The following is a 205,002-nucleotide window of genomic DNA, read 5'->3' as shown; positions in this document are numbered from 1 at the left end:
AATGTTTTGGAAAGTACTGTGTCTATGCAAATATAAGGTAAACTGAAAGGACAATGGAAAGACCCATCATGAGTATGAGGATGCTGCTTATACAGGTAGACCATTTCAGTGCTACAATGAGAGTCAGGAAATGTTGAAAGAATGATTCAGAAGGTTTTTACAAGAATACATCTTGTATTTATATATCATTATATTCATATAAGGTATCTCACGGCAAAACAGATTGAGGAGAGAAAATTGAAAAATTGTTGGGATACCTGAAAGTAATGACCAAAAAAAGAGCCTGGACTCTTTCCCCAGGAATAATATAGCCAAAATTGAGGGCTCCCAGGCCAAGAAAAATATACCTCAAGCAGCCAGAGAGATAGAGTAACGAGAGGCAGGTATCGAGGAGCCACACTAAATTTAGCAGCCACTTATAAAGGAGAAGAGAACTTGCAATTTGATATTCCAGAAGACAAAAGATCTAGGCTTATAGCCAAGGATGACATACCCACCAAAACTGAGCATAATCCTACAAGGGGAGAATGGATCATTAATGAAATAGAAAATTTCCAAGCATTCCTGATAAAAAGACCAGAGCTTCATGGAAAATTTAACATATAAACAGAGGAATCAAGAGAAACATAAAAAGATAGACATTAGTGAGCAACCATTAAGGATTAATAATTAAGGATAAAATGTTTATATTCTTATATAGGGAAATGACATTTGTATCCCCTCAGAACTTTATCATCATCAGGGAGCCTAATTAGAGAGCTTGAAAGCAATCCTATTACATTTTGATCTTAAAAGATCTTGATTACATCTTGATCTTAAAAGAAGTATGGAAAATGAAGAAAGAGTAATATACTGAAAGGGAAGGGAAAGAAGAGGAAGAATGGGGAATATTATCTCACATAATTGGGGACTCCTAGCTTTTTATCTAAATCTTAACTCCTTTCTCACCAAATATCTATTCTACAATGAGCACATGTAGCACTTATCAAGGAAACCTATTTATCTATTTCAGTAGCAAAATAGAAATCAGAGAAAGTATACACAGGAGAATGTATACCAGACAGTACAGAGTGAAGGAGCTCTCCCTTTGGGAGTGAGACAACTCAGCTTAACAAAAGAGAGAATCCTAGATCTCACCAAGGGGAAGTTCTTCAAGTCTCCAGTGTAGCATACCGGGAATAGGGACATGATGAAGACTATCCTTTTCTCTCCTGTCTTCTTGGAGTTTATGTTCCTTCAAGAAGCTGAAGTGGAATTGTCCATTTCCATCTTCTCTCTTGAAGATGAAATTCAGAAGCACCTAAAGCAACTGCAGAATCTGAAGTGAGTCAAAGCTTGACAAGGACCAAAGTGACTGGAGCTCCCTTTTTTTTTATCAGCTCTGCCCCACCTCTGATGCAGGCATGGGATATTGATCTCCACCAATAAGGACAGAAACCCATGCTGATGGGGTTACACCGATGGGACTGGGGTTACAGAAAACTTCTGGCACAAGCTAATCAAGTATGCTCCTCACATATTAGTAACATAGGGATCCTGCGGCTTGTCCAGCATCAACTGATCTATACTCTTTCTCTTTGGCATCTGCTGCCTTTACCCTGGTTCCTAACCACCATCGCTATCTCTTAGTATGCTACTGCAATCATTTTGTTCCCCATGGTTCCTAGTCTGACCCAGTTGCCTATGCCACTGCTGACAGATGTTCCTCAGAGCTTTACCATCCAGAGCCCTCTTCTTCCATTTACTCTTGCGTACATGTGCCTCAGGCCCACAGCATCATTGGAAAGTTGACTCAGATCCCCTCAGAAATGCTAAGGTCCTTTGGTCTTGGCCTATGGCATCATGGGCTACTTTGCTCCTTTTATTGCAGCTTGATATGTGTATGTTCTCATAAATTTCTGTAATGTTAATGTGTTTATTTGGAGAAGCATTTAAGCTTAGAATAGGCAGTAACAACCCCCATTCCTTTTTCCTGGGAACCTAGAATTTTAAAAATAGATATACTCTCTAACTTGCAGCTTATAACAGTGCCGTGCAAAGAGCCCTAAATTTAGAGACAAGACCTGGACTCAAATCCTAGCTCTGCCACTTACTTCCTGTGGGATCTTGGGCAAGTCATTTAACTTCCCTGGGCCTTAGTTTCTTCATCTGTAAAATGATGAGGGCAGGGGAGGGAAGACTAGATGGCTTCCTTACTGTTCCACATCTATGATCCTATAGGAGAGAAAAAGGAGATGATTCCTGAGAACTCTCGTATTATTATCTCTTTCCATAGACTTGAATATGACCTGAGTAATTAATCCTTGAACTACAGGAAACTAGAATGCTGTAAATTTTGTAACTAAGAATTGATAAGGGAAGGACATTCCTATAAGGACACAGAGAGTTTAGATAGGTATGTCTCCTCCCCACACCTATTTTTCTATCTACTGTTTTATACAAATGAAATTTTTCTCAAGTCAACATTGAAGGTAACCTTAAAAGACCAGAATGAAATGTCATAAAAGTGACAAACTAGTCACAAAAGGACTATGTGAAGAATTAGAAAATGCTAGAATGTCAAAGTGGGGAAGGAGGGGTATTGCTGTAAAGCAGGTAGCTCTAATTCCTCCATTTTGGGGTATGAGTAAGAGTAGTATTATAGGAACATCTCAAGCCCTTTTTTAAGTACTAATATCAGTCCCACTTTATCTGCTGCTTTCCTGAGTCCCTTTGCTCCAGTCATCTGATCTACATAGCAGCAAAGGACCTCCTAAAGCAAAAGGCCTAGAACCACTCCCCCTATTAGTTATATCCTAAAGACAGATGTAGATAGAAGAGTCTTTTCTGTGGTATTTTTGAGGGACACAGGAATTCACTTTATTCTTCTGTGATACTCTGTTCATTTCAAGGGGTATTTAAAGTTAAGAACAATAATTCACATTTAGGCTTCTGATTGAAACACTTCTATAAGATCGCTGATCCCAGTGGTCCCAACCTCTGCTCACAGACTCCAAAACTATCTTTATTTGCCTGGTGATGTTATATGGCTACGAATCATGAAACACCATGACTTCAGATGACTCATAATTCCAGGTGTCCCAAAGGATAAATAAACACAGTGAGTATAAGAAGGATGTAGCATGTGATGAAAAATGATTTGCAAGAAAGAATCTTTGCATTTATTTTACATGTATTTTTACTCAATGAATATTTTGTATTTACTTCTCTGGATCCATGTTGTATTCTTTCAGTGGAACATAGATTTCTTGAGGCCAGGGTAAGTTTTTTGTCTTTGTATCTTGATGTCTAGTACAGCTCCATAACCAGACAGGTGATTAATAAATGTATACTGAATTCAATTAAATTGAACTGGATAATTTACAGAAAGATATGGTCAAGGATTATGTAGCATACAGAGGAGCTGATAATGGCACTAAGCCTCGATTACACACCCAGGAGATCATACATTTATCCAGAATTTATTTATTCTACTTGAAATATGTCAAGAAGACCTTTCCCTGATTGGAATGCACAGTTCTATCTTATCAGTCTATCAACAGGATGTCATTAAATATCTTCTACATGTTACAGGGAGAGCATAGTAACACAGGTGGGGAATGTTAATGCACCTGAGTTAAGGAAATGGGAAATCAGCAGCTGTAGTCAGTAATCTTGAGGTGAGTAATAGCTTCTTTCCCGTACTTGTGATGAGGTAGAAAGGAGGGCTCAAGGCAGATGGAGCAAGCAGATGCAGGATGTGAGATATGAGATAAGATACAGGATGTGATGACCAGCTAGAAAACTGATCAAAGAAGACTAGGCACTGAAGGCCCCCATCTTGGACTTACCCCTGTGCTTTCACAAAGCACCCCCTTACCTGACATTCCAGAACAGCTCTTCCCCTCCCCTTTTCTGTTCCCTTTTCTTATCAGTATGGACATCAGAGGAGCACCCCTCTTCTCTCTTTCCTGTTCTCCTTGCTTATCTTTATGACAAGGCACCTCCGGATTACCTGATTTTCCAGGCATTCCAAAGCCATGCCTGCCCCTCCTCCCCTCCTCCTATCCCATCAAGCTGTGTATAGACCAAACACCTAACCCCCATAATTGCTCTGCCTCCCTTAGGGGAGCAGGGCCCACCACCTTTGCTCTGCCTCCTAGCTGGAGCAGAGTCTGCTGGGGCTCTGCCTTCTATGGGAGCAGGCCCTGCTGGAGTGCAACACCCCAATAAATGTCTTTCTTTAAGTTGGAGAACTGGTCCAAGTGAATTTCTTTTAGGACAACTAGGAGCCACACTTTACTTCATCCATCTTTTACTCCATCTATTTTCTCCATCTTCTCCATCATTTCTGGTGGTGCCCCAACATTCTTGGGGTGAGCCCTGAACTCATCATTTCAGCAACCAGCAGACTTCAGTAGAGAGGAGCAGGGCTGTGGATACAAGTGGTAAGAAGCTAATCCTCATAATGTTTCACTTGAAGAGGTAGTGAGAACAGGTAGAAGCTTCTTGTCTTAGAACAGTATTACTGTAGTCAGGCAGTCCTGGTTATTTCAATTGATAAATCATTAAATATTTACTAATCACCTGCTACGTCCCAGGCATTGTGCTAAGCACTGAAGATACAAACACAAATAAAAACTAAGACAGTCCCTGTCTACAAGGAGTTTATAGAGGGAGATAACACACAAAAGGAAGCTGAAAAGGGGGAGAGTTGGGGGCCCACATATTGGAGAGTGCCAGAGAAGTCTAAATCAGTGTAGCTGCTGAGAAATAGAGAAATTACCCCTTTTGTCAGCAGTAGGGACTATAAATCTTTATTCCCTCATCGTGCAATAATGCTGGAGGAGGATATATGGGGAAATAGCCCTGTGTAATTTGAATAACCCTGACCTGGGGGAATTTCAAGGGACTAAGAGACAATGGAGGAGAAATTAGGGTGTTTTTCCAAGCTTTTTGAAAAATCCAAATAAATAAATGAATGATAATGATAAATGATAAAGCACTTATTAAGTATTTGCCATGTGTTAGGCACTATTCTGTGGGTTAGAGACATAAGTACAAACAAGTAAGATGATCCTTGTTTTCAAAGGGCTTACATTCTAATTTCTAATAGAGAGGAAAACATGAAAAGGAGAACTAGAAGGAAGAGATGGTATGCACATAGTATGGTGCCAGACAGTTAGAAAGTGATATTGAGGCCCAGTGTGGGGCAAAATAAAGCAAAAGCCCAGTTATTACATCCATACACACATATAATTTCTACCTTTTTACACATATTTGCAATTTCTCTGGGCCCTAATGGAAGATGAATTTTTGTAAAAGTGTCATGTGGTACCACATATCCTTTAGCTCATATACACACGTATATGTGTGTGTATGTGTATACATATATATGTATGTGTGTATTTAGTTATAGAAGTTACAGAAGTTAGTCACAGAAGGCACCATAAGCCCTTTAGCTCACACCTCCAACAATTTGTTTAATTCTATGTTGTTCTCCTTTGTTTATTTTGTGATTAGACATATCCAAATGTAAGAAAAGGACATTAAAGTTTCTTCCAATACTGTGCTACTATTTGCGTCCTCTTTCCTTTATGAATTTATATGCTACGCCATTTGAAATACATAAGTTTAATAATAATGTTTTTTGTTGTCTATGATTCCTTCCACACTAGTGTAATTTCCTATTTTATTTCTGTTTATGTTGTTAGTTCTTGGTTTTGGTTTGTCTGAAAGCATGATTGCATCTGTTGCTTTTGCGGATTTACCTGATATCTAATAAATTTGTTCCAGCATCTAATTTTTAATTAATCTATGTCATTGTTTTCTACATGCGTTTGTTATAAGTAGGGAGGGTTTGTTTTCTTATTCAATCTGTCATTCTCTTGCATTTTATAGGATTGTTCAGTCCATTCACATTTAAAGCTCTCATAGCTTGATTCATATTTTCTTTTGTTTTTTTCCCCTGAATTTTTCTGAATTAGGATTCTTGGTTTTTCTCCTTCCTTTTCTAGGTCAGTATTTTTTCTCTATGATTAGTTTGCTTAACCTTTAAGTGCCCCTATTAGCCCAGACTCTCTACCCTCCCCTTGCAGTTGTCCTCCCCAGAATGGCAACTCATTGTCTAGTTATGGTTTTATTTACATTATCGATTTCCTTCTCTTTCTTCCTTTTATTTATTTATCTAATTCTTTCTATTTTTTCTCCCATTTCTTTTTTTCCCCTCTCTGAACTGGTTAATTCAAAATCCCTACTCTTCTCTCTCCAACTTCTTTTATTTCTTAGTTTTAGGGGTTTTTTTCCTTGATTTTTATCTGAGAAGAATTTCTTTACTTTATTCTCTTATTTAATTATCTTCAATTTCTGTCTATTCTGAACTTGCATTCTTTGATTAAAAACCTGTATACTTATTTATTCCTTTTTGATCCTCCTTGTATTTCTCATGAAATTAAAACTTCTAAAGGATAAAGTTTCAGTTTCTTCTTCTAACCAATTACTATGTTATTGCCATTGCAAATCTGGCCCCTTCACACATTTTTTTCTGTTCTGCCTCATTCTCAGAAATATTAATTCATAAGGGAGTTAATGAGGATAAAAGTATTGCCCCATGGCAGAAATTTCCCTATGTCCCAAATCCTGCTGTCCAATTCAACCCCTGTCCTCTCCATGATTACTTAAGGGCACCTATCCATAGTGCTTAGAGTGCTGAGCCTAGAGTCAGGAAATCTGAATTAAGATCTGGTCTCTGACATTTACTACCTGTGTGGGCAAATCACTTAACATCTCATTGCCTCAATTTCCTCAATTGTAAAATGGGGATAATAATACTACCTACCTCCCAGGGTTGTTGTGAGGATCAAATGAAATAATCTTTGTAAAAGCACTTAGCACAGTGTTTGGCACATAGTAGGTGCTATATAAATAAGCATTCCCTTCTCTTCCATTTGCCATTCAGTAGTTTCTCTGAGTCCATACCCTCCCATTTTTATGGCTGCTGATTGCCTCCAAAAGATCTAGTTGTCCTTCTCCTGAGACAGGATGTTCTCTTTAAAAAGAACATCATTCTCTTCAAAGCAGGTGGTTTCCCTATGCGCCAACTCCCTGCAGAGGAAACAATTTTAAGTTCCTCATCACCTATTGTAGAATATACCTCTATCCCCCCAAAGTCAAGATCTCCAACTTTCTTTCTCCTCATTTCAAACTCTCCTTTTGCCATTTCATCTCATTCTCTTGTGGTCCATCTTCTTGCAGAGAGAAAATCATAGTTGTCTTTTTTTTGTTGTTTTTCGCCCATAGATTTGATTAGTCTACCTCACTATTCCCCAGGGGGAACCTATTATGTTGATTCCTTCAGGTGCATTTTATGGTGTCAGAATTGCTTCTTGTGACTCTAAGCAGGACATTCTAGTAGAAGTGTCCTGTAAGAAATGAGCCATAGGAGTTACAGCATAGATATTCCAAGAGATTAGTTAAGATACAGGAAAGAGATTAGGCCTAGAGTTTTATATTTGAGAGTCATCAGCCTAGAGCAGAGAGTTAAAGCCATGAGAGTTGGTTAGTTCTTCAGATGATAGGAGTGTACCTTTCTATATTTTAGTTTTCTCATCTATAAAATGAGACTAATAATACTCATTTGCTTTCTACCTCATAAGATGCTCTGAGAATTACCCTGAGCTACTGAAACCTCTATGTTGTTCTTCTTCATTCACTATTTATTGAACGTAATTTTCCTCTGGGTGATGGGAGAACAGGGTTTCATAAGGACACAAAGTGTCTGGGGAGATTTTAGAGGGGGTGGGGAATATAGTTCCCTTCTCCAGTTCTACTTGCCCCCACCCCTGTACTCAGGATCTACAGTAGAATGCTGCCACTTTCGTATGTAATCTTTGCCAAGGCAGACACATCAAAGATATGCCATGGGAGGTGCCATAGCTACACCTGCCCAGCAGTGAGCCAACTAACCTTTATAACAAAGTATTTCATAACACAATTAGGAAATAACCTAGAGATTTTCAGCCTTGCTTGGTAATATAACAGCTAGACTACTGAGGACCTAATGATATATACACATATGCCTACATAAACACTAGATGAATGAGATTTAACAATCATTATAGCTCCAAAACAGTAGGATTTCACAGACTATTAAGTTTTATGCCTTTGGGAATCTTAGAAAGGAGTAAGGATTGAGAAATGTTACATTTGTCCCCATTTGGGGATGGGGGTGGGGGAGAGAAGAGCTAGTTTAAATGTGGCTTTTCTTGGAGGCAGGTCAATATTGGATAACCCTTTAAGTAATCTCTCTATCTTAGTGTTATATGGGGCACCGAATGGCATGGGGACAAAAGGTTCCATTAACAATTGTCTTGACCATTAAAGACTATGAACTATTAGAATGCATTAATGTCTAATGATATTCTTATTGGTCTCTCTTTATTTGACCATCCAAGTAGTTTTCCAAGCAGCCTTCCTTATCTGCTTGTAGTAGAATTTTATTCTAATAACTACATTTTCATGATGTCATAAGAGTCATCTGATGGAATGGAGTCATTAGGATAAAATGTTTCCAGCAGATAAGGAAGGCTGTTTGCACATCTTTATTAGAGATATTAGACAAGACAACATATCAGACAAGGCAAAGGTCTTTAAAAAGCAGCATGAAGAAAGAATTGGCAGGAAATCATCCAGAGACAGGAAATTTTAAGGTCTATCTGACAGTTACTGTATTTCTCTAAGGAAAAAGGTGAAGGCAGAACCAGGTGGGAGCTGAAAGTGTGTTCTGGCAGAGCTAGTGACAGGATGGTAAGAGGAGTGAGGGAATAAATTTCCACTGGGAAACAGTTTAATTGTCTTATGGGATTCCTCAGGTAAAGGTTAACGGAAGGCAAGCATAAAATGCTATCAGCAATAATTTCAGTGTCACTCATTTCAGTGTTTAAACGTGTGGTAGAATCTTAGTTCACTAGAATTGGCTGAAGGATCCAAGTCTAGCCTGGCTGAATTGGGAGAAGGAAAGACCAGCTTTGACCCAGGAAGTTCTTTTTCTTGCCCAGTGAGCTGATTCCTTCAGTGCTGAGGACCACCTTGATCCCAGACTTGCTACCTGGTAAGAGAAAAAAGCCCAGGGACCAAGGGTAGGCTGGGAAATATTTCCCAACACACCACCATAATCAACTTGTACAAAGAAGTGCCTTTTAATGGGAAGGGTAGTGGAGAAATGAAATAATAACTCTACCCCCAATGGAGGGATGTACTTTCCTAGGATCCCTCTGCCTCTCTAATCCTAGAGATCTTGGTATTGGTGTAAAATTTTACCCTGTCCAACATTTCAATTGCTTCCAAGACCTGGAGCAAGGATTGGACAGAAAGGCCAATTTGAAAGTGTCACTGATTACTCTGTGATGACAGATGGGAGAGCACATCCCAGGGATTATGGGTCCCTATATGACTGTCCTGGGGAATGAGAAATATTTCCCTGTGTCTGAGATTTTTAAAAATCATTTCTCAGCACAGACTGCTCCCAGAGAGGAGTGATTGGGGTTGGGGAGGAGAGTGCCTTGGAAAGGTTAAGACTTTTTCCTTTTAAGCTATTTAAACATTTCAGGAAAGGGCAGAGGAAGCAGGCACGGCTGTGGGCTGAAAGGGATAGAATAGTGAGCTTGGAGTCAAAGTGCTCCTGGGAGCATTTATTAAGTGCCTACTATGTGCCAGGGAACATAACGTGCTAAGCACTGGGAATGCTAAAAGAGGCAAACACAATCTGTGCTTTCAAGGAGCACACAGTCGAATGGACCAAAGTAGGGCTGCTTTACCTGCTTTGTACTGAGACCCACGAGACGAGACTGCTCCCGGGAGAGGCCAGTATTCCTCATTCCAGGAGGGCAAATCCAACAACCTGCCTAGAAGAATTAGGAAGACTCTAGGAAGTCAGCAGAACTAGTTCTAGAACTGACTCTGAGAGGAACTCTGGGTTTCTGATTCTTCCTTTATAAAAATAAGGGAGTTTGATGAGATAATTTCAGTCTCCTTTAAGTTCTGTCTATAAGTCTGAGATTTCTATTTGATTCCACTTCAGTTCAACCTCAATTTCATTAACAGTTGAATGAGTCTTCCTTAGTGACTTTGGGGCCTCACTTTCTTTCTCTGTAAAGTCAATGAGCTGGACTAAATGATTTCCAATATAATATAATAATAGAAGCGGAAGGTATTGCAGTGGACAGAGTGTTGGCCCGAGAGTCAGGAAGACTGGAACTCGAATACTGCTTCAGATACTTTACTAGTCACCCTAAGCAAGTCACTTAACTTCTTTCAGCTTCAGTTTCCTCATCTGTAAAATGGGGATATCAGCATCTATTTCACAAGATCAAATGAGATAATATACGTAAGTTACTTTGCAAACCTTAAAGTGGTATAAAATATGAGATATTATTATTATCATTTATTTTGAGGATTTTGAGAGGTGCTTTTGAGCAATATTTTAACCCTGTACCTCAAAACACATTTTGCTGTAAGGGTTACTTCTTCACAATCCAATTTAGTAATCAAACTTCTTGGATGCCAATTATGAAGAAACTGACTTTAGGATCTAATTATCAAGAATAAATATGTTTGATTCCTGGGCGTGAGGGAAACCTTCCTACCAGTAGCTTTCCAATATCCCAGGGATTCTGTCTCCCTCCTCATGGAATGGTGTCCACCCCACTTCCCATTACTCTAAATTGAAGCTGCTTTTCTTGTGAATGTTTCCAGACACAGTTTTTAATGCTTAACCCAGGTGTAAGCAGTCCTACTTATGGCTCTGGGTGATGCTGCGGAAAGCTTCATTCATTGCCTGTGGTTTTTCCCTACTTCCCTTCAACTTCCCCAGCTAGAAATTATGAGAGCAAGACCTAGCATCTTGTTTGGATGTGTAAGAATCTGACTAAGCAGCAGCCAAATCATGCCCCAGGAGTCTTCTTTAGTTCTCTTGGGAACTGTGTGCAATTTCTGAGGTGTTGTTTAGACAAGTCTGAAATCTTGAGCTTCCTTACCTCATAAGATTGCTAATTACAAGTATTACTAATATGAGTATGAGTATTACTAATTATTGGTGAATCTCAAGGGTGGACTCCTTGAGTTCAATTCAGGACTTGAGATGCGATAAAAGAGATTTGTTGTCTAACACCTGTGTGTATTTGATGCTAAAGACTTTTGGTAAAGAAGGAAAGGGACAAGGATAAAGAGGTTCAGAATTATTCAGAGGCTAGGAAGCAGAATTTTAGCTGTCCCTCAAAGAAGCAAAATGTTATATTTACCGTAAATTCTGTTTCTAAACTAATGGATTAGTAATTAGGAACTAGATCTGTGTTTTATCATCATCAAGAATTCTCAAATGGAGGAACTTCCTCTACTAATGCAGGGTGGCCCCTTCTCTTATGATCTGGGAGAATCACCTACAGCAATGAGAGGTAGAGACTTGGCCTGGGTTCCAAAACTATAGTGTGTGTGTCAGAGATAGCACTTAAACACAATTTTTCTGACTCTAAGGTCAGCTTTCTATCTATAATGCAAATTTTCAATATTAATGTTAAAGCTTTTTGCTATAGCATTTGGGTAACAACCAGAGACCTACCGGCATTGCTATAAACAAAAGATGAATATTGCATTCTAGTGACTTTTCCCATTGTTCATGTTATTATAATAAAAGCCTTCACCAATACATATGGGGAAGTGAGCATTTTCAGTCCTACTCTTCCTTCATTTTTCAACACTTTCTTTCATCTGGTGACTTCAAAATGCTTTAAGAATATGAATCCTGAAGTAAGAGGCAAGGGCAATTTTTTACATTTAATGAGTGAAGAAACTGAGGCAGAGACAAATTAAGGGACTGATTCATGGTGCCACCTGTAGGAATACCCAAGGGGTTCTGGACACTTCATATAGTGTGCTTGTACACATAGGATGTGTGGCCTTTATTAAAGGAGATTCCCCAGCTGTTGTAATTGTATTAATTCATTGTGTAAAGCTCCTGTTTTTGCAAATAAATGGCTTCCAATAAAATAACAGGCAGGAAAACAAGACAAGCACATTTCTCTCAGCGATGCATGAAAATGTCTCTGGAAAAGTGCTGTTTTCACACATTAAACATCAATGTACTCTTTGCCTACATATAGCTGTGATCTCCTTTTGAGGTAACAGTAGGAGAAAACTGCATGACAGTGCATTACAGCTGTAAATAAGAAGCCAAGATTATTCTTAGTGGAAAAGAATATAAGTTCTTTTTATTTTTAAAACCCATCTCTAGACACTTTAAAAACTAACTTACTGGGAGTTATCACAACTAAAATGCTTGGGGAAGCTAATAGTCCATTTCAGGAAAGCTAGCAACCTATGGCAGAGAGAGCCCAACAAAGGGTGTGAAGATTCTGGGCTTTCCTTTAGGGCTGAGTAGAAAGCAAGGAATACAACAAAAGGGGGGAAGGGGGTGGGGGTGGGGGTGGTGTTCATCCAGAGAGGAATAGTTTCACACAAAAATACATGCAATCATGCTCTTAAATATTTCTCTCAAAGAATGATTCTCTTGGGCTGATTAAATCTCTGTTCCAGCCAATCTAATCTTCTGTCATCTCCCACACATAACTTGCTCATTCTTGCCTTTGTGAATACCAGGAATGCCCATCTAACTTCCCTTCACCTGCTTTTACCTGGCTCTCCTTCAAGATGCATAATAGAATAGAAAGCCTTCCTTGATTAGCCCCACCTGAAAGTGACCCTTCTCTTATTTATAGTTTCATTTTCTTAGTTCCAGTGGATTCAGTTTGCTCTATATTTATTTGCCCTTAGGTTGCTTTATTAAATCTCTCTCTCTCTCTCTCTCTCTCTCTCTCTCTCTCTCTCTCTCTCTCTCTCTCTCTCTCTCTCTGTGTGTGTGTGTGTGTATGTGTGTGTGTATGAGTGTATGTATAAGATCCTTGAAAGGGGGAATCTCTACTTCTTTGGTATTCCTAACCCTGCATCAGGCTTTGTACATAGTGTGCAGTAACCAATGTTTTCTAATCTCTGTGTGACTACTGTTTATAAAAATGGCTCATATGATTCCTATGAACCAGTCATCAATAGTACATTGGTAGTATGGGATGCCTGGGGTATTCAGAGAGGACTAGCACCTCTGGTGTGAGGGCTTGCTGAACCCTTGTCAGAGCTGCTCATCCATATTTGGTGTCTACCTATCACCTAACTCTCCAAGGAGCTATATAGCATGCTCAGCAGCCATACCCACTAAACCATCTTGGCAGATGGACTAAACCAGGTTGAGGGTAACTGACAGGTCTCGAACCTGTTGGTGAGTTAGGTGGATGCCTATCTCAACATGTGAAGACTTCTGGTGGAATAGGCAAATGAGAACATTTTGTTCCAACAGCCATGAAGGTGGCTGAAACAGGCACTATGGAACACTTAGATGTTGGTCAGACATTGAAGACATTTCAAAGTCTTCCACTGTATCCCAGGCCATTGCCAGGCATCCTGACTTTTGTATTGCCACTGGACTTCCATGACTTTGGAAGAGAGAGTAGTGAGGCTAAAGACTGTGCAACTCTGCCTCACTTAAATCCAATTTAAATAGGAGTCAACACATCACTCCATGATGTCATTGCCCCTCTTCAAAAATGAAGGATGTACAAAAAGCATATTGGTTCACTTATATACATGATGAGCATACCAGACCCTCTTTCACACAGCCACATTGACCCATCCTATTTATTTCTTCTCCTATCACAATGTAAACTCCTTAACGGCATTGGCTTGTATTTCCTGTTGTATTTATATGCTCAGTGCTTAGCACAGTGCTTGAAAGTACTTAATAAATATCTTTTCATTAGCTCATTTAAAATCACATACCACATAAATATCTGAGTTGGGATTATAACCTGGTTCTCTTAACTCACATTTCAGTGTTCTCTCTAATCAAGATGGGACTTGGTCACTGATTGGATATGAGGGATAAAAGAGAAGGGAAGAAGTGATAATGACTCCTAAGTTACAAACTTTGGTAATTTGAAATGGTGCCCTTCATGCACACACCGGTATCCACATGACTTAGAGGCTGCGCAAGTGGATTTGAATCAAGTGCTCTCACTAAATCTGGTACCAACATGGTGAGTCCTTGGGAGTGGAAAGCCACCAGGTTTCCTAAGGAGGAGTGAACTAGGTTAGGTTTCGTCAGCCTCTCAATAAACATTTATTAGGTACCTACTATGTGCCGGGCACTGAATAAGTCCTGGGGATGTAAAGAAAGGCAAAGGCAATCCTTGTTCTTAAGGAGCACATCATCTAATGGGGGAAGACAACATATTAAAAAAAAAAAAGCTGAGTAGAGGGGGGTGGGATATTTGGGTCTGGGGAAGATGAAGTCCAGAAAAGTATAATTGGGTGGGAAATTAAGAGATGGCTGCCCAAGGCATCCTCCTTAAATATCAGATCTCAGAGAACTTCTCCACCCTCTACCTATTTACCCTCCACCTTCTCCAGTCAGAGGAAGAAAAGGGCCCCAGAGTCAGGGAGTGCCAATGAGATGTAAAGGTGGAATGAATGAAAACTTGTCTGCCAGTCAGTATTGGGACAGACTGGTGAGTGGCCACTGAACTTCCATCCTAGGAGAGTTAGAACACTGAGAAGGAGGAGGAGGTGTGCCTTTGAAAGACATGGGGAAGTTAGGGAGAGAGAATGAGTTCTATTTTGGAGATGTTGAGTATGAGATGCGTCTGGAACATCTAGATGGAGATGTTCAGTAAGCAATTGGTAATGCTGGATTAGAGTTCAAGAGAGAGGTAAGGGTTGGATATATAGATTTGAGAGTCATGTGAGAGAGATGATTGAATCTATGGAAGCTGATAAAATGACTAACAGAGACTACAAAGATAAGAGTAAAAAACTTGTGACAGAAACTCTGAATATACTTATACAGAGTAGTCCCTAGATCACAATGATGATCCATAAAAGAGACTAAGAAAGAATAGTGAGACAGTAAAAGAAGAGCCACGAGACCATAGAATCATGAAAACACAAGGAACAGGGTGTGTCTAGGAGGAGGGAGTGGTCAACAGTGTCAAAAGATATCTTCATAGACATTAAGAAGAAGAATAGATGAGAAAAGGTCATTGGACTTAGAAAATCACTGTTAAAGTTGGAGAGAACAGTTTCAGTGGAGTGATTTGGGGATCAGAAGCTTGATTGTAAGGGCTTTAGGGGTGAAAGAGAAGTTGAAGCTGAAGCAATCAATGTAAACAACTTTTTTTCTGTGAATATGGCAGTAAAGAGAGAGGAGAGATACTAGATGAATTCTTGAGGAGGTGGCAGCGTCAAATGGAGGTTTTTGTTTTTTTAAGAATGGAGGAGATATGAGTACACTTATAGGTAGTAAGGAAAAATACAGTGAATAAAGAGAGATTGAAGTTTTTGAAGAGAGAAAGGATGACAAGGGACAAGCTCTTGGAACAGTTTGGAGGGGATAGGATCAAGGGAATAGGCTGAGAGGTTGACTTTGTCAAGGGGGAGCATCTCTTCCTCCAAGAATTTTTTTTCATTAAAGTAAGGGTAAAATCTCCTAGCAGAAGAGAAATGGGAGGACGTGCTATATCGCAAGAATGATTGAGGATAATTTCTTCTCCCTGGTTATTTGAAAAATACTATTTTTCCTCCCTTCCTCAATTTTGCCAGGTTGTTTACAGTTTAGGTACGCCAAATCTTATACTACATTGGGCACAATAATATTCTTACAGGACCTATGGATCAGGCAGTCTTCAGCCTAGCAGAGATAGTTTTCTGCCCTCCATCTTTCCTTTTCATTAGATTCTGTGCCTTGCTTGAGGGCAGAGACTTGAATCCCTACAGTACTTACCTACAAGGGAAGAACAGGGTGAGAGGTTTTACAGCAAACACTGGTGCACAGAAGCACCAAAATGATATGACTATGTTGGGGTCAAGGTACAGAGTGTCCAACTGTGGCTGATCAGACCAGTATGTGCTCAGAAGACTCTACCACAGGTCAGGCACAGAGTTCATATGAACATTTGGAGTGGAGATGTCTCTAAATTTGCACATCTCATGTTTCTTTTGAGCTACTTCAATTCTGCTTTGCACACAGAGCACTGTGCCTTCTTTGATGTAGGCATGCTATTCTGGATGGTCCTGTTCCAGTGTGTCCCATGTGTGACTTCAGAACTGGTTGGATAGCTGGCTTCAAAGAGTAGTCACTAATGATTCAATGTGACCCTGGAAGGACATCTCTAATAGAGCCACAGGGATCTATGCTCTTTAACATTTATAATCAATAACTTGTATAAAGCATAGTTGGCATGCTTGTCAAGTTTGCATATGACATAAATCTAGAAAGGTGTTGATAACCAGCTGGACTAGAGAGCCTCTAAGGTCCCTTTCAACTCTCCTCTGAGGTGGTGTCCAAAAGTGGAATGGACTGCCTGTTTGGGGCAACAGCTGGTAATCTATTTTGTCTAGAAATAAGAGTATGTTAAGAAAAATGTCAAATGAGATTCGGAAGGTAGCTTGGCTTGAGAGTGGGAAGGATGTCACATACCAGACAGAAAAGTTTGTATTTTATTTTAGAGATGATAGGTAAGTATAGAAGGTTTTAGAGCAAATCAGTGACCAGACCTGTGTCTTAGGAAGATTATTTTGTCAACTGTGTGATAGATGGATTGGAGAGAGGAGATACTGGAAGGAGGGTGACCGAAAGAGTCTACTACATAATCCAGGCAAGAATTCATGAGAATCTAGGCTAGAACAGTGCCAGTGTGAGTGCAGGAAAGGGGGTGAATATAAGACATTGTGGTACAATTGACAATTCAATCTAACCCAAATGATTGAATATGGGGAGTGAAGGATATAGGAGTCAAGGATGACTTTGAGGTTAAGAATCTAGGTAACAGGGAGGGGAACATGGGGGTCCCCTGAACAGAAGTAGGAAAGTTATGAGGAGGGATGAGATCAGTTCTGTTCTAGACATATTGAGCTGAGATGGTAATGGTACATTCAAGCAGAGATATCCAGCAGGATGCTATCATTATAGGAGATGTGTAACATTATATGTACTGTCAGTACTTGAGTTCAGGAAAAAGATTCAGGACTGGATATAGAGTTTTAAGAGTCATTTTCATAAATACAATAACTGAACTTATAAGAAGAGAGTACATATAGACATCAAGGGAGCATGGAAAGAGAGAAAAGGGAGCTCAGGACGGAGCCTTGGGGGACAGAGCCATACTTATAGAATGAGAAATGGATGATGAGCCATTGTGCACTTAGCCACAATACCTGGCACATAGTAAGTGCTTAATAAAAGCTTCTTGGCTTGACCTGAAAAAGAAAAACTTAGAGGTAACAAAGAGGACATATTTTTTGCCATGGTGGTGTCTCATTTGGAACTGACTGGCTTAATCACTTCACAAATGACTGTCTTCCTTCCTCTGTAGCATTGCAAAGTTTACAGAATTTGTTACATATATTAGCATATGTGTGTGCTTGTGTGTATATAAACATAATGGATGCATAGTATGTGTGTGTATTTGAGTCTTATTTGAGCAGTTGTGGTTACACTACCCCACCCCCAATAAGCCAGCATAGCCACATGCCCTACTAAAAATATATGTGTATATATGTATGTGTGTGTCTATGTGTATATATACACACATATATATGTATATGAAAGAAATATAAGTATATTATGTATGTTTATATGTATATGTATAGCTACACATACACTGTCTTGTTTGGAGATGATCACTATTAATAGTGACTTCCATCTGTTGGTTGGATATGGCCAAAAGACTGAGGCATGACCTGTAGTCAATAGTCACTTTCATCCTACAAACATGTACAGACTGTCCTTTAGTTTGCTGTTATCATTTGCACACCTGACATTTTTGTGACTGTTGAGGGCACCACTATCCTCCCCTCCCACTCTCAATTTGCCAGAAAGCCTTTCACAACCTCCTTCCTGATTGTTTAGAATTCTGGTCTCTGTTCTCATTGTTTCTTAGCAGTCCATTAGAATGTTAGGCTATTTCCAATTATTTCAGCAAATTGTTGAAGTGTTTTCTTCAGACAACCCAGCCTTTTGTTGCCTTATTTCAGTGTGCTTATAAGACTGGGTTAACGTTGTACTTTTGAAACTTGTCACTAGAAACTCTTTACTACTTCCAATTGGTAATGCTAGATTCAACCTCTACTGCACAATAAATAAGACTGAGTCCTATCAGCCTTGCAGTCACCCTGCTGGTCAGTTAGTTACATTTATGGAGCCCCACATTGTGCAATACTAGTCCTGAGATATTGTTATGCATCCTTCATTTCTGAATGGAACCAATGACATCAAGGGTTGGGTCTTGACTCGCCCATGAATTGCCAAGTCCTCCGTCTCACATCAGGTTCACAGCAAGCCCTCTCATCAGAGGCGCTAGTCCTCCCTGAACGCCCCATATGCCCCTCCTGAGACGTAGCTTAATTGTTTTTCAATGTTATCAGTTTCTATGTGATGTCATTGAGAAATTCAGAAGACAGAAAGAAATGCATTAGTGTTTAGAAAACAGCACTAAATGCTAAAGGTCCCCTAGGAAATGTCAACAGGTGATAGACTGTGCTGGTTTGGGGTGGAGGTGCACAATGCAAGCAAAAACTGGGTAGGTACTAAGTATGAAATCAAGAAAAAGAACCTGGGCTTTGGACCTAGCAGACAGCTCTTCATGACACAGCTTATAGCTATGTATCAACATTTTGTTCATGTAACATATCAATCCCACAACAAGCACTTATTAAGTACCTACTCTATGACAGGTCCTGGGGACACAAAAACTACAGCAAAAATCATTGACTCAAGGACCTTATGTTTTCTTAGGGGAAATAACATGAACATACATATAGAGATATATACAAGTTATGTAAGGTGCAAAATAAATATAAGATAATTTTGAGGGAGAAGGTGGAGGGAGGGAGAAATCAGGAAAAGGCTTTACGTAGAAAGAGTTCTTTGAGCTGAGTTTTGAAAAAAAACAGTGGGGATTCTAAGAAGTGGTGGTGAGAAAGGAGTATATTCCAAGGACAGATGGTACAGAAGCATGAAGATGGGAGATGGAAAGTGCTGTGTTTCACGAACAACAGGGCTATACTGGCTGGACTACACAGTGCATGGAGGGGAGTAATGCGTAATATTGACAACTTGAAACTAGGTTGTGAGAGGTCTTAAATGCCAAAGTGAGAAATGTGCATTAGATCCTAGAATTAATAAGAAGTCATTGGATTTTTATGAGTAATGGATTGACATGGTCAGACCTATGCTTTAGAAAGAAGCACTTTGGTCATTCTGTGGAGGATAGATTGGAGAGACTTGAGGAAGGGGAGGCAATTAGAAGGTTATTGTAATAGTCCAAGTCAGAGGTGATAAGTGCTTAAACTAGGGTTATGACTGTGTGAACATAAAAAGGAAGGAATGTGAGAGATGTTATACAGGAATAAATGTCAAAATTTCATAACTGATTTGATATTAGGGGAGGGAGTTCAAGGACGATCCTGAGGTTGTGAACCTGGGTACCTGGAAAAATAATGGTTTCTTCCTTCAATAGAAATAGGGAATTGGGGTGGGGTTTTGGAGGTGGGGAAGATAGATAATAAATTCTGTTTTGAACATGTCAGATTTGAGATGCCTGGAAACATTCAGTTCAAAATGTCTAATTGGCAGTCGGTGATATAGGACCAGAATTTGGGAAAAAGACTAAAGCTAGACATATAGATCAGGTATTCATTTGCATAAAAATGCCAAACTCATGGGAGTTATGAATTCACCAACTGAGGAAGCGCAGGGAGGAAAGAAAAGGAACAAGGACAGAGCCTTACGTATATGCAGAGGCAAGAGGCGTGACTTGGGGATGTTTTTCGCAATTACAGAATCCATGAAACTGAGACTTAGGAATAAGGAGAAGTTCTTTTGGCACTTTTTGTTTTTGCACTGTAGGATAACAAAGGAAGCACTAGCACTGCAAAATTAAAGAATGACATGGATAAATGTGTTTTGTCCTGGTCTTGGTGTCTGCTGCCACTTAGAGATGACTGTTGCTATGCTGAATGAATGTGGGAGGGAGTATATAACTATAGCAAATTTAGGAGCTGAAGGGTGGAGTTGGCTTCATGTGGCCAGGCAGAAAGACACGGAAACGGAGTGGAGCAAACTGAGAAAAATCTGTTGAACCCGTTTATATCAGTATGGAAGCCTGATCCCAGACCAGGATTCTTCATTTCTTTTAGACTCCTTCTGTTCCTGCTGATTTACTAACTCTCCTTCTACTCCTAATACCACTCTCTACCTGGAGCCCCTTAGTTTTTTAGTTTATGAATCTGTGTAGGGACCCCCTGGCTGTGACCATCCCTCATTCCCCATCCTAGCACACTTCAAATTCTATGCCATGGAACTCTGGCCATTTAAGCCCATGAAAGGTCTGATCCCTAGCCTTGGACAGGCAGGTGGCCCAGGAGGGCCAGGATGCTATTCCTCCTGAGGTCCTTTTCAATCTCAGTAATTGTAAATTTATAGGTGCTGGCAAGTGACAGAAACTTACTACCATAAATAAGGATTTATTTACCAAACTGGAAATGAGAGTAAGCAATAGGCATAGAAAAAATGGAAGGAAAAGAAGAGTATATGAAAGCCTGATAGGAACCAGACTGTTATAGGGGCTTGGTCAGGGTGCCAGAGAGGGAAGCATGTAATACAGTTGGTCAATCAATCATTCCTTTTCTTTGTATCAGTGAATGTATGTTAATAGGGCAGCTAGGTGTTGCAGTAGATAAAGTGACTGGTCTGGAGTCAGGAAGACTTATCTTCCTGAGTTAAAATCTGGCCTCAGGTACAAATTAGCTGTGTGACAAGCACATAGTCGCTGGGCAAGTCACTCAACCCTGTTTGACCTCAGTTTTCTCATCTGTAAAATGAGCAGGAGAAGGTAATGGTAAATTACTCCATTATCTTTGCCAAGAAGATGAAGAGTTGGACACGACTAAAAATAACTGAATAACAAGTATGGCAATATGTTGACTAAGCCCTAGTTCCTGCTTCTAGTACAAGATGTGTGAAATTTTAAAACATTCATTTGCTCATGAACACTAATAATTTCTAGAGAATGTAAAAAACATTTCACTTAAGTCAATGATTAGTCTTGACAATAAAAATGAACCTCCTATTAATTACTTATAGAAACAGAATCAACTATTGTTTCCTTCTGGATCTTAGCTCTTGTTTGTTCTTTAGTCTGGATATGTCCATTATTATATAGAAGAGATAGTGGCTTAATAATTATTTCTTTGCCCCTGGATTTTTGGCACTTATCTAATGCTACTCATATGTCTCGTCTTCCAGTTTGAGGGACAGGAACCATATTTTTCCATAGCACCTACTACATTATCCTTCAAACAGTTGATGCTCAATTATTTGTTGATTATGTTATAGCTACAACATATTAATCACAAAGAAGTATAATAAAAGCTAATTCGTAGGGAGCCCAGAGCCTGTTGACTAGTAAATATTTTATAAATGCTTATCAATGGAGTAATTGAATGAGAGATAACTGAAGTTCAGTCTATGTGCTCTACAGGTATCTATGCATGTACCTCAGCATGTTGGGTAGACTCTCTGTGGTGAATTTATGGGAGAATCTGGACAATGTGAACACCTTGAGAGCAGGGACTTTATCTGCCTTTGTGTCATTAGCATTTGGTATATAGTAAGTACTTGATAAAAACTTGTTTATTGACAAAAATCACGCAGGATGAGAAGATACAAATGGGATTCAGTCTTCAGATAGTACATACATGGATCTGTGATCTCAGTTGACTGAAACCTGCTTATGTTGGGCAGGTTCTCTGTACTACTTTGTTTCTCTAGTGTTTTGTTATTAGGAACTCAAGTGTGGAAAATTCATTCATTCATCTGCCCAACATATATCATACTTACTGTGTTCAATTACTGTGTTAGTCAGTAAAAAAAAAAACCATTAACTCTCTGGGTCTAGCAGCCAACAGATACATTTTTAACAAACTGATTTAGGAAATGAGAATGGGCTTAACTTTCTGAATGTCACATTTGGTATGTGCATACAATTGGGAAGGAACCATAGCAATCTGGTACCAGTTATCTGATTTTAGATATGTGAAGTCTGCATGTATTTGACTTTTAAACAATAAAATTCTGTAAGTTAATTACTTCAGGTCCTCCTCCATAATGCTGTCATAGAACCACATTTCTTGCTAAACACTGCCAATTTGTTCTCCTCAATGTATAATTCTGGTATTATTTCTCTTTTCAAAAACTTCCAATGACTGGGCATAGACCAAATGCCTGACACTGTGCACAAGAATAAAGTCCAAATGGGTACATGATCTAGGTACAGAAGCTGATACTATAAACAAATTACGGGAGCAAAGGATAATGTATTTGTAAGATTTATGGAGAATGGAGAAATTTATGATCAAACAAGAGATAGAGAACATTATGAAGTACAAAATAGATAATTTTGATTACATAAAATTGAAAAGTTTTTGAACAAAGCCAATGCAACCAAGATGAGGAGGGAAGCAGAAAACTGGGAAAGAATTTTTACAACTAGTGTCTGTGATGAAGGACTCATATCTAAAATATATAAAGAACTAAGTCAAATTTACAAGAATACAAGTAATTCCCCAATTGATAAATGGTCAAAGGATATGAAAAGGCAGTTTTCAGAGGAAGAAATTAAAGCTATCTATAGTCATATGAAAAAATGCTCTAAATTACCATTGATTAGAGAGATGCAAATCAAAACAACTCTGAGATACCATATCACACTTTTCAGATTGGCTAACATGACAAAACAGGAAGATGATAAATATTGAAGAAGATGTGGGAGAGTTGGAACACTAATTCATTGCTGGTGGAGCTGTGAGTTGATCCAACCATTCTGGAGAGCAGTTTGGAACTATGCCCAAAGGGCTACAAAAATATGCATACCCTTTGACCCAGCAATATCACTTCTAGGGCTGCATCCTAAAGAGATCATAAAAATGGGAAAAGGTCCCACATATACAAAAATATTTATAGCAGTTCATGGCCAAGAACTGGAAATCGAGGGAATGCCCATCAATTGGGGAATGGCTGAACAAGCTGTGGTATATGAATGTAATGAAATACTATTGTGCTATAAGAAATCCTGGAAAGACTTACATGAACTAATGCTGAGTGAAATGATCAGAACCAGGAGAACATTATACACAGTAATAGCCACAGTGTATGAGGACTGTTTCTGATAGACTAAGCCCTTCACAGTAATGCAAGGACCTAAAACATTACAAAGGGTTCTTGAGTCAAAATGTCATCCACATCCAGAGAAAGAATGGAATGGAATCACAACACAGAATGAAGCAGACTATTTTCTCTTGTGTTATGTTTTGTTTTGTTTTAGTTTTTCTCATGGTTTCTCTCATTCATTTTAATTCTTCTATACAACATGACTAATGTGAAAATATGTTTAATAAGAATATATGTGTAGAACCCATATAAGATTCCATGCCTTCTTGGAGAAGGAGTGGAGGAGGGGGGGAGAAAATTAAAGAATTATGAAAGTGATTGTTGAAAACTGAAAACAAATAAATTAATTAAATTTTAAAAAACTTCCAGTGATTTTCTATTATTTTCAGGATAGAACACAAACATTTTATCATTCAGGGCCTTCCATGGTTTGACTTTCCATTGTTATGTTACATACTACTCTACTTCATATACTTTATTCTAGTCAAACAAGATCAGTAGTAATTACCAGATCTACTCTTTTATTTCAGCACATTTATATATATATCAATCACCATCTCTGGAATAGACTCCCTCCACATCCTCACATGTTGAAATTCTTTCCTGCCTTCAGGGTCCTTCAAGGTCCGACTTATTTTCTACCTTCTCCATCTTCCTTGGTTCTCTCCTCCCCGAACACAGATGATTTCTCATAGTTGCAGCATCTGTGGGATTATAAGGCCATAGATTTAGAGCTGGAAGAGACCTCAAAGGCTATTTAGTCTCAAACTCTCTCATTTTAGAGATGAGGAAAATGAGTAAGATTAAATGACTTTCCTACAGTCAGAGTTTTAAGTATCTGAGGCAGGATTTGAACTCATTCCTACAGCATACTCCCTCACTACCTCTATACTCTTCTATCTATGCTTGATTTCTCTTCGGTACTTTTCTCATTTTAACTTGTAATTATTTGTGGATATGTTACACTTACCAACTAGATTAACTCTGAACTTCTTGAGGGTAAGAACTGTACCATTTTCCCTCTTTGTTTTTCCAAAGATTTGTAAATAGTAGGTGCACAATATTTTTTGTGACTTTGAACTGATGACCCTTTTCCACCTCTAAGATCCTCAAGTACAACTCAGAGCCCACCTGTCCCAGTGGGAAGAATGAAAAGAAATGGGTGGAAGCTACAGAAAACGGCATATTTTGGCTGGATATGAAGGGAGGGGCACAAAAACATTTTTTAATGATTACCTGTCCAGTAGGGAAATTTGCTGCCTTGGGAAGGGTGATGAATTCCCCTTTCCTGGAGAACTCCAAGCAGAAGCTTCAAAAACACTTCTTGGGGATACTGCAGAGGATTTTACTGTTCCTGCATGGCTTAGTCTAGATCATTTCTGATATTCTAATTTTGAAATTCTGAGACCCTTAAACTGAATTTCACTCTTCAATGAGAAGTTATAGCAAAGTCCAGTGAAATAAAAGTTTTTTTTCTTAAACCTCGGAATTTTTACCCAATATAATCTTTTAAGATACCTCTTCTTTAATTATTTCTTCAGTTATTAGTCTACTGGCAAGATTATTGCATCTTGAGAGGTTTCTAAGATGAACAGATTGAATTTGGTCATAGGACTAAAAGGCAACTACTCAAAGCAAGTAAAAAATCCATAATTTCATAGTCATAGACACAAGGACTTATATAAAATCTAAGGGTGATCATACACCTAAAAATTGAGAGGATCTTCCTTTGTTGAAATCTACTGTAATACATATTTAACTAAGAATACTCAACTGTATGCATAAGGAAGGTAGGAATCATGTCTGCATAAAGGCAAGGGGTTCAATAAATTTCTTTTTTAAAAATCACCTCACTAATGAATTATTAATCCCTTAATGTGCCTGTATATTTTTGTTTCATTATACACCAAGCTCCAAACCATGGAAACAAATGAGATTTGTTTGAATGTGACTTTTAGACAGATGGAGTTGTTTTTGTAGTATTTTGTTAGCCAGAATTGTGGAAGGTATGCCCACTTTGGGGCTTATGTATCAATATTATACTTTCTAGTGTACATGTTATTGATCTGACATGCTAGTTCTATTCTTGTATATTAACTGTGGTATGTATCCACTATTGTCATTTAACTTTTGCTGAATGTCAACAAGATGAGAGGTACAGTACTGCATATTTACCCAAATGACTTCTAACATTATAGGTATGGGTCTGTGGAAGCCATGTGATCTAGGGAACTGAGAACTGAAAACCTGGATTCCAGTCCCAGCTCTGCTTGTAATTAGCTCTGCTACCTTGTAGTGTGTAGTGAATCTTGCCTAGTGCAAGATATCAATTAGTGCCACTACTGCCAGCTGTCTGCTTCTCAGCCTGGCATGCTTCTGTAAGCTTGGACAAATCACTGGAACTCCATGCCTCTCAGTTCTCTCATTATACAAAGGGGATAAAAAAGCATGCTTGACTATTTTGCAGGGTTATCATAAGGAGAACCTTTAAAAATTATTAATTTCTTGAATTAGTAATATACTAAAAATTATTATGCATTCTGAAAATATTAATACAGGTGACCCTTGGGTCACCATGATGACTGTACTCTTTTCCTACTGCTTACATTTTTGGGGGGTACACTTTTTAGGTGGTCACCTCTCTCCCAGACCACTGTAGCTAAATATATGCTCCTTTGCCTGGCAATCCCAGATCTCCTTGTGGTCTACAAGAAACGCTGCGTAAAAAACTTCGTGTTCTCAGTTGTACATTATAATTCAGGACGTTTTCCTGGAGTTTCATAAAATAGCTCCTATTTGGAATGTGGTGATAGTTATTTACAGGGGTTGAATGACTTTAAATACCTAATTCCCCTTCCATTTGCTTTGTAAAAGTGGAGAATAGAGTGATTTCAAAATAAAACATTTTTAAAAGGGTAATTAAGCCACAACTCCTCTGTCCCTTCTCCCTGATCTTAGGGAGTGGTTGAGATCAACCTAAGTAGAAGTGGACACATTTTGTCCTTGGGTTCTTTGCTATTTACTGTTTTTAGAGCTGGCCGGTTAAGACTGAGTCAAATGTTTACTTCTCAGAACTATCCTTCAAGGGAGAAGGAGAAAGTCCCTCTTATTCTACCCAAATGGTTCCTTCAGATTGGATGGACCGCATGAAGAGGTCAGGATTTGTCACCATCCTAGAGTCCCCGACAAAATTTGGGGAACAAGCTTTAAAAGGTAGGACGTACACGTACATGTACGCCTATGTTTCCACACACACATGTACATATATAGACATATAGTACGTGCACATGCACATATCCTCCTCAATAAAACACATGCTGTTCCTTCCATAGCTCCGTCTCCCATTCATGATATAATGGATGGAATCCTGTGGGGTGGATAGAGAAGGAAAATGGGGGGAAATTGGGGGAAGATTGTGTATTGGAGGGCAAGATGCGAGTCAACTCTAGGAAGGAATGCAAGATTAGATTAAAATAGGACTGCACTCAAGTGGGGAAGACACTAGACACATAGTGTTCTCCAAGAGGCAGGATTAGGGGCAGGTCGGTGGAAGGTTGAGGTGGTCAGTCCCCCTGAGAGGATGAAGAAAACTGGGAGACAACCAGCCTCCCTCCCTGGAACGGGTCCTCCTTTCTTAGGCGTGAGGACCAACGAGCGCAGACGCGGTGACATCCCGCAGGCACCGAGCCTGGTGCTCGCTGTGAGTCAGCGAACTCCTTCGGGCACCGCACCCCGCCTCCAGCCCCTTCTATCCCGCTCCCCGGGGCGCCCAAGCCTCGGACGGGCTCTCGGAGCCTGGCGGGCCCGGGGCCGCGTTCCCCGGTTCGCTTCTTCAGACGGTGTAGGACGTGATGGAGTGCGGAGGAGGCGGAGGGGGGGATGAAAGTGGGGGAGGGCACCCGCCTTTGCGGAGACATGCTGTATTTGACTAAGGTCATGGAGGGAGAGATGAGAAGGGAACGGGGAAAGAAGAAGAGGATGGAATGGAGAGGCAACGCCGGGGGTGGGGGTGGGGGACAGGAGATTCATTGTGATAATAATAATAATGACCCCTAAACATTCCCTGGGATGCACAAAGAGAAAGTCGTGTAACTCCACATAACCCCGAAGCAACAAAAGAAAGGGTCCAGAGCTGCCCGGACCACCTTAGCCCAGGGCGTGCGGGGAGGACCAAAAATAAACGAGGAACTGGACGGAGGAGGAGGGAGCCGAGGGGAGGAGGAGGGAGAGGTGGGAGGAGGCGGAGGAGGCTCCGCATCCCTAATGAGGGAATGAATGGAGGCCCCCACCCCCACCCCCCGGCCGGCGCCCGCCCACCCGGCGGCAGCAGCGGCCAAATGCCTGCCCGCGGTGCGTGCTGCGCCCGCCGGCCCGGATCCGAGGGGAGACTGCTCGGCGGCGGCATCGCTCCTCCGAGCTGAGCCGCGCCGCGCCGAGGCGGGGAAGCCCAGAGGCGGGGAGGGGCGGCCGGGCAGCCTGAATGCTGGGCTCGGCTCTGCGCCGCGCACCTGAGGAGACCCGGGGAGAGCGAGCAGGGGGCGGGGACGGCGGCGACAGCGGGAGGAAGGAGCGGAAGACGCGGCGGCGGCGGGACGTGCTGACCGCCCGGGCCGGTCCCGTCCTGCCCTCGGGGCTGCCTCCTCCGCTGGGGCTCGAGGCCCCCCTCCGCCGCTGGGATTTTGAGGCTCGGCCTTCACCCTCCGCCATGACCCGGAGAGCCTAGCGGGACCTGGGCCCCCCCACCCGACCCATCCGTCCCTCCTCCTCCATCCCTTCCTCCCTCCCGGCTCCTGACACCCGCCCTCCTCCCGTCGTCCTCCCCCCCGCCCATCGCCGTCTCTCTCCTCTCCCGGCGCCGCGGGAAGCGGCTTCTCTCCCCCCTCGCTCCCTCGTCCTCACTCTCCCTTCCCCCCCGCCCGCCCGGGGCCGCGCACTGCGGGCCGGCCCGCTCCCCTCCCGCCTCCGACCGGAGCCTTCCCGCCCCCTCCAGTCCGTCCCGCCCCCCGCGCTCCCCGCCCCCCTCTCTCCTCGGCTGGGCGGCCGAGACCCCGGAGCGACCCCGCGGCGGCCGCCGCGCCCGCACAAAATGTCTGCCCGGACGCCATTGCCGACCGTGAACGAGCGGGACACGGAGAATGTGAGTACGGCGGCGCCCACCCCCTCCCGGCCCCCCAGGGCCGCGCCTCCCGCGCCGCCCGCCCGGCGGGGCCCGCGGTCCTCATCCTCCTCCCCGTCCCCCTCCCAGCGCGGGGCCGGGGGTAGGGAGGTAGGATGGGTGGGTACGAGTCCCCTCCCCCACCGGGGCTGGGGGCAGAACCGGGGCTGCTAATAGAGTGGCTGAGGGGGGCAATGGAAGTGGGGGGGGGGGGAGATGGCAGGCTCGTCTCCTCCCTCCGAGGAGGCACCGAGGCCGGCTTTCTTTATGCCTCGGCATCCGATCGCTCGAGCCCCGGCTTCCCCAGGGCACACCCCAGCGCCGCTCTGCTCTCCGGGGCGCGCCCCCTGCTCCCCCTCCATCGCCCCATGACTCTGCTTTTTGCCACCTTGGATCCTCACTTTTATGTTCGGGGAGGGGCAGACGAGGCGGGCCGTGCGTGTGTCGGTGCGCTTGTGTTTACCTCGAGGCGAGCCTCGGGGGCCGGAATGAGCAGAATGCCCCCCGTGTCCCCGGGCTCCTCGGGCCGGGGATGGGGCAGACTGTCCGAAGCCCTCCCGAAGCTCGCGGCGCTGTCTCTTCGTGCCGCTGCCGGGGCTGATCCCGGCAGGTTTTCCTTTGAATCTCTGTCCTCCCCTGGCCTGCGGCCGGCTGCGGGCGGCCGGGGAAGGGCTTAGAGGTCGCGGCTGCGCCTCGGGAGTATCCGTGGGAGGCTGCCTTCTCCCAGCGTGGCCCTTGCTGCGCCCCCCGGGGAAGCGAGAAGTGACCCCTCCTGACATTCTGGCCGAAACAAGAAAGAGCCGGAAAACTGAGGCTGGCTTGGAAATAGGGCTTTCTCCTTGATTTTTTAACGTTTCTGGGGAGTATAAAATCCTATCTGCTTTTTGGAGGCGTTGAGAGTCTAGTTCACTAGTTGGCATTTCCCGCTCCTAAGTGACGAACAATCTAATAGATTCTCGGACAAAAGATGTGAGATTAGGGATTTAAGTGAATTCTTGAAGCCCTTGGGGTGTAGGTTTTAGAGCCTGAGCGTTGGGGTGCTTAAACATACGAAGGCGGAGAAATTTCAGCCAAAGACCGTTGGCAGAAGTCCCCGCAGGGACGGGAGTCTCCGGAGTTTTTGTTCTTCCTCAAATCTGGGGTAACAAACGTGGTGGAACTAAATAGTGGTGCGGCTGTGCCTTTATATAGTGGTAGTCAGTTTTGAATGAGAGTGAGCCGTAAGGCTAGAGGGGAGGAGGTAGGCAGTGTGTGGTAGGCTTTCTTTGGTAGTGGCCTCCGAATACTCCCGCACTCCCCTTCGTGCGTGTTTGAATGAAAGGTAAGGTAGGGTGCGGAGTGTATTTTTGTGTCTGTTAATTGGCTTTTGATGTTGGAGCGCACACATTTTTTTCTATTCTTTCTTGAAAGAATTTACATCGTACGTATGCCTGCACTTGCTGGGAAGCATACTAGTATAAAGATTATCTACCAGAGAATCAGTATAGAATGTAGTGTGTGTAAAGACAAGGAAAAATATTTTTTAAATTGAGCAAGAATTATGCTAATTGTATGAATTTAGGTTTTTAGGCGAGGATGATTGCTTACTGTTTACTCAGCACTAGATGCTAGGGGCGCAGAGACAGAAGGGAAACCTTCCCTTAACTCTAGGAGCTGACCTGAGGGGAAGACAAGATTTCATGTAGAGATGTACGCAAAGCAGCTGACCTTGGAGGGGTAGGTAATAGCAGCTGGGGAACCAGAAGAGGCCTCCCCGTAAAGGTGGCTCTCGAGCTGGCTTGTGAAGAAAGCCAGGGATTCCAAGTGGCAGTGGTGAAGGGTGAAGAGAGGGTGTATTCCAGGCGCGGGGGACACTGGAGATGAAAATTGTATCAGTTCGTGAGGAATCACACACAGAGTTTGTAAAGTTTCTCAAGTGGGGAATAAGATATAAAAAATCTAGAGGAGCTTCTGGTTAAAAGTAGCTGCTGAAAAAAATACTCATTTGAAATAATATAGTTGAAAACTGTTTAGGAATATTTTTTCTTCCTTTTTGAGCCATTCTCTTTACCTGGATCCTGAAGTCATCGTTCTAGATATAATTGAGTTTTTACTTCTCTGATTTTTCTTCCATCTCTAAAGAAAGTGCCAAATATTAAATCAGAGTACTCATTCCCTCACAGTTTTTGAGTGCCATTAATATGCCTGCACTTAGAAAAGTGCTTTCAGCCAAAGAAGAGTAAAGTACCTAGTGCCTCACTTCTTCTGCCAGGAGGCAGCTAGGTGGCATAACGGATGGAGCCTGGACTTGGAATGAGGATAACCTGAATTCAGATTCTTTCTTTGACATTTGGTAGCTGTGTGACCCTGGGAAAATCACTTAATCTCTTTCTGACTGGCTTTCCTCATCTGTAAAATGGGGGTTATAATAGCATCTACTTCCTCAGTTTGTTGTGATGCTAACTCAAATTACCTATGCACTCATATGTGTATATAATACTGAGATTGAACATATCATGATATGCTTTCTTCAGTGGTCTCAGTTGATAATAGAGGTTACTTGTAGAGTGGCATACAAATCAGAAAGCAGCTACTTGATTAATAAGTGTTAGGCACGATTATTACCTACATTGTATATATTTTAAATTTGCTTATGTGTTTCCCCCTTGTTTCCCCCTTCGAAGGTACTTGAGAGCAGGTTTCTTCCTTTTGTTCCCGTACCTCGAAGATTGTAAGTTTGATATATGCTTGTTAGTTGATTTTTGTTGTTGTTGTTGTTGAGGCAATATGGGGTTAAGTGACCTGCCTAGAGTCACACAGCTAATAGGTGTCTGAGGCTGAATTTGAACTCAGGTCCTCCTGACTCCAGGGCAGGTACTCTGATTACTTTTTGTCCTTAAGGAACTTAAAATGTAGTTGGAAGATCAGGCCAGTGTAACAAAACAATTAGTCTGCAATACCAGAATATACAATTAAGTATGTAAACTGTTTTAAGAAAGAATATGAGAAGCATTAATGAGGATTGTTAAATACACTTGTTTTATTTTTTTCCTTCCCCCAGTAACTGGTAGTAAATTTATTCCCTTCTTAACCTATTTCATCACTGAGCTAGAATAGCAAGCTAATTTGGCAGGAAATATATTAATATTGGCATAATTAGTCAGACTTGCCTTTCCAATGATAGTTTTTACTTGAAATTCATTTATTTTCAAGTACATTTACTTTATTTTCAAGGAAATTTTATTTTTCTAAAGAACTCAGAGAAATCTTCCCGCAATGTAAATAAAGAAAACAACAAAAACCCCTCTTACCTCAGCCGCTGTAAAGGCCGAGGTCAGTAACTAGGGATCGTATTCTATTTAGCCTTTGAAGATGAGATGAAAGTAATAAAGATACTTGAGTATTTTGTCGTCATTCTCAACAATAAAAAATTACTTTTTTAGATATGTGTATGAGTGTGAAGTTTTTACAGTATGCATTCCTATGAACCTAAGAAGATTGAGAGAATTTTTTTTCTTTGGGAATAGTGTGTATATACTTTTCAAATAATATTTAATTTAAGGACCTGTGTGCATATTTGTTCTAATATTCTCTGAATGATTAAGTACAATTATGCCATGACTGATTTCTCATTTGGTGAAACATCTAACATGGAGTAGTTTTTAAAACAAATTTCATGTAATAGAACTCAGCTATGCAAAATATTTTATTTTACTAATTTTTTTATAATGAATATTTGCAAGATTTGTTTTTTACTGTTTGTCAGTTAAGAGTTGAACAATTGTAATCCCAACTCCTATAGTACTAGTAAAAATGTATGTTGATAGTTTAAGATTAAAAAAAAAAACTTAAGTCATTTTTAAAAAAACCATATTTTTGCTAATATATATTTTATACATGTGAGATACTCAGACATTTTTACATATGAACAAGACTAGGAAAACTGACTTGTATACTTTTTGGAGTAGCTTTAAAACTTACATTTGTATTGGGTTCCTAGAGAATGTTTGCTATTGTATTTGATATGTATGTATTGATAGTTGCTCTGTGCAATTTACTACTGAAGGATCAAGGAAACAAGGAGACTCTTTAGTACATGTATGATATAGTGGAAAAATTATACATTAGCTGTACTACTTGTGTCACCATAGCCTCCTAGTCATTCACCTCTTTATTCACTACTATATTACCTCTTTTTTTCCCCCTAAATGATTTTAAAGAATGAATAAAATTGTTCCAGGCCATTTCCATATAGAAATAGACAGCATGCTTTACTAATACCCATCCGTACTTTTGTTTGAGCTGCCCTTCCCCTCTGAACCTCAGGTGCAGATCCTATTCTTATTTTGAGATGTAGCTCAACTCTTAAATCCTCCACCAAACCTTCCATCAATAAGCATTTAATTCAGCACATAATGAGGATACAAAAATGAAACTAAAACAACCCTTTCCTCAAGGAATCTCTCCATGAACAATATGCACTCATTTTTTATATATAGGTGTTTATATGGTAATATATGCAAAATAGTTTCTAGATCTTTTGGGAGAAGTTACTAGCAGCTGGTGGTGAGTGAGAATAGATAGTTGAGGTTGTAAATTGGGGTGACTGGATAAATGAAGTGTTTCAATTCAACTGATTTTGAATCTTCTAGTATGATTATCTTGTGAAAAGAAGGAAAAGGTATTTTCTTTTATCTCCCAGGTTACTCATTTTTCTCTTTGTTTAGTTTGAACATTTCTAGTTAGGAATTTTGGCAGATAATTTGCTGGTTTGTTAAATTACAGTATTTTTTTTTTTTTGTGTGTACTTGTGTAATTTGTAGGAGATGGTGATGCCTTGATTTTGTTACATTTTTCTGTGTAGTCAAATTTGATTTAACAATTGGGAGAATGTGGGATGTGCCAGTTAGTTAAAAAAAAAATCGGTTTAATTAAGTTCTGCTGTACAGTGAAGTACAGTACCGAACATGAATCATCATGGTAATTGTAATCACGCTTAGAGAAGCTGCTAATAAATAGGGAAATCTGAAGTTGAGGAAGTTACCCAATCATTCACTTTGGGGAGCATAGAGGGACTCGGGAACACCAAGAGATAGGATAATTAAGCCAAGTATGTATGGATTGGGCAGAAGATCTAAGACAGAGTTATCAAATCTTAGGACTTCTAAAATATTTACCTGTTCAGTCCCCATATCTTCTGAAGCATTTTCAAATTCTCAGTATAATTTTATTTGCTGTGTGTGTTATAGTGGCAATTCTAGATTTAGATTTCTGTCACTATGTCACTCAACTTGATTACTTCTAACAAGTATTTTGTATTTTACTGCTTCCCCTTCTCTAGAATGGTGAGTGTAGGAAAGATCCCTGGGCTGAGAACATGGTTGTGCCGCTGTGTCCAGCTACGTCACTACCACATTGGTAGGACCTTAGGAAAGTCATCATGTGTTTCTTCTTCTCTGAAAGCATATAGAAGTTCAGTCTTATCTTCCCATTTCCTTAGCATTTTATTACCTGCATTTCTCATTTTTGTCACTAACAATTACTTCTTTAGTAACTTCAGTAATAGCTGTATAAAGAAAATATTCAAATACCATTTGGGGGGGGGGGTCAGAAACTTTGTTATCAGGAATTTTAAAAAAAGTAAAATTAAAATAGCAAGCATTTTACATACATTATTTTAATTGAGCCTGAAAACCCTGTGGAGTAGGGTTTTAATTTAATAATTATTTTTATTAATTTAATAATATGGATACTTGGAATCAGCTAGGTAAGAGAACTTATTCATGGTTAGTTAGCTAGCATTTATTAAGCACCTCCTGTTTGCCAGATACTGGGGGAAAGGCGAAAACAAACATATATTCACAATCCCTGCTTTTAGGGAGTTCATGGTCTAATGGGGGAGATAGAGATATCATGCAAACAACTATTTACAAACAAAATATAGACAAGATAAATTAAGGGTAATCTCAGATGAAAGGCACTGAGATTAATTTGCACTGGAAAAGGCATCTTACAGAAGCTGGGAGTTTAACTAAGACTAGAAAGAAATGAGGGAAGCCAGGGGGTAAAAAACGAGGAAGAGAGTTTCTAGATATGGAGACTATCAGTGAAACACTCTTGATAGAAGGATGGAGTGATGTGTATGAGGAACAGCAAAGGCCATTGTCTCCAGATCCCGTAGTATATAATGGGTAATTAAGTATAAGAAAACTGAAAATTGAAATGGGCCATATTATGAAGGGCTTTGAATGCCAAATAGAGAACTTTCTACTTGATTGTAGAGGCAATAAGGAGCCAGTGTAGTTTATTGACTGGAGGTGGCGAGAGTCCATATGTTTATACCTCTGTTTTTGGAAGATTACTCTGACAACTTCAGGGGAGGATAGATTGGAGTGGTCACACAATTACAAGTAAGGCTCAGAGGCAGGATTTAAACATGGTCTTCCTAAAACTCTTTAAGTCCAACACTTGATGAATTTTTTTTTTTTACTTCCAAGATGCTTCAAAAGGGGAAAATGATATGAAAGTATTAAATTATAACTAAAATAAATTCTAAAATAAGGCCTTTAATACTGAGACTGAGAGGCCAGCCTTAGAGTTTGGATAGCCCAGGCAACAGTTATTAATTGGCATCAGTAAAGGGAGTTACTCTTCAGGGCTAAACACAAAAACACATTGAATCTACCCTGGATTATTCAAATAGGAAGAAACCTTAGACACACCATAGTCTTCCTCATTTGAAAGAAAAGGAATCTGAAAAGCAGAGTGGTGATAACTTAGCCACAGAGCCCAATAAGTTAATGGCAAAGGCAGGACTGGAACCCAAGTCTTCTAACACCTTCTTCTGCTTCTTTATCTTCCTCCCTTTTCTTTACTAACTCTTTGTGGACCAAGCAGCGCTGTTGGTTCAATAACATTGCTCCTTCAGCTTAGTGCATGTTTTTCTTTTCTCTTGTGTTAATGATTCATAACTGCGTAAAACTCCCCACTATGTACTACTTGACAGTTGTAAGAACACTAATATGTATGAATTATATATGTATATGTTCATATACTATAATGTACCTGGCACATAGCACTTGAAATGTGTTATCTGTATATGTATGTAAAGTGTGTATATACTAGTACATGTGTACATATGTATGTATTTGCATATATTTTCCTGATGTTCATTTGGCAAAAACGTTAGCCTTTTCCAGGAAGGAGGAAAGAGAAAAATAACAAGACACATCTGTCCTCAGGTGCTGTAAGCTTATAAACAGCAGAGGCTTATAATCTCCCTTAAAAAAGAGAGCATATTCTTCTATCTCCCTTAAGTCTGTTAGTAGCTACCAGGAGGATGGCACTATTCTCTTCTCTTAGCCAGCTTTGTTGTGAAGGAGCCAGGTTTTCAGAAGATCCCTTGCACAAAACCTTAATTCAAGAAAAATTTATTGAACCTCTTTTGTATCTTGCATATGTCTTAAACAAATAGATTACAGGTTCTTTAAGAATAGGAATGATGATGGTATTTTTCACTCCTTCCACAGTATAGTATGTAGGGAATGATGGATGTTGACTAAATGCTTATTATCTCTCTCTGTAGGTATCTTTCTATATGTGTACATGTATGTATTCAGAGAGAGAGAGAGAGAGAGAGTAGCTGCTTTACTAAACCAGACTTCAAAGACAGTTGTGATAACTGCATTAAAATATGAAAAAACAGAGCCTTTAAAAAGTAGCAACTCATTTCTCATGACCTTCTGAAGTGTTCTGTTTTCTATATGAAATTTTGAGGGGAAATTTTAATTCTTTTATTTACATTTTTATTGGACTTTTTCATAGTGTTGACATTAAGATTAATGGTCTGGTTATCACAATAAAGTGTTATCTTTTGGAACACCAGATGACAAATTAAAGTAAGAATTGATTTTCATTTTTTAACTAAAGCTTTATCTAGAAGTTAGGAAACCAGCAAAAATACATTTAAATTTAATCTAGTAGTTTAAAGATCAGATTCCCATTTTGCTTTGCATATTGAGATTGATTTGAGATTTTGTGAGTAAAGATGAGGCACTCAGAGACTTCTGAGGAGAATTAAAAATATAACTTGTACATAATTAAGACATGTGTCTTATTAAAATTACTTTGAAGTTTGCATAGTTTGTTTTTAAAATAGGTACTTAATCTTTATTAAAATTATGTCCTCAGCTAAACTTCTAAAATGTAACATTCAATAATTTGATCTCCAGAAATATTATTAAATGCTGTGATTTGTAAAGCACCAAATGTGGTCTTGAGTAAATGTTTACATAATCTTTATACGTATAATTGGCCTGTTGGTTTAGGATAATAGCTTTAGGACTGGAAATGACCTTAGAAGTCTTTTAGTCTTACCTTTTCATTTTAAAGGGAGATGAGGAACTGAGACCCAAAGGGTAAATGGCTTGTCTGTGTTTACACAAATAAATGCCCAAACCAGGGTTTAACTGAAGATTTTATGTGGAGTTCTGATTCCATATTTCCTGGTCTTTTCACTGTACCATGCTGCCTTTCATTGACATTTTGTTTTCATATAAGTTAGTCTGAGAATCTTAGAGTATAAAAATGTCTTTTGGTGATGCCCCTGAGATTTATAAAACCATGTATGCTTTTCAAAGTGTAAAAAGTTTTAAAAAGTTTACAGACATTAGCCCTTTTTATGTATATAAAACCTTGAGAGGTAGGTGCTCGGGGTCATTTTACAAATAAGGAAATTAAGGCCCAAGGGCTTCCTCTTTCTCTCTTCCCTTTCACATTCCTACATGGAGGAAAAGCTATCTGTGATATTCATTGATTCTACTTTCTTTCCTCTTACTAACTTCTTAACCTCTTGAAATATGACTTCTGATAGTCATTCTGTTGGAAGTGGTCTCTCTAAAGTAACTATTGATCTCGTCTTTTTAACAGAAATAATAAATTTTTTCAGTTAACAGTCATTTTTTCTTTCTTTTGTGTTCCTCCCCTCCCCCCCAGGAAAAAAGAAAAACAAAATTCATGTAACAAATATGCACAGTCAGGCAAAACACATTCCTACTTGATCATTTCAGAATATAAGTCTCAGTCTGCATCCTGAATATGGCAGGATAGGTAGCATTTATCATTGCTTCTCTGGGGTCATGGGTGATCATTGTTCAGTGTTCTTTCAAAGTTATTTTTCGTTACAGTGTTGTTATTCAGTTTCTTCTGGTTCTGCTCATTTCCCTCTGTATCCATTCATACAGGCCTTCCCAGGTTTCTCTGATAAAAAGTTTGACCCTTTTATATGTTTCTTATGTCACAATAATAATATGCCATTACATTGATGTATCATAATTTGTTCAGTCATTCTTTAATTGATAGATACCCCCTTAATTTCTAGAGTTATTGAAGCATAAAAAGAACTGTTAAAAGGTGTTTTTTGGTTTTTTTCCCTCCCTCATCTTTTACAACTGTGGCTTGACATTCTATAAAATATCAAGGATTTGCATACTTCCTAGATAGGTTATTTCATCTGATTGTGCCTTAGTTTCCTTGTCTGTGAAATGACAGTATTGGACTTGATGCATTCTAAGATTCTTTCCATTGGATCTACGACCCTGTGATCCTAGGTCATCTCCCTTCTGGGCCTTGGTTTTCTTATCTATTAAGTGAGGAATTTGGATTTGATGATCTCTAAGCTTTTTCCATCTATAAATCTCTGATCCTGTGATTCTGTGACTGCCCATTGTAACACCAATGTGATATCCATAGCAGCCACTAAGAATAAGCATGGGTATTTCCAGGATAAATTTATAAAATATAAATAACTTTTCCTCAAAGGCAAAACCAAAATATTTATTTGGGACAACATTAGAATACCAGGAGGTAAGATATAACAGGGTACTTATCACTAAACCAATCTTAAATCTTTCTATCAGGCTGTCCCACAAAAACAAGTTCCCCTTAGACAAATATCTCCCTCCACTCACTCACAGCTTGTTTCTCTTTCTCTGCTTTGTCTACTCTCACTCTCTGCTGTGTTCTCTATCTCTCCCCAACTTGGATAAGCTCCTCCCATTTTGAGCTCCATGTGACCCAGACTCCATGTGATCACAGGCTCCATGAAATATTATACCCATACAAACTGGCTCATAAGCTGTCCTTACATTTGACATTGTTTCCCTTCTCCATGTCTTTGCATTAGATGTTCTGTGAGCCTTGAATATACTTTTATCGCAAGAGACAGAATGCTTGTTGAATTCCTAGCTTTTTGCATAGTTCATTTTGGGTACTACTTCCCATGTGAGTTATCCCTCCCATGCCCTGAACCCACTTCTCTGTCTTTCTTATATACCACCATTCACCCAGTCTCCCCTTTCTTCAACCTCTTATCTTAGAAGAGTAGTAAGAACCTTTTGAGTTCATACACTGTCTTTTTCATATGTCTTCTCTGTATTGCAGTTGTTTCCATTATTCTAATACAGGCTATCATTTCTAGCTACTTGGATTAATGGTTTTCTGGCTTCCAGGTCCCTGTTGAATACAGTATCTTTACATCTTGACCTCCTGGTGCACTTTGTTTTGTACTTCTTTAATGTATTTATCATGTATTATAGTTATTGTGTATTTGTTAGCCATCCAACGGACTGTAATCTCCATGAGGATAGGTGTGGAACACTATAAAAAGAGCTAGGTTCGGAGTCAGAAGACCGAGGTTTGAATTCTGCCAGCCAGTTACCAGCTGTATGAATTTACAATGGAAAGAACGCTTGATCTGAAATTCTGTAATGATCTCCTGTGATAACCCATGTTAAAATCCTGTTTCTGACGCTGTCCTACCTCTGTGACCTTGGGCAGTCATATTTAAAACCTTCTTGGACCTGAGTTTCCTCATCTATTGAATGAGGGAGTTGTATTTAGTGATCTCCAAGGTTCCTTAAAGCTCTAGGTCTCAGACTTTCCAGTGGAATGTATTTTATTTAAACTTTATTTTATTTAAATCCACTGCCTAGTGATGTACCATCATGCTACAAGCACCTGGTGAGAAATGTGTTGAATAAATGAACCCACCTTTTAAAAAAATTTTAGAACCTCTAAATAATTTTTTGGTAAGCAGGATACCCAATTTTTTTTAGGAATTATGAGTTCATTCTCTTCTAGTTGTAACCTCATAAGAAAGACATTTTTATTTTTCTATTTCCAAAAATGATACTTTATGGTCACATATATAATTTTTTCTCAGTGCAGTTATTTGGTTACTTCTTATGAGGGGAGTTTCATCTTGGCTAATATTATTTAAGAATAATTTAATTTAGAAACATTCAGATTTCACTGCCATTTCAAAGTAAGAACAGAATAATTATAGTTGTGCTTTTATACATAGACAGGTAATCAGAGGTCATCTGGTCCAAGCAGTATTTAGCAGTAGTGATCAAAGTGGAAGGAATAGAATAAACCTAGTAAGATGTAATTGTTTTATTGTCTAGCTTTTCCCTTTAGTGAAGATGGGTCATATGCGAAGAACAGAGCTGTTTATTGAGGCTTAAATTATTATATTTTTGCTTGTGTGTGAAAACATTTGAACTCTAGGTATAGGAGAGGAAAGATTTGTTCTATAACTTTTTAAGTATGGATCAGGATTTGGAATTGTAATTGACCCTAATGGAGATCTTCACAGTGGAGTACATAATATTTCTTATTTGGTATTCACTTTAAAATATCATAACAGACAGAGCACTGGACCTCAGCTCAGAGTCCCAAGTTCAGTTTCATCACTGACACATAATAGTTTTATGACTTTGCAAGTTACTTATCCTGAGTCTATATCCTCATCTACAAAATGGGAATGATAATATTTTATATTTAACAGTGCTGCTAATTGGACCTAAATAAAATTGCACAGCAGTTTACATATGCTAGCTTTAAGGTGTTATGTAAATTTCAGTAGTTATTATTACTGACAGATAAACTTTATATATAGCCCATCTACTTCATGCCATAATCTGGACAGTGATCATTCTTTTTCTAGTTGACCTCCCCCTTCCCTGGTGTTTAGTTAAGCCAGAATCTTGGAATGGTTATGAATATTTTCTGGGATATTGTGCAGCATGGTAGAGTTTGACACAATTAGTATAATGTCATCTTCAAGCAGGAGCATCTGGAATACCTTAGCGTAGGGAATCCTTCCTTGACTTGGGCTCTGAACTATATCCCCTCTGTGAGGGTGGTGTCTGTTTTATTTTGTTTCCCTGTTTTTGTCTTAATATTAACGATCAGAGGGCTGTTGAACAAGCTCTCTACCCAATACTTCTTTCTCCCTCCTCCATGCCTTTTCATGGTTCAAGGAATCTGGTGTGATTTTGAAGTATATATGGCTGACACTTTGTTGGAGCAGAGCCCTTAAAGTGGCATTTTGCTAGAATTGGAAACAGTAGATAGATGCCCATTGTTGGGGGAATAGGCTAGACAAATTGCAGTCCATGAATGCAGTGGAATATTACTGTACTGTAAGAAGTGGTGAATGGGATGAATATAAAGAAGCATGGAAAGATTTATAGAATCTGATGCAGAGTTAAGTAAGCAGAGCTAAGAAACCAATATCAACAATTTCAATGTTATAAATGAAAGAGCAACTACAGAACATTCAGAAGTAAAGTTTGCAACGTTACGAAGAAAGGCTACAAAGAAAAGATAGGAGAATACACTTCCACCTCATTCTTTTGTAGATGTGAAATGTCCACAGGTATGGTACGTAGTATATTATTTCAGATGTTTTGATGTATTGAGTTTTGCTGATATTTTTGTCTCTTCCTCTCATTCCCTTCTTTAAAAATTACTCATTTTTATATGAGATGGTTGTCTGGTGGGGGGGATGTTGCAACCAAAAGATATCAGTAGTGTTTATCAAAAAAAGTGGCATTTTGCTCTACCAAATCAGTTTTTTATGTGGTCAAACAGTAAGCACAATGGGATCTTGTTTTCCTCTATATCTTTCAGTTATTTGTGTAAAGATTTATTCTATTACTGTATAGTATTCCTTTAAAAAACTTTTCTATTCCTTTTCGATACCTTTATCAAGGATAATCTTGATAAATCTGTATCTATTGTATTAAAATAGATAAATGATCTCCTCAATTTGGATATTCTTTCTAGTGATGGACATCATAGCCTATCCATATTTGTCCTCATATGGAGCACTTAAGTTCTCTCATAAGTTTGCCGTGAGGGAGCTACCCAGTGTGCTGGAGACCTTCCTTGACATTGAGAAAGTACCAGTGAGTATTTGCAATATTTCCCTGTTATCTGTTGTCCTCAGCATAGAAGCAGCCCATATTCTTTAAGCCTCAAAGATAGCCTGATGACCTCTTCCACTTCTGTTTGAAATTTTTCACTGGTTATAAGATGCCACCTGCTCATGCCCACCATGTTGCATTGCCTTCTCTGTAGTAATCATTTTCAATCCTTTGATGATTGTTGTGTTGCATATTCAGCAGCTGTACAACAGTGGTAAAACATTAGTGCCAAAATGATGGGTCGTTGTTTCAGAGAGAAATTTGGGATCATTAAAGGAGCTTTGTAATTTCCTTATGGCAATCCAAACCTGTTGTCTTCCTCCTGTTTAATTTGCAATTGATATTCCTTAGTATATATCATCTCTGCCTTCATAAATGATCAAAAGATGTAGAGAATACACTGTCTTTATTGTTTTTTAAAAATATTTTATTCAGTAGAATCCATTGCAAAACAGTGTCTTCTACATCATATGTGAAAATCATTCAAGATTTCTCAAAAGAAAAATGAATGACTTTCTGATTACAAATATTAGGTGAGTCCAAAACATGAAGATAAGTAAGTCGAACATGTTCACCACTATAGTGGAGGATATACAATTCTCAGTCCACATGGATTGTTTAAGAATATATAATGTGATCCTCCCAGAAGACAATGTGCTGACTGCAGCAAGCTCTGAAATGTTGTAGAGTCTCCTGAGAGAGATCCTTAGCCATTTGAAAGTGTTTGATCTAATTATCCACACAGGAAAAAACAGGGGGATAAAAATGTCTATCGCCCAGATTATTACATGCATTTGTATGGAAAGAAACATCATATGATTGGCTGGGATTCATTCATGTCCTTAGACCTAATATAAAAATAGCAAATGATTCAGTAGTTGGGGAACACGGACTTGCAGCTATTTGTTGGGACTTTTCAGAGAGGCATTACAATAGAATCAGAGTCTTAGTGTTGTCAGGGATCTTCAGTCATCTAGTTCAAACTTTACCTAAGTAGAAATCCCTTTTAAGGCACTCCTTTCAGATAATTGTGCTGCTTCTCTGTGACGACCTCCAGTGATACAGATTCACTTTCTCACCCCCAGCAGCTCATTCCTCTTGTGACAACTTTTAATTGTTGGGAAATTCACCTTATTCCAGGTTAGTTTCTGTCTTTCAGCAGCTTCTACCCTCTGCTACTAATACTGCCTTCTAGGACCAAGCAAAACAAGCCTAATCTGTTTCCCATGAATATTTGATGTCTGCCTCTGGTCTTCTCTATAGATGAAAGTTTGTTTCTTTCCTTCTTTCTTTTTTGTTCTCATGAACCCCTTTGACCAAGTGGTGAAGCCTGTGTACCCATTCTCAGAATAATCTTTTTAAATACCTAAAATAAAATAAGATAGGATTGCAAAGGAAACTGATTCTATTGAAATATAGTTGTCAAAATATAAGTTTAAAAAAAAACCATTCATTCACTTCTTGAAATCTATCCATAGATCACTCCCCCTTTGTGAGGAGGTTATAGAGTATAAAATATTTGTTGATTGATTTTATCTGGTCCTTCAGCTAATTTTCAAAGGACATGATATCAAGTAGAATAAAATTACCAAAGTCGGGGAGTGAACCACCTTATGATAATTGGAGATGGTAAAGGTGAATGAATGAATGAACAAATTTGGGTCAGTTGAATTGCCCAGAGTCCCCTGATTGATTTCTAAGGACTCTGAGTTCCCTCCTACTTTATTTCCCCTCACCTGTTTTTGGACATTAATATAAATTTATAAAAATGAAACACTAGAAGATAGCTCCTAGGTCTTCTCCAAGATCTTCTTTAATTAAGATTTTTATTATTTTCAGTTTACAAAAATCTACCTTCTCTTCTTTTTACCTTCTCCGTTCACTCCCCATTCCCAGTTGAGAAGGAAAAAAAACAAAACCCCTGTTACAAATATATATGATCAGACATACAGGATCACTTAGGTCCTGTCCAGAAAATGTTCCAGTTTGTACTTTGAGTCCATCATGTACTTCACAGTCAAGAGATAGGTGATATGTTTCATCATGAGTCCTATGAAATCATAGTTGGTCATTGCATTCATCAGAGTTTCTAAGTCTCTCAGAGTTGTTTGCCTTTACAACATTGGTATGACATAAAATTTTCTCTGAGTTCTGCTTACTTTATCTGCATTAGTAGTGCATGTAAGTCTTTCTAGGCATCTATGAAACATCCTCCATCATTATTTCTTACAGCACAATAGTACTCCATCACATTTATATAGCATACCTTGTTCAGTTGATAGGTACCTCTTCAGTTTTCAGTTTTTTGCCACCACAAAAAGAGCTACTATAAATATTCTTGTATATCCTTAAAATTTGTTGCATTTAAGACCCCTTAAATCTGCTTTCCCTCTCATTCTTTTCTCTCCTTTCTCCTCTTTCCCTCCTGCTCCTCTGTTGAGTGAAATCTTTCTATATCTGTGTTTATTTTTTCCTTTGACCATTTCAGAGGTTTAAGGGTCACCTGCTTGCTCCCCCCACCTCTGGTAAGATTATCAAAAAATAGCAGAACCACTCCTAGGCCTTCTGTTTAATTAGATTTTTTTATGACCCCAGATGATTATAGGGTTCAGAGGAGACACATGTATTATCTCTCCAGATTAGAATGTGAAGAATTTATTCTTCTTTGTTCAGTTGTGTCTGACTCTTCATGACCCCATGGATTCTGCTGTCCATGAGATTTTCTTGGCAAGGATATTGGAGTGGTTTGCCTGCCGTTTCCTTTTCCAGTAGATTAAGACAAACAAAGGTCAAGTGACTTGCCCTGGGTCACACAGCTAATGTGATTGCCTGATTGTGAACTGATGTCTTGCTGACTCCAGCACTGTAGCCACCGAGTTACCCAACTGTATCCTTTAGACTGTTAGGATTGTTTACTCATGTTTACCTGTTTTTTATTTCTTCTTGATTTTTGTGTTTGCATTTGAAGTTTCTGTGCAGCTCTAGTCTTTTCATCAGGGATGCTTGGAAATCTTTTTCATTGAAGGTAATTTTTTTTTTCCCTTTTAGGACTCAATTGTGTTTTTGTTTTTTTGGTGGTGGGAGGCAAATTATTTTTGGTTGTAAGCTTATATCTATTTGACTTTTGGAATATTATATTCCAAACACTGTGCTCCTTCTTAATAGCAGCTATTAAATCATATGTTATCCTGACTAGCTTCTTGGTATTTGAATTCAGAAAGCTGTTGCTTTGAGTGTTTTTTCTTGAGTTGGAAGCTTAGATTTTTGGCTCTAATATTCTTAGGAGTTTTCATTTGGAAGTTTCTTTCAGGTGACTGATGAATTCTTTTCTATTTCTAATTGCTCTTTGGTTCTAAGAGATCTGGGCAGATTTTTTTTCTGTCTTGATATGTTTAGGCCTTTTTAATTTTAATTCTGGCTCAACTAGGTTGATGATTGTTAAATTATTTGTTCTTGATCTGTTTTCAAGGTCAGTTATTTTTGCTGTAAGATACTTTAGACTTCTATTTCTTTAGTCTTTTGACCTTAAAAAAAATCATGTTTCAAAGCTTCTAAATGATCCATTCTAATTTTCAGGTAATTTATTTAGTGAGCAAAAATTTGAACCTCTTGTGTCATGCTGTTAATTCTCTCATTTCATTTATACAAAACATTTTTAAACTCTTAAAAAAATATATTTTTGCTTCAGCTCTTCCAGGAATTCTAGTTGAACTTGTGCTCAAGGTCTGTTTTCTTGGAGGCTTTGCTTATAAGTGATATCCTTTTCTTTTGGGTTAGTGTTTTGAGTTTCCCTGTCACCATGGTAGTATTCCTTTTTCCAACCTACTTCCTGACTTCTGGCTGTGTTAGGTCCCATCTCTGTGTACACTTCTAGAAGGTATGTTTGGGCTGACCTTGTGTTCTGCTGGGGGAATATCGAATATTGTATTATTAAAGGATCCCTAGGACAGCTCAGGCTAGGGACCTGTAAGCTTTCAGCGCTCCGCAAATGATCCTGGGCAAAGTCTGATTGCTGTCCTGTTGGTTTGAGCCAGACCCCTGCAACCTGCCAGAGAATTTCCAGCACCTGCAAAAATGCAAATCCTTCAGCAAAACTGACTATGTGAAATTTCTTTAAGGCAGGCCAGCACAACATAGGTCAGCTTTGCCCACCAAAGGATTTCTGGTGACCCATGAAAAATGTAGAGAATGCAAAATAGGCCTGCACAACATCCAATTCCTGGGCCACTTTGGTGAGATGCAAGCAGACTACAGGCCATATGTTATGAGCTCTACAATTCCTAACCTGAGTTAGGTTGGAGCAATACATTTGTGGGCTTACTCTGGTTGGACTTCCAGTAGACATTTCTGGGACATAACCACTATTAGCCAGCTGGAGAGCTCTGCTGATTCAGTGGGACAAAACTGTAAGTCCTCATTTTTGTCTGGGATTCCTGCCCTTTTCACCTCTGCTAATGACTTCAAATTGGTCTGGAAGCTGAAACTGAGACCCTATTCCCCTCCTGGGGTTAGAACCATATGCTTCCTGCTTCTGAACCTGATTCTTGCTTTACACTGTACTTGGGACTTCTCCTCACTTTGCAATGTCACCCCTCAGTGCAGGTCTTTTCTTCAGTCATCCCTGTGTCTGTGATCTGAAATTGTGATGAGCAATGATGTTGCCATTTGGCACTTATTCCTACATTCTGTACAAATTTAGGCCCCATTGTGCGGGGTTTGCATCTCTTCTTGCCCTGGTACATATCTTCTCCCTGCCCAGGAATGCTCTAGTAGCCCCTATACCCAGTGTACTCAGATCTCTCTTGTTTGTCTCCCTGTGCTGATCTGAGTTGGGATTTCCTGATCAGAACATGGTCTGATGCATTTTCTAGATCTTATTGGAGGAGTTGTGGGGTAGAGTTCAGCTATGCTTCTTGTTACTTTGCCCGCAGCCACTTTTTCCAATCAATCAACAAGTGTGTATTAAGCACTTACTCTGTATTTGCCACTGTGCTAGACCCTATAGATAAAAGGACGTTAAGTGAAATGGTTCTTGCTTTCAAGAAACTTGCGTTCTGGGGAGAGTTTTTTAGTCAGTTCTCTTAAACACCTCGGGATCATTCCTATCTTCTCATCAGGGTCGGGTAGAGGGTGGCTAGATGGCACAATAGATAGAGTTCTGGACCTGCAATAAAGGACACCTCAGTTCAAATCCATTCTCAGGTACTTAGTGGCTGTGTTTATCGAGGACAAGTCATCTGAAAAAATGGGGATAATTGCACCTACCTCATGGATTTGTTGTGGGGACCAAACGAGAATATTTATAAAGTGCTTAGCACAGTGCCTGGCACATAGTAGGTGCTTTCCTTTCTCTTGTCTTCCTTCATGTTGTGTATCTTTACCCCCTTCAACCCTCTTGAAATCTACTTATGCAAATACTTAACTATTGTTCAAGGTCTGACTTTCCCCTCTCATTCCAGCCTGTACAGATCAGTCTTTTATGCTCTTGTAAGGCAACTTTTCCCAGACTATTTATGCTGGTGCTTACTTTACTGGATACTATATTACATTGTTATTTAACTCTTGATGCCTTGGGGCTATCTTTTTGAACTATAACTATTCTATTGCACCGTAACATAATGGTGCCTTCAGGCTACTGAGGGCTGTTTGCTTCTAAATTAGCAGCCCGAGACTTCTATGCTTTTATTTTAATTGGTTAGGGAATGAAATTATTTTTAATCTTAAGAATTTTTTTTTCTGTCTTTCTTTCATTGCCATACTGGCATTCCTGATATTTATTTTTTAAGTTTCATATCCAGTACACAAAAGAGGCTAAACTTGAATTGAATGGAATAATTTGCATTTAAGTCATGATAGATAGTTCATAACAGAAGACTGTGAGAGTAGTTTGTGAAAATCACTGTTTTTCTTTTTCTAGATTTGGTGCTTTTCATTGTTGACACAGTTGATGTGCAATTAAAGCTTCCGGTCAGCTCTACTTATTTCTACTTTGCCCAATATGACTTTTTGTGACCACATTTTTGTGACCACTACTGTAGTTATTGATAGCCTTTTGTTCTTAGCTGCACTAGACTTTGCTTTTAAAGTTGGGGATGTTTTTAGTCTGAATCTTCATCTTAAGTCTTTATACAATGGGAAACCTTGTAAAAGTGTGCTTTGCTTTTTGACAATAAACTTACTCCTTATGTTGAGCAGAACATGATTATCTGCTTTACAAAATGATTTTCAGTAAGCTTCATTAAAATCAAAAGATTTCCCCCATTGCACCTCAAATGATTGCTCACTGGTTTTCCAGAACACACAGGACATAGCCGAATTAGGTTTCTAGAAACAGCCTTAAAGGTTTCTGAAATATTCTGAAGATCTTCCATCATGTATTCAAGAGAAAGAAGGATATAGGCAAAACCTATCCATGCTATTCCTTTTGTAGTGACCATTTTCACTGTCCAATTTATTTCAGAAAAACAGATAAGTTCACGTATTGAAATAAGGTTGTATTACAAATTAGGAGCTAAATTTTTATTACTGATATATACTTTATATACTGATACTGATAGAATGCTTTCTTACTCAGCATAGCTCACAGATATTTCGTATAGTCCAGCAGGTGATTTGCCCTCTTTCTTTGGATTCTATAACTCATTGTTAATCTGGTTCTTCCCTAATGCCTATATTCTTCCTACATCTTTTTCTCCCTTTAGCCCCTGTTTTTTCATTCTTAATTCCCTTTCCTCTTTGCGTGATGGTAGCTGGATGGGACATTAACAGTATAAGACTTCAAGATGCAATTAATTATGGTTGATCTATTGGGAAACAATCTGAAGTGATGTAGTTCTTTATTTTTTTTTAAAGGAAGCAAAATGGTAAATCCTAGGAACTCTAGTTCTAGGCCAAAGATTACCTGCCTTGGGTAGGTTTGTTGGTCCGGTAACACAGTTTCAACAAACAAAGCCATCAGTAGTTTTTTTAACAAGGAAGCCAGTAAAGTAAAAAGTAAACATAAGGGTGGTTTTCCAGACTTGATAAATTATCCTTTAATGGCCCAGTAGCCTCCCATTGAACCAACAGTTAAAATGAAATTTAGGAAGAAGTTTCACTACAGAGATAATAATTTACTTATTAATGGCATTAAGTCTGTTGTTACACTTTACCCTAAGGAAAGATATATTTACATTTTGGGGAGTATTGTATCTGAGAGGAATAAAAGAATGATGTTAGGGTTAGTTACTGGTATGGTAAAGTGCTTTTTCATCTGGGAAAGCTTTCAGGTAACGGCACTTTTGGTTAATGATCTGAAGACTAGAAGTGATATAGCCTTTTCCTCTATTTTAAAAGAAGAGTACTGTGAGAAGTTTGCTGATCTCACTACCAAAAAAGGTCAAAAGTTAGTTGTTCATGTATCCTGTAGGTAACTTTATCTAATAATATGCTTATGTCTGCTGTCAATAAAATTCTTTTACTTTCTGCTTTTCAGTTTCTAGAACGAGTTGATTAGAAAATGCATATTTATATATAGAGCAAAATTATTCATTTGATGTAGTGCTTAAATTTTGAGTAATCACTCAAGCCACTTGATATTCAACAGAGTACCACACCATATTTATTTTAATGAGGATACTAGGAAAGGTTTGGATTTGGAATTGTATTACTTGGGTTTAAGTCTCAGCCCTGCAACTTAAGTGCCTCCATGTCTGACTAATCAGCTGCTTAGAGCCAAAGTTCTTTCATTTATAAAATGAGGAAATTGGTACATAAGACCTTGAAAGTCTTTTCTAGTGCTAGATTTATGATCCTGTGATGTATGGGTGCAGGGCATGTTATTGGAAGACAGCTTTAAGGCAGGTTTTTGCTTCATAAAATCATATTTTTTCATATTCAACAAATAATCATAGAAGGATCTTATATTCTCTATATTCTTAAGTCATTTGTGTGCTTATCAAGAAGTACATTACAGAATATTGCTTGCTCAAGCCTGGCTGTTTGTTTCCCTACTAATTCTTCAGTGAGGATATGTGTGTGTGTGCATGCGTGTGTGCATGTATGTGTGCACACGTGGGCAGATGCATGTCCTACATGTAGATCTGTCTCTTAAAGATTTTGTAAAGATGAAAAGCTGTCATATAGGTCATTATCTTGTAGTCTTTATTCCCTGTATTAATAAGGTGAGGTATTGGTGTTTTTTTTTTTCCCACACCTTCCTCAGATAACTTGGGAAATTGATCCCTTAACACCTTTATAATTGTTGCCTCCAGCGAGGATCTGTTTTCTGTATACTTGGTCCAGTCAGATTGCTTTTCCTGACCTTGTTCTCTTTAATGCCTCCTCTAAATACATCTTAAATTTTGAGTTTAGAGTTAGAGTCCCAATGGGTTAATCATCCTGTTCTTGATAATGAAAAGTTTGTCATAAAAAATCTTGGCATTACTTTTCCATTCTTCTTTTGTTGTATTTATATTTTTATCCCTTAAGTGCTCTTGGAATGACTTTGCTTAGTTGTGCTTCTTGCCAAGTTTTCTTAAAAATTTATATCCTCTATTACTTCCTTTTGCTTTATGAGGGGATAATATTAGTAATCCTCATCATTATACTTTATATGATTTTGCAGACATTTATATTCTAAATTGGCATTGTCTTTGGCTATTACCCAGCACCTCTTACCAAGTAGGCCCATGGTTTTTGACTAGGACCCTTTATAGGCCCTTTGACAATTGATTTGCCTCAGTTCAACTTCCATATAAAGTTATTATAGCAAGTGTTGGTGTAATTTCTAATGCCCATTACCCAGTTTTCATTATTAGTTGTTATCCTTTATCATTATCAATTGCTTGAGTTTAGGATCAAAACAAAAAACATTTCTGTAGTACTATGAAAGAATGGAAAACAAAGCAGATGTCTATCTGTTGAGGAATGGCTAAGCAAATTATAGCATATCAATGTAATAGAATATTATTTTCAATTGAGTTATTTTAATTACATGCCATATCTTTTTCTCATTATTTTTTCTTCTAACTTCTTACTAGTTCTGATCTTTTCTTGAAAAAGTTCATGGGGCTGACATAGATAGGTGATTAATTGATGATTCTGCATCATTAATAACTCCTTTCTTCTCTGTCAAAATTCAGTCAGTTTTACTTTGTTGTTTGGTGTTTGCCATGATTACACTTATCAATTCTTTTCCCAGAAATATATATATTTGTCTAGTCAGTGGTCAGCTGGGGAAAAAATGGTGCCACCTACGAATGTTTCCCCACTCATCAAAGTGTGTGTTCGTTCTTCCTTGCCAAAGAAGACCATGCCATCAGAGAAATGATGACATGACTTGCATTTGACTTTGTCTTAAGTGAGGGAGGGCAATGCAGGTCTGCCAGGCCTAGAGGCCTGTGGGCTACCCGAGTCTTCCCTTACCTCTATCGGAGGTCTTCGGTTGGCCAAACCAGATGCTCGTATGAGAGAAAGGACGTTCCAGAGTCGAACAAGGGTTGAGCTTTATTTCAGGGTCTAGTTACAAGTGCAGGGGAATTCTTCCTTAGGAGGGAGCGAAGAATCTCCCAAGGAGGCAAAGATCTTACAATAAGAGATTGGAAGTAGAAGTATAAGTGGGGAGAGAGGGGGAGGGGAGAGAGGAGAGAGGAAAAGCAGAGCCTTGTTGTCCTCACATGTGGCCCCTCCGCCCAAGAGCGCTTTCAGGCTTTCCTGATCCTACTTAAGTTCTCCAGCCGCATAGTTTGCATCTGAATACCGTGCTGTTAGATAACAATAGTGTGCCCAGATCCGGGACAATCTCGAGGGCGGGGAGAGCTCTCTCCCATCACGTCTCTCACGGGAAGAGGCGGAAATACACGAGATCTCGAGGGCGGGGAGAGCTCTCTCCCATCACGTCTCTCACGGGAAGAGGCGGAAATACACGAGATAGCTCGGTTCACCTTGATTCCCAGTCGTTTCCTGGGGGGTCTCGTGAGAACTCTAAGATTTAGAAGTTCCCACCTTTACCCGCCCGAGACTGCCCACATGGAATTGAGCTTCCATCCCCAGCACAGGTCACCAGCCTCACTTCTCCTCCAGAGCCATCTGAATCCAGTGAGCACATATTCATCAAGATGACTGGAGATGACCCAGGATGAGGCAATTGGGTTAAGTGACTTGCCCAAGGTCACACAGCTAGTGAGTGTCAAGTGTCTGAGGTGAGATTTGAACTCAGGTCCTCCTGACTCCTGCACTGGGGCTTTATCCACTGTACCACCTAGCTGCTCTGCTCATCAGAGTGGGACAGTATTCAGTCCTGTTTTTGGATATGGTCTTTCCAAAGCCCTATGCTTATCTAAAACCATAGGCAGAAAAAGAGAAGCTGGCAGCAGAACAAAAAAAGGAGGAAGAATTGAAGCAGAAATTGGAAGAAGCCCGAGGTGACACCATATTGAAATAAAAGATTTGCTGTGTTTTCCTCTGTAAGAGTTGTGATCTAATAAAGCTTTCTATTACATATATTTATGATGTAGAGATATGAGGCTTCTGTATAATATACAAGTCTGCCGGCTTCTCCTATTCCTTTTTTCTGAAACATGCTTTCTGATATTTCTCACTTTGCTTACCAGTTCTCACCTTTGGATTATAGTCACCAAGTCTAACTTGATTTGATTTGGAGGGTCTTATTGAGTTTTTAGTAGAAATTTTCTACCTCATCATCATCTGAATCAGAATTTGGTGCACAAACTGTAATTATTTTTATGATCACATTTTTGTAAATACATATCATGAATTCAGCAATACAAGATGATACAATACAATACAAATTTTCCATGCCTTTGGATGAATGAGAAAAGTAACTCCACCAATTCCTTTCTTTGCTTAAGATATACTTGTGAACCAACTTGCCGTTTTACCTACACCTTCCTTCTTCTTGTTACATTTATAATAATAGCTAGCATTTACATATAATTTTAAAGTTTGCAACTTTTTTTACCTTTTTTTTCTCTTAGAAGAACCCTGAGAGGTAGGAACTTATTCCTCTTTTACACATGAGGGAACTGAGACAGAAAGAAGTGAAGTGACTTTCCTGGGGCAGTAAATGTCACTTAGCTGCATTTGTAGTGGGAATGGCAAGACTAATAAAGTATGATTTAGCCCCTCCAGTGGTATATCCTTTCTTTATTCGACACAGATTTCACATTTAGAGCACTAATAATCAAAGTTTATAAAAAGCATTCCAAAAAAGATGTGATTCTTAATACTCTTTGCTCCCTTTTCTTTCACTCTGTCATTACTGAATTAAAAAGGGAACACATGATAACAAGGATCATTTGTATTTTTCTTTGTTTTATATGTTGCCCATGGCCAAGAAATTCATCACGAAGTAACTAACTAAGATGAGCCTCTTTATATAGAAGGGGAGCAGGGAAAGGAACAAACATTTATTAAGTGCCCACTCTGTGCCAGACACAATGACAGGCACATTATAGATCTTATCCCACTGACTCACAACAAGCTGGGAGATAGATACTATTATTATCCTCATTTCATAGTTGAGGGAGATGAGGGCAGATAGAGGTTAAGTAACTTGCTCAGAGTCATAGCTAATAAGTATCTGAGTCTGGATTTGAATTGTTGTCATCCTGATTTCAGGCACAATATTCTATATATACTAGGTGCCTAGACTTTGCTAGATTGATCCTCAAAAAGCTGTCTCTCTGTTGCCAGGACTGCTTTTAAGCCTTTGACAGCAAGGTTGAACTTGTCAGAGCTTGTGCTTTGTTGGCCTACTATTTCAGAACCCCAGGTAGGGCATTGAGATGGTACTTTGTGGAGGTAGATGTATAAGTTGTCCAAATCAGTTTCTTTCCAAATTATCAGCTAATTTTTCCAAGTATATTAAATAGGGAACTAATTTTTTTACCTTTTAACTTTTATAAGTTTGTTGTAAAACTTACCTTTATGTATTTAGTTGGATGTTTGACATATTTATTGTTTTTTATTCTAGCTATTTGTTTCCCCATCCTCTGAGAATTTTTGTATTATAACTAAGAAGTAGGCTGATTCTCAAACTTTTGATGTTTCTTTTTAAAAATGCTTTCTTGTTCTTTATAACTATTGAATAAGAACAAAAATTACCTTTTTTGACATAATCTTTTATCCTATATGCCAAATTCATTTGTTATCTCAATTTTTGATTAAAGTTATTGATTGGAATTCTTACATATGTCATTGTCAAATGATATTTTTATCTCTTCATTTCCATTGTTTCCAAGGCTACTTTATTACATTTGCTAGAATTCTCAATATTATGTCAAACAACGATGGTTAAAATGGGCATCCTCATTCAATACATCTTTGTAACAAGAATGCTTCTTATTTTTCTCTAATTCATAGAATGTTGTCTCTTGAGTTTCCAATTTAATACTTTTTATTGTGTTAAGCAAACAATCAGTTATATATTCTCTTTTCCTTTTATGGAACTTTAAAAAATAGAATCATAAGATGTAAAATTGGAAGGGACCTTAAGAGTACAACCCCTTCATTTTATAGATGAAAAAATTGAGGCGCAGATGGATTAAGTAATTGTTCAAAATTAAAAAGTAGGATTTGAACCCAGGTCGTCTGACTACAAATGCAGTGTCCTTCACTGTTGTTATTTTGCTTTTTAACATTGACAGTTTTTCTGAGATTGGATCAGTCTTACGTGTCTGGTAGATGATCATTGTTTTTCCCTTTCCCCAATACCTAGCAAAGTGCCTGGCACACAGTAGGCACTTAATAAATACTTGTTGATCTTTTGTTTTGGTTTTTCCCATGGTTTCTCCCCTTCATTTTAATTCTTCTATGCAACATGACTAACGTGAAAATGTGTTTAATAAGAATGTATGTGTAGAAGCCATATAAGATTGCATGCCGTTTTGGGAAGGGAGGGGGAAAAATTAAAACTTGTGGAAGTGATTGTTGAACAGTGAAAACAAATAGATTAATAAAAAAAAGAATGTTAAAAAATAAAATTATCTGATAAAAAAGTACTTGTTGAATTCAATTTAATCTTTTGTGATTGTGATGAATTTTTAATATATCTCTGTATTTTACTTGCTAATACTTTGTTTAGAATTTTTGCATCTATGTGCATTAGAGAAATTGGTCCACAGTTTTTTTTTAAAGTCCTTTACAATCTGAGTCCACTTTAATTTTCCAGTATTAGTGCACATATTCTCCTATAATCACTCTGCATTCTAACCGAATTGAGCTTCTTATTCCTCACACTTGACTTTTTGTCTCCCAACCCTTTTTTTGAGCTATCCCTCATGCATGGAATTATTTTCCCTCTTTGCCTCTGCTTCACAGAATCCCTAATTCCTTCAAAGCTTAGTTGAAGGTTCCACTTTTTATGGGAATCCTATCTTGATTCCCCTAGTTGATATGGAAATTACTATGTATTTATTCTGTATCTAATTTTCAATATGTTTGTAGTCCTTCCCCCTCCAGCTAATCATAGAATGAATTTAAGCTCTTTGAAGGTATGGTGTACTTTTTTTGTCTTTGTTTTTCTAGTGCTTAGACACTTAATCAGTGCTTGTTGATTTGAATGTAATGTACTTTTCTCAGTTGTACTATAGGATTTTTTTTAGACCTGACAGTTGACTTATATCATCAGATCTTATTAAACTAGAAATGAAAGTATTCCAAATGAGAAAAATGTTTGTCCTTCCCATCAAACAATTTGCCATTGGGTTCTTTAACTTCCATTGTTCTTTCTACTATAACATATTGCTTCAATGGAAGCATTAATGACTACTGTACTCTTTGAAGCCCACTGTTTACTTTGTCTTAAATTTGTGTAATTATATGTCATGTAACCCACATCTCTTCATCATCTCCACAAGAAAAGCAAGAGATAAGTTATCAGATAACTTTGCTGAACTCTTGGTAAACTCTATTTAAATTTTGCCCTGATCTGTTAGTTTACTCATCCTGTCATAAAAGGAAATGTTTGATCTGGCATGATGTATTCTTGCTGAAGCTACACTGATTCTTTGATAACTCCTTTTTTAGAAGCATAGTCTCTTTAATATGGTCTGGAATTTTGTTAGGAATTTAAGTCAGGCACATTGGTTTATAGGTGCTATTCTGTTCCCCTTTTTGAAAAGTGGGACAATATAGGTCCTCCAGCCCTTCTGTACATACTTTTCTGTTCTCCATGGTCCTTGATGTTGTGTCACCTTCATATGTCTCTTCTGGATATACTTCGTCTAGTTTAACTGCTTTTCTCTTGGAATTTTTTTCTAGTGACATTTCTGCTTCCTCTATAAACTAATTTAGTATTGTACACTAGGGAACATATATGGTGGCTCTACTGTCCTTGATGGTTAAATTTTTTTCTTTCAGAAAAAATCTTTGTGAATCTTTTTTACCTGGTTGTTCATTGCCCAGTTTCATCCTTAAGTGAACTTGGGATGATCACTTAGTTGTGTCTCTTGCCAAACTTCTTTCAAATTGTTGTCCCCCAACGCTGCTTCTTGCTGTTCCTTTTCTAAAAACAAGCGTGCTTACAGACCAGTGTTGCTCTTGGGTATCTTGTCTCTCCATTTGCATTTGACAAGTAAGTAAAATATTTTTTCACTAAAGCGATTTTAGGCTCTTTTAATCCTTTCATTACTCTCCCTTTGGTATCAAACCATTTTTTCTCAGTTAAAATACGTATAATTTCATTTTCCATGATTATCTGATACTTGCCAAGTATAGTGCCTTCTAATTCTCTTCTCAAAGTATTCATGGTATGTGTGTGTGTGTATGCATGTGTGTATGTATATATTATATGCATTATACATTTGTATATGAAAATACAAATGATGTATGTGTATAATATTAAAGTGTGTGTGAAGAGGGAGAGAGAGATCTGTATAGTCTCTAAAGCTTTATCTTCATCTTCTCTTACTCTTTGCTACAAAATAGTCTTCCAAAATTTTTTGGCCATTCTTGACTATTCTCATCTTTGCCTTGAAAGTATCAAGTAAATTACAATTTTTCATATTTAATTCATTAAGACAGTCTTATGTTTTCCATAGAATTTCTCTTCTTTATCCTGTGCTACAAATACTGACATATAATCAGCAGTTATTTGCCTGCTGGGTTTTCTTTTTTTCAGATCCCTATAAACACTGAAATACAAGATGACCTTATGTCTCATTAGATGGTCTTTCTTGGATGCATGATAATCCAACTTCTTTTACTTGCCTCTCCAAGGAGACCTGTGAGCCATCCTTCCATTTAATTGCCACTTTCTTTCTCAGTAGTAATTTTGCCAAAATACTTAAACAGCCACAGTAGCTGTGACACTTGTAAACTCACTTCATTCAGTTAGTGAAAACTGGTAGTGAAATAAGAATTAATAATAGGTTTTGATATAATTTGATAATTGCAAACATGTGGATTGAGTATTCATTTGGCAGGTTTCTTTGCAAGGAATTAGGTGGGAAAATGCCCTTTGGAGGGGACAAGGGGGTGGACAGAGGCAGTTTGGGTTAAATGAGTTCCCCAAGGTCACACAGCTAATAAGTGTCTGAGGCTGAATTTAAATTTAGGTCCTCCTGATTCCTGAATTGGTGTTCTGTCCACTGTATCACCTAGGGAAAATGCATGCCCTTTGTAGAGACTTTTGGTTTTACTGCATTTGGAACATGTTTTTGTGGTGGACTGCGAGTAAGGTCGTAATGAATGATAATAGGAAAATATTCATTTTGCAAATATTCTTTATATTTAACTTTTTAGGAATGTATTAAGTAGTTGTAACATTAGCTATTTATATAAATTAGATGGCACATGGGCCTAGGCCTCAAGTATTTTAGCCCTAGATCTGTGATTCCATGATTTTTTGAGAAAGATTGATGTATCTTTCTAATGGTTATGATTCAAATCACCTCTTAGATCAGGCTTTGGTCTTAATGTTTTTAGTATCATGGACCCCTTTGCTAGTTCTGTTTTAAAAGCCTATGGACCACTTACCAGAATAATGTTTTTAAAGGCATAAAATGAAATACATATATACATAACAAAATATATTGAAATATAGTTATCAAAATATTAAAACAACAGGTTAAGAACCCCTGCCTTAGATAATAAAAGTATAATAGGATTATTTTTAAACTCTTGTAACTCATGCATAATAAATATCAACTGATAAGAAAAAGTCTTATGATAAATACTAAATTTGTCAAACAAAATTCATAATTGAGGAGAATTCTAAATATGAGCTATACTTTTAGGTTAAAGGCATAATTTGTGAATTTCAGTTTTCTAAGATGAATGGATTTTTTATAACCTAGTTTAAGTATCTGTTTCAAATATATATTGAATACTTTCCCAAAGTTTCTTTATAGTCAAAAACATTGATTTTGATATTGGCTTAGCATGAAATGTTATGTGTGTGTATGTGTGTATATAGATATATATGTATCTATATTATCTGTCTATCTATATATATAGACTAGACCTCAATAGAGTTGGGGTTTGGTTTTTTTTTTTTGACAAAAAGTATTTTTATTTTGACATCTGAATAAATGTTGACTCCTCAGGACACAGCCTTTGGCATCTTTTTCAACTCATTCATCAGCTTGTTGCTCTGTGCCTTTCTGAGAAACATAGATGCCATCCAAAAATTTTCTGATATCCTTATTTTTGACTGTGGTAGCCTATTGGATCAGGGCAGCTGAGTTTGAAACAAGTTCAATATCATTTCCTTCAAGAATTAACTCATCTTTTTGGGCTTGAGAAACAGCATAGGCAGCACCTGGTCTCATGCACACTCTTCAGATATATTTTTCACCCAAGAAATTTCCGATTTCAACAAGTGAGCCATTCTTTTGAATAACAACATTGACAGGGAAGTGAGCATATGCAGACCTCATCTTGTAACAAAAACCCAGGATAACGCCTTTGATCATGTTTTGTACATGACTACAGATTGTGCTCATGGTTGCAAGTTCTTTTCGATTTCCCCACCACTTGTCCACCCAGAGCCTTTTTTTCTTCTTTCCAAGGAGGCTGAGCTCAACATTGCTATGGTTGAAATCCCTACGGAGGATTCCTCTGGTCCCCTTCACGATAACTGTCCGACCCTTAAGAGAGATGTCAACATTTTCTGGGATATCAATGGTCTGGTTGCTGAGAATGGTTTTCATTCTGCTGCTGGATGGGCTAAAGAGCTCAATAGAGTTTTTACTTTTTAAGTCTGTGAAATCTAGAACTGAAGCTTAACCTTGTCCTAACTAGAAAGATATATGTAAAAAAAATTTTAAAGCAAGAGCAACTGAATTTTTTTATTCCATATTGTTTTGGTGCACATACATCGTACACATATACAAACACATATTTGTTACAGAGCTTATAGTTTAATGACCAGGGTAATGAGTATCAAAAATGCTTTAACACCAGTGAACTGATTACAATATCAGAGATCCTAAATTGGCAAAATTAAACCGTATTTATGATGCTCTGTTTAAAGTCCTGTTTGGAAACTAGCTCCGGGTCTGCTGAAAGCTATTTCCTCAATAAATAGACTGAAGATTTAGTCTCAGTAGAGGATCTGGCACATAGTTTAATAAATATTTGTTGGCTTGGGGTCAGTGAACTCCAGTGGCTCCCAGTTACCTCCAGGATCAAATATAAAATTCTTTGGTTTTTAAAACCCTTCACAACCTAGGCCCTTCCTGTATTTCCAGTCTTCTCATTTCATTCCCCTTTATTCTACAGACAGTATCTAGCACTACAGCCACACACTGTCTGTCAAATGTACATTTGTAATGACTGTCCTTGATGCCTGGAATGTTCTTCTTTCTCACTTCCAACTCTTGGCTTTCTTGATTTCTTTCAAGATTTAACTTGTTTCACTTTCTACAGGAAGCCTCTTTTGATACTCCCTATATGTAATAACTTTCCTCTGAGATTACTTTCCACTTACGCTGTATGCATCTTGTTTGTACTTAGTTGCATGTTCTGTCCTCCATTAAAATATGACTTTCTTGAGATTGGGAACCATGTTTTCGCCTTCTTCCTAGCACATAGAAGAGTTCACTGTTACTAATTTGTTGACTGCTCCCCCACAGATTTGATAAAGATCTCTCTCTCTCTCTCTCTCTCTCTTTCTCTGTCTCTTTCTCTCTTTCTCTGTCTCTGTCTCTGTCTCTCTCTCTCTCTCTCTCTCTCACACACACACACACACACACACACACACACACACACACACACACACACACTTTATATAAGTGGTTAGTAAAAGTACAATACCCTAGAAGACTAGCACAAGTCCTTGGGGCATTCTGTTGGGTTCGAGCAAAGGCTAGAAAGTGACTGCTTGGGGATGTTGCAGAAGTCATTCTCATTCATGTAAGTTTGGATTGAATGACCTCAGAAATACTTCCTAACTGTGATTCTATGGTGTGTAAAGCAATATTGTTGAGACAAATGATCTAGGAAGTCCCTTCTAGCCCTAAATGCTATTAACTCAAGTTCTACTACAAATTCTCCTTCTAACCACAGTTCTCTTTATTCTGGGAAACGCTTACTTATATCTGATGCATTCCAGAAACCCAGGAGGCCTAGAGAAATCTTAAGGGATACTACGAGTTATAATCAGCCATTAAATTCAGTAGTAGTAGTGATCCCACTGGGATCTCCATCATTAGACCTATTACCTTATCAGAACTATTAAGAATCAGTCACAGTGTCTTTCTTTTGCCTGAAATATTATCAGATGATAGGACTATGAACTTAGTTTTTATTCTGTTTAGGAATTTTGTCTTGCTTTTTCCCTATTTGAAGGATATTCAGATGCAGGATGGCATAGTAGATGGAAAGCCAATCTTTGAAACTCTAAGAGGACCTAGGTTCAAGTTTTGCTTCTGAAACATAATACTTTGTGATCCTGGACAAGTTAGCTAATCTCCCAGTCCTCTAGGCTAGTGGTGTTAAAATTCAGATAGAAATAAGGGCCACTAAATTGTACCTAAGGGATCCTTACAGGCCACGTAATACACATGTTGTGTATGTGCTTTTATAACAAGAGAGACAAAATTTCCACTTTTTTATTAACAGAATTCAAAATATGATAATAATTGAGTACAATTTTTTTTGTAACACTAATGAAAATAGAATTCTCTTTTTTTATGGACAATATTTTGTTTAATTGGAGTTTGAAGTTAGTGAATTTTGGGTGGTATCATCAAAATAGATTGAAAATGTTCATCCCTTAATGCTGATCTGTAATTAGATATGACATATTTCATCTAAGAAAAGTTATTTTTTCACACAGAATATGTGCGGCCATTATAAATACGGATATCAGTCCTTGAACATATGATTTTAATTGAGCATATTCATCACTTGGAAGGTTTTTAAATAATTTTTTTAGACTTCTCTTGATATTTGTCTTTTAACATGTAATTAACATTGAAGTTAATCACTTCCAATTGAAGGTTAAGTGGAAGCTCGTCAGTTGCACAGTTAAATGAATTTTGAAGTATGGAAATTTATTTTGCACTTGAAATTGAGGTCTGAGAAACACTGCTCACTGTTGTTTCAGCTTAGAAAATATATCTGTTGCAAATTTGTGTGGGAATGGAGATCTCCTTTTGACATTTGACAGCATAGGGTGTGTGTACAAAGCACCTTGACATTACTTGTAATTTAAACGTTAGTTGTTGTCAAATTGACTTTTATCACGGTACGTTTTGCTTTGTAATCTTAGGTTGAATTAACTAAGAAAAACATCAAGTCTGCAGCAAAAAGCTAATTTTCAGAGTGATTCGCTGATCAGTAGTGGTGGTTGAAGGTGGTACTTCTCTTTCAGAAAAATTTCATTCTGGGCCCTGAGCAGCAAAAGTTGTAATAAAACTTTTTTCTCTTTTCTTGTTTTGACATGATGGGAATGTAAAAGGGTGCAGTCCAGTGTTACACATGACACTAGAAGCTGGTGAGTTATAATTGTATCACTGCAAATTTGCAGTGTACCTATATCAGCAGTGCAAAGTGATGAGAGTGCTGCATGCAGTCTCTGTAGCAACTGCTCCATCTTGTCATTGTAGTATAAAAGCAGCCATAGACAGTAATAAGTGGATGAGCATTTCATGTTCCAATAAAACCGTGTAAAGCCATTCTTAGCTCATGTGCTAGTCAAAAACAGGTGCTGGCTGGATTTGGCCTCTGGGCTGTGGTTTGCCAACCTTTGTTCTTTAGCAGTGAAATGACAGGTCCAGTCCCTATCCCTGTATCCCTGAAGGTAAAGAGGTAAACGAACAAACAAAAGACAGACTTGTCCCAGGATACAGAAGGTTAAGAATTATGAATTCAGTTCAACTTAAATGCATTCATTAAACTCTTCCTGTGTGTGGTAGGCACTGGGGGGTACAAAGAAACATACTCTGAAGCAATCCCTGACCTAAAGTAGTTTACATTTTTCTGCTGGGGGAAGGTGGATACAATATTTATCAAGATTTATAAATACAAAAGATATACAAAGTCAATACATAATTTCAGAAGGGGAGAACACTTAACAGTGGGGATGGGGAGAGAGTGTGTCAGAATAAACTTCGTGAAAGATGTAGCAATTAAGCTGAGCCAAGAAGGGAAATGGATTCTGAGAGACAGAGAAGAGTAACAAAGCCACAGAGCTGGGAAGTAGAGTATGTACTTATGGGGGAATAGTAGAATGTAGAAGAGGGGTGAAAGCACCACCGTGAGCTGTCCTTAAGAGGGAGAAACCTCATTTGTGTTATTTGATGTTTTCAAAATCATCAATGACTGCCCTCAAGGATAGGTTTACCAAACTGGCTGCTTTCTGAAGGGACCCCTTGTTTACATGGCCAAGTGGTTTATTGGCCATGAAATCTCGGCAGCACTTGGATTTTGGGAGACTCAATCAGTAGTAGTAGTTAAGGCAACTAGGATCCCCAGTCGTGTGTCAATCAATATAAAGCATGGAGCTCCATCTTGAGGAAAAGATTATATAGTCAAAGCAGACAAGGAACAAAACTGACTTGGTGCTGACAAAGAGAATACTGGGAAAGCTATCTGCCCAGGGTCAGGATTGGGCCTAGAGGGTGGAGCCAAGATGGTGGAGTAGAAAGACACAAATACACATAGCTCTGAACCCACAACCCATAGAACATTTGTATAAAGTAACTCAGGGCGAATTCTGGAGCAGTGAGGCCACAGAATAGTGGAGCGAAGGAGATTTCTGTTCCAGAGGGACCTGCAAACCTCTCGCAAAAGGTCCCTCGCGCTGCAGACGCAGAGCCCAGCCCAGACCTGCCGCGGCCGCGGCACCGAGAGGAATAGATCCGAGCAGGCTTCAGGGACGGGATCTCCAGCGGCCTCACAAGTCCCTCTACCCACAGGTGACGGGGGTCGGTGAGAGAGTCTCTTTGGCGGGTCGAGGGGGAAGTGGGGTGCCCCCATGGCTCGGGCCCCCTCGGGAGACAGAAGCTGAAGGGCGGCGGCAGACCGGGGCTCCCCAAGCAGGCAGGAGCCTGGATCCGTTGTTGAAGGTCCGTGCATAAACTCCCTGAGGGAACTGAGCCTGAGAGGCGGCCCTGCCCCGACCTCAGCATCTGAACTTAATCTCACACTGAATAGCAGCCCTGCCCTGGCCCAAAGCCCTGAGGCTGGAAGCAGCATTTGAATCTCAGACCCCAAACACTGGCTGGGAGGATCAGGAGGCGAGGTGGGTGTGAGGAAAATATTCAGAGGTCAAGTCACTGGCTGGGAAAATGCCCAGAAAAGGGAAAAGAAATAAGACTATAGAAGGTTACTTTCTTGGTGAATAGGCATTTCCTCCCTTCCTTTCTGATGAGGAAGAACAATGCTTACCATCAGGCAAAGACACAGAAATCAAGGCTTCTGTGTCCCAGCCCACCCAATGGGCTCAGGCCATGGAAGAGCTCAAAAAGAATTTTGAAAATCAAGTTAGAGAGGTGGAGGAAAAGCTGGGAAGAGAAATGAGAGACATGAAGTCAAAGCATGAACAGCAGATCAGCTCCCTGCTAAAGGAGACCCAAAAAAATGTTGAAGAAAATAACACCTTGAAAAATAGGCTAACTCAATTGGCAAAAGAGGTTCAAAAAGCCAATGAGGAGAAGAATGCTTTCAAAAGCAGAATTAGCCAAATGGAAAAGGAGATTCAAAAGCTCACTGAAGAAAATAGGATTGGGCCTAGAGCAGACAGGTTACCACAGGTGGGACAGAAGGAGGCACACCTAAGATTAGAGGAGGGTATGAATAAGGGAAAAGTCACAAAATTTCAGAGCTGGAAAAGGGCCTCAGTGGCCATTTAGTCCTACCTGTGCCTTAAAAAGAACTTCACTGTACACCATCTTAAACAAGTCACTTTCCAGTCTTTTCAGTTCACTCTCTTTTTTATTCCTTGCTGTTTTTCTCTCTTTATTACATCATTACATTTGCTGTTGAGGCTCCCTTTCTCTAATTGAAAATGTCTTCTTACTTCTTTTGCCTCTGTCATCTTTCAAACCCAGTTCAAGCTCTGTCAGCTTTTGTGAAGTCTTCTCTAATAACTATCCTATGTTGATTTTACTTATTATTTGTACTGCCCTTTATACAGTAATATCTTTATTAACAGAGAAGATTATAACAGTGCATTATAGTATGTGCTTAATAAATGTTTCTGTAAAGAAATATCACAGGTAACATGGTGCTGCATTCCATGATACTGGGCTCCCTTGCCTAAGTGAGTCTAAGTGGTCTCCTATTGATACAGAGGCAACAGAACATCCATAGTCCTTAACTATATATTCCCTTGACTTCATCCTTTAAGGCTATGTAGTTCTTCTCCCACCTGGCTCAGGCCAGCTTTAAGAGGCTTTGTTTTTTTAACCTGAGATAACATGTATTCTTGGGAGGCCACCACCACTGGCATAGTACTGTTAAGATTTTTTCCCATACTACTTCTGCATATACTGAAGACATAAACATGATTTGAAGCTCCTTAAGGGCAAGGATGATGTCTTATCTTGATGTTTTTCTTGTGCTAACCGTGATTTGCACATGGAAGACTTTTGGTAGTAGTTATATGAAGTTAAAAGAAAATTTATTCTCAATATATTCATTAGTTGGGATATTTCATTATACAGGCAGTTCCAAATTTAAAATTAATTCAGTTGTAGGTTTTTTTATAGATGAAAACTATATTCTGAATTTCAGATAGCATAAATTATTAGTATCCTAGGCCAACCTATCAAAACATATTTAACCCATGATTTTACCAGAGATATGTCAGTAATGCTTCACTGAAATTTTATTCTAATACCTCATCACAACATGGAGGTAAGCCTGGACTTATCAGATCAGTGTTCTGTGGAATCTAAGCTCTTGTAGTATTCTCAAGATGGAGAGGAGAGGCTTTGGAGAGGCTTAGCCAGAAGTTAGCCTCCTCTGTGAGGACTTCTTTTGGCCACAGCCATTCATAAAAATCATCAGCTACGGCACTAACGGGTTGTGATCTGTATTAGTGGAAGCAGGAACTGCAGCATTTAAATTAGAACTCTTTCAAGTATGGGAGCAAATTATACTGTGAGTGTGGTGAAGTTCTTTGTGAAGAACTGATGTACAATGAGATGTTTCAGAGAGAAAACTCAACCTTCTAATTTCTTTCCCTTCAAAAAGGATATTTAACATTCTATGTAGACGTGATCTCTTAGTTCCCTCCCAGCTATAATATTCCAAGATTCTGTTATTTCTTTTTTTTAATCTTTTATTTCTAATAATCCCCGTGATTTTCCATGGTTTTTATTAACTTACTATTTAGTATTTTGCTATTATTTACTTTATTTCACTTATATATAATCATGATAATAATTGAATGCCTTCAATTTTATGTTATCCATATCCTGTTTGTGTAGGTCAACCATGTAATTGAACTTGAGGTATACAGCTGACAACATAGGATTTTAAAATTTTTTGCATGTGATTTTCATGTAATGTTAAATTAAGTGGAATTTTGAAATTCAAGTTCTTTATGATTATCACACAATGAGATCATTGTGATAGCAAGCTATTTTCTTATAAATAGGGCATATCTAATTCTAGGAGACTTTATAGAAATCAGGGAGCTTTGGAGAGTATGGTACATAATACTTTATATTGGTACCATTGTTATTTCATTACCATTTTTATGAAGATGACTGCCAAATATGCATATTCCTTGAGTGTGAGTCACACAGCTGGACAACTCTTCGTAGATGCCTCACTGACACATGAAGCTCACTATCTCTACAACTCAATTACTTGTCTTCCCCTGTAAACTTGCCTTTCCTCCTAACTTCTATGATTTTTAATTACATTTCCCTCAATTCCTAGATCTAAAAAATTGCCAAATCCTATGAATTCTACCTCTAAGATATCTTGTATCTACCTTCTCCTCCCCATTCACTTTGCCACTACTCTAGTTCAAGATCTCAACTTACTTGAACTATTGTGATAGTCTCTTCATTGGCCTTTTGGTCTCACAGAGGCCAAAGTAATTTTCCTTATGCAAATATTTGACTTATAATGTCATCTTTTTTTCTGTTCAGAAATCTTCAGTGGTTCCCGTTGTCTCTAGGATAAATTTAAATTCCTTAAACTGGCATTTATGGATTGCTACAATCTGGGTACATTCTGGATTTTTTTGTTTTGCTTTGTTTTTAGTGTTGTTTCATATTGCTTCCTTCACATACTTTCTGTTCCAACCACATTTGCCTGCTTGTTCTGTCTCATCCTGTTTTATCTGTACATTCATACAGGCCATCCCTCATACTTGATTTTTATTTCCTTCCCATTTCCACCTACTGAAACCCATCTCTTTCTTTTCAAGTCCCAGTTTAGGCACCACCTCTTCTATGAAATTTTCCTGATGATCCCATACAGTCAAAAATGCCTTTCCTTTGTACAGTTTTCTATTTACTTTGAAACAGTCTCTCCTTTATCTCGGTCACATTCAACCTAGAATTCTGTACTTTCTTGTGTCATATCCTCATAAATTGTATATTCTCTGAGGGCAGAACCTATCTTTGTGTCCTTAGTCCCTTGTTTATAGTAGATACTTAATGCATTTTTTTAACTCAATCAAATTAAGTTTCAAAGCTAGTGCCTTTATAGTACCTGAAAATCATTTTGGAAGTTCAGTTGTGGGAACTTCAATCAATCTGAGGAGGTTGGCAAACCTGAACACATATTGGATAACATGAAATTGAGAAGAATCTTTAACGTATGAGGTGACAGAAACAGAATCCAAAAAAAAAAGTCAAAATAGGCTAGATGAATAAAGTACATCTAACAAGATGTAATTTGTATCATAACTAGGCAGTAACAAAAGACCTAGGGGATTTTAATTGTAGAAATGCAATTAGAGTAAAAAATATAATGTGGTTAGTGTGACTTTTTTTTCTTTTTGCCCCAAACCAATGATTTCTTCAAGTTAGAGAATCTTAGGCTACATTAAAAATGTTGTGTCTAAAACAAGGGACATGGTAGTTTTGCTGTGTTTTGCCCTGGACAGAAGACCCCTGCTGTGCCCCACCCACCTATTTATTTGTTTATTTGTTCTGGTTCTTGGCATTGCATTTTGATAGAAGCATTAACAGTCTGGTCTTTGTCTAGAAGAGAAGATTATCAGGGATTGTTTCCTATGAGGAGTACTTCTAGTAATGTAATATATGTTTAATCTGGAAAAAAAATAGTTTTAGGAAGGGATATAATAGCTGCATTGAAATATCTTAAGGGCACTTGGCCCTTAAAGAGGAAAACTAGGGCCAATGGGTAGAAGTTAATAGATAGAATGCAGCTCAGTGTAAGGAACAAGTTTCTAACAAGAACTCTTCATAAATGAAATACGTTGCTTCCTGAAAGATGATTCAAGTAGATAATGGACAACTGGAGAATTAGAAAGGTTATTTCAACCAAACCCCAATCTACTCTATAACATCCCTGTCATTTGATTCTCCTTGAAGATTTTAAGGGATGGGGAGAGCACTACTTCTTGAGGCAATTCACCATAGTTTTGGGTAGCTCTGCTTTTCAAGAGCATCTTCTGTACATGAAGCTTAAAAACTAATTACCTTTCTGCAATTTCTACTCATTGATTCCTAGAGGAAAGGCTCATAGTCTTATCCTTTGGAAATGACAAGTACAGTTCTCTACGACAGCCCTTCATATATTTGGAAAGTATTATGCTCCCATTCTTCTCTTTTCTAGATTAAATATTTCCAGTTATTTCCGTTAACTCTTGTTGCATCGTTTCACATCTTCTCCAAAACTTTTCTGGGCAATCACATTTTTTAAAAGGACATTGACAAATTGGAGAACATTCAAAGGAAGGTTATTAAAATGTTAAAGATGGATTCTGTTATTAGGAATATATCTCCAGGATCTTATTTAAAAAAGGAAAAAGGCTTATGTATGTCAACAAAATTAATTACTTTATTTGTAATATAATAGGAACAGAAGGACATAGTGGATAAAGATCCATCATCTAAGCCAGAAAAATCTGGATTCAAGTCTACATCTTATCCACACTGCTTGTGTGACCCTTAGCAAGTTGCTTGAGCTGTTAGTGCTTGAGGCAGTCTAGATCTGTCTGTCTAAGACAGTTGTAGAGAAGTTGGTGATGTGTTGATAGAGGAAGTTTCCTACATCCCAGCTCCCACTGTTATTAAAGAGGGAGGTCAGCAGAGCATTGAGCTATTATGTCCCTACAGGGATGACGGAGGAGGGATGGGGAAGGGTGTCTTTCTAATGCTACACATCATGCTACTCTACTTGGTATGCTTCTTGCCATGACTTGAATCTGTTGATATCACTCAGACTTAATTAGCTTTTAGAAAGGGTATTTATATTTACTAAGATGATATAAGCAATCCATCAGTAAACGTTTATTAAATTCCAGCTGTGTTACAGGCACTATGCTAAGTGCTGGGAATACAAAAAGAGATGAAAAATAGTCCCTGCCCTCAAGGAGCTTGTAGTCTAATTGATAAGAACAGTCATTGCACAACATCCTTTTTCCCCAAAAGCGAATGACATATTCTTCCACCAGTACATATGGAACACAGGGGGAAATGGACTGAAGTACTCCATTGCCTAGCATAATGCCTGGCACATAGTAGGCACTTAATAAATGTTTATTGGTTGAAGTGTAGAGAGCTCATGTAGTTTTCGATTGCTGAAAGTTCTTTGCTCTCCTTTGCTGGGTGCATGAAGTCTCCCTTAGCTATGGTGTCACTTTCTGTCAGGCTTCTTATGAAGCCATTAATCTAATGTCCCTCATATCTAATCTATTCTGAATTCCCAGTGCAGACAGCTGCCAGCTGCTGGTGTCCCAGAGGACAATTCTAAGACAATGATGTAAAGATGGATACTCCAAGATTCTCCTGACCCTTTGAAGTTCACAAAGTCTTCTTCTGGTTAGAGTGTGTGTGAGGCAGTGTGGAGATAGGGAAAGAGGCTAAGGCTGAAACCAGACACTTGTCTCTAGTACCTTCAAGTCGTTTCTTCTGGAGGTAACTCTCTTTCCTCTCCACCACCAGGTACTCACTTGACTGATTCTCCCTGATTTTGAATTTATTCCTTGGTTTTTATACATTCCTCATTGGGTATGACCATGTCATGCAGTCCATCCAAACACATTTCTGTGCAGTGGTCATTTCCTGACTTATTGTTATATGTAAATGTAACATATAACATGTTATAAAAAGGACATACTGCCAGAAGAAAAGAGGAAATCGTTTACATGAAGTTATGCATAGTGAATAAAACAGTATTAGAAGAATATAAATAGGAACTTTTTTTTAAAAAGGATGGAAAACAAATTTTGTAAGTCAACACCAGGAAAGAAGATAGTTAAAATAAGGTTACTTTGGTAAAGTTGATGTGATTAAAAATCAAATTGTAAAGAGTTTGGAGTTAATAGTTTCATTTGGAATTTCATCCCTCATTTTGCTTATTTGCTTGTTGAGTTTATGATTTTTAAAGCATATTTGTCAAGTATAAAGTGGTAAAAGGGATAAAATGAGAATACTGGAATTTCCAGAGTGTATTTTAAATTTGTGATATATGAATCTAGGTTACTTTTTATTGTCTTTAGCCTAATACAAGATATAATATTTGATTGGAACAAAGTGTCAAATTCTTATATGAAAACTATAAAGTGCTTTTCACTTAATTTGCCCAGTGAGTTCGTCTTCTTCTAGGTAGCTTCTGTTCTATAACATTAAGATTGTGATGGAAAAATAAGATGGGAATTGGTAACACAAAATATTCTATATGATTTATAGAATTATTTGTTCTTAGAGCTGGGAGGACTTTCATAGATAACTTTAGTTCAGTCACAGATTTAGAGCTGGTTTTGTCCTATCCTTTCATTTTACAGGTGAGAAAACTGAAGCGCAGAGAGAAAAGACTTGCCAAGGGATACACAGATAAGATAGTTAAGTGTCAGGTTTGAAATTCAAACACAGGTCTTCAGATTCCAAATCTAGCATGCTTTCCTTTGCAGCATGCTACTGTCCTACCCAAACAGGAATCCTTTTTCTAATACCTATGCAAATGATTATTCAGCTCTAGATCTGTGAATGGAGATAATTGGTCAGCTAGTATTTATTAAATATTTTGTATGTCCAGTCATTCCTCCTAGAAAATGAGGATACAAAGAAAGACCAAAATACGATCCCTGTCTTTAAGGAGCTTATATTCTAATAAGGGAGAAAACATACCAAAAATTATGGATGTACAAGATATATTTAAGATAATTTGGTAAATAATTAAAGGGCACATTTCAGTGGGAAGGCACTAGCAGTGGGGAGGACTAGGAAAGACTTGCTTCAGAAAGTGGTATTTGAACTGAGTATTGAAGGAAAATAGGGACTCCAAGACACAGAAGTGAAGAGGGAGATCATTCTATGCATGGGGGAAGTCAGTGAAAAGACAGGAATAGGGCAGAGGTAGAGTGGTGCTAGGAACAACATAAAGATTAGTGTCATTGGATTGTAGAATAAATGGGAGAGGCAGGAATAAAGTGTGAGAAGACTAGAAGGGTAAAAAAGGACCAGGTTGTGAAGGGTTTTAAAAGACAAAAGAACTTCATATTTGATCTTGAATGTAATAGGGAACCACTGGAGTTTATTGAGTAGGAGAGTGACATACCTGCTCAGACCTATATTTTAGGAAGATACCATTGGCAGCTGAGTGGAAGATAGATGGGAGTGGAGAAAGAGTTGAAGTAATGAGGCCTTGAATCTGGGTGGCATCTATGTGAGATATTGTGAAGATAGAAATGACAGGACTTGGCAACACTTTGGATATATGTAGGGTAAATGTGAATGAGGAGTTGAGAATGATGCTCAAGTTTTAAGTTTTTGTGACTGATAGGATGGTGGTGCCTTCAATAATAAAAGGGAAAAGACAGGTTTGATTTCTCACATTGTGTTTCCCCATTTTCTTTTAAGTGACTCACACTTTCAGATAGGTAATAGCATGAAAAGTTAAATCTTGAACTGCTTTTAGGAAAAGCATAATATCCAGGATGAAGAAGATGAACTGTTTATTCTTCCCTACTCACAGATTGTTGTTTGTCCTTTGTTCTCCCAGAGGATCATTGATTTCAGGAGGGTGATGTCTTGACTTGCAAGTGAATTGGATTTAAGTGAGGCAGGGCTGTGCAAAATCATCGGCCTCATTCTCTCCTCCAGAGTCATCAGAATCCATTGGCAGTCAGGACAACTGGAAATGACCCCACATGCAGGAGAAGACCCTGGCCTTTTTAAGCTTAGGTCTTTCCCAGGTCTCAGTTTGTCTGAGGCAACACCCATTCGTCGATTTAAGGCTAGGTAGGAAATGGCAAAAAGATGGCTTAGTTTTTCAAGAAATCATAAGTGAAACTATATGAGAAAAAAAAGAGTTAATTGTCCCAGTTTTTAAAAAATGAGAGAATACTTAAGTAGGGAAGAGGAAAAAAAATCTAGCCTGTAAGCCCCAAGATATCTTGCGAGGTTTCCACGTCCAAAATTTATATTCCTTTGGGCAGAGCACCCACATGTAAGGGTATGATTCCCCATATGGACAGAGGGAGAGGAGAAAAGGGAGGGGGGAAAAGGAGAGAGGGAGGAAAGAAAGAAAAGAGGGCCCTAAGTAAGAAAGTGAATAGCACATCTGTAATATATTCTTTTCTTGAATCAAATCATCAAATGAGAGATATTTGTAAAGTACTTAGTAACATATTACCTGGCACTTTGTTGTTTGGTTGTATTGGATTCTTTTGTGACCCTGTGAATCAGCATACCAATACCATCCATGGGTTTGTTTGCTTTTGGCAAAGATACTGGTGTGGTTTGTAATGTTGTTCTCCAGTAGATTAAGGTAAACAGTGATTAAGTGACTTGTCCAGGGTCACTTATCTTCTAAGTGTCTGAAGCTGGGTTTGAACTCAGGTCTTCCTGACTCCACGCCCAGCACTCGTATCTACTTAGCCATCTTACCTGGCACATAGTAGATGCTTGATAAATGTTTCTTCCCTTCACTCTCTCTGTCCTTTCTTGGCACCATATTTTAAGAAAGAAAGAAATTAGCTGGAACATATCTAAAAGAGTGTAACCAGGATGGTGAGTGGAACATATCTTAAAAGGATTGGTTTAAGGAACTGGGAAAGCCCATATCCTAGAGAAGAGCTGCCTAGAGAAGAAATAATAGAAATTTTCAAGTATTTAAAGGCTTGTCTTAGAGAGGATTAGATTTCTTCTGCTTAGTCCAGAAGGTTGTGCTTAATGGGTTAAAGTTACAGAAAAAGATTAGGTTTGATATAAGGGAAACTTGCCTAACCCTTAGAGCTATTCAGAAATGGAATGAGATATTCTAGTTAAATATCTGTTTTATAGATGAAGTCTCTTAAAACAGTTTAGTAACTTTCTTGGTTAAGGTAACACAAAACAAGCCACCATCAGTTAACACCTCACATTTATATAGTATATAAGGTTTACTAAGTACTTTACATAATTATCACATTCAGATATAGTCCTCTGAAGTAAGTGCTACAGGTGTCATTCCATTTTACAGACAAAAACAAGGTTGAGAAAGATTAAGTGACTTGGGAGGAAATAAATTCAGAGTAAGGTTTGTTGTGTCTAGGTCTTCCTGAGTCCAGGTCCAACACCATCCATTATAACTCAGGTGCCTGTGTATTGATTTTCCTGTAAGGACACTTTGTATGGATGTTGTTGTCATCATTGTTTCTGATGATATCATTCACTTGACTAAATTCATAACAGGGCAGAACCCAAAAGTAAATTCTGCAAAAATAAAAATTAGACTAGGTCACTGTGGAATGAGGCAAAATAAAAATAGAAAATTATTTCCTAACAAAATCAGGAAAGTCAAAATATATGCAACTTGTAAGAGACATTAAAAGCAGCAGGAAAAATGATTTTTTATTTTAGGTATAAGAGTAGGAGGAAAGGAAAGGTCATTTTATTTTCATATGAAAGAAAAAGTGACATGTTTATGTCAGTTATTTTATGTATGACTCATTTGAAAATGCTACTAGTTTTTGTTTGTGTTTATCTTAATGTATATTAAATATAAGTAATCTAAATATACAGAGGCAAGACAATTGGGTTTCGGAGTCCAGAAGACCTGTGTCCAAATGTGTTTTCCTAGACAAGTCACTTAATCTGTCCACTTCTGAGACTATAAATTGCTGAGCTGGTGCATATCTGCATTCGTAGAGGAAGTTTCTATATCAAAGAAATTACAGGTCAGGTTTCTTCCCCTCCACACATACACAAAGAAATTTAAATAGAAACTTTGGCACATTCCTGGAGATTGAGCTATCCAGAATAATGGGTTGAGTAAATGAAAACTCACCTAAACTATTGCATCTAGCTTGTTATACATGCTGGATTTGCAGTCAGGAAGGCTTGGGTTCAAATCCTACCTCAGTTACTTATAATCTGTTTGACCCTGGAAAATTGATTTGACTTCTGATTCTTCATTTCCTCGTCTGCAAAATGAGAGGATAAAACAGGAAACAGCACTTCTTTTTTTAAAATCTTAATATTTTTTCTTTATTGTACTTGATAGGTCCAGGTTATACATGCTTGATGCTTAAAACTGAGTCATAACTGAATGCTTCTCTTGATGCAAAGTCATCTGTTTCAAATACAGTATTTCTGCAGCTATTGTCTATGAGATAATGCAAAATGAGGGTTAGATGGCGTTGCAACCCACAGTTTAAGAAGTGCTGAAGGGGTCGCAAATGGAAAAAAATTTAAAAAGCCCTGGACTAGATAACTTCTGAGGTCTTGAAGATAAGTAGGCACTTAATACCCGTTTGTTCATTCATCCCTTCATATTTATCCCTATCCTTGCCTGTCTTGTTTCCCCAGCCAGACTGAAAGCTTCTTTGGGGCAAAGATCTTAGCCCTTTTGTGTCCCTAATGCCTAGTATAATGCCCCTCATTTAGGTGTTCAGTTCACTAGAGTCGAGTGGGAGGTGGGAGAAGAGTGCTAAAAGAATAACAGTACCCCAGAATTCTTTGGGGCCTTCTGAAATAAAAATTAATTAAACATCTCATCAAAAGGATGAGAGAGGAAACTTTCTGTGTTTATCCATCAGACTAGCTATCTTAGATAATAGCTATAATGAAGACAGAATAGCTGTTGGAATACCTCTAAGTTGGAGACAACAAGCCAAGAAAAGCATCATTGGTAAAGCCCGTCACCTCAAATGTCTATATACAAATGCCCAAGGTTAAAGCAGCAAGCAGAGGAACTAGCTGTGCTAACATAGGGAGCCAAATATGACCTCATAGGAAGCATTGAGACATGGTGGGGAAGGGACTTAATATAGGTCTGGAAGGCAAGAATTTATTCAACAGAAACTGGGGAATAGAGCAGCACTCTATATTATGGTATATTGATGCAGAGAAATCCAAGAACAAGAAAGAGGAAGCATTGTAGACACCATTTGAGTGAAGATCAGTGGAGGGAGAACAGAAGTGATTTTGTTATTGACATGTATTACAATCCACTTGGGCAGAAAGAGAAAATATATGAGAAGTTTGGGAAGTAGATCATAAGCCTACCACAGAGTGACTAGAAATAGATCATAAACCTAGGAATGAGTGACTTCAATTATCCACAAATCTGCTGGAATTCTTTCTCTTCCAAAAACAGAATAGCCAGTAATTTCTTGACTTGTCTTTTTAATAATTTCATCTTTCAAAAAGTAGAAAAACCAAAATGAAGGAAATTCTTTATTGGATTTTCTCCTCACTAACAAGCAAGGACTGGTTGTAGGGTGGAAGTAAAGGAAACATTTTGGAGAGATTGAAGTGATCACTGTACAGTTTTTGTGATAGAGAAAAGGAAAACTGGACACAGCCAGACGTACTCCCAGTGCCGGTTTTGAAAAAAGGCTAAGCAGACAGGGAATGTAACCTGAGAGGGGAGGGAGGGACAGGAAATAAATATTCCTTAACAATTAAATTCTGATGACACAAAGGCAAATAACTCCAATGAGGAAGAAAAACAAGTTGTCTGAAGAGACCAGTGTAGAGAAATAGAAAAATTTTCAACTAATTTAGATTTTACAAAGATAGAAAAAGAAGATTGAAAACAAGGTAAGTACCAGGGGACAAATAAAACATGACAAAGTCAGTTAAAAAAAATTTGGAGAACTAAACTCAGAGGCTGCTGTGGGAAACTAAGAATAACCAAAAGGTTTTAACATCATATTGAGGGAGGTCTTTTTCCCTAGAGTCGCTCTAGAACCTGTCAGAGGTGAATAGGATAATAACTGAGAATCAATCACTGGGCCAAGAAGTATTAAGCTCCAATATTGTATGTGCCAGGTACTGTACTAAGCATTAAATATACAAGTACAAAGGATTGAATAATCCCTACTCACAATCAACTCATCCCAACAACAAACACTTCTAAAAGATACACAGCATAAATACAAAGTTAACAAATTCACATGTGCACCAAGTAGTTAAATACAAGGTTGTTTGTGATGGAGAGCGCTAGCAGTTTGTGGGCACCAGGATAAGCTTCATGCAAAAAGTGGTGCCTGAGCTGCATCTGAGAGGAAGAAAAGTACTTTATGAGGTGGAGGTAAGAGGAGAATCCAGGTATGGGGACTAGTCAATACAAAGACATAGAGGTGGAAAACAGAATATTGTCAGTTAGGAAGATAGAGGAGGACAGTATAGGTGGATTGCAGAGTACAGGTGGTGGAATAATGTTCCATGAGGTTGAAAGGTTGAGTCCATACTGTTGAAAGCTTTAGAAGTGAAAATAGGAGTTTATATTTTTATCTTAGAGGCATTAGGAAGCCATCAGAATTGGGTAAGTAGGAGAGTAACACAGATAATGTACTTAAAATTATTTTGACCACTATGTGATGGATAGGTTGAAATGAGGAAAAGTCAAGGAGACTAATTAGGAAACCTGTTGCTGTAATCTGAGTGAAAGGTCATGAGGGCCTGAACTAAGGTAGTAGCTGATTGGGTAGGAAGAAAGAATTGGGTGCAAAAGTTGCTATGAAGGTAGAAATGGCAAAAAAAAAAAAAAAAAATTGACTCACTCTACGTAGTGAGGAAGAGTGAAGAGTCCAGGACACAATGCCATCTCAGAACCTGAGATGCTGGAAGGATGGTGGTCACTTTGATAGAAATAGGGAAATTTGGAAGAGGGAAGTGTTTAAGGTGAAAGGTAAAGACTTCAGTTTTTTGAAATGTGCAGTAAGCAGTTGTTGATCTGGGACTGAAGTTTGGGGTGAGACTACCCCTGGATATATAGATCTGTGAGTCATCTGCACTGAAGATGGGATTACCAAGAGAATATAGAAGTGGAAGAGCAGAGGGACCAGGACAAAGCCTTAGAGAACAACCACAGTTAGGGGACCTGTTGTAGATATTGAATCAGAAAAGGATACTGAGATGGAGCAGTCAGAAAGATGGGAAGCAAACGAAAACCCAGAGAAGAGCTCGGGAGACTGGAGTCAGCAATGTCAGTTCAGCAGATAGGTTGAGAACAATTATTGCTCAGAAAAGATGATCATATTCGACAATTAAGACATCATTGATATTTGGGAAGAGTAGTTTCAGTTGAGTGAAGATGTTAAACACAAAAGTCAGAGCTTTAGAGGCTTCCTACCCCAGCCCTTTCATTTTACAGGTGAGGAAACTGAAGGCCCAGTGAAGTTGTGAATTGCCCATGGTTAGATAACCAAGTGTCAGAGGCAGTATTTGAATCCAGGTCATCTAACTCCAAATCCATCACTCTTTTTTCATTCACTGTTTCTTAGAATACTACTGAATCATGATCAGGAGAATATCTTTAAAAAAAAAAAATAGGTGAAATTGTGTGGAGCCCTCATGCTCTCATCAAATTCCTTGATTCCTTTTCTGTTAAAGAGTAATGTTCATTATGTCTTACTGTATCCTATAACAAACAGGTGGCTGATGTAGAGGAAAGGAATAGACTGGAATGAAGAAAAGTTGTCTAGTTTTGTGAAAGGGGAAAGTTAGGAATGCTGCTGTTTTCCCAGACAAGGATAGTGTCCTTGTAGTGGAAATAACAGTACAAAAAAGGCTAATCAGGAGTTGATAACTCTCTACCAGTAAGGCAGTATTAAGAAAGCAGTTGCCCTTGATAAATTCAAATTACCTGACCCAAATAAACTGTATTGTTGAGTATAAAAAGAATTGGTATATGTGACTTTTTAAGTCACTATCAGTGATGTATTTGACTGGAGAATAGCAAATGTTCTGAATTCCAATTTGAGGTTGAGTTAGATAATAAGATGGCCTTTGAAGTACCTTCTTCCTCACTATGAAGTGATGTTCTATGGCATAGGGCTTGTGCTCTAGGTAAAAAGAATTGTCCAAATAAACTTTATAGCACCATCTTTATAGAATGATTATATAATTTTTCATCTTCTTAAGTAATAATAACAGCTAAAAAGTACTCTTAGATGATGTGTAAAACACTTTACCTATATTATATTATCTCATTTGATCCTCATAATATCATTTCAGCAATTTGAGTTAAAGTTAAGTGACTTTACTACCATTACATGACTAGTAAATGGCAAAGCCAGGCCTCAAACTAATCCTTAATCAGATCCCTTAATTCAGATTTTTAAAGTCCCATCATAATTATCTTAAAATCTAAATTCTTTAACCACTTCAACTCTCAAAGACTATCACCTAAGTTATAGACTGGTATAATCTGTATTAGTGGAATGAGTGCCAATACTGACAAAACTTCAAATCTTTGTACTGAAGAATAAGTAGAATCTGAAAGCTGTTGAAGAATTACACATTCTTATCACTTTTATTTTATCAGCTTCTAGAAACAGTCCCCATAAGGAATCATAGAAACTGCGTTCAAATTTCATGTCTAATTCTTATGATCTACATACGTTAACCTTGGGCAAGTCAGCCTCACTTGGCTCCATTTCCCTCTTCTGTAAAATGAAGGATTGATGATTTCTGAGGGCTTTTCCATACATTCCTGTGATTCCATCACAGTGAGCTCCCTTATTCTGCTTAATACCTAGGGCACTTAATTTTATATCTGAGCAGCCTTTTATATCAGATTTTTCAGACCAGATATATATAGCAATATAGCCAAATATGATCTCTAAAGTTCCTTTAGAATTCAGAGACTGTGAATTGATTGAATGCTGTTGTGAATTTTATTCTTGTCCTTCATTTTCATAGAGTAATAGGATTAGAGTTGGAAGGACACTTAGCTCTGTAGTCCAAATCATGCCTAAAAAGAATTCTTCTGTAATACACAAACCCCTTCTCCAAATGGTCAGTCATCGAGGCACAGTTTTTGTAAGCCTCCATTAAAGGAGAGCCTACTACCACACAAGACAGTCCAGTCTACTACTAGGTAATTCTAATTGTTAGGAAGGTTTTTCCTTATGTCAAGCCTAAATTTTCTTCCTTGCAGCTTCACATTGTTACTGAGTCTGCAGCATATTCCTACTTGTGGATTTGGATTTCAAGAAATTCAAGCCACTTCCCCCCCAAAAAAGTTTTCCCCAGACATGTATACTAAGTGTTTATATGTGAGTATATGTATTCATGACATTTTCATATTTCAAGGATCTGTGATTTCAGCTATAATGTGGGTACTCCCTCTGTTTATCACAATCCTTCCATCCCTTTTGTAGTAATTTGTTTCATGATTCTGTGTGGCTGAAAAGTCTAATTATCTTGTAGCTAACTTTTTGGTCATTAACTTCTTGCAACATTTAAAAGACCTTACAGTTTTGAGAATTCTTCTCCCAGATTTTCTTTTTTTAGACCAAATAAATCTCTAGTGGAGAAAAATCTATTTTTGAATATCCCTCTTAGGGAAAGGAGTGGTAGTGGGATGGAGTGGAGATGATGGTCAGTTTTTTCCCTTAGGTAACTTCTACTAAATCTGAGAGCCCTTTTGGGTCCACTATGTCAGCTATAGTAGCTCAGAACTGTCAGATTCCATATTCTGCTCTTTGGTAGTAAAAATATCTGATTTGGGATATAATTAATGTGAATAAATATAGTAAATCAGAGTAATGTTAGAAACTACTTATGGGATTGTAAATTAAAGGAACCAAGAATGTAGCATTCTGCTTCTTAGAATACCTATTTCTTTCAGACATAGCTCAGACATCCCTTTCTGTGAGCAGCCTTTCCTACTCCCCACAACTGCTAGTGCACTCTCCAAACTTTTCTATTTATTCCGTCTCTTTTTTTATTTTGTATATACTTAAATATGTACCTGTTTTCTTGTTCCTTCTGAATAAGAATTGTTTCATTCTTTGTATTTGTGTCCTCAGCATCTGACATGTAGTTGGTACTTAATAAATGTGGATTGATTATTAGATAATTCATTAAATGTCTTGGAGGGTGTGCATTATAGTAGAAAAAGTAATGGATTTGAAATTAGAGGTTCAAATCTCAGTTCTTCTTGATGCCTGTGTAACCTTGAGCAAATCCTTCCCATCCCCAATCTCTCTGGGCCTCCATTTCTTCATTTGTGAGTGAATGAATGAAAAAGGATTTATAAGTATTTCATTTGTGACATTCCCTGTGCTAACTACTGTGGTAGGACAGAACATGTCTAGGTGACCAAGAATTCTTCCAAGGAGTTGAGGACTAAGTGTTATAGTCATGTACAAGGAATTGATTTCTAGGTTCTCTTCCAACTCTGATTCAACTTCCTATGCTGCTAGTTTTCTGTTTACTTCAGTTTTAGAGAATCTGAAGGTATAGCCATCTCTCATGTAAAATTTGAATGTTCTGTTTAGAACAGGAATTCTTGATCTTTTTTGTATGTGTCATAGATGCTAGTGGTATTCTGATGAAGATTAGAAGCCCTTTGCAGAACAATTTTTTCTTAAATGATTGAAGGACAGGATAAATTTCAGTTAGAGGTTAGTGAAAATTAAGGTGTATTTTTCCCTTCCAAGTTCATAGACCTCTTGAAAGTCTATCCACAGATTTGGGGTTCTGTCCACCCCAGGTAAAGAACCTCCATTATAGAATTTGCTAAATGATGTACTTTACAAGTTTTCTCCTCATTGCCAAGATATGTATGGAGTAGTATTGTGTCGTTAGGGACGCATATATGCTAGCGATATAGTAAAAGCTCAGTCCCAAGACTTCATTGGCAACAGAATGAGGCAGGCCTGGACTAATGATGCAGTTATAATAGAAGGTTATTACAAGTATCCAGGGTGAACCAGAAAAGAGATCCACTAGCATAGGGATGGGAACATCAGCACCACTGTCAGATTAGCAGGATACATTGGAAAGATGCACCAACTCTGGAGCTGGAGGACCTTGGTTCAAATTCTGACTCTGATGCTTGGGCATCAGTTTCCTCACCTAGAAAATGAGGGTCTTTAGTAAGATGGCCACTGATGTTGATCCTAGTTCAGGTGGAGAAACAGAATACATTGTCTACAGGGATGAACAGAGGAGAAGTAGTTAGGCAGCCTAATTAACAGGACAGATCTAAAAGGTCTTAGAGATCAGTGCAAGGAGGAAGTCACTAGATACTTAGCTAAAGGCTTTATAGACTAGTGTGATCAAACAGGAGAGATCAGGATACCAAGCTAATAATCTGAGGAACAAAGCTTCAGGGACCTGGGTACTGAATTTAGGCAGGAGAGCCTGGAATTAGGAGCCAGGAGCCCAAAAAGAGAGAATGTTTGGAATCAGAGTATGGGACATGGCCTGAATGTCAGTTATGAGAACTAAAAACAAAAATGACCTTGATACTGGGTCCATGATCTCTTAAACACAATTATTCCTTATTTGCCACATGACCAAGACAAGAAATAAAATCTAAGTTTGGGCAAAACTGGGCCTGTAGGAGTAGTGTCATATCTTTTTTTTTTTAACGTCCCTAAATTATTAACATAAAGTCTTATAACTTTCTTTCATAGAATACATCTGTTGATGGATACACCGAACCACACATCCAGCCTACCAAAGCAAGTAGCCGTCAAAATGTACCACGGTGTAGAAATTCCATTACGTCTGCTGCAGAAGAACCGCCTCACATTGGAAATTATCGTTTGCTAAAAACAATAGGGAAGGGAAATTTTGCCAAAGTGAAATTGGCAAGACATGTTCTTACTGGTAGAGAGGTAAGTTTCAGTTTTAAGACTTTAATATATTTCCATAGACCTTTAAAAAAATCTCTTTAAGAAGCTTTCTTATTGTTGAGGAAAATATGAGAGCTGTAGAATACTCCACTCTTAATTATGTGGGCAGTAGTATATCATCCACAAAGAATATTATGGCTTTAAAAGTTGGCCTTTTGATTGTGAATGAAGAGGAGGGGGAAGCTCTCTTATTTCATATCTACTTACATACTAGGTATTCTGCTTAAACTGTTGTTAGACTTTACACCACCTCCTATCCATTCTTGTTGTTTAAAGCTGCAGTTAACAGTGCTTCCTCCAGCTTTTTTTGACTGCAGTACACCCTGGGTAATTTCCATCCATTAGCTGGTTGCTTAAGCAGCAGATTGCAGTTTTTAAGTGCTGAATAAACCTACTTCTTTAATCTTTTAGAGACTGCTAGTCAGTCTTGGTTAAAAATGCATATAGTTTCCTGTTATAATTAGGTCTAAAATTCCTTTTGAAATTATAAAAATCTGGGATATAAACTTTATTCCATATATAAGAATTAAATAACATATAATATTTTGAAGATTTTCTAGAGCATTGTAAAAACCTCACTTGTAAAAAAGGTTTAAATTATTTTTATTTTCCTCTTTGCCTATATTATCATCATGTTTTTCATTTAAATAATTTTAGTAATCCTATTATGAATCGTGTTATGTATAAATAAGCCTGTCATCCCAAATGATAACCTTATTGGGTTAATATTCAGGATCCTGTTGAAAATTTACAATAATAAAAATAACTGTTAGTTACCAAGAACATCATCAAGCATTAATATTAAGGATGGTTTTCATTCAAAAGACAGAAATTAAAAACCAAATGCCAGATTCCATTGATTCCAAATTCTATATGGGTTAGGAACATATAGATAACTAATCTTATACATTTTTAAACTAAGTTATTCGAGCTTAATGGACAACTTTGCACCCAGTTCAGTGGTTTCCAGTCTTTTCAACTATGACAATCCCTTTCTAAAGTGAAATGTTTTGTATTCCTCCACACACAATATACTGACAAAACATTAATTTGTAATGCTCATATGAATTAATATTTTATAAGTAATAAGGCATTTCTATATTTTTAAAAATATTAATATATTGTGAGTCATTGTTTTATTCTCTTGAAAACATGTTGCTTATTTGGTTAATTTAGTCAGTGGTATGTGAGCTCCTTGAAGACAGGAATTATTTCATTTTTTGCTTTTATGTACTCTTCACATAACACAGTGCCTGGCACACAGTAAGTGTTTAAGAAATATTTTAATTCTTCATATTTTTCAGTGATGAAGATAAAAGTGTTTGCTGCAGTATGACTTCCTAGACTTTTTTGTGATAGCGTAGATGCCCAGGTGTCCATAGTTTCAAAACTATTGACCAAGACAAAAAAAAAGAAGCCACAGGTTCAGTTTTATTTTTGAAGAGTTGGATCAGGCACTTAATAAATAAATATATGTGTTCCTGGGAAAAAATGGAAAAGTTAGATGTCTCTTAAAGAATTGCATGTTTTTCTTTTTCAGGTTGCAGTAAAAATAATAGATAAAACTCAGCTGAATCCCACCAGTCTACAAAAGGTAAATATTTACTTACTTCAAAATATCAGTAATTAGAATATGGGAGATAGTTTTAAGATATTGTTTAAATGCAATATACTGTCTTCTCAGTCTCTATTTCTGATTGGAGATGCTACTGAAATACATGAATTGTATGGAAAAAATTGTATAAATAAAATTTCTTTAAAATATATAGTTTATTGGACTGAATATAGGCTAACTCTAAATATGAGCTACATCCCTAAAACTAAATGGCTTTGAAATGGGGTAAGTTAGATAGTTGAGGAAGGGTGTGTATGTGTGTGTGTGTGTGTGTGTACATATATATAGGGTGTGTGTATGTGTGTGCATATATATATACATATATAGGGTGTGTGTGTGTACACACACATGCCACTAGGCCGAGGAGCAGGCCCTTGGACCTTCACCTCCTGGAAAATAGTTGCCAGCAACAACTGCACAAAAATAAATCTGGGTAAAAGAATGCAGAAGAGCTAGAGAAAGGGTAGACAAAAAGCACAAGTTTATGCCACGCTCAATTTTTAAAATGTCAGATATGGAGGCAGAGTTTATTGTCTATATTTATTAATGAATTACTTATCAAATAATTATTAGAAATGTAGTATCATAAAGTAAAAAAAAAAAAAATCAAGCTGAAAGGGACTTCAGAGGTCACCCAGTACAACTTCTCCTTTTTATAGATGAGAATATTGAGGCCCAGAGAAGGTAAGTAATTTGACCAGAGTCACGTAGTAGTAAGTGACATAGCTAGAATTTGAAAGCAGGTCCTTAGGAGCCAAATTCATTATTTTTTATCTACTGTTCAAATACCCAAGTGATATAAAAGTTAAGTGTAGCAAAGGTTTTATTATCTGCTCTGTTTGGAAATCGGAAATACTTGATAGTCAAATATATTGTTGAGAGTTTATTGTCATAGTTCCAAATAGTCATTGTGATGTTGATCTGGTCAGCTCCTGGTCTGTATTCTGAAGCCAAGAACTTACTCAGTCCCTTTGAAGTACAATATGTAATTAAAAGTAGGGAAGGCAGAGTGGAAAGAGAAGCAAAGAAGACTGCTGGAGCAAACACATGCCATTTATCAAAGCCTGAGAAAACATAAACATGCAACTTTGAAAGTAAAGAATTTTATATTTATAGCAAAATTTTACAGATAAAAGCAAAATGTTCTTCAGCTTTTAGTAGTGCTTTTCAGAGTATAATAGGACCAAAGTTACCACATAAGTAAATGTGACAAGAATAGGCTTTGGGCTTCTAAAGCAAAAAGAATTTTATCCTATGAAATTATATAAATCAGCAAGCATTTATCAAATTTTTACAATGTGCCAGGCCATGTTCTATCAAGGCACTAGGTTTGCAAAACAAAACTGCTTGCTTATGCTTGCCTTCAAAAAGTTTACGTTTGTTGGGGAAGATGTGTTCATCTGTTTCCTTCTTTATTAAGATTATTAGACTTAAATCTGTTTTGGAACTTGTCAAACATGCCAGTTTTTAGAGCTTTCCAGTTCTGTAAAATGTCCTATAGTTTCTGCACTATGTATTTTTAAGAATGCAGTCAGTCTTAAGTGACATTGCTTTTTAAATATAAAACTTCTGATCAATAAAAGCATGATTATTTTACTTTAGTTTTTCCTTTGTGAAATTTCCCTCTATGAAATGAGTATACACTTATTCTGCATGGAAGAACTTTAGTCTATGTCCTTCTTGGATTATGTTTTTCTTGATTTAGATAGCACATTACTTAGTTGAAGCAGACTGTGGCTGTCAGCTAATGCAAAGTTTTAGAACCAGCTCACATTTGTTGTAGCAACAGATTCATAACATATAGAATATCTGGTTATACGTTTGTTGACCATTATCCTATCCTTACCCACACATGTTGCTGACTAAGATTACATAATGTGGTTGCATTTGTGCACATTGCTGAAATATGTGAACACAAAGAAAGACCTGGCTTCTCAATGATAGTCATCCTATATGTCTTGAGGGACTGGAAGCCAAAAAATTGCTTTTACAAATGATTTCATTAGCAACCTTATAATTTCTAATAAACAAAATATTTCTAATCTAAGCAGATGTGTATTAATGTTTTCTCTTAAATTTCAAATAATAGAGGCATGGTAAGAAGAAAAGTCCATTTTCATTTGATAGACTTTAGTCTCCATCTTCCACTCTTAACTGCAGGGCCAGGGTTCTGTCAACTGCACCATGTAGCAGCCCTTAATAGTTCTTGAACTAAAGGAAAAAGTATTCCAGTTATAGCCATTTCAGTAGGCATACATATATTTTTATTTTTTTAATTATTTTTTAATTTTGATGCTTTAGAATTTTAGAGTTCTCTCTTTTGCCCCTCTCCCACCCATTGAGAAGGCAAGCAATTTGATTTCAGTTATAGATGTGAAGTCATGCAAAACATTTCTGGATTAGCAATATTGCAAAAACAACAATAACTGTAAAAGATGCAAGAAACAAAGAAAGCAGAATAAAAAGTTTCCTTCATTCTGCTCTCTGAGTTTATCTGTTCTATTACTGTAGGTAAATAGCATTTTTTATGATGAGTCTTTTGTCATTTCTTGGATTGTTGGATCATTGTTTTGATCAGAATAGCTAAGTCTTTCACAGTTGATCACATATTGCTGTTACTGTGTATGATAGTATCTTGGTTTTACTCACTTTACTTTGCATCAGTTCACATAAAATCTCCCTAGGTTTTTCTGATGCCTTCCTGCTCATCATTTCTTATAGCTCAATAGCATTCCAGAAAAATCTTCCTTCACTTTTTTTAATTGATTCCCTTAATAATTCTTGACCTTTTATCTAATAGTTTGATGAATGAATGAATGAATGAAATTTGCACTCCAGCTAAGCCTTGAGGGAAACTAAGGATTTGTATATTGCAGTCAAGGAGTTGGAAAACATTGGATTACTGTAAGAAGCAATTCAGATGTCAAATTTTCTAGATGCTGTTAGTTTCCCTTTTTTTATGTGTCCGTGGATTGCTCTGCAGCTTTAACCAGCTGTCTCAAAGCATCAGTTTGTCACAAGAACAAGTGGAAAGAGAATGAATTCATGTTAATGCAAATATTGGTACTATTAGAACCTAATTTAAAGTGGGTGTGGGTAAGTAACGGTCTCTTTGTGTGGCAAGGACAGTATCCACGGGTAATTCAACCTTTATCTATTCCTAATCTTTCTAAATCTTTTAATTTCTAGAGGGGAGGAAGTAGAACAGTGTTACTGTAATGTGACTCTAAATTCACCTGTTCTTATCCTTCTTGTCTTTCCATTTTGGTTTTAATCCTTCTTTTAACCCTGTCTATCTGAAGTGACGAGATTACCTCTTATCACTGGAGAAGCATGGAAGCTAAGTGGAAATCTTCACTTCTATAAAAGTTACCCACATTCTTAAATAATCCTCAAAGCCAGCTGACATTAGTGAATTTGTAATCTGTTGATGCATTGTCAGGATGTTGTTATAAACTTGCCTGGTACATTCTTAAGTTAATGGAAACTTGGGAAGTTGTATTTCTTGCTTTTGTTCTTTGGTAATTGCCAATTAGTCCTATTCTTTGTGCTTTTATGATAGGGTCATAAACATGATTTGGAACAAGGCATGAAATTCTTTTCTCAGCGAAAAATAACTAGATAACAAAAGTTATTAAACTAAATGCCTAATTAGCACATTTTTAAGCTAAATTTTCCAGAAGTCGGCATGAAGACACTAACTTTTAAAGTGAATGATAAAATGAATAACTCTACTATTTACATATCAAGTCTTATCAACTAGGTTAATATCTTGATTTTATCATTTTTTTCTTTACTTCTCTGTGAGGTGAAGTCAACAATTTATTAACCATTTGAATATTTGAAGCAATATATTTCACTTCTGAAAATTTTAGATTTTCTCATTAACTTCTAGATAGCTTTAGTTAGGGCTCTCCCAAATACCTTTCTACCGTATATTTAGTCTTTTTACTTTTTTCTTTTCCTGAGATAAACCACTATATCTCTCTGATCCCTTCTAATAGAAATATAGCCCTGAATAAATACTGAGGTACAATAGTGAAGTGATTCCTGAAGGAGGTAGTGAGCACCTGTTCTTAAGAGGTGATCATTTGGGGCTAAAGGAATCAACCCATCTTTACCTAGCCTCCACCATGCTCTTAAAGGTTGGTATCATGGCAAGAGTTGGGTGCCCTCATGTCCCTGCTAACCCTCCTATCTCCTTGATCCTCAGTCTAGAGTAACATTGGAAAAAGCAGGAACAATCTTTAGAAACATTAAAATATATAAAAATACAACAGCATTTCTGTCAGTAAGAGACTCGTATTTGTTATTCCATATTGACTCTTATTTTATAAATATATGTTGCAGCTAGCTAGTGTCTGACCTAACCCTTTTTTTTTTTTTGAGATCTGGAAGTAAATTGTTAATCCTCAGATTCAAAGTGGATTCTTGGGCACAGATGGGGTATTGCTTGGAATAAATGGTAGGTTTCAGATTATAAAAGTGTACTGAAACCAAGATTCATTAATGGACTTCCTTTTCCGTGGAAAAGATTTTGAGTTCTCTGGGTATTTTATTAGCCTCAATTCACTAGGAACATATAAATTAAATAAAATATGAGTCATGAATACCATCTTTTTATATTACTGTTAGAGCAAAGTAGTAATCATGGAAAAACAATTGGACTCTCTCTGAAAATGCATCATTAATAGTTTTAATGTTTTAAAAGGGTTGAGTTTTTAAAAATTGTTCCAGATATCATGCCTAGAAATTAACAGGTTGATTTGCTATTTACTTCTAGCTTTTTAAAATAGTTTGTAAATTTTAAAAATACTTAAGCATGCTTTTTTAGTACTTGTTATATGTAATGCAGAGGGGAAATGATTCAGCTTAAATGTTTTAGTTTTGTTGAGATATTTTGTTATTTCTAAGCATAGTGACTTTCCATTAGGAAAACCACAAAGTTTTTTTCTTCGCATTTTAGAAAAATCCTTATAAGGAGAAAAAATAGTTTTCCATAGCATTTCATTGAAATATTAGCTGAATATTAATATTTGCTTAATAAAACACTTCCCATACCTTGGCATATCATCCACAGTAATTTTTCATTCACAGAAATACTATATTGCATAAATTTAAAATAATAAATTATTGTTACAGCTTTTATTAAAAGTACATTTTTCTAATCTTATATCAAGAGAATATGAATATTTGCTTGTACTTTGACCCATTTTATACATTCAGCAAAAGAAGCAAAACACAATTTCTTTACTAGTTTTTGACCCAAGAATATTATACTCACTCTAAAAGACTTGTTTTTAAAAATGCCTGTTTTTTTTCTTTTGTTCTGTTGTTTTGTTTTTTTTTTAAGGCTGGTCGCTTTTTTTGGTGAGTGGGGGAGGATTTTCGCAGGCAATAAATTGGAAGAATTCAGTTATAAGCTAAGCAGTTGATGATCTGACCAGTATTACAGAGAAAGTGGTTTTCTTCATCAAAATACAAGTCTTCAGTCAATCAGTAAGCAGCCTATTAAGTATCTGCTATGTGCCAGGCTGTGTACTAAGTGCAAAGGATACATTAAAAATGAGAAAACATTCTTGAGTTTATTGAAGATTTTTTAAGTATGGGGACTACCAAGGCAATTTTTTGTGAAATAGAGATGGAAAATGAAATAAGGAAGAAGATGATTAGGGAGGTAGGGGGATAACTGAGTTTGCAGTATGCTGGAGAAGATAGGTAGGGATGGGATCAAACACTAATAGAAGGGTTAGTTTTGGCAAGGGAGAAGGGCTACCTCTTTGTCAGAAACTGGGGGAAGGAAAGAGAGTGTGGGAGATGAGGTCAAGGGTTTTGTAATGAAGATAATTGGAGAAGAGGCAACTCAGGATCAGATGGCTTTAGTTTATTAAAATAAGATAAAATCTTTTCTGGTCACATCATCAGCAAGGTGGTGGACTCAGCATTTTCTCCACTCTCCACTAACTCTTAAAACTTCCCAAAAGAGGAATTCTGCATCAGTGATTGAAAAATTGCTGCTGAATTCCCAGGATGAGAAAGGAAGAAGCCAAAAGAAGGTAGCCTTATTATTTAATACTGGAGCACTGTCATCATTAAGGGACTTACTCATTACCATTTCCCCATCAACTTTACCCCTTCCAGCAAGGTGAATATACTAATCCTTTGGATTATTCTTGGGACTCATTCATTGGTCAAAAAGCTGTGCTTTCACATCTCTTTCTCATAAACTGACACTTTTAAGAATGAGGCACAACATGAGAAAGGTGTGAATGTGTTGATTTTAATAGGAAAATAGAATAGAGAGGAAGAATACAGTGAGCGAGGGAGGAAAGGAGAGGAAGAATGGAAGAGAGTCTTACATAAATGGGATGTACAAGTAAAATCTATACAGAAAGGAAGAAGGAATGAATGTGGTAAGCAGGAGGCACTTGAACCTCACCTTCATCTGAACTAGTACATAGACAAACAGCTGGGTAAAGAAATGTATTTAACCCAAGAGGGAAATGGGAAGAAATACAATTAAAGGATAGGGAAAAAATAGAGGGAATATAGATTATAGGAGAGATTAGTTAGAAACAAAACAAATCTCTTAAAGAGAGGGATAAGAAAAAGAAAGAAAAGTGTAAGAGAATAGGGTGGAAAAGAAATATTCAGTAATCATAGTTGTGAACATGAACAAAGTGTACCCATCCATAAAATGGAAGTTAACAGAATTGATTTGAAACCTAAACCCAGTACTATGTTTATTACAAGAAATATATGAAACAGAAAGATACACATAAGGGCCTGGAGCACAATCCTATTATGCTTCAGCTAAAATTAAAAAAGGCAGGGGTTGCAAGCATAATCTCAGACAAAGCAAAAACAGGCTTAATTAAAAGAAATAATCAAGGAAACTACATTTGGTAAAAGGTTCCATAGACAATGAATTTAATGTCTATACTAAACATATACACTAAATGGCATAGCATTTAGTTGTTAAGGGAAAAGGTAAAATTAGTTACAAGGGAAAACAGTAAAATCGTAATAGTGGGAGATCCCAATTTGTCCCTCTCAGACCTAGATAAACGTGGTCCAAAATAAACAAGAAATTAAGGACCTGAATAGAATTTTTTAAAAATTAAGTATCATAAATCTGGAAAATAATGAATGGGAACAGAAAGGACCATACCAGTGTCTCATCTATGCATGGCACCTTCATAGGAATTGATTATGTATCAGGGCATAAAAACCTCACAAACAAAGGCAGAAAAGCAGAAATATTAAATGCATCTTTTACTGACCATAATATAGTAAATTACAGATTCATCTGGAGGAACGAAAGATCAAGAACATCAAAGGAATTAAATGAAAAAAAGTAAAGAAGAAAGGCATCTGTAGCATGGCAGTATGCTATTAGGTAAAAAATAGGCCAATGAGATTAGTTATACAGCATACAGAAGCAAGCCAGTACAGTAGCATAGACTCCCCAAATCCCAGCTGTTGTTACAGATTTCATTTGACAAATGCTTCTGGGAAGAGTAGAAGTCTAGCAGAAACCAGATATAAATGAACATTTCATGACATACAGCAAGAAAAGCTCCAAATGAGTACATAATTGAGACATACGTGGTAAAATCCTAAACAAATTAGAGAAGCTTAGAAGAAATTACTTGTCAGATCTACGAATAGGGGAATAATTCATGACCAAATGAGAAGGAAAAGTTCGAAGAAGGTAAAATTGGCAGTTTTGATTACATAAAACTTTAAAATTTTTGCGCAAAAAAGCCCAGTGCAGTTCATATTAGAATAGAAATGGAAATTTTTTTTAAAAATTTTGTATCAAGTCACTCTATTGAGGGTCTTATTTCTAAAATATACAGGGAACTGGTTCAGATTTATAAGAACAACATCTGTTCCCCAATTGATAGATAAGAAGTATATAAATGACATTTTTCAGAGGAAGAAATCCAGATTATAAATAGCCATATGAAATAGTTCAGTGGAGTGAAACAGGGCTGTGTGCTTGCTCCCATGCTTTTTAGTATGATGTTTTCAGCCATGTTGTCAAATGCTTTCAGTGAAGATGAACACAGCTTCAAGGTCAACTACTGTACTGATGGTAAGTACAGTAAGATGGAGTACAGGTGCTCCATCAGCCACCACCACACCAAGCATATGTGTGGAAGGTTACAGCAAATGGAGAAGTTTTGAATGTTGTGGATAAGTTCACTTACCTTGTATTTTCCAGGGATGTACACATTGACAATGAGGTTGACACACTCATTTCCAGAGTAGCTCAGTGTTTGGGAGGCTCCAAAGAAAAGTTTGGGAGAGAAGAGGTATTAGACTGACTACCAGACCGAAGGTCTACAGAGCCATTGTGCTGACCTCATTGTTGTATGCCTGTGAAAGTCTACCAGTGCCATGCCAGAAAATTGAATTGCTTCCATTTGAACTGTCTTAGGAAGATTCTGACGATCACCTGGCAGGATAAAGTACCAGCCGCTGAAGTCCTTGCCCGACCTGAACTGTCAAACATTCAAACTATGCTTCAGAGAGCACAACTCCAATGGGCTGGCCATGTTGTTTGAATGCAAAGTGTATGCTTGCCCAGAAAGACTATTTTGTAGAGCATGGGGCAAGAGATCACATGGTGGTCAGATACGAGTGGTGACGACACAAGGACACTCTGAAGGTCTCTGGATTTGACTGTGCAACATGGGAGACACTGGCACAGGACCGCTCAGCATGGCATGCCCACATCAGAAAGGGTGCTGTGCTATATGAACAAAGCAGAATTGAGACAGCACAAAGTGAACATAGGATGCACAAATTTGGAGTATCCACACCAAATATTCACATGGACTATCTGTGCCCAGCCTGTGGTAGAGCATTCTGAACTCTTATTAGTCTGATCAGCTACAATTGGACACACTGAAATTTCACTTTATCATGGTGATGTCATTTTGGTCATCTTTGAGAACGAAGGACAGCAGCCAGTGCAACCAAAAATGCAAATTAAAACAAATTTGCTACCTTACACTTATCAGAGTGACAAAATTGAAAAAGGGAAAATGAGAACTGCAAGGGCTATGGGAAAACATGTACATTAATGCATGATTGGTAGAGCTGTGAACTGGTCCAACCATTGTGTAAAGCAATTTGAAACTATGCCCCAAAACCTATTATTAAATTGTACATACCCTACTATTCTGATACTGCTTACAGGCCCATACCCCAACAATTTCAAAGAAAGGAATTGGACTCATATTTACAAAAATATTTATGACACCTCTTTTCATAACGTTAAAGAATTAGAAACTGAGAGGGTGCTTATCAACTGGGGAATGGCTGGCCAAGTTATGGTATACAGTGTAATACTATTCTGCCTGTCTGTGTTAATCCTTTGTTTTCAAAGAAGACCATAACATCAGAGAAATGATGTCATGACTTTGCATTTGACTTTGTTTTGAGTGAGGGAGGGCTGTGCAAGGTCTCCAGCCTCACTTTCCCCTCCTGAGATATCTGGTTCCAGTGACCAGATATTCATCAGGATGACTGGAGAAGGCCCAGGATGCACTGGGAGACCTTGGCCTATTCAAGTGCTCACTTAGAGTGAGGTAATGCCCATTCAGTGAATAGGCTTTTTTAAGAAGTAATCAGGGAATGATTTAATGAGCAAAAGGAAAAAAAAACAAGTAAATCAAACTGGGAGGGAAAGAGCCACAGTTACTATTGATAATTTCTCTGAAGCCAGGAGGGTCTCGAAAAGAGACATTAAGTGGAGTTTGGGCAGGGAGCTACTGTTGTACAAGGTATGGGCTTCAGAGGTCACTGGGTTTAAGGTTTTGAGAAAGAAAGAGAGAAAGGAAAGGAAAGAAAGAAAGAAATCTGGCCTATAAACCCCAAGTTAACTGGGGGTCTTCTGGCCATTCAAATTTACAGAAGGGAGTGAATGAGCTGAGTTACCCAGTTAACTGGGTCTATTATACTATAGGAAATGATTAAGGGGGAGAGGCAAAGCCCTTAGGCAGAGTAAAGGCAGGGATTCACCTGAGCTCTCCCAAATTCCCTTCCAAACAACGTTAAAATAATACTTCAAAATGAATTCTAGAGTGACAGAACCAACTAAAGGTTGGGATGAAACAATTTTCCATCCCAAGATGACTTAGAAAGTCAGCAGGAAAAGTCTGTCTCACTGGGGTGAGAATGAAGTGCAGTGCTGTGTCCCAGAAAGCGAGCAGCAGACCTTTGGGACGTGTGCATTGGTGTCTACAGTTTCTGGAGCTTTCCACCCACAGGCAATAAAGGAGTTGGACAACAGGTCACAAGATTATAAGGGACCCTCTGCAGGCATTGGGTGCAGGATTCTTGCATTGCCTCTACATGGTTTTAGGTCACAGTCCCAGGGCAAGGTGAAGCCCTAGCACGTTACCATTTATGGCCCCAGGGAAGTGGGGACTGGTCACAATTCTTGAGTGGAAAAGAGTGCTTGACAGACCAGAGCACAGGCCAGGAGAGCAGATTTAAGATTCTTTAAATCATACCACCTCAGAAGAACTGAAAAGTTATAAACTTTCCCCACCCCAACCCCTAGAACTAGCTCTGAAAACATCAACAAGAAAAATGGGAAGCTTGGGACAGTGCCCCTTCTATCCTGGACAGATCTCAACTTTAACATAAAGTTAAAAGTCAAGAAGTAGACTGGGAAAATGAGCAAATAACAAAGAACTTGATCATAAAAAGTTATTATGGTGATAGTGAAGATCAAAACACAAACTCAGAAGAGGACAACCATGTCAAAACAGCTACATGTGAAGCCTCAAAGAAAAGTGTGATTGGTGTCAGACCCAAAAAGAATTCCTAGAAGAGCTCAAAAAGAATTTTAAGAGTCGGATAAAAGAGGTAGAGAAAAATTGAGAAAAGAAGTGAGAGTGATGCAAGAAAATCTTGGGGAAAAAAGTCAGCAGCTTGGTAAAAGAGGCCCAGAAATCTACTGAAGAGAAAAACTTTTTAAAAGCAGAATTGGCCAAATGGAAAAGAAGATGCAAAAACTCATTGAAGAAAATAATTCCTTAAAAATTAGAATTGGGCAAGTGGAAGCTAATTACTCTAAGACATCAAGGAAACAAAGTCAAAAGAATGCAACTAAAAGAAAATCTGAAATATGTTATTTGAAAAATAATAGACCTGGAAAATAGAAGAGAAAGAAGTTTAAGAATTGTTGGACTACCTGAAAGCCACGATCAATAAAAGATCCTAGACATCATATTTCAAGAAATTATCAAGGAAAACTGTCTTGATATTGTATAACTAGATGGTAAAATAGAAATAGAAATGACCTGATTACCTCTTGAAAAAAAAATCTCAAAATGAAGACTCCCAAATAGCCAAATTCCAGAGCTCCCAGGTCAAAGAGAAAATATCATAAGCAACTAGGAAGAAACAGTTCAAATACCGCGGAGCCACAGTCTGGATAACAAAAGACCTAGCAGCTTCTACATTAAAGGATAACATTCCTGCTCAGTTGAGTATAGAAATCCATCTTGCCCTACAGGAAAATGAGGGGAGGGTGATTTTATTTTGTTTTATTTTTTACTTCCAACATTTTTATTATTTGTGTCACAATCATTTCATCCTCAGTGTAGTTGACTCCTCCCCCTAAAAAAAATTAAAACCAAGGGATTCCTCCCAGAAATGCTGCCTTGACAGAATTTTTGAGAACTCTATTTCCAGTTGTGAAGGGATCAACCTGGCTGACACTGGACATGAAAGTGTGTATTGTAGGGTATTGCAGGGGAATGACAGGGCTAAAGAAGATCAAGGAACAGAGGGTAATGGTCACGATCAGGTTTGCAGTATTACAGACAGCTCACAGCTTCAGTACATTCCTGTAGGCTGCCAGGTGTTAGCAAGTGCCTCCCCAAGAGATAATATGAGGTGAAATCCCACAACTTTGGGGATCTCATGGCTGATAAAAGAGACAGCAGATTAAGGGAGGTAGTGGACAGAAATAAAACACTTTGGAAGTAAGACAGGTTGAAAGGCGAAGGAGAGAAGGGTAAATGGGGGGAAACTGGATGGAAGGAAATACACATTAATGGAATGAACTCACCCACAAAATGGAAGCAGATACCAGAATGGATTAAAAGCCAAAATCTGATGATATGTTGTTTACCAGACATACACTTAAGCAGAGAAACACACACAGAGTAAAGGTAAGAGATTGGAGCAGAACCTATTGTGCTGTAGCTAAAGCAACAAAAAAAGCAGGAGTAGCAATCATGATCTCAGACAAAACAAAAATAGATTTAATTAAAAGAGATAAGCAAGGAAAAAAAGATATCATAGACAATGGAATAATATCAATACTAAACATATATTCACCAAATGGCATAGCATCCAAATTCTTAAAAAGGTAAATGAGAGGAGGAAATAGATAGTAAAACCATACCAGTGAGGGACCGCAACTTTCCCCTATCAGAACTAGATAAATCTAAGTAAAAAATAAACAAGAAAGAAGTTAAAAAGATGAATAGAATTTTAGAAAAGTTAGATTTGATAGACCTCTGGAGAAAACTGAATGGGAATAGAAAGGAGTATACCTTTTCCTAATATGGCACCTACAAAAAAAATTGACCATGGATTAGGGCATAGAAACCTCACAACCAAATGTAGAAAAACAGAAATATTAAATGCATCACAATGAAATAAAAATTATATTTAATAAAGGATCAAGGAAACACAGTTTAAAAATTAATTGGAAACTAAATTTAATCCTAAAGAACGTGTTGGTCAAAGAATAAATCATAGAAACTATTTCATTAAAGAGAATTACAACAGTGTGACAGCATACTAAAATTTATGGAATGTAGTCAGAGTACTGAGGGGAAAATTTTTATCTCTAAATGCTTATATCAACAAAAGAAGAACAGATCAATGAATTGGTCATGTAACTGAAAAAAAACTAAAAAGGAATAAATTAAAAATCCTAAATTATTTACCAAATTGGAAATCGTGTATCAAAGTGAATAGGGTGAATGCACCACCTATGAAGATGGAGTTATAGCAGTTATTCAAAACTGTTTTGCCCAGTTATATTCAAATCTAACAGACTAAGTGAAGTGGATTAATATTTGCAAAAATGTAAATTATTCAGATTAACTGTATTTTAGAAAAAGAAATTGAACAAATCTTCAGTGAACTCCCTAAGAAACAGCCACCGGGATTAGGTAGATTCGCAAGTGAATTGCCTAACATTTTAAGAACAACTGATTCTAATACTATATAAACTCTTTGAAAAAATAGGCAAAGAAGGAAAACTACTAATTCCTTTGGTCAAACAAATATGGTGCTGGTACTTAAACCAGGAAGAGTAAAAACAGAGTAAGAAAACTGCAGACCAATTTCTCTAATGAATATTGATGGAAAAATTCCAAATAAAATACTGGCAAGGCTATTTCAGCAATATATCACAAGGATCATGTACTTTGACCACGTGGACTTTTATACAAAGAATTTGGTTCTTTATTAGGAAAACTATAAGCATAATTGATCATATCATTAATAAATCAACAAAAATCATATGATTATCTTTATAGATGCAGAAAAGGCTTTCAACAAAATACATTATTCATTCCTATTAAAAACACAAGAAAGTATAGAAATAAATTGAGCTTTCCCTATAATGAAAAGTTTTATCTATCTAAAACCATCAGCAAATACTACCTATAATGGGGATAAGCTAGAAGCCTTCTGAATACAAGGATACCTATTATCACCACTATTATTCCATATAGTACTATCACTATAAGAGAAGAAAAAGAAACTTAAGGAATTAGAATAGACAGTGAGGAAACGAAACTATAACTGTTTGCAAATGATATGATGGTATAGTTAGAGGATCAACCAAAAAACTATTTGAAATACTTAACTTAAGCAAAATTGTAGGATATAAAATATACCCATATAAATCACTAGCATTTCTATATATTACTAATAAAGTTCAGCAGCAAAAGAGACATCCCATTTAAGATACTTTTAGATAGACATTATAAAATTCTTAAGAGTCTGTCTTCCCAGACAAACCTAGGGACTATATACAAAGCACCTGTCACACAAATACAAATCTAAACCCCTCGAGAAATATTAATTGCTCACAGAGAGCACCAGCATAATAAAAATGACAGTTCTACCTAAATTAATTTATCTATTGCCATACCAAACTACCAAAAGTTATTTTATGGAACTAGAAAAAAACAGTAATATTCATCTAAAAGAACAAAGGGTCAAGAATATCAAGAGACTCAATGAAAAAAAATATGAAGGAAGGTAGCCTAACAGTACCAAAGCAATAATTATCAAAATAATCTGGTACTGGCTAAGAAATGAAGTAGTGAATCAGTGGAATAGATTAGGTACATAATAGACAGTAGTAAATTACCATAGTAATCTAGTGTGTGATAGACCCAAAGATCCAAGTTTAGGGACAAGAACTCACTGTTTATCAAAAATTGCTGTGAAAACTGGGAAGTAGTTTGGCAGAAACTAGATATAGTCCAACATCTCACACTCTATATACCAAGATAAAGTCAAAAAACAATGGGTACAAAAATCATGGGTACATGATTTAGACATAGAGTGATTTAAGCAAATTAGGGGAACATGTAATATTTTACTTTGTCAGAGTATGGATAAGGGCAAATAGTGAGATAGAGAGCATTATGTGATAGAAAGTGGATAGTTTTTATTACATTCAGTTAAAAAGGTTTTGCACAAACCAAGCCAGTGGAGCCAAGATTAGAAGGAAAGCAGAAAACTGGGGGAGAAAATTTGCAGCAAGTTTCTCTGATAATGGCCTCATTTCTCCAATATATAGAGAACTGAGTTAAATTTCTAAGAATACAAGTAATTTCCCAATCGATAAATGGCCAAAGGATATGAACAAGCAGTTTTCAGAAGAAGAATCAAAGCTATTTATAGTCATATAAAACTGTTTTGAATCACTGTTGATTAGAGAAACGCAAATTAAAACAACTTTGTGGTACTTCCCCATAACTATCAGATTAATTAATATGATGGAAAAGGGAAATGACAAATATTGGAAGGGATATGGAAAAACTGGGACACTAGTGTACTCTTGATGCAGTTGTGAACTAATCCAACTATTCTGTAGAGCAATATGGAAGTGTGTCCAAAAGGCTATAAATATCATTGTAAATATCAATATCACTACTATCACTATCCGAAAGAGATCAAAGAAAAGGAAAAGCACCAACTTGTACAAAAATATAGGTCTTTTTGTGATGGCAAAGAATTGGAAATTAAGGGGATGCTCATCAGTTGGGGAATGGATGAACAAGTTGTAGTATAGGATTGGGATGGAATACTGTTGTGCTGTGAGAAATGATGGGCAGAATACTTGTAGAAAGACCTGGAAAGAGTTAACATGAAATGATGCAGAATAAAGTGAGCAGAACCAGGACAGTAGCAGTATTGTATGATGATCAACTATGAGTGACTTGGGGATTCTCAGCAGTACAGTGATCTAAGACAGTTCTGAAGGACTTAGGATAGAAAATGCTATCCAACCTCCAGAGAAAGAGCTGGTGGCAGTCTAAAGGCTACTCAAAGTATGCTTTTTTAAAAATATATTTTTCTTTTGTTTTGGCTTATGTTTTCTTTTGCAACATGGCTAATATGGAAATGTTTTGCATGACTGTGTGTGTGTGTATGTGTGTGTATGTATGTGTGTAAATTCCTTTACATCTCAGTGAGTGGGGAAAGGACAAGGGAAGGAGAGAATTTGGAACTCATTTTTTAAAAAAACTTAAAAGTTGTTCTTACATGTCATTTGCAAAAAAAAAATTTTTTTTCACATTAAAAAAAGAAATAATGAAAGGGATGGTTTTAGAAAAGCCTGGAAAGAATTGTATGAATTGATGGAAACTGAAGTGTATAGAACCAAGAGAATAATTTATGCAATAACACTGTGTAAACAAATAATTTTGAAACACTTAGGAACTCTGATCAACATAATAAAACCAACTGTCACTTTCAAAGGACTTATGATGAAACATGCTATCCACTTTCATTTAAGAGAGATGATGGAATTAGAATACAGATTTTAACTTTTTTATAAACATGTCTAATGTCAGAATTTTTTTTGCTTGACTATAAGTATTTGTAATGGGTTTTATTTTTTCTTGCTTTTTTAATGGATAGGAAAGGGGAATATGATGAGAGTACTTAAAAAATGAAATTGAATTTAAAAGATAATTATGAACAGTTTTTATTTTATGGTTGATAAGAATGTTCTAGAAAACCCAGAAGCATATTCCATTATTACCCATGTTGTACATCTTGAAATGAAAAATATGTAAGATGAAGCAAATTCTAACAACCAGAATTTCAAGTACAGGGTGGTTTATTTCCAGAAAGTTGGGTATCAAGTTATGGCTTTTTGTTTGTCAGTTGCAATTTATTAATCTTCCACTAAGGTGAGAAGTTTGTATTGGTAATAGATATATCAATATAGATTATGTAGCTGTAAAGTACTGAATTTTAAAAATGTAGAATATATGTACATATTGAATCATAAAATGTCAGCTTTGGAAGAGATTTTAAAAATCATCTCATCCATCTACATTTTGGAGGTGAGAAAACTCAGTTTTAGAAAATTTAAATTATTTGCTCAAAGTTGTTTGAGTAATTAGTAACAATGATGGAACCAAAACTTAGGTCTCTTGATGCCCACTTCAGTACTGTAATATTGGAATAGGTTGTAAACTAATCTCTTCTGATTGCATGTGATTGTGTCTCTGTAGCCCCTTTTATTCAAATGAGATCATATTTATAATTTTTATAAAAAATGTTTAATTGCTTTCTTTGACAGCTATTTCGAGAAGTACGAATAATGAAGATATTGAATCATCCCAATATAGGTATGTATTTTATTATTGTATAGATATATAAAAAGATTTTTTTATTGGAAAAAGGAGATCGCATTTAGAGATATGTATAGGTAATCAAAGAGAATAGATGATTGTAGACAATCTAGAAAATGAAATGTTTGTATAAAAAAAGAAAAAAACTGCTGACAAGTAGGTAAATGGGATATTCAATAACAAAAAATAGTGGGTGTGATTAGAGATCTACTTACTATGAATATATCTTTTGTATCTCTTTAAATTGAGATTATATGACTTTTAACTATTCCTAATAAAAGGAATTCTCAAAATAGCTTTTAAATTTATAATTCCATGTATTTTGGGCTCAATCGTTAGTAATTCCTCTCAACAGCTTGAGTTTAATAGAAAATTATTAACATGTGAAATTCCTTTTTGGTAGGCCTCAAATCCATTTGAATCTTTACTGTAAGAAATTTTAATCTGTTAATACTCATGTTAAGATTGATATAAACTTAAGGGGAGCCTACAAAATGAAACATCTTGTAAAATCACTAAATTCATAAATAACTTTCAAATGTCCATTTATTTTGTACCTTCTTTGTACTTGGTCTCTGAGGTTTAGAAATAAATATCTATATTCCACCTCTGTCCTCAAAGAACTCTCAGTATGATTACTGAGGTTAATGGATGTATGAATGGATAGATGTATATATAGGTAGATGGATGAATCAAAAGATAGATATGAATATTTAAATCCAAAAGCATTTATAAATAGAGTTGCATGTGCCATGTATTGCCCTGTGATATCTCATTTATTGGTTAAGTACTGAATACTGAATAATCATTTATATGGCACCTACATATTATGTTCCACGCGTGGTGCTTGGCACTTTTAAAAAACTGTCATCTCATTGGATCCTCACAACCACTCCAAGACGGAGATACTGTTATTAGAGGAAACTCAACAAAAGTAAGCGATTTGCCTAGCATCACCTGGATAATATCTATCTCAAGACTGGATTGGAGCTCAGATTTTGCCAAGTGCCGCTTCCCAAATTAGCATTCTATCCGTTGCTCTATCACTTGCCTCTAAATTAATGATATAGCTAATAAGTAAGTAAGATACTTAAAAAATAGTTTCTTTTAAAATTACATTTTAAAGATTATGACTAAAAATTGGAAGTTTATGTTTATAAAGGTTACAGAGTACTTTACATATGTCATCCCATTTGTTTCTCGCAACAAATCTGTGAAGAAGGTAGCTGTAAGTAATTATTATTCCCATCTTACGAGTGAATGAACAGATTTCAGAGAGGCAATTTTGCTGATGTTTACACAGCTAGGAGAAACAAGTGGTAAAACCTAGGGTTTTTGCTCTTTTCATTACACAACGCTATCAGTAACAATGAAGTGGCCAGACGCTGCCCTTAAAGATGTCCTACAAAATGTTGAGTAAGCCTCAGTGTTAATATCAGAGAAACTCAGTAAAGAGCAACCTCTTTTACACTCTGTTCTGTCTCTTCTTTAACCACTTGAGTATTTATTTTATTTTTATTTTGCTTTCTAATCTTGTAGGAGCTTGTCTTCCTTCTCCCCTGCCCCCAGGCTTAGCCCAGAACGGGATCAGGTCACTGTACTTCTCCACTCAGGGGATAGTAGAAGGAAGGGTCCTTCTGCATGAAGCAGTTAAGTAGCTCTCTGAGAGTTAATAATATTTATTGCCAAAGGACACCTTTCCTTGGAGTGAAAAATACACTCTAGAGAAGCCACCCCTAACCCTGCTTCATAATCAGTCAGTATTTATTAAATGCCTACTATGTGCCAAGCAGAGTGCTAAAATGTGCAGAAGTTAAGGCTACTCTAAGCTGGGAGTCCCTTGTGCCCTTCTTTCCCAGACAGACTGAGGACTGTGGTGAAGGGAGAAAAGCCAGTTTATTATCACAGCTACAACAGAGATCTGGTCGTAGTGGGCCAGTCTTCTTGCTTTTCTTCCCCTTCTTTCTCCCCTTCTCTCAGATCTCTTATTGTTTACACGGAACAGAGCCAAGACTCGAACCCAAGTTATCTGAGTACAACTTCAGTGTTTTTCCATCGCTTTGCATTGTCTTCTCTTTCCCTCTCTGTTCTTCCTATGACTTGTGTTCTTGTCTTCTCATCATTCCTTCCCTTTTTTTGTGGCTCCCATCAGTGCCACCTCTAAGTGTTTCCATTTAGTTAATGGTTAGATAATGGCATCAGATGTGATTTTATAATCTGTTTTAACAAATTTGTGATGCTCGAGTTTACATAGTTTTTCTTTTAGTTTTTTTTCTGTATTTCATTAACTTTCTGGTTTTAACCTTTGGAGATCTGCAATTTTGTTTCTCCTTTCTATGTATTTAATTCTGAACTCATAATTATCAGTTTATCTGAATTTACTACTATACTAATTATATTTGACCTTAACTAAAGGTAGAATGGTAAGTTTTTAAGACTAAGAAAAGTCATGCAATTATGACAGTGACCTATAGCTAATATCACTTGAGTCTTTTTTTCTAGCATTTTAAAGACTGTAGAATACAAATGCAGTCTCAGGGTCAAAAACAAAAAATTCGGAAACAAATTTTAACAAAAAATCTTATAACTATTGAATTAATGAGGTTAAAAAGAATAGTTCCATTTACAAATATAGTATTTAGTTCTTTATCATGTGCCTGTCACACATGAAAAACTGTTAATTTTGCTCATTTTATTTGGTAGGTTATTTATATTCATATAAAAGGAATGTTAGTGTAGCTAGTTTTGATCCGACAAAGTCTGTATAATTTTGAACCACTTATATATTTCGTACAAATGGGTTTTGAAAAGATAACCCAGGGTGGCAGGAATTTTAGTTCCTTTTTTTCTCAAACAGAAAAGAACATATAACATTTTATGTAGATGACAGTATATATGTATGTGTGTGTGTGTATATATGTGTGTGTGTGTGTATAGCTAATTTTCAGAGTTGTGTGAATTTTTTATTTTGTCTTGATTTTAAGTGATAACCTACTATAAATAAATATGTATTTCATCCTAATAATTATGAAGTTATTAAAAGTTAAAAGTCTAACTTTTCTTTTTTTTAGTAAAATTATTTGAAGTTATTGAAACAGAGAAGACACTGTATTTAGTCATGGAATATGCTAGTGGGGGTAAGTATGGCTACCTAAGGGGATAAAAAAAACTGAAATTTGAAAAAAAATTCAAGGTATGGAATAACATCTAAGAATTATATGTATATTTTAAATATTGCTACTGAGTCTTTTATTTTTGCCTTTCAAAAATCTAAAAATAATGCCATATAAATGTAATATTTACTTGCTTCTGAGGTATTATATGCTCCTTACATTTAGCTTTCAAACTTTGGTTTTTTGTAGAGCCATTCAAATACATATTCTGTAGCAATATTTAAAGCTGCTTTGTTTTTGAAACTCATAACCCATTTACTCTGAATTTCTAAAACTGTTTTTCACAATTTGAAACTCTAAGCCATAAAAGTACAAAAACTGTATACCTATACTGTGTTTAATAAAGTTAACTATAGAAAAGCATATGCTAGTTTAGGAAGGAAAGAAAAAAGAAATTTACATGATAATTTTGTTGTGTATTTGAAAGAAATTGCAAATGGTATATAGTGGATTTGCAATTTCATGTGCAGTCATCTTTTTATTATACTACGTTATAGAAATGCTTGTTTTATTCCATAAATTAAAAACAAAATAAAATTTTTAAAAATAAAGAAAAGCATGTGCCAGACCAGTACTTGATTTGCAGATTAAACTACATTAGAATCTCAATTTATGTACATTTTTAGAATAATCCATAAAATCTAAGTTTGAGCCAAATATATTTCTCAATAAAAAGATAGCAATGAATCTGAAAACACTGGTAATTTAAGTATCAATGAAAACACATATTTACACGTATATTCACACACACACACATATATATGTGTAATTTTAAGAATAAAAAGATTAGGATAGTTTGCTACTGAATACAGTGCTGATTTTGAAAAAAGTTTCAATAGGTGACAGTGACCTGACCCTTCCAAAGACATGCAGTTATTTATCATCTTATAAGTAGCATTCCTTTTCCCTTTTTTCATCTTCTTTTCTTTTTAGGTCAGATGCCCTTGTGTGTTAAAAATCATAGATTTGGTAGCATAAAATCATTGACATGTAAATTACCTTTTTTCAGAAATAGGAAACTTCCCAGCAGGACTTGAAGTTATTTTAAAAAATTGCTGTTTATTGAGAGTTTTGGAAAAGAATTTAGAGACACATTTTATATATTGCTTATTCAGTGTCATCATTCATATTTGCTTTATGGGAAACTGAATTTCAGAATACAGTAATAGCAGGGTGTTGGTTTGCTGATGCAGGTTTGGAGTGTAACTGTAGGCTCTTGCCTTGAAAAATTGAAATCAGTGGATTTAGAGTAGTTATAGGTGTAAATAATAAGAGAGAGGAAAGAAAATGGATCAAAAGTATAGGCAGAGTCATCTAAATTATAGGGGTCCCTAACTTAGGAGTGTCCAATATGTATCTGATTTATGTATATTCACACCACCTCCAAATAACTGTTCCTTACCTCTTCCAACTATAGCAGTTGAGAATTTACTTCTCTTTTTTTCTAGAATCCTACCCTCTCTATAACCTACCAGTCCCCTATATCATCCTAGCATCTTTAGCCTATGGTTGGTCCAGGGCAAGGTCAGAGGTAGCAATAGTAATAGTATTATACCTTTTCCCTAACTCAGGTTCTAACAGATCTTTTGCAGGGAACTAATATGGAGCCTCTGCTCCCTGTGTTGTCCTTTTTTTCTCAGTTCCATTCAGTCTGTTCCTATTTATAGACTACTTCTTTCCTGCCTCCAACATACCTATGTCTCTCTCCGTCCTCAGAAAGCCCTTCTATGATCCTTCCCTCCCCACTAGCTACCTTACATATCTCTTCCCTTTTGTGGCCAGACTCTCTGAAAAGTTCATCTAGAATAGGTACCTCTACTACCTTTTCTATCTCACTTCTCTGAAGTTGGACTTCTGACCTCATCTTTTGACTAAAACTGCTCTCTACAAAGTTCCTACAGTTCTCTTCCTTGCCAGATCTCAGTCCTCAGCCTTGACTTCTCTGCAGATATTGACCCTATTGATCATTCTCTTTTCTTGATACTCTCTTCCCTCTAAATTTTGTGATCATTACCCTCTCCTGGTTCTCCTCCTGCCTATATGACTGCTCCTTCTCAGTCACCTTTTATAGATCTTCATCCAAGTCATGTGGGCCTCCCAGGGCTTGTCCTGGGCCCTTTGTTTTCTCCCTCTATACAGTTTCACTTTGTGGTCTCAACAGCCTCGATGGATTCAGTTGTCATCTCTGTGCTTGTTATTCTTTGCTTATCATTTAGTTGTCATTCTTTACTGTTTATCCAATCCTAACCTCTGTACTGACTTCTAATCTCACATCTCCAACTACTTTTTTGGATACTTTGAACTGGATTTCCCATAGACATCTTAAACTCAACATATCTAAAACCAAATTCATTATTTCCCCCTTCTTCCCTGAAACCACCTTCTCTTTCTGACTTCCCTATTACTGTTTTTTGGGGGAAAGGGGAAGGAGAAAGGCAAGGTAATTGGAATTAAGTGACTTGCCTGAGGTCACACAGCTAATAAGTGTCGTGTCTGAGGCCAGATTTGAACTCAGATCCTCCTGACTCCAAGGCCAGTGCTGTATTCACTGCACCACCTAGCTACCCCCTTCCCTATTACTATTGAAGATACCACCATCCCCTCCTAGTCATCCAAGCTTGCAAATTAGGTGTCATCCTCAACTTCTTACATTCTCTCATCCCCCATATCAGATCTGTTGCCAAGACTTGTTAGTTTTACCTTCGTAACATTTCTTGTAAATGCCCCCTTATCTTCTCTGACATTGCCACCACCCTTGTGCAGGCCCTTTTACCTGGATTATTATAATAGCCTGTTGGTTGATCTACCTTCCACAAATCTGTCTCCACTGTAATCTGTCCTCCAATCAAAGTGATCTGTTAGAACACAGGGCTGACCATGTCACTTCCCTACCTAATAAACTACAGCCCCTCATTATTGCCTCCAGGATCAGATATAAAACCCTCTGCTTAGTGTTCAAAGCCCTTTATAACCTGTCCCCCACCCTCACCATCACCACTTTTCAAATTTTCTACTCTTACACTCTCCTCACCCTTGCTTTCCTGCCCCATCATGTACTCTGTGATTCACTGACACTGATCTCCTTCTTGCTCCTCACAACAAGGCACTTTGTCTTCTGATTCCTGGCAATGTCTAGAATGCTCTCCTCATCTCTGTCTCCTGGTTTTGCTGGCTTTCCATTAGATTCCTGCTAAAATCTACCTTCTACAGGAAACCTTTCCCCTCCCAGCCTAAATTCAACAGAGGGAAGCTTTCTTGCTATTTATTATCTTCACTTTATCCTGTGCACAGTTGTTTACATGTTTCCCCCACTAGACTGTGAGCTCCTTGAGAACAGGGACTGGATTTTGCCCTCCTTTGTATCCATCTCCACAGCTCAGCACAGTGCTTGTGCCATTGTTGTTATTGTCATTCAGTCATTCAGAGACTCTGTGGACGATGTCATGCCAATGCTGTTCATGGCATCTTCTTGGCAAAGTTGCTGCACTGATTTGCCATTCCCTTCTCCAGTGACCTGCTGCTTAGTAGATGCTTAATAAATGTTTATCGACTCACTCCTAGATATTCTTCTGTTTTTGTTGTTCTTCCGTGGTTTTCCTACCTGTCTGACTATTGCTCCTTAATTTCTTTTATTGGTCATTATCCATGTCCTTCCCTGTAAGTATAGTCATAACTTTGAGCTCAGCCTCAGCCCTCTTCTTTCTCTCTCTTTGTTGACTTTCTCTTGGTGATCTCATCAATTCCCATTAGTTTGAATGATCATCTTTATGTAGATGATTCCCAGATCTGCATATCCAACCTTACTGTCTCTCTTGTACTCTGGTCCTATCACTTCCTTCTAGTCATATCCACCTAGATGTTCCAAATTTTTCAATATGTCCCAGATGGAACTCATATGTTTTCCTAAACCCAACCTTCCTCTTAACTTACTGTTTCTGTCAAGGTCACTATGATCCTTCTGGTCAACCAGATTCACCATCAAGGCATCATCCTCAACACTTTTCCTTTTTCCTCACCTCCCTTATCCAGTAAACTAAAATAAAATCAGTCTTGGTAATTCTAACATGTCTTCGTTCCCTGTCTCTTTTTCTAGGCCTTTCAGCCTTAGCTCAGACCCTCCTGACTTTTCATCTGGACTATTACAAAAGTCTCTTAATTGTTCTCCCTGCCTCCCTGATCTTCTTTCTCCAACATATCTAAAGCAGTCATCCTGAAGCATAGTGGGTCCCTATTGCCTATGGGATAAAAATGTTTATCCTCTTGGAAGCCTTTCCCTATTTTTTTCCTCCTTTCCAAGTTAGAGTTCTCACCCCGAGAATTGTCTTTTATTTAGTTATCTCTGCCTGTTGTCTCCCATTCTCGGTATGATATAAAGTTCTTGAAGGCAAGTATAGCCAGCTTTTTAGGAATGCCTCAGAAAAGAGGTTTATTGTCCCGTAGAATGTTTTGCCAGCATCCCATCTTTCTATGCTTACAGCTCCACTTTTAGTCCTTAAATAGCCAGACTCACCACTGCCACCTGGTGATTATACAGAGGCGGCTTAGTTTCTTGTTTCGATAGTAGCTGCAGCACCTAGCACAATACCTTACATGTAGTAGGTACCTGCTAAAAACTTATTGAATTGAAATGAATTTTGTCTAAGCTCCCTACCTTGTTTTCCTCCCTCCCAGATGCCCTACCCTTGCTTTAACTTCTGTGATGGACCTAGTAATACTGTTTACTTTTCTTTAGGGTATTAGTGAAAAGAGGAGAAGGAAATGAGTCAGATGTAAGATTTTTAAAAAATATTTATTGCTGACTTTTGTTTTTACATTACCTACATTTCTCCCTTTGTTCCTCCCCCTGGTGGCCATAGGTAAGGAACATTGCATATGACATCAGATTTTTTTAATGTGTTAATTGGTTTTGCAGAAATAAGATTTTTGTAGCCTTCTGTTCTCACTGTCACTAACAGTAAAACCCTTTGACAAAACTCAGTCTTTTGAAGGTTTCTTGCTTTAGGGATATAAAATTAGAAAAGAAGCACTAAAATTAGGTGAACTAGAAACAACAAATCAAGCAGTGAACACTGTCCTTGTGTCTCCTTCCCTATTACCTGCCCACTTTTCCTCACTTTAGGCCCTGACTTCAGAGCCAGCATTAGTGGCTATAGAGCTAGGCTACTGCTCTTATGTTAAGGACTGAGGAAATTTTTCACTTATAAATTCACATTGAATATATTCTATAAAAACGTATCCATCATGGTCATGGATAACCATTTGTAATGCTGTTTATATAGCACTAAATTTCCAGCATATTACACATTAGATAGGCTTATAATAACCACTTACAACAATGTTTCTGGTCTGAATTGTAAAAGACCAAAAAATAATTGTAAAAGACAACAATTGTAAAAGACAAAATTTTAGAGCACAGTCTACTCAGAAATTTGGAACTATCTGGAATTCTGCTTAAAATTTTTAACTAATCACAAATAAAACTAAGTGATTTGTGATAATCTCTTAGCTCATCACTCATCACTAGTTGTTTTCTATTCAGGTACTAATTGGACTAAGTGACTTGAAATTCTTTCAAAATCTAAGATTCTGTGTTTCTGATTCAAGTGTAATTTTACATGGGATCTCTAAAACATCAGTGCTGCATGAGACTTCGCAGTTCATTTAGTCTAAATACTACACTTCATAGATGCGGAAAATTACACTTGGGTCAATAGTAAATCAAATCCCAAACCTCTTTTTACATCATCCATTATCAAGTCTTCTAAAGAAAATAATTTTGTAGAATGTTAAAGTGGTTTATTGTGTCTTAAGTGAACCTTTTTTAGGTATGTAGAATTGAATGTTTTAGTAGATTTGTTCTTTTAAAAGTTTATTCTGAAAATAGTTAATGTAACTTATTGCCACTGTTTTACCTCAAACTTACATGATAATATTGGTAGATTGATACTTATTAATACAGTTTTGCAAGTTATCACAGAACCTGGTTCTAAAACATGCTAATAGACTTAACATTAACAAAAGGTTTACAGGCTACATAATTTATTCATCTGGTTCTTTCTGAATAACTTCTATGACAATCTCTGAGAGAAGCCTAAGTATAACCTGTATAGTTAGACACTTTTCCTTTACTAAATGGGGGTAAAGGGAGGTAAGGTGAGCATGACTAGCAGGTCAGAATGGCCTTGACAAAATTAAAATTTTACATTTCATAACCATTTGCAAGGATGTGTTGATTATGAAAATGTACAGCATTTTGACTTTCTACAAAGTAGGCCAATTTTGTATCTTAATGAAGAGGACATAGGCATAGGCAGTATAAAGCATAGGGTTTACTTGAGTCACGTTTTGAGTCTGAGGTAGGGTAGGGTGGGAGACAATTTTAAGAATCCAGACGCTCTGCAACTCTGATCCATTTTGCTTCTATGCATAGTCCCACTCTTGCTGTTTGGTTTCTTTTAGCTGAAATGCTTCGCCAGTTCTATTTAAGACTATGACAGTGGTTTGGAAAGCATTCTCATATTCAAATGATAATGAAATAGTTCTGAAAAATGTGGTAGAACATTCCTCTCCTTTAAAAGTTTTGTAGACATCTGAGGCTTTCATTTGACAAAAAAACAAAACAAACAAAAAACCAAAACCTACAACTTGGATCAAAGAATGAGGCAAATTTATCTTTGCTGAGTTGGCGTCAGTATGATTCTGGCTCAGCAGTGGGACTATGGCACTTCAGTGGCTTTGGGAAAGCAGGGCAGCCAGTGGGATGGTCTTTGCATCATTGTCAGTAAGTCCAATTGATCTTAGGAAGACTAAGGCAAAGAACTACTTTGGTAGAGTTTTATGCCAAACTGGCCTTGTAGGCTCATTGAAGTTCCCTGAATTGGCTCTATTACTGTTTCTTTGAGGTCCTTCAGACTGAGAATTACTCTTGATCATATATATACTAAACCAGATCTTCAGGGATTTTCCTGGCCTGGACATACAACCAAGGACAGACCTAAATTGTCCTTTGTATTTGCGGTAAAGAGAGTCAAATGGCAATTTCTTATTCTTTCTTATTCTTATCATTCTAATATGTTCCAAGCACACAGTTCAATGCTTAGCCTACTACATATGGCCACTCCTAATTCCCAATCTGCTGGGTCCTCACACCCAAAATTATTTTATACATACTTATATGTATACATGTTTTCCATCTAATAGAATGTAGGCTCCTTAAAGGCAGGGACCATTTTATGTTTGCCTTTTTATTCTCAATGTCAGTTCAGTGCCCTGGTATATGATAGGCACTTAATAAATGCTTATTGAATGATTGATTAAATATATAGCATATTTCCCTTCACCCCTCCCATCATGTTCTTAAGATGTTTCCATATATACTAGGCTTTATCTCACATAAAACCTTGGCTTTTGACAATTGTTTTATTTTTAATATTTTAAAAAAACTTGATTCTTTAGATTTTCTCAGAAACAGCTTCTGTTACAGTTGTTTAAATTAGACTAGGAATAGGGAACTATTTGGTCTTTGTTTTTTAAATTATCGTCATGTAGTATATAGTAATATTTCGTGGGGCTATATAATATATATTCCTTTCTAGCATATATAAAATAATACTTCATCATAGTAAATATTAGTGTATTAATGCTAATTGACTATTAATATTTCCTCACTTGGTAATTAACTTTCTTACTGTGTTGTTGACTGGCGAAAATACTGAAACCAAGGTGGGAAAACATTTTATAGAAGAGTTAAGTGATAGAACAGGCTAGAAGAATTAGATGACTTTTATTGCTTTCAGATTCAGATCAACAACTATTTATTGATACTTTATGTTTATCACTATATTTGGCCCTCAACAAATGGGAAAAAATAATAGCTAGTGTTTATCTAGCCTTTTAGGATTTGCAAAACACTTTACAAGTATGAACTCATTTTACCCTTACAACCCTGAGAGATAGGTGCTATTATTATCCCCATCTTTACAGATGAGGAAACTGAGGCACAGAGTGGGTTAAGTGACTTGCCCAGGTACCACAGATAGTAAATCTCTCTCTGAAGCTGGATTTGAACTCAGGTCTTATTCACTCCAACTACAGCATTCTCTCCACTGCACCACCGGCTGCCTTCATGTACCAGGTACAGAAGCATGATGCTATCTGAAACTTTGAGGAGTTTGATGAACAGTGGAGGAAATAGTGGTACGGATAGCAGGTCCTATAGATGTTCACAGAGGGTGAGACACGGGGGTGGCCTGGAGTAGTGAGGGGGACTTGATGCAGAAGATGGGGTTTAGTTAGACTGAAGATTAAATTATGTAGAAGGTCATGACAGGGTGACTTGTTCATGTTGTTGAAGTGTTGTATATCTTGGATCTTCAAGTTGGCCAAAAATCCATTCCAAAGCCAAATCTGAATTATATTTGTGATTTTTATTTTGATGATCTAATAATAGAGAATGACTTGATTGTATTTCTAAGAAAATGACACCAGAAAGCAGGGTTTTCTGGTTGTGCATTATGTATATATACATTATTGTAAGTTTTATTAAAGTATGACATCTGGTAATGATCATATTTAAACATGCAAGCAAGCTTTTTCACCCGAGTCTAACAGTTTATTAATAATGAGTTATTAATTAATAATGCACAAAAATTGTTGGCCATATGGCCTCTTTAAAAACAGCCTGAAATTGCATATATCCTTAAATTGAAAAATAATGATTATTTCACTGTCTGCTTTACCTTTATGACTCAGGTGAAGTGTTTGATTACTTAGTTGCCCATGGAAGAATGAAGGAGAAAGAGGCCCGTGCAAAATTTAGACAGGTATGGAAAGTATTTTCCTATTATTTTCAGTGACTCAGATAATGGACAATGTCACAAGGTTGGAAAACAGTTTGAAAGTGGTATTTTTAAAGTAAAAAGTAAAATTCAGGGGTTTTTTATACTGTAGTTATGCTCTGTTGTTGTTGTTTTTTTAAAGAAAATACTCCCTTAAAGAAAAAAAATCCTAATTTAAATAGTTACAGTTGGTTATTTTTAGGCCCTTATAAATGAGTAGTCAAGCACTCAAATTTTTATAACTATGACTCACCACATGAATACTTTGTGCATCTTGGAAGAGATGTTGCATTTCTTACAAAGATATTCCTATCAAATTCTGATGTAGCATCATGCCATGTATATCATAATGAGTCTCTGTAATAACTTTGGAACGTAAATATAATCTTTTAAAACTCCTGAATGAATGAAAAGCATTTATTAAGGGCATACTGTGTGCCAACAGAAATGATATCAATATCCACTATAATTTTACCCAGAAATTTAACTGATATAAATTAGAGAAGGCCAAAAAAGCCCAGAAAGTTGCTTAACAAACATTTGACTTAATATTTGGAAGAAAAATGTGGCTGCCAAAGTCAGCATTGGATTAGGATATAAATTCATTTGTAAAATCTTCTGAAGAAGTATTATAGAAAATTATGATCAGAATCATCTCATTAAGCAGAGAGAAGTAGTAGAGGTAAAACTAGTTTAAACAAAGTTGGTAAAGATAGCCAGCTAAGCAAAGTTATCCCTAGGATATTCAAGAATAAAAATAGAAGGAAGATTATAAGCAGAAGAAAAAAAAAGGAAAAGATTAACTGTTTTCTCCATCAAAGATGGTGAAACCACCATACTTGGACCTTAACATCAGAGTCCAAATGTACTTGTAGAGGAGCTAGAAATGACACTAAGGGTAATAAAACCCAGAAAAGTAGCAGGTTTAGAACAAGGCTATATAGATGAGATACATGCTGGAGGTAATACACTTGTAATTATGTTTGAGGGATCAATTTACAAAATAGCTAAAGGAAGGGAACATGCCAGAATAGAAAAAAAAATACCAAACCTTGTTAATAATTCAAAAAGGTGTTTGAAAAAACATCAATAACTCCTAACCTTCCTTCCTACTCTCCTGTCCATATAAAATCTTTACGAGAATCCTACATGCACAAATCAGGGGAACCCTATGTTGGTGGGAAACAAGCAGGTTTTTGTAGGTGATATTTTTAAATGGACTACATCGTTATCATTTTACAATTAACTTGAAAGATTTAGAGACTAGAAGATCTGTTTTGCTTGTTATTTGTTTATTATGAAAATTCATTTGACTGACTTAGAACAGAATCTACCCTCAAAGACATTGTTCAAACAAGATATTTCCTATCTGTGTGCCATTATCATTCAAGATTGCTTGGAAGATGTCACAACACAAATAAACTTTTCAATGATACTCTGGTAATAAACATCAGGTGAGGCATAAAATAGAGATAATTATTCCCTGAAAGTATTCTTCCCTATGATGTGGGAGATCCAACACAGAGTCCAGATTGAAGAATTCCCTGTGGAATTCTCTTATTCACAGATGAAATTGTGCTGCCTGCACCCAAACCCCAGAACACTGAAGAGCTTCCCAGATGGAATCTGTAACCACTCAGCAGTTTAACCTGTCTTATCCATCCACACAGGCAAGACGAAATGCTTGAAGATCCATTGTCTAGATTTCAGCATACATTTGGAAGGACATCCCATGAAACTTGTACAACACTGGCCCAGAAAAGCTGGGTCCAAAGTTGAATAGAAGAAAAGGCATCATTGCCTTCAGGAAATTCTGGAACTCTTTTACTGACCCCAAATAGCTCATGAAACCAAAGGCCTACCTTTTCAATACTGCTGTTTTTTGGTGTTGCTGTCTGGCAGTGACTCTTGTAACACCACTGCCTCTGAAATCCTAAAAATGAGTATCACCCTGAGAGTAATGGAGAGATACCTGGTGTACGTGAGCAGACAAACTGCACCTTATAACCACTGAAAAACAGATATAAAGGATGTCATAAGGGAAATAAAGAAATATAAACAATAATTTGGAATTATGGAATAACAGGTGTCATGTGAAGTGTAACAAGTAGACAGTATTCCATTTGTACCCTCAGAATATCAAAAGAAAATGAGGGAGGCCTTCAGCACATTAGATGGATCCCGTATAATGTGGACCAGAATAGTCATGGCTAGAGCAGACATGAATGAGTTGCAAAACATATTATTGGAGAGAATTCCCAGATCAGTGAGATTACAGATTAATTTGAGTATGTGCTAAGTAAGCACTGTGATGTGTTGAGGATACAAATAGAGAATTAAGAGTTGCGATTCTTTGGGAGTTTATATTTTAATTGAGGGAGACAACATAGTTAAACATAATGAAATATGCTTGTGGGTCTGTAAAAAGCACATCGAAGAACCTAACTGTACAGAATTCTGGCATGCATATACATTATGGAGCGTTTTAAATAACTGCCATCCTTCACATTCAAGGTGACGTTGCTATTGTGGTTAGTATCTATGTTTAGGGTTTTAAAAAGGAGAGATGTATTTGTTTTGTTTAGTGTTGTTAGGTGAGCATGGATCTGCTAAGCAAGGAAGAAATTCACTTTCACAACTTTAATGTGGAGCACAGATTCTCACAGAAATCAGATGTGGAGTTTGTGAAGTAAGTCCAGTGTGTATTGAATTTCCAGTAAACTCAAATTAGATGGCTTCTGAGAGTTATCCTAAATCTGAGAATCTGTGGCTCTGTGAAGTCTTTTTTTAAAAAAGTGAGCTTTTTCTTTAGTTATCAACAATGCCTCACTTTGTAAGGTTCTTCGAAAAAGTAAGTTATCCTGATTACTCAATTATTTTATTATCAATCTCACATAAAACTGGTAAATAGCAAGTTCACCTTATCTAAAATTTATTATAGAATATTTAGGATTTTTCAGAAAATGTTTGCCCTAAGAATTTTTTGATACCTAATATATTAGATTTTCTCTGCTGCCTTATTAAAGGTTTATCTTTCATTGTACTGGAGGCCGTTATCTTACGTCACCATAGGGAAGCTGTTTTAGCCACAGAGTATTTCGGGTGACTCTCTGAGATAATAAGTTTCAGAGGTGTTGTCCATGTATTTCAATGGAGGAAGTTTTTACACTGGAATTTTTCCACATTGGAAAAATCATAAATCCAGACTTCCTCCTCCCAGAAAAGAAAAAATCCTAAAAGTACCTAGCCTTGTGCCCAGAGCAGTTTCTGAAAGTATTTTATGTCTAAACATCTGACCTTTGTTGATTCCTTTTGTTTTTGATAAAGAAATAACATTGACAACTGAGGCTATCTATGCTTGAATGAAATCTAGTTTCCCTCTTAATCATCAGTTGAAATATCATAAATTTTGGGTATTACTCTTATTGTTTTTGGGTTATCAGAAAATCTTCAAGAAAAACCTGTTTATAGTTAAACAGATAGATGTGTTTTGAAAACCTGACGTACCTTATTAGTTTCACTTTTCTAATATTATAAGTAAACTGCCTTTGTAAACAACCACATTCTATAGAGCAGTTGTTTAAGGTATAATATCTGCATTTGTGGAGCTTATGGTACTTAGTAAAAGGAGAGTCTGAACAGAAAAATATCACAAATGATGATTAAAATTGAATTGTTTCCAAAGTAGACAGATACTTGTTTCACAGGACCTGGAGCTGTAAGAGACTTTTGAGTTCAGATAATTCAACCCAGTCATTTTACAGATGAATAAATTGAGACCCAGAGAGGCTTACCAGTTTTCCCCAAGCTCACACAAGCAGTAGGTAATAAGTGAAGGAGCCAGGATTCAAGCCCAGGTCTTCTGACTTGAAATCAGTTACTCTCCCTGAAGACAGCTGTGGAGCACCTTATGAAGTAGGCATTGAAATATTTGTTAAGTTAATGGATTTGTTATTGAAGTGAGCTTTTGTGGAGGATCATAGGATCAACAAATGACAACTGGTAGAGATCTTAGAGTCCAAATGACCCAGCACTTATGAATCTTATGGGATGAGAGGGCATGAATGGATTGTCATCTGTATAGTTAGAGTGAGTACCCAAAGCATTGAGATCACAGATACATCAAATTACCCAATTGTGAATGTTAATCAATTTAAATCCAAAATGGAGGGGAGAAGGTTGCAATTTTCTTTGATCTTTATTCCCTTTTTTAATAATGTATATTATTGTCTGACATTATGTAAAAATAATATAGTTTTTAAAATTCTGAAAAAAAATTAAGTTTCCACAAAAACCAGATTTTTTTTATATCCATGTTGTCTTCCCCCTTGGAATGTAAGCTTCTTAAGGGCAGGTACTGTTTTTATTTTGCATTCTTATTACTTAGTTTGCCTTGCGCAGAGTAAAGACTTAATAAATGCTTGTGGATTGGTTGATTGGCAATGTTTCAATAAAGTGAATAGTTACTTTAGTAACTGGTATACATATATACAATGAAAATTATGTGACAGTGTTAACAGCACATAGCTAAAGGAAACTCATATTTAAAACCAGCTTCTAGTCGTTATTGAGAATGCCACATTTATTTCTACATTTCTTTATCCTATCCATCCTGCAATTCAGTAACTAGGGCTGTTTCCTTAAATTTGCAACATAAGTTTGACATGTTTGCATGAACTAGTAATTAGTTTTAGACTCATGCCTCCAGGATCCACATGTCAGAAATAGTCTTTGTTTACAAGTAGCACTTTAAAAATACACTTATAATACTAAATCAGATGCAGTTATGCTTTTTTGGTTACTTTTGTACCCCACACTTCAGTTAGAGTAATTGTATGAAACCTTATCAATACCAACACATGCTCTTCTTATAGTATTCTGTAAATAAACATTTCCAGTTGCGTAATGTAACTTGTTTAAGTTATATTATACATTTAAACAATAAAGCCAAATTTATGATGTTTAATTTGTCATGGTGCTAGTCATTAATATGAAATTCTGTCCATATGTGTTAGCTCCATTACATTACACAAAGAATACCTATGATGTTAGCTTTGAAAGGAACCACCAAAGACCAGTTCCTTCATTTGACAGATGAGGAAACTGAGACCTTGAATGATTAAATAACTTGAATGATTAAGTTAAATAAGTTACTCAGCTGAGTAAACATCTGAGTCATAATTTGAACCCAGGTCTTCTGCAAATCCTGTTCTCTTTCCACCTACTGCTTAATTACTCAATTAATTACTCAGTCCTTTCTGTGTTTATATTTTACATAATAAAAATGGTAGAATGTGTTTTACTATATTCTTATTTTGTAATTGTAGTGAGTTCCTACTTAGCATTTGCTCTTAATAGATGCAAACTGTCTTGCAGCTGTTGTTTAAAATAAAATTTAAAAACCTGTATTACTGGTTTTTTATTACTGTGTTTTACAAGTATGGAGCAAGTGTAGTAGTTAAATACTTTGCCCAAGTAAATTAATGTCAGATGTAAGATTAAATTTCATTTCTCCTTTGTTTTTTTTTTTTTATTTAGGCTAGCCACTATGTTGACAGTTTAAAAACAGGCCTTTACAGTTTTTTTTTTTACGTGTATTAACAAATGAACTTTAAGTGTCCCTAAACACCTCACTAATAAATAATAAGGCTAGTTTAATCTTTAAATAAACTATCTCTTCTTAAACACGTATATAATTTTGCCATAAAGCCTTGCTTTTCTCATCTGAGCTGACTGTCTTAAAATGAGTGAAAATATGCTAAAGATTATTGCAGTGATAGAATCTGTGAAAGTAGATCATCCTCTGAACAAGAGCATAAATAAAATAATTCTGAAAATATGAAAAGAGGAATAGGCTAGTCCACATAAAAGTACTTAAATTCCATAAAGGAAGTGAGAAGTATTTATTAATATTTTAGAAAGAATTTTGAAGGTCTGCTTGACATCTTTAAAGCAGAAATTTCTACTCACCAAAACTTTAATCATTTCTCGTTTGTAAAAGGAAAGCCATAATGGAAAAATTAAATGCAACTTTGGAATTTGAATAGTGGTAGTTGAGATACATCTAAAATATGGGAAGGGGAGGAATTGAGGGAAAAAATGTTTCTGTGTAATGTTCTTGAATTTTTTATTAAAATTTTTTCCAGATTGTGTCTGCAGTACAGTATTGTCATCAAAAGTGTATTGTACACCGTGATCTCAAGGTAAGTAGTTGGTTTTCTGACTTTATAAACTACAACTGATATCAGAAAAAAATTTAATATTATTCATTATGGTTAAGGATCCAAAAGCTCAATATTTCACAATTATTATTTCACAAAAATTTTGTGAACTCTTGGACAGATAATTATGCTGTCATTTTAATTCAAATATAGGAATGAGCTGCTTCACGTAGTAGTGGGTTTTCAAATGTAAGCTCTATTAGTGGTCTTCCAAAGTGAGGTTTCCATATTCCCAGTGAGCCAAGACACCACCCCAAGGCCAGTAGCCCTGAGCATTACATGGTCAATACAGTAGCTGATCATGAGGCTAGTTTCTGCCATAACTACACATCAACTTTGTCCATTACTGCTCAACTTTCTCTTCCTGTTCAGTCTTGCAACTAATCTTAAAGAAGTATTTTAACATGAATAATCTATATCAAATTGCTTGCCTTCTCAAAGTGGGGTTGAAGGTAGGGAAAGGAAAGGAGAAAGAGAGAATTTGGAACTCAGAATTTTTTTTTAAATGAGGGTTAATTTTTTTTTTTTTTACGTTTTAAAAAAATATTTTTAAAGTAACTTTTTATACACATTTATACAACAAAAAGCATTTTTCTGAGAATGGGACCACAAGCTTGATCAGAATGTCAAAAGGGTCCATCCTTAACATAAAAAAGGTTAAGAATCCCTGATCTGAGCTTATAGTTTTTAAAGCACTTTACTCACACTAATTGTCTAGTAGGTAGTTAGTACAGGTAATCTTAGTTGCATTTTCTTAGACAAGTAAACTGAGACTCAGAGAAATTGTCACACAACTAGTAACTGTCAGAACCAGAACTCAAACCTAGGTCTTCTGACTCCAAGTCTGATATTCTGGGTCTTCTATTAAAAATGTAACATACTATTCCTAGGCACCATGCATTTACTTGTTTTTAGTGATAGATATTATGTGCTGCAAGTGACCTTAGAGATCATAAGATTTCAAGATGGAAAAGATTTTAGAGATATGATGTTCTTTCATCCTTGGATTTACAAATGACAAATCAGAAGTTCAAAATTGGAAGAGACCTCAGAAGCCATTTAGTCTAACCCATATGCAAAATGGGCCACCTCAGTGGTACAAGTGAATCTGAAGTCAGGAAGACGACTCTTCCTGAATTCAAATCTAGCCTCAGACATGCACTAACTGTGTGACTGTGGGTGAGTCACTTCACCCTGCTTGCCTTGATTCCTCAATTGTCAAATGAACTGTAGAAGGAAATAGCAAACCACTTCAGTATCTTTGCCAAGAAATCCCAAATGGATTCACAAAAGAGTTGGACAGAGGTGCAGCAAAGATGGCAGAGTAAAAGCAGAGACCTGCTTAAGCTCTCCCCCCAGACCCCTGCAAATACTTGTAAAAATGACTCTAAACAAATTCTGGAGCTGCAGAACCCACAGAATGATGGAGTGAAGCAAATCTCCAGCCCAGGACAGCTTGGAAGGTCAACGGAAGGCATCTGTCCCACTCGGCTGGGAGCAGAGTGCAGTCTGGTGTGAGCTGCACCAGCAGAGGTAGGGCCAGAGCAGGCCTCAGGGGACAGAATCACTGGCAGCTCTAGCAATTTCCAGACTTCTCAACCCACAAACACAAAAGATAACATAGAAGGTCAGTAGGAAAACTCTGGTCAGACCTGAGTGGGGGAGGGCTGCAGTCTGACCCCAGCCCCAGGGTGGAAGAGGAGGAGGCAGCACTTACAGCAGCTATGGCGGCAGCAGCTTCTGTAGCTCTGGGCCCACGGACAAGGGACTGAGCAGCTGATATAAAACCCCTGAAGCCTGGGACAGTACATCCACCCCCACCCCCAGGGTAGTAAGAGTCCTACCTTGACAAAGAGTTAGAAAGTCAAGTATTTGGCTAGGAATATGAACAAACAGAGGAAAAAAAGTCAGACATCTTACTTTGGTGATAAAGATCAAAATGTACAACCAGAAGAAAACAAAGTCAAAGTTCCTATACCAAAAGCCTCTAAGGAAAACATGAATTGGCTGCAGGCCATGGAAGAGCTCAAAAAGGATTTTGAAAATTAAGTAAGAGAAGGAGAGGAAAAATTGGTCACTGTCTTCCTCAGGGATGCCCTACATTAAAAAGATTTCCAGGAAATGTTTGATTATCTTTAATTTCATGAGGAAAAATCCAGACTTTTCTCCTATTTTGATTAAAGGCTCGATGTGCCCATTTTCACTATTCGAGACATAAATAGACATAATGGTAGACAAGTTCTATAAGCTATCCATCTCACTGTAAATCATAGTAGAACTTGGATTTTTTCTGTACAGATTGTTAGGTCACATGATGGCACAAACTGAAATCCATAACAAATAAGGAACTATAAATAATTACTGGAATAAAGAAGACCGTCAAGGAGTTTGTTTTTTTAAAGGTGGATTGTTCATATGGCAAGAATGAAGGTTAGCTAATGAACAACCTGTCTGCCACAGTAGTAACTTCACAGGGATAAGAGAAAGTGAAGGACTTTAACATATTGCATGGACTCCCCTGTATGAATGTAGGAGAAGATATGAAAAGAATCACATAGAGTGGATATGAATATACTGTAGTAGACACTGTTAGAAGGAATGTCCATATTGATGAGATCATAAATCCATTTGAGTATTTAAATTGAATTTATTTTTTCAAAAATGCACATTTTCCTACAAATATTAAAATTGGTTTTTGTTCACTATCACACACAAATGTAATATCTCTCCTCTTTAAAAAATCCTTTTAACATTTTTGGAATCTGAATCACATTTATTTTACTTTGGCAGAACTTTGGATATAAGGTGCTTTTTATAATTTAACTATATATATTTATAAATACATATATAAACATATTTATATATGTAATTTATATGTTATATTTATATAATTTAACTAAATTAACTGTAATTTAGCCAATTCTTGATCTGCCATTTGAGAGCTTCCCAATCATGTTTAGTAAGTTAGTTAACATCATCTTTTTTTTTAATATGGGAAGGAAATGTTTATATACGAGAGACTAGTGTATAATTCTTGTAACTTTATTTTTGTTGAATACTGTCTATTTTTGATGAATGAATGCTACCCAAACTGGGAGACTTATATTTATATTTTTCTGCTTTTTTACTGGAGATGTGCACTTCATTCCTTCAGTTAGTTTGTCTGCTTAGTCATTTTTAGGGAAACAGCCCAGCAAGGCCTGGAGTCAGGAAGACTTTAGTGGAAATCCACCCTCAGACTTAACTAGCTGTGTGACCCTGAGCAAGTCACAACTTCTATTTGCCTCTGTTCCCTCATTTGTAAAATAGGGATAGTAGTAGCACTCACTTCCCAGAGTTGTTGTGAAGGTAAAATGAGATAATTGTAAAGAATTTTTTAGCACAACGTCTAGCACGTAGTAAGCACTATGTAAGTATTGGCTATTATTATTAATAATTATTACCACTGTTTTCTCATCTGCTGACAAAGGGAATTGTCCAACCCTATATATACACATGTATACTTGACAGGTTCTTTGGATGGATCCAGCATCAGTCCCAGCTCTGATAGTCATTGTGTGATCATGGATAGTTCTCTTAACCTTTTTTATCCTTAATTTCTTCAGCTATAAAATGTGAATAAAACTTACATTACTTATAACTGTCAGAGTCGTGAAGATCAAGTGAGATAATAGACATAAAGCATTTTGCAAATCATAAATCATTACACGAATACCATGTTCCTGTTGTCATCATTACAAATATGAAAGATTAGGGGCAGGTTTAAGTGAAAACTGCATTTACAGGAATACTTATATTATAAATTTAATTATATATTTTAAGAATCAGGTGTGTTAGAACGAAACTGAATAAGTATGTACTGAAAAATAAGGCTGTTTTCAAAGGCTGTGTTTCCAAGCCTTTGAAATGGCATTTGTTAGAATTAAATTGAATAATTATAGGAAGATGAGGCTACTTTCAAGATATTGAGGTGGTATTCAGTAAGTGAAAACAATAAAAAGAATTTTTATTTTCTGAAGCATGACTTTAATTAAGCAAAATGTGTTTTTATGTAAACTTTAATTTTCAGATCTTTTCTTTTTTATCGTTTTTTCTCCTAGGCAGAAAACCTTCTACTTGATTCTGATATGAATATTAAAATTGCTGACTTTGGTTTTAGTAATGAATTTACAGTTGGAAACAAATTAGACACATTTTGTGGAAGTCCTCCCTACGCAGCTCCTGAGCTTTTCCAAGGGAAGAAATATGATGGCCCTGAAGTAGATGTCTGGAGTCTTGGTGTCATTTTGTATACATTAGTCAGTGGATCGTTGCCCTTTGATGGTCAGAATCTAAAGGTAATGATTTAAATTCAGGTTAAGTTCTTACTCTAAAGCTTTGTAGCCTCAATAGTCAGCAATAGCTGCATATATATAACACATCTACATACATATATATACATATTAAAAACCTTTTTTTTTCTATAAAGGAACTGCGGGAACGAGTCTTACGAGGAAAGTACCGTATTCCATTCTATATGTCTACAGACTGTGAAAATCTTCTGAAAAAATTATTAGTATTGAATCCAATAAAAAGAGGCAGCTTGGAAGTAAGTCATTTATGGAAACAAACTTCAGAGTGTAACTAAGCATTCCAGTGATAGAAAAGCTTTCCTAGAATTTTTGCAAAAGTCTGTGCTTTTTAGGAAAATTGATAGTTTTATAATGCATTAAATAGAAGACATTCTATTTAAAAACTAGCTAGAAAAGGTAACAGAGTACCTTGAATATGGTAGGTACTCAATAACTATTTAATGAATTAAAACGTCAGAAATTAAAATCCAATGTATGGATAGTACTTGTAAAATGAATAATAACTCAGAATTATATAGCACTTTAAGGTTTACAAAATGCTTTTGTCACCGAAAAACTTTGAGATAGTACAAGTGACACAGCTAATGGAGAATTTTAGTTAAAATATTCTCTGGGCCAGTATAGAAAAATTTAGGAGTTTTTAACTGGGACATATAGGAAGTGTTATCTGAGTACTTAATACAGTGTCTTGTACCCCATAAACATTTAGAAAATGTGGCTTATTTTATAAAACCTATTGTATAACCATGTTAGAAGCCATTTGTGACAAAAATACTGGTCTTGAAAATATCTGATGCCCTCATCATCATTTTCTTCTGTTGCTGTGCATTTAGGAAAAGATTATTTCTTGAGTGCTATGCCCCTCTATTTTTAGAAATGTTATATAGCATGTACTAAAATGATTTCAACAATCCAGCATGTATTGTACTCTAGTGACATTTTTGTTTCTTTTGTCTGCCTTAATAGAAGGGGTAGAAAATTCAGATAATTAACTTCATTTAAACTGTACTTTTTTAGTGTAGCAATTGGGCTTTCTGACACGGATTCCATGCTGGTTAGGAAGCATCCTAATAGTGAGCCATCCCTGTGTACAGAGCTCTCAGGTTAGTTTGGGCTTTGTAATTTTTTTCCACAAGTATTTTTTACTAAAGGATAACATGTTTGGTGGAAGTGAGGAGATGGTGGAAATGAAGGAATGGTAAACCTCTGTTGGGAATGATACTAAACTATGTCTTTGGGCCAACATAAGATGTTTTTCTGAGCTACTTACTTGAATGTGATTTATTCCTTCCATTTTATGGTTTTGTGTGTGTTTTCCCCCTAAAATAGACAATGCAGATGGGTTTTAAAATTGAAAATCTATATAATGGAAGAGCTCAACTTTGTTTAAAAAAAATTTTTTAATGAACTTGATTATTATAGGTAATTTATTATATTTAGCCTGTTTATTTTGGTTTGTACCTGTGATTTTATTGGGGATTTCCAGTATGAAAACTCTTGATGCAAATCAACAACTGCTCTGCAACTTTTATAAATTTAGAGTGTTACCGGGGACAAGGACAAGTCAAGTGAATTGCCCTAAATCAAAGATTATCTTTCAGAGATCAGACTTGAACCCAAGTCTTTCAGATTCTTAGGCCAGTTACCAGCATCGCCTCTTGAGGTTTAGACTGTTCATAGCTAACTAAATTGCAAAATTCTGTATCAACACAAAAGCTTCTGGTCCTCATGATTCTCTTGTTCTCTGTAACCATCCCCCCTCATTTTTTTCATAGGAACCCCCTTTCCCCCCCCCCCTTTTTTTTTTTACATAGCAAGTGATTATGTCACGGAGTGATAACAATGGGATAATCTAATGAGCACATTGTAAAGAATGTACAGAAAAATGATTTAGGTATAGATGTCATTTAAACTGCTTTGGGTGGTTCACAAAATTTATTTCAGTGATTTAAATTCATAGTAGTTAAATTAAGATAATTTCTGCTCTTGGCATTAAAATAAACATTGTATGCTGAGTTAGTTTGAAAACCCAAATTGTTGTGTTATGTTCCTGGTGACTAGATGTTTTTGCATTATCAGCTTCCATAGGAGTGGCACCTGTAGGAAAGCATTCTAGCGTACACAGTTTGAATCTTTGACAGCTGTATACTGAATAGGCCACAGTGGAAGTATTATTGATATTGCATCTGCCATTTTGTAGAAACCTGTTTTACAATTCCCAAGAAATGGCTTTTCAGAGAGAAAAAGAACATTTAGAATTATTTTAAATAAGGCCTCAGGAAATTGCCTTTGATGTGGCAAGGATTTGTATTTTTAGTTTTTAAGTTTTTTATTTCTCACCTTCCTTTTATTCCATTGTATTTTGTAAACCATAGTGACCTTGTTACTCAGCTTTCTTAATTTCTTCTTTCTCTATGAAATTTGCTTGAATTAAAAAAAAAACTGTTTTGATGACTTCAGTAAGTTAACATTTTTATCCCATACGTAAAAACTCTAATAGCCATCCAATCATGTATTTATAATTTATTTAAATTTATTAACTGTCATCCTAATATATGCATTCTTTGGGATACATGTATAATTGTATTAACTATCATCCTTATCCTTCCTTCCTCCCCTTTAGAGGCATAATGAAAGAAAAATGAATGAAATCAATGTTGAGTTCTACTGACTTCCACATAGATTGTTTCCATATCTAGACAAGTATGGTCAAATGATGGGTTCCATATTGATGTAGGTGTATATATGCAGTCATCTTTTGGTAATTGCACTGATAGGCAGGAAATGTGTCATAAATAATACAAAAATAATATCCTTGGCCTTAAAAGCTATTTTGGCATTTAAATTTGAATATGAATACACACAGTGATCTAAGAAGTGACAGTGCTTCAGATCAAGTGTGACACTACTCTACACTACAGATATCTGACTTGGGGAAAAAAAGTCCATCACAGGAATGGTCTAGATCACTTCTTAAGTCACTAGCCTAAAGCCTTTTTCATTTTGTCCCCCTACTCATTCTCCTACTCTCTTTCTTCTCTCCCTTCCTTAATTTAGGAAAATAATTGTGAGGTAATTTATTGTGAAGTAAAAGTAAATTAGGAACATAATTTGTTGTCAAAATCTAATAATGTTGGAAGGAAACTTAGGGATCAGCTAATTTAACCTGACTCTCTTTATAGATAAGGAAACTGAGGTCAGTGAGATTAAGTGGCTTTCCAAAGTCTGAGTTGGTTGCTTGGTTTGTTTTTGGCAGCTTCTAGGCTGGAGCATAGGGCAGTGTATTTGTAACATACTTAGGTCATCACAGCAAATTATAATAATAAGTTGAGTTTATATAGGCTTTAAGGTTTGTAAAGGGTTTTTGTTGTTGTTGTCTTCTTTTCAAATAAGATTTTATTGATGTCTTCTGTTTTTGTACCTTGTCATAATTATCCCCAAGATCCCTATCCTTTCCAGACTGCCATTCCATATAACAAATATTTTTTTTGAGGGAAAAAAAATCGGTGTAACTGATTGATATGATGGGAAAAGTCTGAAATATATGCACTGGATAACACTTGTGGACCTCCCACCTCTATGAAAGGTTGGGTTGGGGGTATCCTCTCATCTTCCTTCATTTAAGTCATTTTTGACCTTTATTTTTTTTTGGTGTGACATTATTCTTTCTATTTACTACGTTGTTACAGTCACTGTATCTTATTTTCTTGGCTCTGATTATTTCATCCTGCATCAGTTCCTATAGATCTTTTCATACTTCTCTGTTTTCATCACACACATGATTTCTTACAGCATGGTAGTATTCCATTACATTCTTTTGTCATAATTTATTTAGCCATTCTTCAATTGATGGGTATCTACTTTGTTTCCATTTCTTTGCCTTCACAAAAATGTATACTATAAATGTTTTGAAGCATATGGGGACTTTTCTTTTTGTTGGCTTCTTTGGGGTATAAGCCCTATAATGGAGTCTCTGGCTCAGAGGGTAGGCATTTTAGTCACTTTATTTATGTAATTCCAAATTGCTTACCAAAATATTTGTAGCATTTCACAGTTCCACCAACACTATATTAGTGTGCCTGTCATTCCACAATCCTTCCAGTATTAACTATTGCCACTTTTTGTCTTTGCCAATTTGCAGGGTGGGTGGTGAAACTTAAGGATTGTTTTGATTTGCATTTCTCTTATTATTAGTGATTTGGAGCATTCTTTCATATCATTGTAAATACTTTGCTAGTGTACTTTTGAGAAATGTTCATATCCTTTGGCCACTTATCTATTGGAGAATGGCTATTAGTCTTACATGTATTTTTTGCTTATACACCTTGGTACAAAGGATTTTTTAATGTGTTATCTCATTTGATCTTCAAAACAACCTTGTGAGGTAATGCTATTATATCCGTTTTACACAGGAGAAAACTGAGGCTGAGAGGTTAAGTGATTTGCCCAATTCATATAGCTAATATGAACTAGCTTATTGCCTAAGGGAGGATTTTAACTCAGATCTTTCTGACTCCAAGAACAGCACAAAGTGAGAACTCATTAAAAATTTTCAGATTCCTATATGACTTTTTGTATAAGCTAAAAATGTTTTAAAAGTAATATTTCTGTCTGACAGCCCTCAAATTTTTACCTCTTTTATGAACATAGAACTTAAATGTAATGTTTATATTGTCTTGTGATAATTAATGATTCATTATAAAGATCTCACATTTTGTTAATGTTTTCATATTGTCAATAATTTGACTTCAATTTTATTGACAATGATAGTATGTTAATTTCTTTTATAAAATTTGAATCATATTTTTGCCAGTTTTCCTATTCGAGTCACCTAGCCATGCATAACATAATTTGCTTCTCTCTTCCTATACCTTACACCATCCAGCCTGGGGATTAATGAGCATCCTTTTATTCTAGCAGCAACCCTCCTTTGCCCTCTGCACATGCATTACCTTTCTGAACTTCCCACTGGCTTCCAAGGCTAACCCAGGTGGCCAAAACAGCAGTTTTCCAAACAAACAAAGATATGTATTTTCCTATTTTTTGTCAACAATTTAGTTCAGCCCCTTTTGTTATTTCTTGCTTTCTTTAACTTATTCTTTAGTGTTGTTCCTGGATTCAGGATTAGGAAGAAAACTCTTAATTACCTGCATACATATATATTCTCCCTCATATTCTCCCTATCTCAAACTAAAAAGAAAATCAAGGAAAATATTTTTTCCCCATAACTACATGCACAGATACACTTTTTACTCTGTTTAGAAGTGACAGCTGCAATTGCTAGAGTATGTTTCTGTAAAGTGGAGCATACGTTGTTCATGGTATAGGATAAAGCATACCAACACTTAACTGAAAGAAATGCTGGCCATTGATCAGGATGAGAAGAAAAGAAAGAACCTGACTTCACTCACTCTTCTACCTCTGCCCAGCAACCTCTCTCCTTGTCCTCTCCTTTCTTCTTTTCTTTCGAATGATGCACCAATCCTATAAGGAGACAGATGATCAACTCTAACTTCAACAACTCCATCTACTCTTGGAACCTTGAAATCCTGAAAGTAATTCTCACCTTTCATTCACCTGCAACCATCTCTTTTTTCCTTTGGCTCTAAAAAAAAAATCAGCCCTACTTAAATATGTATCCAAGTATTGCTCAATGAAGAAACTCAACATGTCCTGAACTCTCTGTCATCCAGCCCTCTACCTCAGATAAATCCTTTTTCTTTTCGATTCCTTGTTTCTTCCAATGATTTTATTATCAAGTACCCAGGCTTGACATTTTAGAGTCAACTTTGATTCCAGGATTTTCCTCTCTCTCCATTCCTAATTCTACTGCCCTGGTTTAGTCCTGTCCCTTTCATTTCTGAAATACTGCATTTGTCTCCCCAGTGGTCTCATTACTCCTGTTCTCCTTGTATTAGTAATTTGTACATATCACTACATAAAATGCCATTTTTTCCCTCTATTTAAGGATCTAAAATGATTAGATCAAGCCCAGGCTCATACTGTGGGACTTCAAAGCTTTTTGCATCCTTATCCCATTTTTTTTGCCCCTGAAACTCATTTCCTCACAGTTCCTTCCTATACCCTAAAATTCTCCTTATTTTTTTTAAAGCTTATCTCATGTTCCTTCTCCTTCACAGTCTTTCCTGAAAATTCACCACACTGATGTCTTTCCTGCTGAATCTCTTCTCCTTCTATATTTTTACCTCTTCTTTCTGTACTTTGTTTTATCATTTACGTATATTATATCTGATATTGGGGTAGCATCTTAGCTCTGCCTTTCTACTTGCTAGAAGTGTGATCCTTGTCCAAAGAGCATTCTAGACCTCAGGTTTCCTCATCTGTAAAATGAGAGTGATATTAAGTAACCTTTAACATGCCTTTAAATTTTAAATACCATGAGTTTATGTATAGTATTATATTTTATGTATTAAAGCCTACATGTAACATTAGATGGATAGCCCAAGTGTTACACTAGTACTCATGAAAAATAAAATACCTACAGGAAGGTCACCTCCATGTGTCAGATTCTCTATGGAGACTCTGCAGAAAAAATATGGGCCAAAAGAATCACACAGAATAAAAAGGTGTGGATAGGTTACAGGTGCTGATGAAAGAAATGCCAAATTGATGATGAAATCACAGATCAATTGAGTGCACAGTATGCCGTAATGATCTAAAATAGACATAGGATAATACTCCAAAGTTCTTTAATTTATTGGTGTGGATATTCCTTTTACCAGTACATATAATACCTTTATATAACATGATAGATGGCCTTTGAGGCAGAAAGGCTAGGCTTATGGCCTGTATTAAGTGCTCACTACATACTGTGGCAAGCATTAGGGATACAGAGACAAGCAAAAAGCAACAGTCCTTGTTCTGCTAGGACTTGCATTGTAATGTAGGAAAGTAGCACATGAGAAGCAAAGGGGGCAAGCACTAGTCACAGACTCCTGCTATGTGCCAGGCACGGTGCTGAGCATCTTGTTCATGTTAATGTTTGCAAAGTGCTTAGCATGGTGCCTGTCAGATAGTAGGAGCTACTTTTTATGGGATCGTGGTGTCAGTCTGTAAAGTCAGAAGCAGGTCCAAGAGGCGAATAGAGTTTGGTCTTTGAGAGTTGTTGTGGCCAAAATAATCATCACCTTGACATCCACCTCTCCATACTTTTCTCCAAAATCTGACTAGATTGGTACTGAGACAGCAGCCATTCACTCCACATAATCAGATCATTTCCAATATGATAGAACCTAAAACAGCTTGTCCTATTCTGTTATAATCTTTGAGAACACCAAGTCAAATAACTGCTTACAATTGTAAAAGGCCTTGAGGTAAGTTCCATATGACTTTTAAAAAGAGTTCAGACTGTTTTATAATGTTTTATAATGACCACATCATTATAAAAAGACAGTGAAACCGTTCCTTTCTTTTTCTTTCAATAAATTTGTCAAAAAATAGACATTGCTGAATTTCAATATCCGAAGGCCTAAAGATTTTAGTTTTAACAGTCTGGAGAGCTAAAGTCACCTGAATGGTGTCATCTCGTTCACCATTCATGGTTTTTTACGTCCCTCCTAATAAAGGATATGTGTGTTTGATGGTGGAGGGATAGGCAGTCATCACCAAAAGTCCTTTGTTTTTGGTGAAGGTGGAAAGTATGTAATAACTTTTTTCAACTTCAGAGATATTTTCTTTTAATCACCAGTTGACTGAGTCATCTCCTTTTCCCACTTGCCACATTAGGTACTGTTTACTTAAGTGGCTGTAAGATACATATATATTTATGTGTGTATATGTGTATAAAAAAAATAAGGTAATATATGTGTGTATATATGTACATATACATATATACACACATATATTACCTTATTTTTTTTAATCTAAACCCTCCTTCAATATAATAAAGTTTAAAGAGGCGTGTGTGTGATATATACATTATCATAGATGCATTTTTTAGCCACAGCAATTGACTAGGGTGACAGAACCCATCAGTAGAGGGATACCTACACCTTCAAGAGATCCCTAAAATGATAAAGTAATCACACCTCCAATTCAGGTCTCTTGGTCAGTTCTTTTTCAGAAAAATACTGGTATTTATTTCTTGCTTATGATTTTTAAAAATGGCTGGAGATTGGAAGGGACAAGTTAAGAATAAGAAATGCATTAGTCTGAAAAGTTCATATCCCTAGAGGTATTCTGCCTTTGAAGAGCAGAAGTTAGCAGCACTGTCCTTTAAACTAGGCTTCTGGTTAGTCTTCCTTTTGTTTCTCTTTCTGGGAACATTTTTAATCCTTTTCTTCTGAGGACCATTCCTGGTCTCTCCCGTGGTGTGATGTATTGTGTGATGCTTGATCACTGGTTGTTACCTGATAGCATTATGATTTTTTACAATTGGAATTTGGAAGGCCCACCAATTGAGTTTTTTTTTTTTAATGAATCAGCTAGACAGTGAAATTAAATTATTTGCCCAGAATGATAACAAATAGACTGTACTTTCATTATTGTCTAAAAAATAATAACAATAAAAAAACCTTGAAATGTATACTGTATAGCATATATAAATTACTTGCAAAAACAAGAAAATATTTTCGTGATCCTCGTGATTACTTGGTATATGGATACAACCTTTTGGGACAGATTGGTGGAGAACACTATAGCGTAATCCGATTTATATATTTTATGTGGTGATAGAATTCACGTTTGGGACTCTACTTTTGTAATCTAGTTGTCAACTTTTTTAGGAAATGGGCAGGATACATCCTCTAAGTAACCATAAGAAGAGCTTTATGAAGCATAGCAGTTTAAAAAAACTAACTAGTAGAAGGTTGGATTATATGGTTTATGCATGAGAAACATTGTTTAGGAAGGAGGGAAAAATTATGCTTTCATCGCTACCTGATTAAGAATAATCAGTAAAAAAGAAAAAACTATTCAAATGTATTGATTTATAATATGCATCAGATAATGTAGAACATTTTTTCTTTAAACATTTTTACAATTCAGAGTTTCTGTCATATACTTTCCTCTTTTTTTCTTCGGTTTCCATCCTGACTTTGGTTTCCAAAGTTAACTTCCTTGTTGCTCTGTCAACCCAAAGCCCAGTCCTGTTCTTTGGCTTGAATCTGATACCACTGATCTTTTCCTACCCCTAATTTTCTACTTTCCTTCTGTATCTCTCCCAGTTCCTAGCCCTCTGCTTTGATTCTATTCCATTGTCTGTGCTATGTTTAATGAATAACCCTAATTCCTTTCCATGATTTTTTCTTTTCTGTGTCCAGTAAATTAAGATTTTTTTTTTTTACATTTGCATCAAGTAGGAGATATAACAAAAGAGAATCATCTCTTCAGGGACATTATCCCAGGTGTTTAAGATGGTTTTTATTTAAATATATGTTCTTAGAACCTCCAAACAATAATAATTTGTTACTGTAGTTGATATTCAAAGATAACACAACATATACTCCCTTTTGCTTGACTTTGGAGGAAAATAAGAGACAGAACCTTTTGGACTTACAAGTGGATCTAGACAGTAATGGCAGCTCTTATGTGAAGCTCTATTACTCATCTCCATGAGAATAATTTTCTTCCTTGCTTGAGACTTCACATAAACTTCACATAGCTTCTGATTTAGTAACTGATACATTCACAGTTCAAAAAATAGTTGAAATAAATGGTAGAATGAACTGATCGACCAGATATAATGTTGAGTTTATTTCCTAGCAAATAATGAAAGATCGGTGGATGAATGTTGGTCATGAAGAAGAAGAATTGAAGCCATATACTGAGCCTGAACCAGATTTTAATGACACAAAGAGAATAGGTAAGTATTACTGGTGTTCATATTTCTGGCTAGAAGTATGACTCCCTTAATACAATATCTTTCAAAATGGAGAAAACCTTAAACTCTGAGCAACTAATATTTATCTAGTGCTCTCAAGTTTGTGAAGCACTTTACATAAACCATATCATTTCGCACTCCCAACTAACCTGTCAAGTGGGTCCTACAGGTATTAGGATCTTTATTTCACAAGGCTCAAGGCACTGTGGGTCAAAGGTGATGTCTGACTGCTGGTCTCCACTGCTATTTACACTGATACATTATATCACACTGATTATAAATACATTATAAATTGGAACATTAATTATACAGATATTTGAATTTTCAGTGAAAAAAATTAGTTTAATTTAGAAGTCAAATTTTATTTTTTAGTTAAGAGATTAAAAAATTACGTTTTCCTTAAATATTTTAAGTCTGTCTGCAGTCTCTTCTAGGTACGTTAATCTTCATAAAGGCCACTCAGGACACAGAAAAACTTTAAAACAGTTTACATACATGTACAGACATTTCCTATTTCTTCTGACTCTCCAACAAAGTTAAGAATTTAGTGAGGAATACTAGGGAAATGTGGTATATATGTCAACAAAAACTTAAAAGAGACAAATTTGAAGAAAACATTCTGAGTTGAAGAATGCCTCTAGTTCTTATACCATCAACATGGGCTGCTGCCAGCTGTTCCCTTTCCCTTGCCTTTTTGTCAGCTCTCCTCTTTACCCCAAGACCCTCAGAAATCCACCTCCCTGTGTTTGAGGAGTAACTCTGTTACTCCTTTCTTCTGGGCACAGTGACTACTTCCTGTCTTACCTTTGGAACATCTGACTTAAAAATAGGGTGGAAACAAGGAGAGCATTCTGGAATGTTTTTCCACTGCATGGGAGAGATGTGATGGAATTCTAGCTCTTCAGAGAATGGAAACACTTCTTCCCCACTGCAGAAGTCAAGTGGCTTATGGGAGGAAGGCCTGGCCTGGTTAGATAAGGGCAGCCAGCTCAGGAATGTGGTAGGCAGTGACCTGGAACCATGAGGATCATCTGGGTTTGGGTAATTAAGAGTATCTAGTGTAATACATACATATGTTAACTTAAAAGTTTAAAATGTGTTCTAAGTCCACATTGCAAGATCAGGATTTAATTGTCAAATCTAGACTTTGTTGATGTGCCCATTTTGTTTATAAACTATAACTTATTTACCAACTACTGGTAATTTGTGGTTTTCTGAATTTTCTTCTCTGTAGATGTCATGGTAACAATGGGTTTTTCAAGGGATGAAATAAATGTATCCTTAATAAATCAGAAATATGATGAAGTCATGGCTACTTATCTACTTCTGGGAAGAAAACCACCTGAAGTAAGTATTTCTTCCTGATTTTCTGAGTAATGTAAATAATTGCAGCTTATGGAGGATAACTACTAAATATAAGGTATTATCAACAGCCTCTTTTTTTGAGTGGAAGAGTAGAATTGTGGATAAATACCCCCAAAATCTGTATATACAAAGTAGAATCAAAAATGATTATATGAGAAACTGTTCATCTTTCTCATATCTGAATAGGGGTTTGTTTCTTTTTTAATTCATGTAATAAATTCAACTTGTTACTTTACAAAACTGACTCAGTTGTATTTTCTTCTGACCTTCCTTCTGTTGTCTTCAATAAGTTTTTCTCTTTTTTTTTGGCAACTCTATTGCTAATTTTCCTCTCCTTCCTAAATTAGCCTAGCAAGAGGGGGAAAGAGTAAAAGAAAAAACCACAGTCCTTGTAACATATAGGCAGAGTCAAGCAAAATACATCCACAATATGCCATGTCCAAAAAATGTAACTTAGTCTTCAAGAGTTCCTGGGCTACTAGAGTTGTGTTTTACCCACAGTTACATACCAGAAATGTATCAAAGGCTGGACTTGAACTCATGTCTTCCTGCCTCCAAGACCAACCATATATCCACTGTACAATTCTACGTCACCACTATAGTTTTTGTAATATCAGAAATACCAAGTGCCTAATATTCTAGTGTATGATATTTTAGAAAAGAAATTAATTGATACAAGAATGGTAAATTTGTAACACAACTGCATTCCTCAGGTTGATAGTTCTAATGAAGTTTGGATTAAATTTGTAGTGCTCATTTTTCATAACAGCAGACCAATGTAACAATTTTTGTGGAGAAAGGATAGTAACTAAAATTTTGATAATAGAATGTTTACATGAGTGGGCAACTAAGTGACCCTAGGGATGAGAGTACGAGGCCTAACGTGAGGAAAACTCATCTTCCTGAGTTTAAATCTGACCTCTGACACTAGCAGTTTGACCCTGGACAAGTCATTTAACCGTTTGCTTCAGTTCCTAAATCTGTAAAATGAGCTGGAGAAGGAAATGGCAAACCAATTCATTGTCTTTGCCAAGAAAACCTCAAAAGGGTGAGTCAGACATAACTGAAATGACTGAACAATAACGATGCCTTAAGTGTTCCAATACAAACTTAGGAAAAAGTAAGAGTAATTGAGATTCTGTTAATTAAGTTTCAAGGAATACCATACTTCCTTCTCTTTAAAGGGAGGGATTAAGGATAAAGCTTGACACCCTGAAAATTCTGGGAACCAGCAGCCACTTGGCCAACAGAAAAGTTTTTAATTATGCCTGCTTTTTGGTAAAGTATATGGAATAGTTTGTTAACATAGGCTCTGTAATGACTATGTTAACTTGTCAGAGTTATACAACGACTAGCCAATCAGAAACTCTTCTAAAGCCCCAAACTGCATGACATACCAGTGATCCTTTGCAAGTGAACTCTAGCCAAATTTGGAGATATCTGTATCAGCCAGAAATCACAGAACTAGCTTTGACCAATTCAAGGGCAAGTTCTCTTCTTCCCCTCCCTCCCTTAGCCTCCTCTCCCCTCCCCTCCCCTCCCTTCTCCTCTCCATTTCTTCCCTGCCCCTCTCTCTCCCTTTCTTCCTGGCCCCTCTCCTCCCTTGTTTTCTTTTGCAACCTCTTCTGAGACAACAAATGGTTTTGTCATTGGGAATCTGTTTTATTTAGGGTTCCTCTTTTTGGGCCTGGGGTGTTCTTTACCAGGTTTTAAGATTTCAGATTAATAAGGCAAGCGAACGCATTACTTCTTTTCTGTCTTTTCAAAAATCTTAATATCCTTTCTTTTATGCTTCTAGTTTGAAGGAAGTGAATCTTTGTCCAGTGGTAACTTGTGTCAGCGATCTCGACCCAGCAGTGACCTAAACAACAGTTCTATGCAATCTCCTGCTCATCTGAAGGTCCAGAGGAGTATATCAGCAAATCAGAAACAGAGGCGTTTCAGTGATCATGGTGGGAAGCATTTTTAAACAAGTAGTATAATGTACAAAGTCAGCAAGGAAGCATTAATCATTCAGGAAGCATTCACTAAGTACTTGCTATATGCCAGGGTCTGTGGATACAAAGGAAAACAAAGCACAGTCCTTACCCTCAGGGATTTCTCTCTAATGGGGGAGACACCATGCAAGTAACTAAGTACATACAGATCATATACAGTGTAAGTGCCTGGGAGAAATAACTATTTACAAGTGTTATATGCAGAATAAACAGGTAAAACCAAGGAAGTAAACAGGTAAACCAAGGTAAACAGGAGGTAAACAGGAAAACCAAGAGGGAAGACTTTAGCATTAACGGGGGTTGGGCAGGGTTTCTACTTAGCTGTAATTTGAAAGAAACCAAGAAAGCTCAGATGCATGGAGAAGAAGAGGGAGAGGGATCCAGAGCCAGTGAAAATAGGAGATGGAATATCTTCTTCTAGGATCAGCAAGGAAGCCAGTAACACTGGAGGGCAGCATACTTGGGATGGGGGATAGAATGTAAGGTATAAAAAGACTGGAAAGGTAGGAACGGTCAGGTTACGGACAGCCAAACAGGGGATGACAGGACTTGGTAACTGCTTGGATATGGTGAGTGAGAGAGAGTGAGAAATTGAGGATAACATCTAGATTACAAACCTGAGTGAGTAGGAAGATGATGGTATCTCCCACATAATTAGAGAAGTTGGGAAGAGAAGGATTTGGGAAAAAAACATAATAAGTTCAGTTTTGCACACCATCCAGTTTGATAAAGAGAATAACATGAACATTTCTACTAGGAAATTGTATTCTAGTGGTATAAACTCCAAATTTCTCACATTAAACTTACTAGTAGTATGTATCAATATCTCTGCCTGTGTATTTATACACAGGATTAAGTAATATGGAAAGTTTCAGCTAGATAAGTAGATCTGGAAGTTATCAGGATAGAGGTGATAATTGAATCTATGGGAGCTGATGAGATCACCAAGTGAAATAGTATTGAAGGAGAGGAGAAAAGGAGCCAAGACAGTGTTTTGAGGGACACACAATTAGTCGAAGTGAACATGATGAATATCCAAGGAGACCAAGGAGTAGTCAGTCAGTTTGGAGTACAACCAGGCTACAGCAGTGTCATAAAAAGTTCAAGATGAGAGAATATCCAGAAGAGGGTGATCAATAGTATCAGAGCCTGCAGAGAGGTCAAGAAGGATGAAGATGCAGTAAAGACCATTAGATGTGACAATTAAGATACTCTTGATTACTCTGAGAGAGCAATGTTAGTTGAATAATTATGAGGTCAAAAGCTGGATTGTAGAGGATGGAGAGCAGAGATGAGAGAAGAAATGGAAGGATCTGTCACAGACTATTTTCTTAAGGAGTTTGACTACAAAAGAGGGGAGAGATGTAGGGTGATCACTAGCAGGGATAATAGGATGAAATGAGGGTTTTTTTAAAGATGGGGAAACATGAATGTGGTTTTAGGTAGGAGGGAAGCAGCTAACAGGGAAAAAATCAAAGATTAGTGAAAGAGTGGAGGTGTTCTTGTTGTGTTCGTCCTTTGTTTTCGAAGAGGACCATGACATCAGAGAAATGATGACATGACTTGCACTTGACTTTTATTTGAGTGAGGGAGGGCTGTGCAGGTCACCAGCCTCACTTTCTCCTCCTGAGCCATCTGGGTCCAGTGATCAGATATTCATCAGGATGACTGGAGAAGGCCCAAGATGCAATGGGAGACCTTGGCCTTTTAGGCTAAGTACCTTTAAGTGAGGTAATGCTCATTCAGTGAATAGGTCTCTAAAAAAGTAGTCAGGGGGATGGCCCCTTTAATAGAAAAGAAAAAAAATAAATAGATAATGGGAGGGGCAGGAGCTTCAGGGTTGTTGTTTGGAAGAGAAACTGTTACTACTGACATTCACTCTAAGCCAGGAGGGTCCAAAAACAGCCATTGAGTGGAGGTTGGGCAGGGACCCATTGTTGCTTAATCCATGGGCTTCAGAGCGCACTGGGTCTAAGGTTTTAGGGGAGACAAGAAAGAAGGAAAGGAAAGGAAATGAAACAGTCTCTAAGAAAATGGCATAGAATAGAATGGGATCCCTTGTGAGGGTAGAAGCGTTCACCTTGGCAAAGAGAAGGGCCCCCTCTTTGTGTAGGACAGAAATGAAGGAGATAGTGAAGAAAGACATCTGAGTAATGTGAGATGAGGAAGTTCTCATCAAATGACATCAATTTTTCTAGTGAAATATGAGGCAAAATCCTCCGCTGAGAGGGTTGTGGTAAGGGTTCAGTTGAAATTACGTAACATAAATTTGCAGTGAACCTGTTAAGCACAATTTTGTGATTTTTCTCTAATTTTGTTCATCAGCATTTAAAAAGGAACAAAGGAGTAGATGGGGGTAGTAATCAAAGGCTTGGAATTGACAGGGAGTGATTGTGACAAGATGAGGGGGCAAGGCACTCAGGAACAGAAGGTAGGATAGAATTGGGCTAATTCACCAAGAGGTATATATACACAGAAGGAAGATGAGGAGGGGAGGGGAGCTTTGGAATGAGCTGAGAGATGAGGATGAGAAATAGGGTTAGTCATCACAAGGCAAAGCAAAATTTTGGTGACTGAATGATTGAAAAACAAAACATGGTCAGCTATTGGGATTTTAGAGTTCATGTGCTTGGAACTATAACACTTGTGGGTAACAGCAAGATCTGTGTGTAGCGGAGGTGGAGTAGGAGAGTAGGTCATGGGAATTGAGTGATAGAGGAACTGGGAAGCTAGGGTATTTGACAGAGTAGCAACATGTATGTTATAGTTTCCTAGTTAGAGGACAGGAGGAGTTGCAGGGTAGAGAGAAAGACTGTGAGTCAAACACTAAACTCATTGAGGACCGAAGGAAGGAAGTATCCTTGGAGTTCGCAGATAACATCTAACAGAATCTTGATTGGTTGATAAATTGATATTGATTGGAACTTCAAAGGGGAAGAAGTTACTCAGTGATGGCAAGTTAAGAAGTAGGAAAAGAGAACAGGGAGTATTCCAACTCCCCCACCACAACCTATGAGTTGCAAATAAATGAAAATACAACCAGTATTGGAAAGGGTAATTAGGAATGCAGTGTCATCATGAGGGAACCAGGTTTTATTGATAGAAGATGAAAATAAAAAGGGTTTGAGATGAAAGCAGACTTGTTAATTATGGATTAGCCTTTGTAGAAAACATAGTCAAAGGAGCAGGGTTTGTGACATTCTTTTTAAAGATTGCAGATCCACATAAAAGTTCCTCATCCTGTTGAATTACTGTGTCAAAAATGGTAGATAACTTATCTCTCTTTTTGCCAAGTGTTTTTGTTTCAGAAGAGCAGACATATTTGATTCAGATTTCAGCATAAAATTTGCAAAAGTACACATTTTTAAGGTCAAAGAGAATCAGGTTTAATTTATGAACAGAAAAAATGAGTAATTTTCAGCTGATAATGATATGTTTTATTTTTACAGTTGGTCCATCAATTCCTGCTGCTGTGTCATACACCAAAAGGGCTCAGGCAAACAGTGCGGAAAGTGAGCAAAAAGAGGAGTGGGACAAAGATGTATCTCATAAGCTTGGCAGCACTATAGTTGGATCCAAAGCAGAGATGACAGCAAGTCCTCTTGTAGGACCCGAAAGAAAAAAATCTTCTACTATGCCAAGTGTTCGTATATATTATTGCATGTAGAAGTATATTGTGATCTTGGTTTAAAATTCAGAACACCTCCTGTTTTTAAATAACAGAGCGTATATGTGTTTGTGAGATCTCATTTATAAACTTTAGAAGTTATGGAAGGAACAAAGTTATATATCCTGAAGAGTTTTTAATTCAGTTCAGCCAGCTCATGTTAAATCCTACTCCTTATAGGATATTGCAGAGGGTATCTATATGAACAACATGGTTTTTTGCACTTTGGGAGTTAATCATCTAGTGGGGGACAAAATTTTTTTTGTTTTGAACAAGCTTGTGACTTCATTAGCATAGGGCATACCCAATGAGGAAGCTTCTTCACCCAGTAAAGATCAAAACCTGCTTTACAACTTAAAGTCTTAAGAGCAAATTGCCTGGGAAACTGAATGGTCAAATGACTTGCCCAGAGTCATACAGCAAGTATATATCAGAGGCAGGACCTGAGCCCAGGCCTTTCAGACTCAAGGCCATTTCTGAATCCACAGTGCCATTTATGCACAAATATTAACACATTGGGCAGTAAAAGCATCATAATTGATGTACAGGGAAGGAAAATGGAAAGAGAACTAGACTTTCTCGGGAGATCTGGGCTCATGTCTTAGCTCTACCATGTGCTGGCTTTGGTGTTTACTAATGGTAGGAGCATGGGTGAGGAAGTCATTAAATAGCTTCCTCACAGGGAAGTACTTGTACTACCTATTTCACAGGGCTGGTGTTAGAAAGTACTTTTATAAGCCTTAAAGTGTTATATAAATAAGAACTATTATTATTATTACTACTGCTATTACAAACAAAGTGCTATAGGGACTTGGAGAAGAAAGAACACATTTGGTCAGGGAGGGCAGAAAAATTTTCATGAAGAAGGTAACCTTTGAGATGAGCATTAATTGATAGGATTTCCCCAGGCAGAGGCTTTTTTGGTGCCACATATATATATATATATATACACATACATATATATATATACATACATATATATATATACACACACACATATATATACATACACACATATATATATATATACATATATATACATATATAGTAGACAGAGGATAGAGCATGAGCAAAGGTATAGAAGATGTACAGGACACAGTAAATAGTGAAAACTTGGGTATAGAGGATACAGGAAAGGAGAGTGATGGAATAGAATACCAGGAACGTGAATTGGAGTGATAGCATGAAGATACTTTGAATCTCTTGCTAAAAAAAAGTTTAGATGCTTTTAGGAAACAGGAATCTTTCAAAACTTTTTAAACAGATAAATAACATGATTAGAGCTGTGTCATAAGATAATAACTCTGGTACTGGCATAGAGTGTGAACTGGAACAGAAAGTGAGTGGAGTTGAAAACCAATTAGGAGGCTATTAGGCTGAAGTCCAATAAAGAGGACCTGAGCTAAGGAGATGACACTAGGGATGGAATGAAGGAAATAGATGTAAGGGACTAGTTAAAAAAAAAAGGAAGTTGTCCCAAAATTCTTAGCATGGAATACTGAAAGAATGGTGGGTACTGTTAGCAGAAATGGAGAAGCAGATTTCAGGGTAGCTTCACAGATCTCAGAGTTGGAAGGGGAGGCTGCCCATTACAGATTGTATATATCGTTAGGCAGATTTATCCGTGCTGAATTTGAGGTGTTGGTGGAATACCCAGGAGAAGATATCTAGTCAAGAGTTAAAGGTGCAGGTCTGAGAGTCAGGGAAGAGGTCAAGATTATTTGAGAACAATTTGGAAGGCATCTGTGTTAAGATGATAGTTGGGTCTGTGAGGAAGGAGAGAAGAGGACCAAGGATGGATTCTTGAATATATACATTGAGAGAGTTGGATGAAAAAGAATTAGAGAACAAGTAGCCAGAGAATAAAGAGGAGAAGCCAGTCAGTCAGTAGGCATTTATTAAGTACCTGCTCTATGCCAGGCACTGTGCTAAGTGCTGAGGATACAAGGAAAGGCAAAAATCCAGTCGTCCTTGAGGAGCTTACAATCTAATGGGAGAGACAACATGCAAACAAATATGTACAAACATGCTATATACAGGATAAATAGGAAGTGAACAACAAAAAGAAGGTCTTAAATTTAAGAGGGATTGAGAAATATTTTGTGTAGAAGATGGAATTTTCATCAGCATCTGAAGTCGTGACAAAGAGGAGGGAGAGCATTCCAGGGATGGGAACAGCAAGAATGCCAGTGTCACTGGCTGAAAGAGTTTGTGGGGGTCTGGTATAAGAAGATGTAGAAGGGGGAGAAGAAGGGAGGTTAAGAAGAGCCTTGAATGCCAAACAGCATTCTAATTGATGCTGGAGGGGATAAGGAGCCACAGGAGTTTTTTAAGTGGGGACAGGGAGCAGAGTGACATGGTCAGATCTGTGCTTTAGGAAAATCACTTTGGTGGCTTAATGGAGTATGGATTGGAATGAGGAGAGACTTGAAGCAGGCAGAGCCACCTGCAGGGTATTGCAGTAATCGGGGAGGACCTGCACCAGTGTGGTGGCTGTGTCAGAAGTGAGAAAGGGAAGTATATGAAAGAGTTACTGGAAAGGTGAAATCAATGGATCCTAGCAACAGTTTGGATAGGAGAAAGGGGTGGTTAAAAAAATAGTGAGGCATTAAGGTTAAAACGTAGGTTGTGAATGTAGGTGATATGGATGATGATGTCCTCTATAGCAGTAGGGAAATTTTGAGAGGAAGATGGTTTGGGGAGAATTATGAGTTTAATTTGGGACATATTGAATTAAATATATCTGCTAGACCTTCCAGTTCAGGTACCTAAAAGACAGTTGGAGATTAGAATCTGTAGGTCAGTGGAGAGGTTAGGGTTAGGTGATTAGATGTAAAAATCATGAGCATAGAGAAGATAATTGAATTTGTGTTGAAATTACCAAGTGAAGTAGTATAGAGGAAGGAGAGAGGACCCAGGAAAGAGCCCTGAGGATCACTCATGGCATATGGGTATGACCTGGATGAAGATCCAATGAAGTAGACTTAAGTGTGGTTTTATTGGTAGGAAGAGCACCATGAGAGAGTAGTATCATGAAAAGCTAGAGAGAAGACAGTATCAAGAAGAGGGTGGTCAATAGTGGCAGAGGCTACAGAGAGGTTAAGAAGGATGAGGATTTGGATTTGACAATTAAGAGCATCCTTAGTACCTTAGGAGAGAGCTTTGAAGAGAAGCAAGACTACAGTTATGGAACCCCAAGGAAAGAGGTTTCAAGAAGAAAGGAGCAGTCAGCAAGTGCTGTGCTCTGGAAAGGTCCAAGAGAGTGAGGCTATTAGATTTGATAATTAGATGGGAATTAATCTCTTCTGGAGAGGAGTTTCAGTAGAGCAATAAAGACAAGGTTTTTAGGGCTTGAAGAATGAATGAATGGTTAGAAATAGAAGTAGCAAAAAGAATATTAAAAAAAAATTTTTTTTGGAGTAAAAAAGTTAACTTCAAGCTTTACAGCACTAGGATAATGGTAGATCCTGTTAATAGGAATAGGGAAGCCAGAAGGAGAGGAAATTTTTCAGATAAGTTCACAGAATCTCTGAGTTAGAAGGAGAGCTCAGAAGCCTCCTAATCCAACTTGCATATCTTATACAATTTTTTTCTATGTTGAATTTGAGGTGTTGGTGGGAAAAATAGGACTTGTCCAGTAAAGAATTGGAACTGAGGATGTAGATCTCAGGTAAGAGGTTGAGACTGTTAGAGAGAGAGACTTGAAAGCCATCTGGAAAGGAAAGTAGATTTTTTTAAAAAAGGATAACAGTTACTACATTTTTGTAGGAAGAATTTTTAAAATGCATTTGGAAAGGGCTTTATTGAGGAAGGTTGATGGAGCAAGATTTCAGAGAAGGTGGGATGAGATGGGATGAAGAGACCATTTGGGCTCTTTACCATGTCAAGTCAGAGATACTTTTCCCTTGGAGACAGTAGCATAAAAAGAGAGAGTGGATGATGGTATATTGAGAGAAGAGAAATGTTGTAAGAACTGACAATGGATGATGACAGTCTTCTCAGTAAAGTCAGTGTTCAGGTTATTCAATTTAGTAAATGTTTAATTGCTTACTTTGTATAAATCATTGGCATAAAAGTAAAAGTTAGAGGTTCGAAAAGAGTGAAAGAGACGGGAAGTGATAAGTCATTAGCAAGAGATTAATAATAGTGTTGCTAAGCATCAGTAAGGTGCCACCAGCTAACAGCATTAATATGTAATGGAATTAGTCATCAGCCATCAGCCTATCATGAAAAGTAGCAGTGTAAAAGTTGGAGGAAGAATTAAAAGTTGGAATTTTGATAGCAATGCTTGAACATAAGTAGTCAGTTAAAATTCATTGTCCTGGTTTTTCCACGAATAGTAATATTTATTTGACTGAGCTTTGGTACTGAGGAATTTGACGAAAATAGCATTACCTTAGCATTAGTTACCTTAGCATAGTTGTGATTAACTTATATCAAAATAACAACTAGATTATTTTCAATATATATATATATATATATATATATATATATATATATATGAAAACTGTGAAGCTATTAAAATGGGTATCAGGATGCCACTTTTTATGTAACGGGAAAAAAGCAGCTTTTAACTCATCAGGTATGGAAGAACTACCGTAAGAATAGTTGAATGTAATTGATTTTGTCTTCCAGCTGACTTGTAAATTGTTCCTATTATATAACTACTGGTGCTTAGTACTTTTTTCTTGAGACATATCAACAAACATGAATATTTCCTTATACAAAACGGAACCAAAAAAAGGGTTGAATATGAAACTGAATCTGTTTTGTGCAGCTTACTTTTTTTTTTAGATGTGGGGCTTAACAAATTAAAAGATATTTGAGGGATAATAGATTAAGTATCATATTCATCACCTGAATATCAGCCAGAGTGCCGTTGCCTGCTTGTACTTATGGCACCTTAGAAGTGAATTGGGCCTGACTCTGTGTATCCAACTTACTTCCAACTGCTCACTAATATCAGACCTACACTTTTCACCCTGATTAGTGTCCCATAAACAGACCTTGTGTAGCACTACTTCTGTGTTTTACATTGTCCCCATCTCCTGAAATACCCTTCTCTCTCCCTTCAGCCATTACAGATCCCATCCCATCCTTCATCCACTGTACCATGCTGAAGTATTCAGACTATCCTTGATCTCTTTTTCCTCTCTGTTCTTAAACCATGTTGGAGGATGAAACAAAAACAAACAAACAAACTATAGTATCTTATAAATCTTAAAATACCATGTAATTATCAGCTATTACTATCTGTAAACTATTTTTAATCTAGGCCTGTGTTTTATCAGTGTGGAGATGCAGAAGGGAAGAGAAGGTGGCTGGTGATTCAGTAGACCTGGACCTGGAATCAGGAAGACCTGAGTTCAAATCCAGCCTCGGATACTGTGTGACCCTGGACAAGTCACTTAAATGCTGTCTGCCTCAGTTTCCTCAACTATAAAATGAGGATAATCCATTTTATTCCAACTATCATTTATTAAGGACCTACAAGATGCAGATGCTAGTCTGGATGTTGACTTTAGTCATTCAGTCAGTATTAGGCACCAACTGTATGCCAGGCATTCTGCTAAGTGCTGGGGATGCCAAACAACAACACAAAGCAAAAAGCAGTACTGTTCTCGAAGAATTTACAATCTAATGGAGAAAGATAACACATGAAAAGACATGGGAGGGAGGGTGGAGTGAGGAGGAACAGAAATGGGAAATGATGAAATAGCTGCCCTGGGCTCCCTCCTTAAATGGAGGCCCTGGGAGGAGCCCTCTCCAGTCAGAAGGTATCATCAGAGTAGATGTGATCTTGCAGGAGAAGATTTTCTGGAACTAGTCATGTCCAGGAAAGCAGCTGTGTGGGCAACAAGGATGTTAGCAGTGACAAAAAGAAAAGCTGTCCCTCCCCCTAAAGGAGCCTACATTGTAATAAGGAAGAGGGAGGGAGCAGAGTTGGATACATCCTCTAAGCAAGGAAGTATCTGCATGAGGATTTGAGGAGTAAGGAGAAAAAGCACTGACAACCCTTCCTATGAACTACACTGTGAAGGAAGTTAGTGATTCTAAGAAGAGTTGAAGAGGGCATTGGAAATAGCCAGTACCAAGGCGCAGAAGCTAGAAAAGACATGCCGAGTTTAGGCAGCTGGGAGTAAACCATTTTGGCTGGAATATGGTCTTTGCAAGGGAAGGATGTGCTGTAAACTAAGGAAGGCTAGTAGGTAGAAGCCAGAATGTGAAGGGCTTTAAACACCCTGCTGAGGAGTTAATGAATGAGTAGATATTTATTAAGGGCCTGGCACTGTGCTAAGTCCTGGATACAAATGAAAAGCAAGATGGTCCCTGCCTTCAAGATGTTTACAGACTAATGGGGGAAGACACACAAAAGGAAGGTGAAAAGTGGGGTAAGGGAAGGATGGTAGAGAGGGAGAATGCACCTGGTATGGGGGCAGAATAGAGAATCCAGAGAAGTCCAAAAGCAGTGTAGCTTATGGGAAATAAGGAGAAGGTTGTGCTGGATCCCCACCTTAAATGGAGACCCTGGAACCTATGGTTCTGTCCTCTGGTCAGAGGGTCCAGTCAGAAGGGCAGAGAGTACTGAGGAAATGTGAGTCAGAAGGCTAATTTAATCAGGCAGGCTAGTAAGACTTTCTGCTCATTGAGTTGCTTTGAGGAACAAAGGCATGATGAAATCCAAGGATAGTGTAGTTGGCAGGAAATGAAGAGAAGACCTTACATAGAAGCCCTGGAGCCCATGGCTTTGTCCTCCAGTTACAAGGTTCAATCAGAGGTGTAGAGAATATAGATGAGATACTTTAATGTGAAAGTTTTATGCTAGAAGCAATAGGAAGCTGTAGAAAGTTCTTGAACATGGCATTGTACATGGTCCAATTCATGTTTTAGATTATTTTGGCAGTCTGTGGAGATTGCATTGGAGGCAAAGATTGGAAGCTGGCAGTCCATTTCGGAGTCTTATTGTAATAGTCCATGTAAGAGAGGATGAATATCTGAGCTAGAGTGATAGCTGTGTGAGGAGAGAGAAAGAGGACAAATATGAAACATGATTGGTGTTATCAGCTGGCTTTTTGGGGTATAGAAGGAAGAGTCAGGGATAACTCCAAGGGTAGAAATCTGAATAAATGGAAAGATGATGGTGTATTCAACAGAAATAGTGTTAAGTTTAAAGGAAAGATGGATTTAGGTACGGAAGATAATAAATTTCATTTTGGACATGTTTGAGTTAGATTCCTATGGGACGTTCAGCTGGTGTTTTCTAATAGGCAGTTGGTGATAAAGGATCGGAGTTTAAGGAAGCAGCCAGGACTGGATAGAGATGCAGGAATCGTCCTGCATAAAGATGAGCATTGAGGCCCAAGAGTAGTGATAAGATTGTGGAGAGAGAAGAGAACCTTGTGGTACACCTATGATCAGGTGACAGGACATAAATCTAGCAATATAGGAGAACTAGGAGAAGGAAGTGTCATGAAAATACAAGGGGAAGAAGGAGGACTAAGAAGAGAACACAGGACTCAGCAGTTAATACATTGTTGGTAACTTTGGAAAAGATGTACCAGGTTCATCTGTATCACGTTTTTGTCTTTTCCTCTGAGCGAAACATGTAACTGGTACCTAGTCAGTGTTTTGGAGATGAAGTAAAGTGTTAAGCTGAAGCAGTGGGAACGTAGGTGCTGACTTTGGGCTCATGAAGACTTGGATCCAAATCCCAGCTCTCGTATTTGCTAGCTGTGTAACCATAGGGAGGTCAGTTAATTTATCTGAGCCTAAGTTTCCTCATCTACAAAATGGGAGTGATAGACCTATAGTATTGATTACACATAGTTGTGAGGTTTAAATGTGATCATGATTGTAAAGCCCTTCACAAATCTTAAAGCAGTGGTACTAAAATGCCAATTTTTAATTAAATCACATTTGTTTAACAGTATTTAAAAGATGAACAGGAAGATGTCTAGCATCATGCCTGAGAGGAGAGATCTTTTCTAATAATAATTTTTTATATTTCTGTGGTATGTTTTCAAAACTCCAGAATATGAAGACTATTTACTAAGGGTTTCTAAATTTTTTTTTTTATGTTGTAGACCCCTTTGGCCACCTGGTGAAGTCTATAGGTCAGGGGTAGGGAACCGGCAGCCTCAAGGCCACATGTAACCTTCTAGGTCCTTGGGTGTGACTTTTTGACTGAGTCCAAGTTTTACAGAATAACTTCTTTTATTAAGGGGATTTTTTCTGTTAAGTTTGGTTTCAGTCAAAGGGCTACACTTGAGGATCTACAGGGCCGCATGTGGTCTTGAGGCTGCAAATTCCCCACCCCTATTATAGACCCTTTCTCAGAATTATGTTTTCAAGTTCATAAAGTAAAATATATAAAATTACAAAGGAAACCAGCTAATATTGAAATATGCTTGTTATCCAAGTATTTTTCAGAGGAAGTTCATGGACCCCATGTTAAGAACTACTGCTGATACTACTAATAAGACCATTTCCTGTTAATCAGGCTTAAATAAAATGATAAATGTAAAAATAAAAAGTGTGGAGCACATAAAGTAAATTTTTAACCTTTCCAGGATAGTCTTAGCTCCTAATACATTTAATGCCTTTTTTGTTTTGCAAGGAATTTTCTATACAGAACATTAATAAAACTCATATCAAAAGGTCTGTAATGTTATCCAGATTTGAGCATTGGAACAAATGTGTTCAATTGCTCTCAACTGTTTTATCTATGAAAAAAATTGATAGGATAATAGAAAATCAGACAACCCACTCTTAGCTCCTATTCCCTATGACAGGTTTAATTGAAAAAAATTCAAATAAATATACAGATCTCTATGCTTATTGGCATTACACTATGTCTATGTGTTCATCCTTCATTGCCGAAGAAGACCATGCCATCAGAGAAATAAGGACATGACTTGCACTTGACTTTGTTTTGAGTGAGGGAGGGCTGTGCAGGTCACCAGCCTCACTTCTCCTCCAGAGCCATCTGAATCCAGTGACCAGATGTTCATCAGGATGACTAGACATGACCCAGGATGAGGCAATTGGAGTTAAGTGACTTGCCCAAGGTCACACAGCTAGTGAGTGTCAAGTGTCTGAGGTGAAAGTTGAACTCGGGTCCTCCTGACTCCTGCACTGGTGCTCTATCCACTGCACCACCTAGCTGCGTCTAAAAAGGATGTGAACATTGTATTGAAAGATTTTATGAGTTTAAAATTGCCCCTTTCATAAGTAATAGAGAGAAGTTAGGTTAACTAGTTTGATATATTTTTGGCGGGTGATGGCATTTAGAAATTTAAATTGTTTAGTGTTTCTTTAAAATGTATATAGCACTTTAAAGTTGCTCACAGCAGCCCTGTAATGTCACTTTCTCAGCCTTCTGATTGATCTTGTACTTTAATATTCCTTTCACCTACATTGTATACAGTATTTCTACACTCCAAAATTGAAACTGTTTCTTTCTCAAAAAAATCACCTTGAGAACTTCTTCATAAATTGAGTCTTTTAAAAAAAAATTAAATTTAAATAATATTTAAAACAGAAACAGTTTCACTCACTGGGAAAGTGTTTCATCATACCAGTAGAAGGTTCTGAAGTTGTGACAGATTTTTTTCTAATTAAATATTAGGAAAACAAGGTTTTAAAAAGAAAAGATTTACTGGCAAATCCTGAGTTTTTATTACACAGCTCCAGACTCCAAGGGAGCAGCTGTGCTCAGGGCTTATCACCTTATGAGCAACAAAATCTTAAGCTTTTTCCGAGTTGTTACATGGAAAACTGTTGCTTGGATTTATCTCCTTGTTAGGGCAGATATAGGAGGTCACAAGAGGCTTCCAGCTCCCAGCCCATTTCATCATTTCCTTCTTCCACTTATACCAGACAAGTTCAGGCAGATTTCTTTAGTTCCCTCACTTAGATGAAAATAATGGATCTCTCCATGATGTCATTTTTAGCCCTTGTTTACTATGGGTCGCATACATCTAAATTCAGTGTGAAAAATGCTCTTTGCAAATTTAGCTTATTTTCAACTATTTTCCATTCAGTTTACTTTTTACACTTGTGATGTAGTTAGTCCCAGAAGCTATTCCTTTCAGGTGAGCGTCCTGTTGTTATTAAGACGCACTGAATTTTGTTTCTATTGCCCTTGTGTATTTTTTTATGTCTTGATTGATCGTAGTCACTAAATAGTTTGAATGAACAATGCGACAGAAACATAAATTTTTGTAGTTCTTATTGGTTTAAGTTGACTATATTATTCTAAAGTGCAGTAAAACCATACTTAATCTGAAAAGAATTAAATGTTTTCATTAGATTAATTTTTTAATTAACTGTAGATTAAGTAGAAAATCTCTTGTTTAAAAAAACGTATTTTTAAAATACATTAGCACTCTTTCTGGTCTTTATAAGTATGCTATAGTAAGCATATTTAAAATCCTCCTTTAGTTACTGAGGATTTTCAAGTGCCATGAGGTCATGATTATGAAAACTCCTTTTCATTATATTATACTCAGTAGTTAGGAATAGGATGGGGATTAGCAGACCAAGATCCATGTACTAAAGATGGCTTATGAGAAGATTTGGGGTAGTGTGACATCTAGGACTGGGAATTGTACAAAGAAACCTGTGTGGGTGTACACATGGTAGAAAGATGCCTGCTCCACTAGTCACCCCCCTCTTTCTGTTTTCACCCCAGAACGTCCACCTGTCTGGGATTGATTTATGTCTCTGCCATGAAGATGAGGCTTAGGATCAAGATATCTCTCATCAGAAGTTGATGAGCTTTGTGAAGCATGTCCTCATAGGAGCCACCTCCCTAGGAAACTGACTTACCTAACAACTCTATTCACCCACAAAGACTTTTAGAGAAAGTAGTGACTGATAGGTAATAGCCATGTGGTCAGGGAGAATTATTGGCACAGCACACCCATTTACCCCTACTCTGAAAGATTGCTAACCCCTGAAGGAGACTGGAATAAATTTAAGTGACACCAAGGTAAACTCTAGAATTTGCTTTTTTGACCTGAGCCCTAATATGAATGTATTCTTTTATCGATTGCTTTTTTACTCCTAAAAACTAAAGGAAAGATAAATCAAGCAAGCCAGATTAATTGAGAGTTCTGGTTCATTAAAGGTGTACTTTACCTTTTTCAATATAATTTACAGTTAATATATTATCTGAGTTTCCCAAAATGTATTTGAAATTGAAAATTTAAATCTTTCTTTCTTATAGAACAATGTTTTTCCTGGAAGTGGTATGACAAGAAGGAACACATATGTTTGTGAAAGGACTACAGATCGCTATTCTGCAATACAGAATGGGAAAGACAGCAGGTGAGAAGTAATTTGAGTTGTAGTGTAACATAGCAAATTTGATATGGAACCAGATCAGTTCTGTTCCTAGAAGTCTGTGAGTAGCATTCTGTAACATGGCGCAAGAATTAGAAGAAATAAATAGTGGGTGGACTGTAGGACAAATGGAGACTGAGGATTAGCTTAAATTAGTTGCCCGGAGTCTTTGATAGGGAAGGAAGCTTGATGTGATAGATTTGTGGTATAAGAGTCAGTTCTTTGAGAGAATCTAATCCAACCCTCTCTTTTAAAATTTAGGAACCTGAGTCCTAGAGAAATGACAGTTCTTGTCCAAAGTCACACGGTCACATTTAGGATATCTCCCCCTCTCCCAACTATGCAGCACCTCTGACTATTTCTTTAGATTTTCCTTACTTCTACAGTGATCACTTCCCTCCTGTACTCTTTTTTTCTCTTGTTCCATTATTTTCTAGTCCAACTCTTCTTTTTGTTCTTGCTTGTACTTGTTCTCCTTTCTCATTCCCTCTTCAATCCCACTTTTCTCTCCCTTTCTCCTTTCCCTTCCCAGAATTTGTTTACAGTCATTCCTTTCTAAGCTTGAATTATATGATTGTTAGAAGAGAGAAAAAGTAAAATATTAAATCAATTTCTTATCCATTTTTCCCAATACAACGCTGTTTCCATGTTAGAAAGAACAAAATCTTTATGGGAAGCTTAGAGACCATATTTCCTTTTCTTAAAAAAAAAAAAAAAGAAAAAAATTTTTTATAAATAATAGAAAATCAAGACAAAACATAGTAAATAGCTGTTAGGCCCTAAATCTGTGCTGCTTTTTATTGCTTATTTCAAATGCCAACTTTGTGAATAAAATGTTAAATAACTATTTCTCTGTTATGTCTCAAATCACGACTTTATAGAAAGACCATAATTTGAATAATGTTGTCTTTCTTTATTTTCCTTGTTGAATGAGAATGAAAGAACTTTTAAGTTTTTAATGAGAACCAATGCTAAGGGTTTTACTTTTAATTTACATGGAAGTTGGCATAAAATCAGTATTTCAACTGCTAATTCTTGTCCCCAGCATTAGTAAAATAGTAATTATTTTTTAGTAATTAGGTATAATTAGCAGTAATTTTAAAATCCAACTGCTCTTTGGTTGTTTTAAATAATTAGGTATAGTTAAAGGTAATTTTAAAATCCAACTACTGGAGTGGGTTTTGCTTGTTTTGTGCTTTTTGGGAGGGGTCACATAAGTTATAAAAAACAGTTTTTTATACTAGAAGAGCATTGCAGTCAGAATCAGAAGACCCGTATCAACGCCTGTCACCACTTGGCAACTTTATTTCAGCTTTCTGAGTTTTAGTGTTTCAGTTTCCCAGTCTGTAAAATGGGATCAGACTAAGGGATCCCTAAGGTCCCTCCCCAGCTGTGAAATTACAAAATTCTATGAACACTTATTAGGCCAAATCTAATGAAATTCTATTTACTCTTCTACCATGGACTCAATGACATTTCATTTTCCATATTTCTACTTCTTTTCCTATTAACTAGAGATAAAATACATTATGAACTCCTTGAAAACTAGAAGAGCGTCCTGCGTATCTGTTTATTCCCCTTTGTCTGACCTCCCCCTCCATCCACACCAGCCTGACACAATACTGAAGCACAGTGCTTTGCACCCTTCTGCAGTTTCATAGATGGCTTCCTGGAGCTACTATGATCAAGAAGTTCATCACCCAGAAGTTAACATGGTGATCAGTCTATCACTGGGCCACTGGAAAGTATTCAGGCTTTCCCACTTGTATTCAGAGATGACCCAGGGAATCTGTAATGAAACATCAGAGGACTTTATAGTGAAGGCCACACATAAGTACTGGATATATTTCAGCATAATCCTCATTCTGCCTTGCCCCCATGGGGAAGGACTTTGGTCCTCTATGAGATTTTTCTATACAGTAAGGATTAAAAAAAACCCATTCTCCCTTCTTCCCTATTGATAATGGCTTGACATTAGTGTTGATGATGTCTCTTTAAAATTCTCTTAATGAGCTTAACTCCTGTGATAAATTGTGAAGTCTTGATACTGTCCTAGATTGCTTCATTGATACCACATTAAAAATGACTGATTGATTCGAATTTGGAAGGACTTCAACAGTTATCTGGTCTGACGTCTACTGGCAAAAAACCATTTCAACAGTGTACCTGGCAAGTGTCATCTGGCCTCTGCTTGAAGGCCATCAATGAGAGAGAATACTCCACCTTGTGATATAACCCATTCCAGTTTTGAATAGCCCTAGTTGTTAGGAATATTTATCTTATATCAAGCCTAATTTTCCTCTTTGTATCTTCCAACCATTACTACTAGTTCTATCTGAGGCCAAGCAGAACAGTCAGTCATTAAATCTTTATTAAGCACCTCCTGTATTCCAGGTACTGTGGCAAATGTTCTTCCTCCATGTGATAGCCCTTCAGATATTTAAAGACTGCTATTATGACCCTGCAGGTCTTCTCCAAGATAAATATCCCTCAGTTCCTACATCTCTTCTTCATATGGCATGAACTTGAAACTTTTCATTTGCCCTCATGGAGATACTTAAGGGTACAGCTATAAGTTTGAAGGACAAGTTCTACAGGGTAGGAGTCCGAAAAGTGGGGCAAACTAAAGGAAAGGTTGCTAGAGGACTCATTAACTCATGGATTCATTGATCTGTATTACAGACTTGGGGTAGTGCCATAAAGTACGTTAGATTGGATTAAATAAAACATTTATTAAGCCTTACTGTGTGCCAGACATTATCTAGGTGGTTTTGCAGGCTTCCCTCCAGATATCCTAATCCACATAGGTCCAACTGGCTTTTTCATCTGACCTATTAGCGTTTCTCTGTTTCTTATGTCTCTGTTCTCACTTTTAAAGGCCAAATCCAAGGGTATGTCCCAAGTGCATGATCTGACAGTAAATCAGTCATTCTTACTTTAAAGTGTTGATTGTCCAGCACAAGGGAAGGAAGTTCTAACTTATCAAAGAATTTACCTTGGGGAAAGAATTTCACACTTTGTCAAGGAGATATCAATACCAAGTCAAAGTTCTTAACATTAAAGACACTGAGGCCAGGAAAATGTACTTTCTGTACATAGTGAATGGTTATTGAAGTGATCTGATAGAATTAACTTGACCACTTTACAAACTAAGTATAAAGAATAAGGCGGTGGAGGAGTTTTACCTCCCTTAGTTTTAATAGTAATAGCTGACATGCCATGAGCTGTAAGGTTCAAAAACTCTTTACTTACATTATCTCATTTGGTCCTCAAAACTGCCCTGCAAAGTAGATGATATTGTTATCCCCATTTTACATATGAGAAGCCCAAGCCTGAGGTTTGTTGATTTGCCCCAGTTACATGATTAGTAACTGTGATTGTCTGAGGTGAGAGTCACAACCAAAACTTCCTGACTCCAAATCCAGCAGTGGATTCACCAGATTGTTTTGCCTGTACTCTCTCTGGAAACTCTGGAGGCTGGTCTTTAGTGTCAGTAAATTCCCTGTACTTTAGCTAGTCCTTAGTTGTCAAACTCTTATTTGTAAGTTCATATAATAATTAGGAGTCATACCAGTTATAGTTCCCAGTTATAGGATGTCAGCCAGGCCATTTCTTCTACCTGTCTAGGCCGCAGTTTTCACGTCTGTATAACATGAGAATTGGGAAAGCAAGGACTTGATCTCTGAAAATCCCTTCCACTATAATAGTCTGTCATTTAATTGATAATTAGTGAAGGTGTATTGATGTTTATTGCTAGAGACTATATTTTTTGCCAGCGTGGTGCTCCTCATTCTATTATTAGTGACCACAATGACAAGATATCTTAAACTTTGAGTCTTAGGAAGAAAAAAACAGCCTTTGATCCATTACTTCATCCTTTATTTTTTAATCCATTGAAAAGCAGCAAAAATAATTTCATATAATCTACTCAAGCACTTTTCCATGGAAACTGGTGATAAAAATTATGCAACATACTTTCATCTGGAACAGCATTAATTATGTTGTATTAATCATAAGTAATTGTTAATGTCTCTAAAGTATTTTTATTCAGTTTGGTTTATCTGTAGAAATCTTATTCTTTAGTCAAGGCAAATTTCAGTTTTTTTTTCTTTTTCTATTCCCATGGCTTTCCTGATGACTTATGCTCAAAGTCTGACAGAAATGTCTGTGAGTAGCACATCTTCTGCGGGCTCAGCCATCACTTCTGCTGCACCATCTACACGGCCTCGCCACCAGAAGTCTATGTCTGCCTCTGGCCACCCTATAAAAGTCACATTGCCAACCATCAAAGATGGCACTGACTATCGACCAGGGTAACGTACTGTGTGTCTCCCGTTTGCTTTTTCTATGAAGTGTACCATGCCGTATCTCAGGGAGAAGGAGTCTGGGTCGTCACTTGTGTTATGCCACTTAATGTTTAGACAAGGCTGTTAATCTTCCTACTCCTCAGGTCTTTATTCTACAAAAAGAAGAGGAAGGGAAAATTGTGCTCCACACTCTCTCAGGTGCCTTCTAGTTCTAAAACTATGGCTCTGTGATGCTAGGATTGTTCTATACCCAGTTTGTTTAAAGAATGTTGTCTCTCTTCCTGTGAGCATTTTAATCATTTGCTATTAGATTAGTTAACACATAGCCATTTGATATTTATTCATCACAGCCTAAATTTATCATGAGTAGTTGTATTTAGAGAATACAACTATATATTTAGGAGTTTGGGGGGAGGGTTGTTTGATTTTTAGCTCTGCAAAGCTTTAATTAGAATAATCTGATATATGGGTGCTATCATGAATTTAGCACTCTTGGTGCTGAAAGGTCTGTGCCTTTTATTTATTTCACAAATTAAAGAGTACTGTAGTTAAACATTCTGAGCTTTCACATTTTCTTAATATTTAAATGATTTAGGATTTTTAATAATCTAATGACAAGCATTCAAAAGATATATCATTTTTAGGATTATTCCTAAAAATGAGATCACCTCTGACTATATAAAGACAATCCATAGTTCACATTTATAGTGAGAAAAGTAAAGTAATGCCAAAGGGAAGTTCTGCAAATTTCCCTTCTAGCTTCAAGTATGACTCCTGAGTGATTGATTTTTCTGTGTCAACCTGAATAACATCTTCATATTTCCCAGCAGTACAACTCAGAGAGTTCCTGCTGCTTCCCCATCTGCTCATAGTATTAGTGCTACTACACCAGACCGAACTCGTTTTCCTCGTGGGAGTTCAAGTCGAAGCACTTTTCATGGTGAACAGCTCCGAGAACGACGTAATGCTACATATAATGGACCACCTGCTTCACCATCACATGAAACTGGTACATTTTCACATGCCAGAAGGGGGACATCAACTGGTATAATAAGCAAAATAACTTCCAAGTTTGTTCGCAGGTCAGTACCAATATGCTGTTATTGTTATGTTTTGTAGATTTCGTATGGGGAATAAAACACAAGTTAGCTTTTGTCAGCACAACATGTATAGCATAGCAAGTTTTCAGAGTATTTTTGTGATGCCACAGTGTTTTGTAGAAGTTTTAAAATAAAATTCTCAGCGTAAAAGAAAGCCATTAATTAGAAATGAAATCAAGCTAGTTGAAGGCAAAAAAACTTAAACTACAAAAAAGGTAGAATAAAGAAAATGTCTTAATAGAAATATAGGATAAATGTGTACTTCTTACCTGTGTTTTAATAGCTAGTACTGTCACCAAATAATATTGAAAATGTGTACATTCAGCATAAATTAGAAAAAACAAAGTATTTCATTTCTATCTTTAGTTTCCTTTAAACTTCCATGGTCCACTTTGATGATTATTATTCAAGATAATTTTTAGATCTGTTTTTATTATGTTGTTAAAATTATGCTATTCTTATGTTCTTCACAAATAATTGTGTGCTTTCTCTTCTATCATTTTTTTCTGTGTATGAAAATTCTGTAATAGGAATCAGATGAATTATAGGTACAATAAAAATGCATCATAAAAGTAGGTATATTGACTAAAAACCTCTGCAATCCATTTAAAATAGTAAAAATTATGTTGTTTCCTATAAAATGAAAAAAACTATACTTAACATTTTAATTATAAAAGGGACCCCAACATAACTATAAATATACCCATAGCACCACAGAATACAACCACTGACTCATAAGGTTTTTCTATCCAGAATTAATGTGCTACCTATAATATCAACATTAAATTTTAATTAATTTAATTTAGCTTGCCACTGTATGTTTTAGAAGGGCTTTGCGGGGATGATTATAATATTCCTTTATCCTTTTAAATTCATTTAGGAAAGTTGAAACTGATGCCTTTCCCCTCACACTCTCCACCTCACATAATTAATTTCCTTATATCCTTAATGATAGGCATATTCAGAATCATTCCATTTACCTTAGGGTCCTACTTAAATTTGGAATCATGCTTTTCAAAAATAATCATGGGCATAGTCATAAGAGGTTAAAGAGGGCTAAGTGGTCGCTTAAATCGGGCTCTCTTTGGCCCTTCTCTACCACTTCCTTGCCTCCTTTGACACACCCTGACACATAGTTAGACATGCATACACATCCAGAGCATCTTTGAATGAATGGCATAAGAAGTCAGGAAAGATCAGTTGAAGGAATGTATGAAGGAAGGCAGGGTGGGAAAGAATTAGTACATTCCTTAGCCTTGATCTGATTTTAGAGATTTTTATATTCTTTATCAGTATTAATCTGTGGCCTTTTTTATACCAGGTTGCTGATCTATAAAATGAGAAAATCTACCTGGGTGATCTCCAGTATCCCTTCTAGCTCTGAACTTTTAAAATTCTGTGGTCATATCCAGTGCTATGTAAAAGGATTGAGAACCAAATATGCCAGGGAGACATTCTTCATCCTTTCCCATTATTCCCCAGGGCTGGGTCTAATGAATGGGTAAAGAAATCAAAATGTGATGTCCAAGTATTCAGTAGACCACATTCAATATGTGGAGTGAGAATGAAAATGCTTATAGAACCATATAGGTATGACTGTAAGCATCCATATACATAAATTTTGGTTTCACCCCCAAAATAAGGTCTCTTTGAAGGGAAAGAATTATCTCTCTCCCTCCCCCTTCCTCTTTTCCCACCCTCTTTTTTTCCTCTCTCTCTCTCTCTCTCTCTCTCTCTCTCTCTCTCTCTCTCTCTCTCTCTCTCTCTCTCTCTCTCTCTCTCTCTCTCTTTTCTGTCTCTGTCTCTCTCTTTCCTCTCTCCCCCCTTTTTTCTCTCCCTCTCCTGCCCAGATTTCCTTATTCTGAGCATTCATTAAGTATCTAATATGTGCCAGGCATTGTGTTAAAGTATACAAACACAAAAAGACAGCCCCTCTTAAGGAGCTTACATTCTGTTGTGAGGAAGCAACGCTTGCATGGAATGTTAAATACAAATTACATGCAAAGAAGTTTTCAAGGGAGAAAACGCAAGTCTGAATAAGAAGGCCGATTTTTAAACTATGGAACAGATAATAAAAATAAACAAAAAACTTGATTCCTGATTGTACATTAAGCACTGTACAACACATTTTTCTTCTTATATTTTTGTTATATAACAAGGACTTTGTCACAGGCAGCATAAGGTAATCAGAGGAGCGTTGGGCTACGAGTCTGAAGACTTGAGCGTCTCTGCCACTATTTACTTTTACGACTTTGAGCATATCGCATGATCTTCTTGGACTATTGGACTCCTTATAGACTTAAAATTCTGTTTTCTCAAGTTATTGCTTACTAAAATGTATTTAAGTGTTAAAACTAAATATTTTCCTTTTAAAAGAACTTTAGTAGGTATTATTCTTCCGGGTTTTGTGAAGGGTAGGAGGAAGGCTACTATTCATTCAGTCTTCTGTAAAGAGTCATTTTCATTTCTTTAACATGGTAAATTAGAAGCACTTATGTGGTTCCCAAACTTTCATACATACTTCACATTAGAAGATAGATTTTTAACTACCCAGCTGGCATGGAATTGGTGTAATTCACTGAAGTCACGATGAAGCCTGCAAAGAAAACAATATAAGGACATGAACCTCTATATGATAGCTGTCACATCTTGTCAACCTGCCTCCATGGCATTTCTTGTGTCCATGAATTTGTCTACAGGTGTACAGCCACTCCCCTAGCCTCAGGCCTTCCTCAGCTCTCTCCTAGACTATTTCAGTAGTCTTCTAATTGGATTCCTTACTTTTGATCTCTTGCCTTCTAATTTTTACTCTTCCCACTTGCCAAAATAATATTCCTAAGGCTCAAGTCTAATCAGCATCTTCAATAGTTCTTTATTATATCATAGGATAAAATGCAAACTCATCAGCTTGGTATATAAAGCCCTTTCTAATATGATTCCAATTTACTTCTCCAGACTTATTTTATATCACTTCCCTTTATTCATTTTTTGTTCCAGTCAGGCTGGCCCACCTACTCCTTTCCCAGCTTGTCATTCCCTCTCTCACCTCTACAAAGCCCATCTTATGTGCCCTTACTCTTTTCCTTTTGCTCCTTAGCTTAGGTTCAACTTAAATTCCACCTTCCGTAAGAAGTCTTTCTTGGTCCCCCAAGCTAGTGTTTTCTCCTTCCTTATATTATATTGTATTTATTTTTCTTTGTACCTAGAACTACCACAATATCTTCTGTGTCCTTCACTACTTTAGTGCATCAGTGATTGATTGATCTGGTACTTCTTCAACAGATGCAGATTGAAACCCATTCCTACCTTTTCATCTCATACAACACTTATTCATTCCTGGCTCCCTCCCTTCCTCTCCCAATAGGAAATCCATCCAACATGTAGAGGGCCTTATTCCTGATCTTAGCATTACTTGGGTTACCCAGAGAGGATTCAGGTTACCTATTATTCATTGCTCACTGTCATTAAATGACTGACTCATCTCTCTTTCTGGTCGTATATATCCATTTTGTGTCTTGTTAACTACTTTTCTCATGCATTTTATCATTCGCATTTTAATTTAGTCTATTTATGTCTACCAAGTGTCTCTCCGTTGCCTACCTTTGGCTGACTTGCAGTTTTTATTCCTTGAAAATTGTGATATTCCATGATTCACATCAATACAAAATCACCAAAAGAATATTTGTATTTAAAAGATTGGGTGAGTGTTGCTTACTGGAGAAACTTACTATCATTGAAAGTACTCTACAATTTCCCGAATGCATCTGACTTCCTCTTGTTCTGTTTTTGGCTCAGTTTGTTGCCCGCCTACTGCAGCTTTCTAACATATATGTCCTGGTGAATTCGTTCTACAGCTTTTCCACCCGACTGCGTATTATAGTCTAAAGAGGGATTCGTCATTCACTCATTTTTTTCCTGTAAGGTTAGGTTGAATTATTTACATTATTATGGATCTCATTTAGGAGCCTCTGCTACATTCTGGGCATCTTATCTTCTGTGTGTCCTTATGGAGACATATTCCCTTGTGTAGCATTTTGGGACTTTAGAGTTACAACTAAGTTCTACGGTGGTGGAGGTGATGCTGAAGCATTGGGTTTAGTGTAGGAATAGGGCCTCTGATAATCCTGAGTAAGTAAAAGAATAGGGCACAGTTATTTGATCTTTCTCATTTGTAGTATTTAAGAATGTTCACGTGGCATACTAATTAGCGGCCTTCATATGGATCAAACTCGCAGTGTGCAATATGCATGTATTCCAGCCCGATAATTCTATGTGTTCAGTTTTATTCTTAGATTTTCAGTCCTTCTTACATCCTTGTTTGACTCTCCCTATCTTTCTTGTTCCTGTAGACTTCCTTTCTTTGTTATCTCTCAGATCTGAAGAAATTAATACACACAATAACTTATGTGTGACTAGCAACAGAAATAGGCATATTCAGTTGCCAGGGCCAATATTTAGTACCATTAGAAAACTTAGGAACTTCTTACAATCTTGGAGAACCAATAAAATTAAAGTACAAAGTACCACTAAGTGAAAAAACAGATTTCTGAGGAAAAGTTAAAGAAGTTCGAATAATTAAGACTGGGAAGACAAAGTAAAAAGACAACTTAACAGCTTTCTTCAAATACATGATTTTTTAAAGTATGTACCAGCTTGTGGAGCATCATAACAGTACAAAGAAAAATGGTTTTAAACTACAGGTTAAAGGTGTGCTTGTGTGTAAGGCAGTTATGGAATGGTTTTCTCTAGAAATCTTTCAAAAAGGTTCAACAAATTGATTTCTCTAATTATCATATGGTAGTTGACATCATGATAGCTGGTAAATTTTTCTAGTATTTTGATTGAGTAACAGTGCACTATGATTAGATAAACTGATAAGTCATCTGTGTCAGCATTAGCAAACAACATAAAAGCCCTTAAAATGGACTCAGCTCAATGTCCTGACAGCTGAGCTCTTTTCCCCCAATTCCCAGTGTCACTAGTGAGCCAAGTGTCTCCTTAGCCCCTTTTCTACATAGCATGATTACTCAAAGCAGCTACTTGATAGTATACCTTCCAGCTCTTATACCTAGCAGCAACAGACATGGGAAACTCTGCTTTACGTATGCTGCTGTGGATGAGAGAGTAAGGTTTGAAAGATGCTCTACTGCCTCTAAGCTTCCACAACAATGATTATTGTACAAAACTGGAATTATTCACAAAAATTCAGTTCTTCCTTCCCATGATTGTACTCTTTTATGTTTGGTAAATCAACTTATCCTCGATTAGGTAAAACCTAATTAGATATTGAGCAAATAAGTATGATCTCTTAAATACATAGGCGCACATGTTCATATACATGTGTGCATGCACACACACCTCTTATAGGTTTAAAGGTTCTGTTATAGCAGAATGAATCTAACTTTTTATGTGTTTATTCATTGCCCACTTGCTATGTATTTCTACCAGATCAAATTATTTAATGTGTGTACTATATTTTGAGTGAAATTCTACTAAACTTTTTATTACTTTTAAAAGAATGATATTAATGTGGTATGTTAAGCTATATGTGTGTGTGTGTGTGTGTGTATATATATGAGTATATATATACACACACACACATACACATAAAAAGCTTTTCTCTGACTACAAAGATAATTCATTCATATTGTGAGACTTAATTTCTAAATTGAGCGACTACTAGAATTACATTTAATAATAAATTTTGTTGAGTGTGGCTATTAATTTTAAAATCACTCTAACTTTAGCTTGAATTAAACCAAAAAAATTTTTTTTCCCATGTATCTTGGTTGAGCATTTGGAACAAAATAGAAATGAACTGGTTTCGCTGTAACAACTTTAATCAGTGATAAATAGCCAGTAGACGCTCAATAAATGTTAATTGGCGGGTATGATGAAATAAAACTGAAACCTAATATCAGATTGATAATGATGAATGAGTGTAATGCTAAAAGTTTTCTCAACAAAAAGTTATTTTAACATCATTTTAGATGTAGGTTTTCTGGATTTATTTTTCATCTTTATCATTGAATCTTCACCTTAACTTTGTTTTGAGGGATCCAAGTGAAGGCGAAGCCAGTGGCAGAACTGACACCTCAAGGTGAGGAGCCACTATTAATTAATACTTCGCTGCCAGGGACCTGTGTATGAAAATGTGATTTCTGAAATATTTAATGGAAGCTCATGAAATGAAACTTTAAAAACCAGTGAGCTAGATATTATTTTGTATATTTAAAAGTTTATGTTTGGGTGGGGTTTTCTTTGTCCCCCAGAAATCTGTTGCTTTGAGAAAAAGTTATGCTAAATTCCTTATATTTTCTAGACAGTATCTTGAAGTGTATACTTTATAAAGAAGCAACATTTCTATATTCTAACATGTTCACAGTAAAAATAAACTCATAAGATTCTTATTAAACTCATTAATTGTTTTTCTTATATTAAAAGTGATCATTAAAATTAATGAAAGTCATATAAAACAGAGCATAGAACTTAGAACATCCAAACATTTGAAATAAGCAAATACGTAAGGAGCTGTAATGTTAGTCATCAATTCCAAATGGGTGTTGAGCTTGCCAGGTCTTTGGCTCAAAGACCCTCAGCACATAAAATTTTGATGGGGCATTTGGGACCCTTATACCATGTTTATTAATCATGGAAGTATGTGAATTATGTCAGTATTTATGCAACTGTTTTGCTCATGGGAGAACTAAGGAATAAGCATATTACATTATATTTTTAATGTTGCAAGACGGAAGTGTTCAGGATTGGAAATTAAATCTTAAATCCTTGATAAGTAGCTTGGCATCAAGCTACGTTTGACCGGCTGAACACACATCTTGGATTTTTACTGCATTTAAAGTGATTACTAGAAGCAAAACCTAATGAGTTTTGAATGTGCTTTTTTAAGCATTGCCCCCAAATCAGACCTTCTTTAAAAAGTATACTAGTTTTATATTTTAGTTACTGAAGTTAAAATGCTGTCCTTCTACTGTGTTTTCCTTCTTCTATATGCTCTTAGGTACCTACACCCTGTGGGTAGAGGGCAGGGGAGTGAAGGGAGGAGAATAATCTGTTTGCCTTTGTTTAGCCTATTAAATAAATATGGAGCAATTTAGTTTTCAGCCTGTCATGTTCTCTGCAATGTGCACCACCCCAGTACTAAAGCATCACTGCTGTTAATTCTACTGCCTTTTTATAATGATGCGGTCACACAGAATGTACAAAAATGCATATGGATTGTATCTTTTTTCACATGGTTTGCAACATTTAGTTTTCTTTTTTACTCTATGAATAATGCTTCTGTTAGAAAAACAAGAATATTGTTTTATATGCTATTTTAGGGAAAGATTATAGTTTAAGTTATAGAAATGTTTGTATTTCTGTGCAACTTGTGTTTCACTTCCTTTGAAGTGGTACAGCACAGAGAAAAGGCTGGCTTAGTGTCCCAGTGAGCTGATGAACTATGTGACTATGAACAAGTCTTTTAACCTTGTAGCCTCAGTCTCTACTCAAAAACTGGTAGTAATAACAGTAATACTAATGGTGGTAGCTTGCTCTACAAACTGCCTCCTAATTGTGAGATTAAGATTTCTTCTTGCAAATATTCAAGTTTTAGATATATTTGAGTTAGTGTAAATTGTATAAGTTCAAGATGAGTTGTAAAGAGAGGACTGAAAATAATCCATGATTATTTACCATTCTTTGGATAATTATTTATCTATTTTTTCTCCTTTTTTTTATTTTTATGTTTTCCTTATTTTCCTCAAATTTACCTAAGTGGCAGAGCATTAGTAGCTCTGAGGTCTTGAAATATTATACTAGTATATATTATTAAAATATAAAATATTTTTCAGGTGATATTATTTTTCCTCAAGCCGTATTCTCAAAGTATGAGAATAGTTGAAAAATTACTATCCCAACAGCTCTGTTTTGATATTTTATTATTTATCAATCCATTTGCATTGTTTTCTACATCACAAAAAATATAAAAATTATTTTGGAACTTTCTGTCATCTGAAATACATCCTCTGGTTTTATACTGTTTAGAGGAGACAAATATCATATTTCAGAATTCAGCAGGATGGCTGTAGTTCAGGACTCTTTTACTTTGCCTTGATCTGTTATGCCCCCTTCACATTGCTTATGATCACCCATGAAGTTCCGTTCATTTTCCACCTTCCTCTACCAACAAACAAAACACAACATTAATTGGAGAGAAGAAAAATATAATGTACCTTCTAAAATCATTTTCATATATATATATGTATGTATAGAATATTCATCCTCCCCATTTTGTGTGTATGTAAAATGTATGTCATTTCCATAGATGCACACATATATATGTATTATGTGTGTATATATGTGTGTATGTATGTACACACAAAGAAAATGGAGAAGGAAATGAAACAAGTGTCCCCTTCACTCCTGTTTTTTGAATATCCTTAATATTTCAGAATAATACCCTGTGAATTCATTGTTTTGGTAATATGTGCGCTTTTAAAAACCTTTCCAATGTTAATGTAAGTCAGTACAGAATATTGGGCTCAAGTAGCTGTGCCTTCATGCTTATCTATAGTTACCTGTATATTGTCTGCATTGTGCAGTTTTATTAAATGTGGAAACTTAAACATGTTTTTGTGTGTATTAATTTCACTGTTGGATGGGCTTTTTTTTTCATCTTTTTCCCTCACAGAAGTACTTCTGGTGAGCCCAAAGAAAGAGAAAAAGAGGATAGTAAAGATTCCAAGCCACGTTCTTTGCGGTTCACATGGAGTATGAAGACCACTAGTTCCATGGACCCCAATGATATGATGAGAGAGATCCGAAAAGTGTTGGATGCAAATAACTGTGATTATGAACAGAAAGAGAAGTTTTTGCTCTTCTGTGTACACGGAGATGCTCGGCAAGATAGCCTTGTTCAGTGGGAGATGGAGGTCTGCAAACTTCCTCGCTTATCACTTAATGGGGTCCGCTTCAAAAGAATATCTGGGACTTCTATTGCATTTAAGAACATCGCATCCAAGATTGCAAATGAGCTTAAACTATAAAGAAAACTAAATTTCCAGGATCAGGGAAGATGCACACATGATTTCCAATTTGTGAATGTACTGATAACGCCTCATGTGATTGGCCTGTGAAACCCCCCCTGTAGAAATTGCCCTTATTGCAATAAGGTTATACATAGTTATGAACTGTAAAATTAAAGTCAGTATGAATTATATTAAATAACTGTAGCTAAAAACGTTACGTTCACATGTACAGGTAAGTAAATTGAGTATTCTGTTCATTTTATGTTCATAGAATTGTATAATAAACAAAGATAATTGCTTAAAAAAGATCTTGTATAGTTGTCTAGATTTCTGCACAGAAATATATGTTTGATGCTTTGAGTTGAAATTGTTATTTACATTTTGGTGAGTTTTTTAAATTCTTACCTCCATCATGCATTTTTGAAAATTGTGTCCAGAATTAAAGTGCACAAAAATAGTCTTTACAATTGTAGCATGAACTTTTTTTTAATAACTTAGAAATCAAACATACATTTAAATCAGCACTTGATGAGTCAGCTTTTGTTGTACGCAGAGTTGTACTTGCTTTTCTTTGCTCTTGTCCTTGTTATTGAGCAAGGATTAGTTTAAAAAATTTTTTTAAATGTTTACAGTGTTGGCACTTAGAGTTTAAAGAAATAAATAAAACAAGTTGTAGCTTTGCCTTGGGCTAAGAGGTGCTGGAGAAAAAAATTAAACCTAGGTCAGATTTCTTCTGAACTTGGAAGTGTTTTCTCCTGACCCGTAGATAAATAAATGTAGCAGGAAAACTAAGAATAATAAATCTCCCCTTTGACTATCATGATGTACAATATGAGTTAGGTTCTCTGCCTTCAGAATATTGCAAATACCAGTTTGTGGAAATGTCATGAATACTGGTACTGTTTCATAGCACAAACTCATTTTTGAAGTGTTGACCAATGCATCAGTTAAGAAATAATGCCACCTCAGGAATTAACTGGCGTTTGGAACGTTTGACACCTCTTCTCCTTCTCTATCCTTCGTCCACCATTCCCAGCCACCATGATACGTGAAATGACCTAAGAGACTTTGGAGCATTGTTTATAACAGTAGATCACTGATTTATGCTTACGTGGTTGTACAATTTGTTCCCATGTTTGTGTTTAACATTTTACCCACTTCCTTGTATTTATTCCACATCACTATGCCTGTAATGTGCAGCTTTGTAATTGGGCATTCACGTATTTTTTTTCCTTCATAAATAGTGATATAAATGATGTAAAACCACTAGTATTGGTACATTTTAATATTTGTTATTTTGTACTGAGTTAGCCTTGGAAGGTTGACTGTGCAATGTTACTTAATGTTGTAATTAATGACTACAGTATCAAAATATGAGCCCCATCTGCACATGCTAGTGAAATAGAAAGTTCATTCAAAATTATAAATTTAAAGAATAATAAAGCTGTGATCAATAATTCTGTAACCCTATCCTGCATTAGAAAGCTGTGAGTGTAGGTGATTCCATGATGGCGTTCTAAGGTGGATTCTCTATGCTGTCCTGTACTGTGATGTTGCTTTTTTCTGTAAAAGTTCTGTTCTAAAATGGACATGTATTTTTGCCTTAGCAAAGGGTGGTGTTTGGGAAAAGAACTGTAGCCCCTTTTAACCCAGTGTTCATTCAACAAAATCGATGCAAGTCATCTTTATTCACTTTCACTGGTGCACTCTGAAAATTTACTTGAACAGTTCTCATAATAAAGCACTTGTCTTTTGCTCTTTACCAGAATGTGAATTAACTGTTTGCTGTAGAAATGTGTAATATATAATAATCTATTTCATTTCTTCCAGAGTTAGCATGTGTGTTGAGGGGAAGGGGAAAGGTTGATTCAACTAACATTATAATATTAGTTAATAATTAATAATATAATATTTGGTCCGGTACCGTGGTAGACTCCAGAGATATCAAGGCCAAATAAGTCCGGAAGAAATCTCTGTAAAATCATCCCAATCTTACAACATCAATGTGTAGTTGAGATTCTGTTAATATTCAAATTGTATAGCTGTTCACCTCTCTATAAGACACATATGCTAAAAATGAAATTGTGATTTTGGTTTAGTTTGTCTCTCTTTCTTTTCTGTTACTTATGAGAGAACCATGTCATTTGGGCCCTGGTCCCTTAACCCTAGGAGGAGGCAGTACAACGATGGGGGGGAAAGGAGGGTGTCAGAAATCTCTTTGGCATATTTTCCCCAGGGAACGATCAGAATCTGACTTGTTTTGCTTTCCCTAAAGCCTTCTGATCCCAAATATCTAACTAGTTTTAGTTAACCCAGAAAAATGCATAATGGGCCATTAAGCAATCAGGAAAACATTCCTCCCTTTTATTAAGGATGTCTAGCAATCCTCTGCTGGGTTCCACCTTCCTTCAGCAACTATACTGTCCATATCACAATACCACTGAAGGACAAGGTCTAAGTTGCTCCTTGGAATGTGTGTTCCTTGCTACTCTTTTTACCTTTTGGTGTCTCACAAGGTGGGTATTTATTATTGCAGTCCTCAGCTCTCTAATAGGATGATAAATTTAGAACCCATCCAACTCCCTCATTTTAAAGATGAAGAAACAAAACTCAGAAATGTAAACTTGTCCAGGGTCACACAGATAAGAAGTAGTGAAACTGAAATTCAAACTTAGATCCTTCCACTGTACAATTATTGCTGTCTCCAGATCTGAGTAAGGCTGGCTTTCCACTTGCTCTCATTAAGACTAAATCTCTTTACAACCTAGCTTTCCAGTCTTGTAACATGGGACTCCCCTCCAAGCATTCTATGATTTTGATCCCTAAAAATCTTTTTTCTTAAAGACCGCTCCTTAAATCCAAATCACTCTGGCTCTCATTGATTGGCCAACAGTAGGTTCCAAGCAAAGCCCCATTTAAGTCATTGTTTGGGCTCTGATTGGCTCAGAGTGAATGTAAATAGTAATTGTTTCTGTTTTGGCCAGATACCCTTAGGGTCTTTCCCTCCCAGATTGATTTTTTTTTTTTTTTGATTGGGTAAAGAGGTCATTCTTGGCCTCATATCTTACCTAGACTTAATCACTGAATGGGTACTGCCTCAGTTAAATTGAAACCTGTTCAGGACCTTAGCTTAAAAAGACCAAAGCTTCCCCCTGCATCCTGGGCCATCTCTAGTTCCTGATCTATTTCTTGCCATTGGACCCAGATGACTCTACTCTGGAGGAGAAAGTGAGGCTGGTGACTACACAACCCTCCCTCACTTAAATCCAATTCACTTGGCATTTCATGATATCAGCTCCCTGAGGTCATGGTCCTCTTGTGATCCAGCCATACTGATCTACAGGCTATTCGGTATCCAGAACTCTCCCAGTTCCTACTGCCTTTGCACTGGCTGTTGCCTGTGACTAGAATGGAGATACCCTCCTCAAATCCCTGATGTCCTTCAGCACTCAGTTCAAGTGCTACCTTCTGTGAAACTTTTACCTAATCCCTACCCTTACCCCCAAAGCTGAGAGTTAACTCCCCAAATTATCCCTAGGGTAAGAACACTGTCGTTTGTGAAGTGTCAACTTCTATGCTATTTGTGCAACAGGGAACTATAGATTAATTAGTGCCAAAACAATTGTCAGTGGAACTGTGAGGACAGGAGAAGGGAAATTCACACATCAAAGAGCCAGAGGCGGAGAGTTGTTTCTCATGGTATATGCCCACTAAAATGTAAAGGAAGGAGGACTAGATCTCTGACTTCATTAGTAGAAGGAAACAAATAACTCTGCCAATACAAGTTGGCACCTCTGAAACTTAGAGCTTCAGAGAATTGCCTAGAGCAGGATTGTCAAAACAGCCCACACTAGATTAGAACGCAATTGGGAAATAATTAACAAAATAAAAATACATAGATAATAGAACATTTTAAAAACTAAGGCCAGAGGAATCCTAATGTAGGATTCAGTGGCCCCATGTCTGTTTGAGTTTGATATGATTAATTTGGGGGAGGAGGACTAAAGAAAGAAATAAGCATATATGTATCACCTACAATTTGCCAGGGTAGCTAGGTGGATAGAATTCTGGCCCTGGAGTCAGGAGGATCTGAGTTCAAATCCATCCTCATACACTTACTAGGTGTGTGACCCTGGACCCTGGACAAGTCATTAAACCTTGTTTGCCTCAGTTTACTCATCTGTCAAATGAGCTGGAGAAGGAAATGGCAAACCATTCCAATATCTCTGCCAGGAAAACCCCAAATGGGGTCACAGAGTTGAACAGAACTAAACACACTGTGCCAGGCAACGTGCTAAGGACTTTCGTGTCCCAATCGTATCCTTACAACTACCCAGTGAGGTAAGTGCTATTATTATCTCCACTTTACAGTTGAGGAAATGGAGGCACACGGTAGTTAAGTAATTTGCCTAGGGTCTGAAGCCAAATGGAGCTCAGGTCTTGCTGATTCCAGACTCCGTGCTTTGTCCACTGCCCCACCTACCTACCTGTATTTGCTGAAGAGCAATGAAAAAGGTCCTGGGCAAAAATAATTTTTCTTATGTCCAAAATTTCCATCATTAGCATTACTAAAGATAGCCTGGGTAGCTAGGTGGAACAGTGGCTAGGGTTCCAGATCTGAAATCAGGAAGACTCATCTTCATAAGTTCAAATGTGGCTTCAGACACTTAGCTGTGTGCCCCTTGACAAGTCACTTAACCTCTTTTGCCTGAGATTCCTCATCTGTAAAATGAGTTGGAGAAGGAAATGCCAAACCACTACAGTATCTTTGCGAAGAAAACCCCAAATGAGGTCATGAAGAGTTGGACCCGACTGAAAAACAACAAAAAATAGCCAATGTGAAGGCATAGAAGGAAATGGAGTATCGTTCTGAGAGATAGCAACAGGGCCAGTTTGTCTAGAGCCTAGAGTGATTTAAAGGATGTTATTTATAATAATGCTGGAAAGACAGGTTAAATCCAGTCTGTAAAGGGCTTTGGATACTCAACAGAGGAGTTTATATTTGTTTCTAGAGGCAATAGAGAAACACTAGAGCTTATTGAGTAGGAAAGTGGCATGGCCAGACATGCCACAGGAAACTCAGTTTGACAATCGTGGCGGGGGAGGGGAAGCACGAAACCCCCTTAGTCAAATTGACTGCTCGGAGGCTTCTCAAGGTAAAAACAGAAAATCTCCTTTATTCGGGTGGTGCCTTTGCCACTAACCTGGAGTAGGGAGGCACCTTACAAAGGCAGAATGGCAATTTATATAGACCCTGACACGAAAATCCCCCTCCCACCACTGACCATTATTCTCATTGGCTGAGAAGCAAGGTCTTACGTTCTAGGCACGAGATCTAACCAATCCCTTTTGAAACCCGGTTCAAATTTCTCATTCCTGGACGTTACAAAGCCGTCATTATATGCAAATTATGCATTGAAAATATATGCAAATAATGCATTGCCGACTAATGCAAATTGGGCATTGAGAACTTATGCAAATCAGGTGGACCTGTGTGAGGACTGCAGACTGGGTGCGCATATGCCAATTAGGTATTGAGGAGTTAGTGAGTCATATCCAATCATTGATCCTAAAGCAATACATAGTCTTATATGGAAATCACCCTACTGGAGGAATGGAAACCTGGGCCCAAGGTCTCTTCCACTCCAGCAAGAAGGCTCCATATTCCTGAGAAGTCTTCACTAGATCTGTTCCCATTCATGTGGAAGATAGGCTTGAGGCATAAAAACTATCCATAGTTAGTTACAGGAGTTGGGTAAGAAGTGATAGGAATGTGATCCGAGCTTCGGTCTGTGTGTGTAGAGTGGAAGGGAACAAGCAGAAGAGATGTGGAGGTAAAAAAAACTAGATTTGGCAACTAATGGAATATGTGGGTTGAGGGAGGAGTTGAGGATGACACTGAGGTTATGTACCTGGGGGACCTGGAGGATAATGGTGCCCTCAACAAATATAGGGGAATTCAGAAGAAGGGTGGGTTTAGTAGGAAAAATAAGTTATATTCTGTACCTGTTGAGTTTGAGGTCTGTAAGATAGCTGGTTCAAAATATTTAATGGGCAGTTAATAGCATGGAACTGAGATAAGAGACTAGAACTGGGGGATTAACAGCGTTTAGGTAGATCATTACAGCACTGAGATTCAGAGTGTCAAATATAAGGAAGATAATGAAATGAGTAAATTAGGAAAGACTGAATGATATCTTGATTGTAGTAGCACTATAGGTTTCCTGGGTATGGAAGAGGGAAAGTTAAGGTCCTCATTGGGAGCCTCTTACACAGATGAAGTAATAGGTCCATTTAATTTATAGTGTATAAATAAATGTGTGTGTGTGTATACATATATATACATATGCACACATATATACACCACTTGTCACAGATACAAGCATATAGTGAGGAGGAAGGAAGAAAAAGAGGAGACAAGAGAAAGGGAGAAAGAGAAAGAAGAGAGAGAATGAGAGAAAAGAAGGAAAGGAAGGAAGGAAGAAAAGCAGTGTGGTGTGGACAGAGAGCTGGCTTTGGACTTTGGATGATGTAGGGTCAAGCCTCGGCTCTGACTCCTAATGGCTGCAAGAACCTAGGCAAGTCATTTGACATCTCCAGGTACTCTCTAGGACTCTTAACTTACCGGGCAGGTTCTGACTTGCATGGATAAAGGAAGTTCTTCACTTAGTTGAAAGTTTTTCTTTCAACCAAGAAATCACAAATCCAGTAAGAAGTGTGTGTTTGCACACAACATTAGCTTGCAAAACACAAAGTAAAGTTTTCACTCATTGTCTTTTGATGGTGATCGTTTTTCAAGTGTGAAATAGCGTTTTGATAAAATGACATCTCAGTTTTTTCCTCCACTGTAAGAAAATACTTTAAAGGAGTCAGGGATATTTACTTTGAAAACAAAAAATGTAGAGCTGACAGAATCAAAGAAGGAAGCTGCTTTCTTCTCTCTAGATAAAGAAGCAATGATGTCAGATTCAGTCATGTAAGAAATAATTGTTGAATCACTAGAAGTTCTTGTGTGGGGCAAAGGCAATAATAACAAAAGCATCTTTTCAATGACCATTTGTCTGTTTTTCTCAAAGTCTTATCATCTACCTAATTTTTTTTGTTTCAAATTTATTTCACCCCAGGCACTTCTGGTGAATTTTTTCTTCTCGCCATAATAACTTTATTCTTTCCACAACACAATACTGCCTTCTCAAAAGGCAACATTACAAAAGCTGAAACTGATGGATGGTTCGGGTTTCAAATAGTCTTATATGAAATAGAACTTTATACAAAGAGGGGAAAGGCATTAAAAAAGCGCCAGGTTAGGAAAGAGATAAGGTGTGTATGCTGGAGATTTTGTATAGGATATAAGAATGGAAAGGTATATTTAGATTAGATTATAGAGAACCTTGAATGCCAATCCAAGGAAGGCTACAGTTTGGTTTAATTCACTAGTCAATGGAAAGTGACTGAAATAATTTGAAAAGAGAGTGATAAGGTTATTCTGAGTCTCAGAAAACCACCAAAGATCATGCAACCAGAGTTATAGAGCCATGACTTCAATCCAGGCCTTTCTGTCTCCATGTCCTGTGCTCTTTTCAACAACACGATTCCCAAGTGGTTTTATTGTGTCAAATAATACACCTCAAAGAAAGGTGTTGTATCCCCTTGAGGTCTTGTGGCAATGGGGCATCTTTCAATTGAGCTTCAGCCTCAGATTACACAATTTAACTTTGCTATCTGAGGAATGCAACCAAACCATGATGATTGTCCTGTTATTTTAAATTTGGATAAATTAAATTCTTTTTTTGCAATGTTCAAAGAACTATTGCACCAGTGTTGATGCCACTGTTCAACTAATCCAGGAATCATATTCAGGTGACTCATAGTTTGGCATCAACCTTGAAAATTCTGTAGTTTGAAAAGAGTGCCACACAGAGAGGCATACCTTTATTTTAAATGGAAGTGGATTGAAGTCTGGGGATATTAATCTCCATGCTTACTGAAGGAGTGAATGGCAAGACATTTTCTCTGTTATTATTTCGTTTTTAAAATAACTGCCCATAGAGATGGACAGATTTATATTATATGTAAAGATATGCATATGTACAGGAACATATATCTTATAGATATGTAACATGATGCTAACATAATATTACATAATTAATATATATTAAGAGGAAACTAAGTGACATAATATAGAAAGCGTTGAACTTGGAGTCAGGAAGAATGAATTTTAAATCCTACCTCAAATACTTTCTAGATATGTGACCCTTGGTCTGTATGAGTCTTAACCTCAGTTTCTCCATCTGTAAAATAAGGATAACTATAGCACCTACCTCACAGGACTATTGTGAGGATCAACTAAGATTATATGTGGAAACTACTTTGCAAACAAAGTGCTCTGTAAATGCTGTTGTAACCATTATTATATACATATCTGACATTATGGAACTATTGCTGGACTGAAGGAGTTGGGAAAGGGTTCTTACTTCCCCTGTTGAAGGGGTCCCTCTCAACTCTGGGCCCTTGCATTCATTCCTAACCAGGTTCGGTACTAGGAGAGACTGGACTCTAATGAGAGGATGGGCTAAGATACCTTTTCACATATCGCTTAACTCATCAAACCCTAAACCTGGCACCTCAGGAAAAATTTTCTTAAAAGATTAAGTTTTGACTCATTTCTAGATCTCTCCAAAATGAGGGAGTAAAATTATACCTAATAAATACGTAAATGAGGGGTTAGAAGTTTTTATTTCCTATACACAAAAGAAATGGTTTTAATGAATATTTAAAAATCAGTCCTCATTGACTTAGCAACTTAAAATAAGTTTCAGTAGTTATTTATAACTCCTTTTATACTGTTTCAGTATAAAAATAGAGAATATATATTCAGATACTTTACTAGAACACAAAGCAATTTGTGGGGTTACTGAAAAGACATATTTTTACCTTGGCTCAGCACTGTCCAGACAGCTCCAAGTCCATGTTGTTGCGTGAAAGAGGCCATCCTCTCATTTGGTGCTTATCTTTTCCAAGAACATTGGAGTAGTTGCCAAAAATTTCCCAGAGTCATCAGTGGGTTCCACCCAAAAAGATCTAGAACCTTCAGATTTATCAAGTTCACAAGGTTTTTTGTAAGCCTGGATGTGTCCATTTCTGTGTAGATACTCACTCATCTAGAATGAGGAAATAAGAAAAGGGAAAGCCCAAACAAGACTTCAAGCTTGGCTAGGCAAGTAATGTGCTTTATCTTCCATGGCCTCATGGCTGCATGACTGTCAGGGTGAAGGAAATAAAAGCCACCTTTCCCCCAGCCTTTGTCAACTATGGATCAAAATTGTCCTGACATGATGAACCACTGGGAAGGAAGACAGCATGGAGGACAGGGTCTCTTTATTTTAAATATCAACTGAATCAGGGCAGGTAGATGCCACAGGGGATAGAGCTAGCCCCTGGAGTCAGGAGGATCTGAGTTTAAATCCAGCCTCACACATTTGATACTTACTTAGCTAGTAAGTGTGACTCTGGACAAGTCACTTAATCCCAATTGCCTCCCCAACAAAATTTACATGTGTGTATACATATACACATACATACATGCACACATACACATATACATGCAGATATACAACACACACACACATAGGTTGTTGTCCTTTGTTCTCAAAGAGGACCAAAATGACATCACCATGATAAAGTCAAGTTTCAATGTATCTAACTGACTGATCAGACCAATACGAGCTTGGAATGCTCTGTCATAGATTGGGCAGAGATAGTCTCTGTGAACATTTGGGGCAGATACTCCAAATTTATGCATCTACGTTTACTTTGTGCTGTCTCAAACATACACATATAATCAAATATCTACATATGTACACACATATATACATACACACACACACACATGCACATACAGAGTCATTAGCTTTTCATGTTTAATGGCCAATAAGTCAAGTCAACAAGCTTTTATTTAGCTCTTACTATGTGCCAGGCATTGTGCTGTTAGGAATAAAAACACCATGAGCAGGAAGAAATACAGTGTCTGACCTCAAGGAGCTTATATTCTAATGAGGAAAGAAAAAGAAAGTAGAAGGAGGAAAGAAGAAATGAGAAGGAGAGAAGGCATGGAGGAGAAAATCCATTGAGTTAGAGTGGAGCCCAGAGAAGAATAAAGACATGGCCCACAATAAAGAGATTACCTCGTCATGATCTCAAAGCACCAAACTACCTTAGGGTTATCATAGACGTGACTAGTTGGAGCTCATGGCCAGAGATGACCCTGGTTTACACACACACACACACAAATACATGCGCACATGCACACACACACCATGGATATAGAGTAGAAAAAGAGGAGAATAGGTGGGAATGTTTTTGAGAAATTGTACTTTCACTGACCCCAGGCTTCCCAAAACAACAAAGGCTCATCTTTCAATATGAATCATTTCCCAGTGTTCCCTTATGGCTGTGAAACCACCAACACCATATTACCTCTGAAGAACTAAGAATAAACAAATAACTCCATCACTCAGAGAGCACTGGAAGGGCACGCAGTGCACACAAACCCTAAGGGATTTGGGTGCTTTGGGATTATGGTGGGGGCCACGTCTTCATTCCTCTCCAGGTTCCACTCCTGACTCTGGACTTTCTCTTCCAGGCCCTCTTACCTTCTCACCCCCTTTTCAGCTTCTTAGTGTCTTTCCCCATTAAGATGTAAGCTACTTGAGGTCAGGAACTGTATTTCTGAAATACAAAACCAGTGAAAAATTCTGAAGAACAAGAATAAAGGGTGTCATTAAAAAATTCAAAAACCAAAAGAGAAGATGCTCTGGTCCTATGGTGAGTGCAAGCGATGCTAGGCTCACATACATGGGTGCAGAGGTCCAGGAGTCCTTTAGACAGAGGGAGTGCGTGCAGTGCTCTCGACCCCTGGAGTCCAGAAGGGGTTTCTTAATCTCCAGGGATACACACAACAATGTATGTGCTTGCGTGCGTGCATGCATGTGTGTGTGTGTGTGTGTCTGTGTGTATAATGTATATATACACACACTATGGGGTGTGGGATGTGTTCAGGGAGGACCAGTTCCTCTGGTGTGATGGCTGCCAAGCCTTTTTCAGGGCTGCTTTCCACCTTTGTGTGTCCATCTGTTCCACCCAACTCTCACCTATGGCTCCAAGAAGCTGTAGTATGTGCAGCAGCCACACCCTGGTAAACTGTTTCAGCAGACAGGCCAAACCAGGCTGAAGGTAACCAAAGGATCTCAAACGCATTGATAAGTTAGGGGAGTGTCTACCCCAAGCATGTGAAGACTTCCCTTGGTGGAATGAGCAGATGAGAACAATTTGTTCCAGGGGCCATGAAGGCAGCTGAAGCAGGTGATGTGGAACACTTAGGGCTTGGTTAGACATCAAAGACGCCAAGGCCATCCACTGCCTCCTGAGCCATCTCCAGTCATCTTTATTCTATCCTGCCACTGCACTATGATGACTGGAGGAGCGAGTGAGGCTGATGACTTCCTGCAACTCTGCCACACTTAAATCCAATTTATGCACAAATCAAAAGATATCACTGGCACAGGACCGCTCAGCATGGCATGCCCACATCAAAAAGGGTGCTATGCTCTTTGAGCAAAGCAGAATTGAAACAACTCAAAGGAAATGTAGGATCTGCAATTTAGAGTATCTACTCCAAATGATCAAACGGACTATCTCTGCCCGATTCTGAGCTCCTATTGGTCTGATCAGCCACAGTCAGACACATTGAAACTCGACTTTATCATAGTGACGTCATTTTGGTCCTCTTTGAAAATGAAGGAAAACAACCAACCAACCAACCAACACACACACACACACACACACACACACACACTCTCTATATACACACACATACTCTCTCTATATACACTACACATACCTATGTAAATATACATACATATATATACTACATAGTGTGCATAGAGTATACTTTATATGTACATGCATAGTCTATGTACATGTGTATATATACATGTGTACATGCACACCTATATATACACCCACACACATATGTATATGCATGTGTATACATGCACTGTGTAACATGTGTATATGCATTGTGTATATACACACCTGTGTGTATTATGTGCACATACACATGGAAACATACACACTTCAATACTTTAAGAATCCATTATTTCATTGGAGTCTGTACTCCAAGAACGCAGATGAAATTTCTCTCTATGCCTTAGTGCAGTAGATAGACTCAGGATCACAGATCTGGACCTGGGGAGGGGTACAGGAGGAAGGGATAGATATTAAAGGCCATCTAGTCTAACCCTTTCAGCTTACAGATGAGAAACTGAGGCTGAAGGAGGTTGTATTAGCCGAAGGTCAGAAGAAGGATTTTCATGGTCTTTTGGTTAAAAAAGTCACATATATAATACAAGTACAAGTACATGTATACACATATGCAGGCACACATAAATATATAATATATATTATCCCTATTTTGCAGATGAAGAAACTAAAACTTGGAGATGTAGTTGTCCAGGGTCACATAACTCATGTAACAATCCTATGAGGCAGGTTTCAGAGCTGGGATTCAGACTTAAGTCTCCTGATTCCCAACCCAGACCTCTTTTCATGGTACTACTATACTGCCCCCTAGGAAAAAGATGATACAGAAAAACCTAAATACAGTAACTTTCCACCCTAATTCCATCTCTCCTTCCTTTTAAAAAAAAGTAACTTTGGAAGAGAATGCCTGACAGAGGAGGACAGTCAGTAAAAAGCCTTTGGCACTGACATGTCAGCTCCTTTGAAGATCAAAGTCTGTATTCTCCTGGGAGAACATTGCTTTCCCTCTGTTTGCCCTCTCCTGTTTTCTGCTTCCTTTCTCTGAATTGTTGTGGGAGGTTTTAAAAACCTGGCATTTCTGTCATGGAAGAGTTTCAAAGCAGACACATTTCCTGCTCTCTCCTTTCCTCTCTTCCTCTATATTTGAATCTACAATAAGGGGGAAAAACCCCTAGTAAGCTAACTGAATTCAACAGACAATTACTCATCACCCACTGAAGTGGGCCCTGATACAAATGTTATGTAAAAGTAAAGTTTTTGCCCTGCCTTCATGAAGTTCACAGTCTAGTAGAGTAAGTTTCCTCAAACATATTGTACCTCCAAATAGGAGATATAAAACTTGACAATTATGTTTCCTTGAAGAGTTTATTTGATATAGTTTGGTCACCTTGTTTTACAAACTGCCCTGAACCTTTTGTTAGGGGTTTGGCCCTCTCTCTTCAGAGCAGTCTATATTTTCTTGATCTCTCATAAATCAAAGAGGAGAAAGTGGTTAGAACATATCTGTTTTCAACCTTGATAACAATATTTCTATTTAATTATCTAGTGGTTTGTCCAATGCACAACTTTAAGTAGCTATTAATGAGACCTGAAAGTCTGGGTCATGTGTGGAGTCAGAAGGACCTGGATCTTCCTCAGTACCTTACTCTTTTATTACTACTTTTCTCCCCCTCAACCTGCTTTGCTCCAGTCTAATATCCAATCAGTTGCTAAGTCTTACCTTTGGAGCATTTCTTTCTCTTCTCAGTCCCCTTCCTCCCACTGACAAAGTTGGTACAGGCTGTTGCTACCTCAAACCTGGACCACTGCAAAAACCTAATGCAATAACCACCCTCCTTTCAGCTGTCAAATTGGTCTTCCAAAAGTACAAATCTGATCAGTTCTCCTGTCCCCACCCCATTTAATAAACTGCAGTGGTTTCCTATTACTTCCAGGATCAAATATAAAATTATTTGGCTTTAATGCCCTCGACAACCTGGCCCCTTCCTCCGCTCTCAGTCTTTTTACACACATTGCTTGCCCTCCCCAGCTCCCACCGTAGTCTATGATCCAATGACACTTCTGTTCCTTTCACAATAAACTCTATCTCTGACTGTGAGCATTTTCACTAATTGTTTCTCCTTGCCTGAAATATCTCCTTTTTCAATTCCACCTCTTGGCTTCCTAGACTTCCTTCAAGGATCAGATATAGTCTCGTCTTCTGCAAGAAGCTTATCTTAATCCTCCTTAATCTTACTGCCTTTCTTTTCTGAGAAGATCTACAATATGAATCCTGTTTGTACATAATTCATTCATTTCATATTATCTTCTCCATTAGATTGAGAGCTCCTTGATACCAAGGACTGTTTTGTTTGCCTTTCTTTGTATCTCTAGCACCTAGCACAGCGCCTAATGTACAGTAGACATTTAATAGATGATTTGTCTTTACAGCACCTCAGTTTACTCAACTGTAAAATACGTGATTAGTCACTACTTATCTCATAGGACTATTGTCCTGCGATTTGTGTTTTGGAGTCTATAGTAGCAATGCTAAGTAATAAGGTTATTTTTACTTGGAGGTAGCTTGCTAGCCTACTAGGGAAGACTTGGTAGTCCTAGTCTTTGATACAATATCTTTGATACAGGGCAATGGTTTGTTTGTTTGGTTGGATGGTGGGTTGATGTCCTTCGTTGTCCAAGAGGGCCAAAATGACATCCCCATGCTAGAATCAAGTTATAGTGTGTCTGACTATAGCTGATCAGACCAATATAAGCTTGGAATGCTTTACCACAGGTCAGGCACAAATAGTCCATGTGAACATTTGGGGTGGATTCTCTAAATTTGCCCCTCTTGAATTTCTTTTGAGCTACTTCAACTCTGCTTTTGCTCATAAAGTAGGGTACCTTCTCTGATGAAGGCATGCCATGCTGGGTGGTCCTGTGCCAGTGTCTCCATGTCACACAATCAGTCCTAAAGTTCTAAAGCGAGATCCTGAGAGTGTCCTATCATCTTTTCTGAGCACCACATGAGCCTTTGCCCTGTGTGAGTTCTTCATAAAATAGTCGTCTTTTTGGCAAGCTCATATTTGGCATTGGCAAGTGGAGAGAGTGCTTAGGATCAAAGAATTTGAGTAAGAAAAGTGACCTTGGACTGCCACTCCCTGCTACCCTGAGTTGTTTTGAAGGGTTTCACTCTCTAACCATGACTTAGTAACAGTAGCAGTAGTGGGGTTAACTAGCATTTATACAGGCAATACTGGCCCTTGTTACCAGAGGGCGCCAGGAACCCGGCCTCTTCTACCCCTGGGCCTTGTGCCATGTAGTCAGAGGACCAAGGGTCAGGGAGGAGGCGGGGAACAAAGGTTGTCTCTTCACCTCTCCTCTCCTCCGCATTCCTCCGAGGTTCCGCAGCAGCTCCGCCGGCAGCATGACGGTGGGAGCCAGGCTCCGGGGGAAGGCTGAAGGCAGATACCTTCGCAGGTTCCCGAGGCGAGAGCGAGAGGAGGAGGAGGCCTATATCTTGCAGCACCCGCAATTAGAAGAGGAGGAGGGGGAAGGAACGGAGCCCGAGGGCCAAGAAGAACCTCTGCAACGCCCGGGGTCCCGGGCTGAGGCGACGGAGGAGAAGGCAGCCCACTCCAAGAAAGTTCACTTCGCCTTTATCCCGGAGAGATACGAACCCCTGGAGGAGCAGACAGCCGGAGAGAAGCCCAAAAAGAAATATCGGAAGAAGCTCAAGAAGTATGGCAAGGTATGGTGTAAAGGGGGTCGCGGGCGGAGGAGACGGGGCTCAGAGATGCCCACGTCCCCATGTCCTGGAGCTGGGGAGGAATGGGACAGCTCTGTTCTTGGCCTCCGACAGCTGAGATGCTGGGGTAGGGGGGCTTCGTGATCTCAGAGCTCCGGCACGGAGGGTCTGTTCTCAGCATCCTTTCGCTCCAACTCGTGCGCTTGGGGCGCGATCCACACTCATCTGTCTCCCTGGCGCAAAGTTTGCGCCGGGACCGAGGACTGCGGAGAGGTGACAGGTGCCCTTACTGCGGTCTAGACATGGCCTTCTGGCCTCTGACAGTCCGAAAAACTCACGAGTCAGGACTCCAGCCTCCAACCTAGTCTCTGTTTGGGCAAAGGACACTTCGAAAACTATTAGATCGTCTTGTGTAATATGATAAGTGCCTGATAAATGCGTGTTGACAACTGTCGGGCTCATTTGAGGAGTGAGCTCTGCAGATTTTGGGATGAGTCAATTTGCTGTACCTTCCGTTTACACAAAAATGAGTAAACCGAGGTATACTCTAAGAGTAACTTGCCCAGGGCTTCACCAGAATTAGTGTTTGAGCTGTCACTAGCACTCAGATCATCTGCTTTTTCCTTTACAACAATGCTACCTGGTTTTCTCTGGGTCTGCTAGATTTCTGCCATAGGAAAGACTTCTCCTTGATCCGTTTCTGATTTCTCTAGGCTTCCGGGGCAGCCCTAATGGAAGTGTTGCTGGATTTTGAGTTTGTATTCCAGCTTTGATAGATACTTCCTGGCTTGTGACCCTAGTAAAAATCTGGGGAATTGAAATAATGCCTTTACTAACTACCTCAAAAGATTGTCTTTGGGGAAATGTTTTGTAAACTCTCAAATGCTATGTATCGTGGGTTGTTAAGAAGCCCTTTTCAGTAGTTTTTCTTCTCGTTTTTGGTTATGTATGCTCAACCATCTAGTTTATGTTTTCATCCTTTGATCATTGCCACTGTGGAGAGGATGACAATCTACTGTCCTGTGGTTCTGCTCAGAACTCCAGTAATTTTGAGTGGAAGGATCGTCACACGGTGATCCTGAATAAGAGTAGATTGCCTAGGCTGAAGGCTCTTCCTTTCCCAGGCACTGTTCCTTATCCAGATCAAGCCCATCCCTTTGCTGACCCTCTATCACACTATACTTTTCTATTGAGCTCTTTGGTATTCCTTTGTATTTTTAACAAACTACCCCTCATATTAGACCTGTGGCTTCCTGCCAGAAATTTAATTAATTTTTTGGCATTCATGTTGTTTCATCACAATAGAATTACAGTAAGCATCTTAAGACGGAAATTGTTTGGTTTTGGTTTTGGTTCTGTATACCTAGCCTGGCACAAACTAGGTATTTAAGAAACACTTGTTGAATTGAATTGAAATGGAATTTGCACAGAAGCAAAGTTTGACCTAGAACGTGTGGTGTTGTTTTTTATTAATCCAAAATCAGTAGTTCTGTCAAAATGTTTAGAAGAGGAAGAAGAACAGTTTCTGATACATGATGATGATGGGTTTTTTTTTTTTGTCATGTCCAACTTTGTGATCCCATTTGGGGTTTTCTTGCTAAAGCTACTAGTATGGTTTGCATTTTCCTTCTCCAGATCATTTCACAGATGAAGAAATTGAGGCAATCAGGATTAAGTGGTTTACCCAGGGTCCCAGAGCTAGTCACATTTGGGACTGGATTTGATCTCAGGAAGATGAGTCTTCCTCACTCCACACCCTGCTCTCTATTCAGTGCACTACCTAGCTGTCCCTTTTGATCTATAATAGGTGCTTAATGTTGATTGGTTGGATTATTTGGAAATTGAATTAAAAACTAATCTTGCTGTGCCTCCCTCCCTTCCCTTTGGTTTTATACCCCACTCCACTCCCACTGGTCAAAATGCTTGCCTGCTTTCCAGAAAGTGTAATGTCATTGGTGTGAATGCTGCGGTCATTTGGGAGATTCTTCCAAGACTGTCCTCAGGGGCTGCTCAGACCACAAAAACTGGTCCTCAGATACACCCTCCCAATCTACCCAGGATCATAGAACTCTTGACATGGAAGGAACCCTGTAGACCATTTAGTTCAACCCCTTTAGAATACTAGAGTGTTTAAGTGACTTGCCCAAGATCACACACAGAGCAAACATTCCAAAGGGAAGGTGGAACGAAGGTCCTCCAACTCCAGAGGTAGTTCAAGAAATCTAACCTTATATCTGCTAGACTCTTAAAATTCTGTCCTTAATCATAGTGCCATCCTTCTGAAATATCACCGTTTCGTCCAGTATTTAATCTTGTTTATGTATGGTTGTTTGCATTTTGTCTCCCCCCTTAACTTGTAAACTCCTGGAGGGCATGGTGCTTTTTTGTTTATTTGGTTGGTTTTGCCTTTCTATCTGAGCAGCCTGGTGCCTGATACCTAGTAGGTGCTTAACAAATGCTTGTTGACTACCCAGACTATTCCAAAGTTTATATTCTATTAAAATAGCTTGGAGAACCCTGTGCCAACCTCCACCATTATGAAGCCTCAGTACTAGGACTTAATCTCCTTTGAAGATACCATTTTCCCTAAACTTGCCTCCATTATTTGCAGATATTTCCAGGGGTGGGAAATTCAACAAATACTTACAATATTGTACTTGTCAACTCTCCCAACTGGTTATTTCAGTGCTGACTGTTTTGTGACCAGCAAACATGGTTTGTTTGTTTTAGGTTGGGGGATGGAGGAGGGAGATCTGAGGAGGAAGTTTTCAGATGGCTTTGGGGGAAGGGGAATAAGAGAAAAGGCTAGGGTGGTTAAGATGGAAGTTTCACACTGTTTGGTGCCTAACAGACAGGAACCAAGATTTTTCCATATCTGGGGCTGCAGTCTCATGTACACCAATCACTGTAGCTTTTAATTCCTTGCTATTGTGGGCATGCTGCCCATCCTTTCTGAGCTTCAGCAGGGAGTCTTCCAAGGAGTTTCTTCCCAGGTAAAGATAAGTTTATTGGTTTTCATGGTTCATTGCACTCAACAGAAAAGAGAACTTCTCTTGATATTAGGATTAGATTAAGGCAGGGATTTCCAACTTGTTCAGTATCAGGGCACTAAATTAAAAAAGAAAGTGTGATAACCAAAGCAACAAACTCTTGTCTCCTCCACCCTTCCTGTTGCATGCCATTCATTTTTTTAAACTGAAAGTAACCCATTTCTTTTTTTATTACCTTAGCAATACTTCTTCATTAATTAAGGGAAATTTAACTCTATTCTAGGGTGTTAAAAAAAATTAGAACTGGGAAATTCATTCATGGCAGGTGAGGAAAAGGGTAGAAAAAGAGAGCAAGTATTTAGTAAGCCCCTACTATGTAAGGCTGGACCATTGCCAGTTGTCTAGACTTGGGGTCTTGCCACTGGACTCCCAATGGTTCTGGAGGAGATAGTGAGATTGATGACTTTGCACTGCCCTGCCTCATTTAAATCCAATTCACTTGCAAGTCAAGACATCACCCTCCTGATGTCATCGGATCCTCTGTGAAAACAAAGGACAAATAACATTGTATGTCAGGCATTGTACTAAGCACATTACAAATGTTATCTCACTTGATCATAAGCCCCCAAGACCATAGATGGAAAGCAGGAAAGGACTTGAAGGACATCTAATGCAACCCTCTCTTACAGGGGAGGAAACAGTGGTGAGGTAGCTTGTGCTAAAGTCATAAAGATTGAAAATGGTAGTGCTGTGATAGTACTACTAAGGATTCACATTTATATGATGTAGTTTGCCTCAAAGCTTGGAAAACCCAGGTTGAAGTTTTTCCTCTGACACAGACCGAATATCTGACCCTGGGCAAAGTCCAAGTTCTTTAGGGCAATTCTTTTAAGATTCTAAGTTTTAAAGAAGACACCATCCCACAATGGCAGAGGGAGTTTCCCCATCTAGGAGTGCTCTATGAAATCATAGGTCCAGTCATTATTCCTAAAGCTTACAACTCCAGGATTATAAAATTAGTCCGTAAAATAACAATTGATAATGATGAGGCAGGATAGAGATGGAGATGAGAACTTAGGAAAACCTGAGCTCAGATCCAACCTCAGACATTTATTTGCTGTCACCCTGGACAAGTCACTTTTGTTTTGCCTTAAGTTTCCTTAACTCTAAAATGGAGATAATAGTGTCTATCCTTCGGATTGTAGTGAGTATCAAATGAGATCTTATTTGTAAAGTGCTTAGCGCAATTCCTGGCACTTTTCCTTTCCCTTATCTTCTGATATAGTACTTTCAAGTTTACAAAGTACTTTTTTTATGGAGGCTGAGGTTGATTTACTCGCCTGTGGCCATACAGCAAAAAAGAGCCTCATTCAGAATTTGATTGACTCCAAGTACACGTTAGATAAATAGTTTAGACAGTATCATCTCTTTCTGGAAACTGAGACCTAGGAAGTTAAGTGGTTTGTCCAGTATCATGAAACTTGTTGTTGTTCAGTATGGTCCAACTCCTCATGACCCTGCGGACCCTACTGCCCGTGAGGTTATCTTGGCAACGATACTGACTGGAGTGGGCTGCCATTTCCTTCATCAGTAGATTAAGGCAAACAGAGGTTAAGTGATTTGCCCAGGGTCACACAACTAGTAAGGGTCTGAGGTAATTTTTGAACTAAGGTTTTCGTGACTGCAGGTCCAGCCGTTTATCCAGTGAACCACCTAGGTGCCTCCATTGCAAAGCTAGTAAATAATAAATAATCCAGAAGTTGATCCCAGATCTTTTGACTACAAGGCAACAATCTGTCTGTTATACTACACTCAATGCCTATCATGAGGAAGGGGGTCTTTTTTTTTTTAATCACCTTTTAGTGATTCAGAATAGAAGTCAAATTTCTAATGTCTTCAGTTCTTATTGACTTTCAACAAGTATGGTAATAAAACAGTGAATGTGGATAAGCCTTTCTCCTCTCACTGGAGGAAGTAAGAGTGTCCACCTTTTTTCTCCCTTTTTCTACGAGAGAAATGTCATGCCTTTCGCACTATAGTGACAAAGTTTCTATCTTCCCCACGCTACATATAGAAGCCTGCTTGCACTTGGGTAGATAGATAGATTGAGCACTTACTAAGCATTTACTATGTGCCCAGCATCATGCTGCTAAGCATTGGGGATACAAATACAAGCCAAAAAGAAAAGACAATCTTCTCCCAGGGGATTACATTCCAAAAGGGAAAAGCCAACACATAAAAGGGAGCTGGAGAGAGGAGTGTTGGTACAGAGGGTGGAACCCATAGCGTGGGGGCATCTTCAGTGTGAAAAGGCTATTGGTGAGTCAGGGCAGAGGTGGGTAAGAAGTGGGAGTATTTTATGTGGGCATCACGATCAATATCTAATCCAAACAACCACTTTGCCTTCAGCAACATCAACATTTCACCTTTTTGGGACAGCTATGTTTATCTCCTTTTTGTTATGTGGTTCTATCCATTGAGTACCATCTGATCTAGAAGGAAATATGGTCTTAAAAGCCAAGCTAACCAATTTGGGAGGAGAGGAGTGGGTCAGGCTCAGAGATCATAGATTGAAAGCTAGAAAGGATCTTAGAGATCCAACCAGCTCATTTTATAGATGAGGAAACTGAGGTTCAGTGGGGTTACATGATTTGCCCAGGATCATGGAAGTAGTGAGTGGCAGAGCTCCCAGAAAAGCTCAGGTCCTCAGTTTCCAAATCTAGCGGTATTTCCAATATGTCACGATGTCTCCCATGTAGAGATTGCTTTTGCACAGTAGTATCAGGGCTAAAAATGTGAGCTATTCTAATTGCTCTGAGATTTTATTTTTATATTTTGAGTCCAACTGAAAGGAGATTTGCTAGAAAAGAGCCTGGCTTTTAAAAACAATTCACTGGATTCACAGCAAGGAAGGATAATAACAACTTCTTCCATCAATCAGATTTTCAGTTTATGTCCAAGTCTCTTCCTGCTACTATTTAAAGAAAATAAATGTTTGCTATAGTACATGAGCTCTGGTGTGAAAAATCTTTGAGTATGACAAATGAGTCAAAATAAACAAGTCCTTGCAATGTCTTCTGTAATCTACCCTATGCTCCAATGATGAAAAGAGTGATGGATTTTTCCCCCCAAATTTATTATTTTTATTTGTTTTCAGTTTTCAACATTCACTTGTATAAGTTTTAAATATTCTCCCTCTTCCCTCCCCAAGATGCCATGCAATCTTATGTGGGCTCTACACATACATTCCTACTAAATACATTAGTCATGTTGCATAGAAGAATTATAGTGAATGGGAGAACCATGGGAGAACCAAAACAAAACATAACAAAAGAGAAAATAATCTGCTTCATTCTGTGCTCTGATTCCCTACTTCTTTCTCTGGAACTGGATGGCATTTTGCATCATGAGTACTTGAAATGTTTCACTGCTGAGAAGAACTAAGTCTTATCAAAATCAGTCCGCACACACTGTGGTTGTTTCCGTGTATAGTGTTCTCCTGGTTCTGTTCCCTTCAAGAGTGACAGATTTCAATTAAAGTTAACAATCATTTATTAAGTGTCAGCTGTGTTCTAGACATTGCAAGACAGTGGGGATTTAAAAAAAATGAAATGAAAAGAGAGGTGAACTTTAATCCACAAACACTTATTAGGTGCCTACTATGTGCAAAATGCCAGGATATAAAAAGACAAATGAAAAGCAGCCACTCCCCTAATGAACTCACATTCTACTGGGAGGAGGGGTGGGGTTGTTGTTCAGTTGTTTTCAGTCATCTCCTAAGCCCAGTGATAGATCCCATTTAGGATTTTCTTGCCAGAGATACTGGAATGGTTCTCAATTTCATTCTCCAGCTCATTTGACAGATGAGGAAACTGAGGCAAATGGAGTAAATGACTTTCCCAGGGTCACACAGCCAGTTAAGTGTTTTAGGCCAGATTTGAACTCAGGAAGATGAGTTTTCCTGACTCCAGGCCCAGCACTCTATCCACTGTACCACCTAGCTGCCCCTCAGTGTCTACAGAGGGGGCTAAACAGGTAAGTAAATTGACATAAGATTACCTGATGAGTTGAGAATCACCCCCAGCTCACCAAAATGGGGATCAGAAAAGTTTTCCCATGGGAGGTGGCAGATGAGCAGAATTCTGAAAGAAGTCTCTAAGAGAAAGGGAAAGATTATTTTTTTTTTGCAAGAAGAAACATCAGAATGTATTCGTAGTTGAAATAATGTAACCAATGAAACTTTAATTAACTCCATCCCCTTCTAATTATTTCCCATTGATGAAAGTGCCATTGTTCTTTCACATAATCTCAAATGGCAGGTAGGTACAGAGTCAGGAAGACCTGAGTTCAAGCCTCAGACACTTGGTAGCTATATGACACTAGGCAAGTCAGTAACCTGTTTGCCTCAGTCTCGTCATCTGTAAAATGGGGATAGTAATAGCACCTACCTTCCAGAGCTGTTGTGAAAATCAAATGAGAAAAGAAATGACTGGAAAATAGATCTTGTCTAAAATAGGAGAGATAATTTAGGACTCATTGGTCTCTGAAACCCAGAATAAAACAAAAAAACCTGGATATCCTATCTTGAGAAAATTGTCTAGAACTACTGGAACCAGAGGACAAGTTGAAAATAGACAAAAATCTAAATATCACCATCTGAAAAGAAGCACCAGATTATATGATCGCTAAATTCCAGAGCTTCCAGGTCAAAGAAAAATTACTGCAGGCAGTTAGATCTAAAGAGATCACATACCAAGGATCTACAGTCAGAATCACACAAGATTACGCAATAAACATTAAAAAGGAAAAGAAAACTTGAAACATGGCATAAAACAAAGTCTTTCCTCAGCTGTTCTTGTGAAAACCCTAAGTTTACAACTGGTGGGCTTGGGCAAGCCAGGGGCTAAAGCAGAGGTAGAGGTATACAGCTTTTAATTAAATAAAACAGTTAAAGGTAAGGAGAATGTGAGCAAGCTGGAGCCCTTCTGAGTGGCAGCTTTGATGAAGTATAAAGACCATGGGACTTTTCAGCCAGAAGATTGAGGATCTTGTCCAGGTTCCATCCCTCACTAGCTGTGTGATATTGGACAATTCTGACTCAGATTTTTCATTGGTAAAATGGAAATGACATAATACCTGGTAGCCCCTCTAGGCAGGCAGCATGGTGAGGTAGAAAGAGTTACAGGCCATGAATAGAGACTGTTCATGTGGCTCTGACCCTGTTTCCTCATCTGTGATGGAAGAGGGGAGTTGGTCCTTGAAGATTAGTGAAATCCCTTTAGCTATAAATCTGTGGTTCTATGAGCTGCCTCACAGGATTAAAATCAAAAGTCTTCCTCATTTTGTCTGTTTTAGGATAATGGTGATAGAGAAATTATATCTTTATCTCATTTAGAGCTGTTTCCCCTTTTGAAATAGGAGGAAATTCCCACCATAAAGGGGTTAACTGGTTATTTATCAACTAACAAGAAATAGAAATTACCTTCTTCTCCTCTCTGACTCTTCTGTTTGTACCCAGTTTGCACCAGGCTGAGGAAGTCCCTAAATCTCTCTATCCTATTGGCTCTGGTGGTAGTTTTCCTCCATTAACACCAGATTTCCCCAGCTATGGTTAAGGAGACAGTGGATTTCCTAGACTTTCATTTCTGTGATTCCACTCAAATGGAAATCAGTGTGACAGGGGAAAGGGCAGTTTGAATTTAATTACCATTCCTACTGAGAAGTCAAAAACTGCAGCCTCAGAAAGAAAAGCAAATTCTAGTTAACCCCCAACAGCTGAAGCCTCCTCACAGGACCTCAGTAACTGAACACTGAGTTTCAGGAAAAAACTCATGTCTAGAGGAAACCAGCAGATGAGTAGCCCCTCCAAATGGGCTTGTTAGCTTGATAATCATTGTCTTTTATGGATTTTAAAAATATGGCATTTGTTTTGGTATATGGAAGAAATTTGACTTCTTGGTGGATTTTTTTTTAACCTGGGAATTTTTATTATCAGTTGCAGATCCTCTCTGGTAGCCTAGGAGGGCAAACTTATCCTTCTCATAGACTCCTGCCTCATGGCTGCTCCATCGCATACTGACTCAGAACTTAAAATTGGAAGGAACCTCTATAGAATCCGTATCATAACTGAAAGAAATCCTTATAATATAGAAATAATATAGAAAATAATATATTTTCTTTTTTTTAATGTTTTCCTCCAGTTACACATAAAGACAATTTTTTAACCTTCATTTTTTAAAAATTTTGAGTTCCAAATTTTCTTTCTCCCTCCTTCACCTCCCTCTTCCCTGAGACAGTAAACAATTTGTTAGAGGTTATACATTATAACATATTTTCAGAAGAAAAAAAATACCTGGAATTTTTTTTCTTCCCAAGGCTGTTTGTTTAAAGCCATTTTTGTGGAGATAAGCTTTTTCTTGCCTCTTCTTTTCCCATAATGTCAGGGCTGGTTTTCAGATTTTACCTGAGGGGGAGGAGGGCTCCAAGTCTGGCTGTATGCATTGGGGGCAAAGCCCCCCATACCTTTCTGCCCAAATATTCCACTATACTTCCATAGAACATGTCATCTTCCTCATTTTTGTGAAGCCTATTCTGGCCCCTAAGTCAAGTTTTTGACCATTTGTACTGGGAAAATGCATTCTAATCATGCCAAGTTCAGGGAGAATTTCTTACTATTCATTTGATTAATTTCTCCCTCCAAGGTCATTGTGAATAAAAATAATATTGTGTTTCACTTCCCCCTCCCAAAAAAGAATTAGCTGACAGCCTTACCTACCCCCTACCCACTCTGCTCTCAACTCATACACAAACTCTATTTCTAGGAAATCAGTAATGGTGAGAGTGAATCTCTCTCACTTTGATCCAAAAACTGAAAAGCTGTCCTCTCTGGATGGCACTGAGATAAACCTTGGCAGACAGATATTTTACATGTCTTTATTCCATGTATCTCAAAACTTTGTTTTGACATCACTCTAATAAATGAGTTATTTTAATGGTATTTTTGGTAGTGGCAAAGAAGAAATGAAAAATCCTTCTTAAGAAATAATAAGTCAAGAATATAGATGACATAAATGTTGCCAAAAAAATTTAAGGAAATAACTATGTCATCTTTGATTTTTAGTAGCTCAACATTAAAAAGGATTTCTCTCTGCTTTTCTTTATTTTAAGAAATTGTTGGAGCAGGTAGGTGGTGCAGGTAGTAGTACCTGCCCTGTAGTTAGTAGAATCTGAGTTCAAATCCAGCCTCAGACTCTTGAGGTTTACAAGCTGTCACTTAACCCTGATTGCCTTGTCAAAAAAAAAAAAAGGAAATCATAAATACGTTTAAAACTTGTTTTGTTGCTTCACATGTAAAATGTCTCCTGTCAGCTCAGCAAGAACATTCCAAAAATGTATATCTCCATACCATTCTCCTCCTCTACCCTTCCCTTATTTGTTGTTCAGTCATTTCAGTCACATCTGGCTCCTTGGGACCCCATTTGGGTGAGGGTGAGGAGGGAAGGTATCAGTGGGATCCATAGTAATAGGAGAAGACTTCATGTAGTGAATGCAAACCTCACCAAGTGTCTGTAGGATATTCAAAAGGCATTATGGAGTAATAGAAAAGAGTGTTGAATTTGGGATCAGTAGACCTGAGTTTGAATACTAGTTCAGCTGCTTGTGTCACCTTGTGACCTTGGGAAAACCATAAATCACAAAGCCTCAGTTTCCTCATCTGCAGAATGACTCTCTGAGGTCTTCTCCAGTTCTCAATCTTATGGTTTCTTGGAATTGTAGAAGGCAAGATCAGAAAATTAGAGAATATATGTGTAGCCATTGAGGTATATAGCTTCAGACAAGTTTTGTGAATTAGAGATATATCCTTAAAAGTCCCTTGGAATGTATATATTGGTTCTTATTAAAGAAATATGGCATATTCTCCCTTTAAGAGATTCACCATGAAAAGATTTTCTGAACAATTGCTGAGGAGAAAGAAAGGAAAGGGGAGGTGGATCACAGGATTTAGCCCTGGAAGGACATGAAAGAGCTTTGAGATGAACTATTTTTAGCCCCTAATTTTACAGAGGAGTAAACTCCCAGGAGAAGTGATTATCCCAAGGACACATAGTCAGCACATAAATAACAAAGTTAAGATTCTAACCCAAGTATTTTTTTCCAAATCCATTGATCTTTAGATTTTAGTTTTTCACTAGATATTGACAAACAGTGGATTCTTATTCAGAAGACCTGGATTTTAGTCTCAAAATTCATGGTGAACTCTGTGTCATCAGCTAAAAATGACTTTTATTTTAGATCAGTCAAGTTTTATATTTATTTGAGCTTCTTTGAGCGGAGGCACACATGTGCAGACAGACCCTCCCACCCCAATATCCAGCGAAGAGATATTTCTCTAACCTATAAAAATGGTGTGGGTAGAAGAGGAGGATAAAAAGGGAGGGCGAAGGATGCAGAAAAGTCTAAATTTCTTGCCAGTGAAAGGCTTAATCAAGAACCTGTAGGATAGAGTGCCTTTGTGTTATGATAGTAACTCCTGGAATCAGTTTTCTCATCTGTAAAATGGAAGGGTCCAGTGAGTTCTCAACACTACTCCTCTCCTGAAGGTGTGATGACTGGGTGAAATGGTTTGGATTCTGAACTGCATAGCTAAAACCAGCAAGAAAAAGTCAGACAGGAGACAGAGACAGGGATAGAGGTCCTGCTAGGGATCAGAATTGTGAGACCCCTTTCCCAATCTCAGAGTATCCTAACATTTCCTAGGTTCTTTGAAGTGCAAGAGGGAATTAGGGGATCACAACAAACAGGATTACCCTGCACCTGCATTGTTCAGTTTTCCTGTCTGGGTGTTATGTTTATGTTAGTATTGTCCTGTTGTCTGCCCCAAGGGCCAGAAGGAATTCCCTAGGGAGGATGAACTAGGTCTGTGTTCTCTGCTTCTAGCAGAGCACCTCATACAAATGAAGTGCTCACTTATGTGGGTCCCTTTTTTTAAAAAATGAGTTATGATGTAACTCAATAATAGTGAGAGGGGAAGTGGGGGGTGGAGAAAGGGAAGAAAACAATCCCAAACCCTGAATTCTTAAGTCACTTTTGCTTTAGAGTTCAATCACAGAATAATGAGTTGATAATGTAGAGTGGATATATGGAAAATATTTGTTTATTGCTTCATGGACCCTGAAGTTTCCTGGCATTACAAATATGTGTGTTATAAAAAGTCTTATTTACATAGTGTTCTACATGTCATACGTGTCACAACCTAGGCCTACCTTCCCTTCCTTAGTTCTGGTTTTTGATCCAATTTTTAATAGCAGTTATTAAACTCTTTCCATTTTCATACTTGAATACCCCTAAATTGACCCTATTTAATTGGTCTTGTCAAGTATTTTTTGTCAAATTTATCGAAGTCAGGTAAACAAGTGTTTTATTCTGTCTGGGCAGTTGGGTTACATAGTGGATTGTGTGTTTGTCTTTTGTTTTTGAAGAGGACCATGACATCAGAGAAATGATGACATGACTTGTGCTTGACTTTGTTTTGAGTGAGGGGGGGCTGTGCAGGTCACCAGCCTCACTTCTCCTCCAGAGCCATCTGAATCCAGTGACCAGATATTCACCTGGATGACTGGAGATGGCCCAGCTGACAGTGAGATAATGCCCATTCAGTGAATAGGCCTCTTTAAGCAGTAGTCAAGGGATGGCTGCTTTAATTAAAAAAAAAAAAAAAAAGGTGTAGTGGATAGAGCACTGAACTAAGAGGAAGACTCATCCTCAATTCAAATCTGGCCTCAGACCCTTACTAGCTGTGTGACCTTGGGCAAGTAACTTGACTCTGTTTAACCTCAGTTTCCTCATACGTAAAATGAGCTGGAAAAGGAAATGGCAAAGCCACTCCAGTATTTCTGCCAAGAAAACCTCAAATGGGGTCACAAAGAGTAGGACTGACGTTTATCAGGCCTGGGGGTCAAGAGGCGCCATTGAGAATGGATCCTTAAAGTTCTAGAGAAGTACTCATTATTATCATCTTTCTCCTCATCATCGTTAGCCTACTGTGACCAGGCCTGCACTCTGGTGTGATTTCCTTCCCAGAACCCTCTGCTGCCCTCCTGCTGAGTTAAAGTAATGTTTATAGAGTAGGAAAAGCTTAACAGCCTTAAGTTTTAATCTCCATTACTATCACTTTCCTAAGTCTAGTCAATCTACAAAACAAGACAGCAAGCCCTGATTTGTAGTATCTGCTGATTTCCAAGGTGTAAACAATTTACCAATTAACTGGCTACTACTAGTTCCAGCTGGCTTCAGCACTCTGGGTCTGGGACAGACAATGTAGATATGTAATGAGCTTATGTATGCCTAAAGTATTTAAAGAAGGAAAGAGTGGGCTGGATTGGATTACTTGTGGAAAATGCCAAGTACTTTTATTGACCTCAAGTTTCCATAATAGCAAAGGCTCTTTTTTTTTTTTTTCAGTTGAAACAGTTTATCACCATTGAGACCTGGAACATCTGTGCCTGACCCATAGTAAATTCTTTATAGATGCTTGTTATTTTTTAGAATAAGCAACTAAGACAAAAGGCAATGGGAAAATTGCATGGTGAATGTGAAGGGCCCACAATATGTAATCAGGGAGGAACTATGAAGAAAAACCAAGAGTAAATGATATCATAGAATTAAAGGACAGAAAGAGGTGGGCTGGCAACATAGTGAGACTGAAGGATGATGGATGGGTAGACAGATGGTCAGAGTGCTGCACTGCTATCTTCTCAGTGTTGTGGGAAAGTGAGGAAACCCCTCTGGCACATTGGGTGGTCGTAGGTGGGGAACTTTGGGAGGACAGGGATGAAAGTCACAGCTGATGGGTAGGTGTAGGTGTTGATCTGCATTGTTGGAGAGAACTTGGGAATTGATGAGATCATAGATCAATCTGAATGAGGAAGAGGGGGAAGGGGAGGGAGAGAGATTAGGAATAGGGAAGTTATTGCTTATATCAGCGCTTTATGGTTACAACAGGTCTTTGTAACGATTGTATCATCACACCCATTTTATAGAAACTCAGAGGTCAACTGACAAACCTAGTGTCAGGCAGCCAGGGAACATTGACCAGTTCATTCCTGTCCTGGGCCCATTAGTATCTGGTTTAATGTAACTCTTTTGAATAACACTATTAATTCTGGGGTTGACTTTTTTTTTTAAAGGAATAAGGGACAGTGATTAAATTTATTCTTCCTTTACTCATGAGAAGTTTGAATAGTTATTGTTTAGTTGTGTCTGACTCTTTGTGACCCCAACATTTGGGTTTTTTTTTTCTTCAAAGATAATGGAGTGGTTTGCCATTTCCTTCTCCAGCTCATTTTACAACTGAGGAAACTGAGATAAATGGTCAAGTTGGTGGGGTATATGCTCTGGGAGCCTCCTTGAACTCTCCTTGAATCTTCCCATTTGATCTGGCATTCATCTGAGGCTATAAATTTTTCATTATGGCTAAGCCCAAATCTCTGTTACCTCCAGATTGTCTCCAGCTACTTCCTACTCTTGATCCTAACAAAAACCCATTCTCTTGGTTCCTGGCATCTGACCTCTAGTCAACCCAGTCCCATCTAGATTCTTCTTAGATTCCTCCTCAGATCCTCCCTGGACCCCTCCTCCAGTCATCCCGGACTACTTGGCCACCCCTAGATCCCTGCCACAGTCTTTCTGTGTATAAGATCCATCTTGCCTCCATGAAGGTGCTCAGATTCATTCTGGCCCACTTGTCAATACAAGCATCACTAATGCTCAGATTCCTTAAGAGTCTACCTAATACGACGGGTCTTTAATAAACTTTGTTTTTCTTTTGCTGAAAGAAGGCTTGGCTCGAATTCATTTGGGCAGGACCAATGTGTTGCTATTTCGGGCTCCTGGCATCCCTAAACCTCACAAAGTGACTTGCCCAGGGTCACACAGTATCTGAGGCTGGATTTGAACTCGGGTCCTCCTAACTCCAGGGTTGGCACTCTATCCACTGCATTGTCATTTTAAATACTGATCAATAATTTTTCTCTTTCTCTAAAAACAGAATGTTGGGAAAGTGATCACCAAAGGATGCCGATACTTTGTCATTGGTTTGCAAGAACTTGCCACGGCTTACTCATCACCCTTTACAGTGTCAGCCACCATCCTTTCCTTGGTTCGCTAATGGAAGTCACCCAGGCAGTGTCCTGTGAGAGAACGCTGACCCTACCACCCTGGAAACACAATGAAGAAACATCATGAACTTTGACTCTGAAACTACTTCGGACTATATAGGAAAAAAAACACTGTCTTTTCTTGTGGAGGTGGATGAGAGGTGTTAACGAATCAGTCTCTTCCCTGCTTTCTGGTGCTTTTCATTTTTGTAATGTCCTGCCATCCATGGAATCCTGGTCAGAGGGAAGCATGTACAATGCTGTATAGGGCCCAAAAGGATGAATTGAGGTTTCTCTCAAACAAGATTCTCAGGTATAGAAAAATTAGTTTGCTAAATCCTGAGTCTGTGGCTCAGAAGCCTGAAGGAAAGCCACAGGAAAGGTAGAATTCAGGCCATTGGACTTAATAGGAAGGAGACTCCCAGTGAATTTAGATGGGGAGAAATTTTGGCTGAGAGTTGGATGCTCTGTGACCCTTTCCCAAAGGGTATCTTGATTTGATACACAACTTTTACCGAATACCTAGAATTCTATTGTCTCACAAGCTCCTATGCAATATATCTTCCCCAGCTGCCCTCATTTGGTGGGTAGACTTCTTTTGTCCTCTGGTTTTTCTGTGGCACAAAGCTTAGTTACTATTGTGAAAAACGATGGGAGGGGCAATGAATTTCGAAGAATGAGATTACTTTGAAAGGAGCATTGATGAATTTGACATTATCATTTAAATTTAAGAAATGCCTATGACAGTCTAAGTCTCTCTGGCTTGAAAGGGCTATTGTCACTGAATAAATGAGTAAAGGTGAGATCCGAACAAAACCTGGAGGTTTCAGGAAGGTCACTTGTTTGAGGAGCTCTGTTTAATCTGGTGTGCTCAGGGCTTTTTACCTGTCTACCCCAGCCAGTTTAAGGCTGGCCTGGCCAAAATGGAAACAGCTCCCACTCATCATCCCATTGTTGCAGATGAAATACCCTACAGGGGATGTTATCTCCTTTTTGTATTCTCCCACCATTTCCACTGGAAGTCTCTTGTTTTTACTCTCTGTGGAAGGCCAGAGAGTACAAGCTAAAGACTGAGGAAGTTTGGATTGGGAACAAGTTGGGGCTGGGTCAGGGCAGGACAGTTAAAACCAAGAGAGTCTGACTTTCCATTTTGGAAATGAGTAAGTTGAAGAAAGTAACAAGGAAGTAGAAGAAAGACAGAGAATGAAGAGAAGAGAGCAAAGGAGAGAAGAAAAATGAGAGAGATAATAGAGAAGTAAAAGAAAGTAAATGATGGGAAAAGGGAAGTTAAAAGTAAAGAGTTTGGCTTTATTATGAGTAGACAGAATTTAGAATTCTTGAAGCAAGGTAGCAGAAAAGTGAATGTTGCCAGTTGGTTCTTAAAAAAGAAAACCCAGACCCCCAAATCGGAATTATACATACATACAAACACAATCATTTTTTTTAATGTCACTTTATACTCAAGTGGGTCTCGAACACCAGATGGAGGCCTCAACTTTCAGGGTTTTGATGAATTCCAGTTTAATGGCAACCTTAATGAGATAAGGAGCAAGGTAAAAAAAAGAAGTTGAGGACAATGAGAAAGGAAAGGCAGTGTAATTGATTTTTCAAATTCTGAAGCATTAATATTAATATGTATTCATGTTTAAAACAAGCTTGGCCTGAATCCCTATGTGCACCATGAAACCAGCATTGAAGGGGTTGCTGCATGGTCGAATTTTAGCCAAAATGATGGAAGAAAACGAATGCAGGTTATTAATTTTCATGCCAATAAGATAATGATAGAATCCCTGTCAATTTTGCTTCTTTCCAAGCTCATCTTTTTTCCCTTTTTTCCATCTGTCGCTGAAACTAGGTTTAGAGACATAGGTCAGGCAATAACTTTGAGTGTCTACTTACATGCAAAAGCATAAGACCAGAAGAATGAAAACTGGGGAGGAGAGAGCAAGGTTATGTGTGGTGTAAAAAGTAATGGTATTTTGTTGATGGGTGGCCACCATCAAGCTGACAAAGACTTCTGATAGGAGAGGACCCCAGACTAAAAGAAAATGGTCTCTTCCTTGGAGGCACAAGGCTGCCTGGAGTGTCTTCCCTTTTCCTGATGCTTTTCGGGTGAAACTGTTCCTAAAAGAAGTGAATGATGAAAGGTCGGGCATGATCTGACCCTGACAACTGTAAAGCTTGGTTAAGAATTAACTCATATTGTGAAAATCAAACTAACTCAGTTTTGTCCTCACAACTAGGTTCATTTTGAAAGAAGATTCATTCTGTCAAGCTGTTGCTCTCCCATTAACCACAATGATTTTTTTTTTCATTTTCATTGGAATGAGCAAATTGAGTTATTGATACCAACATGCTCTGGGTAAAATCTCCCTTTTATATTTTTCTCCAATCACTAATTGATAAGACTTCTGGAAGTTTTTCCTTTGCTTGTTCGTGAAAGACAAGGAAATTTGTTTCTTTTCTATAATGTTTGTTTCTTTTCATACAATGTAAATAAAAGTTTGTATTTGTTTAATGAATACGGAGAATTTTTTTTTCTTTGTGTGTTACTTGACCTTCATTGAGGTCCTAGGACAGCTGGGTGGTACAGTGGATAGAGTGCTAGGCCTAGAGTCAGGAACACTCATCCGCCTAAGTTCAAACCTGGTCTCAGACACTTGGTTGCTGTGTGACCCTGGGCAAGTCACTTAACTTGGTTTGTCCCAGTTTCCTTATCTATAAAACGAGCTGGAGAAGGAAATGGCAAATCCCTCTAGTATCTTTGCCAAAAAAACCAAACCCAACCAAATGGGGCCACAAGAGTCAGACACAACTGAAATATGATTGAACAAGGTCCTACTTTGACGGCCTCATCGGAGCCTCAAAGTCATCTTGACTTCTTAACGTCTGCACTGGAAAAGCGTAAGCCCTGACAAATTTTTTGGTATTACGAATAAGAATAGTTGCAAATATTTATGTAGAACGTTAAAGTTTATTTTTTAAGTGATTTTTTTTTCAATTAACAAGTCCCTTTCCTTCACACATCCCTTCCCCCTACTTGAAAAAAAAAAGAAAAGAAGAACAAGACCCTGGCCACAAATATGGGTAATCAAGTATAACATACTTCCATATTGGTCATGTCCAAAAAGGTGCCTCTTCTGCAGAGCTGGTGCATCACTTCTTTGCCCGGTGTCAGGCAGCCTTCAATATCATCAGTCCTTTTCGCATCTTGGCTGATCAGACTTATTCTTTCAAAACTGTTCTTTTTCACAACCTTGTTACTACAGTAGAAATTGTTCTGGATCTTTTCACTTCACTCTGTATCAGTTTAAAGTAAAGGTCAAGGGGTGCCTGCCCCCTTCGTCCTTCCCCCGTGGGGTCTGCTCCCCAACCCCACTTTTCTTGCTTGTTTTTATGTGTTGTCTCCCTCAGATTATAAACCTCTCGGGGTCAGGGACTGTCTTTTTATCAGTTGTATCCCCATGGTTTAGCACAATGACTGGCACATCTCTAGGTTTAATGTTTATCAGACTGGATTTGTTTTGACTTTTATTTGTGCCTCCCCCTATTATGTGAGGTAATAAATGCTCCCCCTGCCCAATTCCTCTTCCCTACAATATCTTTCCCCCATCCCCACACAACTTTCCTTCCTTCTTCTAAGGCTGTCAAAGCATAACAAAAATTGCTATCAAGTCTTCCAGTCTTCTGACAACACTGTTCTTTGAGGACTGCCTTATTTCTCTCCCTCACATTATTTGAATGTAAACTTAATCCTTAAAAATTCTTTTCTCATTGCAATTTAAGGTTTACAAAGCATCTTACATAAATTGTCTTATTTAATTGTCCCAATGACCCTGTGGGGAATGTGTTATTAACACCCATTTTACAGAAGAAAAAACCCTGAGAGAGGTTAAATGTTTTGCCAGGGGTCACATAACTAATAATTGTTTGAAACAGGATTTGAACTTGGTCTTCTTTACTCCAAAGTCCAATCATCCATCCGCAGAGCCACATCTTGGGCATTCAGCCTGCCCCTAGTGAATCACTGAATGGGCATTGCCTCAGACAAACAGACCTGGGGAAAAAAAAGGTCAAGGTCTCCCATTGCATCCAGGGCCATCTCTAGTTGTCCTGATCTATATCTTGCCACTGGATCCAAATGACTCCACAGGAGAGAGTGAGGCCTGTGACTACACAGCTCTGCCTCACTTAAATCCAATTCACTTGCAAGTCAAGACTTCACCTTCCTGATGTCATTGGTCATCTTGGAAACAAAGGACAACAACAGCAGTGACTGAGAGAAGAGTTGTTATTAGATGAGGAGGTAGCATGGTATGATGGAATAAGCACTCACTTTGGAGATAGAGGTCCTGGGTTCAAATACTGTCTCTTCTTGCAATTTGTATTACCTTGGGTGAATCATTTAACCTTTTTCACTCTGAGTTTTCTTGCCTGCAAAATGAAATTGGACTAGGCACCCTTGAAGGTCCCTTCTAGCTCAAATTCTCCAATTCTGTGACAAACTTCATTAAATTTTGAGAAGTTTGGTAATAGTGGGTGATGAATTTTTTGGTCATAGCAGTGCATGAAAAGGGGATCTTAAGGGTTGCCTCACTGGTGGAAATATGAGCACGACAGGAAATCAAGCATTAAAGTAATTTCACTTAAAAAGGTTTGGTAGGACCTAAGCTTTTCTATAGTCCCGTAGTTGCCAAGCTTGATCCTTTAGCCCTTAGATGCCCAGTTCAGGCAGACTTCTGGCCAACTCAGTCAAACAATGTAGGAGCATGTTTTCAGTGCCTACCATGTTTCAAGCATTGTACTAGATGCTGGGGATACCAAAAAAAAAAAAAAAAAAAGTGAGAAAGTCCCTGTCCTCAAGGAGCTTTTTATTGTTCAGTTGTGTCTTATTCTTCATGACTGTGGACCATAGGACACCAATATTGGCCATGGGGATTTCTTGGCAAAGATACTGGAATGATTTATTGTTGGGGTTTAGGGATGCTTGGACCCCGAAATAGCAACACACTGGTCCTGCCCAAATGAATTCAAGCCAAGCCTTTCAACCAAAGGAAAACAAAGTTTATTAAATATCTGCCATATTGGGTACACTCTTAAGGAATCTGAGCATTTGTGTCACAAATGCCAGTGGGCCAGATTGAATTCAAGGGCACCTTCATGTAAACAAGATGACTCTTATAAACAGAAAGAATGAGGGAGGTATCTAGGGGTGGCCAAGTAGTCTGGGATGACTAGAAGTCAGATGCCAGGAACAAAGATAGGATTAAGGGTGGGAAGTGGCTAAAGATGATCCTGAGGTAAGAAACAATGACTAGATTAAGGGTACATTTGGGCTTCTTGATAATGAGAGGCTCATAGCCTCAGGTAAGTGGGAAGATTGAAAGAGAGCTCAAGGGGGTTCCCAGAGCCTATACCCCATCATTACCATTTCCTTCTCCAGTGGATTAAGTCAAACAGGTTAAATGACTTGCCCAGGGTCACACAGCTAGTAAATATCTGGGACCAGATTCCAAGGCAAGTCTTCCTGACTCTAGACCCAGCTCTCTATCCACTGAGTCATCTAAATGCCTCCTATGTTCCACTAGGGGGACAGACATATTCACTGAATGGGCCTTAATTCACTCACTGAATTAGCCTTAAATGGCCAGGGTCTCCCATTGCAGCCTGGGCCATCTCCAGTCATCCTGATGAATATCTGGCCACTGGACCCAGATGGCTCTGGAGGAGAAAGTGAGGTTGGTGACCTTGTACACCCCTCCCTCCCTCAAATCAAAGTCAACTGCCAGTCCTGTCATCTTCTCCTTGATGTCATGGTCCTCTAGAACGAAGGACAAAACAGCAACAACAAGGAGGACACAATATTTTCATAGAAAAGTAAACTCCAAATAAATACCCAGTGGAGCATTAGCTGAGATCAGGAAAGATCTCTTGAAAGAAGTGATACTTCAGCTGAACTTTGAAGTCAGTTATGGCTTATAAGAGGCATGTCTGGGCAGGACATGAAGGCAGGCTGTGGATATTGTGTACAGAGAAAAATAAGTTGGCTCTCCTGGCTGAATCATAGGATGTATTGGGCCAGGGTAATGGGAGAGTAGGGAAAGTAGACCTGGAAAGAGAGATTTTAAAGCCAGAGTGTGAAGGGCTTTAAATAGCAAACAGGATTTTTTCTTTGTTCTCAAGGCAAAGGGACCTCAATAAAGTCTCTTGAGCTAGGAGTTATGACTTGCAACATGACTTGCAGTTGACTTTGATTAGACCTGTACTTTAGGAATATCAACCAGATAACCATGTGGAGGGTGGATTCTAGAATGGGCAGACTGATGCAGGGAAGCCAGTTAGAAGCCTTGGCAATCCAAATGGAAATCTGAACAGGTCGGGTTCAGGAGTACTGGCCTAGACTCATTAGTAGATTCAGAAAAATTGTCCACTCCTGGCCTTTTCTAGATCTACTTGGTAATAGTCTTGGGCATTGTAAGATGGACACTTAAGGCACTTCTGTTAAAAAAAAAAATCTCTTCACACCTGCTGAAGTGTTGGAGCAGTCCCATGAGATGAGCTTTGGCATTGATCCAAGTAAGAAAGCTTTATGCTAATGCAGCACAGACTCTTTGCAAAACATGGGATGGGAGTGGAGGAATTATTAAGTGCTTGTGTTTTCAGCTGTCCCAGAAAAGGTGGAGAATTCTAGAGCACCAAGAAGTTGTGAACCTTGACATCAGTGAGTAGGCAATAGGCCCTAAGTAATCATACCCCACTGGCCAGAATAATTTCAAAGTCTCTCCCTAGAAAGTGACTCCTTATCTGAGAAGCTTCCAAATCCCTAATGGACAGTGGCCCTGGCCTTGGAAATAATGTTTCTATTTAAAAATGGAAAGAATTTTGGAGGTTACCTCATCTGACGCCCTCATTCTACAGATGAGGAAACTGAAATCAAGAGTTATAAAGGAATTGTTCAAAGTTATAAAGGAACTGGAATTCAAACTCCAGGTCTGCTAATCACTACCAAGTCACTTTACCATTCTGGTCCTCAGTTTCTCCTTTGGAAAAAAAAAGAGAGAGAGAGAAGGGGTTGGATTAGATGATGCCTAATGTGCCTTTCATCTCCGTGATCCTCTGACCCCTCAGCATCCAAATTCAGGGCTTTTTCTCTTACTATATTGTTGACAACTTCTCCACCAACACCACACCCATTGTGTAACACCGCCCCCCCCTTGGGAGATCTAATGGTCTTAATTGAAACCCAGGTTGTTCCAGAGAACAAAAATCTCAAATTCCCCAAGCATTCTTTGAGAGACCTGAGAACAATTGGGTTATAAATAGGACTCTTTATTTTTTTTCCCAGAAGTAAAAGAGTATTTTTAATTTTTTCCCTACTTGATTTATTTTTATTTTAAATCTCAACCACACAACCGAAAATTGTACATAAAGAAAAAAGAAAATCTTTTCAAATATCTCACAGTAGCTTAGGTGCCAGGGTTTAAATGGGCTCCTAGTACTTTCTGTGGGTGGCATTGATAAAAAAATTTATATATGGAAAAGTAAGAAGCTTGACTTTTAAAAATAAGCTTCATCAGTTTAAGATAGAGTGACTAAAAAGCTGTCATTATGAAAAAAGAAATCTGGGTGTTTTAAAGGACTGCACCCTCAATATGAGTCAAGAATGGGACATGAAAAGCCAAAGAGCTAATATCATCTTTGGCTATGATGAAATGTTTGGGTGCTTGTGCTTGGACCCCAATTCCAAGATCACATTTCTCCTTAGCTTTAAAACACTATCCCTGACAGTTTTCCTCTGCCCAAAGACACTATGCCTAGCAATAACTCATGAGTGGATCCCAGTAAAACAAACTGTCTTTCCCCATCACAAGAACAAGCTGACCTCTGAAGAAATTCTCTTGTAAAAACAGGACTGTTTTGTAACCACAGAATTATCACCTGTTGATTCCCAAAGTTATCCTATTCAATCCAGAGGTCAAGTTATAGACATCAACTCTCAAAGCTATCTTGCTACAGATGTAGCAGACCAAAAATATACCCCTGAGAAACTCCTTCCCCTGGTTTCCAGTAGTGAATGAGTCCAGTGACCAAGGTGGTACATTATCATCTAATTAGCATAATAATTAGTAATGGGTTAGCCAAATAATCCATTACTTTTCCTATATAAGCTTTAGCATCATTCCTGTTAAGTTGCAAGTTCTGCCAGCCATATTGACTTTGCAATAAATATTTCCCACCTTGACTTGAAGAATGTTTGAGTCTGTGAATTCATTCCAGATGACCCTCTTCTATACTTCAGTCTTTGAGGGATCCCTGAACCTCTAAAGCTGCATCATTTATATTAAAAGAAGTAAAGTGTCCCTCACTAGGGAGGGGAAAACCCCAAGGTACTCTGCTTTGTTCAGAATACATCTGGACTATTGTGGTCAGTTCTGGGTACCACATTTTAGGAAGAACATCGATAAACTGGAGAGTATCCAGAGGTGGGCAGCCAGAACGTCAAGAGGTCTTGAAAACACGCCATACAAGGCTAAGGCTAAGGAATTGGGGGTGTTTAACCTGGAGAAGGGAAGACAAAGGATGCAGTAAGGATAGCTGTTCTGCTTGACTCCAGTAGATGGAAATAAAAATGATTGATAGAATTTGAAGAAAGGGAAATTTGACTCAACATAAAAGGAGAAAAAAAACCAAACAAATCCAAATTTCCTAAGAAAACTATCCAAAGGTGATGGATTCCCTTGAGGCCTTCAGATGAAGGTTGGATGATGACTTATTAGGTACATTATAGAAGGGATTCTTGGTCCCACAGGGGTTAGAATAGATGGTGTTCTTTATAAGTTTATGATGATGTGATTCTAGTTCTGGCGGTGGGAAGTCTTGGCACTTGTCTTGAATTTTTCAGGTGCCTTGGGTCTTCTACAACCATCACTCAGCTGTATTCAAAGATGAAAATTACAATCAAAATCCTAACATGCGTGCTTTGGTAAGCAAAAGCTCACCTGCTTTCTTAAAGGAGTTTCTCAGGGCAACCCTTTTGAATAACTTATTGATAACTCCAAAGCAAGATAAATTGCTTTATATCAGAAGCTCCAGTTGTTGGTGAAAATAGGAGGTTATGTGTGATCACAAGTTTAGAT

At 37.6% G+C, this 205,002-nt stretch overlaps 2 protein-coding genes and 1 pseudogene across 7 annotated transcripts; 2 read left to right on the top strand and 1 right to left on the bottom strand.

Annotated features, from left to right (window-relative positions):
• The first annotated feature begins 28,046 nt into the window (after window positions 1–28,046).
• On the top strand, window positions 28,047–166,935 carry MARK1 (microtubule affinity regulating kinase 1). Of its 6 annotated transcripts, none has more exons than XM_072647798.1 (18): window positions 28,047–28,442; window positions 81,174–81,377; window positions 82,936–82,989; window positions 99,887–99,935; window positions 103,010–103,075; window positions 111,863–111,933; window positions 118,095–118,151; window positions 122,270–122,506; window positions 122,638–122,757; window positions 132,245–132,344; window positions 133,597–133,709; window positions 135,526–135,679; window positions 139,174–139,367; window positions 150,622–150,722; window positions 154,889–155,050; window positions 155,872–156,126; window positions 162,200–162,244; window positions 164,837–166,935. In XM_072647798.1, the coding sequence occupies exons 1-18, from the start codon at window positions 28,392–28,394 to the stop codon at window positions 165,189–165,191; spliced, it is 2,388 nt and encodes a 795-aa protein (XP_072503899.1). In that variant the 5' UTR covers window positions 28,047–28,391; the 3' UTR covers window positions 165,192–166,935. The 6 variants fall into 6 exon arrangements, with proteins under 6 accessions (XP_072503899.1, XP_072503897.1, XP_072503895.1 ...); XM_072647794.1 differs by lacking the exon at window positions 28,047–28,442 and adding an exon at window positions 41,476–41,692; XM_072647795.1 differs by lacking the exon at window positions 28,047–28,442 and adding an exon at window positions 41,477–41,692 and having other exon boundaries at window positions 155,875–156,126.
• Window positions 58,285–58,863, bottom strand: LOC140529265 (large ribosomal subunit protein uL6-like; annotated as a pseudogene).
• A 13,247-nt stretch (window positions 166,936–180,182) lies between the features above and the next one.
• On the top strand, window positions 180,183–198,387 carry C2H1orf115 (chromosome 2 C1orf115 homolog). Its single transcript, XM_072647793.1, has 2 exons — window positions 180,183–180,723; window positions 195,757–198,387. The coding sequence occupies exons 1-2, from the start codon at window positions 180,400–180,402 to the stop codon at window positions 195,874–195,876; spliced, it is 444 nt and encodes a 147-aa protein (XP_072503894.1). The 5' UTR covers window positions 180,183–180,399; the 3' UTR covers window positions 195,877–198,387.
• Window positions 198,388–205,002: the final 6,615 nt, after the last annotated feature.

The sequence above is a fragment of the Notamacropus eugenii genome, chromosome 2, assembly GCF_028372415.1.
Source record: "Notamacropus eugenii isolate mMacEug1 chromosome 2, mMacEug1.pri_v2, whole genome shotgun sequence".
NCBI lineage: Eukaryota > Metazoa > Chordata > Mammalia > Diprotodontia > Macropodidae > Notamacropus > Notamacropus eugenii.
Note: the sequence above shows the minus strand (reverse complement) of the source record. Positions and strands in the feature narration are given on the sequence as shown.

Coding starts and splice junctions, on each gene's coding strand:
- MARK1 (XM_072647794.1), top strand. CDS start 41,540: ATGATCTCCTCAATTTGGATATTCTTTCTAGTGATGGACATCATAGCC. Junction 111,934..118,094: donor CCCGTGCAAAATTTAGACAG/GTATGGAAAGTA, acceptor AATTTTTTCCAG/ATTGTGTCTGCAGTACAGTA. Junction 155,051..155,871: donor GGCACTGACTATCGACCAGG/GTAACGTACTGT, acceptor CATATTTCCCAG/CAGTACAACTCAGAGAGTTC.
- C2H1orf115 (XM_072647793.1), top strand. CDS start 180,400: ATGACGGTGGGAGCCAGGCTCCGGGGGAAGGCTGAAGGCAGATACCTT. Junction 180,724..195,756: donor AGCTCAAGAAGTATGGCAAG/GTATGGTGTAAA, acceptor CTCTAAAAACAG/AATGTTGGGAAAGTGATCAC.